Source organism: Lithobates pipiens, unplaced genomic scaffold (genome assembly GCF_037356315.1).
Source record: "Lithobates pipiens isolate NorthernLeopardFrog02 unplaced genomic scaffold, aLitPip1_a1.2 Scaffold_157, whole genome shotgun sequence".
Classification (NCBI taxonomy): domain Eukaryota; kingdom Metazoa; phylum Chordata; class Amphibia; order Anura; family Ranidae; genus Lithobates; species Lithobates pipiens.
The window spans coordinates 2965399-3253756 of NW_027507746.1; the positions used below are offsets into that span (position 1 = coordinate 2965399).

General features: G+C 46.0%; 1 protein-coding gene across 3 annotated transcripts; it reads right to left on the reverse strand.

Annotated features, from left to right (window-relative positions):
* Nucleotides 1-61466: 61466 nt before the first annotated feature.
* Nucleotides 61467-182583, reverse strand: LOC143981459 (NACHT, LRR and PYD domains-containing protein 3-like). 3 transcript variants are annotated; one of them, XM_077479335.1, is made up of 10 exons: nucleotides 174084-174148; nucleotides 146807-146874; nucleotides 145481-145771; nucleotides 136861-136899; nucleotides 134309-136028; nucleotides 131975-132118; nucleotides 70631-70801; nucleotides 67738-67914; nucleotides 66624-66700; nucleotides 61467-61881 (listed from the first exon to the last, which is right to left on the reverse strand). In XM_077479335.1, exons 2-9 carry the CDS (start codon nucleotides 146841-146843, stop codon nucleotides 66664-66666), a joined length of 2616 nt encoding a protein of 871 aa, XP_077335461.1. In that variant the 5' UTR covers nucleotides 146844-146874; nucleotides 174084-174148; the 3' UTR covers nucleotides 61467-61881; nucleotides 66624-66663. The 3 variants fall into 3 exon arrangements, with proteins under 3 accessions (XP_077335461.1, XP_077335463.1, XP_077335462.1); XM_077479337.1 differs by lacking the exons at nucleotides 145481-145771; nucleotides 174084-174148 and adding an exon at nucleotides 182475-182583; XM_077479336.1 differs by lacking the exon at nucleotides 145481-145771.
* Nucleotides 182584-288358: the final 105775 nt, after the last annotated feature.

Genomic DNA, 288358 nt, shown 5'->3' on the forward strand with positions numbered 1-288358 from the left:
CCTCCCAGGGGTCTTCTTCAGAAGGTTACTATCTATTTATGAAAGAATAGAGAAAAGACAAGCATAAATATATATCACAATACATGATGCACTGTGTTGTACTAAAAATAATCTGTTGTAGACAGAGTATATATCAAAACATTGTAAGATTACACAGTTAACAATCAAGCGATACATATTGTAACAATAAATACCTATATTGATCACAAAAGAAATCCTCTTTCAAAGGACCGGACAGGGTTCCGTACATTCTCCCATAGTCTTCATAGATGTGCCGACCTTATACAGATGGAAAAAGTGGCTGGCTCTGCCCGGACGAAGGGGGAAAGAGCAAGGAAAATGGATCCAAAGGGGTAAAAAAGCTTACAAGGGATCACATCACTGTTACCACCTCCAAAACATAATAATGGAGGAAGGTATGGGTATGGGTAAGCGGGATTAGGAGAGAGGGCAACCTACAGGAAAAGAAAGAATATAAGACATGGGTATATATATATATATATATATATATATACACATATACATGTATATATGAAGAGGGGCCCTATTTAGAAAGCTATCACCTCTGTATAGAGAGATAGGACATGCCCGCATGCAGTGTCAATAGTATACACATGTCTAGGATACGCATATGTCAAGTGAATCCTGCCATTTCAGAGTGGAATATTTCACTCGGTTAGGGTGTAAGCAAATGCCCAAGGAAAACCCCAAAGAGAAGACCAACGCCAAACCAAGACACCATGTACAGCGAAAGTGGGAAAGGGGGGGAAGAGTGGAAAATTGAAAAGGGAAAAGAAGCAGAGACGGAAAGGGAGGTGAAGTGGCTGCGAACACGTGCCAAACAAAACTACAAGAATGAACCAACAGTGAACGTAACTGAAGATGTACGGAACCCTGTCCGGTCCTTTGAAAGAGGATTTCTTTTGTGATCAATATAGGTATTTATTGTTACAATATGTATCGCTTGATTGTTAACTGTGTAATCTTACAATGTTTTGATATATACTCTGTCTACAACAGATTATTTTTAGTACAACACAGTGCATCATGTATTGTGATATATATTTATGCTTGTCTTTTCTCTATTCTTTCATAAATAGATAGTAACCTTCTGAAGAAGACCCCTGGGAGGGTTGAAACGCGTAAAGGGTTTTTACTATCTACACGCATATATCTCTTACTGTACTGATACTAGTTTTCAAGCATCACAATTCTATGTATATGTGTATTTCTGTTCATACATGTAATACTATACATTTTTACCTAATTTGTGGAGCTCAGTCCTTGACTACTGCGTGACCCATTTTATCCTCTTTTTATTATTAATAAATATTTACAATATTAGTTTACTTTTCTACATGTCAATGTTATTTATATTACACAGGTTAAACTTTGCTGGCAAAAAGCCCCGATCCGGGGACACCATTTTCTTTTCTTTTTTTGTTTATAACATACCAGGGGTGATCAGCGCCCTCTGACCCCAATTTTGGGGGTGTTACCGTTCTCTCTGTCTAGTTCTTTAAACCCGGGTGGTTAAACACCCTTCCCCATTCGGTAACGCAAGAGGTTTTGGGACTTGAGCTCTACTTGGCATATTTGTATTTTGTATAATTCCTTATCGTTGTTTTTCGCTTGTTGATAATATGAATAGCTTCCAGGGTGATGATTGGAACCATCTAATGTCCAGCTATGAGACTGAATTTGAAAACGGTGATCGAGTGGAAACTGAGATCTCCACTCTTTTTGTTAAATTCACCAAAGTGCTAGAGAAGAAGTCGGCATTGTTTTGGCATATAAAATCCTTCGAGAGATACATTGATAATAATATTAACCCCTTAGGACTTCGGGTCCAAATCTTTCCAAATATGGAACATATCGGTAATGAATGTAGGATTGAATGGGAAGAGAATCTAAAAACATGCTCCCAACAAATGATGACCATCTTAATAAGGGAATATAATAGACAAATGGTAACCCTTGATGGGGAGATCAATAATTTGGAAATTGCTCTAAAACCCTTTTCGCATAGTGCACGGTTCTTGGATCTGCGCACCAAATTGAATGAAGGCCTACAGACCTTCAATCGTGATATTTTACGTAAAAAGGAAACCAAATTCTGGAGGGATAAGTCGATCTTCTCTGAAGGTCGGGCCTATAAATGGAATATGAACTTATCCACCCCAAGAGGGAGTTCAATTAAACATACCCACAATAAGGCAATGGGTGCATCACAATCTAACAATGCACCCAGTGGCCATCTGAAATCCACTGCACCAAATAAGGGACGAAGGAAAGCCAAAAGAAACTATAATAAGGATTCACCTGACAAAGAGAAAAAGAAACGTAACACCGGGGGGGAGACCCAGTTAGAATCTAACACCAAACAGGTCCCGATACCGATTTCCACTGGAACCAGACTTGCCAATGAATCCCCTGTTGGGCACGATAATAGACCAGTCACCTGTGATGTGACTAACATATTATGCCCGAAGGGAGATTTGAATGCTATTGAACCTACATCTGAGACAAAATCTAATACTTTAAATGCCATACGGGGGTCTCCCCTTCCCCCGAACAACAGGGGACTGGGCAATCTGGACATGTTTGTCACCAGAATCCCACAAAATTTATGAGTGTAATTAATTTGTCCTCGTATAGCATGACCCCAATAGAGACAAGTGTATTGTCGCGAGGACTTACTTTCTGTCCAGAGGAGGAATATGACATTTTTGAAGTGACAACTGATATCCAACTCTTCGCACGCAGGCTCCTTCTTCAGAGCTTGCATGCGAAGGTGGATGTAGATGTTGAGGACCATGAGATGCCTAAATTAGGCATGAGAGAACTTAGAGCTCTACGAGATCTGACATTGCTCTATGAGGAAAATAACACTCTGGATCTAATTGATCGAGTTGACTTGGAGTCTCTCCTAGGGAGTAATACTGATCAGGTGAAATGTCATTCATCCCTGAAAAAACCATCAGGCTCCTTTCCCCCGTTAAACCTAAATCCATGCATTGAAATCTTTGTCAAACAGGTGCTAAATGATATTTCTAAACTTCGTCGTAAGCACACCTATCCCGCCAATTTAAGCAGTGATGAATACAGAGCTATTCAATCATTGGGGAACAATGTAAATATCACCATCAAACCTTCGGATAAGGGGGGAAACGTGGTGTTGATGGATAACTCCGATTATCTCAACATGTGCCAGGCCATACTGGACAATACGGATTGGTATAAGGTAATCCCAACCAGGGCAATACTTACTTACCATCAACAATTTTATCAATTGATTGATGGTGCATTACAGACGGGTAGTATCACCAGAGACCAATACTCTTTCATCAACACCAAGTTTCCCATAGAAGCAACCTTTTACTGCCTTCCTAAAATCCACAAGAATCCATCTCGTCCACCCGGGAGACCCATAATTTCCGGTAGGGGGGGGTTAACCGAGAACCTTAGCAAGTTAATCGATTCTTTCCTGCAACCCCTTGTGATGGAGATGCCGTCATTCGTAAAGGATACCATACATCTTTTGCAGATCATTGAGAATATGATATTACCGACCAATGCTTGGTTAGTAGCAATTGATGTAGAAGCCCTCTATAGCTCAATACCCCACATCAAAGGGATTGAAGCTATCTACAACATCTTACAACATAGGGAATTATATGACCAGACCCTGAGTGATTTCATCATACAGGGTTTGGAGTATATCCTGCATCATAATTATTTTGTATTTAACAACTCCCACTACCTCCAGGTGCAGGGCGTGGCCATGGGCACTTGTTGTGCACCGGCCTACGCCAACCTGTACCTGGGGGAGTGGGAGAAATCCCTCCTGTCTGGCGAGAGGTTCGCCGATTTTACGCGCCATATTTGTCTATGGCGGCGATACATCGACGATATTCTCGTCATATGGAAGGGCACGGAGGATCAGCTACTCGAATTCATGACCCTAATCAACGAAAATGAATATAATTTAAAATTCACAATTTCTTATAGTCCTCATTCGATCACCTTTCTGGACATAAAAATTGGGCGTTCTCCTACTAATTCAATTTTCACTACCCTGTATCGTAAGGATACCGCCGGGAACACTATACTCCACGCAGACAGCTTCCATCCAATAAATCTTAAGAAGTCCATACCTTATGGCCAGTACCTGCGGTTGCGCAGGAACTGTTCGGATGATGCCCTTTTTAGGGCCGAAGCTGCCCAACTACAGACAAGACTTTTAGCCCGCGGCTATAGTCGGGTATGTCTGCGCAAAGCGTATAATCGAGCACTGGCCCAATCCCGTAACAATCTTTTACACCCTGGGGCAGCGAAGAACGACCCTGTTAGGCACTTTGCCAGGATCGTTCTTCGTCATTCCAGGCAACATGCCTTGATTCGTCATATTATCCAAAAACATTGGTCTATTCTGAAAGATGACCATAAAATTGGCAAACTAGTGTCGAAACAGCCTCTAATTACCCACAAACGCGCTACTTCGTTTCGCGACAAACTAGTGCAAAGTGAATATAGAGATGAAGCAAGACGAGCAGCGCATTGCTCAGTTTTGGGATCCTTTCCCTGTGGGCACTGCTCTACCTGCAAGTACATTAAACGGGATAAAATCTTTCAACTCCCAAATGGTCGAACATTTCGTCCATCCCACTTCGCCAATTGTCAAACACGTGGGGTTGTGTACCTCATGGAGTGCGAATGTGGGTCGCACTATGTAGGCAAAACCAAGTTGGAACTACATAAAAGGATGGCCAAGCACATTTACCACATGGAGATTGGTAACTTTTATGTACCCCTTGGACGACATGTAGTAACTACACATGACTATAAGATGCCCGCTATTTCCTTTGTAGCTTTAGATCGTATACACATCCCTGTTCGAGGGGGAGATTGGAATAAGACCCTTCTCCAACTCGAACAGGGATGGATCTTTAAGCTCAATGCTACCGTTTCCCCAGGCCTGAATGAAGCCATATCGTTTGCTCCATTTTTAAAGGGTTTCACCTCTGGCAAAACACAGTGACACACTGCGGATTAGCCATGTGTTTTCCATGTCGTCCCTGCAATATACTGTTGTGTCTTTGGTTTTGACTTCCTTGCAGACCTATTCACCTCTTGTTTTTCGTATGTGGGTCCTGTGGGGCACATATGTTTGGCCGGTTGCACTGCATGTATGCATGGCATGCTATACATGCCGCATGCTCATGCACCCCATCTCTCTTTGGAATGGGTGCATTCCACCTGCTCCCGCTCACCTTTTTGGTGTTGATGGGCTGTATGTGCATGTGTATGATGCATTGGTGCAGTATACAACTCCGTGCCCCATGATCACTAGTCTGTCATATTTTTATACACTAACCAGTAGATCTCTCCTTCTGTGTGCCCAGTTTACCTGTAGATTACATGCTTATTATGAAATGTTTTTCATTTATGTTTATTTATTGTTATTCTTTACTTGTGACATGTTGCTATCAAAAAATATACTGTTTTTGGATTTACTATCCCTTATGCTGTACTACGGAGGGTCCGGTTATGTTTTCCCATTTTTCTCCACTAGATGGTGCCATGTGAGGTCATCTCCCATCCTTATCTATGTCGATTGGATGGACCAATGGGGTAGGGCTTCACGACCAGAAGAGGGGAGTGGCAGTGGCGCGCGCTTGCCTCTCCCCATTAAGTCCCGGGGTACGAACGGGTGAGCGCTGCCCGTCCACCCGGGACAATAATTTCTGGTCGGCGGCATTCCGAACGGTATCGGACTGGTGGCCTCACTGCGCACGCGCGTTCCGCGCGTACGACGCGACGCACCCACGTCACGCCGGTGCGACGCTACCGTGTACTCTCCCGCCTTATCAGGAGAGTCATTTCCGGAACGCCGAGGGGACCACATCCGGTCGTTTTCTAGGCGACCAAAAGTGGTTATGGGTTAACAGGTGGAGACTTCTGATTGATCCATCAACCCAACCTGGGCTACTTATATTCCACCCCCTCACACTGCACATCACTTCCTCATCCACAGGAGCACACGCACACTGCTTTCACGCAACTGGGTAAGTCCTTGGGTTCTTTTATTCTATGCTGTTCCACTCATTTTATTGCACTATATATAGTTCTGTCGGCAGGAGTATAAGACTATCTCTTGTCTATTTGCAGACTTAAGACCACTCTGGCCCCATGGAAACATATTAATGTGAAGGGCTGTACTATAAAGGTCACCACTTCCAAGTCACTTTACCACTCATTATTTGAGTGTTTTCTTTTTGGCTCTATTGTCCAATGTGGACCCATTGGAAATTGGCTATAGGTATATATACATTATTTTACTTTTTGCACTACTGTGGTCACGTTGTGATATTCTGAAGCTGCTACACCACTTCACTTTCTTTCCCCATTCACTTTTTTCTTCAGTTACGTTCACTGTTGGTTCATTCTTGTAGTTTTGTTTGGCACGTGTTCGCAGCCACTTCACCTCCCTTTCCGTCTCTGCTTCTTTTCCCTTTTCAATTTTCCACTCTTCCCCCCCTTTCCCACTTTCGCTGTACATGGTGTCTTGGTTTGGCGTTGGTCTTCTCTTTGGGGTTTTCCTTGGGCATTTGCTTACACCCTAACCGAGTGAAATATTCCACTCTGAAATGGCAGGATTCACTTGACATATGCGTATCCTAGACATGTGTATACTATTGACACTGCATGCGGGCATGTCCTATCTCTCTATACAGAGGTGATAGCTTTCTAAATAGGGCCCCTCTTCATATATACATGTATATGTGTATATATATATATATATATATATATATATACCCATGTCTTATATTCTTTCTTTTCCTGTAGGTTGCCCTCTCTCCTAATCCCGCTTACCCATACCCATACCTTCCTCCATTATTATGTTTTGGAGGTGGTAACAGTGATGTGATCCCTTGTAAGCTTTTTTACCCCTTTGGATCCATTTTCCTTGCTCTTTCCCCCTTTGTCCGGGCAGAGCCAGCCACTTTTTCCATCTGTATAAGGTCGGCACATCTATGAAGACTATGGGAGAATGTACGGAACCCTGTCCGGTCCTTTGAAAGAGGATTTCTTTTGTGATCAATATAGGTATTTATTGTTACAATATGTATCGCTTGATTGTTAACTGTGTAATCTTACAATGTTTTGATATATACTCTGTCTACAACAGATTATTTTTAGTACAACACAGTGCATCATGTATTGTGATATATATTTATGCTTGTCTTTTCTCTATTCTTTCATAAATAGATAGTAACCTTCTGAAGAAGACCCCTGGGAGGGTTGAAACGCGTAAAGGGTTTTTACTATCTACACGCATATATCTCTTACTGTACTGATACTATGTTTCAAGCATCACAATTCTATGTATATGTGTATTTCTGTTCATACATGTAATACTATACATTTTTACCTAATTTGTGGAGCTCAGTCCTTGACTACTGCGTGACCCATTTTATCCTCTTTTTATTATTAATAAATATTTACAATATTAGTTTACTTTTCTACATGTCAATGTTATTTATATTACACAGGTTAAACTTTGCTGGCAAAAAGCCCCGATCCGGGGACACCATTTTCTTTTCTTTTTTTGTTTATAACATACCAGGGGTGATCAGCGCCCTCTGACCCCAATTTTGGGGGTGTTACCGTTCTCTCTGTCTAGTTCTTTAAACCCGGGTGGTTAAACACCCTTCCCCATTCGGTAACGCAAGAGGTTTTGGGACTTGAGCTCTACTTGGCATATTTGTATTTTGTATAATTCCTTATCGTTGTTTTTCGCTTGTTGATAATATGAATAGCTTCCAGGGTGATGATTGGAACCATCTAATGTCCAGCTATGAGACTGAATTTGAAAACGGTGATCGAGTGGAAACTGAGATCTCCACTCTTTTTGTTAAATTCACCAAAGTGCTAGAGAAGAAGTCGGCATTGTTTTGGCATATAAAATCCTTCGAGAGATACATTGATAATAATATTAACCCCTTAGGACTTCGGGTCCAAATCTTTCCAAATATGGAACATATCGGTAATGAATGTAGGATTGAATGGGAAGAGAATCTAAAAACATGCTCCCAACAAATGATGACCATCTTAATAAGGGAATATAATAGACAAATGGTAACCCTTGATGGGGAGATCAATAATTTGGAAATTGCTCTAAAACCCTTTTCGCATAGTGCACGGTTCTTGGATCTGCGCACCAAATTGAATGAAGGCCTACAGACCTTCAATCGTGATATTTTACGTAAAAAGGAAACCAAATTCTGGAGGGATAAGTCGATCTTCTCTGAAGGTCGGGCCTATAAATGGAATATGAACTTATCCACCCCAAGAGGGAGTTCAATTAAACATACCCACAATAAGGCAATGGGTGCATCACAATCTAACAATGCACCCAGTGGCCATCTGAAATCCACTGCACCAAATAAGGGACGAAGGAAAGCCAAAAGAAACTATAATAAGGATTCACCTGACAAAGAGAAAAAGAAACGTAACACCGGGGGGGAGACCCAGTTAGAATCTAACACCAAACAGGTCCCGATACCGATTTCCACTGGAACCAGACTTGCCAATGAATCCCCTGTTGGGCACGATAATAGACCAGTCACCTGTGATGTGACTAACATATTATGCCCGAAGGGAGATTTGAATGCTATTGAACCTACATCTGAGACAAAATCTAATACTTTAAATGCCATACGGGGGTCTCCCCTTCCCCCGAACAACAGGGGACTGGGCAATCTGGACATGTTTGTCACCAGAATCCCACAAAATTTATGAGTGTAATTAATTTGTCCTCGTATAGCATGACCCCAATAGAGACAAGTGTATTGTCGCGAGGACTTACTTTCTGTCCAGAGGAGGAATATGACATTTTTGAAGTGACAACTGATATCCAACTCTTCGCACGCAGGCTCCTTCTTCAGAGCTTGCATGCGAAGGTGGATGTAGATGTTGAGGACCATGAGATGCCTAAATTAGGCATGAGAGAACTTAGAGCTCTACGAGATCTGACATTGCTCTATGAGGAAAATAACACTCTGGATCTAATTGATCGAGTTGACTTGGAGTCTCTCCTAGGGAGTAATACTGATCAGGTGAAATGTCATTCATCCCTGAAAAAACCATCAGGCTCCTTTCCCCCGTTAAACCTAAATCCATGCATTGAAATCTTTGTCAAACAGGTGCTAAATGATATTTCTAAACTTCGTCGTAAGCACACCTATCCCGCCAATTTAAGCAGTGATGAATACAGAGCTATTCAATCATTGGGGAACAATGTAAATATCACCATCAAACCTTCGGATAAGGGGGGAAACGTGGTGTTGATGGATAACTCCGATTATCTCAACATGTGCCAGGCCATACTGGACAATACGGATTGGTATAAGGTAATCCCAACCAGGGCAATACTTACTTACCATCAACAATTTTATCAATTGATTGATGGTGCATTACAGACGGGTAGTATCACCAGAGACCAATACTCTTTCATCAACACCAAGTTTCCCATAGAAGCAACCTTTTACTGCCTTCCTAAAATCCACAAGAATCCATCTCGTCCACCCGGGAGACCCATAATTTCCGGTAGGGGGGGGTTAACCGAGAACCTTAGCAAGTTAATCGATTCTTTCCTGCAACCCCTTGTGATGGAGATGCCGTCATTCGTAAAGGATACCATACATCTTTTGCAGATCATTGAGAATATGATATTACCGACCAATGCTTGGTTAGTAGCAATTGATGTAGAAGCCCTCTATAGCTCAATACCCCACATCAAAGGGATTGAAGCTATCTACAACATCTTACAACATAGGGAATTATATGACCAGACCCTGAGTGATTTCATCATACAGGGTTTGGAGTATATCCTGCATCATAATTATTTTGTATTTAACAACTCCCACTACCTCCAGGTGCAGGGCGTGGCCATGGGCACTTGTTGTGCACCGGCCTACGCCAACCTGTACCTGGGGGAGTGGGAGAAATCCCTCCTGTCTGGCGAGAGGTTCGCCGATTTTACGCGCCATATTTGTCTATGGCGGCGATACATCGACGATATTCTCGTCATATGGAAGGGCACGGAGGATCAGCTACTCGAATTCATGACCCTAATCAACGAAAATGAATATAATTTAAAATTCACAATTTCTTATAGTCCTCATTCGATCACCTTTCTGGACATAAAAATTGGGCGTTCTCCTACTAATTCAATTTTCACTACCCTGTATCGTAAGGATACCGCCGGGAACACTATACTCCACGCAGACAGCTTCCATCCAATAAATCTTAAGAAGTCCATACCTTATGGCCAGTACCTGCGGTTGCGCAGGAACTGTTCGGATGATGCCCTTTTTAGGGCCGAAGCTGCCCAACTACAGACAAGACTTTTAGCCCGCGGCTATAGTCGGGTATGTCTGCGCAAAGCGTATAATCGAGCACTGGCCCAATCCCGTAACAATCTTTTACACCCTGGGGCAGCGAAGAACGACCCTGTTAGGCACTTTGCCAGGATCGTTCTTCGTCATTCCAGGCAACATGCCTTGATTCGTCATATTATCCAAAAACATTGGTCTATTCTGAAAGATGACCATAAAATTGGCAAACTAGTGTCGAAACAGCCTCTAATTACCCACAAACGCGCTACTTCGTTTCGCGACAAACTAGTGCAAAGTGAATATAGAGATGAAGCAAGACGAGCAGCGCATTGCTCAGTTTTGGGATCCTTTCCCTGTGGGCACTGCTCTACCTGCAAGTACATTAAACGGGATAAAATCTTTCAACTCCCAAATGGTCGAACATTTCGTCCATCCCACTTCGCCAATTGTCAAACACGTGGGGTTGTGTACCTCATGGAGTGCGAATGTGGGTCGTACTATGTAGGCAAAACCAAGTTGGAACTACATAAAAGGATGGCCAAGCACATTTACCACATGGAGATTGGTAACTTTTATGTACCCCTTGGACGACATGTAGTAACTACACATGACTATAAGATGCCCGCTATTTCCTTTGTAGCTTTAGATCGTATACACATCCCTGTTCGAGGGGGAGATTGGAATAAGACCCTTCTCCAACTCGAACAGGGATGGATCTTTAAGCTCAATGCTACCGTTTCCCCAGGCCTGAATGAAGCCATATCGTTTGCTCCATTTTTAAAGGGTTTCACCTCTGGCAAAACACAGTGACACACTGCGGATTAGCCATGTGTTTTCCATGTCGTCCCTGCAATATACTGTTGTGTCTTTGGTTTTGACTTCCTTGCAGACCTATTCACCTCTTGTTTTTCGTATGTGGGTCCTGTGGGGCACATATGTTTGGCCGGTTGCACTGCATGTATGCATGGCATGCTATACATGCCGCATGCTCATGCACCCCATCTCTCTTTGGAATGGGTGCATTCCACCTGCTCCCGCTCACCTTTTTGGTGTTGATGGGCTGTATGTGCATGTGTATGATGCATTGGTGCAGTATACAACTCCGTGCCCCATGATCACTAGTCTGTCATATTTTTATACACTAACCAGTAGATCTCTCCTTCTGTGTGCCCAGTTTACCTGTAGATTACATGCTTATTATGAAATGTTTTTCATTTATGTTTATTTATTGTTATTCTTTACTTGTGACATGTTGCTATCAAAAAATATACTGTTTTTGGATTTACTATCCCTTATGCTGTACTACGGAGGGTCCGGTTATGTTTTCCCATTTTTCTCCACTAGATGGTGCCATGTGAGGTCATCTCCCATCCTTATCTATGTCGATTGGATGGACCAATGGGGTAGGGCTTCACGACCAGAAGAGGGGAGTGGCAGTGGCGCGCGCTTGCCTCTCCCCATTAAGTCCCGGGGTACGAACGGGTGAGCGCTGCCCGTCCACCCGGGACAATAATTTCTGGTCGGCGGCATTCCGAACGGTATCGGACTGGTGGCCTCACTGCGCACGCGCGTTCCGCGCGTACGACGCGACGCACCCACGTCACGCCGGTGCGACGCTACCGTGTACTCTCCCGCCTTATCAGGAGAGTCATTTCCGGAACGCCGAGGGGACCACATCCGGTCGTTTTCTAGGCGACCAAAAGTGGTTATGGGTTAACAGGTGGAGACTTCTGATTGATCCATCAACCCAACCTGGGCTACTTATATTCCACCCCCTCACACTGCACATCACTTCCTCATCCACAGGAGCACACGCACACTGCTTTCACGCAACTGGGTAAGTCCTTGGGTTCTTTTATTCTATGCTGTTCCACTCATTTTATTGCACTATATATAGTTCTGTCGGCAGGAGTATAAGACTATCTCTTGTCTATTTGCAGACTTAAGACCACTCTGGCCCCATGGAAACATATTAATGTGAAGGGCTGTACTATAAAGGTCACCACTTCCAAGTCACTTTACCACTCATTATTTGAGTGTTTTCTTTTTGGCTCTATTGTCCAATGTGGACCCATTGGAAATTGGCTATAGGTATATATACATTATTTTACTTTTTGCACTACTGTGGTCACGTTGTGATATTCTGAAGCTGCTACACCACTTCACTTTCTTTCCCCATTCACTTTTTTCTTCAGTTACGTTCACTGTTGGTTCATTCTTGTAGTTTTGTTTGGCACGTGTTCGCAGCCACTTCACCTCCCTTTCCGTCTCTGCTTCTTTTCCCTTTTCAATTTTCCACTCTTCCCCCCCTTTCCCACTTTCGCTGTACATGGTGTCTTGGTTTGGCGTTGGTCTTCTCTTTGGGGTTTTCCTTGGGCATTTGCTTACACCCTAACCGAGTGAAATATTCCACTCTGAAATGGCAGGATTCACTTGACATATGCGTATCCTAGACATGTGTATACTATTGACACTGCATGCGGGCATGTCCTATCTCTCTATACAGAGGTGATAGCTTTCTAAATAGGGCCCCTCTTCATATATACATGTATATGTGTATATATATATATATATATATATATATATACCCATGTCTTATATTCTTTCTTTTCCTGTAGGTTGCCCTCTCTCCTAATCCCGCTTACCCATACCCATACCTTCCTCCATTATTATGTTTTGGAGGTGGTAACAGTGATGTGATCCCTTGTAAGCTTTTTTACCCCTTTGGATCCATTTTCCTTGCTCTTTCCCCCTTTGTCCGGGCAGAGCCAGCCACTTTTTCCATCTGTATAAGGTCGGCACATCTATGAAGACTATGGGAGAATGTACGGAACCCTGTCCGGTCCTTTGAAAGAGGATTTCTTTTGTGATCAATATAGGTATTTATTGTTACAATATGTATCGCTTGATTGTTAACTGTGTAATCTTACAATGTTTTGATATATACTCTGTCTACAACAGATTATTTTTAGTACAACACAGTGCATCATGTATTGTGATATATATTTATGCTTGTCTTTTCTCTATTCTTTCATAAATAGATAGTAACCTTCTGAAGAAGACCCCTGGGAGGGTTGAAACGCGTAAAGGGTTTTTACTATCTACACGCATATATCTCTTACTGTACTGATACTATGTTTCAAGCATCACAATTCTATGTATATGTGTATTTCTGTTCATACATGTAATACTATACATTTTTACCTAATTTGTGGAGCTCAGTCCTTGACTACTGCGTGACCCATTTTATCCTCTTTTTATTATTAATAAATATTTACAATATTAGTTTACTTTTCTACATGTCAATGTTATTTATATTACACAGGTTAAACTTTGCTGGCAAAAAGCCCCGATCCGGGGACACCATTTTCTTTTCTTTTTTTGTTTATAACATACCAGGGGTGATCAGCGCCCTCTGACCCCAATTTTGGGGGTGTTACCGTTCTCTCTGTCTAGTTCTTTAAACCCGGGTGGTTAAACACCCTTCCCCATTCGGTAACGCAAGAGGTTTTGGGACTTGAGCTCTACTTGGCATATTTGTATTTTGTATAATTCCTTATCGTTGTTTTTCGCTTGTTGATAATATGAATAGCTTCCAGGGTGATGATTGGAACCATCTAATGTCCAGCTATGAGACTGAATTTGAAAACGGTGATCGAGTGGAAACTGAGATCTCCACTCTTTTTGTTAAATTCACCAAAGTGCTAGAGAAGAAGTCGGCATTGTTTTGGCATATAAAATCCTTCGAGAGATACATTGATAATAATATTAACCCCTTAGGACTTCGGGTCCAAATCTTTCCAAATATGGAACATATCGGTAATGAATGTAGGATTGAATGGGAAGAGAATCTAAAAACATGCTCCCAACAAATGATGACCATCTTAATAAGGGAATATAATAGACAAATGGTAACCCTTGATGGGGAGATCAATAATTTGGAAATTGCTCTAAAACCCTTTTCGCATAGTGCACGGTTCTTGGATCTGCGCACCAAATTGAATGAAGGCCTACAGACCTTCAATCGTGATATTTTACGTAAAAAGGAAACCAAATTCTGGAGGGATAAGTCGATCTTCTCTGAAGGTCGGGCCTATAAATGGAATATGAACTTATCCACCCCAAGAGGGAGTTCAATTAAACATACCCACAATAAGGCAATGGGTGCATCACAATCTAACAATGCACCCAGTGGCCATCTGAAATCCACTGCACCAAATAAGGGACGAAGGAAAGCCAAAAGAAACTATAATAAGGATTCACCTGACAAAGAGAAAAAGAAACGTAACACCGGGGGGGAGACCCAGTTAGAATCTAACACCAAACAGGTCCCGATACCGATTTCCACTGGAACCAGACTTGCCAATGAATCCCCTGTTGGGCACGATAATAGACCAGTCACCTGTGATGTGACTAACATATTATGCCCGAAGGGAGATTTGAATGCTATTGAACCTACATCTGAGACAAAATCTAATACTTTAAATGCCATACGGGGGTCTCCCCTTCCCCCGAACAACAGGGGACTGGGCAATCTGGACATGTTTGTCACCAGAATCCCACAAAATTTATGAGTGTAATTAATTTGTCCTCGTATAGCATGACCCCAATAGAGACAAGTGTATTGTCGCGAGGACTTACTTTCTGTCCAGAGGAGGAATATGACATTTTTGAAGTGACAACTGATATCCAACTCTTCGCACGCAGGCTCCTTCTTCAGAGCTTGCATGCGAAGGTGGATGTAGATGTTGAGGACCATGAGATGCCTAAATTAGGCATGAGAGAACTTAGAGCTCTACGAGATCTGACATTGCTCTATGAGGAAAATAACACTCTGGATCTAATTGATCGAGTTGACTTGGAGTCTCTCCTAGGGAGTAATACTGATCAGGTGAAATGTCATTCATCCCTGAAAAAACCATCAGGCTCCTTTCCCCCGTTAAACCTAAATCCATGCATTGAAATCTTTGTCAAACAGGTGCTAAATGATATTTCTAAACTTCGTCGTAAGCACACCTATCCCGCCAATTTAAGCAGTGATGAATACAGAGCTATTCAATCATTGGGGAACAATGTAAATATCACCATCAAACCTTCGGATAAGGGGGGAAACGTGGTGTTGATGGATAACTCCGATTATCTCAACATGTGCCAGGCCATACTGGACAATACGGATTGGTATAAGGTAATCCCAACCAGGGCAATACTTACTTACCATCAACAATTTTATCAATTGATTGATGGTGCATTACAGACGGGTAGTATCACCAGAGACCAATACTCTTTCATCAACACCAAGTTTCCCATAGAAGCAACCTTTTACTGCCTTCCTAAAATCCACAAGAATCCATCTCGTCCACCCGGGAGACCCATAATTTCCGGTAGGGGGGGGTTAACCGAGAACCTTAGCAAGTTAATCGATTCTTTCCTGCAACCCCTTGTGATGGAGATGCCGTCATTCGTAAAGGATACCATACATCTTTTGCAGATCATTGAGAATATGATATTACCGACCAATGCTTGGTTAGTAGCAATTGATGTAGAAGCCCTCTATAGCTCAATACCCCACATCAAAGGGATTGAAGCTATCTACAACATCTTACAACATAGGGAATTATATGACCAGACCCTGAGTGATTTCATCATACAGGGTTTGGAGTATATCCTGCATCATAATTATTTTGTATTTAACAACTCCCACTACCTCCAGGTGCAGGGCGTGGCCATGGGCACTTGTTGTGCACCGGCCTACGCCAACCTGTACCTGGGGGAGTGGGAGAAATCCCTCCTGTCTGGCGAGAGGTTCGCCGATTTTACGCGCCATATTTGTCTATGGCGGCGATACATCGACGATATTCTCGTCATATGGAAGGGCACGGAGGATCAGCTACTCGAATTCATGACCCTAATCAACGAAAATGAATATAATTTAAAATTCACAATTTCTTATAGTCCTCATTCGATCACCTTTCTGGACATAAAAATTGGGCGTTCTCCTACTAATTCAATTTTCACTACCCTGTATCGTAAGGATACCGCCGGGAACACTATACTCCACGCAGACAGCTTCCATCCAATAAATCTTAAGAAGTCCATACCTTATGGCCAGTACCTGCGGTTGCGCAGGAACTGTTCGGATGATGCCCTTTTTAGGGCCGAAGCTGCCCAACTACAGACAAGACTTTTAGCCCGCGGCTATAGTCGGGTATGTCTGCGCAAAGCGTATAATCGAGCACTGGCCCAATCCCGTAACAATCTTTTACACCCTGGGGCAGCGAAGAACGACCCTGTTAGGCACTTTGCCAGGATCGTTCTTCGTCATTCCAGGCAACATGCCTTGATTCGTCATATTATCCAAAAACATTGGTCTATTCTGAAAGATGACCATAAAATTGGCAAACTAGTGTCGAAACAGCCTCTAATTACCCACAAACGCGCTACTTCGTTTCGCGACAAACTAGTGCAAAGTGAATATAGAGATGAAGCAAGACGAGCAGCGCATTGCTCAGTTTTGGGATCCTTTCCCTGTGGGCACTGCTCTACCTGCAAGTACATTAAACGGGATAAAATCTTTCAACTCCCAAATGGTCGAACATTTCGTCCATCCCACTTCGCCAATTGTCAAACACGTGGGGTTGTGTACCTCATGGAGTGCGAATGTGGGTCGTACTATGTAGGCAAAACCAAGTTGGAACTACATAAAAGGATGGCCAAGCACATTTACCACATGGAGATTGGTAACTTTTATGTACCCCTTGGACGACATGTAGTAACTACACATGACTATAAGATGCCCGCTATTTCCTTTGTAGCTTTAGATCGTATACACATCCCTGTTCGAGGGGGAGATTGGAATAAGACCCTTCTCCAACTCGAACAGGGATGGATCTTTAAGCTCAATGCTACCGTTTCCCCAGGCCTGAATGAAGCCATATCGTTTGCTCCATTTTTAAAGGGTTTCACCTCTGGCAAAACACAGTGACACACTGCGGATTAGCCATGTGTTTTCCATGTCGTCCCTGCAATATACTGTTGTGTCTTTGGTTTTGACTTCCTTGCAGACCTATTCACCTCTTGTTTTTCGTATGTGGGTCCTGTGGGGCACATATGTTTGGCCGGTTGCACTGCATGTATGCATGGCATGCTATACATGCCGCATGCTCATGCACCCCATCTCTCTTTGGAATGGGTGCATTCCACCTGCTCCCGCTCACCTTTTTGGTGTTGATGGGCTGTATGTGCATGTGTATGATGCATTGGTGCAGTATACAACTCCGTGCCCCATGATCACTAGTCTGTCATATTTTTATACACTAACCAGTAGATCTCTCCTTCTGTGTGCCCAGTTTACCTGTAGATTACATGCTTATTATGAAATGTTTTTCATTTATGTTTATTTATTGTTATTCTTTACTTGTGACATGTTGCTATCAAAAAATATACTGTTTTTGGATTTACTATCCCTTATGCTGTACTACGGAGGGTCCGGTTATGTTTTCCCATTTTTCTCCACTAGATGGTGCCATGTGAGGTCATCTCCCATCCTTATCTATGTCGATTGGATGGACCAATGGGGTAGGGCTTCACGACCAGAAGAGGGGAGTGGCAGTGGCGCGCGCTTGCCTCTCCCCATTAAGTCCCGGGGTACGAACGGGTGAGCGCTGCCCGTCCACCCGGGACAATAATTTCTGGTCGGCGGCATTCCGAACGGTATCGGACTGGTGGCCTCACTGCGCACGCGCGTTCCGCGCGTACGACGCGACGCACCCACGTCACGCCGGTGCGACGCTACCGTGTACTCTCCCGCCTTATCAGGAGAGTCATTTCCGGAACGCCGAGGGGACCACATCCGGTCGTTTTCTAGGCGACCAAAAGTGGTTATGGGTTAACAGGTGGAGACTTCTGATTGATCCATCAACCCAACCTGGGCTACTTATATTCCACCCCCTCACACTGCACATCACTTCCTCATCCACAGGAGCACACGCACACTGCTTTCACGCAACTGGGTAAGTCCTTGGGTTCTTTTATTCTATGCTGTTCCACTCATTTTATTGCACTATATATAGTTCTGTCGGCAGGAGTATAAGACTATCTCTTGTCTATTTGCAGACTTAAGACCACTCTGGCCCCATGGAAACATATTAATGTGAAGGGCTGTACTATAAAGGTCACCACTTCCAAGTCACTTTACCACTCATTATTTGAGTGTTTTCTTTTTGGCTCTATTGTCCAATGTGGACCCATTGGAAATTGGCTATAGGTATATATACATTATTTTACTTTTTGCACTACTGTGGTCACGTTGTGATATTCTGAAGCTGCTACACCACTTCACTTTCTTTCCCCATTCACTTTTTTCTTCAGTTACGTTCACTGTTGGTTCATTCTTGTAGTTTTGTTTGGCACGTGTTCGCAGCCACTTCACCTCCCTTTCCGTCTCTGCTTCTTTTCCCTTTTCAATTTTCCACTCTTCCCCCCCTTTCCCACTTTCGCTGTACATGGTGTCTTGGTTTGGCGTTGGTCTTCTCTTTGGGGTTTTCCTTGGGCATTTGCTTACACCCTAACCGAGTGAAATATTCCACTCTGAAATGGCAGGATTCACTTGACATATGCGTATCCTAGACATGTGTATACTATTGACACTGCATGCGGGCATGTCCTATCTCTCTATACAGAGGTGATAGCTTTCTAAATAGGGCCCCTCTTCATATATACATGTATATGTGTATATATATATATATATATATATATATATATACCCATGTCTTATATTCTTTCTTTTCCTGTAGGTTGCCCTCTCTCCTAATCCCGCTTACCCATACCCATACCTTCCTCCATTATTATGTTTTGGAGGTGGTAACAGTGATGTGATCCCTTGTAAGCTTTTTTACCCCTTTGGATCCATTTTCCTTGCTCTTTCCCCCTTTGTCCGGGCAGAGCCAGCCACTTTTTCCATCTGTATAAGGTCGGCACATCTATGAAGACTATGGGAGAATGTACGGAACCCTGTCCGGTCCTTTGAAAGAGGATTTCTTTTGTGATCAATATAGGTATTTATTGTTACAATATGTATCGCTTGATTGTTAACTGTGTAATCTTACAATGTTTTGATATATACTCTGTCTACAACAGATTATTTTTAGTACAACACAGTGCATCATGTATTGTGATATATATTTATGCTTGTCTTTTCTCTATTCTTTCATAAATAGATAGTAACCTTCTGAAGAAGACCCCTGGGAGGGTTGAAACGCGTAAAGGGTTTTTACTATCTACACGCATATATCTCTTACTGTACTGATACTATGTTTCAAGCATCACAATTCTATGTATATGTGTATTTCTGTTCATACATGTAATACTATACATTTTTACCTAATTTGTGGAGCTCAGTCCTTGACTACTGCGTGACCCATTTTATCCTCTTTTTATTATTAATAAATATTTACAATATTAGTTTACTTTTCTACATGTCAATGTTATTTATATTACACAGGTTAAACTTTGCTGGCAAAAAGCCCCGATCCGGGGACACCATTTTCTTTTCTTTTTTTGTTTATAACATACCAGGGGTGATCAGCGCCCTCTGACCCCAATTTTGGGGGTGTTACCGTTCTCTCTGTCTAGTTCTTTAAACCCGGGTGGTTAAACACCCTTCCCCATTCGGTAACGCAAGAGGTTTTGGGACTTGAGCTCTACTTGGCATATTTGTATTTTGTATAATTCCTTATCGTTGTTTTTCGCTTGTTGATAATATGAATAGCTTCCAGGGTGATGATTGGAACCATCTAATGTCCAGCTATGAGACTGAATTTGAAAACGGTGATCGAGTGGAAACTGAGATCTCCACTCTTTTTGTTAAATTCACCAAAGTGCTAGAGAAGAAGTCGGCATTGTTTTGGCATATAAAATCCTTCGAGAGATACATTGATAATAATATTAACCCCTTAGGACTTCGGGTCCAAATCTTTCCAAATATGGAACATATCGGTAATGAATGTAGGATTGAATGGGAAGAGAATCTAAAAACATGCTCCCAACAAATGATGACCATCTTAATAAGGGAATATAATAGACAAATGGTAACCCTTGATGGGGAGATCAATAATTTGGAAATTGCTCTAAAACCCTTTTCGCATAGTGCACGGTTCTTGGATCTGCGCACCAAATTGAATGAAGGCCTACAGACCTTCAATCGTGATATTTTACGTAAAAAGGAAACCAAATTCTGGAGGGATAAGTCGATCTTCTCTGAAGGTCGGGCCTATAAATGGAATATGAACTTATCCACCCCAAGAGGGAGTTCAATTAAACATACCCACAATAAGGCAATGGGTGCATCACAATCTAACAATGCACCCAGTGGCCATCTGAAATCCACTGCACCAAATAAGGGACGAAGGAAAGCCAAAAGAAACTATAATAAGGATTCACCTGACAAAGAGAAAAAGAAACGTAACACCGGGGGGGAGACCCAGTTAGAATCTAACACCAAACAGGTCCCGATACCGATTTCCACTGGAACCAGACTTGCCAATGAATCCCCTGTTGGGCACGATAATAGACCAGTCACCTGTGATGTGACTAACATATTATGCCCGAAGGGAGATTTGAATGCTATTGAACCTACATCTGAGACAAAATCTAATACTTTAAATGCCATACGGGGGTCTCCCCTTCCCCCGAACAACAGGGGACTGGGCAATCTGGACATGTTTGTCACCAGAATCCCACAAAATTTATGAGTGTAATTAATTTGTCCTCGTATAGCATGACCCCAATAGAGACAAGTGTATTGTCGCGAGGACTTACTTTCTGTCCAGAGGAGGAATATGACATTTTTGAAGTGACAACTGATATCCAACTCTTCGCACGCAGGCTCCTTCTTCAGAGCTTGCATGCGAAGGTGGATGTAGATGTTGAGGACCATGAGATGCCTAAATTAGGCATGAGAGAACTTAGAGCTCTACGAGATCTGACATTGCTCTATGAGGAAAATAACACTCTGGATCTAATTGATCGAGTTGACTTGGAGTCTCTCCTAGGGAGTAATACTGATCAGGTGAAATGTCATTCATCCCTGAAAAAACCATCAGGCTCCTTTCCCCCGTTAAACCTAAATCCATGCATTGAAATCTTTGTCAAACAGGTGCTAAATGATATTTCTAAACTTCGTCGTAAGCACACCTATCCCGCCAATTTAAGCAGTGATGAATACAGAGCTATTCAATCATTGGGGAACAATGTAAATATCACCATCAAACCTTCGGATAAGGGGGGAAACGTGGTGTTGATGGATAACTCCGATTATCTCAACATGTGCCAGGCCATACTGGACAATACGGATTGGTATAAGGTAATCCCAACCAGGGCAATACTTACTTACCATCAACAATTTTATCAATTGATTGATGGTGCATTACAGACGGGTAGTATCACCAGAGACCAATACTCTTTCATCAACACCAAGTTTCCCATAGAAGCAACCTTTTACTGCCTTCCTAAAATCCACAAGAATCCATCTCGTCCACCCGGGAGACCCATAATTTCCGGTAGGGGGGGGTTAACCGAGAACCTTAGCAAGTTAATCGATTCTTTCCTGCAACCCCTTGTGATGGAGATGCCGTCATTCGTAAAGGATACCATACATCTTTTGCAGATCATTGAGAATATGATATTACCGACCAATGCTTGGTTAGTAGCAATTGATGTAGAAGCCCTCTATAGCTCAATACCCCACATCAAAGGGATTGAAGCTATCTACAACATCTTACAACATAGGGAATTATATGACCAGACCCTGAGTGATTTCATCATACAGGGTTTGGAGTATATCCTGCATCATAATTATTTTGTATTTAACAACTCCCACTACCTCCAGGTGCAGGGCGTGGCCATGGGCACTTGTTGTGCACCGGCCTACGCCAACCTGTACCTGGGGGAGTGGGAGAAATCCCTCCTGTCTGGCGAGAGGTTCGCCGATTTTACGCGCCATATTTGTCTATGGCGGCGATACATCGACGATATTCTCGTCATATGGAAGGGCACGGAGGATCAGCTACTCGAATTCATGACCCTAATCAACGAAAATGAATATAATTTAAAATTCACAATTTCTTATAGTCCTCATTCGATCACCTTTCTGGACATAAAAATTGGGCGTTCTCCTACTAATTCAATTTTCACTACCCTGTATCGTAAGGATACCGCCGGGAACACTATACTCCACGCAGACAGCTTCCATCCAATAAATCTTAAGAAGTCCATACCTTATGGCCAGTACCTGCGGTTGCGCAGGAACTGTTCGGATGATGCCCTTTTTAGGGCCGAAGCTGCCCAACTACAGACAAGACTTTTAGCCCGCGGCTATAGTCGGGTATGTCTGCGCAAAGCGTATAATCGAGCACTGGCCCAATCCCGTAACAATCTTTTACACCCTGGGGCAGCGAAGAACGACCCTGTTAGGCACTTTGCCAGGATCGTTCTTCGTCATTCCAGGCAACATGCCTTGATTCGTCATATTATCCAAAAACATTGGTCTATTCTGAAAGATGACCATAAAATTGGCAAACTAGTGTCGAAACAGCCTCTAATTACCCACAAACGCGCTACTTCGTTTCGCGACAAACTAGTGCAAAGTGAATATAGAGATGAAGCAAGACGAGCAGCGCATTGCTCAGTTTTGGGATCCTTTCCCTGTGGGCACTGCTCTACCTGCAAGTACATTAAACGGGATAAAATCTTTCAACTCCCAAATGGTCGAACATTTCGTCCATCCCACTTCGCCAATTGTCAAACACGTGGGGTTGTGTACCTCATGGAGTGCGAATGTGGGTCGTACTATGTAGGCAAAACCAAGTTGGAACTACATAAAAGGATGGCCAAGCACATTTACCACATGGAGATTGGTAACTTTTATGTACCCCTTGGACGACATGTAGTAACTACACATGACTATAAGATGCCCGCTATTTCCTTTGTAGCTTTAGATCGTATACACATCCCTGTTCGAGGGGGAGATTGGAATAAGACCCTTCTCCAACTCGAACAGGGATGGATCTTTAAGCTCAATGCTACCGTTTCCCCAGGCCTGAATGAAGCCATATCGTTTGCTCCATTTTTAAAGGGTTTCACCTCTGGCAAAACACAGTGACACACTGCGGATTAGCCATGTGTTTTCCATGTCGTCCCTGCAATATACTGTTGTGTCTTTGGTTTTGACTTCCTTGCAGACCTATTCACCTCTTGTTTTTCGTATGTGGGTCCTGTGGGGCACATATGTTTGGCCGGTTGCACTGCATGTATGCATGGCATGCTATACATGCCGCATGCTCATGCACCCCATCTCTCTTTGGAATGGGTGCATTCCACCTGCTCCCGCTCACCTTTTTGGTGTTGATGGGCTGTATGTGCATGTGTATGATGCATTGGTGCAGTATACAACTCCGTGCCCCATGATCACTAGTCTGTCATATTTTTATACACTAACCAGTAGATCTCTCCTTCTGTGTGCCCAGTTTACCTGTAGATTACATGCTTATTATGAAATGTTTTTCATTTATGTTTATTTATTGTTATTCTTTACTTGTGACATGTTGCTATCAAAAAATATACTGTTTTTGGATTTACTATCCCTTATGCTGTACTACGGAGGGTCCGGTTATGTTTTCCCATTTTTCTCCACTAGATGGTGCCATGTGAGGTCATCTCCCATCCTTATCTATGTCGATTGGATGGACCAATGGGGTAGGGCTTCACGACCAGAAGAGGGGAGTGGCAGTGGCGCGCGCTTGCCTCTCCCCATTAAGTCCCGGGGTACGAACGGGTGAGCGCTGCCCGTCCACCCGGGACAATAATTTCTGGTCGGCGGCATTCCGAACGGTATCGGACTGGTGGCCTCACTGCGCACGCGCGTTCCGCGCGTACGACGCGACGCACCCACGTCACGCCGGTGCGACGCTACCGTGTACTCTCCCGCCTTATCAGGAGAGTCATTTCCGGAACGCCGAGGGGGACCACATCCGGTCGTTTTCTAGGCGACCAAAAGTGGTTATGGGTTAACAGGTGGAGACTTCTGATTGATCCATCAACCCAACCTGGGCTACTTATATTCCACCCCCTCACACTGCACATCACTTCCTCATCCACAGGAGCACACGCACACTGCTTTCACGCAACTGGGTAAGTCCTTGGGTTCTTTTATTCTATGCTGTTCCACTCATTTTATTGCACTATATATAGTTCTGTCGGCAGGAGTATAAGACTATCTCTTGTCTATTTGCAGACTTAAGACCACTCTGGCCCCATGGAAACATATTAATGTGAAGGGCTGTACTATAAAGGTCACCACTTCCAAGTCACTTTACCACTCATTATTTGAGTGTTTTCTTTTTGGCTCTATTGTCCAATGTGGACCCATTGGAAATTGGCTATAGGTATATATACATTATTTTACTTTTTGCACTACTGTGGTCACGTTGTGATATTCTGAAGCTGCTACACCACTTCACTTTCTTTCCCCATTCACTTTTTTCTTCAGTTACGTTCACTGTTGGTTCATTCTTGTAGTTTTGTTTGGCACGTGTTCGCAGCCACTTCACCTCCCTTTCCGTCTCTGCTTCTTTTCCCTTTTCAATTTTCCACTCTTCCCCCCCTTTCCCACTTTCGCTGTACATGGTGTCTTGGTTTGGCGTTGGTCTTCTCTTTGGGGTTTTCCTTGGGCATTTGCTTACACCCTAACCGAGTGAAATATTCCACTCTGAAATGGCAGGATTCACTTGACATATGCGTATCCTAGACATGTGTATACTATTGACACTGCATGCGGGCATGTCCTATCTCTCTATACAGAGGTGATAGCTTTCTAAATAGGGCCCCTCTTCATATATACATGTATATGTGTATATATATATATATATATATATATATACCCATGTCTTATATTCTTTCTTTTCCTGTAGGTTGCCCTCTCTCCTAATCCCGCTTACCCATACCCATACCTTCCTCCATTATTATGTTTTGGAGGTGGTAACAGTGATGTGATCCCTTGTAAGCTTTTTTACCCCTTTGGATCCATTTTCCTTGCTCTTTCCCCCTTTGTCCGGGCAGAGCCAGCCACTTTTTCCATCTGTATAAGGTCGGCACATCTATGAAGACTATGGGAGAATGTACGGAACCCTGTCCGGTCCTTTGAAAGAGGATTTCTTTTGTGATCAATATAGGTATTTATTGTTACAATATGTATCGCTTGATTGTTAACTGTGTAATCTTACAATGTTTTGATATATACTCTGTCTACAACAGATTATTTTTAGTACAACACAGTGCATCATGTATTGTGATATATATTTATGCTTGTCTTTTCTCTATTCTTTCATAAATAGATAGTAACCTTCTGAAGAAGACCCCTGGGAGGGTTGAAACGCGTAAAGGGTTTTTACTATCTACACGCATATATCTCTTACTGTACTGATACTATGTTTCAAGCATCACAATTCTATGTATATGTGTATTTCTGTTCATACATGTAATACTATACATTTTTACCTAATTTGTGGAGCTCAGTCCTTGACTACTGCGTGACCCATTTTATCCTCTTTTTATTATTAATAAATATTTACAATATTAGTTTACTTTTCTACATGTCAATGTTATTTATATTACACAGGTTAAACTTTGCTGGCAAAAAGCCCCGATCCGGGGACACCATTTTCTTTTCTTGATCTGTGTTGGATATCCTCGTTGTTCTCCTGGAAGAGAACGATTTAAGTGGATGTAAAATATTAGACCCTCTAAATAAAATGGGGACTGTTCTGTCTACAAATAAATGGTTTTCTAGACACCTCTCTATACAAAATCTACCATTTTACTGCCCAAAGTCTTCTGCCGCACTACACTTCCTATCCGCCCTCCATATTACTGCACTTGTTCTTCTGAAAAATCATTATAAAGTAAAAGTAGAGGTGAGATAAAAGCACATGTGGGGATCAGCCGATCATTTCTGCACATTCCATCCCTGAGGTCCCTGTAACCAGGGACATGTTCTGTGCTACTTCCTGTGTAGAAGGGAGTCCCTCTTTATCATGTCACATATGAGAGGTGTGTTTTTGCTCCATTTTCTCAGTCATTGGTAAGGAGGACATTTCCAATGCTGGATTGTAAAGAGCGATTGTTTAGGCGGCGGTGGTGGGGGTGGGGCCGGGTTGGTATCCTGGCTTTTGGGTGATGTCGCCCACTTTGTGGGTGGACGGGGGTTGGTAAACTGTTATTTGGTGGATATAAGATATTGCTGCTCGAGTCTTAGTGACGGAGCATGTCGGTCTGTTAATGGTGAACAGGTCAAAGGTCATTTCATCATTAAAATTGTTTTATACCCAATAAAGGGGCCGCGGCCGAAACTTTCCACAATCCTTGTTGTGTGTTTATTTTATATTTTAGGTGTGTTCTTATGGTATGATGGGTGTTATTGGGGTGTACAATCCCATGTCATTCATATGTGGTGAGGTATAAAGGGGTGAGGTGACCCCCCTATAGATGGCGCCCTTTATTATTCTACATTTTATGGCACTTTTGTCATTGTGTGAGTTTTGTATTGTGTGTGATATTTGTGAGTTTTGTATTGTGTGTGATATTTGTGTGTTTTGTATTGTGTGTGATATTTGTGAGTTTTGTATTGTGTGTGATATTTGTGTGTTTTGTATGGTGTGTGATATTTGTGTGTTTTGTATGGTGTGTGATATCTGAATGAATGATTTGTATAGAGCTGGAAATGTGAAGTGAATCTCCTCCAGGCTCTTGATCATCCCGTGTTGTTCTTCTTCTTAGAAGAGTCGGGTGTTGAGTTTTTCCTGAAGGCCGATAGTTTTCCTCCATGCGGATGTTGGTGTGTAGAGCGTTCCATAGCCGTGGTCCTTGGACTGCGAATCTTCCTTCTGCCTCTGATTGGTAACGGGACTTGGGGATGAGGAGGAGGTTTTGGTTAGTTGATTGGAGGTTGTGATTGGGTGTGTAGTGTTTTATTTCCATCATATAGGGTCCCTATGTACATGTGTGTATACATCTGTGTGTGTCTCTATTATCGCCATGTACATGTGTGTATACATCCGTGTGCGTGTCTATTATCGCCATGTACATATGTGTATACATCCGTGTGCGTGTCTATTATCGCCATGTACATGTGTGTATACATCCGTGTACGTGTCTATTATGGCCATGTACATGTGTGTGTATACATCCGTGTGCGTGTCTATTATCGCCATGTAAATGTGTGTGTATACATCTGTGTGCGTGTCTATTATCGCCATGTACATGTTTGTATACATCCGTGTGTGTGTCTATTATCGGCATGTACATGTGTGTGTATACATCCGTGTGCGTGTCTATTATCACCTTATTTCATGGGTGAAGCGTCTCGCTTTGTTCTGCTTTCATCTTGAACATCACATATGGATATCCAGCCACATACACGGAATTTCTAGAATCGTCTAACACATTTGATATGACATGTTTTGTTTTGCACATGTATTGATGTTTATACCTCACTTATGGGTTTTATTGGGTATTTGTCAGACACATGAATATGGTATGTTATGTATGTGATATAGAAATCTATTATATGTACGGAGTGCCAAGGAGACGACCTGCTGCAGCCCATTAATCTAACCCGGAATTTATAAGGTCATCCAATATATCTTTATTATTTATCTCCTTTATCTTTTATGGGATGAAATGATCTAATATATCGGTTGATCGCCTCCTTGATCGCTCCTCCCCCACATGTGTGAAAGGTTTCTGCAGGACCACAGCTGATCTCTATCTGGATTGGATACAATCGGTCAGGTGACCACCATATATTATTTTGTGTATAAAAGACAGATTGTGATCGGTAGTCCTACAGCTGTGATTAAGAGCCTTTAACGGTGCGAAACGCGTCAGTTATCATCTGGATTGTGTCTCTGATTGATGTATGGAGTAAGCTTTATCCAATAAAGACATTATTTTGGAGTGCCGCCGTCCTTTTCCATTTTCTGCCATGCTGCTCTCCATGCTGGACTCCATACTGACACTTTTTACCAAACATGACTTGTCAGTAAGTTTTATTCTTCCAGGTCCAGGTGCAGAGTCCTCGCCGTCATCCTCATCCGCTGAGAACTGAAAGGTTCTTCCACTCAAGGGAGACTCCATTTCATGAATAATGTTCAGCAGGCCAATCAACATTCGCCTGGAAGAAAATCACCTGGCTTTTAGGAAAAAACTCAAGACCTTCCTCTTTTAGCAGATGATCAAAGCTCGCCACAACGCCTAGAGGCGATTCAGTTCGCATTGTGCGCTATATAAGTATTTCATTCATTCATTCATTCATTCATTCATTCAGACCTCCGCCATCTGGATGTGCCTCCTGTGTTGTTCCTCCAGCTTGCTGGGGAGGGGGGGAGGGGTGAGGCCGCCTTTTCCTCCGGTGAGACAGATCCTGAGGGGGGATGGGATAACAGGGGCATCATCCAGGACCCCCTCCTCGCTCCCCACCCCCGTACTGCCCCCACCGATGCCTTTCCACACTGGTGTCATCCCTCATTCTCCAGAACCTTTCCTCATTCTGGAACTTCTACCGGAAAGCTCCACTTTTCTCCTTCAATGTTTTCACCGGATTCTGCCGGCACTTCATGACGTCCTCCAAAACTTGTCCCTCTGGTGTAAGGCTCTGTCTCTTCTTGCTCCATGCTTTATCATGTACGGCTCTCTTCTCCCTCTACTCTAATTTCAGGCTCACCAGCTTCTCCTCTCCTTCTTAATCCTCTATAAATAATCAGTGACCCGCTGTCTGAAAGCCGGGGAGACGCCACTTTTCTGGGGCCAGAGCCGAGGTCTTCAGGGGAAGATGTGGTTTGGGATTGGAAGTTGTATCCCCCAGGGGGGACCATCGCCCGGGTCATCCCCAGAATCTCCCATCACTGGGGCCAGGGAACTCACCTGCCCCCTGGTGTCTGGAGAGTAAGGATGAGCCGAACACCCCCCTGTTCGGTTCGCACCAGAACCTGTGAACAGACCTAAACTTCGTGTGAACTTTAGAACCCTATTAAAGTCTATGGGACTCGAACGTTCACAATCTAAAGTGCTAATTGAGACAGAGGATGGATGCACTGCGCTGGAGGGAGAAATCACCCGTCACTGTATCAGATCAGCCATCGCTGGACCCCGGAGAGATGATCATCCTTCGCTGGATAGCAAGAGTAGATTGCCACCGCTGGAATCCCTTTTTTTTATAAAGGACTTTTTCAGCAGTGTATGTGTCTTTTTTTTAACATTCTTTTACACTTTCTTTGTGAAATGGTAGGGGTACTTTTGTACCACTTTACCATTTCAAACAGGGTGGAGGCCGGGATCTGGGGGTCCCCTTGTTAAAGGGGGCTTCCAGATTCTGATAAGCCCTGCGCCCGCAGACTACCATAACCACAGGCCAGGGTTGTGGGGATGAGGTCCTTCTCCACATCAACATGGGAACATGGTGCTTTGAGGGGTCACAGACCCACAAAGCATCCTCCCAATGTTGAGGTCATGTTGCCTGGTACGGTTCAGGAGGGGGGCGCTCTCTCGCCCCCCCCTCTTTTCCTGTGGCCTGCCAGGTTGTGTGCTTGGGTAAAGGGTCTGGTATGGATATTTAGGGGGAACCCCACATCATTTGTACAACTGGGGGAATCCACAGTGGTGAAGGATCTGTATATATTGTTCATTTTACTTTATTTATTTTAGTTTGACATTTTTTTCCCCAAAAATAAATTTTTTGATCACTTTTATTCCTATTACAAGGAATGTAAACATCCCTTGTAATAGGAATATGGCATGACAGGTCCTCTTTACAGTGAGATATGGGGTCAATAAGACCCCGCATCTCACCTCTAAGCTGGGAAGCCTGGAAAAAAAAGATTATGGATTTGATCGTATTGGCGAGTCGGTAGAAGCACCGGAGGGCGGCGGGAGGAGGGGGGTGTCTATGGCTGGGTATTGCAGGGTATCACCGACTATGGCTGGGTATGCCGAGTGTTGCCGAGTGTTGCAGGGTATTGCAGAGTAATGCAGAGTAATGGCAGGGTATTGAGGGGTTAATTTTTGGTGAGCAGCGATGTGGGCACTGCAGATGCAGCCCACATCCCTGCTGACACCGATCTCTTCCCCCTCCGCTGTTCTGATCGGTACAGAGAGGGGGGAGGGAGGAACCGGCATCATAACATGACGCTGGTTTGTTTACAAGTGATCACTCCATCATTTGACGGAGCGATCACGTGGTAAAGGGCCGCTATGAGTGGCCGTTTACCGTGATCCGTGATGTGCCGGGTACTGTGGACCCGGCGGTCACGGATGCTCTCGAGAGCGGAATTCTGGGAGGACGTCATATGACGGCCTCCCAGAGTTAAGAAACCGCCCTGTAGCCGTCATTCGGCTATAGGGCGGTTATTAAGTGGTTAAAGGAATATTACACTTTTATTGTTTCACTTTAATCATTTATTAAAATCACTGCTCCTGAAAAAATGGCTGTTTTTAAAACTTTTTTTTTTTTTTGCATTGATCCATGTCCCCTGGGGCAGGACCCGGGTCCCCAAACACTTTTTAGGACAGTAACTTGCATATTAGCCTTTAAAATTAGCACTTTGGATTTGGGGGAAGGGAAATTAGAGTGTAAGCTCCTCTATACAGAGACTGATGTGACTGTGGGGGGAGGGGGCATCAGAGTGTAAGCTCCTCTGGTACAGACACTGATGTGGCTGTGGGGGAGGGTACATTAGAGTGTAAGCTCCACTGGTACAGAGACTGAAGTGACTGGCTCAGTGACCTCTGTACAGCACTGCGGTATATGTCAGAGCTATATAAATGTGTAATAATAATAGTGTGTGACTGTGGGGGAGGGGGACATTAGAGTGTAAGCTCCTCTGTTAGAGACTGATGTGACTGTGGGGGAGGGGACATTAGAGTGTAAGCTCCTCTGGTACAGAGACTGATGTGACTGGATCCATGTTCTCTGTAACAGCACAGAGCCTTTTACTTTATATGACCAGCCCCTCCCCCTCCCCAGTATGTGTGAGCATTTCTCCACCTCCATGGGACTACAAACTCCAGCATAATAGTCTGTGCTCTTATTTCTCTGCGGCTCCCTAGCGCCCCCCACACAGTGTGACTGAGAAGGATGACTGCAGACAGGGGCGGCTGTTAGATATCATGGGGCCCCCTACAGCCTACCTTATGGGGCCTGTGACCCCATCCCGGGCCCATCCCTAACCCGACCCTAACCTCATAAAAGAGTTCAGCTGTCTTCAAGTGATATTTATCATCCTTGTGATACCTTGGGCAGTGACATATCCTATGGAGAAAGCTGGGAGCAGCCAGGGAAATGTAGAACTGATAGTGGAAGTGATGAGATCTTCATGGCCTCAGTTGTCACAGAGGAGAGGGAGAAACTGACGTTCCTCCTTCTCTGTGTGCTACCAATCTGACCAGATGGAATGGGAGAGACTGGGAGAACGGGGGAGGGGAGCTGAACGCAGCAGGGATCATTTTTGCTGTGCAAAACGCTTCATGGCCACAGCATATAGTATCCACCTTCGGCTGATTTACAAAATAAGGGGAAGTGGTTGGGGATGGGAAAAAGACATGTGCGACATTTTTACCACCCTCCCAAACACAAGTGTGAGGGCACATTCACACAGGGCACCGGCACCCATGTCTCATGCAGAGACTTTTACCGGCACAGTGCTGTGTACATCCTCATGCCGATCTTCCATTTCTATTAGGACATGCACCCTCAAGACATATTGGGGTGCAGTCTCTGTGTCCATGCAGCCATGTGTCCCAAAATAAATGAACGGGACACTGACATGGGGACGCGCACAACACTGCGCTGGTAAAAGTCTGTGCATGGCAGATGGATGTCTGTGCCCTGTGTGAATGAGCCCTAAATGAGTGCCAAGGATGCATTTCACCGCCCCATCATCATCACCATGAGAATTACACACACAGTACAGGTCATGTGACTTAAAGTGAGACCCGTAGGAAAGGATGGACGGAGGGGCTGCATGAATAGGGGGAGGACCAAGGGGTCAGCTATCGGTCAGCTAGGTCAGTGTTGGGACAAGGAAGGGAGCTCTTACCTGATTGGTGGTCAAAGGAAGAGGGGGCTGGGTCCAGTGGAGGGAGTCAGGTGGACGGGGAGTTTGACGCAGCATTCCAGGGATTAGGAGGACAAGACAGCTTCAAGACAGCCAGCTTCCATCTGCAGGTAGAAAAGAAAGGGGGATGAGTGATCTAGAGGCCTTGTTAGATCAGGGCAGGGCCAAACGGGGCCCTCAGTGGCTGCAGCAGCAGCTGTCTGGAGTTCTTGGGGGGTCGGGGGCTTCCACTGCATCTCCCCAGGCCAAAAATGGGCTAGGAAGAGGAGCCCCCGGATTGTTGGAGCCCATTCCCAGTTAGGAGCCCTCCAGGGCTTACTGCCGGGCGCCTGCTCTCTGCCTTGGCGGGGTCTCTGGGAGGAATCCGAGCCCCCAGAGCCCTTCCTATCCCCCTCATGCTAGCCGGAGCTTGTGGCCGCCTCCCCCTTCCTCCCCCGCTGAGGAAACGCAGCGGGGGCGCCACCGCCCCTTGGCTGCTTCGGAGGGTCATGCTGTGCATGAGGGGAGAAGACACACTGGGAGGGTGCCCCAATCCTCCCCCGCCAGTCACCGCCTCAGATCTGCATCTGTATCTGTCCCTCCGGTGGAGACAGCGTGGCAAGCATCGCCGTATATGATGCCGATTTTTTTTTTTTCCTATCCCCCTCCATCTCATAAAATCTAACAGACACTTTTCCCACTGGGACGTTTTTCAGGCGCTTTTGGGATAAAAATAGCACCTGTAAAGTGCCTGCAAAACGCCTCCCCTGCAGTCTGTGTGAAAGACAGAGCGCTTTCACACTGAGGCGATGCGCTGGCAGGATGTTAAAGTCCTGCAAGCAGCACATTTGGAGTGGTGTATACCGCTCCTCCACCACTCCTGCCCATGGCTATTAATGGGTACCATTGCCGAAGTGCATGCAATGTGATTTGGCAGCGGTGCTTCTCGGGCGCATTTAACCTCTTCCTCTGCTGCTAGCTGGGTTATATGTGCCCCACTAGCAGCCAAATAGCACCACTAAAATTATGGTAATGCGCCGCTAAAACTAGCAGCGTTGTACCATCAACGTCTGCCCGCTCCAGTGTGAAAGCAGTCTTCATAAGTGATACAGAAAATTTCTTACATTTAAACATTTATTAAACAAAACAAACCTCCAATCAGTTTACTTGTATGTATGATTTAGATAAAACCAAAAACAAAAAAAACACTATATATTAACCACTTCCCACCCGGCCAATGTATATATACGGCCGGGTGGGAGCCGCCTGCTCCTGATAGGACGTTCAGGAACGTCCTTCAGGAGCAGCGGGATCGCGCGCGCGCGCGCCCGCGCAGCGGCGCGATCCCGATGTGCTCGTGTCACCCGGACACGGCACATCTAAGATCGGCAGGAGGGCTCTGTGATTGGCCCTCCTGATCACATGACGGCCGTGTCCAATCACGGCCGTCATGTGATGTAAACAAACAGCCGGTTGCTAGGCAATCGGCTCTCCTCTCCTCACACGGAAGTCACCGCTGAGGAGAGGAGAGAAGAACGCTGCAGCCGGCTGATGATCAGTGAGTATGGGCTGCTTTTCACAGCTTTTTACTCACTGATCATCAGTGTAGTGTAAACACACAACACACCACACAGTGAAAACACAGTCCCCACATATGTCCCCAAAACACACATGTCCCCAAAACATACATGTCCCCAAATAATAAAAACACATGTCCCTAATAATAAAAACATGTCCCCCACATATGTCCCACTAAAATCACATGTCCCAATGATTATCTGCACACATATGTACGTGATCACCTGCACACATATGTACATGATCATTTGCGTACATATGTCCGTGATCACACAAACCAATTATTATACACTTAACGGAATTTTTTTTACCAAAAACATGTAGCAGAATACATTTTGGCTTAAATTTATGACAAAATTTGATTTTATTGGATTTCTTTTCAAATAGAAAAAAGAAAATATTGTTTTTTTCCCAAATTTCCGCTTTTTTTGCGCTTATATCGCAAAAAAAAAAAACGGAGTCGTGAATAAATACCACCAAAATAAAGCTCTATTTGTGCGAACAAAATGATAACAATTTCATTTGGGTACAGTGTAGCATGACCGCGCAATTGTCACTGAAAGCGCTAGAGCGCTGAAAGCTGAAAATTGGGCTGGGAAGGAAGGGGGTGAAAGTGCCCTGTATTGAAGTGGTTAAATAAAAACAGGTAGTCAAAACTTTTTGACGAAAAAAATGGGCTAACTTTACTGTTTTTATTTTTTTTTTAAATCATTAGTGTATTTTTTTTCCCAAAAAAATTTGCATTTGAAAGACCTCTGCGCAAATGCCGTGTGACATAAAATATTGCAACAACCGCTATTTTATTCCCTAGGATCTCTGCTAAAAAAATATATAATTTTTGGGGGGTCTAAGTGATTTTCTGGCAGAAAATACAGGATTTTTACTTGTAAGCAACAAATGTCAGAAAATATTTAGTCTTTAAATGGTTAAACTGAGAACTTCTACACACTGAGATGAGTTCATTCATTCAAGTGTAAACATTGTATCTCTTTGCTCTTTTCTTGGCAGAGCCCAGAGAGGAGGAAAGCCTCTTCTATGAAGACAGAAGTTGTTTGTAAGTCCTGCTGTAGTTCTAAATCGGCCTTTTTATCAGCAAAATCTGCCGATGCCAATTAATTAAAAAACGTCAAATATTGGCCGATATATCGGTCAACCTCTAATCTGGATGCCATCGGTGAAGCGTACAGGGTTTATGGTGGAATTGCTTGGCTGCGCTATGACAAGCAGTTCCATCAGCGCAAGGCCTTGCGGCCTGGCTTGCGCTGGGATCATAAAGACATTGGGTTTTGGATGAAGCTCATGGTGCAGGAGAGGGTTCCGGGATAGCCCTTTTTCAGAGGGGCCGGCGGTTCAGGTACCGCTGGACAGTCAGCCTTTTCTAAGAGAGGCATTTGTTGGCAGTTTAATGAGAGGTCATGCCATTTTGGCGCGGCCTGTCGTTTCCGTCACGAGTGCTCTGGTTGCGGGGGCTCACACAGCTATGCCAAATGTTTCAAAAAAGGAAAAAAACAGCCAGGCGAGTCTGCTTCGAAAAGGGAGGACTCCATTAAGCCTTCCCGCGATGGTGCCATATCTAGATAGGTATCAGCAGAGGGGGCGGCAAGTTTTTTAGTGGAGGGTTTTGCACATGGTTTTCGGATTCCAAGTTCGGGGCCAGTTGCCACGCCCCCTCGGCTAAAAAAATCCAAAATCAACTAGGCAATTTCCCCAGGTTGTCTTTGATAAGTTGGCGAAAGAGGTGGAGCTTGGGAGGATGGCTGGACCATTTGATCATCCTCCCGTTCCGTCTTTACATGTGTCCCCATTAGGGGTGGTGCCCAAAAGAGAACCCAACAAAATGTGGTTGATACATCATTTGTCGTATCCAAAGGGGGCTTCGTTGAATGATGCTATTGATCCGGAGTTGTCTTCGGTGTTTTACACCTCCTTTGATGCCGCAGTTGGTTGGGTGCAGCGTTATGGACAGGGTTCGCCTTTTGGCAAAGATGGATATTGAATCCACCTTATGCTTGCTGCCGGTACACCCGGAGAGCCAGCACTTGCTGGGTTGTTGTTGAGAAGGGCAGTTTTTTTCTTGACCATTGTCTCCCGATGGGCTGCTGTATTTTGAGGTATTTAGCACCTTTGTGGAATGGGTGCTCCGGGAGAAGACGCAGCTGATGATTTCCTTTGCATTGGCCCTCCCGATTCCTTGGTCTGTTCAGTATTGTTACACACACTGGAAGCTATTGCGACGCGGTTCGGGATTCCGTTGGTGCCTGGGAAAACAGAGGGTCCAGCTACGGCCATACAGTTTTTGGGCATTGTCATTGATACACAGCGCATGGAATGTCGCTTACCAATGGACAAGCTGGATGATCTGTGGGTGGTCGAAGAAAGTCAGGCTTAGGCAATTGCAGTCCTTGTTGGGGAAACTCAATTTTGCCTGCCGCATCATGCCTATGGGTCACATTTTCAGCCGTCGCCTTAGTGGTGCCACTTCGGGAACTCTCTTGCCTCACCACATAATCAGGCTTTCGCATGAGTTGAAGGATGAATTGAGGATGCGAGGTGTGTTTTTGGCCTCTTATAATGGTAGGTCTTTATGGATGGCCCCAGTGGTGGCGACTTCTGACATAGACCTTTACACTGACGCGGCGGGCAGTTCAGGGTTCGGGCATTTTGTCAGGGGGCGTGGTGTGCGGCGGCTTGGCCAAAATTTCAGAATCGGCGTGTTTGTTTTCATTGTGATAACATGGGGGTGGTAGAGGTGGTGTCTAGTTTGTCCGCTTCTTTGCGGCCAGTGGTGCGCTTTGCTGCGTCATCTGGTCTTGCATTGTTTAATCTTGAATTTCTTTGTACAAACTGTTCATGCTCTGGGTGTTCTGAATTCCTTTGCTGATTCCTTGTCTCGTTTCCAGTGGGAGAGGTTCCGGAAGTTGGCCCCGGAGGCGGAGCAACAGGGGGTTTCTTGTCCTGAGCGGCTGTGGAGTCTGGCATTGGAGTAGCGGAAGGGTTGTTGCGTCGAACGGTGAACGAGAACACCTGGGCTGCATACTCATCTGTTTGGGGTGAGTGGTCCAATTTGGTAAGGTCGGTTGGGGGTGTGTTTCTACACTGGACCAACTGTCTTTGCTGTTGTATTTCATTGGGACAGGATTCACCCAGGGAATGTCAGTTTCCTTTTTGCTGCACAAGGACAGTTTGTCCTTGCCGCATTTTCAGTTTTTGATGGTTTTCCGCTGTTGTCTGGCTACGACGGGTAGAGACGTTTCCCAGTTTAATACTCATTCTTTCTGGGTGGGGGCGGCTACCAAGGCGGCCAGACGGGGTTTGGAGGCACGGGTGGTGAGATGCATAGGAGTGAGAGTTGGATCGTTTTAAGATTTATGTTCGCCCTCATCTACTGTGATATGTTTTAATGGGTGTTGTCGGTTCCATGTTCTTTTATCTTCTTTTTCAGATTTTGGGGGATTCATATTTTTTTCTGGGGGTAGAAGCTGTGCTCAAATGGTTGGGAGTGCGGGGCATCATGTGGGGCCAGGTCCTTCCAGAATTTCATTATTATTCCCAAGTTGACAAGCCCCGGGATGTTTTAGTACTGCAGGCAGGAGGTAATGACCTGGGTGTCCGGGCCGCTAGGGACCTGGCAAGGGCAAATTTGACATTTTGTACTTACTGTGTGTGTTCCCCATCTGCATCATTGTGTGGTCGGACATTGTGGCTAGAAAGGTGTGGCGTTTTGCTCGCTCAGTTGGCCGCTTGAACAAAACGAGGATTAAGTTGAATAGAGAAGTTGGGAGGTTTGTGGCTTGGCTCGGGGGCGTAGTGGTTCGGCACAGAGAGCTGGAGGATCAGTCTGTTCGCTATTGGCAAGATGATAGTGTTAACTTGAATGCAGTGGGCATTGACTTCTGGTCCCTGGGCCTTCATTAAGGGGTGGTGAGGGCCTTGCAGGTGTGGAGGGATTCGCTTGAATGAGAGTTCAATCAAGCTCATGTGGCGGTTCAAGGGGTCAGTGAGGAATTACGTGGTTACAGGATTAGTGGGGCCCATCTAAGGTGTATGGCGCTTACACTTGGTTAGTGGTGGTTCTCCCAGGAGCTGGGTCCCCTGGGGGAAGGTAATATGGAAGTATGGGTGACATCAGAGAGTCCTCGAGCCGGTCGGGGCATAGACATAGACCATTACAGTTAAAATTGTGCCTTAAAGACACCCAAAGACTTCTTGTTGTTATGGGTATTGTTTTACATGTTTTTAGTGATGTTATTTTATTCTTTGGTTAATAAAATTTGGCTGCTGTGGCCATTTAAAATCCATGTTACGCAGTTTGTGTCTTTAATTTAATGGTAAGTCCCAAGGTTGACAAATCATATAGTCAAGCACCTGTACTGTGTGACTATCATGATAATCATTGAAATATATAGCAGCCAAATGTGATTAACATGATCAATGAAGATGATCAGATTTAGCTGTGTATAATTCAGTCATAGGCAACAAGCCCTGGCATGGGGGGAGGGGGTGGAGTCTGGACTGTACCTTTGAAGAGAAAAATAATTCTCTGAAGTCTTGATGGTTCCCACTTCAGTTCCCTCGCTCAGTGGAAACATTGCGCTGTGCTCTTACTTTCTGTGTTCAATTCTGTGATACAATTTAATTATAATTCTTTTAATTATTGATGATGATTAAGAATTAAAAATCTGTGAAATGTACTGTTATTTTGATCCTTCTCTCCAGGCATGGGAGACGGGACAGGTTCTACGCAGGGAAGTGGATTCCATTGTTGAGTGGATGAAGATGATAACTCTTTCCCTGAATGATGCTCGGAGGTCGGACTTGTGATGGATGTAAATGAAAATGGGGGGTGTTAGGAAACGGGTGATGCTATACCCCACAGCAGCGGGGAAAAATGTGGTCACCTGACTTACAGACTAAATAGAAGGGGTACCGATTGGAAAAAAAAACGATGGACACCAAACTAAAAATAAGAAGTTTCACATTGGTGGGGAAATGTGTGATCGAGGGAGACAATCTATCACTGGAAGCTCCAACAAAGCCGCCATAACCGTGTCATTGCTTGGCAATGATCGACCAACATAGCTGTGAGGAAGGTGATAGGGAGAAAGGTAAAGAAGGGGTGGGGCTTTCTTACACATGGCGATAGGGAGATGGGTAAAGGAGGGGTTGAGCTATCTTACACATGGGCAAAAGGAGACGGCTAAAGGAGGGGCAGGGATAGGGAAATGGCTAAAAGAGGTGTGGGGTTATCTTACACATGGGGGATAAGGAGATGGGTAAAGGAGAGGTGGGGATATCTTGCACATGGGGATAATATATTTTATACTGTCTGGTCGGATGCCTTCACAGCTCCTCATTGGATGGAATCCTCCAAGGTATAGGATCTCCTGGCATAGAGCAGACTTCAGTCCTGGGAGATCTCCTGCCACCAATCAGATTCAAATGCTCCTTTTCCCCCTCCACCAGGCTGCAGAGAGAGTCCTGAGTCTGCTGGAGAGGAATGGCCAGTGTCCCATCATCGTGGACTGTGTGGAGGAGGAGTCTCTTCCAATGAGAGATCACCATTTCCTCTCCTGATATAGAGAATATTGTCCTTCCTCCCTGGAACATCTCCTCCCTGGAATTCCTCCTCCCTGGAACTCCCCCTCCCTCTGCCTTCCTGGAACTCCCCCTCCCTCTGCCTTCCTGGAACTCCTCCTCCCTCCGCCTTCCTGGAACTCCCCCTCCCTCCGCCTTCATGGAACTCCCCCTTCCCCCGCTTTCCAGGAACTCCCCCTCCCTCCGCCTTCCTGGAACTCCCCCTCCCAGCCTCCCAGGAACTCCCCCTCCCTCTGCCTCCCAGGAACTCCCCCACCTTCTACCTCCCCGGAACGCCTCCTCTGTGCTCCTCGGTCATGCCCCCTATCAGCAGGCTGATTGTAGCTTCCATCCGGTCTCAGGAGAGCCGCCTGATGATAGACAGTGAGGTGGAAGAGCATGGAAGGACAATAGAGTGTCAGTGAATGGTGTGGGAGTGAAGTCATCAGAGGTTGGAGAACCTCCCGTATTGTCATCTCCCATTAGTTCTGGAGGTGGCACTGAAATTCGCACAGACAAAACTCAGCAACGCCAGACATGATACATGGCGGGCGGGAGAGAACTGACTTCCCCGGTGCCCAAATGGTGCAACTACATGAAATCTGAGAGTTTGGTGGTAGACATAGAGGTCATGTGACAGCTGTGGACATCACACAGGAGATCATACGTGTATATTGGGATGCTGCAGATGAGGTTATAGGGAGGAGTCATGTCCCTGAACACGTCAGCTGGGTGTGGTACCGCCATATTGGGGGCCCAATTCATATCCAGCCAATCGGTACACAAGGAGCCTCACCCAGTGTCATCACATCTCTCAGTGATTTGTGGATGGACAAAGACGGAGGCTAGCCTTCCAGCCTGGGCCCTCCAATGAAATCAGAGTTCAGATTTACATTACTGCTGTTGGATTTGACGTTCACATTATTAATGTGCTTTGCTGTCCCATATCTCCATGGCTAAATTTCCTATGCAGATGCATATTTTCTCTATGTATGCATCTGTTTGCAGCAGGTGGAATCATTGGCCCTAGGTGGGCCCCTGGCTGGTGTGCTGTATCTCTCCAGGTGCCTCAGCTGTTCTGATGACCCTTCCATTACCATTGGATTCTCTCTGTCAAGGAAAACAAAATCTGTATTTATTTCTTCTTCTTTGAGGGGGCCCAATAATTTATAGACTGTTGGGTTATACTGCCGCCCCAATAGAACACTGGCAAACAAAAACTGTGGCCCAGTATAGCCCCTCCTACTCCCACTCCCAGTGTGCCTTAGTTTTGTGGGAGTATACAGGAGGCGGGTTGCCATCCTCCCTGCACAAGGAGACCCCACCTCACCCGTTATCATCCTCGCCTGAGAAAACCTTGCCGGATACCATCCTCCCCACCCAAGAGCACACCTCACCTGTTACGGTCCTCCTTGCCTGAGACCACACCTCACCCAATACCATCCCCCCACCCAAGAAGACCCCCACCTCACCTAACACCATCCCCTGCACCTGAGGAGACCCCATCTCACCCAATACTAACCCTTCCACCTGAGGCGACCCCAACTCACCCGATACTGTCCTCCCTGCACGAGGAGACCCCACCTCACCCGTTACCATCCTCCTACCCCGGGGAGACCTCGTCTGCAGGGGCGGGCTGGGCTGGGGGGCAGGGATGCATTTTCCCCCTGGGCTGCTCTGATTCGCTATAAAAAGGCTGATGTGCTGCCAGCTGAGCTGGGAAGTGCACATGATGTGCAGTTCCGCAGTTGGCCACATGTTACTGCTCGGTCCGGAGGGAGGCTGACAGGGCTGGATAACAATTGATACAGAGATAGTGATGCGCTGTACTAGAGATTATAAGAATACAAAATGGTTATGTAAACTAGTAGAGAGAACCTCTAAAGGTGATTGTAAAAAATAAAAAATAGCGTGAATGAGGTAAGTAAATGTTGGCTAGTGATATATCAACGAAATATATAGTAATCGTATGGTACCAAACATCGATAATTTAACATACAAATTAGTACAAAATATTTGTAACCATTAATGATATTGAAGTGACAAGTGCACCAATAAGTGTAAAACAAAAGATACTAAATGAGTAATATTAAGATTACGTAAAAAGACTTAAAAATACAATAGCAAAGTGCAATAGTGTAAAAAAAAAAAAAAAAAAAAAAAAAAAATATATATATATATATATATAATAGTTTTAAGTTTAAACAGTGATCGTAATTGAAAAAGATATTAGATCGAATGTCTATACACGTGTATAAAATAAAATAAAGTGCTGGCTATACAAAGTCGCAGAAAATGCAAATAAGTTGTGTAGCGACTATAACATAAGTCGCATAAAGCGTGAGTGAACTTCAAATCAAAAATCGCTTAAAATAAACTATAGGTGAAAACAGGTGCTGGGTGATCCTCAATTCACTAGGTAGTGGTAAAGGTGATCCCACGGGGTTCTGCGTAATCCCAGGTGGTAGATATATAGGTGTCCCCTTACCTTACTGCTGTAAGGTTACAGCATGTATTAAATGTGTCTTTAGATATTCCTGGAGGTCCTTTCCCTTTATGGATCCTAGTATGGCAATTCCTGTTAGGCGTCCCTCTCCTACTTGCTATAAGGTGCGTGGCCTCTTTAAAGGATACTTGGGGTGTTTGCCGCAGGTAGTCTCATGCCAAGTATATAGGGTTAAAACATAAAGGAAGGATGCCCCATAGTGTAGTAATTTAAGAAAGTGCAGTATTTATTGAAAAAAAGTATGTTTCAGGTACTCACAAACATAAGGTAATAGAAGGCAGTTTAAAAAACGAGCAGCGAGCTCGACCAACGTCACTTCCGGTAGCGGTAATTCCCGACGCGTGTTCGTCACGTGACTTCATCAGGGGATAGCTAAAACGCATGTGTAGTGACTATATATAGGCAGATAAATAGAACGAACGATGTACGCAGCTAATTTGTATAATTAAACAGCCGCCGGAAGTATCACGGCGGCCATATTGCTTTCGACGTGGTCGCCGGAAATAGACCGGCGGCCATTTTGTTGGTTTCGAGAATGTAAACATCCGGTTTGTTGTATGCCGGAAGTTACATAGCGGCCATCTTGGAACCAATGTGTCGCTATAGCGGCCGGCAGACATAATGTTGGTGGGCATGATCATATGCTGGACGAGCAGGTTTAAAAGCATATGTGAGTGGATCGAATGAGCGTGACACATAGTGTTACAACGCTCATGCATACTTTAGAACTAACAGTAAAACAGAGAATTGAGACTAAAGTCCCCATAAAGGACCATTGGAAAAGGTATATTATTCACAAATAAAAGGGAAATGAATATAATTTTTATATAAAATAGCTTTGTAACTATATTAATGAAGGTAAGTAGTATAATTATTAAAATAAATATTAAAATAAAATAAAACTTTGGATGTAGATTAAAATATATATATATATATATATATATATATATATATATAAACAACAGAATGCATGTATATATACACACACAGCACACGCATATATACACATATATATATACACATACATATATATACAAACTAAGAGGGATGCGACCGGAAATGACGGGATTAAAAATGATGCATAGTAAAAATACAAGAAATATTTATATATTTACATAAAAATATATAATAAAAGAAGAGAATGAAAAATATGTAAGATAATGTAGAGGTTAATAAAATCTAGGATGTAAATATAGGAGGCCTATCTGTATGTTTCAAGGGGCTAATTTATTTTATTAATTTAAATTAGTTAAAACCATATTATAGGGCAAGAATAAATGGAAAAAAGGGGTATAGAAATAAATTTACATAAATAATTTAAAATTGCAGAGAGGAGCTAAATAGCATCATATCAATATTCTTATTGTGGAAGAGAAAGGAGTGGCTCAAAACTCGATAGATGTAAAAAATAGAATACAATAATGGTAAAATGTTGTTAAAAATCACTGATAAAACAGTTGAGGTCAAATTCGATGTTCAGGCCTTTTGGCGTAAGCGTGTCCAAAGTGAATATCCATTTTGACTCCAATTGGCTCAAAGTCCTTACTTTGTGCCCTCCCCTCCAGTGTTTTATGTAGGGCTCCATCCCCCAAAATTTAAGTTGCGACGGATCTTTCTTATGATGGGGGGCAAAATGCCTGGATACATTATGTTTATCGAAGCCATTTATTATATTTTTTACATGCTCTTTTATTCGGACTCTGAGTGGCCTCTTAGTACGGCCGATGTACTGTAGCCCACAGCTACATTCCAGGGCATATACTGCCCCAATCGTATTGCAACAAATAAATTCATCAATCTCGTAAGTGTTTCCAGTGCTTGTTGACCTAAATTCTTTTCTCTTCTCATTTGGATGTTTTGTTTTGGTGCAAGCATAACACCTTTTACAAGGATAAAAACCTTTGCCTGTGAAGAATGTTAGTCCTCGGCCTGGGGGATCTGGGATATTTTTTACGATTTTGTCCCTGATGGTGGGTGCTTTCCGGTATACGAATTTGGGACACACAGGGAGAACTTCGTTGAGGCGTGTATCTGCTTGTAGTATATTCCAATTCCTTTTAATTATTCGTTCAATTTGTTTATGTTGTATATTGTAATCGAGGATAATCGGAACAGAATCTTGTAGTGGCTCAGTGCGGGGTTTGTCTTTAAGTAAATCTTTACGGCTTATTGCGGTTACCTCTGCTATTTTTTTAGTGATAAATTCTTCAGTATAGCCCTTTTCGATAAATTTAGCTTTCATGCTATTCGCTTGTTCTTGAAACTGTATATCTTGAGTGCAGTTACGTCTTAGGCGCATTAATTGACCTTTAGGGATGTTGTACAACCAATTTTTATGGTGACAGCTTCCCAGTGGAAGATAGCTGTTACGATCAACACTTTTAAAATGAGTTTTGCAGGAGAAAGATCCGAATTCTTGTGTTATATCAAGATCAAGGAATGTTATGGTTTTATCACTGGTTTCCCATGTCAGCTTGATGTTACAATTGTTTTTATTCAAATTTTCCAAAAAACTTATCAGGTTGGTTTGTTCACCTTTCCATATTATTATAATATCATCAATATATCTTTTGTAGGTGACCAATTCACTTGGTGGATTACCGAAGACTGCATCTTCCTCCCACTGTGCCATAAAGAGGCCTGCTACACTGGGGGCAAATTTCGCGCCCATGGCCACTCCTGTTTTTTGGTAGTAATAGTGCCGATTAAACCAAAAATAGCTATTTTTTAAAACGAAGTCCATGCATTTCACTAGATATTTTCTTTGAATACAGGGTAGATTTGTGTACTTTTTTAGTCCCCATTTGGTTGCTTCACAGGCTAGGTGGTGTGGTATTACCGTATATAGTGAAGTGACATCTGCTGTGGCTAACCACCAAGGTCCATCATTCAGTGGGATGTTTTCTAGTATTTGCAGTATATGTTTCGTATCTCGTAGATATGCCGTGGTTTTTTGTACTGCTGGTTGGAGATAGTTGTCAATATACTGCCCCATTCGTGCTGTTAATGAATCGATTCCATTTACGATGGGTCTTGGGGGTGGATTATCCTTGTCTTTATGGATCTTTGGAAGTATGTATATGATTGGGGTACGACATGATTCTGGAGTAAGGTATTTGGCCTCTTTTTTGTTCAGGATGTTCTTTTTTAGGCCTAGATGGACGATTTGATCGAGTGCTTTTCTACACTTAAACATCGGGTTGCCCAACAGACAAGTATATGTTTCTTCATCTTGTAGGAGGTTGTTAATACTTCTGTTGTATTGTTCTTTAGAAAGGATAACTATACCCCCTCCTTTGTCTGCTGGGCGTATAACTAGATCTTTTCGTTTGCTGAGTTTCCGTATTCCACTCCTAATGTGCTTAGGCTCTTCCTGTTTCTTAACTTTTAGTTCACTAAGTTCGTCAAGTACGATTCGTTTGAACACCTCGATATGTTTATTATCCTTTGTTGCAGGATTGAACACCGATTTGTTCCTTAAATTGCTATGTAAGATGTCTTCGGTAGGGCTAGTAATATTAGATCTGCAAGGGTTACTTAACAAGTATTTCTTAATGTTCAGTTTTCTGACAAACTTCTGGATGCCTATGTATGTTTGAAATTTGTCTAGATTTTTTACAGGTGCATATTTTAATCCTTTATCTAGGACTCCTATTTCCTCGTGGGTGAGATGTTGTCCACTGAGGTTAAAAATACCTTGGCCTTTTACTCTCTTTTTCTTTTGTTTTCTCTTGCTCCCTCTGCATCCTCTCGTCTTTCTGGTGTTCTTCTGTAATATCTTTGATTTTCGTTTTTCCTCGGTGGGTCGTGCTCCATACCCCTCTCTAAAAAAGATCGCTCGTAGTCCATATCTGATTGTCTATGTCTATCCGTTCTCTCGTCTTCTTGTCTTTGTTCCAGGGGTGCATAATAATTATGCGTAGGGATAGGGCTCCTATAGTAGGCCTGATAGGGCTCTTGGATAGGGGGGGTCTGGTATTCGGTATCTCTTCTTTCATATTGTCTATAGGGACTTCTGCCCCTAGGTGCATGGGACTCATAGGGGCGTCCTCTATTATCATTATTTGGACCTCTGTATTCACTTTGTTGGTGTTGATATGTACGATTGTCTTGATATGGTCTTGGTCCGTTGTTATGGCCATTATTTCTCCTATTATTTTTCCAGAATGGTTTTTTCCACCCATTTTGGGGTGTTCTATTTTGATAATAGGGTCTCCTATCATAACGATAGGGGGTTGTTCTACGGTCATTCCCATATGGTGTATGTTGGTTATAATGTTCTCGTCTTCCTTCACCTCTGGTAGCCTCTTGTCTATTTTCATGGTATGCATCTTGTGGTCTGTTTTGGGCGTTTTGTCTAATGTCTGTGTTAGTATACTCCGGTTGTACTCTCACTGTTTTTTCCGGGGTGGAGTATGTTGAAATTGGGTCTGCGTGCCCCAATTGACTCTGCCATTTGAATGTTCGGTCAGTTTTGAAGTCATTCATATCTCGAATGTACTAATGAGAAAATTAGGCCACAATATGGAAAAAAAGGTAAGCTTGTGGTGGGACATTACCACTTTTGAGCAATACCTGAAAGATGGAATAGTCCCAAGACGCCTTAGATGGGATGTAATACCCAATGACGGCCTTACCGACCAGGAATCAATTGATGACTGGTTCAAGTTTTTTAACGGAAAAGGCCTAGAACTCCTAATGTTCTTGTTAGAGAGAAAAAGGAAAAGACAAAGGGTGGTGGACGAAATCATAATAGGTGTAAAAAAAAAAAAAGAACTTGAAATATACAAAGATACAGCAGAATTTACTGCCCTAACTGTGCAATTGAATAAAGATCTCACAAAAAAGGACAAGGAGGTACAACAGAGGAAAAGTAAGAAGTACATTCGAGATATGAATGACTTCAAAACTGACCGAACATTCAAATGGCAGAGTCAATTGGGGCACGCAGACCCAATTTCAACATACTCCACCCCGGAAAAAACAGTGAGAGTACAACCGGAGTATACTAACACAGACATTAGACAAAACGCCCAAAACAGACCACAAGATGCATACCATGAAAATAGACAAGAGGCTACCAGAGGTGAAGGAAGACGAGAACATTATAACCAACATACACCATATGGGAATGACCGTAGAACAACCCCCTATCGTTATGATAGGAGACCCTATTATCAAAATAGAACACCCCAAAATGGGTGGAAAAAAACATTCTGGAAAAATAATAGGAGAAATAATGGCCATAACAACGGACCAAGACCATATCAAGACAATCGTACATATCAACACCAACAAAGTGAATACAGAGGTCCAAATAATGATAATAGAGGACGCCCCTATGAGTCCCATGCACCTAGGGGCAGAAGTCCCTATAGACAATATGAAAGAAGAGATGCCGAATACCAGACCCCCCCTATCCAAGAGCCCTATCAGGCCTACTATAGGAGCCCTATCCCTACGCATAATTATTATGCACCCCTGGAACAAAGACAAGAAGACGAGAGAACGGATAGACATAGACAATCAGATATGGACTACGAGCGATCTTTTTTAGAGAGGGGTATGGAGCACGACCCACCGAGGAAAAACGAAAATCAAAGATATTACAGAAGAACACCAGAAAGACGAGAGGATGCAGAGGGGGCAAGAGAAAACAAAAGAAAAAGAGAGTAAAAGGCCAAGGTATTTTTAACCTCAGTGGACAACATCTCACCCACGAGGAAATAGGAGTCCTAGATAAAGGATTAAAATATGCACCTGTAAAAAATCTAGACAAATTTCAAACATACATAGGCATCCAGAAGTTTGTCAGAAAACTGAACATTAAGAAATACTTGTTAAGTAACCCTTGCAGATCTAATATTACTAGCCCTACCGAAGACATCTTACATAGCAATTTAAGGAACAAATCGGTGTTCAATCCTGCAACAAAGGATAATAAACATATCGAGGTGTTCAAACGAATCGTACTTGACGAACTTAGTGAACTAAAAGTTAAGAAACAGGAAGAGCCTAAGCACATTAGGAGTGGAATACGGAAACTCAGCAAACGAAAAGATCTAGTTATACGCCCAGCAGACAAAGGAGGGGGTATAGTTATCCTTTCTAAAGAACAATACAACAGAAGTATTAACAACCTCCTACAAGATGAAGAAACATATACTTGTCTGTTGGGCAACCCGATGTTTAAGTGTAGAAAAGCACTCGATCAAATCGTCCATCTAGGCCTAAAAAAGAACATCCTGAACAAAAAAGAGGCCAAATACCTTACTCCAGAATCATGTCGTACCCCAATCATATACATACTTCCAAAGATCCATAAAGACAAGGATAATCCACCCCCAAGACCCATCGTAAATGGAATCGATTCATTAACAGCACGAATGGGGCAGTATATTGACAACTATCTCCAACCAGCAGTACAAAAAACCACGGCATATCTACGAGATACGAAACATATACTGCAAATACTAGAAAACATCCCACTGAATGATGGACCTTGGTGGTTAGCCACAGCAGATGTCACTTCACTATATACGGTAATACCACACCACCTAGCCTGTGAAGCAACCAAATGGGGACTAAAAAAGTACACAAATCTACCCTGTATTCAAAGAAAATATCTAGTGAAATGCATGGACTTCGTTTTAAAAAATAGCTATTTTTGGTTTAATCGGCACTATTACTACCAAAAAACAGGAGTGGCCATGGGCGCGAAATTTGCCCCCAGTGTAGCAGGCCTCTTTATGGCACAGTGGGAGGAAGATGCAGTCTTCGGTAATCCACCAAGTGAATTGGTCACCTACAAAAGATATATTGATGATATTATAATAATATGGAAAGGTGAACAAACCAACCTGATAAGTTTTTTGGAAAATTTGAATAAAAACAATTGTAACATCAAGCTGACATGGGAAACCAGTGATAAAACCATAACATTCCTTGATCTTGATATAACACAAGAATTCGGATCTTTCTCCTGCAAAACTCATTTTAAAAGTGTTGATCGTAACAGCTATCTTCCACTGGGAAGCTGTCACCATAAAAATTGGTTGTACAACATCCCTAAAGGTCAATTAATGCGCCTAAGACGTAACTGCACTCAAGATATACAGTTTCAAGAACAAGCAAATGGCATGAAAGCTAAATTTATCGAAAAGGGCTATACTGAAGAATTTATCACTAAAAAAATAGCAGAGGTAACCGCAATAAGCCGTAAAGATTTACTTAAAGACAAACCCCGCACTGAGCCACTACAAGATTCTGTTCCGATTATCCTCGATTACAATATACAACATAAACAAATTGAACGAATAATTAAAAGGAATTGGAATATACTACAAGCAGATACACGCCTCAACGAAGTTCTCCCTGTGTGTCCCAAATTCGTATACCGGAAAGCGCCCACCATCAGGGACAAAATCGTAAAAAATATCCCAGATCCCCCAGGCCGAGGACTAACATTCTTCACAGGCAAAGGTTTTTATCCTTGTAAAAGGTGTTATGCTTGCACCAAAACAAAACATCCAAATGAGAAGAGAAAAGAATTTAGGTCAACAAGCACTGGAAACACTTACGAGATTGATGAATTTATTTGTTGCAATACGATTGGGGCAGTATATGCCCTGGAATGTAGCTGTGGGCTACAGTACATCGGCCGTACTAAGAGGCCACTCAGAGTCCGAATAAAAGAGCATGTAAAAAATATAATAAATGGCTTCGATAAACATAATGTATCCAGGCATTTTGCCCCCCATCATAAGAAAGATCCGTCGCAACTTAAATTTTGGGGGATGGAGCCCTACATAAAACACTGGAGGGGAGGGCACAAAGTAAGGACTTTGAGCCAATTGGAGTCAAAATGGATATTCACTTTGGACACGCTTACGCCAAAAGGCCTGAACATCGAATTTGACCTCAACTGTTTTATCAGTGATTTTTAACAACATTTTACCATTATTGTATTCTATTTTTTACATCTATCGAGTTTTGAGCCACTCCTTTCTCTTCCACAATAAGAATATTGATATGATGCTATTTAGCTCCTCTCTGCAATTTTAAATTATTTATGTAAATTTATTTCTATACCCCTTTTTTCCGTTTATTCTTGCCCTATAATATGGTTTTAACTAATTTAAATTAATAAAATAAATTAGCCCCTTGAAACATACAGATAGGAATCCTATATTTACATCCTAGATTTTATTAACCTCTACATTATCTTACATATTTTTCATTCTCTTCTTTTATTATATATTTTTATGTAAATATATAAATATTTCTTGTATTTTTACTATGCATCATTTTTAATCCCGTCATTTCCGGTCGCATCCCTCTTAGTTTGTATATATATGTATGTGTATATATATATGTGTATATATGCGTGTGCTGTGTGTGTATATATACATGCATTCTGTTGTTTATATATATATATATATATATATATATATATATATATATATATATATATATATATTTTAATCTACATCCAAAGTTTTATTTTATTTTAATATTTATTTTAATAATTATACTACTTACCTTCATTAATATAGTTACAAAGCTATTTTATATAAAAATTATATTCATTTCCCTTTTATTTGTGAATAATATACCTTTTCCAATGGTCCTTTATGGGGACTTTAGTCTCAATTCTCTGTTTTACTGTTAGTTCTAAAGTATGCATGAGCGTTGTAACACTATGTGTCACGCTCATTCGATCCACTCACATATGCTTTTAAACCTGCTCGTCCAGCATATGATCATGCCCACCAACATTATGTCTGCCGGCCGCTATAGCGACACATTGGTTCCAAGATGGCCGCTATGTAACTTCCGGCATACAACAAACCGGATGTTTACATTCTCGAAACCAACAAAATGGCCGCCGGTCTATTTCCGGCAACCACGTCGAAAGCAATATGGCCGCCGTGATACTTCCGGCGGCTGTTTAATTATACAAATTAGCTGCGTACATCGTTCGTTCTATTTATCTGCCTATATATAGTCACTACACATGCGTTTTAGCTATCCCCTGATGAAGTCACGTGACCCGTGACGCACACGCGTCGGGAATTACCGCTACCGGAAGTGACGTTGGTCGAGCTCGCTGCTCGTTTTTTAAACTGCCTTCTATTACCTTATGTTTGTGAGTACCTGAAACATACTTTTTTTCAATAAATACTGCACTTTCTTAAATTACTACACTATGGGGCATCCTTCCTTTATGTTTTAACCCTATATACTTGGCATGAGACTACCTGCGGCAAACACCCCAAGTATCCTTTAAAGAGGCCACGCACCTTATAGCAAGTAGGAGAGGGACGCCTAACAGGAATTGCCATACTAGGATCCATAAAGGGAAAGGACCTCCAGGAATATCTAAAGACACATTTAATACATGCTGTAACCTTACAGCAGTAAGGTAAGGGGACACCTATATATCTACCACCTGGGATTACACAGAACCCCGTGGGATCACCTTTACCACTACCTAGTGAATTGAGGATCACCCAGCACCTGTTTTCACCTATAGTTTATTTTAAGCGATTTTTGATTTGAAGTTCACTCACGCTTTATGCGACTTATGTTATAGTCGCTACACAACTTATTTGCATTTTCTGCGACTTTGTATAGCCAGCACTTTATTTTATTTTATACACGTGTATAGACATTCGATCTAATATCTTTTTCAATTACGATCACTGTTTAAACTTAAAACTATTATATATATATATATATATATATATATTTTTTTTTTTTTTACACTATTGCACTTTGCTATTGTATTTTTAAGTCTTTTTACGTAATCTTAATATTACTCATTTAGTATCTTTTGTTTTACACTTATTGGTGCACTTGTCACTTCAATATCATTAATGGTTACAAATATTTTGTACTAATTTGTATGTTAAATTATCGATGTTTGGTACCATACGATTACTATATATTTTGTTGATATATCACTAGCCAACATTTACTTACCTCATTCACGCTATTTTTTATTTTTTACAATCACCTTTAGAGGTTCTCTCTACTAGTTTACATAACCATTTTGTATTCTTATAATCTCTAGTACAGCGCATCACTATCTCTGTATCAATATCTCTCCCTGGGTTCAGACATTTCCCTGCAGTGAGTGCAGCAGTACCCCATTCCACTTATAAACACTAATTTTCTCCCAGCTTTTGGCGCAGGAATATTCTTTTGCTTTAGGGCTGGATAACAGCCCAGAAGCGCAGGAACGTTTATGCTGTGAGCGGACATCTGTCCTGTCACAGTGCTGTCCCTGGCTTCTGAGCTGACAGTCTGTGTCCATTGCGAGCACAGCCGAATGGAATAGGGTGGATCCGCTCTGCCTCCTCCAGCCCCCTCTCTCTCTGTGCCCGCCCACACTCTGAGCAGCCTATGTGCTGCGTCTGAATAGGATGTGTGGGCGGGAACATTTAAACAGAGCAGACAGTGCTTTCTATGGGACGCTGTGGAAGCTGTGATAACTGAGCCTCATGCTGGGTCCTTCATTCCAAGTAAGTGAGCTATGGTCAGCCCCTCCCCCTCTCTACAGATAAGGAAGTTTCTTTCAGCAGCATGTGCAGTAGCTGGTCCTATGATGTGGCTCACACTGGTGTTGCTGATCTCACTGTCTTCCTGCATGTTCCCCCCAGTCACATGCAGCCACACTGTGCCCATCAAATGCAGCTACCATGTGCCCATCAAATGCAGCTACACTGTGCCCACCAAATGCAACCGCACTGTGCCCACCAAATGCAACTGCACTGTGCCCACCAAATGTAACCTCACTGTGCCCACCAAATGTAACCTCACTGTGCCCACCAAATGTAACCTCACTGTGCCCACCAAATGTAACCTCACTGTGCCCACCAAATGTAACCTCACTGTGCCCACAAAATGCAGCCAGACTGTGCCCACCAAATGTAACCTCACTGTGCCCACAAAATGCAGCCAGACTGTGCCCACCAAATGTAACCTCACTGTGCCCACCAAATGCAACTTCACTGTGCCCACCAAATGTAACCTCACTGTGCCCACAAAATGCAGCCAGACTGTGCCCACCAAATGTAACCTCACTGTGCCCACCAAATGTAACCTCACTGTGCCCACCAAATGCAGCCACACTGTGCCCACCAAATGTAACCTCACTGTGCCCACCAAATGCAGCCACACTGTGACCAACATATGTAACCTCACTGTGCCCACAAAATGCAGCCACACTGTGCCCACCAAATGTAACCTCACTGTGCCCACCAAATGTAACCTCACTGTGCCCACCAAATGCAGCCACACTGTGCCCACCAAATGCAACCTCACTGTGCCCACCAAATGTAACCTCACTGTGCCCACCAAATGCAGCCACACTGTGACCAACATATGTAACCTCACTGTGCCCACAAAATGCAGCCACACTGTGTCCACCAAATGCAACCTCACTGTGCCCACCAAATGCAACCTCACTGTGCCCACCAAATGCGGGCACACTATGCCCACCAAATGCAGCCACAAAGTGCCCACCAAATTCAGCCTCACTGTGCCCACCAAATGCAACCTCACTGTGCCCACCAAATGTAACCTTTACTGTGCCCACCAAATTCAGCCACACTGTGCCCACCAAATGCAGCCACACTGTGCCCACCAAATGCAGCCACACTGTGCCCACCAAATGTAACCTCACTGTGCCCACCAAATGTAACCTCACTGTGCCCACCAAATGTAACCTCACTGTGCCCACCAAATGCAGCCACACTGTGACCAACATATGTAACCTCACTGTGCCCACCAAATGCAGCCACACTGTGCCCACCAAATGCAGCCACACTGTGCCCACCAAATGTAACCTCACTGTGCCCACCAAATGTAACCTCACTGTGCCCACCAAATGCAGCCACACTGTGACCAACATATGTAACCTCACTGTGCCCACAAAATGCAGCCACACTGTGCCCACCAAATGTAACCTCACTGTGCCCACCAAATGCAGCCACACTGTGCCCACCAAATGCAACCTCACTGTGCCCACCAAATGTAACCTCACTGTGCCCACCAAATGCAGCCACACTGTGACCAACATATGTAACCTCACTGTGCCCACAAAATGCAGCCACACTGTGTCCACCAAATGCAACCTCACTGTGCCCACCAAATGCAACCTCACTGTGCCCACCAAATGCGGCCACACTATGCCCACCAAATGCAGCCACAAAGTGCCCACCAAATTCAGCCTCACTGTGCCCACCAAATGCAACCTCACTGTGCCCACCAAATGTAACCTTTACTGTGCCCACCAAATTCAGCCACACTGTGCCCACCAAATGCAGCCACACTGTGCCCACCAAATGCAGCCACACTGTGCCCACCAAATGCAACCTCACTGTGCCCACCAAATGTAAATCTCACTGTGCCCAAATTCAGCCTCATTGTGCCCATCAATTGCAGCCTCACTATGCACATCAATTGCAGCCTCACTGTGCCCATCAATTGCAACCACACTGTGCCCACAAATGTAACCTCACTGTGCCCACCAAATGCAACCTCCCTTTGCCCACCAAATGCAACCTCACTATGCCCATCAAATGGAGCCACATTGTGCCCATCAAATGGAGCCACCCTGTGCCCAAATGCAGCCTAATTTTGCCCATCAATTGCAGCCACATTGTGCCCATCAATTTCAGCCACATTGTGCCCATTAATTGAAGCCTCACTGTGCCCATCAAATGCAGCCTCACTGTGCCCATCAAATGTAACCTCACTGTGCCCACCAATGTAACATCACTTTGCCCACCAAATGCAACCTCATTTTTCCCACCAAATGAAACCTCACTGTGCCCATCAAATGCAGCAAAACTGTGCCCATCAAATGCAGCCTCGTTGTGCCCATCAATTGCAGCCACATTGTGCCCATCAAAGGCAGCCTCACTGTGCCCATCAAATGCAATCACACTGTGCTCATCAAATGCAGTCTCACTGTGCCCATCAAATGCAGCCGCATCGACCCCCCCAGCAGCATTTAACCAGCACAACCCCTGCCCGCTCCCTTTCTGACTGCCACTTACCGCATCTTGGTGGCGGGTCAGGCAGCAGATGACGGGGGTGAGCTGTGGGACGGGCAGAGGGTCAGGCAGTGGCTCCTGTGTCCTCCATGCTTCCTCCTGCTAGATGTCCAATAGGAGCGCCTGACCTTCCAGCCAATCAGGTGATGGGTATTAGACCTGCGCTATCCTGATTGGTGGAGAGCCGATTCAGTGTTAAAAAAAAGCAAATATTTATTTGCTTTTCTAATACACCTGGGTGGGCTCCAAGTGCAATGCTTTGCGCTCTGAGTCCCCCCTATTTTGAAGCCTATTAGAGCCTATGGCTCTAATCAGGTACAGGGAAATGTGGAGCAGGCTCTCTCTCTCGCAGGGAAATGTGGAGCAGTGTCTCTGTGTGGCATAGCTTTACTCACAAAGTGACTCTGCTGGCCAAGATGCGTTTGTTCCACTGCTGGCCGCTATCATTTGCAGGGGTTGCTAGGATTGCCTGGCATCTAGCAACCAGTGATGTCACAGTCCCCAGGAGGAAAGGATCTTCCACCTCCACCACGCCTATTAGTGTTTTATCCACCCACCTCCTCCCTCCATCTTCTCCTGTGTGGCGGCATGCGCCTCGGAGCCTGCCTGAGGGAAGGGAACAGTCACTGACTGACAGAAGCACCTCTGCCTGAGGTGAGGGAGCAGTGAATGAATTAGAACATATGTGTAATGTGGAGCATATGTGTCATGGGAGAATGAGCTGGTAGCAGAGGAGGAGATCACATCCTTAAATCTCAGCCAGGGGTCATGCTGGGACTTGTAGTCCTTTACTTTTGGGGATGTGATATCCCAAAAGTAAAAGGCTACAGGTCCCAGCATGAACCCCTCAGAGCTCAGGACCTAAGGGGACACATCCTTAGATCTCAGGGTTTCATGCTGGGACTTGTAGTCCTTCACTAGTTGGGGGGGTCAAATCCTTAAATCTCAGGCGGTAATGCTTGGACTTGTAGTCCCTCACAGGTTGGTCTGAGGAGGTCAGGTCCTCAGCTCTGAGGGATTCATACAAGGACTTGTTTGCACTTTAGTTCTTGGAGGCCATGGTGGTACAAGTCCTCCACTGGCCCTGGGGGGCCACATTGTCCTCCCTGACCCTCCCCCCACCTTTGTGATCATGGAAAACCTTAGTCTGTTTTCCCTATCCATCACTTTGCCACCACCGGTTATATGGGCCACTTGACTGGACTTGCCCCCTGGCCTAGGGCTGCCAGCCCTCCCCTGCTCGTCTGATACCCTCCCCTCCACCCAAGAAGACCCCACTTCACCCAATACTATCCCCTCCACCTGAGGAGACTCCACCTCACCTAATACCATCCCCTCCACCTTGCGTATGATATCTTGCAATCTCTTATTCCAACTGTCCACAGCACAGACATCTCTTCCCTATTTCTACCTATAGCATTGGCTGCAGCTCTGACAGACTCATATTTGCATAGAAGGAGAAGGTGCTGCACCAGAGACCTCAGGAGATTCCTGCTTCTCCTGCCTGTACCTATCTTCTTACTACCCATAGCAAGGTGTGATTGGACTGGGCTGTAATTTCTTCACCTACCAGTAGGTGTCCTCAATGCTCCACCTGCATTCTGTACATCCAACTTGGGACTTATATATAGGAAACATGCATACATTTATGGCACAAATGTTATGTCATATATACAATATAGGGTAGGAACATATTATGTGGTAAATATAGAGAGGCAGGGAGAAGAGAGTGCAAGGAAAGGACAGAATTCAGAGAGGGCAAAGAGGGGTGAGAGAGAGGGGATAGGGAGAGGAGAGATGGGGAAGGGAAATGGGGAAGACAGATGAAAAGAGAAGTGAAAGGGGAAGAGAGAGAGGGAAGGGAGATGTGAGAGAGGTGGAAAAGGTAAGAGGGTGAAGGCAGAGGAGAGGGGGGGAGGGAGAGGTAAGAGGGGAGAGGAGAGAGGTGAGAAGGGAGAGGGGGAAGGGAGTGGTGAGTGGGGGAAGGGAGTAGATATGTGTAGAGTAAAATATTTCAGTTCGTAATTTTGTTTTCGTCCGAAAACTTAATTTATTTAGTTACTCCCGAAATTCGTTTTTATTTATTTTGTTTTTCGTTCAAAAATTGCATTCGTCCGAAAATCCACATGAATTACGATCAAATCTGTCTTTGAAGGCTTATGGTGTCTGTCGAATGTATAAAGAAGATTCGATGGAGCTTGTATATAGCATACTTTAGAACCCCATTAAAGTCTATGGGACTCCAACGTTCAAAATCTAAAGTGCTAATTTTAAAGACTAATTTGCAAGTTACTGTCCTAAAAAGTGTTTGGGGACCCGGGTCCTGCCCCAGGGGACATGGATCAATGCAAAAAAAGTTTTAAAAACGGCCGTTTTTTCGGGAGCAGTGATTTTAATAATGATTAAAGTGAAACAATAAAAGTGTAATATTCCTTTAAATTTCGTAGGGGGGTTGTCTATAGTATGCCTGTGAAGGGGCTCATGTTTCTGGTGCTTAGAACTGTCCCTGCACAAAGTGTCATTTATGCAGGAAAAAAAGTCCTTTAAAATCACTCGCAGCTATTATGAATTGTCGGCTCCATAATACAGAGAACACTCATTGAAAGTCATTGATAAAAAAATAAATAAATAAATAAATAAAAAAGCGTGGGGGTCCCCCAAATTCAATTACCAGGCCCTTCAGGTTTGGTATGGATATTAAGGGGAACCCTGCCTCAAATTTAAGAAAAAAATTGACGTGGGTTCCCCCTAAATATCCATAACCAGACCCTTCAGGTCTGGTATGGATATTAAGGGGAACCCCGTGTCAAATGTAAAAAAAAAATTGACGTGGGGTCCCCCTAAAAATCCATACCAGACCCTTTATCCGAGCACGCAACCTGGCAGGCCGCAGGAAAAGAGGGGGGGACGAGAGAGCGGCCCCCCTCCCTCCTGAACCGTACCAGGCCACATGCCCTCAACATTGGGAGGATGCTTTGGGGGTCTGTGACCCCTCAAAGAACCTTGTCCCCATGTTGATGAGGACAAGGGCCTCATCCTCACAACCCTGGCCGGTGGTTGTGAGGGTCTGCGGGCGGGGGGCTTATCAGAATCTGGAAGCCCCCTTTAACAAGGGGACTCCCAGATCCCGGCCCCCCTGCTTGAAATGGTAAGGGGGTACAAAAGTACCCCTACCATTTTACAAAGTGTAAAAAATAGTTAAATAAGACAAACACACTTTTGAAAAATTCCTTTATTAAAAATAAATAAATAAAAAAAAGATTCCAGCGGCGGTAATCCACTCTTGTTATCCAGCGTCGGACGGTCATCTCTCCAGCGATGGCTCATCTCATCCAGCGCAGCGTATCCATCCTTCTTCTGTCTCCGCGGTGGAGACACTGCAAGGATTCTGGCGGCCTGACATTTCTTATATATGGAGGGCGGGGCCACCCGTCATCTGACCCGGCCCCCTCTGATGCAAGGGGAAACCCGGGGTTCCCCGTGACGTATGGGTGACCCCGCCCCCTCTGATGAAATGGAAACCTGCCTGTGTTACATCAGAGGGGTGCGGGGTCACCCATACGTCACAGGGAACCCCAGGTTTCCCCTTGCATCAGAGGGGGCAGGGTCAGGTGACGGGTGGCCCCACCCTCCGTATATAAGAAACGTCAGGCCGCCAGAATCCTTGCAGTGTCTCCACCGCAGAGACAGAAGAAGGATGGATACGCTGCGCTGGATGAGATGAGCCATCGCTGGAGAGATGACCGTCCGACGCTGGATAACAAGAGTGGATTACCGCCGCTGGAATCTTTTTTTTTATTTTTTATTTTTAATAAAGGAATTTTTCAAAAGTGTGTTTGTCTTATTTAACTATTTTTTACACTTTCTTTGTGAAATGGTAGGGGTACTTTTGTACCCCCTTACCATTTCAAACAGGGGTGGCCGGGATCTGGGGGTCCCCTTGTTAAAGGGGGCTTCCAGATTCTGATAAGCCCCCCGCCCGCAGACCCTCACAACCACCGGCCAGGGTTGTGAGGATGAGGCCCTTGTCCTCATCAACATGGGGACAAGGTGCTTTGAGGGGTCACAGACCCCCAAAGCATCCTCCCAATGTTGAGAGCATGTGGCCTGGTACGGTTCAGAAGGGAGGGGGGCCGCTCTCTCATCCCCCCTCTTTTCCTGCGGCCTGCCAGGTTGCGTGCTCGGATAAAGGGTCTGGTATGGATTTTTAGGGGGACCCCACGTCAATTTTTTTTTTACATTTGACGTGGGGTTCCCCTTAATATCCATACCAGACCTGAAGGGTCTGGTTATGGATATTTAGGGGGAACCCCACGTCAATTTTTTTCTTATATTTGAGGCAGGGTTCCCCTTAATATCCATACCAGAACTGAAGGACCTGGTAATTGAATTTGGGGGACCCCCACGCTTTTTTTAAATGTATTTATTTATTTTTTATCAATGACTTTCAATGAGTGTTCTCTGTATTACGGAGCCGACAATTCATAATAGCTGCGAGTGATTTTAAAGGACTTTTTTTCCTGCATAAATGACACTTTGTGCAGGGACAGTTCTAAGCACCAGAAACATGCGCCCCTTCACAGGCATACTATAGACAACCCCCCCTACGAAATTTAAAGGAATATTACACTTTTATTGTTTCACTTTAATCATTATTAAAATCACTGCTCCTGAAAAAACTGCAGTTTTTAAAACTTTTTTTTGCATTGATACATGTCCCCTGGGACAGGACCCAGGTCCCCAAACACTTTTTAGGACAGTAACTTGCAGAATCTTTTCTCTCTGTCAAATCTTTTTTCTCTGTCGAATATTTTCTCTATATAATCTTGGACTAATAGAGGTAAGGTTAGGCACATTCGACCACAGGTTCTATAGACAGATTGTTATTGTCAGAGTCACGTTGAATCTCCTATTCTAAATTGAACTGTTGTAACAATGAAAACGAAAATAAAGCATTTATTTATGTTGGATCTTTCGTTTTTCGGATTCTGTGCTTTCGTTATCGTTTGTCAAAACGAAAACGAAAATAGCTGAAATTTGGACAAAAATGCATTCGGACGAAAACGAATGCACATGTCTAGAAGGGAGAGAATAATGTTAACAAAATATAAAAAAAACTTTATTGATGAGTAAAAAAACCTCAATGGGTAAATCTATAGAGAATAACACCTTCCAATAACCAGGTAATAATATTGGTGGCCCAATAATCAATCGGGATAATCATATCTCTTTGGGTAATGATCCATGACATGAAATCCTCCGGGAATAATACATGATCCTCATATACAATATATCAGACTTGAAATGTAATCAGAACAATCGGTGGATAAATCCGTTTAGATGATATAATAAAAATTGCAGCAAGTTGTCAGTGAAAGGCGAAGCGGCTGAACGGACTCGGCACAATGAAATCTTAGGAGCCGTGTTGGCAGAGAGTCATGCAGAGCAGAGATGGGGGAGTTGGCAGAAGTAAAGATGAACTTCTAGAAATGGGATGACTTGGCTAAGCTTGTCATTCAGGGGGATAAAGTTCTGGTTGTGGAAGAAAAACTCTGATATAAGGCAGCAGAGAGCCGGCTATGAGATCTCCGTCTCTCCTTGGGATTGCTGATGGATCGGGTTCTGTTCTTATACAAGATAATGTCAGCAACATGGAGAAAGACATGCAGAGAGAGACACTGGGAGTCGGGAATGCTGTTATATAGAGCTGCTTTAATTTATTACATACAAGGAGAGGAATGAGAGTTCAGGGAGAAGAGAGAGAGAGAGCAGGCAAAGGAGAAAATGCAATGAAAGAAGAGTGCAGGAAGGGGAGGGTCCAAGGAGAGGAGAGAATGTAGGGAGAAGAGAGAGAGTGCAAGAAAAGAAGAGAGAGTGCAGGGAGAGGAGAAAGGGCAGAGAGAGTGCAGGAATAAAGAGAGAACATGTAATGAAAGAGAGTGCAGGGAGAGGAGGGAATGTAGGGTGAAGAGAGAGAGATAGGATGAAGAGTAGGGAGGAGGATGGAGAGGAGTATGCAGGATGGAGAGGAGGATGGAGAGTAGTATGGAGGATGGAGAGGGTGGCAAGCAGTATGGAGGATGGAGTGGAGTATTGATGAAGGAGAGGAGTATGGAGAGTAGTATTGAGGATGCAGAGTAGTATGGAGGATGGAGAGGATTATGGAGGATGGAGAAGAGTATAGAGAATGGAGAGGAGTATAGAAGATGAAGGGGAGTATAGTGGATGGAGAGGATTATGGAGGATGGAGAGGAGTAGGACAGCAGTAAGAGGAAGATGTGGTCTCTTTCTCTGTATTAGTGATTGCTCCAGTCAGCTTTTATTAATGAGAAACTTTAGAAAATGTATTTTTCCCACCATGAATGAGTCCTAATAACGAGTCGGATCCTCATCACCATCATAGTAAGTATTGATAATATTGGAAAGTGTGGAATCCTACAGAGGGGAGAAGAGGGAATTCACAATGGGAGGCGACCATTATATCCATGAAGAGTAGAAGACTTTCCTTTAGAGGGTTGCAGAGAAATCTGGGGTGTCGGTGAGGAGATCCTCTATACATGGAAGAGGTCCAGCAGACCCAACACCGGGACACAATCACCAGACAAATCTCTGGCCGTCTACAAGAGATAATTGTACACGGAGATATTACATTGTATACATTCCATGAAATGTGTCACCAATACATATATATGTGAATGTGATGTGACTATCATTCCATGTTACACAGGGACTCGTCATATCAGTAATTTGGCTACTTCCCATCCACAGAAGAATTGGGATCATGTGACCTGAGGAAGATCTGCAGATCCCAATATCAGCAGCAGAGCCGACTGAGGAGACGATTGTATTCAGAATATTGAAGGTCGGCCCCATTCCCATCCCTGGAACAGCCAGGACGGGTTTTATTATTTTCTGTTAGGAAGTGATCCAGATTTATAGTGATGAGAAGCCGGAATCCAGGAACTGGACTGATCAGCACTAGAGATGGGCCAACAGTTCTATCCGAGCAAAAGTTCCCCCCGAACATCACCTGCTCACCCACTCGGCAAACACCCAAATTTTCAGTTAGCTCAGCGGGATATTTGCTCGCTGAGCGCCCCACAATGCACTGTGAGCTTCTCAGTGCATTCTAGAGGACCTAATTGGATGAAGCCAGTGGTCAGGTGCAAGGTTTCACCAATTAGCACTTTCAGGGCCCTGATTGGACAAAGTTATGATGACTTTCTCCAACCAGGGCTCAGTGCTCATAGTCCCACCCCCACTATAAATGGTTCCTTCTCATAGGAAGCCTTTGCAGTGTTGGAGTGGAGATATATAGAGCCGGGCTCAGTTTACTACTAGTGAGTTAGTGTGTTCATTTATTGTTACTCTGAGTGTAGAGTGTGAGTATGTTGTGTGAGTATAGTGTAGTGTGTGAGTATAGTGTAGTGTGTTGTGCAGTAAAGTGTTTAACACCACATAACATTTAGTGCTGTATATCCTTCTTCTTGGTTGCTGCATGTTTTTTTTTTTCTTTCCTGTCCCCTTTTTTTAAATTGTGAGCTGCAGTTTTTCTGACTGTGACGTTGGTGTCCCCCTTTTTTTTATAGTTTTTACATTTCTGTCAGCGGAAGTCCTCAATATAAAGTGCACCAAACACCACTTTTCATTGAATAAAGTGCATCCAATCACACATTTCCCAGTTTATAATAAGTTTGGGTAATAATCCCCCATCATGTCTGGGAGGACAACAAGGAGCGGCAGACATTCCCCATGGCACTGTGAGGGGTCCAGCAGCGTATGTGACCACAGGCAAAGGTGGACGTGGTCAGTCCTCAGGCAGGACATCATTTCCTCTGTTTAGTGATGGTGCCCGTGCTATCCAGTCACAGCATGCAGAGGAGGTGGTAGACTGGCTTACTAAACCCTCCTCATCTTTGGTCATCCTCCTCATTATCCTCATCCTCCGTCACCCTAGCAGAGACTAGTGCGCAGTCCCCTGCAGCTGCCAGAGCAGCTTATTCTGCCTACTTGTCCACATCTATTCCTGCCCTAGCCCCAGCATCGGGCATGGAGGAGTCAGCGGAGTTATTTGAACACAGCGTCAGCCACTTGCTCCTTGAAGATGCACAGCCATTACTGGATTCAGATGTTGGTTCTGAGGTTGAGGAAGGCAGGAACATGAGCCTACAGAGAGGGAGGAACACTGGTACACAAATTGGCAGTCACGTTCCCCCAGCTGCAGCGTATTGCCAAGTTGTCTCCGGTGGTAATGAGGATGGAGGAGATGATGATGATGATGAGGTCACTGATGTGACTTGGGTGCCAGATAGAGAAGAGGAGGAAAGTGTGGGTGAGGCACAACCCCAACGAGGCAGCCATCATGGAAGAGTAGAGAGCAGCCACCCTATTCCATCACATTGTGGAGCTGTCATCTCCCGGCCCACTTCCCACAGCTCAGATGTCTGGACAATTTTTTGCACATGTGCAGCCGATCGCACTGTTGCAATTTGCAAACTTTGTCTCCAGCACATCGAGTGTCGCAAAAACTCCAACCATTTGGGTACCACATGCTTGAAAAGGCATTTAACCTTCCACCACTCAGCCCATTGCAAGAGCACCTAAAAGCCACACAAAAGGGGCACAAATATGTCCCTCCTCCTCACCTCACTCTGTCCCCACTATGCCCCATGTCCTCTCAGCAGCCTCCACTGACAGGGATGATATTATAGTGCAGGGTGTCCCTGGTCCTTGCAGCACATCTGCCAGCAGCACACCGCCAGATGCAGAGTAGTAAGGCTTGCTCAAAGTGGTGCAAAAATGTGTTATTTCCATCCAAAGTCTGCCAAAGAGACACCAGAATGTATCCAACAATCCTCTAATCTTGTTCCCAGTGCACTGCATTTTGACCTCATCATACAGACTGGACCCCAAGCCGTTATTTATAAAAGAAAGCTTGCAGGAAAACACTATTTAAATGACAATTTTTATTTATTTATAAATGTCAGTTTTTCTGCAGCAGGTTCTATACATGGTAGAGTAAAGACACCCCCAGCACTATATTTAACCACTTGCTTACTGGGCACTTAAACCCCCTCCTGCCCAGACCAATTTTCAGCTTTCAGCGCTGATGCACTTTGAATGACAATTGCGCGGGCATACAACACTGTACCCAAATGACATTTTTATCATTTTTTCCCCACAAATAGAGCTTTCTTTTGGTGGTATTTAATTACAGCTCGGAGTTTTATTTTTTGCTAAACAAACAAAAAAAGATGCAAAATAAAAAATCATGTTTAATAGTTTGTTATAAAATTTTGCAAACAGGTCATTTTCTCCTTCATTGAAGTGTTCTGATGAAGCGGCACTGGTGGGCACTGATAGGCTGCACTGGTGGGCACTGATAGGCATAGTTAAAGCGGCACTAATAGGCACAGATAAGGTGGCACCGATAGGCACAGATAAGGCAGTACTGATGGGCACAGATAAGGCGGCACTGATGGGCAAAGATGGGCACAGATAAGATGGCACGGATGGGTGGCACTGATAGGTACCACTGATAGATGGGACTGATAAGCACTGATAGGTGGCTCTGATAGGTGGCACTGCTGGGCACTGATGGGTGGCACTGATAGGTACCACTGGTAGATGACACTGATGGGCACAGATATGTGGCACTGGGGTGTAGCACCATTGAGGCAGATTGTGGGCACTGATGGGTGGCACTGTGGGCACTGATGTGTGGCACTATGGGCACTGATGGGGGGCACTTTTTTATTACTGAGGTGGCCTGGCAGGGGGCAGGTGGGCACTGGTAAGCTGGTCATGATCAGGACATTATGATCGGGACAACAGTCCCGATCACGGCCAGCTTACCAGTGCCCACCTGCCCCCTGCCAGTGCCACCTCAGTAAAAAATAGCCGATTACCAGCTCCGTTGTGTCACATGATCAGCTGTCATTGGCTGACAGCTTATCACGTGGTAAGGGGTCAAGATCAACCCCTTGCTTCGATCCATGCTCAGGCGAGTCTCATAGACTTGCTGATCACAGAGCACGCCGCCCGTGTATGGGACAACGTCAATAGACGTAGTCCCGGCAAAGTAGGTCCGCGCTGTAGCCGTCGTTCGGCTATAGCGGGGATCCCTAGTGTTTAAAGGAATTTTTAATGTTTATTGTTTCACTTTAAGCATCATTAAAATCACCGCTCCTTTAAAAAATATTGTTTTAAAAAAATGTTTTCATTGATGTCCCCCAGGGGAGTACCCGGGCCCCCATACCCTCTTTATGGCCAATTAGTTGCATATAAGCCTTTAAAATTGGGACAATGGGGTTTGCCATTCAGGTCTATTTTTTTGTGATGTTCAAAAGTTCTGATATGGAATGAACAAGAGGGTGTGCAGCCCACCACTAGTGACTACACGTAATGCTCTGCAGTGGGGTGGGTGACATGTAATGCTCTGCAGTGGGTTGGGTGACATGTAATGCTCTGCAGTGGGATGGGTGACATGTAATATGCTCTGCAGTGGGATGGGTGACACGTAATGATCTGCAGTGGGATGGGTGACATGCAATGCTGCTAGAATAGATGGGTAACACACAATGCCCTGGGGGGTGACACTGAATCTTCCTGGTGTAAAACAGAATCTTCCTGGGGGTGGACACAGAATCGTCCTGGGGTGACAAATAATCTTCCTGGGGGGGTGACACAGAATCTTCCTGGGGGTGACACAGAATCTTCCTGGGGGTGACAGAGAATCTTCCCGGGGGGTGACAGAGTCTTCCTGGGGGGTGACACAGAATCGTCCTGGGGGGACACAGAATAAACCAGAATAAACCATTTTTTTCAATGAAAATTGAGTCAGTAAAATGTATTGTCAGTAAACTTTGACACAACAGGACAGTGTTTTGTATGAATAAAGTTTGTTGTAATGTTTGTTCCTTGTGCCGTTGTCACAGAACATCATCCAGGAGCCAATCCACATGCAGCTCTGAAAGTGCGGGGGCTGCTGTCACTCATAGAGAGGAGGCAGGGCTCCAATCAGATGACAATGGAGGCGGAGCTGTAGCGGTGATCTGATGTGCGGTGTAGCCAGTGTGTCACCGCAGGCTTATAGTACAATAGATGGGAGCACGCATGCGCGGGTGCCCCTATCAGATCAGTGGTGTGAAGGGGGCACCGGTCACACAACAACACAGGAAGTGGGCAATACTGAGCAGAAATGACGCCATTTAGAAGAGGAAAAGAAGAGAAAGATTACTATTACTGGAATTCTATATTTAAGGATCAGAAAGAGAAAATAAAAGCTGAGAGTTGATGTGACTTTACTCTGATATCATCCATTCCGGACATTCTCTTCATATCCGGATCCGTGTATTACCTGAGAGGGGGAGGGGCTCCCACACACCATCTTCTTATCTTCATCTCTTTATATATACAATCCAGCCTCCTTCATCCCTTCATAGAAGAATAAAATGAGAGTGTTAGAGGAGGAAATGTTGCTGTGATGATGGAAGGGGGTAGGGGCTCAGACTGTGCTCTGTAAGGAATGATGGAAAAGTGAGGGGCCCTCACCATGGCAGGGGCCACACACTCATCTACATCCAACCATTGGGATAGCAGACTGTATGCCGGGTGTGCTGGGCTGTCATGTGTACAGGCTGAGAACACACATCTGATTGGCTCAGTTATACTGACACATTGGATGGACCTCGGGGGATGGGGGGAATTTTTCTGTAAAGGTAAAGCCTTGTGGAAGATTGTAGGACCTGACTAAGATTATTATTGGTGGATCTGATCCTCCCCATCCCCCATCTGTAATGATAAAACTTGGGATGAGGAATAAATTCTCCATCATCTGGGAAATCTGTGACTGGCACAGGAAATCTCAATCATCTCTCTCATTATCTGTATAACTACAGAGACCTCCAATGGGCTCTACAGAAATTGTATAGAATGTTTGTCACCCGTCCTTCCATCTTCATTACAGAGCAGCAAGGGTGTCAGAAGACCTCCCAACAACGTCCCACCTCCATCATCTCATCTCCATCATCTCATCCCCATCATCTCACCTCCATCATCTCACCCCCATCATCTCATCTCCATCATCTCACCCCCATCACCTCATCTCCATTGTCTCACCCCCATCATCTCATCTCCATCATCTCCATCATCTCATCTCACCGCCATCATTACATCCCCATCATCTCACCCACATCATCTCACCCACATCATCTAATCCCCATCATCTCATCTTGATCATCTCATCACATCTCCATTGTCTCATCTCCATCATCTCACCCCCATCATCTCACCCCCATCATCTCACCCCCATCATCTCACCCCCCATCATCTCACCCCCCATCATCTCACCCCCATCATCTCACCCCCATCATCTCATCTCCATCATCTCACCCCCATCCAATGTGGTCTACATTTTACTATTCTCATTCTAAGACTTGTATGTGTGTTACCTCCAATAGAACAGATCGTACCATCTATCCACAGAGAAGCCGGCATTCCGGAGGACCTCACAACGTTGTCTCACTTCTGACTCCGACATCTTCTCATCATCCTCCAATGTTATCTCCAGATAGGTCAGAGTTCGGTTTGTTGAGATAACGGAGCAAAGATCATCACAGCACCAGAATGTCCCATTACAGCCCAGAACACTGGAGGGAGAAGCAGGAAAGAGGTGAAATGTTCTTCCAGGGAGGGGCAGAAGTAGACACATCCAATAACTAATCAGTGGGCGGGGTCTTAGAAAATTAAATGTTCTTCCAGGGTGGGGAAGAAGTAGACACTTCCAATGAATAATCAGTGGGCGGGGTCTTAGAAAATGAAATACAAAGCCACCTCATATGTGCCCACAATGCCCATTAATCAGTGCCCACCAGTGGTGCTGATCAGTGTAGTCTCACCAGGCAATTTGAAGGGGCAGATTTGATGATGGCAGTTTTTATGGGGAAAATAAGATGGGGCAATTTTGATGGTGGCTTTATAATTGGACAATATAATGTGGCAGTTTTTATGGGGAAATTTGATGGAGCTATTTTGATGTTGGCAGTATAATGGGGCAATTTCATAGGGCAGTTTTGATGAGTCAATTTTGATGGGGCAATTTCATGGTGTTATTTTGATTGTGCCAGGATAATGGGACATTTTGATGGGGCAGTTTTGATGGGGGCAATATGATGGGGCATTTGTTATGGGGCAATTTTTACCTGACAATTTTAATGGTGGCTGTATAATAGGGCAATTTTGATGGCGGCAATAGGGTGGGGCAATTTTGAAGGGAGCAATTTCATGGAGAAATTTGATGGGACAATTTTGATGGGGGCAATTTTGATGGGGCAAATTTGATTGCGGTAGTATGATGGGGCAATTTTATGGGTGTCATTTTAAGGGGGCAATAGGATGAGGCAGTTTTGATTGTGGCAATTTTGATGGTGGCAGTATAATGGGGCAATTTTGATGGGGCAATAGTATGGGGTTGCTATGGAAACCTGACCTACAACCTATTACACGGCTCATGCTGCTCTGAGCATGTGTGAGATCTGGAGGTCCATGCTGGGTAACCATGGAATACAGGAAGAGATACAGTCTGGCTTCAGATGCCCACACATGAGATGGCGGCGGCCTGCTGGGACTTACAGAAGTAAGAAATCAATGCTGCAAAAATAGAAAGTGGCCCTTGGATTACAGCGTAACCTTTACTAGAATACATGAATCATGAGGATTATAGGGGGAGATTTATCTACAAAGTCACATTTCTCCGGAGCACCACTTTATATACACAAGTGCCATAAAAGCCCCCCTTAGGGGTATTTATTTTGCTTCTAACAAGTTTTTGGATGTGGCACTACTGAGAGGAAATCCTCACCGACTCCATTTCTACAATTACAGGGATAAAGTTGTTAGTTTTCTGTATAAAGTGTATTAATAGCAATTCATTATTGTGCAGCACATTGTTCCAGCACTGAGGTTGTGGTAGTAGCAGACATATATTCTATGTAGTATTTGCTTTGTATTATCATTTTGTTGTGTAATTATTATTTGGAAGTATCAGGATCAGGTGGTTAGGTGGTTTGTTACATAGTTACACAGCCGTATAGTAACACTGGGGTTGTGGTAACACTTACCTCTGTCTGCAGGTAGGTTGTCTGTCTGTGTAATATAGAGCAGAGCTACACTAGTTTGTTATTTAGTGTATAAAATATGTAGAAAGATAAAGAATGAGAGAAAATACAACAAAGACAAAAGGACAGACTCAGTCTGGCTGTGAGAATAAAACAGAAATAAACTTTTTCTGAGGATTATCCTGTGACAGGAAAATGTCAGGAACATCCGCTATTCACCGGTTAGACCGGCACCATGGGAATCACCCCGTCCATATCTCAGGATCCTCAATTTATGGATGTGGGTGGAGTTTAGCCATCAGCCAATCAACCCTGGGGGGTGTCCCCTGCCCAGCCCACAAGCCGGTCCTGTGTTCTGAAGGAACCAGAGCTAAATGGACCATGAATGGTTCTGATGGATGAGGATTGGATTTCCAACACCGGCATGTCAGTCTGATCCCAACAAGACCAATCAGTGCTTGTCTGGTGTGATCAGACCCCATAGAACCATTCTGGGGGTTCTCCTGGATTCTATCCTCACTACACATACAATGTTATATGTACATGTACCCCAACATGTCTACAATCAGGGGCAATTATTTCCATCTCTCTGCAACTAATATTTTATTTTGTATGAGAGATAAAATAGATTCCTCTGATCTCTGATATAAATCAATGTCTGGCAGACAGTTCGGGGTCTTCTCCTTGTATCGGCCTCGTCCCCTGCTGGGCTTGTAGATGAAATGACTAGGACTTCTCTTTGAGGCTCAGTGAGGTGACAATTTTATATCTACAAGGATGGGGGGATTTTATTGGCATCTAGGGGTCTCTTCTGGTCTAGAGACTCGCTCTGTCCTTCCAGATTCTAATTGAGGACCATCTGTCTATGATTGGTCACTGAATGAAGAGAATACGGAGTCCTGTGCGTCTTCTGGTCTGTTTCAGGTCCGAATTCAGCCCAAAATTCAGCCAGAAATCAGACCTGAAATGGTGAATGGAGACGCACCGGACCCCTTGCTGTGACCCGCTGTGACCTCCAGTGTGACCCCAGCCAAAGACTGATCTCTGATAGTCAGTGGAGGGGGGAGGGGATGAAAGCCAATAACAGCGAGTGACCTGAAGGACTATGATAGGACCTCCCAATGTAACCGGCCAATCAGAAGTCTGTCTTTGTATAACTTTCATCTAGGTGACATGTCTGGATCCCTCACATAGAAGATTTATACCAGAATCCTGCAGAATATTATATCATTTATAGGATAATTCTCACCTCAGACTCTGCAGAGTACAGCCAGGATCTCTGAGCCCCTCACATAGAAGTTTTATTACAGAGTCTTCCAGATTATTTTCTGTTAATTCCAGTCTGATGAGGGATCGATTATTGATAAGAATGGATCGGAGATCATCCCAGCCAGAGGAAGTCACACCACATCCGTCCAACCTGCAGAGACAAATCCAGACACATGATATTATATTATAAGATGAATATGAGGAATTATTACCATTTAGTGAAAAGTAACATAACATCACTAGAGCGGAATATCAGGATATACAGAATGTTATACAGAGGAAAGATCTTCTTATTAGGGAAGCTGATAAAGGTGAAGCTGTTGTAGTACTTATGTCTACACAGTATAAAGAGGGGGCGCTGTGACAGCTCAGTCACCCCCTTATGTACCTGGTTATTAAGCAGGACCTCACACAGTGTCTCATAGAGGGGCTTCTGAAATTGATAGATAAAGGAAAGGATCTGGGGGGTTTATGAAATAAAACAGCAGAATTTCTGATGGTGGATCCCCCAGTGACCCCAATATTCCATCACCTTCCTAAAGTCCACCAATCAGGAGTTCCCATTGAAGATCACCGGATTGTGGCAGGAATAGGATCCCTTATAGAGAATGTAGGGGGAGGGGTGGATATACATTTCCAGCCTTTAGTGCTGAGACTTCTGGGATCTATTAGAGATACAAGTACTATATTGGTGGATATTCCACATTTACAATGGGATTCTACATTCACATGGGGGACACTTCACATTAAATCGCTTTATTCTTCAGTCCCCCATTCTTTAGTGTCTCCACCAATCAGATATCATCTCCATAGATATAGATCATACACTAGGATGTTACAGGAATTATTACAGAGGATGGAAAGGATGAAGGTTTTTTTACCTTAACCACTTCAGCCCCAGAAGGTTTTACCCCCTTAATGACCAGAGCACTTTTTACAATTTGGTACTGCGCTGCTTTATCTGGTAATTGCACGATCATGCAATGCTGTACATAAACAACATTTGTGTCCTTTTTCCCTACAAATAGAGATTTTTTGGTGGTATTTTATCAGCTCTGGGAATTAAATTTTTTGCAATATAAATGAAAAAAGACAAAACATATTGGAAAAAAATGTATTTCTACCTTTTCTTATAAGAAAAATCCAATAAACTAAATTTTAGTCAATGTTGGAAAGTAAAGTAGATCGCCTCCAGTCATATATCTGCCAAAATATGCCGATAGTATCACACTGACACTGAATGAGATAACAACTGATGCAGTGTCAGTGTAATACTATTGGCATATATTGGCAGATATATGACTGGAGGCGATCTACTTTACTTTCCAACATACGGGATACCAGCTGAAAGGCAGCCAGGTGATTTACAGTTGGATACTGCAGTGGATGCCGACACCGTGATTCTCGGGTGACTGTGGTACTGATATACATATTAAAGTGGTTGTAAACCCTTACAGACCACTTTGACCTACAGGTAAGCCTAGATAGGTAGGTCCAAGAAATATCTCCTAAACATATACGGTTTAGGAGATATTTAGAAAAAAAGCCACCGCTGTCTAAGGCGTATGCGCCATAGACAGCAGCGCGCAGGCGCACTGGGCAGGCCGCAGATCATGGCGATATGCGGCTTGTGTCGGCTCCCGTGTGCATACGCGGGAGTGACGTCATTGCGGCTCCGGTGAATCACAGCGCTGGAGCAGCAAGACCCGGAAGTTGCTCCGGGATACATGGCAGCGGTGAACATGAAGACAGAGGATACATACTAGCTCATTATGCCTTTGCCTTGTAGGTTGCATTTTTTTTAAATAGCCGTTACTTCCTCTTTAACACTCGCTGACCAGCATCTGACTTGAGTTTCCTTTTGAAATAGCAGCTGATAATCTTATCTGTTTAATCACATCAGAGACTAGTAATGTCATTATGTCTTGCTACTTCGTCTGCCTAAATAAACAAAGGAGATAACTTGTTGCCAGTTGTTGAAACATTATAAGTCAGCCGGTGTTCTGCCGTATAGTGTCCGGCCATGAAATAGTGTCCGACCCGTACTGCGCAGTACGGAGCAGATGAAGCTTTGGAAAATCTCCGAAGCTGAACAGCGCCTGCGCCGTGAGTGGAGGTGGTAGCCCCACCATCCAAGCAGACATAGAGTTGTGAATATTAGAGGGCCCCTTGTGGGCGAGCTTCGCTCGCTACGCTTCGGGCTCGGCCTCGCTGCGCCCTGCTCTTTTTTATTCCTACTCTATGTCCACTTGGATAGTGGGGATAGAACCTGGACTCACGGCGCAGGCTCCGTTCATCCTCGGCAATTTTCGGAATCTGTGTTGCTGTGTACTGCGCATGCGCAGTACGCAGCGGACACTATCGGATGGAGGACGTTATATGACAAGACACTGGCAGCTTTGGAATGTGCATTGGAAGTGTGGTGAAGTGATTAAATAGAAGACTGTTACAATTAAATGCCACGGATTGGAAGGGATTTCCTACTGTGCATTGGCTTTTTCTATTGTTAAACTATTGTACATTGTTTAACCTTTCCAGCACCAAGGGATGGAGACATGTGACTATCATAGCAATATTATTAGCACTAACTACAGATAGGATTTGTCTGAATTGAACACGTCATTTTTCAGCTATCTACCTCATCCCCTCTCTCCCTTCCCCCACTCAATATTGATCTAGTCCATGGATTAACTGTTTAGTAATTGGAAGAAATAGGGAATTTTGACCCTGTAATATTCAGTAGGTAATCTAATACGTGGGTTGCAATGGACTAAAGCAATTTGTCCAGACCTGAGTAGAGTTTTGTGTTGTTTTATGTATTTCCTGTTTGTCTTATTGTCTGTGGGTACACAATTAATTATATTAGATTGAGAACCATTATTTTTATGAACTGCACAGGTTTTTTCTATTTTTGATACTTTAATAAAACTGGTTAAGTTATTTAAACTGGAATCAATTAATTTAGATTTATTTATTGTTGCCATTAGTAACTGCATGTTAGCCTGCTCTTAGCAGACTAATGTTCTCTTTTTTCTATATCTCCTATTCCATGCCCACAGTGTCTGACATCTTCTGTACCATGCCCACAGCCTTGACATGCCCTGTACAATACCCACAGCCTCTGACATCTCCTGTACCATGACCACAGCCTCTGCCATCTTGACATATTCTGTACCATGCCCACAGCCTATGACATCTCCTTTACCATACACACAGCCTTTGACATCTCCTCCTGTACCATGCCCGCAGCCTCTGACATCTCCTGTACCATGCCCAGAGCCTCCGACATCTCCTTTACCATACACACAGCCTCTGACATCTCTTGTACCATGCCCGCAGCCTCTGACATCTCTTGTACCATGCCTGCAGCCTCTGACATCTCTTGTACCATGCCCGCAGCCTCTGACATCTCTTGTACCATGCCTGCAGCCACTGACATCTCTTGTACCATGCCCGCAGCCTCTGACATCTCCTGTACCATGACCACAGCCTCTCACAACTCCTGTACCATGCCCACAGCCTCTACCTTCTTGACATCTTCTATTACATGCCCACAGCCTCAGACATATCCTGTACCATACCCACAGCCTCTGCCATCTTGACATCTCATGTACCATGCTCACAGCCTCTGACATCTCCTGAACCATGTCCACAGCCTCTGACATCTCCTGAACCATGCCCACAGCTTCTGACATCTCCTGTAACATGTCCGCAGCCTGTGCCATCTTGACATCTCCGGTACCATGACCACAGCCTCTGCCATCTTCACATCTTCTGTACCATGCCCACTGTTGTGAATTCATGAAGAAATACATTTAATATTCACTGGCAGAGATGAGAGAGTTCAGTAGGCCCAAAAAAAAGTGGATGAACTATAATGTTGATATTATTGAACTGTGACCCCCTTGGAGAACTTCAAAGCAAAATACAGGATCTCACATGTTTTTCCAAAGGTTCAGGGGATTAATTATTCTCGTAAGTTCTACAAGCCTGTATTGAGACAATATGTTGCCTGAACAAAAGGGATGTTTTGTCACAAACACCAGAAAAACTCTTATCTATCTCCTTGAATGGACAAGGAAGGCTGTGCAAATATATATGGCAAGGTTTGGGCCATACTTAGGACGTACCTGTGACTAACAGTCATTAAACCTAAATGACCAGAACAAATATTTCATTGTCTCAGAAAGTGAGAGATCAACAAAATCGATTGTGTGAATTGTAGAAACTTGAAGGACACAGCCGTCTAAACATTCATTTGAAGCTCAAAGTTCATTTCAAAACATGGTGTGAGAAGGATATACAAGTCAGACATATTTCAAAAGTACTTCAAGTAATTCAAACTATATGTGATATTTTTAGGTCACCAAAGAGATGTTATAATTTTAGTATCTAATGATCTAAAGAACTTTGTCATAAAGAAATTATGTATGAAAGTGTGATTATAAAAAGAAGTGTTTTAGCAACGAATTAGCATTATGAAAAACATATAATCGTGATTATAACTGTATAAGAATTTAACCTATGTTTTTTTTTTTTTTTTTTTGCTTTCAATAATTTTTATTGAGATTTTCACAAATACAAAAAAGATAAATTACAAGACCGGGGTAGCATAGCCCAATACATTCCAAGACATAAGGCAAAATACGATTGATTAGTGGCGTTAACATAGCATAAATCACATTTGGGCTTAAGTATTAGATATATTATTGACGAAAAGGGGGGGGCGAGGGCGTCGTCCCCGCATCCAAACACTCCGTCTAGGAGTGATGTTATGGGGTGGGGGCGAGGCCCCCCTCCCCCCGCCCAGCGCCAACCTACCCCCTCCCTCTCTATCCCCCTTCTTGCCCTGCTTCAATTAATATGCTATTTTATTAAAGATTTTCCGTACATAACTAACCATATTATACTGTATAGAGAAGGAAAAGAAGATACAAATGACGTGCCGATCAAGTTAGTGCGCTGAAACTGCTATGCAGCGCCTACTCATCGATGCCCCCCCTTGATGCACTTCCCCCCCCCCCTACCCCCCCCGGACCTCCCTCCCACCCACCCCACCTCGAGCACGCAATGCCAGCAACAACCGTCCCAGTCACAGCCAGACAGCCACCTCCATATGGGCCAGAGAGAGAAAGAGAAAAAAAAAAAAAAAAAAAGAAAGGAGGGGGCTCCGCATAAGGAGGAAGGGAGGAAAGTCCTCCCTACCACCCGCCCAGCGGGTACTAGGCCATTCATATATTAACCTCACTCCAGGGGGAACCCCATATCAGTCAGCCAAGGGTACCATAATATCTCGAATTTTCTTAAATTATTTAGCTTTATAAGCATTGCTCTCTCGCACCATATTAGAGAGTTAATTGCATTGACCCATTGTCCAGTATCCGGGGGGTCCCTAGCTTGCCAATTAATTGCTATCAGTCGCCTAGCTTGATATAAGCACTTCAGGACAGATGGCTTGATTGACAGAGGAATATTAACCCCATCAAATATCCCCAGTAAACAGGCCCTGGCCTCGGGTTTCAGGGTAGTCTTAAAGGCTCTATTTATTTTAATGACTATTTCTAACCAATAGCTGTACAGATTTGGGCATTTCCACGCCATATGGAAGAGATCCCCCGGTGCCCCACATCTAGGACATTCATCCCTAGGTTTCCTCCCCATTTTCCATAACTTCTGGGGGGTGTAATATGCCCGATATATGAGGAACAGATGGGACACTCGCTGCAATGGAGATATAGAGGCCAAATGCCCCTGTTCAAGCGTTTTAGCCCACTGTTCCCGAGATATCGGGCCGACATCCCCCATCCAACCCTGTCTACTCTTGGCTGGGCCTTCACCTTTCAGGAAACTGCCTCTAAGCTTTATATATAGGCGCGAAATCTGGCCTTTTGCATGCCTATGATCTATAAGGGCCTGGAGCAGGGGAATTTCAGTTCGCTCAATAGTGAGTGACCCATATTGGGCTTGGATTGCATGTCTCAACTGTAAGTATTTGTAAAACAACCTATTAGGGACATTGAATTCCTGTCTGATAGTTTCAAAAGATTTCATTACGTTCCCCTCATAAAGATGCACTATTCTATTAATCCCCTGGCTATCCCAATCCGGAGCTTTATCTACCTTATTTAATTCGGGCAGGTGACGATTAACCCATAGAGGGGTATAGGTAGTTGTTCCCGCATATCCTAGCTTGCGCTTTGCTTGTTGCCATACCTTCCTCATTAGAGTGTTAGTGGGGCAGCTATAGAAAAGGGCATTAGCCTCCAGGGCTTCGGGAATCAGTTTATGAGGTGCTCCCAACATCATCAACTTATGATTTATAGACCCCCCCTCTTGAAGTCCTGCCCCTGCTAAGTGCTGGAGTTGGGCAGCCAGGAAGTATGCACCCAAGTGGGGTATGGCCAACCCTCCCTCCGCGACGGGGAGCTGCAGCGTATGCAAGCCTATCCGAGCATGCCCCTTTTTCCAGATTAATTGCCGAATAAGCGAGTCCATAATTTGGAACCATTTCTGGTTAATCCAAATTGGAGAGTTGTGTAGAATGTAAAGTATTTGGGGTTGCCAAATCATTTTTACTAGGCTGCAGCGTCCCGCCACAGAGAGAGGGAGGCCACACCAACTATTAAGTTTCGTCTTCATTTTCGACAATAGTGGTGCCAAATTCTCGTTGGCATATTGACTTGCGTCCCCAGATATCCAGATGCCCAGATACTTCAGCTTAGTCACCAACTCCAGGCCTATTATCGTTGAGGGGGCCCCGTGTTCCCCATGCCTGAGCAGTGGTAAAAGAGCTGATTTGCCCCAGTTGATCTCTAAGCCCGATTGTTGACCGAACTCGCCCATCAGATGGATCACTCTATTCAGGGTAGAGTCCACATCGCCAATAAAAAATAGGAGGTCATCCGCGAATAAGGCAATTTTTTTCCTCGTCGCTACCCCGCCGAAATCCCTGTATGTCCGGGCAAGATCTTACCAGAGCCGCAAGGGGCTCCATGGCCAATACAAAAAGGAGGGGGGACAGCGGGCACCCCTGTCTTGTACCTCTCTCCAGTTGGAATGATTCAGAGGTTTCAGTACCCATCTTGATTTTGGCCCTAGGTTTGTTGTACATTAATTTTATCCACTGGGTAAATAAGGGGCCAAATCCAAACCTCTCTAGGACCCTCCACAGATAGCCCCATTCCAAGCTATCGAAGGCCTTAGTGGCATCAAGTGCTAGGATAGCCCCCACCCCCTCATTATCTCTGGGTAGTTGGACATTAAGGAAGACTCTTCTAATATTAGTGCTGGTCGCCCTGCCCGGGATAAAGCCCGACTGATCTGGGTGTATGAGTTTATGGATGTATGTATTTAACCGAATTGCTAGTGCTTTGGCTAGTATTTTAATATCCGTACATAGCAGGGATATCGGCCGATATGATGGAACTTCCTGGCAGTCCTTGCCCTCCTTCAAGATTAAGATAATATTAGCCTCACGCATCGAGTCGGGGAGTTCCCCCGTCTCCAATGCGTGATTCAATGTCACGAGGAGTTCCGGCAATAGGACCTCCCCATAGCGTTTGTAGATTTCTACTGGAAGGCCATCTGGCCCTGGAGATTTATCATTAGGCATTGCGGCTACTGCATTCTTTAATTCTTCCAGCGTAAGTGGTAACTCAAGGGATAGTTTATCAACCGTTGATAAGGTTGGTATTGCTGTCCGAAGTAAGAAATCAGTCGCCGAATTACCTTGTCCCTGGATGACAGATTTATATAAATTTTTATAGTAGTCATGGAGTACCCTCATAATCGCGGAGGGGCTGGAGACAAGAACGCCTGTAGGAGACTTGATTACCTGGGCTACTGTTGGCGCGCCATTAGTTTGAACCAGGAGAGAAAGGGTTCTGCCTACTCTCTCTCCTTCGCCAAAGTAATGCTGGCGCTGAAAAATCCGCCTGTTCTCTGCTTTTTTTAGGAGGGCTATTTTATAGACTTGTTGGCTGGCCAGCCATTCCCGCTGGCTTACAGTCGATGGAGCTGCTATGTATGCTTGTTCTGCCTGGGCGACCTTATTTCTCATTGCTAGGTCCTGCTCTCGAGCTTTCCTCTTAATAATTGCGACTTGTTGTATTAATGTGCCCCTAATATAGGCTTTTAGGGAGTCCCAAACCGTACCCGGAGGGGCAGAGCCCCTATTTATTTGGAGAAATTCCCCTAACTTATCCTGGAGGGGGCTTGGGCCACCCATTAATACCAGCCAACCCGGGTTAATCCTCCACTCTCTTGGACCTGGTCTAACACCTAGAGACAGTATCATGGACAAGGGGGAGTGGTCAGAAACCCCCCTTACTCCGTATTCTATCTCCTGGACCACCTCCGCGGCTGCTTTATTTCCCAGCACCATATCAATTCTTGATAGTGTGCAGTAAGTGCTGGAGAAACAGGAATACTGTCTTGCTTGAGGATGACGTGTTCGCCATAGATCGTTTAAGCCTATTTCGGAGATGAAACCCTGCAAGCGCCCAATTTTGGTCACCAGTGGAGCAGGAAATCTATCCATATGCGGATCCAGCGTTTCGTTGAAATCACCTACTACTATACATGGGACAAGTGGTTTATCTAAACAGAACGTCGTCAATTTAACCATTACCTCCAATTTAAAGGGAGGAGGTATATAAATATTGGCTAAGATGCATTGGCGCCCGGACAGCAGGCCATACAAAAAAACAAATCTTCCCTCTTTGTCAATAGAGGACTCTTTGCACAGAAAATCCGTGCCTCTTTTAACAAGAACGCTCACCCCTCTCGAATAAGATGTATAAAAAGAGTGGTAGTATGCCGAGAACCTCCGGTTCCTTAACAATGGGGCTGTACTGGGGGTTAGATGTGTCTCTTGAAGAAAAAGCAGGCCGGGACCTCCCCTTCCTGTTTCCAGAAAAACTGCTGCCCTCTTTTTTGGGTCTCCCAGCCCCCTCACATTCCATGATAAGATGTGTACACTACCCATAGATGCTGCTTCTACTCAAACCGGACGGGACAAGGGAGAGGGAGAGGAGGGGGCCCGCCCTCCCACGACGGGCCCGCCGCCCCTCCCCCCCCCCAATTCCGTTGTACCAGCTATACGCGCTCGAGGTGCTCCCCTTAACCCTACTACCCACCCGTTCTCCCCCGGACAGCAGGCCATACAAAAAAACAAATCTTCCCTCTTTGTCAATAGAGGACTCTTTGCACAGAAAATCCGTGCCTCTTTTAACAAGAACGCTCACCCCTCTCGAATAAGATGTATAAAAAGTGTGGTAGTATGCCGAGAACCTCCGGTTCCTTAACAATGGGGCTGTACTGGGGGTTAGATGTGTCTCTTGAAGAAAAAGCAGGCCGGGACCTCCCCTTCCTGTTTCCAGAAAAACTGCTGCCCTCTTTTTTGGGTCTCCCAGCCCCCTCACATTCCATGATAAGATGTGTACACTACCCATAGATGCTGCTTCTACTCAAACCGGACGGGACAAGGGAGAGGGAGAGGAGGGGGCCCGCCCTCCCACGACGGGCCCGCCGCCCCTCCCCCCCCCCAATTCCGTTGTACCAGCTATACGCGCTCGAGGTGCTCCCCTTAACCCTACTACCCACCCGTTCTCCCCCCCCTCCCATCCCCCCACCCCCCCCCACGCCATCTAAGCAGCCCCTCCCCCCCCTCCTCCTCCCACCCCCCCACCCACCCATCAGGGTATCCCCTGGGGGACACTATTGTGGCTCGACTTTCCATACTCCCCAAGACCCTGGACACCCGTCCCCGCTCCCCCCGCTCTCCCAAATAACCCGGGGACCGCTAGGCTCCCCGGAGTGCCTCACCACGACCTCCCTCAGTACCCCGCCACCAATGCAGCATAGGCTCGAGCTAACCAAAAAAAAAAAAAAAGAAAAAAAAAAAAGGGGGGGGGGAAAGGGAGAATGGCAGGACATATTCAATGACAGCATCCCCAATGCTTAACTATTAAGCGTTACTAATAGTATTTATACTATGTTGTGACATACCTGCCCTCTCCCTCACTCACCCCCCTATGCTAATCAGTGACCTTATAGTAACATACCACATACCACCATGATAAAGATTCCCCCTTGCTACTCAACAGAATTATTTCAAGTGCAAATATTATATAGAGTTAAACAGTGCTCTCTTGCTTCCCAAAAAAAAGAAAAAAAAAAAAGGGGGGGGGGTGTTCAATGACGACCCCTCCAAAACTTATGTGAAATATATAGTGATATTTGCATTGTATTATGCGATCTATACCAACATTTATGCTAACACCCTTACTCACCCCTCCTTGCTAAAAAGTGCTAATTAGTGCAAAAGGACATTATAATCACGTGCCTCCAACTCAAACTAAATCTAGCTGACATAATGAGTATTCCACATCTCTAAATTGTTTCACGTGCAGGTTTTATACAAACAACAAAAAAAAAAAAAAAAAAAAAGAAAAAAAAAAGAAAAAGAAAGAAAAGGGACAAAGGGGGGGGAGGGAAAGAGAAAAAAAAAAAAAAAAGGGCTCCCAGGGAACCGGCCCTGTTAGCCAGTCCTAGTGGTTGCAGAATGGCTAAAAATCTCTTTTATGTTCCTCCAGCCACCTTTCCACTTCCCCTGGGGTGCCAAAGAAAAAAGTCGAGCCCAAAGCAGTTATTCGTAGCCGGGCAGGATACAACAGTGCATAGTTTAACTTATATTGACGGAGGGTTCGCTTAATGGGGATAAACTCGGCTCTCTGTTTCTGTAGATCTGGTGAGAAGTCTGGGTAGAATGAAACCCTAGATCCTTTATAGAAAACATTGTTCAGTTCCCTGGTCCTTCGTAGCAAAATGGTGCGATCATTATAATTCACAAGTCTCAATATCAGAGGCCTGGTACGGCCCTCTGATAGATGCGGGCCTGCGGGGACTCTATGGGCCCTTTCAATAGCGAAGAGAGTGGTAAAAGGGGTGTTGCCCATAAGTTTCCTGAACCAGTTTTCCAGAAAGTCTATGGGGTTAGATCCCTCGCTTCCCTCTGGGAGGCCAATCAGGCGGATGTTATTCCTACGGTTGCTATTTTCCAACGCATCTAATTTTGCTGACTGTGTGGCTATTTGTTTCTGTAGCGCATTTATTTTTTGCTGTAGTGGAAAAAAATCGTCCTCGATCGTGCTTAGTCTTCCTTCCAGGATCGTAGTTCTTGCCATTGTGTTGCTCAATAGTTGGCCCATAGAATGCAGTTCAGTTTTAATACTGCCTAGCTGGTTATCGAGGCCACCTATAGAGGCTTTGCATTCATTGACTGCCTGCAATATATCACGCAGTGTGGGTTCATCACCCTCTAACGGAGGGGATTCCACCGGAGCTGCTATATTGTGTGCTATCTTGCTTGCTGCTGTGGCTGAATCATGCATCTTGCTGCCACTAGGTGAACAACCTGGGTTAGATGCTAGTTGAGTGATACTTCTCCTTTCCGTAGTACCCGCCTGTGTCTTTGTTTGCCCTGCTGGCTGAGGGGGCCCTTTTCTGGTAGGGGAAGTTGCATGGGCAAAGCGTTCCAATTTTGCTACCGCAGTAGCCGATGCCTGGTTTGCTTTCTCTTTAGCAGCCCGGGTTTTTTGGTTCCCCTCACCAATCATCCCATCCTCATTGGCCCGCTTACTAAGCATGGTAGAAAAGCGGCCAAGAGTAGTGGTGTTGGAGAATTGCGGTAAAAATCGCCCCCCGAGAGACTTAATTTAGCAATTTGATATAAGTCCATACGGTGGAGCAAAAAAAAAAATAAAAATGGTGCAGTGGCCCCAGGCCAAGGGGACAGCAAGCTAACCGTGCAGACTGAGCATGAACACAAGAGACTATTCCCCCGACAGTTTGTCTGCTTCTAAGCGCTATATTGATTTGCATATATGGTTAACAGAGTTCATCACGCTATAGAAACAGCAATGCAAACATAAGAAAAAAAAAAAAAAACAGGGGGAAAAAGCCGTTTCAGTAAGTCCCGGAAGCACCAAAAGCTTGGCAGCCTCTAACTTCCAACAAGCAGGCTTAGTGGGTTGATAAAACTAGACCAATGTGTTTAAATGTTCGTATGGGCATTCCCAGGTACTGCACCCTCCTCCTTGCTTGCCTCTCACCCCACCGCTCGCTCCCGCTTTACCGTTAGCCTAGGTAGATGCCATAGGCTTCTTCTTCGTGGGTTGCTACGGGCCACCGCCTGGATCTTCTTAATACAAGCTTCTGTCTCTGCTCTCAGAGCGTCCCGGGCCTCCTTCGGGCTCCCGCAGGCTCCTTTGGCTCGGCTCGCTCCTGATGACACGTCTCTGATGACGCTGAAGTCACGCCGATACGAGCTCCCGCGAGCGATACGAGCTCCCGCGAGACCCACCGCCAAGTTCCTGCTTGGTAGTATGCGATGAACTCCGGAGTAAGGTGGCTGGGGTCGCTATGTTGTGTAGAGAGCCCAGGTGGGGACCCAGGCTAAGCGCCACTTTCACCAGCGGGGAGATTCCCTTGCATAGAGGGAGAGCGAGGGGAGGCTAAGAGCGGGCGTCCAGCGTTCGCACTCTCTCACTCACTCACTCCCACATCCGACCACGCCCCCCCTGAGAGCCTATGTTTAGATAAACAAATATTGATTGGATACTCGAATTATACATGTATCCATATAGATAATAATTGTATGTGATATTGTTTGATATATATCTAACCCGTGTCCTTTCTAAATGGACTAAAGATTTAATAGATATACATTGATATACATATATAACCATTTTATACAATGGGGATTATTCAAATTTATGTTAAGCGTATTTTATATTATACTATCATTCCTGAACACTCGAGATATATTCGTTAGAACATATATAAAAACAAACGCATATTATAGAAATAAAAATATTAACTTAAAGAGATAAAACACCAAACACATGTGAGACACCTTGTGGTTGAAGGTGCTATTACCTTAAAATCACAAGACTACTGGGAAAGGTGATCATTAAGTCTGTCTGCCAATAGGAAAGGGACACATACCCTCTGGGCAGAACTTAGTATAATTTTGAGCTTTTTGTTTAAGAGGATATTTAAGAAACTAAAAAGATGGGCAAAGGGAGAGAGCTCGGGGGAGAGCTGAGGGATACCCTGGGGGGGACACCTGAAGACTCCCAGACAAACTGACACTCATGCAGCATGCATGAATACACATTTTTACATTCATGAAGATCCCTGCTCCTTGGAACTCGGAGGTCACACAAAGTAATTACTCTGTAAAAGGATCCATGTTGAAGCCATGGCAGCCATCTTAAAATTCCTGGTAACCAACAATCCACACTAATAGCCATATTGGAAATGGGTAAATATATTTTCATCTCTTCAATATTGATTTTTTTGAATATTCTATTATTGAAAATCTTTCTCCCGAATCAATGACCGCCTTTTAGATTTTTCTTTAAATTCTATTTTTCATTATAAATTTCTCTTTTTGCATAGAGGCCAATTTTATTGACAAATGTCTAATTTATTTCACATTGTTAACCACTTACTTACCTGCAGTATAGTAATGGTTGGATGTGTGAAATACAGACATTCTGTTTAATTGTCAATTATGAAAAGGTTATTGATTCTACCGAGAAGTGATAATGGTGATAATTAAGTCCAAGGTACTACTACGCCCAGTTTGAGGGTATTTCCACAAATTGTCAAATGATCAATTAATGCAATCTGTATTTTAATTTCATGTAGATATTTGTCTTTTGTCAACCAATAAATGTAACTATTTTTATGATCACTTGTCTCCGTGAATACGTTACACATGTATAGACTGTGTCATATAGATTGATCCTGTATCTTAAAAATATCTTCGTTAAAAATTACTTAATAAATATTGTGCGGGAAAATGTCCTTAAAAAGCACAACACCACAGCCTTGACATCTCCTGTACCATGCCCACAGCCTCTGACATCTCCTGTACCATGCCCACAGCCTCTGACATCTCCTTTACCATGCCCACAGCCTCTGACATCTCCTGTACCATGCGCACAGCCTCTGACATTTCCTGTACTATGCCTGGAGCCTCTGCCATCTTGACATCTTCTGCACCATGCCCACAGCATCTGATATCTCCTGTACCATGCCCGTAGCCTCTGCCATCTTTGGTACCGTGTCCACAGCCTTGACATCTCCTGTACCATGCCCACAGCCTCTGACATCTCCTGTACCATGCCCACAGCCTCTGACATCTCCTGTAACATGCCCACAGCCTTTAACAGCTCCTGTACCATGCCCACAGCCTCTGCCATCTTGACATCTTCTGTACCACAACCACAGCCTCTGACATCTCCTTTACCATGCCCACAGCCTCTGTCATCTCCTGTACCATGCCCACAGCCTCTGGCATCTCCTGTACCATGCCCACAGCCTCTGGCATCTCCAGTACCATGCCCAAAGCCTATGACATCTCCTGTAGCATGATCACAAACACTGCCATCTTGACATCTTCTGTACCATGCCCAAGCCTCTGACATTTCCTTTACCATGCCCACAGCCTCTGACATTTCATGTACTATGCCCGGAGCCTCTGCCATCTTAATATCTTCTGCGCCAGGCCCACAGCATCTGACATCTCCTGTACCATGCCCGCAGCCTCTACCATCTACAGTACCATGCCCACAGCCTTGACATCTCCTGTACCATGCCACTGCCTGACATCTCCTGTATCATGGCCACAGTCTCTGACATATTGACATCTCCTGTACCATGTCCACAGCCTCTGCCTTCTTGACATCTTCTGTACCATGCCCACAGCCTCTTACATTTCCTGTACCATGTCCGCAGCCTCTGCAATTCTGACATCTTCTGTACCATGCCCACAGCCTTGTCATCTCCTGTACCATGCCCACAGCCTCTGCCATACTGACATCTTCTGTACCATGCTCGCAGCCTCTGACATCTCCTGTACCATGCCCACAGCCTCTGATATCTCCTGTACCATTCCCGCAGCATCTGCCATCTTGACATCTTCTGTACCATGCCAACAGCCTCTGACATTTGTTGTACCTTGCTCATAGCCTCTGCCATCTTGACATCTTCTGTAACATGCCCACAGCCTTGGCATCTCCTGTACAATGCCCACAGCCTCTGCCATCTTGACATCTTCTGTAACATGCCCACAGCCTTGGCATCTCCTTTACCATGCCCACAGCCTCTGACATCTCCTGTACCATGCCCACAGCCTCTGACATCTCCTGTACCATGCCCACAGCCTCTGACATTTCCTGTACTATGCCCACAGCCTCTGCCATCTTGACATCTTCTGCACCATGCCCACAGCATCTGATATCTCCTGTACCATGTCCGCAGCCTCTGCCATCTTTGGTACCGTGTCCACAGCCTTGACATCTCCTGTACCATGCCCACAGCCTCTGACATCTCCTGTACCATGCCCACAGCCTCTGACATCTCCTGTACCATGCCCACAGCCTCTGACATCTCCTGTAACATGCCCACAGCCTCTGCCATCTTGACATCTTCTGTACCATAACCACAGCCTCTGACATCTCCTTTACCATGCCCACAGCCTCTGACATCTCCTGTACCATGCCCACAGCCTGTCATCTCCTGTACCATGCCCACAGCCTCTGGCATCTCCTGTGCCATGCCCACAGCCTCTGGCATCTCCTGTGCCATGCCCACAACCTCTGGCATCTCCTGTGCCATGCCCACAGCCTCTGACATCTCCAGTACCATGCCCAGAGCCTATGACATCTCCTGTAGCATGATCACAAACACTGCCATCTTGACATCTTCTGTACATCTTCTGTACCATGCCCAAGGCCTCTGACATTTCCTTTACCATGCCCACAGCCTCTGACATTTCATGTACTATGCCCGGAGCCTCTGCCATCTTAATATCTTCTGCGCCATGCCCACAGCATCTGACATCTCCTGTACCATGCCTGCAGCCTCTACCATCTTCAGTACCATGCCCATAGCCTTTACATCTCCTGTACCATGCCACTGCCTGACATCTCCTGTATCATGGCCACAGCCTCTGACATATTGGCATCTCCTGTACCATGTCCACAGCCTCTGCCATCTTGATATCTTCTGTACCATGCCCACAGCCTCTTACATTTCCTGTACCATGTCCGCAGCCTCTGCAATTCTGACATCTTCCGTACCATGCCCACAGCCTTGTTATCTCCTTTACCATACACACAGCCTCTGCCATCTCGTGTACCATGTCTGCAGCCTCTGCCATCTCCTGTACCATGCCCATAGCCTCTGAAATCTCCTGCACCATGCCCACACCCTCTGCCATACTGACATCTTCTGTACCATGCTCTCAGCCTCTGACATCTCCTGTACCATTCCCGCAGCCTCTGCCATCTTGACATCTTCTGTAACATGCCCACAGCCTTGGCATCTCCTGTACAATGCCCACAGCCTCTGACATCTCCTGTACCATGACCACAGCCTCTGCCATCTTGACATCTTCTGTAACATGCCCACAGCCTTGGCATCTCCTTTACCATGCCCACAGCCTCTGACATCTCCTGTACCATGCCCACAGCCTCTGACATCTCCTGTACCATTCCCGCAGCCTCTTCCATCTTGACATCTTCTGTACCATGCCCACAGCCTTGACATCTCCTGTACAATGCCCACAGCCTCTGCTATCTTGACATATTTTGTACCATGCCCAAAGCCTCTGACATCTCATTTACCATACACACAGCCTCTGCCATCTCGTGTACCATGTCTGCAGCCTCTGCCATCTCCTGTACCATGCCCATAGCCTCTGAAATCTCCAGTACCATGCCCACAGCCTCTGCCATCTTGATATATTCTGTACCATGCCCACAGCCTTGATATCTCCTGTACCATGACCACAGCCTCTATATTCTTGACATCTTCTATTACATGCCCACAGCCTCAGACATATCCTATATATATTATATATTTTTTTTCCTCAGTTTAGGTCAATACGTATTCTACATATTTTTGGTAAAAATAATAGCAATAAGTGTATATTGATTGGTTTTCGCAAAAGTTATAGCATCTACCAAATAGGGGATAGATGGGAGGCATGGCTAGCCAGCGAAGCGGATGGCTGCTTTCTAAAACAGCTAATCTCCACTGAGGGCCAACGGAGGTTGATACAGCTATGTACAGCCTTGTTTGAGCACACAGACTGCACTACAAGGTCCAGCGAACCTCTGAAATGGCATCCCACAAAATAAAGGGGTAAAACAACCAGGAAAGATGCCCGATTTCTTTGCCATTCAGCGCCGTTACACGGACCAAGATGGCGGCGACAGGCACTGGGGAGACACATGCAGCTCCTATACACAACGCAGCACGCCCACAGGCTCCCAACTCGGTCGCAATCACAACAAGCAGGGATCAGATAACTTTCCCTCACCCCCATCGGCATCATCCAATCCAGCTACAAGTAAACCGGATCTGGCATTTCATTCAGCTTCTAATGGCTTGGAGGTAAGCTTAGACTCCTCTATAGATGTCACGAGAGAACTGCAGGAATCTATATCTGACTTCCCCACAGCAAACAAACCAGTAATGGACACCACACTAAAAGACATGTTAGTGTCCTTAAGATCCACTCTGCATGCTGACATAATGGCACTAACCAGCCAATTTAAATCAGAAATATCAGCAGTCAACAAGCGAGTCTCTCACGTGGAAACAAAAATGGGTGAATTTGCCTCCACTTTCAATAACTTGGTGGATGCCCACAATGATAGGGACGACAAGATATTGCAGATGCAACTGAAATTGGCAAATTTAGAGGATAGGTCCAGGAGGCATAACATTAAAATAAGGGGAATACCTGAAACAATAAAACCTCCTGACCTAAAAGAATACTTTACTACGTTGATGAAATCAGTGCTTCCTGATTCACCTATAGGAGATCTAATTGTGGACCACATCCACCGGCTTCCCAGGCCTAAACACATTGCATCACACCTGCCCAGGGACACCATAGTCAGGATTCATTTTTTTCATACTAAGGACAGATTCATGGCCGCTGTTAGGCACCACGACAATATACCCCCTGACTTGCAAGACCTCTTCTTCACAGACCTGTCGGCATACACTATGCAACAGCATAGACAACTGCCAAGCATCACAAAACCTCTGAACAACAACAAGATAGTGTACAGATGTATATACCCAGCGAAGCTGCTAATAACTAAGGATGGACACAACCATATAATTGCTAGCGTCAAGGAAGGCATGCACCTCATGATAGACTGGCATATCATTCCCACTGGCACAGCGGAAGGGGACGGGATGAAACTCCCATATCTAACAGAGGATTCAGACGCTGAAACTGGCTGACAATTGGGCTCGTAAGTCACTACCTTCATTAACTCTGTTGGCCCAGGGGATGTCGATGTTAATTTATCCCCTTACCTAAACCCCTAAGTTGAGTGGTTGTTTTACCGCACAGATTCTAACCAGAATTGTAACCTGTTACTCTGGTGTGTTACAACCGATTAATCCACCTACGTTTTACCTCACTTAATTTTTATTTTATTTTTCCTTTCTTTTCCTTTTCTTTCTTACTAACCATCATCTAAGAAGTAATCCAGGAGACTTCCAAGAACTACCTTCCGGACTCAGCAAACACCTACCAAACCTCGCTTTCTGGGGAACCCAGCCACACGCCTGTGACAGGTAACGTGTAATACGCTAATATAAACATAACTGCACTAAATCAGCCCCACTAATCACCATAGGATGCCTTTCAATATCTCTTCACTCAATGTTAAAGGACTGAATAGCCCTCAAAAAAGACAAATGACATGGAGAGAAGCTATTAAGCTTCACAGTGATATATTTTGCATACAATAGACCCATTTCTGTTCTCTCAAATTCCCAGTTTTTCAGCACCGTAAATACCCACATGTTACATGGCCAACGGCCCCAAAAAAAAGGGGGAGTAGCTATTGCTATCAAAGACTCAGTCCAATTTAAAGAACTGGATGTTCATATGGATAGCTCAGGCAGATATATTATACTGGTATGTGAGACTGACATTTCTGTATATACTTTGGTTAACATATCTACCTATCACAAAGTAAAGTTTTTGAATAAAATATGGAAGAAAGTATCTTCAATGAGACAAGTATCTACTATCCTATGCAGAGATTTCAATACTGTTCCCAACAGAGAGAGATGGACGCTTCTGATGGATCTAAATCCCAACATAGAAGAGTTTCTTTGGACCGTTTCATCTCTTTGTCGGGTCTTTATGATGTATGGAGATGCCAGCACGCATCAGAGAAAGACTTTTCTTTTTTTTTTCCAAATGCTCATAATTCATATTCTCGCATAGATCTGTTCTTGGTAGACAAATTTATGTTGCAAAAAATTGACCGATCAGAAATACATTGTATTACGTGGTCTGATCATGCACCAATTTCCATTGGCATGGGGGGTCAATGAGTCGAAACCAGATCAAACAGATGGCATAATAATATTTACATATTATCGCAACCTGCAAATTTAGAAGCTATACGCTCAGCACTTACGGAGTTTTTTGCCATTAACGCTCCCTCGGTTGGCGCTCCCTTCACACTGTGGAATGCACATAAAGTGTATATTAGAGGTTTGCTCATTCAGATGAGTGCTAAATTTAAAAAACAACCATCACAAAAACTGGACAAGCTACTGACTAAGAACACTTAGAAACTATTAATAAGCAAAACCCCTCCCTAAAACTTAGAGATGCACTATTCATCACTAGGCAAGAGTTGAGAACGCACCTGATAGTCCAACATAACCACCAGCTTCGCTCTTTAAAAGCTCGTACTTACAGATGTGGAAATAAACCTGAGAAAACATTAGCAAACCAACAAAAGGAAAAAATACCCACACAGAAAATATCTTATATTTGGAGCCCTAAAACTAAAAGAAAAGTCACAAACCCAAAAGAAATTGCGGATGCCTTTAGTGATTATTACGAAGCATTGTATAATCTTAAAAATGACCAAGACACTCCCCAACCCAATGATGATATAATTGCGGACTTCCTGACATCAGTGAATCTACCTACTGTATCCCAAGCAGACTTAGACAAATTGAACCAACCAATAACGACCCAAGAAATAGAACAAATGATAAAGATCCTTCCACATAATAAGTCACCAGGCCCAGACGGTTACTCTTCAGAATATTATCAGTTATTTAGTAACATCTTATCACCATACCTACAAATGGTATTTGACACTGCCACGGCTGTAGCTGGTTTTCCCTCAGAAATGCTCACGGCCACAATTATTACACTGCCCAAACCAGGTACGGAACCTAACATGCCACAAAACTTCAGGCCCATCTCATTGTTAAATGCAGATGTGAAGTTATACGCCAAGCTATTAGCACACAGATTGACAAATATACAGCCCCAATTAATAAATTATGATCAGGTGGGTTTTGTGTCGGGCTGACAAACGACAGACGCTACTAGGAGAATGCTTAATCTTCTACATATAGCAGAAAAAGAAAGAAGGCCTTCTCTGCTCCTCACGTTGGATGCAGAGAAGGCCTTCAATAGAGTACACTGGGGGTACCTTAGAGGGGTATTGTGGAAGTTTTGCTTCTCCGGCCCGATACAAGATGCAATACTGGCTCTATATTCCTCTCCGTCAGCATATGTGTATACGGAGGGAATGTTCTCCAAATAATTTCAAATCACGAACGGAACGAGGCAGGGTTGCCCCATGTCCCCATTAATTTTTGCACTAATAATGGAACCCTTGGCAGAGAAAATCAGATCTGACCACTTCGTACAAGGCATAGCATCACAATCGTACCAGCATAAAATGACATTATTTGCTGACGATGTAATATTATCACTCTCTAACCCAATCAAATCTCTACCTGCAGCCCACAGTATTCTCCAACAATTTGACAGAATATCCTATTACAAAGTAAACACAATGAGATCAAACATACTAGGCATAAGAATAAACAAAAGAGTAGAAAATAATTTACAAGAGATTCTCCCATATCCATGGACCACACCGTCCATTACCTATTTGGGTATCCAACTCACATGTCCACTCTCTAAATTATACCAAGAAAACTATGTACCACTCATTGACAAATGCCAGAAAGAACTCTCAAGAATTCAAAAGTTTTACCTATCCTGGTCTGGATGGTTAGCAGCATATAAAATGCTAATACTGCCAAAAATTCTTTATGTCTTTAGAGCACTGCCAATTCAAAGACCCGCTAATTTCTTTACAACTATACAAAAACAACTGTTGAGTTTTGCGTGGGGGAAAGCAGGGCGAGGTGCTCTCCTTTCATACAAAATAAACATAAAAATGCAGGAGGTATGGGCCTGCCAATACTGAAGGATTGTTTCACAGCACTTGTTATTGACCAGATTAAAAATTGGTTTGTTAACTTACAAGATTTCAATCACTTTCACCCCTTTCATTTCTCATGGCCTCTGTCACACCTACAGCTAACCAAACCACAGACCACCCCACAATTCAAGCAGCGTGTAGGACATGGCCTGAGATCAGCTTAGAAGGTTCAGCACATTATCCAATAGTCAAAGTCCCCATTCCTCTAGAATCCATCAAATGGTTAATCCCTAACATAGCATTGAATAAATGGCTTGAGAACAAAATAAGTAATATAGCAGATCTCACCACAGGGGATAAAATAAGGCCTTTCACATACCGTATTTGCCGGCGTATAAGACGACCCCCTAATTTGCCAGTGAAAACTTAGGTTTTGGGCTATACTCACCATATAAGACTACCCCCCTTCGGAGGCAACACCATTTAAAAAAAAACATCAGAAACGTAAAAAAAAAAAAACACATCAGACTTAACACCAGAAAAAACTTGTGAACTACATGTCCCAGAGATCCCACAATTGGCAGGCAGCAACAATGAATCCTCTCCTCCAAAGCACCATAAATCATACCTGTATTTTTGGTGAGATCTGGAGCTGGATGCGCAGTACAGGATGCTTTAAAGGGATTGTAAAGCAATTTTTTTCATTTTTTTTAATAACAAACATGTTATACTTACCTCCACTGTGCAGCTCGTTTTGCACAGAGTGGCCCTGAACCTGCTCTTCTGGGGTCCCTCGGTGGCTGTCTCTGCTTCCTCCCGCAGGTGCTTCTCACGTTCATGCGAGCTCCCTCGCATTGGTGAGAAGCACCTGCGGGCGGGCTCCCGTGATACAGCCGGCGGCTATAGCCGCTCGCTGTATCACAAGGCCCCGCCCCCCGGCGCGCTGCATCATTGGATGTGATTGACAGCAGCGCGAGCCAATGGCTGCGCTGCTTTTCATCCATCCACTCCAGCCAATCAGCGGCAGGCTGAGCGGCGAAGAGGACGGCGGGGGCGAGCGCGGGATTTTCGAGGGGTCAGGTAAGTAAAACGGCGGGACTGGAGGCGCCAGCAGTGTCAGATGTTTTTTCACCTTAATGCATAGAATGCATTAAGGTGAAAAAACATTTATCTTTACAACCCCTTTAATATGTAGAGCACCAGGTACACATATGATGCTGTGTTAGTACAGTAGGGCCAGGAACACTGCAGAATATAGTGTGCATACAATGTGCACCGCTAAGCCAATCATGGTAGGCAATGTATTATACTAATCTGTTTATTATACAAAGCCTGTTTGGATTGGCAGAGGCTGTGACATCAGCCCACGCCGCTCTGACTCATTGTACTGTATCCTGCTCGGATTGGCAGAGGTTGTTACTCCAATCCGAGCAGGCTTAGCAAGGCTGTACTCATCAACAGAGTGCATCGGCCGCCGGGATTGGCTGAGTGGTGCATACTGTATGTATACAGTATTACTGAGCACTCGGCGGGTTGAAATCCATTGCGGCCACTTCATACCCGGCGTATAAGACGACCCCCACTTTTTTGCTGTGTAATTTAGGTGTAAAAGATTGTCTTATACGCCGGAAAATATGGTACATTCAGCAAAAAATTCAGAATCCCAAACACAGAAATCTTTATCTACACACAGATAGCTTCTTTGGTTCAAAGCATAAAAGTGACACATATCCCCATCATCAGGGCAGGACTTACCATTGGGCTTGACTGGGCCCCGCCCAATAGGGGGCCTCGCCAAGATACATAGCCGAGTGTACTCGGCTCCACTCACAATCACGCCCAGTCCCACCCTATGGTGGACATAACAAAGGGAATGGGCATAACTGTGAGCCGAGCCAAGTACACTAGGCTCCGCTAGGGACTCTCAGAGACCCGAGAGCCACCAAGAGCTGCCAAGAGCTGCCAAGAGGACAGGAGAGTCACCAAGATACACAGGACTCTGTATCTTGGTGGCACCATTTTTAAACTTCAAGACTGCAATGACAAGGCTGCAAATTACACTGGACAAGGCTGCATTGATGGCCATTTAAATGTAAGTTTTTTTTACGTTAAACTTCCCTCTTTTTTTTTTTGATTTTCAAAGAGCTTTATAGAAAATGCTGAATAAAATACAGATTAAGACATGAAAAATTACGGACAAAACATAGGTAAGATATAATTGTCCATAAACAACAATAACAAAGAGCATATAGCTCGAACAAGCGCACAAAGTTGAGGGATTATTCCAGTTCCTCAAGATGGAAGGGAACTGGAAGGGGGGAAGGGAGGGATAGGGGAATGAAGTAAGAAGTGAGAGGGATGGATACCAGTTGGGGATCGAGATTAGTATGTAGTTAGTGAGCTATGTTGCCTTTCTCCGTGTCATTCTTATCGCAGTGGGTTCAGATCACTCTAAGCCCTTGTACACACGGTCGGAGAATCTGTCGGAATGAGTCTCATCGGACCGTGTCGTCAGATAATCCGACTGTGTGTGGTATGCATCGGACTGATTCCGTCCGAATCTCCGTCCGACCCAATTTTCCAACATGTTGGAAAGATTTCCCGACCAACTGGGCCGGACGGACCTAATCCAATCATGTGTAGAGCATTTTCATCTGACCAAGTGCCACGCATGCTCACATTCAAATTCTGACACGGAAGCGCTCATTCAGGTAAAACGACTGCTCGTTAGCGATATAGCACATTCGTCACGCTGCAATGTTAAAAAATCATTCATCAAGCGCATTCTCTTGTTCTTTACAATGCTGCAAGAACCAACTTCTTTTGATGCTCATAGTCACACACACTTCTCCCGAACGGATTTCATTACTCTTTTTTAACCATTTCAGCAATACAATTTTAGTTTAAGTCACATCTACACAATGTTTTTTTTTATTTTTATTTTTTTGGATGTTTTTTGGGGGGATTCCCTAAAAATCTCCTTTAAAGACACTGCTCATTTCTCCTTTTTTTTGGGTGTAAACTTACAACAACAACATTATTGTATTTTTTTAGATTTTCTTTTACTTTTTTAATCTACAGGAGGTTGTTTAGTGTTGGTACCCCTTGTTATTTAGTTCACTTTGTATTTTGGAAATGTACCTGCCTGCTCACAAATAAACTCTACTTTTTGAAGGAAAACACATTACACAAGTATTTCAGCAAACAAAAATAACATTTATTTTGTTTGCTCGAAAATAAAAATAGGAACTCAGCACTGGAGAAACTTCTTAACTTTGGTGCAGCCTTTGGCCCCCAGGGCAGACATGACTAAATGACATATAAAAAAATTGGTGTCCTGAGGAGTAGATATCTCAGGGAGAGAAGTCCGCTCCTGAAGTCCTAGAGAGCAGGAAATTCAGATGACATTTCTGTCCCCAGGATGGTGATCTTGAAGAGGCTGCATCTTCTGGCACACCAGACTCAACTCAGGCCATCACTCTCTGGTCTTCCTTTGTGACTTCCCACCAGGCATCCTTCCAGGCTGTGGCTGGGCTTCTGTAGCTGGGGCAGCAGGAGAAGGAGGGCGTTGGTGGACCTCCTGGCTGCCACTTGCCACAGCCTCCCCCGACTGAGGTCTTCCTGTGTATGAAAAGGGGACATCGTTTTAGTTTGTTGATCATCAATCACAACATTTTGTGCTCCTGGCTTTTGCTATTTGACTGTTACCAAATAGAACAGACTATCATTCTGACACCAGCATTTTTCTTTCCTGTACCAATCATTTTTGGTCACTACTGTCTATTGACATGTAAACCACTTTGAGAAATCTCAACTTACGGATCAATAAGAACATCTAGTTAACATCATTAAATGTAACACAAGAAATATGTTCAACAATGCAATACCTGTCTCAAGCTGGGCCCCACCACATGGTGCTGCCTGGAAGGCCAAGGTTGTACATCAGAAGCCTCAGCTGGGGGTGAAGGATGCCTTGGAGGAAGCCTGGAGAGTGGTGGCTTGGGTACCCCCTGGTCTACCAGAAAATGCAGCCTGTCAAAGTGCACCATCCTGGGGTAATAAACAGCATCTGGATCTCCTGCTCTCAAGGACTCCAGGTGCTTCTTTCTCTCCCTGAAATATGTAAGCTTCATGGCCACAATTTTGCGATTCAAATATGTCATGTCTGCCATGGGGACCCTGATCTGCACCAAAGCATGCAGTTTCTCCAGTGTTGCATTCCTCTTTGATCTGTGATAATAAAATTTGTTGTGGAACTGCCACAGGCAGGGCATCTCCATGTAGAGCTCGAGGAATAGCCCCATAAAGTTGGGATTGTTGAATGGGTCCATTTTGTCTGCAAGACACAACACAAGACAAACCCTCAAATACTAATAATGTAATTAAAATCCCTCCTAATCTTATCCCAACAGCAGCCTAGATACAAGCAGTCTAGTCTAGTGAAGCACAAATTTAAAAATGTTACCTTTGTTTCGACGTTCGCCGCGTTCGTGACTCACACTCTCCTCCCAGATCGCACGGACGATACACATGTGTGGCGTTTTATATACAGTGCGCATGCGTGAAACTCCGCCCGCCCCTGACGTTCTTTCCAGACTATTCCCCGCCCCTTTGCTTCCCACGCAGTGGGGAGAGCACATGGCGGAGAGAACGCAGGTGCGCAATAATAGTTCCACTAACGAGGAGGAGGGTGAGGAAAGCCCAGAGCCTGAAACGTCCCTATGCAGGAAGACAAGATTTTAAGGCCTCAAATATGTCTTTTGGAGAGATGTTGGAGATGGTCGACATATTGAACAGGACCGACTATGATGGGAAGTATGGACCTTACCCAAACCCAAATATCAGAAAGGCCAAGATCATGAAGAAAGTTGTGAAGAGTCTTCTGAAGAATTTTGGGGTACGCCGATCCAAGGATCAACTGAGAAAACGCTGGTCAGACCTGAAACTGAGGGAGCACGAGCAGTACCTAAGGATCAAGCGTGTTCTTAAAGTAAGTAGTTGTCGTGTGTTCATATGATTATTCTTGCTTGCATACATGCTCCATGTGCTTTGATTTCATGTTGTGCATTTTAAAATGGCCACTTTCAAGGTCATGGTTTTGTTCGTTTGTATGAAACATCGTTCTGCAGGGAAGTATTCCAGCTTAACAAAGTGTATCCAATAATGTTCTCACCTTGTAACTCGGCCCAAAAACACAATTGTACAACACTTCCAAGCAATGTTTCTTATTCATATTTCTGCCCTCTGTGTGCTAATTAATCTTTGTTTACATTCTCATAGGGGAGAGAAGACTCGGCAAGTATGAGGATACCAGGAACCATGAGGACACCAGGGACCACACCCCTCCCAAAGAAGGGCAACTTCCAAAAGAAGAAACAGAGGAGCAGGAGCAGGAGGAGGAGGAAGGAGAGATCGTGGAGGTTGGCCAAATTGTTACCACAACAGGTGAGTGTCGGAGAACACAGCTTCCGGTAAGATCATCAATGTATATCACCATATTTGTATTACATGGTGTGTTTGTTTTTCTTCTAGGTGATGTGGGGGAAGATTCCCGTTTTACCAGTGAAAGTGCCCAGATCTTGATCGGGGAGATAATGGGGTGCAATAGGGATTTGGAAATTGTACAACAAAACATCAATGATGTTAAAAATAAAATGAAGAACATCATTGATGTTTTGGGGAGAGTGTGAAAACAAAAAAAAACTAGATAGGGTTTTATTTTTTATTTAAAAAAAAAATGTTGTATTTTGCATAATTCCAAATTTGGAAGATGCACAGAGTGTGTAAACATGCGCTATCTCCCATCATGGGGGATCAATGTACATGTTTTGTGGAAAGTGTCTGAGATGAAGGGGTTGCAGCCCCAAAGCATGTACATTGATCCCCCATGATGGGAGATAGCACATGTTGACACACTGTGTGTATCTTCCAAATTTGGATTTTTCAGGGGTCACACCCCATGTGATGAAGGCAATATCAGCCCAGTTTGTACATACTCAGGTCTGATATTGTCTTCACTTTTCAAAGTTGAACTTTGTAAGTTCCTGTGTTCTGTATTTTACGCCTGTTTACAAAAAAATATATACATGCCTGTTTACAAAAAAATGTTATAAAATGCCTATAAATAAATGATATGCCTGTTTACAAAAAAAAGTTATACATGCCTGTTTACAAAAAAAACAAGTAAAAAATAAATATGAATAAACTGGGTTTTGGATACCAAAAACATCTTGGTTTGTTGTAAAAACCTTTACTAAACGCAAATGTGCTTGTATTAAAAAGTTGAATTCTCAACAATGTGTGGCTTCCTTTTTCATTGGGATTAAAATGTATTTGTAGTGAAATTTGAGTTTGTGCTGAGAAGGAGTGCGATTTACTAAAGGCAACTCCACTTTGCACTCCAAGTGCAGTTTCTGGTGTACTTTTGCAGTGCACTTGTAGTGCAAAGTGGATGTGCCTTTAGTAAAAAGCACCCAGAGTGAGGTGTAAATTTGGACAATCACGCCATTTTCCTGCCAGGGTGCTGAAAATGAGCATGATTTAGATCAGTAATGCACTACACATTAGTTAACAAAAAGAAGGTGTATGTGTAGCAGACCCACAACATAATAAGATTGTCTGAAGAAGAGACTGTCCCCTCATCTCGCTCTGAACTTGGGTTTGCACTGTTGCTGAAAAAGGCACAACTTGATGAAAAATGGCAAAGTGGGAGGCCACAGTCTGCCATTTCTGTGGCGTTGAAGGACACTGTGTAGTGACACAAAAAAAAAACTAGTAATTTTACAAATCAACATTGCATGCAGATTAGACACCCACATTTTTGGACAAAATTAGTAATTTTTTTTTTTAAATGAGTATTTAAAGCCTAAAGTATAAGGCCCCCTTATGAGAGTCCTGACCCCCCATCCCCCCATCTGATGGTGTCAGGTCACCTAGAGCCCAGGTGACAGGTGCACACCGTAGGGTTGGGGGTGCACCGCTAGGCTGTGGACCCTACGGCTGACGGCTGCAGACGGGGGACAGATCCCACTGGGGTAAGAGCGTAAGATTCCCCGGGGCGCGGAATCTAAGAGCCAACTGGTGTTCACCAGAGCTTCGAGTGGTGAAGATGGTCTTGGCTGCAACTGGCTCCAGGTCGCAACCCCCAGGGTCCCGCAGCTCACGCCCACAGTAGGAAACAGGAGGATAGGGATGGTGAGGGACAAAGCCAAAGTCGGGGCCACAAGCAGAAAAGAATAGTCGGGTACACGCCAATAGGTCAGGGTCACAGGCAAGCAGGGATGGTCAGAACACGCCAAGGTCGGTAACGGAAATCAGTAGCAGAGCACACGACAGGAAACAGGAAGCTAATACACAAGGGTTGATCAGCAGGATAGGCTAGCAGTGCAAAGGTTAATATAGTGTAGTCTGATAGGGGCTAGGGTGGAGCCACTCCAGAGGAAGGAAATAAAAGCAGTCAGGTGAAGCTCGGCTGGTCTCTAGAAATGAACACATGCAGACAGGTAAGGAGAACAACTCTAATGCATAACCATGACAGTACCCCCCTTCTTAAGAGGCCTCCCCCTCCCCCGCCTGGGACCAGGTTTAGAGGGGAACTTCAAATGAAACTTCCTCAACAGACAAGGTGCAAAGACCTCGGAAGCCGAAATCCACGACCTCTCAGGACCAAAACCTTTCCAGTGCACGAGGTACTGGAGAATGCCTCTACAGAGTCGGGAATCCAAAATTTGGCTAACCTCGTATTCCTGATCATCCTCAGAGACCGGTGCTATGGTAGGGGAAGGACGAGAGAACTTATTGAGGACTAACGGCTTTAGAAGGGCAACATGGAAGGAGTTAGAGATTTTGAGGCTTTTGGGAATCTGGAGCTTGAAACAAACCGGATTCAGTTTAGAAATTATGGTGTATGGACCAATGAATCTTGGGGCAAATTTGAGGGAAGGAACCCGGAGTTTGATGTTCCTGGTGGAGAGACAGACTGTCTCCTGGCTGAAAAGAGGGTGGCTTACGCCTGCGACGGTCAGCAAAACTCTTGAATTTGTTGGCAGCTTTCTGGAGGGAATCATGAACGTCAGCCCACATGGAATTGAATGATTCCTGAACAGTAGCCAAAGCTGGAATGTCAGAAGAACAAATCATAGGAAGAGGAAGCTGAGGATGTCTTCCATAAACAGTGAGAAAGGGTGTTTTCTGAGAACTGACGTTAACATGATTATTGTGGGAGAACTCAGCCCACGGTAATAATGATGCCCAATCATCATGATGGGCAGAGACCAAGGTACGGAGAAAGACCTCTAACTCCTGATTAACTCTCTCAGTCTGGCCATTGGATTGGGGATGATAAGAAGAGGTAAAATCCAAGGTAATGTCGAGGGATTTGCAAAAGGCTCCCCAAAAACGAGAAGTAAATTGCACACCCCTGTCCGAGACAACATGCGAAGGAACACCATGAAGGCGGAAAATCTCTCGTACAAAAATGGGAACCAAGGCAGGGGCAGAAGGGAGACCAGGAAGAGGAACAAAATGAGCCATCTTGGAGAACCGATCGATTACTACCCAAATGGCCGTATTATTCTCCGATAGTGGAAGATCAGTGATAAAATCCATGGCGATATGAGACCAGGGCTCCTTAGGAATGGGCAAGGGCATGAGAAGACCAGCAGGGGCTTGAGTGGAAGATTTGGACTGAGCACAGACGTGACAAGCCTTAACATAGTCTTTAACATCCGAGCGGAGATTAGGCCACCAGTAGTGGCGACTGATAAGCAGGAAGGATCGGAGGAACCCAGCATGACCTGCCATCTTGGAATCATGTCCCCAACGAAGGATCTTGGTTCTTAGCTCCGTGGGAACAAAGGTCTTACCAGGAGGAATCTTTGATTCCAGGGTGGTAGAATGGGCAACAATGCAAGAGGTAGGAATGATCGGCTCAGGATCAGGGTTGGACTCCTCGTCCAAGGTGTCAAATGACCTAGAGAGCGCATCAGCTCGACCGTTGCAGGAACCAGGTTTGTACGTAATCGTGAATTTAAAACGAGAAAAGAAGAGACTCCACCTGGCCTGTCTGGGGTTCAGACGTTTAGCATTCTGTAGGTACTGTAGATTCTTATGATCAGTAAAGATCGTTATGGAGTGAGGGGAACCTTCCAAGAGATGACGCCACTCCTCCAACGCCAATTCAATTGCGAGAAGTTCCCGATCACCAATGGCATAATTTCTCTCTGCCTGAGAATTTTTTTTGGAGAAGAACGCACATGGTTGATGTTTCTTCTCAAAGTCCTGAAGAAGCACAGCTCCCACCCCCATCGAAGAAGCGTCTACTTCAATAAAAAATGGGTCTTCAGGATTTGGTCTCCTCAAGAGGGGTCCAGAGACAAAGGCCTGTTTCAGATCGTGAAACGCAGAGACAGCCTCGGAAGACCAGTCTTTGGCATTAGCACCCTTCTCGGTCAAAGCGATAATAGGCGCAGCAATGGAAGAGTAATTCCTTATGAACTGCCTATAATAATTTGTGAAGCCAAGGAAGCGCTGTGTGGCCTTGAGGCTAGCAGGAAGGGGCCAGTTGGTAATGGCAGAGACCTTTCCGGGATCCATGCGAAGACCCTCACTAGAAACATAACATCCCAGAAACAGGACATCGGAACATTCAAAGGAACATTTCTCCATCTTGGCATAGAGATTGTTCTCTCTAAGGCGCTGAAGTACGGTGCGTACATGGTTTCTGTGAGCAGGCAGATTTTGGGAAAAGATGAGAATGTCATCCAGATAGATGACAACAAACTGGTACAGTAGATCCCTGAATATTTCGTTGACAAAGTTCTGGAACACAGCTGGAGCATTACACAAACCAAAAGGCATAACCAAGTACTCGTAATGCCCGTCCCTAGTGTTAAATGCGGTCTTCCATTCGTCACCTTCTCGTATTCGAATGAGATTGTATGCACCTCTGAGATCCAATTTAGTGAAAATGGAAGCCTCCTTCAACCTGTCAAATAGCTCAGATATTAGAGGTAAGGGGTAACGGTTTTTAATAGTCACAGCGTTTAAACCTCTATAGTCAATGCAGGGTCTGAGGGTGCCATCCTTTTTGGCAACGAAAAAGAACCCTGCTCCTGCAGGCGATGAGGATTTCCGGATGAAACCTCTCTCCAAATTCTCAGCGACATACTCAGACATGGCTTGGGTCTCTGGAATGGATAAAGGGTAGGTACGACCCCTGGGCAGGGTTGCTCCAGGGACAAGGTCAATAGCACAGTCAAAAGATCTGTGAGGAGGAAGTACCTCAGCAGACTTCTTACAGAACACATCCCGGAAATCGCTATAAGCCGCAGGAAGATCGGATGAGACAGATGTGGTAGCAATGGGAAGTTTCCTCTTGGGGGTCACCTTGGAAAGACAAGACGAGAAACACGAAGGACCCCAGGCCAGGATCTGCCCAGATACCCAGTCCACATGTGGCGAGTGGAGCTGCAACCAAGGAAGACCCAATACAATGGGGGTAGAGGCCTTGGGTAGGATGAGGAAGGAGATCCACTCCTGGTGGAGTATCCCTACCGACATCCTAATAGGTAGCGTCTGGAAACGGATAGGACCCCCTGGGAGCACAGTGCCATCAATTGCCGAGACTACTAGCGGAGTAGCGAGGGGAGAAAGGGTAAGCTTCATAGAAGAGGCAGTTCTCCAGTCCATAAAATTGCCGGCAGCCCCGGAGTCCAGATATGCTAGGACTGATTGGGGAGAAGTGCCTACATGGAGGAACACCGGAAGAAGGAGACGAGAAGGTGATGTTTCTGGGTCCAATACTCCACCTTCCAAATGTATTAGACCCGAGCGTTTCCCGGACGGAGCGAGCAGGAGTCACGAAAATCACCCTTTCCCCCACAATAAAGACACAAGCCCAGAGTTCTGCATCTAGCACGTTCTTCGGGGGTCAGTCTGATCCGGCCCAGCTGCATGGGCTCCTCAGCAGATGGAGGATGCTCCACAGGGCGACGGGGAAAAAGCTCAGGCTGACTAGAACCTGGGGGGTGATGGCGTCTTTTTTCTAAGGACCTCTCCTGGAAGCGAATGTCAATTTGATTACATAAGGAAATGACTTTGTCTAGACCGGCGGGGATAGCTCTTCCTGCTAATTCGTCCTTCACTCGGTCTGAGAGGCCATGTAAAAAGGTTGCGACCAGGGCCTCATTGTTCCAGCTCAATTCCGCTGTAAGGATACGGAACTGAAGTGCATATTGGCCCACTGAACCAGATTCTTCGCAAAGGCGTAAAAGGGCACTAGCCGCGGAAGAAACCCGAGCTGGCTCCTCAAAGATGTTACGAAAGAGCTTCAAGAAGTCGGACAGGCTGGAAACCACTGGATCATTTTTCTCCCACAGGGGGGCAGCCCAGGCTAAAGCTTCACCGGAGAGGAGGGAAATGATATAGGCTACCTTTGCCCGATCGGATAGAAAGTTTTGAGGCTGGAGCTCAAAATGAATGGTGCATTGGCTGAGGAAGCCCCTGCAGGCCTTGGAGTCCCCAGAGAAACGGGACGGAGCAGGCAGTACTAATGAATGCGTGGATGCGACTGGTGCGATAGATGCAGTCGCAGACTGTACTTGAGGCTGCTGGTTCGGGGTTCCCAAGGAAGCCTGTAGCTGCTCGAAGCGAGAAGCCAGATCCTGGAGGAATCGCATCACCTGAGTCTGATTAGATTCCTGGGTCTCGAGTCTCCGCACTATGCCCTGCAAAGGATCGACTGCAGGGAGCGGCACGTCAGCCGGGTCCATGGCTGATCAAACTGTCAGGTCACCTAGAGCCCAGGTGACAGGTGCACACCGTAGGGTTGGGGGTGCACTGCTAGGCTGTGGACCCTACGGCTGACGGCTGCAGACGGGGGACAGATCCCACTGGGGTAAGAGCGTAAGATTCCCCGGGGCGCGGAATCTAAGAGCCAGCTGGTGTTCACCAGAGCTTCGAGTGGTGAAGATGGTCTTGGCTGCAACTGGCTCCAGGTCGCGACCCCCAGGGTCCCCCAGCTCACACCCACAGTAGGAAACAGGAGGATAGGGATGGTGAGGGACAAAGCCAAAGTCGGGGCCACAAGCAGAACAGAATAGTCGGGTACACGCCAATAGGTCAGGGTCACAGGCAAGCAGGGATGGTCAGAACACGCCAAGGTCGGTAACGGAAATCAGTAGCAGAGCACACGAAAGGAAACAGGAAGCTAATACACAAGGGTTGATCAGCAGGATAGGCTAGCAGTGCAAAGGTTAATATAGTGTAGTCTGATAGGGGCTAGGGTGGAGCCACTCCAGAGGAAGAAAATAAAAGCAGTCAGGTGAAGCTTGGCTGGTCTCTAGAAATGAACACATGCAGACAGGTAAGGAGAACAACTCTAATGCATAACCATGACAGATGGGCCCTTGATAAAAAATGAGGGGGATGTTTAGGAGAGGTAACCCTCTCCACTTGATTGAGAGCTGAATGCCTAAATAATGTGTGATACTTTGGGAAGCCCCTCCTTAGTTACACTATTGGCAGCCCACCGGACAGGTAAGAAGTGTCATAATAACAAAATGGAAGGACATTTTGACATTCTGCTAGTACATAGCAAGAAAATTAATGTGTTAAAAAAATCAAAATAGTATTTGAAAGTATTGAGGCCCTTACACTACATGCTTTGGTGAATTGTTCCATAAATTTTATCATGAAAAAGGTATTTAGAGTGTGTATTGGGTTGGGTCAAGTCATCAGATAGAAGATTGCTATCAGCTGAGGTAACAGTTGGGGAGAGGGGGGTTACTAATGAGTTTAGCACAACTCCAAAACAAAAAAAGGTCACTTTGCATGAATTGAAGCACACACATCACATTTGTAGACATTTTAGGGGGTGTTAGGGGATGTTAGGGGAAAGCAATATTATGGAGCTGCCAAAAGACATTGTCAAGTGACTAGACTATAGTTTTAGGGGCCAAGAAGAGCATGGTGGGGAATAGGGATGAGCTTCGAGTTCGAGTCGAACTCATGTTCTACTCGAACATTGCCTGTTTGCCTGTTCAGCGAACAGTGAACAATTTGGGCTGTTCGCAGCAAATTCGAAAAGCCGGAACACCCTATACAAGTCTATGGGAGAAATCTAAAGTGCTCGTTTTAAAGGGTAATATGCAGGTTACTGTCCTAAAAAGTGTTTGGGGACCTGGGTCCTGCCCCAGGGGACATGGATCAATGCAAAAAAAAGTTTTAAAAACGGACGTTTTTTCAGGAGCAGTGATTTTAATAATGATTAAAGTGAAACAATAAAAGTGTAATATTCCTTTAAATTTCGTAGCTGGGGGGTGTCTATAGTATGCCTGTGAAGGGGCGCATGTTTCTGGTGCTTAGAACTGTCGCTGCACAAAGTGTCATTTGTGCAGGAAAAAAAGTCTTTTAAAATCACTTGCGGCTAAATTGTCGGGTCTCCGTAATACAGAGAACACTCAATGAGTGTTCTCTGTATTAGCCGACAATTCATTCATTCATTGATTAAAAAAAAAAAAAAAAGCGTGGGGGTTCCCCTAAATTCAAATACCAGGCCCTTCAGGTCTGACATGGATATTAAGGGGAACCCCGTGTCAAATTTAAAAAAAAAATTGACGTGGGGTCCCCCCAAATATCCATACCAGACCCTTCAGGTCTGATATGGATATTAAGGAGAACCCCGCATCAAATTTTAAAAAAAAATTGACGTGGGGGTCCCCCTAAATATCCATACCAGACCCTTTATCCGAGCACGCAACCTGGCAGGCCGCAGGAAAAGAGGGGGGGACGAGAGAGCGGCCCCCCTCCCTCCTGAACTGTACCAGGCCACATACCCTCAACATTGGGAGGATGCTTTGGGGGTCTGTGACCCCTCAGAGCACCTTGTCCCCATGTTGATAAGGACAAGGGCCTCATCCTCACAACCCTGGCCGTTGGTTGTGAGGGTCTGCGGGCGGGGGGCTTATCAGAATCTGGAAGCCCCCTTTAACAAGGGGACCCCCAGATCCCGGCCCCCCCCTGTTTGAAATGGTAAGGGGGTACAAAAGTACCCCTACCATTTCACAAAGAAAGTGTCAAAATGGTTAAATAAGACAAACACACTTTTGAAAAATTCCTTTATTAAAAATAAAAAAAATAAAAAAAAATTCCAGCGGTGCTAATCCACTCTTGCTATCCAGCGACGGGTCTCCGGGGTCCAGCGATGGATGATCATATCCAGCGACGGGGGAATCTCTCAGTCCAGCGCTGTCCATACATCCGTCTTCTGTCTCCTCTCCGGAGACACTGCAGAGAGCCCAGCGCTGACATTTCTTATATTGGGAGGGCGGGGCCACCCGTCACCTGACCCCGCCCCTCTGACGCAGGAGAGGGAAGCCAGGGGTTCCCCAGTGACGTGTGGGTGACCCCGGCCCCTCTGATGTAACGGAAACCTGCGGATGTATGGACAGCGCTGGACTGAGAGATCCCCGTCGCTGAATATGATCATCCATCGCTGGACCCCGGAGACCCGTCGCTGGATAGCAAGAGTGGATTAGCACCGCTGGAATTTTTTTTTTATTTTTTTTATTTTTAATAAAGGAATTTTTCAAAAGTGTGTTTGTCTTATTTAACCATTTTGACACTTTCTTTGTGAAATGGTAGGGGTACTTTTGTACCCCCTTACCATTTCAAACAGGGGGGGGGCCGGGATCTGGGGGTCCCCTTGTTAAAGGGGGCTTCCAGATTCTGATAAGCCCCCCGCCCGCAGACCCTCACAACCAACGGCCAGGGTTGTGAGGATGAGGCCCTTCTCCTTATCAACATGGGGACAAGGTGCTTTGAGGGGTCACAGACCCCCAAAGCATCCTCCCAATGTTGAGGGTATGTGGCCTGGTACAGTTCAGGAGGGAGGGGGGCCACTCTCTCGTCCCCCACTCTTTTCCTGCAGCCTGCCAGGTTGCGTGCTCAGATAAAGGGTCTGGTATGGATATTTAGGGGGACCCCCACGTCAATTTTTTTTTAAAAATTTGATGCGGGGTTCCCCTTAATATCCATATCAGACCTGAAGGGTCTGGTATGGATATTTGGGGGGACCCCCGCGTCAATTTTTTTTTTTAATTTGACACGGGGTTCCCCTTAATATCCATGTCAGACCTGAAGGGCCTGGTATTTGAATTTAGGGGAACCCCCACGCTTTTTTTTTTTTTTTTAATCAATCAATGAATGAATGAATTGTCGGCTAATACAGAGAACACTCATTGAGTGTTCTCTGTATTACGGAGACCCGACAATTTAGCCGCAAGTGATTTTAAAAGACTTTTTTTCCTGTACAAATGACACTTTGTGCAGCGACAGTTCTAAGCACCAGAAACATGCGCCCCTTCACAGGCATACTATAGATACCCCCCAGCTACGAAATTTAAAGGAATATTACACTTTTATTGTTTCACTTTAATCATTATTAAAATCACTGCTCCTGAAAAAACGGCCGTTTTTAAAACTTTTTTTTGCATTGATCCATGTCCCCTGGGGCAGGACCCGGGTCCCCAAACACTTTTTAGGACAGTAACTTGCATATTACCCTTTAAAATGAGCACTTTAGATTGTGAACGTTCGAGTCCCATAGACTTTAATAGGGTTCTAAAGTTCACACGAAGTTTAGGTCTGTTTGCAGGTTCTGGTGCGAACCGAACAGGGGGGTGTTCGGCTCATCCCTAGTGGGGAAGTTAGTGAGGCAAATCTGCATGAGGACAAAGGGGCAGAGTATATGAATTAGAGCATATTGCAATGATGGTAATTAGGGAATGAGGAAAGAAATGCAAGACATTAGCAATCATGAAATACATAGAATGTGATGTTTAAGGTTAAAAAATAGCATAATATAGTCCTTCAGCAGGAGCTGAATGATGGCAGAACAGGTCTCTGGAATAATGATCCCCAGAGCCTGGGGGGAGATGCCTGTAGAGAACTTGAGGTCCTGAAGGTTCGTCTACGTACTCATCGTACAGTTTGTGCTGTGCAGGGGTTCTTACTTTGGCTTGTGTCAAAGTCAAAGTAAGAACCCCTGCACAGCACAAACTGTATGATGAGTACGTAGACGAAACATGTTTGGAAAACAGTCGGCTGGTCAGAACGGACACCAGAAAGCAACGCTAAACAGCAAGGCCTGAAAGGACGACCTGAATAGTAGAAGCAAGCAGACAATAAAAAATGCCTTTCAAAGCGTACTATACCAAGATACAGTCCACAATGAGAAGCAAATACTTAATGACTGCACACACTGATTATCAGATACGCAAAGACAAGCACAAACTGAAGAGCAGTAGCGATCTGAATCACTAATCTGAAAAGCGCGAATCGTCTTTCACCAAGCTTCTACTTAATGTGATTGTAGCCGTATTAGTGCAATTGTGACAGAGAAAATTGAGTACCGTTCCGTGATACTTTTTTTATTTGCACTAACATACAATTTTTCAGGACAAGCTTTTGGGGTATGTCCCCTTCTTCAAGGTTCAAGCAGTACTGATTTACAAATTTGTGTGTGTTTTTTTTTTTGTTGTTTTTTTTTCTCTTCTTTCCCTCAGAGGTGTTTTTTTTTTTTTTTTTTTTTTCTACATTCTGCTTAAAAATTTGTAAATCAGTACTGCTTGGACCTTGAAGAAGGGGACATACCCTGAAAGCTTGTCCTGAAAAATTGTATGTTAGTGCAAATAAAAAAAGTATCACGGACAGTACTCAATTTTCTCCACCAAACTTCTACTAAAACACGAGATCAGCAGAAGGAGCCCAAAGGGTGCCAGACGTGGTGCTGAACTTCATTTTTCTAGTCCCGCCATACACTGCTTACGTCACCGCGTTCTTGGCAACCGCAAAATCAGACAACTTGGCCCGACCGTGTGTATGCAACAGTTTTGGACACAATCCGTCGGACTAAATCCGATGGGCAAAATTCGATGGATTTGGTTGGCAAAATCTCTGACCGTGTGTACGTGGGCTAAGGGAGAGTAGATCAGGAAGATTACCTCTACACGGAGGTTATCACCGGGGGTAAAAGTTATGTTCTAATCAGGTACAGGGTTTATCCCTGGGGTCGGGAGCCAGGGCTTCCAATGGTAGTGGAATTTCCTCAAAGACATTTGTGATTTTGCAAAGAGATGCTGCATCAGCAAATGTTCATTTAAAATTTCAATGACATGGCTGACATTGGGAGCAATGGGTTGCTTCCATCGGCGGGCTAAAGCTAGTCGGGCTGCTATAAAGATTTGTGTGACAATAGGGTGAAAATGTGGAGGCCAGACCGAGATGTCTAGGCCAAATAAGGCCATCTGCGGGGTAATGACACGAGACAAGTCGGTTACCTCATGTATGAAATTGGTGATGTCTGTCCAGAAAACATTTATGAAGGGACACCCCCACCAAATATGAAGTGTATGTCCGTCTGTATTGCAGTTTCTCCAACATTTGCTGGAATGAGCGGGGAAGATGCGGGCTAGTTTTACAGGCGTGTAGTACCAATTGTACAGAATTTTAACTACAGTCTCCCAGTGGGATACATTTCTTGAGTACCTTGCTGTTAGGCGAATTGCCCGGTACCAGTCTGATGGGGGAATATGAGTGTTCAGTTTGGCCTCCCAATGAGTAATTGCCGGAGGGCTTTCAAGTTGAGACTGTTAGGCCAGGAGAGCATAGAAGCAGGAGATGCAGCGGGTCTTGTTGGTGGGCAAGCAAAGGAGTTGGACGATGCCTTTAGTGGTGTTGCAGGTGGATGTTGGGATTGTGGAGAGAATGTGACGTACTCTCAAATATACGTAGAAATCCTTGTGAGAGAGGAGGAATCTATTTGTGAGTTGCTGGAAGGAGAGGAGATGGTTGTCCTGAAATAAATGTCCAATATTCCTGATGCCTTGTGCCATCCATCTCTGCATAGGTAGATCCAGAGAGAGGAGAGAGATGGCTGCAAGAGGCATTTGACGAATAGCTTGGGGGTGTATTCCCCCTGTGCTTTGTGATACAGATTTCCAGATATTTAACGTTGCGTTCAAAGTGGGTAAAGAGGATTGTGTGGGGTGAAAGCCCATCCATATGGCTGCTAGGAGATGCGAGGGTGCGTGTACGATGTCTGTTGCTTCGATTAGAGTCCAAGGCTGTAGCGAAGACATATCCCAAAGTTTTCTGGTTTGATCGAGTAAGGTCGCTTTGTGATATAGTCTGAGGTTGGGCACTTTCAGACCAGCAAATTTCGTCAGCATGTATAGCAAGGAGGCCTTAACTCTTGGTTTGCGACCTGCCCAGATAAAATTGTTAAGGAGTCGCTGGAGGCCAGCGATGTCAGATTGGAGTATTGGTATCGGTAGAGTTCTGAACATATACAGGATGTGTGGTAATAAGAACATTTTAGCAAGGGCTATCCGGCCTGCCCAGGAAGCCTGTACCTGTAGGAGCAAATTGATTAGAGCCTGTAGCTTCTGGATGAGAACAGCAATGTTAGTGCGTCGTATTAGGGAGGCGGGGGAGGTCAGCTGGATGCCCAAGTAGGTCAGAGAGGAGCTGGGGGCCCAGGAAAATGAGGATACAAAGGAAATGTTGATTTTGAGCTGTGAGGATAAGGATATTCCTAGCATAGCAGACTTAGAATGGTTTAATTTGTATAGAGAGATGAGGCTAAATTGCTGTAGGAGATCACAGAGAGGGGGCAGTGAGCGTAGCGGGTTGGTGAGCCAGATAATAATATCATCGGCGTACAGTCCTATTTTGTGTGTATTTTTATCTATCTTCAGTTCGGCTATTTCTGGGCGCGTTCTGATCGCCTGCACTAGCGGTTCAATCACCAACGCAAAAATGAGTGGGGAGAGGGGGCAACCCTGACGGGTTCCGTTGGTGATGGAAAAAGGGGAGGACAATAGTCCCGAAGTGAGAACTTTTGCGCTTAGGGTCGAGCAGAGACCCAGAATGGCTTGTCTAAAAGGGCCACTTATGCCAAATTTTTGCAGGACAAGGTCTAGGTAAAGCCAGTTAACCCAGTTGAATGCCTTCTCTGCGTCAAGGGAGATCAGCAGAGAAGCCACTCGATGGTGCTCCACCCAATGTATCATGTCTATGAACCTGCGGGTGCCATCTGAGGCTTGGCGGAGAGAGATGAAGCCCACCTGGTCAGGATGTATTAGGTTGGGAATAAACGCAGCTAGGCGGGTGGCTAATAATTTGGCATAGTTTCGTGTCTGTATTAAGGAGCGAGATGGGACGGTAGCTAGCAGGGTCATGAGAAGGTTTACCAGGCTTGTGGATGGTGACTATTGTTGCTTCGAGGCATTCTGATGGGATCTGACCAGTGTTTAAGAAGCTATTAAAGGTGTTGCAAAGGGGGGGCGTGGCCAAGATGGCAACCAGCTAGGACGTGTTTGCAGAGAGCTCCGCACCTGGCAGGCTATTTATCCGGCATTTAGGGACATACATCTATCCTCGTGGGCCGGTGAAGCGGTGGTGAGGCTCGGGGATGCGCAGAGGTAGCTCCGGTTCCCATAGGAAGAAGCACACAGCACCGGGAACCCCGCCGGGAACCCCGCTACAGACCCGCGCGGCACGCGGGCAGGCCTACACCAACATGGCGTCTCAAACGGACCACGCTGACACGCCACCGCTGGGTGCTGATCAATTCCAAGCTCTTATGCAAGCGATCACAGGCTGCCAGACTTCCCTAACCACTAAGATAGAGCAGATACAGCTCGACATGGGGCTTATCCGGCGAGATATGGATAAACACCGGGAGCGGCTTACCGAGGCGGAGCGGAGGGTTGGAGACGTGGAAGATGTTACCCGCGACCATGATGCCTTCCTCCGTACCCTGCAGGTGCGGGTGAAGGCGCTGGAATCCAGGGCTGAGGACCACGAGAACAGGAATAGGAGGAACAACCTGAGGTTGGTGGGCCTGCAGGAGGGGTCGGAGGGCCCTGACACCGAAGCCTTTACCGAACGTTTGCTACGTACACTTCTCCCGCTCGCTGAGTTCTCTCCTCACTTTGTCGTGGAACAAGCGCATAGAATGCCGTCGGTTCGTGGCCCGCCGGGAGCCCCGCAGCGCACGTTTATTTTCCGTCTTTTGAACTTTAGAGACAGAGACCTGGTTCTTCGGGAGGCGAGGAAGGTGGGGGACCTGCGCTTTGAAAATGCTAAATTAATGCTCTTTCCTGATTATTCTATGGAGACGCAGAGGCAACGCAGGACATTCGACCAAGTCAAGGCCCAGCTGCGCACCAAAGGTCTAAAGTACAACATGATGTTCCCCGCGAAACTCAGTGATTGATGGAGAATCCGTTCATTTCTTTACCTCCCCGAGTGAGGCCTCCAGATGGATCGATTCCCTTCCCCGGCAGGGATAATCCTTGATGGTGATTACCTGACTGGGGTCCACACGCATCGCCAGCTTCGCCCAGTGGTACGTGGATCGGTTCCCCCCCCCCCCCAGCTCTGTCCCTCCATCTCTGAACTTGGAGCTCCGGTTGGAGTGCCTCCCTCCTTTCCATTAGTGGTTTTGGGCAGGGGGCGAGGAGCCGACCTGATATTCTGATGCTCCTTGGAGGGGGTTCATGGGTTCATTTTTCCATATTACTGCCTTACGGGCCTTACCCCTCCTCTAGCTTATGCCCGAGGGGGTTTGCATGATTACTTCTGGACGTGGACATACTGTACCGAGGATGCTGGACCCCGCTACTCCGAAGTTGTCGTCCAAACTTTTTTTTTTTTTTTTTTTTTTCTTCTTTTTGGTTTTTGTCTCCTTTTTGTTGGACGAGTTGTAACTAAGAATGGGCCCTTGGAACATTCCAAGAGAATCTTGCACTTCAATCTGAGGCGTCACCTATACTATTGTTTGTTCCCCTTTAACTTGTTTTTTTTTGCCTCCAGGAAGCGGCTGCGATGCAGTCTGTCTACTCTGCGCAGGAGACTCTGTCCTAGGTGTGCTGGTTGATATGCACCGCCCCCACGGGAGATTTCTCCTTTAAATGGGTTTAATTAAGTTTGGTTTGGGTTCTCAAACACCCTGGGGCTGTTTTTCTGGGGTGTGGGGTGGGAAGGGAGGGGAGTTCTGTTTTTCTTTCTGTTTTTTTGTTGTTTTTTTGTTACATGCTTCCATGTTTTCTGCTGTGGACAGCACTACTATAACGAATGTACAGGGTATATCATTGCATTGCTTAAGATGAGATATTTGTGCCTTGGCCCCGGTCGGGCGGTCATATCCGTTGGTCCCCCCTGTCCTTCCAGGTTATGGCTCCGTTGAAGATCCTCTCCTGGAACGTCAGGGGGCTTAACCAGAAGATTAAACGCTCTCTTGTTTTTGACTACATGAAAAAATATGCTCCGCATATCTGTATTCTTCAGGAGACGCACCTAGTGGGGGGAAGGATTATGGGTTTGAAGAGGCCCTGGGTGGGATACCACTATCATGCCACATATTCTGGCTATGCCCGGGGGTTAGCATCCTGATCCATAAGTCCCTTAATTTTGAGCCTCTTGATATTGTTACAGATAAGGACGGGAGATACGTGCTGGTGCACGCCACAATAGACATGATAGAGATGGTGCTGGTGGGTCTTTATATGCCTCCTCCTGCAGATCTGTCTTTACTACATAAATTGACTGCCCTGATAGCCCAATTTCATACTGACAATGTGGTTATAGCAGGGGACTTTAATATTCCTCCTAATCCTTCCCTGGATAGGTTGACGCCTGACCGGGCCACAGACTCTCCAGTTTCTCGCTGGGCACAGGTGTTTGGGCTGGAGGATGTCTGGAGGTGGAAACACCCATCAGATCGCCGGTTTACGTGCCACTCCTCCTCCCACAACACACTCTCCCGTATTGACCTTGTTTACGCTGGTGCCCCCATGCTTCCCAGGGTCCTTGGAATAGAGTTACTTCCTCGGGGCATCTCTGACCACTCCCCACTGTTGTGTACATTGCAGACCTCTACCCCTCAGAGGGATAAACTATGGCGATTGTCGAGGTACTGGATTGAACAACCCACTATTGCCTTTGAGATGGGCGGTGAAATCCGGGGATTTTGGGCCTCAAACGTGGGCACGGCTTCTGGGGGGATGGTCTGGGATGCCTTCAAGGCCTATATGAGGGGGTGTTACCTCTCTTCCATTGGTCGGGAGCGTAGGAATGATAGGATCACGGTAGAGGCGGCAGAAGCCAGGGCCCAAGAACTGGAGACCCGATTCACCCTCACGGGTAATCCGCTCACGGCTCAGGATATGAAAGTAGCGTACCGAGAGGTGGTGCTGCTTAGGGTGGCTAAGACAAACAAACGTCAACTGGCTCAGACGCAGAGGATTTTTGAACAGGGCGAAAAGATGGGGAGGTTGTTGGCCTGGATCTCTAGGGAGCAGGCCCCAATCTCCACTATCCCTCGAATACGGAATAGTGCTGGAACACTGGTGACGGATCCCCTTACCATTAACGCTTGCTTTACAGAGTTTTACTCCACCCTTTACTCATCTAGGGTGCAGTACTCAGCGCAGGAGTTAAGTACTTTTTTAGAGGGGGTGACACTCCCTGCCCTTACTTCTGAGGCCAGGGATGGCCTGGACTCCCCGATCACTCTGGCGGAGGTCCGACTCGCACTGGGGTCCATGCAGCCGGGGAAGACCCCTGGGGAGGATGGGATACCCCCGGAATTTTATAAGCACTACCTGGAGGAGGTGACAGTTAGAATGCATGATATGCTTACCGCGTCCCTCCGGGAGGGAGATCTTCCTCCATCTATGGCACAAGCCATTATAGTGGTGATCCCTAAACCTGGGAAGGACCCCCAGCTGTGCTCGTCATACCGACCCATCTCCCTGCTTAACTCGGACGCGAAAGTGCTGACCAAAATCCTTGCCAGGCGACTGCATGAGGTTATACTTACCTTGATCCATGAGGATCAGTCTGGCTTTATGCCAGGGAAGGGGACAGATATTAATATTCGCAGACTTTTTACTGTCTTGGCCTCGGGGGATGCAGAAGGCGGGGAGGAGGTTGTGGCCTCCCTGGACGCGGAGAAGGCCTTTGACTCCGTGGAGTGGGACTATTTGTGGGCAGTCCTCCGTAGATTTGGATTCGGTCCAGCCTTTATCTCGTGGGTCAGGGCGGTGTACAGAGCTCCCACGGCTAGAGTGCGCACGGGTGCGGTCCTCTCCCCGCTCTTTCCCCTACACAGGGGAACCAGGCAGGGGTGCCCCCTGTCCCCGGGGCTTTTTGCACTGGCAATTGAACCTATGGCGGCTCTCCTCCGCTCCTCTCCTGAGGTTCGGGGTATTGTCCGGGGTCCTTTGCAGGAAAAAGTTTTGTTATACGCTGATGATACCTTGTTGTATCTCAAGGACGACGGAGCCTCCCTACAGGCGGCATTGTCGCATATCGACCGGTTTGGACAGTTCTCGAGTATACGCATAAACTCGGCGAAATCAATTTTATTCCCACTACATGATGGTGCGGGTGGTTCCCGGGTGGATTGGCAACTGCAGAGGGTTTCTCAATTTAAATATCTGGGAGTGGAAATACACAGAGACTTGAAACGATTTATTACCCTTAACCTGAGCCCGGTGGTCACCCAGTTGACCCAGAGGTGTATTGTGTGGAGGTCCTTGCCGCTTTCGCCAGTGGGACGGGTCAATTTAATTAAAATGTCGGTTCTTCCTCGGTTTACCTATCTCTTCCGTCAGACCCCAGTCCACATCCCGCTTAGATTCTATAAGAAACTAGATGGCATTGTCTCGTCCTTCGTTTGGAATGGTAGGCCCCCTAGAATAGCTAAAACAACCCTCCAACGGCCCCTTGTGCATGGCGGTCTGGCACTGCCCTGTTTTCTGAAATATTACTGGGCGGCAGTCCTAGTGACTGTCAGGTGGTGGCTCTCCGAGGGCCCAGTCAACCCTGCATCCTCGTTGGAGGTGGCGTTGTTGGGCTCTTATGCGGAACTCAGGAACCTGATCTATAGGGGACCCCGATCTAACCCTGGGATAACTCTTCCGATGCGCACGACTCTTAAAGTATGGGAACTGGTGAACAAAAGGTTGGTGGGCGCAGGGGTGTGGGCCCCGGGGACTCCCCTCTGGGGGAACCCCCGCTTGCCCCATTTTCAATCCATCCCTGATCCGATTGTTTGGGCCAGGCATGGAGTTACAACACTAGGGGACATAGTGTCTTAGGGGCAGCTACTCTCCTTCGATGCTATTAAACAGGCCAGGGACCTCCCGAACCATATGTTTTTCAGATTTCTGCAGTTGCGACACGCCTTCTGATCTCAATTCCCATCTAGAGTGACTCTGGGGGTGTCGGCGGTGGAGGAGGCGCTTGGCCCTGCGGGGGGAGGGACGCGCACACTGTCCACGATGTATGCCGCGCTGACCGTATTGGACGAGACTAGGATCTCCCATTTGTTTGAGCTCTGGCACGGTGACATTCCGGAGCTTACTGAGGAGGACTGGGAGGAGGGTTTACAGCAATACCTGACCCTGGCGATTTCTGCAAGGGATAGGTTTAGACAATTGAAGTTCCTCCACCGGGTATATTTTTCACCGGCACGCCTGGCAAGGATTTACCCTGACCAATTGACTACCTGCCCTAGATGCAACGAAGATGATGCTGACTTTTTTCACATGGTGTGGTCCTGCCCTGGGGTAGAGGGATTTTGGAGGGGGGTCCTGGCCGACATTAATGCTGTGGGGGAGCTTACGATTCCACTTAGCCCGCTACCTCTCCTGCTGGGTATCTGTGATTTTTTGGATATCTCCTGGGGGAAGAAACTGTTTATTTTTTACACTACACTCTATGCGAGGAAAGCAATACTACTGCAATGGAATCAACCTCTCCCTCCTACTAAACAACTGTGGCAGTCCCTGGTGAACGCGGCTTTGCCGCTCTACAAACTCACGTATCTGGGCAGGAACTGCCCTGGGAAATTTGGAAAGATTTGGGCGGCATGGGTTGAGGCGAAGCATTTGACCATTGCTTAGGCTAGGGGGAGTGGAGGGTGGGGGGGTGGGTTCCCTTTTTTGTAATTTCTGTGGTTTTTTGTGTGGTGGGGGGAGGTCTCGGGGAGGTTTGCATTCTATGCTGCAATGATTAGTGACTCTACACACTGTTAAGAACTGTCTGTGCTTTCTATGTGATACAATTTGATTATCTGTCTACTCAAAATATGTAAGTACCCTGCTGATGCATGTCTGTTTTCTGTTTTTCTTTTGTTTGAAACATAAATAAAAATCTTTGTTTAAAAAAAAGGTGTTGCAAAGGTGGGGTGAAATTTGATCTCTGTAAGTTTTGTAATATTCATTTATATAACCATTTGGGCCAGGGGCTTTATGTAGGGGAAGCTCACTTATGGCTTTGAGGATTTCTAGTTGGGAGAATGGCTTGGCTAGTTCTACAAGTTGGGAGGGGGTTATCGAGGGGAGTTGTAAGGGGGTAAGTTGTATCAATTGTGGGGTAGGCTGTAGTTCCGAGGTTGATAGGGAGAGGTTATACACTGCTCTGTTGCCTTGAGAATACCATGTTAGGTGAAGACGTCTAAGATAGAAGTCATGGTTTCTTTGAAGGAGCAAGCTTAGTTCATTCCTTAAGGTGCTAAGGTCTTTTGCATTAGTCGGGGTGGGATTTTGCTTGTTCAGTTTTTCAATAGTTTGAATACGCTGTAGGAGGGCATTTGTTGCAAGTGTTTTCTTTTTCTTTTCCTGGGCCCCCAGCTGGAGGAAAATTCCCAGAATGACCGACTTGTGTGCATTCCAGAGTGTGGTCGGGTTGGATACAGAGCCGTTATTGGAGGTGAAGTAAGACGTTATTTCGGACCGAATCCGCTCCCTGGCCTCCTTTATATTGAGTAGTGCTGCGTTTAAATGCCAGATTGTGTGTCTAAAGGTGGGGGGTGAGAGGGAGATAGAGATGGAGACTGGTGCATGGTCTGACCATGTGATGAGGCCAATGGTTGCTTTATTAATTTTTTGTAGCACAATCTTAGAGACCAGGAACAGATCAATCCGAGAGTAAGATCTTTGGGTATGGGAATAGGAGGAGTAGTCCCTCTCAGTACCGTGCAGACACCACCATTGGTCATGAAGGTCGTCCATGGAGACTATTGAGGACAGGGCCGAGGACAATTTACATTTTGGGTTGGAGGAGTCCATTTGGGGGTCTAAAATCTCGTTAAAGTCTCCACAGAATACAGTTTCATTTTTTGGGTAATGTTGGATCTTGTGGAGTATTGTTTTAAGGAAAGATTTTTGGAGAGTATTAGGCGCATATACATTAACTATGACCAGCGGCTGGTCGTTGAATGTAGCCGACAGGATGAGGTATCTGCCCTCGGGGTCATATTCTGTGTGCCTAAGGACAAAGGCCACCGAGGAGCGAACTGCTATCATTACTCCCCTCGCTTTTTTATCAGCGTGGGCATGGAAGCAGTGGGGGAATAGTCTATGGGTGCAAAGTGGGGGATTGGGATCATAAAAATGGGTCTCTTGGACGCATAGTATGTCTGCCTTCTGATTAAGTGCTTCGTGCCGTAGGAGAGATCTTTTAAAAGGACTATTGAGGCCCTTAGTGTTTAAGGAGACAATTGCGAGCGACATTTCAGTAGGGCTGGAAGGTCAAATAGTGGGTGTCTGCACGGTACCGGGGGGGACTACAGCCCCTGATTGGAGGGAGAGAGAAAAAAGAAGGGGGGATGGGACGGAGAGGGGGAGGGAGATAAGGGTTTCACAGGCTATCACTATACACAATGGTAGTTATGCAATAAGCTGGATCAGATCAGGCGAAATGGGCCCGATCCGAGCAAGCAGAATTAAAGCCGTGTAGATATTAGAGTAGGATAATGACTATCTTATAAAGCAAAGGCAAACATAACGAATAAAAATGTAAACATATAAACCAATAAATGTGCTTAGCACATCAACAATTGTGGAGCGTGGAAGGGACAATATATCTGCTTCCACTCCTCCATACCAGTAACATAAATGCAAAACATAATGCAAGTAAGTAAAGAACCAGCCAAGAAGTTTATATGCTTTTAAAGATAAACAGAATGCTGCACGGTGTAGGCAGGTGGCCTGCAGCTAAGTTAGAGCGTGTGGCTCCCACAGATTAGAAATCTTGGAGGATGGCCTTGCAGGTGGGGTGCGGGGAGGCGCCTGGGCTATCAGGCCCCAGTTGAGAAGCTGTTTAAGGCCTTCCTTGGGTGATAACATAGCAACTTGTTGGTTGCGATGAGACACAATGAGCTTAACAGAGTATCCCCATTTGTAGGCAATTTTTTGTTTGTTCAGAACGGAGGTGACCGGTGCAAAGGCCCTGCGCGCCTGGAAAGTGGCCGCTGAGATGTCATTGAAAAGTGTCACCCCATGGAAGGGGTCTGGGAGTGAGCGCAGGGCCCTTGCCGCCCGCATAATCTCTTCTTTGACATGAAAAAAGTGTACCCTGGCCAGGATGTCTCTGGGGAAAGAGTCCGGAAGATGCTGTGGTTTGTGAATCCTATGTGCTCTGTCTATGAGCATGTCTTGTGTCGTCAGCGTGGGCACTCGTTTGTGGAACAATTGGTGTAGATATGGCACGATTTCCGTGGCTGCAAGCGATTCGGAGACCCCTCTCACCTTAATATTGTTCTGCCTCAAGCGGTCCTCGAGGTCTGCGATTTTGAGACGGAGCTGGGTGACCATAGCAGCTTGTTCATCTTGTAAGTCAACCATGCTGTTGTGAGCTTTGGTGGCTTCAGATAAATGTTGCTCTATATGATCTGTATGCTGCTCTAAAGTGGTGACCTTCTCCTGCATCTGATTAAGAGAGATTTTTAAGTCTCTATGCAGTTCTGATTGTAGGGAGATTAGCATGGCTTTCAATGAGTGCTCAGATGCTGGGTTGTCTGTGGTGGGGTATGCAGCAAGAGATTGTGTAGCTAGTTGGTCTGGGCTTGTGGGACTACAGGTCCCAGTGCCATGCTGCTTCTTAGAGGGAGGCTGCTTGTCAGGGGAATGCGAGGGGAACTCTGCAAGCCTCTTACCTCTGTCCCCAGAGGAGATGGAGTGCTCTGTCGTCTGATCCATTCCCTCTTCCAGTGTGTGGAACAGAGAGGAGGCCACCGCAGGGCTGACAGGAGGGAGCCTCGGGTTTCCCGGGTCCCGATCGGCGCCATTTTGAGAGTCCTGCTGTGAGGGCTTCATGTAAAAGTCCAGGAGTCTGCGGGGTCCCTTGAGCCTGCCTTTCTTCTTGGACATAGTCTGGAGGCTGTCCGGTGTATGGCTGACCGTTCAGCAGTCCGTTCGTGCGGCGGGAGATGGCTGGCTGTGCTAGTTTTTAGTGTGGAGGAGTGGAGCTGTGCATTCAAGCGGCCATCTCGCTCAGCGGCCAGGCCATGCCCCCTCTAAGCTTCCCTCTTAAACTTGGGGTGCGTGTTATTCGCCCATAAATATGGTAATGTATAGAAGGTAGGGCCCAAAAGTGACTCAAGCCCAGGGGCCCCCACCACCCTAAGTCCTGCCCTGCCCATCATAGAAAAAATATGGAAATTCCTTCAGTCCTGCAACACCAAAGCTAAAGGTATAACATTAATATATAATTCTCTTCATTCTAAAGATGTCTTTCAGTAATATAATCCAATAATAAAGTGGGAAACAGAGTTGGGAAAGGCTTTCTCTGACGCTCAATGGGAAAAAGCAATTAAATGCAACTATAAGTACTCTAGATGCTCAAACTATGAAGAATTAAATCAGAAACTTATGCGGAGATGGTACTTTACTCCATACATTGTAGCCAAATTCTCAAGGGACAATTCCAATCTGTGCTGGGGGGGCAGGTAGGTGCTCTTTTACATGTGGTCTGGGACTGCCCTCTGTAAATTTTGGTCAGATGTATTTAACCTGTTTTCAAAAGTGACAAAAGTGTAAATCTAATGTGGAACAAGCCATTCTGAGTTTAACCACTTGCCGACCGCCGCACGAGGATGTACGTCCTCAGAATGGCACGGGCAGGCATATGGGCGTACATGTACGTCCCTGCCTTCCCCCGGGTCGGGGGCCCGATCGGGCCCCCGCCCGGTGCCTGCGGCGGTCGGTATTCGTTCGGGAGCGATCCCGGACGAGGGGACGGCCATTCATTAATGGCCACCCCCTCGCGATCGCTCCCGACGAATGAAAATGTCCGGTGACATCATTTCCTCTCCTGTAATGTAAACACAGGAGAGGAAGTGATGTAATCTCTCCTCCGTGTCGGTATTTTTCGTTCCGGCACCGAGGAGAGAGGTTCGGTGAGTTGCACCAACACACCACACATACAGTAGAACATGCCAGGCACACTCACACCCCCCCTTTACCCCCCGATCACCCCCCAATTACCCCTGCCCCCCCAGTCACAGTGACACCAATTGCTTTTTTTTTTTTTTTTTTTTTTTGCATTGGTGTCATTTGTGACTGTAATAACTGTTAGGGCAGTTAGGGTTAGCCCCCTTTAGTTCTAATGTGCCCCCCTAACCCCCCCAATAAAGGTTTAACCCCGTGATCACCCCCCTTCGCCAGTGTCACTAAGGCTGGGTTCACATTGCAGCGGTTTATGAGAACGAATGTGATTCGCACCGCACTGCAGTGCAAATCACATCCGATCTCTTTGCGATTCGAGTTCAGCCATACAGGTAGTTTGGCTGAATTCATGTCGCACCCGCCGCACCCGCCGCAAATTCGCACGGGACCCTTTTTTTGGCCCGCAGCAGAATCGGATTGCATGGGTGTTCACACCATGCGATCCGAGTTTGCAGATCGCACTGCGATATGCAAACTGATCTGGGGGTGTCATTACATTTCACTGACACTCCCAGCAGTTCGCATAGGGCAGTGCGAGCTGCCGCCGGGAGGCATGCGATGCGGGAACCCGCCGCGGATTCGTGGCGTTCCCGCATCGCTCCAGTGTGAACCCAGCCTAATAAGCGATAGTTTTTCTGATCGCTATATTAGTGTCACAGGTGACGCTAGTTAGGCAGGTAGGTATTTAGGTTCGCCGCAGCTTTTTATAGCGCCAGGGACCCCCATATACTACCGCATAAAGCCCCCTGATTGCCCCCTAGTTAACCCTTTCACCAGTGATCACCATATAACTGTTACAGGTGACGCTGGTTGGTTAGTTATAGTTTTAGGGCACCCGCCATTTATTACCTAATAAAGGTTTAACCCCCTGATCACCCGGCGGGTGTCATTTGTGACTAATAACTGTTAGGGCAGTTAGGGTTAGCCCCCTTTAGTTCTAAGGTACCCCCCTAACCCCCCCAATAAAGGTTTAACCCCGTGATCACCCCCCGTCGCCAGTGTCACTAAGGCTGGGTTCACATTGCAGTGGTTTATGAGAACGGATGTGATTCGCACCGCACTGCAGTGCAAATCACATCCGATCTCTGTGCGATTCGAGTTCAGCCATACAGATAGTATGGCTGACTTCGTGTCGCACCCGCCGCAAACTCGCACGGGACCCTTTTTTTGGTCCGCAGCAGAATCGGATCGCATGGGTGTTCACACCATGCGATCCGAGTTTGCAGATCGCACTGCGATATGCAAACTGATCTGGGGTGTCATTAACATTTCACTGACACTCCCAGCAGTTCGCATAGGGCAGTGTGAACTGCCGCCGGGAGGCATGCGATGCGGGAACCCGCCGCGCATTCGTGGCGTTCCCGCATCACTCCAGTGTGAACCCAGCCTAATAAGCGATCGTTTTTCTGATCGCTGTATTAGTGTCACAGGTGACGCTAGTTAGGCAGGTAGGTATTTAGGTTCGCCGCAGCTTTTTATAGCGCCAGGGACCCCCATATACTACCGCATAAAGCCCCCTGATTGCCCCCTAGTTAACCCTTTCACCAGTGATCACCATATAACTGTTACAGGTGACGCTGGTTGGTTAGTTATTTTTTTATAGTTTCAGGGCACCCGCCATTTATTACCTAGTCTCACTAGTGTACCCCTAAATTTAGGGGTGTCTACTTTCCAAAATGGGGTCATTTGGGGGGGGTTTGTGCCATCTTGGCATTTTATGGCCTTCAAAACTGTAACGCCCTTAGAAAGCCTGAAGGCGGTGCTTGGTTTTCGGGGCCCCGTACGCGGCTAGGCTCCCAAAAAGTCCCACATATGTGGTATCCCCGTACTCAGGAGAAGCAGCAGAATTTATTTTGGGGTGTCATTTCACATATGCCCATAGCATGCGTGAGCAATATATCATTTAGTGACAACTTTGTGAAAAAAAAAAAAAAAAAAAAAGTTTGTAATTTTCCCGCAACTTGTGGCAAAATATAAAATATTCCATGGACTCAACATGCCTCTCAGCAAATAGCTTGGGGTGTCTACTTTCTAAAATGGGGTCATTTGTGGGGGTTTTGTGCCATCTTGGCATTTTATGGCCTTCAAAACTGTAATAGGTAGTGAGAAGTGAACTCAAAAATTTACGCCCTTAGAAAGCCTGAAGGCGGTGCTTGGTTTTCGGGGCCCCGTACGCGGCTAGGCTCCCAAAAAGTCCCACATATGTGGTATCCCCGTACTCAGGAGAAGCAGCAGAATTTATTTTGGGGTGTCATTTCACATATGCCCATAGCATGCGTGAGCAATATATCATTTAGTGACAACTTTGTGAAAAAAAAAAAAAAAAGTTTGTAATTTTCCCGCAACTTGTGGCAAAATATAAAATATTCCATGGACTCAACATGCCTCTCAGCAAATAGCTTGGGGTGTCTACTTTCTAAAATGGGGTCATTTGTGGGGGTTTTGTGCCATCTTGGCATTTTATGGCCTTCAAAACTGTAATAGGTAGTGAGAAGTGAACTCAAAAATTTACGCCCTTAGAAAGCCTGAAGGCGGTGCTTGGTTTTCGGGGCCCCGTACGCGGCTAGGCTCCCAAAAAGTCCCACATATGTGGTATCCCCGTACTCAGGAGAAGCAGCAGAATTTATTTTGGGGTGTCATTTCACATATGCCCATGGCATGCATGAGCAATATATCATTTAGTGACAACTTTATGAAAAAAAAAAAAAAAAAAGTTTGTAATTTTCCCGCAACTTGTGGCAAAATATAAAATATTCCATGAACTCAACATGCCTCTCAGCAAATAGCTTGGGGTGTCTACTTTCTAAAATGGGGTCATTTGTGGGGGTTTTGTGCCATCTTGGCATTTTATGGCCTTCAAAACTGTAATAGGTAGTGAGAAGTGAACTCAAAAATTTATGCCCTTAGAAAGCCTGAAGGCGGTGCTTGGTTTTCGGGGCCCCGTACGCGGCTAGGCTCCCAAAAAGTCCCACATATGTGGTATCCCCGTACTCAGGAGAAGCAGCAGAATTTATTTTGGGGTGTCATTTCACATACGCCCATAGCATGTGTGAGCAATATATCATTTAGTGACAACTTTGTGTAAAAAAAAAAAAAAAAAAAGTTTGTAATTTTCCCGCAACTTGTGGCAAAAAAATAAAATATTCAATGGGCTCAACATGCCTCTTATCAATTTCCTTAGGGGGTCTACTTTCCAAAATGGGGTCATTTGGGGGGGTTTTGTACTGCCCTGCCATTTTAGCACCTCAAGAAATGAGATAGGCAGTCGTAAACTAAAAGCTGCGTAAATTCCAGAAAACGTACCTTAGTTTGTAGATGTGACAACGTTTGCGCAAACCAATAAATATACAATTATTGACTTTTTTTTTACCAAAGACATGTGGCTGAATACATTTTGGCCTAAATGTATGACTAAAATTGAGTTTATTGGATTTTTCTAATAACAAAAAGTAGAAAATATCATTTTTTTTCAAAATTTGCGGTCTTTTTACGTTTATATCGCAAAAAATAAAAATCACAGAGGCAATCAAATACCATCAAAAGAAAGCTCTATTTGTGGGAAGAAAAGGACGCAAATTTTGTTTGGGTACAACATTGCATGACCGCGCAATTACCAGTTAAAGCAGCGCAGTGCCAAATTGTAAAAAGACCTCTGGTCATTTACCAGCAAAATGGTCCGGTCTGAAGGTGGTTAAACACAGTGGATCATCCCTGCTCCATTAGATCCATATTTACACATATCCTATTATCCTATTATCCTATCCTAAGCAAATGGAAGTCCAGTGAAATTCCTAAACTGATTGAGGTTTCAATTAAAGTGAAGATGATTGCTGAATATGAAAATATAATAGCTTGCAGAGAGGGGACATACCAAGCATATCAGTCCAATTGGTCTTCTTGGAAGAATTTCTCCAAAGCCCAGGAGAGACCTGTTCAGAAATAGTCTTCACTGAGCGGACGCTACTTTTCATCTTCATTTTTATTTTTTGTTGTTATCTTGTCTATTCTTTTCCTTATTCATACTTCACCTTGTTGTGTCGGTACTTTCAAGATCCAGTGATCCTGGCTCCATTTTCAGTACATACTTAGTAGATGAGACTATATAAGTAAAATAGAGGGAGGAGTGTGCCCCCTGAAGACACAGTGTGCCCCCAAAAGGGGTGTCTGGGGGTGCCCTTATCCCTGTGACCATGGGATAGAGCCTGGTAATTCCTAAAGCAGCAGAATATATGTTGGAGCAAAAAAATCATGAAAGTAGATTACCCGCGACAATTAAGACCACCTCATACTGTTCATTGTTATAATTGTTGTACTACTTATTCTGTTAAGATTGTAAATGGAATTCTTCTGTAATCAGTAATTCTTCAATAAAAACCATGGAAATAAAATAGGGGATAGATTTATGACATTTTTATTATTATTTTATTAGTAATGGCAGCGATCTGCAATTTTTATCATGACTGTAACATTATGGCGGACACTTCGGACACTTTTGACACTATTTTGGCACATTGTCATTTATACAACAATCAGTGCTATAAAAATGCACTGATTACTGTATAAATGACACTGGCAGTGAAGGGGTTAAACACTAAGGGGTGATCAAGGGGTTAAGTGTGTCCTAGGGAGTGATTCTAACTATGGGGGGATGGGCTACCTAGGACAAGACAGCGATCACTGCTCCCAATGACAAGGAGCAGTAAATCTCTGTCATGTCACTAGGCAAAATGGGGAAATGCCTTGTTTACATAGGCATCTACTCATTCTTCCAGTCCGTGACACGATCACTGGACGCGTCAAACATCGACTCCAGGGGTCCCACGGGCACAGAGCACATGGCAGATGCGCAAGCACCCACAATGCCACATCTTAAAGGGGACGTACCTATATACCCATTGTGCCAACGTATATCGTCATGCACTGGTCGACAAGAGGGTAAAATCACGGCTCCTGAAAAAATGGCTGTTTTAAAAATGTTTTTGCATTGATACATGTCCCCTCGGGCAGGATCCGGGTCTCCAAACACTTTTTATGGCAATAACTTATATATAAGCCTTTAAAATGAGCAGTTTTTATTTTTCACATTCATGTCCCAATGGTGTTTGCATGTTCACACAAAGTTTTTGTGTGTTCACAAGTTCTGGTGAGAACCAAACTGGGGGGTTGTTCAGCTCATCCCTAGTCAAGGGTACTAAAATCTGCTGTTTCCAACTGAATTCTGGGCTGGCCAATGAATGGGGGGAGTACAGGCACTGCAGAAGTGATGGGCTGCTAATCAGGATTAGCAAACACATCAGGAAGGGCACTTTGGGCTCTACGGGCCTTTCTTTGAATTTTTGGTGGCTGTGGGGCACTTCTTGTGCTAGCCACCGCATCAGTCAGGTACACCTGACCTTAGCAGGGACCAGTACCCCATCATCAGAGCTATCTGTCAGGGTGATCTCTACCAGTTTGTATACTGAGCCTGAATCTGACAGTGAGGTCTCTTCAATGTTGTACATTTATAGGTACAGCTAGTGTGACTCACAGGTAAAAGAGCACCTGGTTGTCAGCGACTGCTTCAATCGCTACAAAAAAATAACTGTTAGTGCTAGCAGGGATCAGGCGTGACTCTGCTAACGCTGCAGTTTTGTGTGCTGTGTTTTGTACAGTGGTGTGAAAAAGTGTTTGCCCCTTCCTCATTTCCTGTTCCTTTGCATGTTTGTCACACTTAAGTGTTTCGGAACATCAAACCAATTTAAACAATAGTCAAGGACAACACAAGTAAACACAAAATGCAATTTGTAAATGAAGGTGTTTATTATTAAAGGTGAAAAAAAATCCAAACCATCATGGCCCTGTGTGAAAAAGTGATTGCCCCCTAAACCTAATAACTGGTTGGGCCACCCTTAGCAGCAACAACTGCAACCAAGCGTTTGCGATAACGTGCAATGAGGCTTTTACAGCCTCCTGGAGGAATTTTGGCCCACTCATCTTTGCAGAATTGTCCTAATTCAGTTACATTAGAGGGTTTTCGAGCATGAACGGCCTTTTTAAGGTCATACCACAACATCTCAATAGGATTCAGGTCAGGACTTTGGCTAGGCCACTCCAAAGTCTTCATTTTGTTTTTCTTCAGCCATTCGGTGGTGGACTTGCTGGTGTGTTTAGGATCATTGTCCTGCTGCAGAACCCAAGTTGGTTTCAGCTTGAGTACACGAACAGATGGTCGGACATTCTCCTTCAGGATCTCTTGGTAGACAGCAGAATTCATAGTTCCTTTTATCACGGCAAGTCTTCCAGGTCCTGAAGCAGCAAAACAGCCCCAGACCATCACACTACCACCACCATATTTTACTGTTGGTATAATGTTCTTTTTATGAAATGCAGTGTTCCTTCTACGCCAGATATACTTGGACACACACCTTCCAAAGAGTTCCACTTTTGTCTCATCGGTCCACAGAATGTTGTCCCAAAAGTCTTGGGGGTCATCAAGATGTGTTGTGGAGAAATTGAGACGAGCTTTGATGTTCTTTTTGCTCAGCAGTGGTTTTCTCCTTGGAACTCTGCCATGCAGGCCATTTTTGCCCAGTCTTTTCCTGATGGTGGAGGCATGAACGCTGACCTTAACTGAGGCAAGTGAGGCCTGCAGTTCCTTGGACGTTGTTGTGGGGTCTTTTGTGACCTCTTGGATGAGTCGTCGCTGCGCTCTTGGGGTAATTTTGGGCGGCCGGCCACTCCTGGGAAGGTTCACCACTGTTCCATGTCTTCGCCATTTGTGGATAATGGCTCTCACTGTGGTTCACTGGATTCCCAAAGCTTTGGAAATGGCTTTATAACCCTTTCCAGACTGATAGATCTCAATTACTTTCTTTCTCAATTATTCCTGAATTTCTTTGGGTCTCGGCATGATGTGTAGCTTTTAAGGATCTTCTGGTGGACCTTACTGTGTCAAGCAGCTCCTATTTAAGTGATGCCTTGATTGTAAACAGGTGTGGCAATAATCAGGCCTGGGTGTGGCTAGAGAAATTGAACTCAGGTGTGGACAACCACAGTTATAGTATGTTTTAACAAGGGGGGCAATCACTTTTTCACACAGGGCCATGATGGTTTGGATTTTTTTTCACCTTTAATAATAAACACCTTCATTTACAAATTGCATTTTGTGTTTACTTGTGTTGTCCTTGACTATTGTTTAAATTGGTTTGATGTTCCGAAACACTTAAGTGTGACAAACATGCAAAGGAACAGGAAATGAGGAAGGGGGCAAACACTTTTTCACACCACTGTAAGTGACAGTGATCTATTGATACTGCACTTGGGTGGGCTGGGCTGGGCGGAGGGCTAAATGCAGGTGCTGAAAGGTATCTGGGCTGATTCTAATAACACCACATTTTTGGGAACACTATACTATTGGGAATGCTAATATAGATCTGATCAGATCAAAGATATTGATCCGTTCAGATACTACACTAGTAATGGAACTATATAGTGTGATTGCGTCTTAGTGTACCTGGCACTAATCTGATGATGTCTGGGATTGACGCTGACCCTAACTGACACTAAAACCTAACAGATGTCACTCGTGACACTAATACAGTGGTCAGAAAAGAGATCTGTACACTATACTAGTGACACTGTGACAGGGAGTGAAAGGGTTAACTCGGGGGAGGTGATCAGGGGGTTAAACCTTTATTAGGGCGTTAATGGGGAGTACCCTAAACCCACCTGGGCCTACCACTAACTGCCCTAACACTGATTAGGGACACCAATAGTGACCAGTGAAATATCTGAAAAATGCACTTGGTGACACTGTGACAGGGAGTGAAAGGGTTAACTGGGGGGTGGGGGTGATCAGGGGTGATCAAGGTGTTAAATGTGTGCCTACGTGTCCTGGTGTCAGTGTAGTGTTGGTGTACTCACAGTAGATGTCTTCTCCTCATTCGCTGGAAACTAAAAGGGCTCCACGAGGGGAGATGACATCACTTCCTCTGCCTGTGTTTACATTACACATGTAGAGGACAGTCTGCCATTCACCAGAACCGATCAGCAGGTCCAGACCAGAAATCATTGACCTGGGCCTGTAGACTGATCGGTTCTGAAATCAATCAAATCGTTGTGGGGACGGTGGGGGGTGCGCACCCCCCCACACCCACCCACACGTGACAGACATACAATGATGACGATTCACACAGGAGAGCCAACCTGCCGCAGTACAACTGTGGTGGCTGGTCAGGAACCGGTTAATGTATTTCCCCCAATACTTACCTGAGCCTGATCTCCATCCAGCAATGTACACAAGAGCAGAGGATCTCTTGGCTCTCTCCTTTCTCATTGGCTCAGACACAGCAGGGGGAGCCATTAGCAGAGGAGGACTTGAGGCTTTTTATGGCAGACAAGGACTCATAAAGGGGATGGGAGTTGGGGATGTTCATCATTTCTTCTAATGATGGGGGAGGGGTAACTTTCCAGGATTTATAACTCCTATCCTGCAGAAGGGAGACAATGACAGATGATATTTCTGGAGTATGAGTTGTATTGCTTATGGGACGGCCTTTTGTACAGAAGTGAGAACTGTCTGAGGTCTTTGTCTTCAGAGGAATGGATCATGTTTTCTGTCTTTATTATGGTCAGGACAAAACATTCCATTCATAGATTTGTAAATATAAAATATTGTACATAAATAATTAGCATTTTCATTTTCAGCCAGCAGGTGGAGCTGAAATCTCTTTTCCACATGTTTTCCTGAATGTCCTTCTTGGATTACTGTACAATCCATGTTATTTACAGAGCTCAGTAGCTCAAGCTGTAATTTCCCTTCATAACTGAATGACTCAGAGGAGGGGGGGGGGAGGGGGAGCAGATTGCTGAAACGCACTGGAGGGACCTTACTGGACATTGTGTGAAAATTGAGGATGAAATGATCCGTGGTGTCTGTAGCTACAGAGGTCAGTGAGGTCTCGGTCACACGTGTGTCAGTACCATGTGATTATGTGACATTTATTCAGCATTTCTAAAGAGCGATAACCACCTTTCATGCCTGCCATGAATATTACAATGGCGGCACACAGTGCTGGTCACACAGGAGCGGTAGCGTTGTGTCGTGTTATAAATGAAGCCGCATGTCGCTGTCATGAGACATCCATGCTTGTCAGTCGCCTCCATTCATTTCATGGTGATGTCCAATAATCGCTGGGCATTGGAGGACAGACAGCGGAGGCTCCGGTATCCCAGAATGCACTGGGAAATAATAGAGAAGTAGGACAGAGCAGCTCCGGTCACTTCTGGTTGTACAGAACAGCCGTGTGGTAACTCCAATAGCTTCTGTGTGCCGGCAAAATCACCAACCAGCCGGCAATACTGACAGTGCCAGGCAGGAAATGTGTCACTGCACAGCCAAAAACCTCTTCCAATTATATATACTAATCAGCTGAACACAGAAGGATTCATCCACAAAATCCAACACCAAATACATAGAATGACAACTGTGCAGCACTACAAGTGAGACTCCCTAAACCTAAAGATAGGATTTGTATTTCAAATGTTTAAACAATCCACACGTGTTTCAGCAAAATTATACAGGAATATTACAATGTTAGAAAAAACAAAAAACAATATAAGTAAGATATCGTCAAAGTGCTCAATATTGCAGCATGATGAGTGAGACCACCTAAACTTTAGCATACTATGAACATCAAAAAACCTACTGTGTGGTCGGCCACTTATGATTGGTGATTTGCAGTGACACCTCCCTTACAGGATAGATATAAAGATAGCTGTGCAGCACTAGAAGTGAGACTCCCTAAACCTAAAAGTGTTAATATTTACATATTTTGAACAAACACAAATATACATGATGAAGCCCCGCCTAGGGCGTAACGTGTAAGGTGGAGACGTCATCACGCCTATCAGATACACTAGGAGAGCCGCTGCTATACTGTTATGAAGGAGAGGAGGGTCGCCGGGCGCTCTGTGCATTCTTACATGGATATATTGTGATTCTATGTGAGGATATATTACATGTTATTATTAATAAACTATTAATGACCCGAGTATCCCAGCTATTGTGACACATACAAATAAAACAGATGTGGTAACAAGTCACCAAGCGGGTATTATCCTCAGACCGGGAAATCTGTCCTCCAGGGGGCAGGAGAGCGATAGTGAGTATGATGACATGGCGGCTGGTTTTCATTCTATAGAATTATTGTAATATATCCGAAATCCACATATCAGAGGAGATCATTTCCTCTACATCACTTCCCCTTTAGGCTCCTCCCACTAGAAGAACAACCCCTCCCCCGCACATTTCTCCAGCATTCTTATAGTGTTTTCAGAGCTTGATAAACACAATGAAGACACATGATAAATGTCATAGAAGTGTTACTGAGCATTGCTTCCTTCTACATAATCATCAGACGTGTGAGCGAGTCCTAAGGGGGTCTATTCCATCCTATTTCCTGCTTGTTAGGAATATGGATGGTCATTCCATATGTACAGAGCCTGGTCACTGTTCTACTATAAGGGGAACCCCAAATCCCATGGATGAGATTACAAAGAGAAAGATTCCCTCAGAGAGAGGAGAAGACATGAGAAGAGGACAGGTGATGGAAGATTCTACATGGGTGAGGATGGAGGACACCCAGAGATAGAAGGAGACACTGAGAGACGGGAACAATCACAAGACGTCACATTTCCCCATCACGGCACATCACACATTTCTCTTACATTAATCCCTGAATTTTACTCTCCGGGTTCATCAGAAAGGAAAGAGAATCCGACTTCCATTTATATCCTGAAGAGGAGGAATCTTCTTCTTCTGCTTTGTCCTCTCCCGGACAATCTGTACTGGAAATATTACACCACCGAAATCTAAAATCCAATAATGAGATAATAATTATCACCAAGAATGTATGACCTCTGACCCCAAGAATAACAATGTAACCCCCAACATTTCCCTTCCACATGGCTGCCTTCCCTCCGGCTCTACAGCCTCATACTGGACCTGATGAGGACTTCTCATTGGTGGCTATGAGTGGTCTTTGAAGTCACACTCCAGACAAAACTTAAAGGAGGCCCCTGATATGTATACTGGGTCTCCGGCCTTCCTACACAGGGGTCTCCATTCAGCTTCTGGAAAATCCTGGAACACCACTTTGGTTCCAGATATAAAATGCAGTCCAGACATTCCCATCTCCGCCCACTTCTGCAGACAATTGGCCCCTCCAATGTTGGGATGATGATGTCACACCCCTGACATTATTTCCCTCCCCCACATCTCTGAACATGAAGCTTTCCCTCCAAATGTTCTGTGTGATAAATGGTATAATTGGGGGCAGGGAAAGGGTTAATGCGATGTAAATGATGTGATTGTTACCAGAAGTTGTGTAGAAGGTGATATGTGGGAACCACCATTTAGCTCTGGTTCACACAGCACAACATGAAAGTCGCAGCCACTTCCAGCTTGACTTTGCTCTACAACTTCCCGGCGACCAGGTGCGACTTCAAAGTGACTTTACTGAGAAGCATTCCTATGTGACTTTGATGATCCGTGTTTATAGCGTGTTTTATCACATGACAAAACATGCATCTGATAACCGTGATTGGGGCGTCATTAACAATCAGGCTGCATTTACATCTGCATGATTCTGAATGCACATCAACCGCCAGAAATTGTGTGCTTTGCCGCACGTTTCAGAAATGCGCTGCGACCGTGCGTAGCGCTTGTACTGCAAAGATGGCAAGGTGAGCGTGATGCATGCTTCCAAAACGTGTGGCAAAGCATGCGTTTTCCTGCAGGTTGCTGGGCATTCAGAAATGTTCAGACGCCAATGAATGGTATCACAAGTGCAGCGTGTGTTGTCACACATTATCAAAATGCACAGCAAAGCATGCGTTTTCTTACGGGTTGGCGTGCGTTCAGAAACATGAAGATGCAGATGAATGGTAACACAAGTGTGATGTGCATTGTCACACAAAACACGCAGAAAAGCATGCGTTTTCTTATGGGTTGCCGTCAGTTGTAAATACGTTTCCATTCATTCACATCTGTACATTTCCAACTGCACAGCAACCTGCAAGAAAATCCATGCTTTGCTGTGCGTTTCATAAATGTGCGACAATGTGCGTCACACTTGTGTTATTATTCATTTGCTTCTGTACATATTTGAATGCACGGCAGACGCAAGAATACATGCGCTTTGCTGTATGTTTCAAAAACGCACAACAAGGAGCATTGCTTTTGTGTTACCATTCATTTACATCTGCGCATGCGTGGTGTGAGTTGCTGTGCATTTTTCAGACATATGAAAAGCGCACATTTCCTGTGTGGGTCGTCTCGTATTCGGAAACACGCAGATATGAATGTCGGCTGATTGTTAATGACACCCCAATCACAGTTATCAGACGCATGTTTTGCTGCCAAGATGCATGACGCTCCATGACTGAGAAGATTCTTGAGCTACTTTGGGGTGTTTGTTGCATGTCGGGCAGAACATTCCAGTGAATGGGCTCCCTATACACAATGTGTGATTACACATGAAAAATACACAAATAATGGAAGTGGGAATGTGCGTTTCCTCTACGCTCAGGTGTGACTGGGATGTGATTGGAGGAAGATTTTAGGCAGCAAGGATGGCCAGGGAGGAGAGGTGGGGGGTAAATAAGCCTCAGAAGTCACAGCAAAGTCTTAAAGATTCAGACAAATGTGCGACTTTCTGGTGATTTTACATTGAAGTCTATGGGAGTCGTGCAGCACAAGAATCACACAAAAGTAGTGCAGGAAGTATTTTCTTTTGTTGCAGTGACTCAAATCGCAGCAATTAAGACAACGCCCAATAAAATCTTTGTGTTTTCACCTGACCTGCGACTTTACATGTCATCAGAATGTCGCTGGAAAATTGCTGTAGTGTGAAGCAGGGCTTAGGGCTGAGGAAAGTGTGAGTTCCCAGGACTTCTAACAAGTGTGGTAGATGGAGAACATGTCTGATAATCACCGTTATACTGTATGCAGGTTCCTGCCCATTCTCTGAATTCAGTTAGGATATCCTCACACTCACTTACCCGACATACTGACTCCTGTGTAGGAATGGAGATAGAAGTTTCTGGCACTCTGGATCCACAGTGAGATATACAAAATGTAAAGACTGAAAACTTTCTCTCTTCAAAGACTTCAAGCAATAGCTCAGCTGCTTGGAATAATTCCTGTCTATCCACAAGTGATCAGTATGTGAGCCGCACAGCTTCAAATCTGTACAACCCGACATGACTCTCCTAATGAAGTCCTCATCCTGAGTCTCATACAGACAGGAGATGGTCTGAGTATATAAAGTCTGATTGATGCCCTTCATGGCCCATCTTCTCATTGCAGGTTTGGCTCGGAGTGAGATGGAGATTCCTGTGACCTCTGAGAATGTCTTCACCTGATTTTCATTTAAGAGACCAAACAGGAATTGTACAGATAATGATAAATGTGAGGAATGTGATCTGAGGTCACGGAGTGATTTCCCTTTACAGATCTTCGGGTGGAAAATACGTTTCCTAAATCCAAACCAACCATCATCCATCCCATAATAGAGAGCAGCAAGGAACTCCTGTACACTCAGGTGGATGAAGCTGTAGCAGGTCTGGTGACGGACGTCCCAATGAAAGATGTTCTCATTCAGAAATACAGACTCCACCTCATCCAGAGAAAGTCCATGTCTTTCTAGATCTTTCTTCTCAAATAAGATTTGTCGGTTCAGAACCCCCTGATTGGCTAGAGCACACAGCTTCTTCAGACAGGTTTGTTTCCGGTGTACAGACTGCTCCTTCTTGCTGTGATGGGTTAGTAAAACCTCCAGGTAGAGAAGATAAATTGAAGTCGTTGTCTTACACTGAATTACATCCAAATCTTTTCTTATTTCTTGTTTCATTACAGTGCAGACAATCCAGCATGTGATGGGGACGGCACACATGGTGTACACAACGTCATTGTCTTTTATTATACTGAGAACCTTGTCTGCATCTTCTTTATTTCCATAGAATTTATGGACATATTCCTCTCGATCGTCCCTTGTAAATCCCTGGATTTCCACATTGCGAGAATCCTTGATGAATGTGTTAAGTTTCTCCATGGCCAGTGACCTTGTGGTGATGATCAGAGAAGATTCTGGGAGAACATGTCCCCTGAGCAAGCTTTGGAGAATTATTTCTTTGTGGGTTTCCATAGAAATGTCAGGACAACCCTCAGATTTCTCCTCCAGAGTCCACCTCAGTTCATCAAACCCATCAACTATGGTGAGAAGTTTTCTCTGACTTCCAGGATCCTTCAGAATAGACACCAGGTCATCTGAACTCAGTCTGCAGGTTCTGGATAAAAGTCCCACAAGACTTATGTTTTCAGGGATGGTGTTGAATTCTCTACAGCTCAGACAAAACACAAAATCAAACTTGTCTCGGTAGAGATCCCCAGAGGCCCAGTCCAGCATGATCTTCCTGGAGGTCATTGTTTTTCCAATCCCAGCAGGTCCTTGTAACACCACAATCTTAGGGATGAACCCACATTTATCAGGGTCAAAGAGGGCCTGGATTGTGGTTGGGGATCTTTTCTCCATGATCTGTAGATGTCTTCTGCCTGAACTCCTTATTTCTTCTTCTTTTCCCTCTTTATTCTGGGGTCCGTTTATCATCAATAACTTGGTGAATCTTTCCTGTAGATGAACATTCTCCCCCATACGGGAATTATATTCTGGAATCCTCTGGAACCTCTGTTTCTCAGACTCTCTGTGTTCCTTACTGAAGTCTTTATGAGAGAAAAGAGAATATTTTATTCCTCATACACACATGAAATAGTATTTATAAGACAGAGTTGGGAATATTGTATTCTAACCATAAACCTGAAGAATGGAACTCTAAAAGAAGATATCCCATGAAATACGGGAGGGCTGTGGCAGCATCCAAACTATGGACACACCATCCAGACCAGAGGCATGAATAGAACCTACAGGGCTCTGGTGCAAGAAACTATAAAGAGCACCTCCTGACTGCTGGGACCCTTTCCATCAGTCTCAGGCCCTTTCTTCTGGTCTCGGGAGCCCTTCCCCCAAGGCTGAGGCTCTTCTCTCTGAGGCAGAGGCCCTTTTTTCAGCCCATGGCCCTTTCCGCTTGTTCCTGTAGTGGGGGCCTTTATAAGCCCTGTTTCAGACTGCTGCAACTTATCATGTGACTTTCAATACAAAGCCGCATGACAAGTCAAAACACATTCATTTCAATGGGTGCTGTCCTCATGAATGTGACTAAAGTCAAAGCAACAAAGAAAAGGGAATACTTTTCTATGGTGTTGGTGTGATTTGAGCAGCATAGACTACAATGTCAAATCACAAAATTGTAAACAAGTCACAAGGAAATTGCAAGCAAGTTGCACAACTTTGGGATCACAGCAGTGTGAACTGAGTCCATGTTCTGCAGTGGCCCCCTTCCTGCCATCTTGGGCCCCCTACAGTGGCAGAATGCCAGGGCCCTTTCTTAAGTGCAATCTTTGTGACCCTGGCAGTCCCACCACTAATCTGGACTACAATAATAACAAAATGTTCATCCAGAAGAGATTTCATATGAAAAGTGGATGTCCTACTAACCTGATAATGTTTTGCTATGTGTCGTCTTCTTCAGTTTGGCTGGAAATAAGATTAGGGAAGTGATTAGTCCTGACAAACCTCTGAAATGTATAAAATAATAACTAAGAGAGTTATTAGTGTAGCAGATCCTCCCAGACACCATCATCCCACCAACCCTCTGTAGATTGGAGTCTCTCCTCCTCCAGGGGATGGGAGAGTCTTTGTCTGGTAACATCTCAGCACATTGCAGACACATGTGACCATGGTGGGGACCAGAAAAGCCCCCAATTCTCTATGTAGGGAGCCTTGACTCCTCTTTCTGATGGAGGTTCAGGTCAGTGGTATATTTATATTTTGTGCTGCCCTAGGGCTGACTAAACTCATGCACCCCCAAATTTAAATATGACCCACCCCTTCCTGTCGATGCCACACCCCTTCATGTTTAAGACCTGTCCTGTCATCTGTAAAGCACACCCCTTCCTCTTTAGGCTCCACCTCTTCCTCTCTGTACATTAGGCCTAGGTTCACATTAGGGAGGGTTTGAAACCGGTAATGCAGTCCGACTCTCAGGGACGATCTGACAGACATCTGTGTGGGCTCGTGCACAAATGTTTATTTAAATCACCCCCAAAGTCTCCAAAAGCAGTACAGGAACTAATTTTGGGAATCGTTGTGGCTCCGAAAAGTTGGCATTGCACCGATTCGAACTGTGTCATTGTCAGCAATAGCCGCCAATTTGACATGCCAAAACGGCCCAATGTGATTGTGGGCTTAAAGTGGGTACCAAGTGCAGCTTCACTAGTGCCCATCAATGCAGCCTCACCAGTGCGTGTACTCTGACTTCCCAGCCTCTAGTGTGCATGTACTCCGATTTCCCAGCCTCTAGTCTGCATGTACTCCGATTTCCCAGCCTCTAGTCTGCGTGTACTCCGATTTCCCAGCCTCTAGTCTGCGTGTACTCCGATTTCCCAGCCTCTAGTCTGTGTGTACTCCGATTTCCCAGCCTCTAGTCTGCGTGTACTCCGATTTCCCAGCCTCTAGTCTGTGTGTACTCCGATTTCCCAGCCTCTAGTCTGCGTGTACTCCGATTTCCCAGCCTCTAGTGTGCGTGTACTCTGATCTTCCAGCCTCTAGTGTGCGTGCACTCTGATTTTACAGCCTCTAGTGTGCGTGTACTCTGATTGACCAGCCTCTAGTGTGCGTGTACTCTGATTTCCCAGCCTCTAGTGTGCGTGCACTCTGATTTTACAGCCTCTAGTGTGCGTGTACTCTGATTGGCCAGCCTCTAGTGTGCGTGTACTCTGATTGGCCAGCCTCTAGTGTGCGTGTACTCTGATTGGCCAGCCTCTAGTGTGCGTGTATTCTAATTTCCCAGCATCTAGTGTGCGTGTACTCTGATCTTTCAGCCTCTAGTGTGCGTGCACTCTGATTGGCCAGCCTCTAGTGTGCATATACTCTGATTTCCCAGCATCTAGTGTGCGTGTACTCTGATCTTCCAGCCTCTAGTGTGCGTGCACTCTGATTTTACAGCCTCTAGTGTGCGTGTACTCTGATCTTCCAGCCTCTAATGTGCGTGTACTCTGATTTCCCAGCCTCTAGTGTGCGTGTACTCTGATTTCCCAGCATCTAGTGTGCGTGTACTCTGATTGGCCAGCCTCTAGTGTGCGTGCCATTTTTTTACCAGAAGCACCGGCCTGCAGATGTTGAGCTGTAAATAGTCCGGCTGCATTCACACCTCAGCATTTTCAGCTCATAAAACGCCATCAAAGATGCCTGAAAAATGCCCAACAAGCAAAATCCCATTCATTTAAATGGCCCCTGTTCACATTTGAGCGTTTTGTCGCCTTTAGTATAACACCTGAGGTCGCATTCACACCCGAGTGTATTGTTTTCTGGCAGAAAGTTGCGCTATTTTTGCCAAGATTTTGTGTCAAAAGGTCACCAATGTAAAAGAATTTAAAACGCTGGTAATCTGCCGAAAAATAAACACATGTACTTTTCTGAGTGATGGGCATTTTGCTTTAGGTGACAGAAAGCTCAGATGTGAACAGGGGCCATTGAAATGAATGGAATTTGTCTTGTTGGGCGCTTTTAGAACTGAGGCTGAGAGAAAATAAACGCCCAAAAATGCCTAGATGTGAACAGAGCCAGAGCTCAAAAAAGTACACAAACTTCTTTACAGGCAGATTACAGGTTTTTTCTGCTTTTTACATTGTGACCTTTTGACCTGTACAAAATCGCAGCAAAAATTGTGGTAAAAATGTGCGACTTCCTGCATGAAAAAAATACGCTCAGGTATGAGTGCAGCCTTAACCATTTCTAGCCCTTTCACATTGGAAGCGCCCGAGCGTCGGCAGTAAAGCGGCGCTAAAAAGATTTACAACACTGTTTTTAGCGCTGCTATACCATAGTTTAAGTTGCACTATTTGGCCACTAGCGGGGCGGTTTTCACACCTGCTAGAGGCCAAAAAAGCATTAAATCCACCTACAAAACATCACTGCAGCTGCGCTTTGCCGCTCCTACACCACTACAAAGAAGCTGCTGGCAGGACTTTGTGACGCCAGCGCAGCGCCCCCCGGTGTGGAAGCACTCTGACTTTTACACGGGGTTTGCAGCTGAGGCTTTTTTCAGGCGTTATTTTGCTTTATTGGGTACACGTCTTCATTAAGCCGGGTTCACACTGATGTGATGTGAGAATCCATGCGATTCCAGCTCCAGTTACCGCCTTGTATCTCTCTCGTGGGCAGTTCACACCGCCCTCTGCGAACCGCTGTGGGTGTCAATACAATGTTAATGACACCCCCAGTTTAGTTCTCAGATCACAGTGCGAACTATTAACTCGCACAGGAATCGGATCGCATAGGAGAGAACACTCGTGTGATCTGATTCTAGTGCAGGCAAAACAAGTCCCTGAACTATTTTCTGTGCTAATCCAATGCGAGTTCAGCCATACAATTGTACACCTGAACTCGCATCTCACAGACATGGCATGTGATCGGCACCGCGGGTGCGGGTGTGAATCGCATGCCATGTCTGATCGCACTGGTGTGAACCTGGGCTGAAGCAGAGAAGAAAAGAAAAGCAGACTTCTCCCGCAGCAAGGACACAGAGGGTTCATTACTAGAGAGTCTCTATTCCAGATACCAGGAGAGACAAAGTGGGGAAGTTGGAGCCCAGATAAGGTATGAGGATTACAAGGAGACCCAGTGAGGATTTCCTCTCACCCCCCCAGACAGGTCAGATTTGCAGAATGTACACAGTAGCCGAGTCCTCTGCTGAAGCCACAATCTGAGGGCTCCATGCGCACCCGTAGGGCTCCATGCGCACCCGAGGGCCCCATGTGCAACCGAGGTAGGGTTGCCACCTGTACGGGAATGACCCGGACAGTCCAGGTTTTGACAGCTGTGCCCAGGTTTCTCTCCTCTTGAAACCCGGACACAGCAGCATAGGCTCCAGACAATGTGGGAGGTGCATGTCCATACCTCGAGCCCACCAGCAGCATAGCCCCCCCTCCGCTCCTGTAGCTGAGACTGCACTCCGTCCTGTGTCCCTACAGCAGTGCGACCCCCCTGTTGCTGGATGCACACTCTTCAGCAGCACCTGCCCCCCTGACGGCTCCTGTCCTGTGTGGCTTCAGTGGTGAGCGTTCTCCTTTGCCCACCTCTCCCCCCACCAGTGTGCTAATGTCGATCGGCAAATGCAGCCTGACCTAAATGTGCTCTCTCCCGCCAGCAGCATGCTCCCCTGGTGCCCCCTCCTTCCCCTGTGGAGCAAGGCTAATGATTTTTGGCAGTTTCACTGCCAATGGTGAATGATGACAGTGGTGAGTCAGTCCTGGGCCAGTCCCTCTCGCCCCTGTCAATGCAGCGCTAGGCTAATGAATCCTGAATGCTGCAGATCACTGTAGCTCTCTTCTCCCAGCATCAAGCCAGCCCCCCTCCTCTTTGTCAGCTCCCCTCCTCTCTGTCAGCCCCCCTCCTCTGTCAGCCCCCCTCTTCTGTCAGCTCCCTCCTCTCTGTCCACCCCCTCCTCTGTCAGCCATCCCCTCCTCTGTCAGAACTCCTCTCTGTCAGCCCCTCTCTTCTGTCCACCCCCTCCTCTCTGTTAGCCCCCTCCTCTATCAGCCCCCTCCTCTCTGTCCACCCCCCTCCTCTGTCAGCCATCCCCTCCTTTGCCAGCCCTCCTCTCTGTCAGCCCCCCTCTTCTGTCCACCCCCTCCTCTGTCGGCCACCCCCTGCTCTCTGTTGCCCACCCTTGTCTGTTAGCCCCCTCCTCTGTGTCAGCCCCCCTCCTCTCTGCCAGCCCCCCTCTTCGGTCAGCCCCCCTCTTCGGTCAGCCCCCCTCTTCGGTCAGCCCCCCTCTTCTGTCAGCCCCCCTCTTCTGTCAGCCCCCCTCTTCTGTCAGCCCCCCTCTTCTGTCAGCCCCCCTCTTCTGTCAGCCCCCCTCCTCTGTCAGCCCCCCTCCTCTGTCTGCTCCCTCCTCTGTCCAGCTCCCTCCTCTCTGTCCACCCCCCTCCTCCATCAGCCACCCCCTCCTCCGTCAGCTACCCCCCTCTGTCAGCTACCCCCTGCTCCACTGTCAGCTACCCCTGCTCCACTGTCGGCTACCCCCTGCTCCACTGTCGGCTACCCCCTGCTCCACTGTCGGCTACCCCCTGCTCCACTGTCGGCTACCCCCTGCTCCACTGTCGGCTACCCCCTGCTCCACTGTCGGCTACCCCCTGCTCCACTGTCGGCTACCCCCTGCTCCACTGTCGGCTACCCCCTGCTCCACTGTCGGCTACCCCCTGCTCCACTGTCAGCTACCCCCGCTCCCCTGTCAGCTACCCCCTGCTCCCCTGTCAGCTCCCCTGTCAGCTACCCCCGCTCCACTGTCAGCTACCCCCTGCTCCACTGTCAGCAACCCCCTGCTCCTCTGTCAGCTAACCCCTGCTACTCTGTCAGCTAACCCCTGCTACTCTGTCAGCTAACCCCTGCTACTCTGTCAGCTAACCCCTGCTACTCTGTCAGCTAACCCCTGCTACTCTGTCAGCTAACCCCTGCTACTCTGTCAGCTACCCCTTGCTACTCTGTCAGCTACCCACAAACAGCATGCACCTCCCTTCTTCCCCCGCTCCAATGTCCTGCACCTGGGTCACACTGCACTGTCTGTGTGCTCTCTTTCTCCCACCCAGCTGCCAGCATTGATGCCACTAGAGACAGTGAATGGAGGGCTACTGAACTGGTGTCCTAGCAATCAGGGAGGCTTTTGCAGGAGAAAGCATGATATTACAGACTCCGCCTCCTAAGCCCCCGTACACACGGTCGGAGAATCCGTCGGAATGTGTCCTATCGGACCGTGTTGTCAGATAATCCGACTGTGTGTGGTATGCATCGGACTGTTTCCGTCGGAATATCCGTCGGACCAAATTTTCCAACTTGTTGGAAATATTTTCCGACAAACTGGTCCGATCAGACATACTCCGATCATGTGTAGAGAATTCCGATCGGACAAAGTGCCACGCATGCTCAGATCAAATTCCTACATCAAAGCTATTGGCTACTAGCCTGAACGTAGTCCCATCGTAACGAAATTACGTCCTCACGTTCTGAAAGATCGGATTTTTCGACAACTTTTTCCGACCGTGTGTATGCAACAGTCTCGAACAAAATCTGACGGATTTGGTTGGCAGAATGTCCGACCGTGTGTAGGGGGCTAACAGGTTCACACACACACACATCTTTGCAACGGAAGGTAAGGGTTTTTTGTCTCGCTGTAATGGAGGTCTCTATTGGGGGGCACAGGCACTGTCTGATATATAATCTGTTACTTTCCACTGCCCTACTGACACCGTCCACTGTCCTACTGACACCGTCCACTGCCCTACTGACAATGTCCACTGCCCGACTGACAATGTCCACTGCCCGACTGACAATGTCCACTGCCCTACTGACACCGTCCACTGCCCTACTGACAACGTCCACTGCCCTACTGACAACGTCCACTGCCCTACTGACAACGTCCACTGCCCTACTGACACCGTCCACTGCCCTACTGACACCGTCCACTGCCCTACTGACACCGTCCACTGCTCTACTGACACCGTCCACTGCCCTACTGACACCGTCCACTGCCCTACTGACACCGTCCACTGCCCTACTGACAACGTCCACTGCCCTACTGGCTGACAGTGTCCACTTTTGAGGTAGGCTAGTTTCATATTTTAACTGACATTTATTTTATTAATCAAATCATTTTTTGGGTACACAAATGCTTTTGTTTAACCAAGTCCCCTCCGTTAATGCAATTTGGCCACAGCCACTGTTCACCATAGCACACCTCATTACTACTCTCTTTGAGTAACCAAAAAGGTGTCCCAGGTATTTTAAAATCCTATAGAGTGTAGTACAAAAAAATTGCCATGTGCCGTGAAAGTGTTCGGGTTTGGCTTGAAGAAAAGGTGGCAACCCTAACCGAGGGCTCCATGTTCACCCGAGGGCTCCATGTTCACTCGAGGGCACCATGTTCACCCGAGGGCTCCATGTTCACCCGAGGGCCCCATGTTCACCCGAGGGCCCCATGTTCACCCGAGGGCCCCATGTTCACCCGAGGGCCCCATGTGCACCCGAGGGCCCCATGTTCACCCGAGGGCCCCATGTTCACCCGAGGGCCCCATGTTCACCCGAGGGCCCCATGTTCACCCGAGGGCCCCATGTGCACCCGAGGGCTCCAAGTGCATCCGAGGGCTCCATGTGCACCTGGGGGTCACAACACAGGCAGAAAAACTGACCATCTCTCCCACTGCTCTCCCGTCTGTGTAGAGAGGAGGAGGGAGAGGAGAAGGGAACTGTCACCACACGCTGTATGAGAGAGAGGCGCTCTCAGAACGCTGCAGCCAGCAACTCTGGTGTTCTGTCAAATTCTCATTGAATGAGCTGACTCTGGAGCAGGGGGGGGTTTGTGCGGGGGGCATGGCTGCCGCTCCCCCAAAGTGCCGCCTTAGGCCTGGAACTTGTCAGTCTAGGCCAGTGATGGCGAACCTTGGCACCCCAGATGTTTTGGAACTACATTTCCCATGATGCTCAACTACACTGCAGAGTGCATGAGCATCATGGGAAATGTAGTTCCAAAACATCTGGGGTGCCAAGGTTCGCCATCACTGGTCTAGGCGAAGACACAGCACTGGTTCAGAAGGATGCATGGGGCACAAGGCTCAGAACCCCGAGCAACAATCATGAGGGTCTCCTAGGAATACAGCTATAAATATAGAGGTTCTGTATAATAGACAAGTGGCTGTGATTGTATTGCTCTGCTCGGCATGCTGAGTGATGTCATTGTGTTATGGTGACTGACTGCCGGCATCCTGGAGAAGTGTTACTCTGCTTCCCTTTTACATTGTTCCTGAACTCTGTAGCCTTTTCCTTCATCCACAATTTTATACCCAATTGTATTTTATTCTGTAAACTCCCTCAGTAAAGATTGTTTAACCCCTTAGTGACTGGGGGGAAAACTAATGTTAATGCCTGAGCACAATTTTGCAACTTTGACCCTTGTTAGTAAATTTGTATCCCAACTACATTGTGTATCCAGGAGGATTATACCGGATTCATTTCAGGATAAATTGGGCTGATTTTGGTAACACTGGTACAAAATAGTAAAACAAATGTTAGTTGTTGTTTGTACCTGTAGTACGGCCTAAAAACATAGCGCACATTTTGCTTTTTTATCCTACCTTAAAAACTGACACTGACACCACTTTAGAAAATGTTTTTTTTTTTTTTTTTTTTTTTTAAACCTACCCAAATTACACTAACCCTGACCTCTAACACAACCTCTGACCTTTGACCCTAAAACAAAATCTGGCACTGACCCGGAACAAACCTTCATCTAGCTATTTTTTTTCTTTATTAGAAATAACACAATGTATTATATAATATATCTTGTACACATACAATGTATTATATAATATATCTTGTATATATACAATGTATTATATAATGGATCCTGTATGTATACAATGTATTATATAATATATCCTGTATGTATACAATGTATTATATAATGGATCCTGTATGTATACAATGTATTATATAATGGATCCTGTATGTATACAATGTATTATATGATGGATCCTGTATGTATACAATGTATTATATAATGGATCCTGTATGTATACAATGTATTATATGATGGATCCTGTATGTATACAATGTATTATATAATGGATCCTGTATGTATACAATGTATTATATAATAGATCCAGTATGTATACAATGTATCTTTCTCTCCATTTAGAAAATAAAGAAAACACAGCGGTGAGCTGCACAGACACTCATTACTATGACTGGCAATCAGAGGATATCACATCGATCATGTGACAGGGAACCGGGAGTCCCGATCATTAGTATACGATCCCCGGGGCTCTTGGTGGGATCCTAGTCTCTGTGCATTGCTCTTCCAGCACAAAGAAAGGTATGCAGATGTGTGGCCCCCCAGGATAAAGAACCAGTTCTGAGGTCCCATATGAGCATACTGTTAGTGGGATGTGGTTGGAAGCTCCTGATTGGTCACTGGCTTTCTCTGGGTGACATTCCTAGTTCTTACCCACACAGATATTGATCAGGAATTGGTAGGAAATGGTCATTACAGATGGGAACTCACCATTTTGTGCTCTCCTCTCCTTGAGGTCATTTGCGGGTCCCATCAGACTGATCAGTGTAAAGACGTCACTGGTAACATTCAGAGCCTCTTCTTCTCCATATGTTTTTATCAGGATGTCCTTGGTGTCGATACAGTCTGCATTTTCTAGTTTTCCTCGGGGGATGGGACGTTTATCTCCATAGGAGAAATCAGACAATTTGTTTCTAAATCTCTTGAAGTCACTTGTATTCAGATCCTCCAGAGAATATATGAGAAGATCCCCGGGGGTTTGTGGGACCTTTCCCTGCGACCCTGCAGAGAGGACAATCAGCAACCATAAACATTAATCCTGATTGGAGGATTTCTGACACATGACAGCAGAATAGTCTGTACTGGCAGCCAGCAATGCTATAAAGAGCATATAAAAGGGAAAGGAAATGATCCCCCAATATGTCCATATGTATATTATCCTATGGAGGGATTGGATTCCCTGTGGTAATCTCATATGATTGCCTCCATAGTGGTAAGTTACCTCTCAGATGGATGAATATTGGGTACAAACACCTAGGGGGGCTATTTTTTTTAAACATTACCTTTGTGAATTATCACTATAATTTGTCTAATATGTTTATTTCCTGTGATCATCAGCTCCATCTAGTGGTCATAAGGCCAAATCTTACTGGTTGAGGTATTTTGGTATGTGAGGTATTTCATATTATGAAATGAACGCATTATGAGCTGATGATCATAGGAAGTAAATTTACTAGACAAATTATGGGTATTTTTAATGATGACTACAAATGACATAAACTCATAGTAATTATTTTTATATACAGACCTCCTAATGTAGATGTAGGGATGATCATTTTAAACATCATGTTTATTGATTGTTTCATAGTAAACTAAAAGAAAATAATAAAACCTTTAAAAACCTCCCCCCTGAATAATGATGTGTCTGATGAGTGTGAACTAAGAACTCTGATTACCCCCAAATCTCCCAGCAGTATGTGTCATGTGACACGGGGCTGTTTTCTCCTTAGAAAAAAAAGAATTCCCCCGACCACTACAAATATAGCCATAAAATGTGGGGTCCTCCAGTCATTATGGATCACTGGACCATCTCAGAAGATCATTTCCATCAATGATAGATAAAATCTGAAGAGACGGGAATGTGATGGTGGAATTGATGAAAAGCTCCTGAACTCTTCTAATGGGTGGACTGACCAGATGTCTACAGGAAATGTCCAGACTATGGAGACATGAGATGTCCTATCATCTAATTCCAATCTCTGGAGATGTGAGATGGAGGAAAACATTGGAAAGGATGGTCAGGATCAGCAGTCATACCTTGTGGGGAGGAGGATGAGGAGGAAGAGGTCGCCATGACATCAGAAGATGACCCGAGATGACATCACCTGGAAGGAGCACAAACAATAAACTCAATTGTAGTGCAATGAATGGAACCAATAAGGAGGATTTTATCCCTTCTGTGGATAACAATTGGCTGACTGATTTTCCAATTAGAAAGTATTATGCCTCGTACACACGTTCCGATTATCGTATGACATATCGTTTGCATTTTGTTTTATAAAACGAATATCGAATACAACAGTGCAAAATATGTGTAAGATTTTTGTTGTACATTTCTGGAAAAATCTTCCGCTGTGCCTAGCTACGTATTTTAAATGATGTCAAATACGTGTGACCCTGTGTCCTTCTGGTTTATTTTCACGTTTCCGATCATTTGTGGTGTTTGCCGACTTTTAGCAGACGCATACTGTACTGATTACATGATTGTCATACGATGGGCTGTCGTCCCAGCAAAGTTTTTGTGTTTGTCACTCCAGATTTGATTGGACAAAGTGTTGTGATCGGCGGTCGAAAGCTGTGTAGTAACAATCAGATTATCAATCGATCTGTCCGAAAGTGATTTTTATCATCTGATAATTGGAATGTGTGTATGGGGCATTAGAATTGGATGGATTTCTGTCATTTACAACCCATAACTATGAGGATCAATCAGTACCTACTACCCCGGCATACATCTAGTTGGTATTTCAGAGTCACAAAGGAATCCTACCCCGTTTAGGGCCACAATTTATACAGACTCGTATTTCTAGGTGTTACCTCCACAAATCTGTGCCAATCATAGCCAAGACTGGTACTAATCAGCACCAAAGTATCAGCCAGTAAGATGTCTATATAGAGAGGTCCGGTGATAAAAAGAAGACCCCACAATGGAAGCCCCGTGTGGTCAGCAGAGACCTCCATTCTCAATTTTCAGCAAGTCCACATTGAAAAAGGTATATGTTGAGAAAATATATTGAAAAAAATATATAATAATGTCCCATAAGTAACTCTTATGATGATGATCCAGGGAATAATATCAGCGACTTTCCACACATGTTCCCCTCCCCCCTGAGTGACTGCGCTCAACTAAAGGAATGTGAGCGCACAATCAAGTTTGGTCTACAAAAGCAGCTGAACCACCTCTGGGCTCTAAGTATAACGGCTTTGCAGGACCCCGCCAGTGGTATAATCCAGATATGTTTTAGAGTAAACAAGAGGCACGATAGTGCATTATCATTTGAGTATAAATTTATTGTAGGTATAAAACATCATCAGGGTACCCGACCACTCAGCATTCAGATGCCGTGTCCTCTTTGCTGTAACCTGTTTGTCTATGGGGTATGTCGAGTGCTAACTGCCTACCGACTGCATCTCTTCGCCCTTGCTGGCTTATGGACCAACGCTTCTGCCGCAGTTTTTGCACCAAAGAAAAACGTTTCTATAACACCCCCCCCCCCCTTTTTTTAATTTTTTTTTTCATTATGTCTGCTCTGTATTACCTCGCTGACGGAAGCCTGGATGATGCCTACTAGCTTAGACATGCTATGTTTAGAATTATTGAAATGTCATGTTTGCCTTTACATGGGTTCTAGTGTGGTGGCCCCCAAGCTCTGCTCCCCCGTTCCCCTGTGCAGGCTCGAGATCCCAGCTAGTGGGTTCTTGCATCGTAGCGGGGTGCGCCCTCTGGGCCTCCTCGGCTCATGGGATGCCTTACCCCACCCTCACTATGGGGTTGCGTAGGCTTTGTCTGTGCTATGTGATTATCCCGAACCCACCTCCCCCTTTTTTTTTTTTTTGGGGCACAGTCTGGCAGGATGGTTCATGTGATTCTGCAGTTTACACAAGTTCCCTGTTTCTTTGTTTTTGTTTTTGCTAGACATAGGCCTTGGACTCTAGAGCCCTTACTTGCTCCTATAATATTGTACCAATGGTTGTGGAGTTGCCTTTCACATAGGTTCCCCACCTACACCTATTCTGTTTCAATCTACTTACGATTACCCTCCCAGGATCGTGATCCTCCTGAGGTTTCCGTCCTTTCCTCCGCTCCCACACAGCGGTCTCATTGAGATCCTGCTGACTTTCCAGATCTCTCTCTCCCTTTAGGTGGCCTAGCTGGCTAGCACCACCTCTGGTTGTTTCCTCTTTACCCCCTGAATCTCTCCTGTCCCTGCTCTTTTTCTGGCTTTATCCCCTCGATCCTTCCTTGTCTGTTTCTTCCCTTAATTTTCCTCCTTCTCCCCTCCCCCTTCTTCTCCCCTCCCCCTTTTTCTCCCCCCCCTTTTTTTTTTTCCGACCCGGCTTGGATCCGCCCCTGCCCTATTTGGTGGCATCTCACCTCAAACCTGCTTTAATTGTAAGCGTTGGTATAACGAGACGATTTCTGGACATTCGTTCTTGAACTGTTCACGTTAGAGTAGTTGTGTGCACCAACCATGCCCCCCCTGACTCTGAAGTGTATTTCTCTCAACGTGAAGGGGCTTAACCTTCCTGAGAAAAGGTCACAAGTCCTTTCTGCACTTTCTAAACATAGAGCGCACTTTATGTTCCTACAGTCAACCCACTTCCGCTCCGACGCCATCCCCAAATTGACCAATCACTTGTACCGAACGGTGTTCCACTCCACCAATCCCTCCTCCAAGACTAAGGGTGTCTCCATTCTTGTCTCCAAACATGCTAACTTTCAGGTTTCGGATTCCCTCATTGACCCTGAAGGCAGGTTTATCTTTCTTAAGGGGTCGTACTCCTCCAGACCATGTACTCTTGCTAATGTTTATTGCCCCAATGACCACCAGGTCGCCTTTTTTAGGAAAGTTTGTGACCTATTAGCCTCTTTCCGGTCCGGCGTGGTTCTTCTGGGAGGAGACTTCAATGTGCCTCTGAATCCCCTGCTGGATTGCTCCACGGGCTCCTCTGCTTTACCCTACAAAGCACTTCACCAGATCAACCTACAACTACAAGCATTGTCCCTCCATGATGCGTGGCGCACTCTGTCTCCCTCTGACAGGGACTACACGTTTTACTCGGCCCCCCATCAAAAGTACTCTAGGATCGATTATTTTTTTCTCTCTCAATCTGACCTCCCTTGTCTTCAACATGCCACCATCGAACCAATGTTTTTATCGGACTACCACCCGATTACAGTTACTCTAGCCTTTCCTGAGTCTCTTTCCAGACATAAGACTTGGAGATTGAACCCCTCTCTCCTAAAAGATCCCTTGGTCCTAGATAGCGTCCGCATATGGTTGCAGCAATATTTTGCGGAAAACTCGAGCCCGGAGATCTCACCTATCTCCCTATGGGAAGTGCACAAATGCGTGGTCCGCAGCGAACTAATAGCCCTGGCCACGAAAGCCAAAAAACAACAGCAGGAGTATGTGAACTCCCTTCTCAGGTTTATCAAATCTTTGGAAGCTTCACATAAACTGTCCCAAGCGCAGGCCACTCTTCAGGCACTGACCCACAATCGTAATTTACTCCTTCAAGAACTAGGTAGCAGAGCTAGGAGGCGGTACGTTCTTGGCCAGAGGATCTTCTACGAACAAGGCAACAAGTGCGGCCGTCTTCTGGCCCGTGCGATTCAAAACTATCCTCTGTAATCCACCATCTCCGTACGCCTCAGGGGGGTCTCCTGGTCAAGAATGAGGATATCGCCAAGGAATTTGAGCAATTCTATTTCAAACTTTATAATTTAGATTCCCCCAAGCTAACACAACAGACAGTGGAAACACGACTTGCCCGCATTAAGGAATTCCTTTCTACTTATAGCCCGAAGCCTCTATCCCCCCAGCAGTCATTAGATCTGGAAAAGCCTATCTCTCTTCTGGAACTAACCACTGCTTTGAAGCAAATGAAACCCGGTAAATCCCCGGGCCCGGACGGGTTCTCTCTCCAATATTATACAGCCTTTCTAGACCCACTGGCCCCCAAACTCTTAGACACTCTTAATGCACTTTCCAATCCCCTCTACAAGCCAGAGAAAAGGCTAGTGGCCCACATCACGGTGATTCCTAAGGAGGGTAAGGACCCCTCTCTAGTTGCAAATTACCGTCCGATCTCTCTTTTAAACGTTGACATCAAGGCGTACGCGAAGATTTTGGCCAATAGACTCCTCCCCTTGATTTCCGATCTAGTCTCCTTAGACCAAGTAGGTTTTGTCCCGGGCCGGGAGGCCAGGGATAACACCATTCGCACACTCAACCTACATCATTGGCTCACTTCCATCAACATGGGGGTTTTTTTCCTCTCACTAGACGCTGAGAAGGCGTTCGACAGGGTGGCCTGGGACTATATGCGAGAAGCCCTTGCCGCCCTCGGTCTGGGACATCAAATGCTTTCAAACATAATGGCTTTATACTCCGGTCCCACCGCGGCAGTGAAAGTCAATGGCCACCTGTCGAATGCCTTCCCCATTAGCAATGGGACACGCCAAGGTTGCCCGCTACATACTTTCTCTGGAACCCTTCCTTAACAGATTAAGAGACAACCCGAACATCCAGGGCATTAGGGTCAAAGACAGGGAATTTAAGGTTGCAGCATTTGCTGACAACATTTTATTGTCCTTACAATCTCCCCGCATCTCGCTACCTAACCTTCTCAAGGATTTAGCTCATTTTGGTGCCCTGTCTAATCTCAAGATTAACCACGCCAAGTCACAGGCTCTCAATGTCTCCCTCCCGACTTCAGAGGTGACTCATTGCCAAGAATCATTTCCCTTTAGATGGGAACAGGACTCTTTCACCTATCTTGGCGTCCGTATTCCAGTCCGCCTGTCCGATTTGTACTCCAAAAAATTCCATCCAACCCTATTACAGTCTCAACAACTTGTTAAGGACTGGATGAGCTTGAACGTATCATGGCTTGGTCGAGCGGCACTACTTAAGATGATAATACTACCCCGCTTCCTCTACCTTATGCAGGCGATCCCTATCTCCCTACCTGCGAGTTTTTTCGCAACCTGTCGTAAAACGCGGTCCACTTTCCTTTGGAGAGGCGCACCGCCCCGCATTAAGTTCGCTAGACTCACTCTTCCTAAATCTAGAGGGGGATAGGATTACCAGATCTTCAAAAGTACCATACCGCCTGCCTGCTCGCGAGGATTGCGGACTGGAATATTCACGCCTTGAAAAAATTGTGGGTGCCCCTGGAGAGGCCCACTTCACTTGCTCCCGTGGCAGCCCCGTAAGAACTGGTCCAGTGCCCTAGTAGCTCACCCTCTCATTTATCCTACGTTATCTGCCTCTGGGAAGTTGGGATCGCAGGGCTCTCCGGCCCTCTTTCCAGGCCCCCTGACTTCCTTGCGGGGAAATCCTGATTTCCCCCCGGGGGACTCCGAGGGTTTCTTGCACAGGGAATGGCCACACAAGGATGTCCTACCACTCCAGTTCTACTCTAACAACAAACCCCTGACATATGAGGACATAAAATCCACCTCCAAGACGTTAGCTTTTTCCTTTTGGACCTATAGACAAATCCGACACTTCCTTTCAACCCACTCTGACCAGACAGTGTGGACGTGACCCCTCACGCCCTTTGAGTCCTTACGTTATCGCAAAACACCACAGAGACACCTGATCTCCTTTCTCTACACCATTCTCATGGAGACGTCAAGGCAGACTTCCAATCCAGCCCAGGATTCCTGGAACAGAGTCCTACACCCACCCTTATCGACGGAGGAGTGGAACACTGTTCATGAGCACTCACACAAAGGTTCGCTAAATGTTGCGATTCAGGAAAATGGTTATAAAGTGATCACAAAATGGTATAGAACCCCATCACTTCTTCATAAATTTTCCCCTAATATTACAGACAAGTGCTGGTTTTGAAACTTAGAGGTGGGAACGATGCTCCATGTGTGGTGGGACTGCGGGGTCATTCAGCCCTTTTGGAGAGAGGTCCACAGTCTCATCTCACATATCACGACCTACACCCTGGACTTTACCCCACACCAATTTCTACTGCATCACACGTCCCTACCCAGAAAAGTATACTTTAAATCTCTGGCTATGCATATGGTGAATGCAGCTAGGCTATGCGTACCCAGACATTGGCGCTCTACTAATGCCCCGATGGTTAGGGAATGGTTCGCACAGATTTCCTCCATGAGAGAAATGGAAGAATTAATTTCTACTGCACATGAAAACATGCACAAATTTTGCGCTACCTGGGCTTGTTGGTCCCATTTTGGCACCACAGACCAGTATCGTCAGTATGTCCCTCAGGATTGCCCAGGGACTGCAGCCCGGCTCTCTCTCCCCATTGGGGGGAGGGCAGGGGCGGATCCACCAGTACTTTCCCTCCCCCCCTTTTTTTTTCTCTCTCTCTCTTGTTCCCATGTCTTCCTTCCCATCCCTTTCTCCAATCCTTCCTCTGTCCTCTTTCTTTCTTTTTCTTTGCCCCCTCCTACCTATATGCCCGCTTTACGGAGAAAAGGGTATCCGAGCGTGCCATAACTAGGGTGCTCTGCTACTCCTTGGAGATACGAGATTGTCTTGCTATACCTTCCCCTCGCCTGCCTTAGCTTCAGGGCACAGGCGGGGGAGAAACTTCACATTGCTTACGATCCTTCACCCAGTTATGTTGACATATTTGTATTCCTGCTGTGGGCATCTGCTCAATACCACTGACACCGATTTTTGTTCTGTATTGCCACAGGTACCCTCCATACTCGGATACTCTGTAATTCTGTTATGTACTGATCTGAGTTGATTACCTTGTATTGCCTTCTTTGCTGTATTTTCTTGAATCTAAATAAAATACTTTATGGAAAAAAAAAACATCATCAGGGTCCTCACATTTACTATAACTATAGAAAACATTCAGTATAAAAATCCTCTCCAGGGGCGTGGCCAGCAGCGGACCGCAATGGAGGCTTGAAGCCTGAGCTCTGCATCGCCAGCAGGATCTGCCTTCACTACAGGTGACATTCCAACCTTCGTTCCAGCTACACGGAGGGGGAAAGGATTCAGGACCATCCCGGGCATGTCTAGAAGGTGGTATAAGCCACCCGCACCCCGCCGTCTCCCAGATTACTATACTTAAGTGGCCATGAACGAGGCCCAAGATGGCACCGGCTCCAGACACATCACCTCAGTGACATCCTGCTCCAAGACAGTAGAAGCACAATGATCGGCTCCCCTGCAGGGGTAATACCCAGCCATGTCACCTGGGGACAACAACAGGGAAGAGATGGATACCCTGCCATCACCAGACACCTCATCCTCACAGCACAACGCGGATTGAGGTAAGAGGCTGGCATCTTCCCCAGCCATCTCCCTCAGCAAAGAACCCCAGCACAAGAAACACTAGTGGGCTGACAGAGACACTGACACAGCACATACCCCAGCTCTTGTAGCCATCCCTGCATCAGACAACCCTATAACAGAGTCCATGCTCGAATCTAGGCTCCTTACATTACAAAAAGATCTGCACAGAGAATTACAACTCTCTGTATCTCAGATGCATGACAGGGTAGACTGCCTAGAAGGAAGAACAAATGTGCTTGAGGAAAGCATGCATGACCACGTCAGAGAACACAATGAATTGCTCAACGCCCATGCATCTGAAATGCACCACATAAAACTGAAATTGGCAGATTTAGAAGACCGTTCCAGGAGGAACAATATAAAATTCAGAGGCGTCCCTGGGTCTATAAAACCAAATGAAATCACTCCTTACCTGCAACAGCTATTCTCACGACTACTACCCCGCTTAAATGCACAAGACAACACAATTGACTGGGCGCACAGAATCGCTAAACCTGCACACCTCTCCCCTGACATTCCAAGGGATATTTTAGCGAGAGTGCATTACTTCCATATTAAGAAACAAATATTACAGGTGGCCAAATCCACTAAACCACTACCAGCACTTTATAAAAATGCCCTTCTATTCAGTGACCTCTCCGAAGCCAATATGCAGATAAGAGCATTCCCCCATCACCTCAATATTACAAGAAAAAAAAGTCAAGTACAAGTAGGGCTTTCCAACCAAGCTCCTGGTGACATACCAACAACAAATTATTCCAATCCTTACTCCCAAAGATTGGTACAAAAAATTGACCAACTATGGATTTCTTCCTCTCCCACCTACCACGACCGGAAACTTGGGTTCCCATCTGAACCCCCTGCCATTCTGGAACCAGCCACATGATCAAGGCAAAACCCTCAACAACACTAAGACCTTCGGTCCCATGCACTCATAGGATAATACGTGGGAGCTGACATTAGGGATGGTTTTCGGTTCGCCTGGTGGTCGTTTCACGGCGAATTTTGCTTGTTCGTGATTCGCCAAACCAGCGGACTTCTGGCACTGTTCACGTGGCAGACATATGCGTTTACATTGTGAAAGAACTTTGACCCATGATGACACATCCATCATGGGGTACAGGTGTCAGGAACCATGAAACAGACAGACAGAAGTACAATCAAATCACACTTGTGCATTAATAAAAATAAAAAGGTAAATCGGAAAAAGCATAGTCAAGCAAGCCAGAGTCCAGTAGCCAGATCGGGTAGTCAGCCAGTCCAGACGTCAGGGATCCAAGGAGAGCAACTACAAGCAGGATGGAAGCCAGGAGGGATGTTAGCAAGCCAGTCTTGAAACAACAGCAGGAGATGGTTCTTAGTGATGTGACTAAACGTGAAGGCAAAGGAGAAATGAGCTGGAAGACTTTAAATAGGCAGGCCAGACGAGCATCATCAGTAACAGCTGGTAACTGAGGAGAGAGAAGAGAGCTAGCAATTAGCTGACAGCTGAGCGGCCAGCCCAGAGGAGGAAGGGCTAAGCCAGCAATGACAACAGGACAGCCAATTGAGGCATTTCAGCACATGGACAACTGGACAATGGACATAACCCCTACCTTATAAATAGACCTGATTTGGTGGCCATTTTAGACAGTCAGTTTAATCACTAGCTATTACTATTAGGTCCACAAAGGCCCTTTTAAGGACTGGTATAGGTGTACAGTATATAGGGTTGTAATACACTTAGAATATACTTTCTTTCAAGTATATTATTTTGCACTGCTGACTGCTGTGCTGCTGAGTGGCTCCTGACTGATTCTGCAGCTGTCTTTTATCAGTGTAGGGAGGGACAGTTTGGTGTTTGGAGCAGGCACAGTCTGCAATTCACTAGCTACTAGCTAGCTACTATTAGGTCCACAAAGGTCCTTTTAAGGACTGGTATAGGTGTACTATTTGGTGTGCAGTATATAGGGATGTAATACACGTATAAAATACTTGCACACATATAGAAAGCATAGTATAGTGCATTTCCACTGTGCAGCATTGTGACTGCTGAGCGGTTCTGCAGTGATACTACAAAGAGCGACACACGCAATAAAAAAAGTATTATAACTGGTGTGATAGACCAGTGGCCCCAAAAACGACAGATTGAAGCGGGGTGTTATATACCTTCTTCCACATACATACTGCACTTCTCTAGAGACTTTTGTCACAGGGTCATTTAAAAAACAACAGGCAGAGGAAAAGGCAGGCCCTTCCGCAGGGGTGGTAGGGGTAGGGCAGGAGCAACAGGCTTGAGCCAAAGTGGCAAATTGCATTAGGTGCGTGCGATTACGTCAAAGGACGCACCAGACTTGGTTGAGTGGCTCACTCAGCCTTACTCTTCTGCACCCTCCTTATCCTCTTGATCTGCACCCTCTTCTTCACTCTCTGCTATGTGCACCCCCAAAGACACTACCACCAACACCACCACCACCAGCACATACCTTCCGCTTGAGTCACAGGAATTATTTTCCGATCCATATCAAAACATTTCCGGTGCGCAGCCACTCTTGGCATTGGATCAGGAAGAGGAGGTAGCAACAACCGCCACTCAGCAGTCTGACGACAGTACCCAGATCAGCCCAAGGAGGAGGTTGGTCCCTGGTGTTGCTGCCTACTCCGAGATCTCTAATTTTAGTGATGGGGAAGGTGACGTCGATGATGACGTGTCTAGTGATGTCACGTGGGTGCCCACAAGAGAGGAAGAGGAGGAGATATGGACCAGCAGATAGGGAGGAGAAGCAGGCAGAACTTAGATTGCACAGGAGGGACAAAGCAGACTGCTAATGTATCAGGAGTGAGGCATCAACCATGTACGGTCACATCTGGCGCTCCCAGGACACCGGCACATGGCTCCGCAGTGTGAGCTTTTTTAACGTGTCTGCTGCTGACAATAGTGTTGCTATCTGCAATCTTTGCAGTCAACGCATAAGTCGCGGTAAGCCCAACACTCACCTAGGGACGACCGCCTTAAGAAGGCACATGACCTGCCATCACCGAGCCCAGTGGGAGCAACGGAACCCACAAAGCCACACTCCAGGCTCTCACCATCCAGCCTCGTCTTCTAATTCTCCTTCTCCTCTCTCCTAAGAATTGTCCTCCACTCCACCTTCCATCATGCCGTCCACACGTTTTTCTGGAAAAAGGCAGGCTTCTGTGGGCCAAATGTTCGATCGTAAAAAAATGATGACGCCGAATAACCCTCTTGCCCAACGGTTGACGGCTGGCTTATCAGAACTGATAGCCCGCCAACTACTGCCATATAAACTGGTGGATTCGGAGGCCTTTCAAAAATTTGTGGCCATTGGAACACCACAATGGAAGGTCCCAGGAAGGAAGTATTTCTCAGAGAAGGGCATCCCAGAGCTATATGGCCATGTTCAGCGGCAAGTGAATGTATCTCTGGCACACAGTGTCTGTGCCAAGATACATTTGACCACAGATAAGTGGTCTAGCAAACACGGGCAGGGAAGGTATATAAATTTTACTGCCCACTGGGTGAACCTTCTGACAGCCATCAAGCATGTAACCTATGGCACCCGTGTAGATTTGGTTTTACCACCACGGATTGCATGCAGGCCTGCCCTTTCTTCTCCTCCTCCTCTTACTCCATCCTCCGCCCTCTCCTCCTCGGATGACTCCTCCTTTTCCGCTGCTAGCATCTCTTCCGCTGCGCCGCCCAAGATCCCCAGAACCTATTCGACATGCCAAGTGAGACGTTGCCATGCTGTGCTGCATCTGTTGTGCCTGGAAGCCAAGAGCCACACTCGCCCTGCACTCCTTACAGCTTTGCGTTCACAGGCAGATCAGTGGCTAACACCGCACAATTTGACAGTTGGTAAAGTGGTGTGTGACAATGGTGCCAATCTGCTTAGCACATTGAAACAGGGCAAAATTACACATGTGCCATGCATGGCACACGTCTTAAACTTGGTCGTGCAGCGATTTGTTGTCAAATACCCTGGGGTCTAGGACATCTTGCGGCAGGCAAGGAAAATCTTGGCCCATTTCAGAAGATCTTACACAGCCATGGCTCGCCTTGCTGACATTCAGTGGCGACACAATCTGCCGGTCAGACATCTTATTTGCGATTGCCCGACGCAATGTAACTCAACCTTCTATATGCTTGATAGGCTGCTCCAGCAGAAACGTGCAGTTAATGTCTACCTGTATGAACTCTGCGGCAGAACAGGTTCTGGGGAGCTGGGGTTTTTTCACTGCGCCAGTGGCTGCTCATGCGCGACGCATGCAGACTTCTGCGGCCATTTGAGGAGATCACCAAACTGGTCAATCGCAGCCATGGAGCCATCAGTGACATGGTACCTTATGCCTTCTTTATGGAGCATGCATTGCGTCGTGTCATTGATCAAGCTGTGGAGGAGCAGGAGCGGGAAGATGAGGAAGTCGCAATGCTGGATGAATTCCCAGGGGGGCTACTCTATCTGAGACAAGTGAACATCAGGAGTCTGAAGAGGAGTCACAGGAGGATGGTGCCGTTGCAGATGAGGAGGAGCAAGAAGAGCATGTTTTAAACCTTTCTGGGATCCCTGTTGTTGTGCATGGATGGGGAAAGGAGAATGAAGAGGACGACATTATCCTGGATGATGAGCAGGAGCCAGGCCACCACACCGATTCCAGTTTAGTGCAAATGGGGGCCTTCATGCTCCAGTGTTTTAATAGGGACCCCGTATAAAAAGCATAAGGGTCAAGGACCAGTACTGGGTGGCAACGTACTTAGACCCCTGGTACAAACACAAAATGGCGGAAATGTTACCGCCGTCACAGAGGGCTGTCAGAAGGGAGCACTTCCAGGCCTTGCTTCGAGAAATGCTGCATTCTGCTTTTGCGTGCGCTGGCAGAGGAGCAATTCCCACTCCCAGAGAAGGAGTTGCGGGTACCAATCCAACAGCGCCTGCAAGAAGAGGCCGGTTTGATGATGTGTTGGTGACTTCAGATATAAAGTCATTCTTTCAGCCGACCCATCGACAGGTGTCATCCGGATCCAGCATAAGGGAACGCCTAGACCGTCAGGTGTCCGACTACATCGGGTTAACGGCCGATGTGGACGCTCTGAGGAGGGATGAACCGCTCAATTTGACAGTTGGTAAAGGGGTGTGTGACAACGGTGCCAATCTGCTTAGCGCATTGAAATAGGGCAAAATTACACATGTACCATGCATGGCACGCGTCTTAAACATGGTCGTGCAGTGATTCGTTGTCAAATACCATGGGGTCCAGGACATCTTGCGGCAGGCAAGGAAAATCTCAGCCCATTTCAGAAGATCTTACATGGCCATGGCTTGCCTTGCTGACATTCAGCGGCAACACAATCTGCCGGTCAGACATCTTATTTGTGATTGCCCAAAGTGATGGAACTCAATGTTCTATATGCTTGATAGGCTGCTCCAGCAGAAACGTGCAGTTAACCACTACCTGTACGAACTCTGCGGCAGAACAGGTTCTGGGGTGCTTGGTTTTTTTTCACCGCACCAGTGGCTGCTCATGCACGACGCATGCAGACTTCTGTGGCCATTTGATGAGATCACCAAACTGGTCAGTCGCAGCCATGGCACCATCAGTGACATGGTACCTTATGCCTTCTTTATGGAGCGTGCATTGCGTTGTGTCATTGATCAAGCCGTGAAGGAGCAGGAAGTTGAGGAAGTCACAATGCTGGATGAATTCCCGGGGGGGCTACTCTGAGACAAGTCAACAACAGGAGTCTGAAGAGGAGTCAGAGGAGGATGGTGCCAGGGTGGATAAGGAGGAGCAATAAGCATGCTGTAAACCTTTCTGGGATCCCTGTTGTTGTGCGTGAATGGGGAGAGGAGAACGAGGAGGATGACATTATCCTGGATGATGAGCAGGAGCCAGGCCACCACACCGCTTCCAGTTTAGTGCAAATGGGGGCCTTCATGCTCCAGTGTTTTAATAGGGACCCCCGTATAAAAAGCATAAAGGTCAAGGGGTGGCAACGTACTTCGACCCCGGTACAAACACAAAATGGCGGAAATGTTACCACCGTCACAGAGGGCTGTCAGAATGGAGCACTTCCAGGCCTTGCTTCGAGAAATGCTGCATTCTGCTTTTGCGTGCGGTGGCAGAGGAGGAATTCCCACTCCCAGAGAAAGAGTTGCGGGTATCCATCCAACAGCGCCTGCAAGAAGAGGGAGGTTTGAAGATGTGTTGGTGACTTCTGATATGAGGTCATTCTTTCAGCCGACCCATCGACAGGTATCATCCAGATACAGCCTAGAATGCCTAGACTGACAAGTGTCCGACTACGTTGGGTTAACGGCCGATGTGGACGCTCTGAGAAGTGATGAACCGCTGGATTATTGGGTGGGCAGGCTTGACCTCTGGCCAGAGCTTGTCCAATTTGCAATGGAACTGTTGGCTTGCCCCTCGTCCAGTGTCCTGTCCGAAAGGACGTTCAGCGCAGCAGGGGGGATTGTGACTGATAAGCACACTCGCCTAGCTCAAGACAGTGTTGACTACCTCACATTTATAAAAATGAATGAGGCATGGATCTCGGAGGAATTCAACACATGTGACCAGTAGACCATGTATATGCATAACTCTATCAACGATTTATTTAATCGAGCACACAGACCTTTTTTCTACCTTTGGCTCACTTCCTTGTACAAAAAAAGCACACCGTACTATATGTCCATAGCCTCCTGTTTGAAGAGGTTAAGTGGTGTTATATTTTTGGGTCCCGCAGCAAGTTGCTGGTATCAGTGCTGCTGTCAGTGCTCTCTATATCTCGGTGCTGGTGTGGTGTCAGTGCTCTCTATCTCATTGCTGGTGTGGTGTCAGTGCTCTCTATCTCGGTGCTGGTGTGGTCTCAGTGCTCTCTATCACAGTGCTGGTGTCAGTGCTCTCTATCACGGTGCTGGTGTCAGTGCTCTCTATCACGGTGCTGGTGTCAGTGCTCTCTATCACGGTGCTGGTGTCAGTGCTCTCTATCACGGTGCTGGTGTCAGTGCTCTCTATCTCGGTGCTGGTGTCAGTGCTCTCTATCTCGGTGCTGGTGTCAGTGCTCTCTATGTATCAGTATGTATCAGTGCGCACTGATGAGAGATGGCCCTGACACATGGCACTGATGACCTGTGACACTGATGTGGCACTGATAACAGATGGCACTTATACATGGCATTGATGACAGATGGCACTTATATGTGGCACTGGGGACAGATGGTACTGGGGACAGGTGGCACTGACAGGTACTGTGGGTACTTTATTTTCTGATTTATTTATTTTTTCATACACTCACTGCTGCAGCCGTTCACTCTCCCTCCTCACACAATGTCTCTATGTAAGGAGGGAGAGCCGACAATGAGAGATGATCTCATATGTTTACACTTGAGATCATCTCTCATTGGAAGCTCCAATCATGCTGTAAACGGCCCCTGTGATTGGTCATTTACAGCAATCTGTGACTGGCTGTGTCCAAGGGATACGGCCAGCACAGAATTTCCCTGATGCGCGCCCGTGGGCACACGCATCGCAAAAAATAAAAAGAGGACGTCCAGGGACACCCTCCCGACAATTGGAGTCCGCAGTGGAGCTGTCTTTCGGCTATAGTACGGATGCCTAGTGGTTAAGCAGGGTTTCTAAATATGCACTCCAATTGATATTGTATTGTTATGCAATAATAATGGGATATTTGAGCCATTTTTAGGCCGGGTTTCTTCTCATTTTGGCAGTGTTACTTGTTGCGACTTGTTTTAAAACAGACCTAGAACCTAACACCCAAAGTGAATAGGTGATATTTGCTTCCATATCTCGGTTGTAGCCTATACACGTTACCACTGAGTGGGCTTGGGGACGAGATTTATCGCCTCTTGACCCACTAATTATATACTTTGGAACAGTTATTACTTTCTAAAGTGTTTGGATAACTCTTCCTCCTCCTCTCTCTAAATTATAACACCTTTCTATTCTCTCTTCTCCTCTACCTTTCATCCCCCTCCCCATATATTATGTGATTGCACTGTGATAAACTGATTGTTGACTAGCCTTGAGCTTTAATTACAGGTTTGGATCAGATCACTACACTCATGGGTTCTCCAGACGGCTTACTCCTCCTTGGGCCGCGGTCCTACAATCATATCACATAATATAAAAGGGCTGAACATCCCAAAAAAAGGGTCTACACTGCTAAGAGAACTCAAGAAAGGTTGGCCACATTTTGCTTTCCTGCAATAGACACACTTTAAGACAACCAGATTCCAAAACTGACAAGCATGTACTTCACTGAAGCAATGCATGCCACAAAAAACTTTGCCAAATTGAAAGTTTTGATCTTGGCGATCAAGGAAGCTCCCTTCACCCTGACAGACCGATTAATAGATCCAGAGGGAAGATACATCTTACTTAAGGGCAAATATGAAGGCTCACCCATTACCCTCGCAAATGTCTACTTCCCAAACTCAGCCCATGTGACCTTTTGCCAACACATAATATGAGCACTCAGAGGATTCACATCAGGCTGCCTTATACTGGGGGGGCTTTAACATCCCGCTAAACCCCTTGATGGACTCTTCATCAGGGAAGACGTGTATCACATACAAGATACGCAAAAAAAATTAAAACCCTCTTAGTGCAATTAATTGATACCTGGCAATTTCTCCATCCAGAAGACAAAGACTATACCTTTCATTCCATACCTCATAACTGCTACTCCAGCATAGATTACCTGTTCATATCCCAGAGGGACCTATTCAAGGTTATAGAGGCCAAGATAGGGTTACAGTCCATCCATAGACCTCCAAAAGGCCTTTGACACAGTCACCTGGTCTTACCTGTTCACTACACTGGGGATTCAGCTCTAGATTTTTCAACTTACTAGATGCCCTCTACTCCCTACCCAAAGCACAGGTTCAACTCCATGGACACCTCTCTGACCCTTTCCCTATTACAAAAGGAACAAGGCAGGGATGTCCCCTATCCCCCCCTCTTCCCAATAGAAACTTTAGCTATAGCTATCAGAAGACACCCTGACATTCACGGAGTCCAATGTGGCCCATCGACACACAAATGTGCACTTTTCGCTGAGGAATTTTTTTTCACACCACAATAAAATTTGCAAGAGGACCAAAAGGCCAAAATTGTAAATATAAGGGAACCCATAATTTAGGGCCGGACACGCTGTGTCCATTACTGGGCTTAAGGACCGGGTGTATGATACCAGGAGCTACATACAAAGACATAGACGCCCTAGAGGAAGATTGTGGAACAGAATCTGGGAAAGTTTGAAGGCTATCTACATAATTGTGATGCTGTTTATATACAGATTTGAGGTGAGAGTTCTGTGAGCACATTCCCTATTGGAAGCATATTTTCTATTGGATTTAACCACTTAAGCCCCGCACCATTTGGCTTGCCAAAGACCAGAGCACTTTTTGTGATTCAGCACTGTGCCATTTTAACTGACAAGCGCAGTCGTGCAACGTGACTCCCAAACAAAATTTGCGCCCTTTTTTCCCACAAATAAAGCTTTCTTTTGGTGGTATTTGATCACCTCTGTGGTTTTTATTTTTTGTGCTATAAACAAAAAATAGCAACAATTTTGAAAAAAACACACATTCTTTTTTACTTTTTGCTATAATAAATATCCCCAAAAAATATATAAATGTAGCACTGACTCCTGAAGGATTGGCCAATTTAATTGGGCTTACCGTTATCTTCTTTATCTCGTGTATGTCTAGGGGTTTTCTGAGGTAGATGGCCCAAGAACTGCAGAGACTGCTTAAAGGATTTTTATTTGCAAAAGGATAAATGAACACAGTCTCTCAAAGTAGGGTCAGAGGGTTCAGGTATGAAAGTCCAGGTACTCTTGAACTAAATCAAACAGGCATCGGATAGTCCTTCTCTCACTAGGCCTAGCAGCCTGAGTGCTTATATCAAAGTCTCTGCCATAGACTTGCTGTAGAACACTTGAATGAAGTCTCTACCATAGACTTGCTGTAGAACACTTGAATGAAGTCTCTGCCATAGACTTGCTGTACAACACTTGAATGAAGTCTCTGCCATAGACTTGCTGTACAACACTTGAATAAAACTGAAAGATGCAGACAACTCAGAGAACCCTCGTACGGTATCTTGCAGCTGGTCTGACTATACCACACAAGATTAGATTCACTTGGGGTCTTTCAACTTAGCCTCCAGGCTCCTGCCGATAAGCCAACCTTTGTGTGGCCTTCTCCCGGATAGTCCTCCCCTGGATGCTTTCACAGTTTCTGGGCCACTTTACAAACAGAGATGGCACCGGACCACCTTAGAAACCTTCTTTCAGTTACTTTGCCTCAGGCTAGCCAGCCCCAAGACTTGGACTTGGGCAGATCCACACCCCAGGCCATGAGAGCCCTCAGGGCCGGTCAGGAAGACCAGGACCAAACAGCCAGAACGCACTTCTGGACCGGAACCCCAAAGCACGTGACATCAGCACCTTAAGTACCCTCTCCCAGAATGCACAGCAAGAGTGACACTCCCACTGGACTGGTTTCCGAAAGAGAACTGGCACTTAATGCACCCAACTGGATTACGTTCTAGCACCTGCCAGGGATGACAATGCCACCTATGGCCAAGCAAAACACAAAGCAATCCAGCTGGACTGATACTGAGGCCAACATTTAGAGTAATTAAACCCAAAACCAAACTGTGGTTCCAGGAATATTAAAATGGCAAAAACACATAGCGCATGTTCTTCAGGAGACGGCGCTACGTACATTTTTTTCCCCCCTCAGTTTAGGCCGATACGTATTCTTCTACATATTTCTGTTAAAAAAAAATAAAATAAAAAATCACAATAAGCATGTTTTTATTGGTTTGTGCAAAACTTATAGCATCTACAAAATAGGGGATATTTTTTATGGCATTTTTATTATTTGTTTTACTAGTAATGGTGGTGATCTGTGCTTTTTATCATGAGTGCAACATTATGGCAGACACATCGGACAATATTGGCATGATTTCGGGACCATTCACGTTTATACAGCGATAAGTGCAATTACAAATTCACTGATTCCTGTGTAAATGTGGCTGGCAGTGAAGGGGTTAACCACTGGGTGGTGCTGTAGGGGTTAAGTGTGTCCTGGGGAGTGATTCTAACTGTGTGGGGGAGGGGCTGTGTGTGACACTACACTGATCACCGCTCCTGATCACAGGTAGCAGAGATCAGCGTCAGTGTCTTTAGGCAGAACGGGGAGATGCTTGTTTACATCAGCATTTCCCCATTCTTCCTCACTGTGTGATGATCGTGGGCATCCCCCATGGACATCGAGTCTGTGGGACCTGCGACCATGTTCACGGAGCTCCCAGCGGGCGTGAGCGTCGGGAGCTCCATTACTCTGACTGTACGTGCCATTCTGCCGCAGTATATCTGCGTGAGGCAGTCGGGAAGCAGTTAATGAGAATATATTTTGGAGACATCGCCAATTTGTATTATATGTATAACATATGGACTGGAACCATTTATCTATTTGAATTATTATTTTTCCAGTTTTCTACCAGTTTGTGGGACTTTATCATTTATTGTCAGCTGTAGTTGCAGGCTGAGTGCTAACACATTACTGTGCAAGATCACTATTTATTTACGTCCCGCTGGTACCTGGTTCCAACCCGTCTAGCTAAATTCTATCCGCAGTAATCACCCCTCTGCTTCAGAGGATGCGGTCCCTTGGGCTCTCTCCTCCATAATATGTGGCAATGCCCCAGAATTAGAGGCTATTGGAACAAAATGTTTAACCTAATCCATAAAATCACTGGGACAGCGGTCAACCAAGACCTTTTTTCCTCAGTTTAGGCCGATACAAATTCTTCTACATATTTTTTGTAAAAAAAAAAAAAATCACAATAAGTGTTTATTGATTGGTTTGCACAAAAGTTATAATGTTTACAAAATAGGGGATAGTTTTATGGCTTTTTCATTATTTTTTTTATTAGTAATGGAGGCAATCTGCGATTTTTTTATCATGACTGCGACATTATGGTGGACACATCGGACACATTTAGTGCAATTTTGGGACCCATGATCACGGTCAGAAAGCTCCTGGTGGGCGCGCGCACGCAAGACGCCTCTTAAAGGGCAACGTACAGGTACGTGATTCTGCCGCAGTATATCTGTGTGATGCGGTCAGGAAGCAGTTAATAATAGTTACTTACACTGTTCTATTTTCTGCACTATACCCCTGCAAGGGTGAACATTTGTCACAATGTTATTCTTCTATACAATAAAATTATTTTGAAAGGAATACAGTCCATATCAGACCACGTACCAATATCCTCGACAGTAATTCCAATACCCCGAAGTCTGACATGAACTCTTGGAGACTAATGCTTAACTCCTGACTAGGGATGAGCTCAGGCGTGTTCACATGGAACACATGCAGAACCTGCCAGGAAGTGGGCACAGCGCTGTGCTAATCACAGGCAGTGAGACATTGCCCGATCTCTGCAGCCACACATTGGGGCAATGTCTCACTGCCTGTGATTAGTGCAGCGCTGCGCCCACTTCCTGGCGGGATCTGCACGTGTTCCATGCGAACACGCCTGAGCTCATCCCTACTACTGACAGATCCTGATCTTATGCTTAAAATTACCGCAAAGCTTAGGGACTTCTTTAGACGAAAAGAAACTCCAGAGGCAGACCCCTTAATGGTTTGGGGCGCACAAATTCTCAATAAGGGGTGACTTGATGAAAATGGGTGCACACCGTAAAAGACAACAGGAGGCTGAATATAAAAGATTGACAGGCATAATCTCTCAACTGGAGACAAAACATAAACAGTCCCCGACAGAGACCTCAGCTACAGAACTACTAGAGGCAAGGAAAACAATACAGCTAAGCCTAGAAACTAAAATGAAACACCTTCTATTTAAAAAAAAAAGATCTACTATGAGGCAGGAGATAAATCGGGCAGGCTGCCGGGGTTCTGGCATATTCAGTCTGGCCATCATATAGCGTCCACCCCGCACTGCGCATGCGTAGTAGGGGGCAGAAGAAGCTTCGTAAAATTTCCGAAGCTCAATGGCGCCTGCGCTGTGAGTGGAGGTGGTAGCCCCACCATCCAAGCGGACATAGGGCTGTGAAAATTAGACGGCCCCTCGCGGGTGAGCTTCACTCTCCACGCTTCGGGCTCAGCCTCACTGCGCTCGGCTCTCTTTTATTCCTACTCTATGTCCACTTGGATGGTGGGGCTAGAACCTGGACTCAGTGCGCAGGCGCCGTTCATCTTCGGCTATTTCCGAATCTGTGTTGCTGTGTACTGCGCATGCACAGTACACAGCGGACACTATCTGATGAGGGACCTTATATGATGGGACACCGGCCAGAGCCCTGCGAGAGCCTACTACCTCCAAACACATAATGGGCATTAACCCCTTCCCGCCGAGCGTATGCAGATATACGTACTCGGCTTCCGGGGGTTATACCGGGATGATGCCCGCACCTGCAGGCATCATCCCGGTACCGTTTTTTGCAGCAGGCGATTGGCTATCCAGGCATAACAACCAATGCGGCTAAAAGCAGCTCGGCTGTTATGCCGGAGGAGCGGGAGGGGACGTCCCCCCTCCTGCCGCCTCTTGCCGCTGTTACCGGTGCTCCCGCTCGATCGGGAGCACCGATCAGTGAACCGACACCTCCGGCTGCTGCGGAGGAACTGGAACGAAGCTGTAATTGGCTTCGTTCCAGTCTCCTCATCGTAAACACGGAAGCGACATCATGGCGTCACTTCCCGTTTACTCGGCTGCCAATGGCGCCGGTTTAAAAAAAATATCCGGTATTAAGAATCGCCGTTTTTGGCGATCTGAATACATTGAAGTGTAAAGGAGGGGTGAGGGGTCTTTTAGACCCCCGATCCCTCCATAAAGAGGACCTGTCACCAGCTATTACTGTCACAAGGGATGTTTATATTCCTTGTGACAGCAATAAAAGTGATCAATTTTTTTTTCTTTTTAAACAATTTAGTCATTTTAAAATAAATAAAATAAATAAAAAAATAAAAAAAATTTTTTAAAGTGCCCGCCGTCCCCGCGAGCTCGCGAAGCAAAGAAAACGCATACGGAAGTCGCGCCCGCGTATGTAAACGGTGTTCAAATCACACATGTGAGGCATCGTCGCGATCGTCAGAGCGAGAGCAATAATTCTAGCACTAGACCTCCTCTGTAACGCTAACCTGGTAACCGTAAAAAATTTTTTTAAAGCGTCGCCTATTGAGATTTTTAGGTACCGTACTTTGTCGTCAATCTACAAGTGCGCGCAATTATAAAGTGTGACATGTTTGGTATCTATTTACTCGGCATAAAAATATCTTTCACATTACACAAAAAAATTGGGCTAATTTTACTGTTTTGTTTTTTTTTATTCATGAAAGTGTCCCTTTTCCCAAAAAGTTGCATTTAAAACACCACTGCGCAAATACCGTGTGACATAAAATATTGCAACAATCGCCGTTTTATTCTCTAGAGTCTCTGCTAAAAATATATATATATATATATATATATATATATATATATATATATATATATAAAATGTTTGGGGGTTCCAAGTAATTTTCTAGCAAAAAATATGGATTTTAACTTGTAAACACCAAATGTCAGAAATAGGCTTAGTCATGAAAGGGTAAAAAGTACAGATGGGACACTAGACATTACAACAGAAGCCATAGCAAAGCATTTCCACACATACTACTCCCAACTGTAAAGTTTACCTACACAACACAGACCTCCTGAGGTATCAGGGGATAGAGCTCAGGCAATACAGGACTACTTAAGGGAGAGCGGTCTCCCTAAACCATCAACGGCTGACAGAAGACGAGATCTCTTCCATGGAGATTCAACAGGCTATTAAAGCCTTAAAACCAGGGAAAAGCCCAGGTCCAGACAGCTACAGTTCTATCCATTATAAGACTTTTTTGAACATACTGACAGAACCACTTAAAAAAGCCTTCAACTCTCTGGCTAACACTCGATCGGTGCCCTCAGACCTTCTCACCGCACACATTATGGTTCTTCACAAACCCAACAAGGACACCACAGAGTGCTCCAGCTACAGGCCTATTTCTTTACTGAACATGGACCTGAAGTTTCTAGCTAAAATCCTGGATAATATGCTAAGGCCGCACCTAGACGCCATCATAGGTACTGAACAAGTAGGCTTTATGCCAGGCAGGGAAGAGAAAGACAACATTATATAAGCACTCCTTCTCACACAAACATCACAATCCCGACACATGGAAAGTCTTCTCTTATCCACAGAGGTGGAAAAGGCTTTCAACAGAGTCGCCTGGGACTTCATGTTCACAACCTGCAATCACATAGGACTTAACCCTCACATGATGGCATGGATTACAGCACTATACCAAAGACCTTTGGCCAGAATAAAAATGAATGGAACCTTATCATACAAAGTGGAGATACTGAATGGCATGAGGCAGGGCTGCCCCTTGTCCCCACTGCTATTCATTCTCTCCCTAGAACCATTCATTTGTACAGTAAATAAAGACAACCCGGTGAAGGGCATTTCTCTACATGACAGGGTATACAAGATGGCAGCATGCGCAGACGACCTCCTATTCTTTGTGACAAAACCACACATCACACTTCCCAATCTTATGAAATCCTTTGCCCATTATGGATTTGTCTCCAATCTCAAAATAAACCTATCAAAATCGGAGGCCATGAACATCAACCTGTCCGAGACTAATCTAGCCAAAACCCAAGAAAATTGTCCCTTCAGATGTTAGGGATCGGCACTAAAATACCTGGGAATATGGCTGACCCCTAAATTGTCAATGACTTATGACGCAAACTTCCCACCTTTACTTTAAACGATAGAAAAGCATTTAAAACTTTGGAACGCAGGTTACTTCTCATGGTTTGGGAGGGCCGCCATTCTGAAAATGGTCATTTTGCCCAGGCTGCTATACTCTTTACGGGCGTTACCAATTAAATTACCTCAGAGGTTTTCTTAAAAAATTACACACCATACTACTGATCTTCTTATGGTCAAATAAAAAACCTAGGATCAAGTACGCAATTCTGACCAGACCAAAGGAATTAGGAGGGATGGGGCTTCCTGACTGCAGGAAATACTACATAGCGTCCCATTTAACAAGAATAGTGGACTGGCACTGCCACGGGGACCTAAAGACTGGGTAGCCTTAAAGGATGGATTAAGCTCCTACCCCCTACTTTTTTCTCCATGGAACCCGGGACTCCAAAAAGACCAAAACATTAAAACAACATCCACTAATGGAAACCACACTAAATATCTACTTAGAAGCGGCAAAACACCAAACAGGGACCTCCCTACTGAGCCTCTTAACACCACTAAAAGACAATCCAGACATTCCACCGGGGATTGGAAACCATTTGCTATTCCGCCCTCCTAACAACATATCCCTGCAAGCAGGAGAATGTTTTTAAGACGGGAGACTCAAGGAATTTGTGACATTAAAAAAAGACAATGGACTATCCAATTTACCGCTCTGGACATACTTCTAACTATTCACCTATGTTGGCGGTACGACCAGACAGGGAATCTTTTCCAGACAGATGACAGATCTAGAGAAGGTATGTGCGGAGGGCGCACAATAACAAAAGGTGACTCCAGTCTCCTATGCGTGGCTGCAATACGCAAACCTCAATACTGAAGACAGATTTAGAAAGGATTGGTCCACTGCACTTAAGATGACCATTATGGACAATCAATGGAAAAAGACCTGCATTCTAGCACACAAGTGCTCTATCAGCACTAAGACACAAGAAACGTCTTATAAACTACTCACTGACTGGTATGTCACGCCAGAAAAACTACATTCCCGGAATGCTCAGACCTCAAGCATATGCTGGAGATGTGGGGAGGATACAGGTACACTTGTACACATCTGGTGGCACTGCCCTCCCCTGGCCCCCTTTTGGTGCCAGGTCAAGGACCTTATTAATCTGAAAACCTAAACCAAAATAGCATTAAATGCTGCCTGTTGCATTCTACACATCTCTACCTACCCACTCAAATGCTACAAAAATTTGCTAACCAAGTGTGGCAGAACTCACTGTCACTGTGTGTTTTGGAGGGGGCTGGGGGCTCGCCTCCTACCCACAGATTATGGCCCAGCAGAGAACGTGAGATCTGGAGGGCTATTTGCCATCTCCCACCACCTGGAGAAGATGCCACCTCCAGACATTTGTGTCCGGGGTCGCCGGTTCATCAGAACCGGGTGAGCTGGGCTACCTAAACTTATTGGCCCGGCTGGGCTAAATATATACTTTTATTCCACAAACAATGTACTTTTAGCTGATAAAGACATATACAAGATGGCGGTATTCCCAAAGCGTGGGGCTACGAGACCTGGGGACAAAATGGCATTGAGATAATGTAATGTAATGCTACATCCCTTCTCCCCCATCCCCCTCTCAGCAGGGGATGGGTAAGGAGGGGCTGCCTGCTCATCATAATCCCTTCATGTGTTTAAACTGTAGTTTCTGTTTCAATGTACAAGTGTTGAGTTCCCATTGGTTCTTGCTTGTCCCCTACCCCCTCTATGACAAGGCTAAGAGGAGTGTCCCTAACTGTGTTTAAAGAAAAGCCCGGCGCCGCAGGGGTTAACAAAACCCTGTAGGCAGAGGGCTGGCATGACTGTGTGAACAGTGCATGTCAGCCCTGCATGATAGGGGGCGGGGGATTGGCCGAAGGGAGTAGGGGGTGGGGTACTCAGTGCAGAGAAGCTGATCCCACCCCCTCCACGAGGCAGCATTCAAGAAAAAAGTTCCCCACCCCCCCTCCCTAAGCTTGGGTTGTATATGTCGGGGTGTGATTTTTCTGTGTTGTGTGTTTGTGTTTTTCTCTTTCAGGGCTTGAACATGGACTGTCGTGGCAGTGGCTGGTGTTTGGTCTTTGTGGGTGAGGAAGAGAGTTCTGAATGAAGAGTCAGGATCTGTCGGTAATACGGGTCCTGTGGGTGGTACTCCAGTTACCGGAGGTTATCTGGTAATTGGTTATGGGGGCATTGCGGTAGGTGGGCGTCTCTGAGTCAGCCTGTTGGCTTGAGGCCCAATAACCCACGTCAGAGAGACCGCAGTGTCATAATCTTTGGATATAACCTGAGGGTTATTGGTGTACTTGCAAAGACCAACACTAGGGGGAGCTGATGTTTTCATCATAACTGATGTTGTTATTGTTCTGTTACTGTTTTTATCATGGTTTATGTTATTTAAAGTTATATATTTTTGGATATTTTATACAGTTTGTTTAATAAATTAATGGCTGCTACAGCCTATTTTACTCCAATAAGTGGTATGGTCTTATTTATTATATAATGGGGAGGTAAGTGGAGTATAGGTTGTTAGCAAAATGCATATATGTTATACACTAGTCAAGGTGTATGTTTTGTATTTAATAAACAGTTTATGCTCTGCATGTTTAACCCTCAACACCTGTGTGTCTTGTCTGGTGATTGAGGGGTTAAGGGCTGGTTATGGGGAATCTGCAGGCTGCGGGTGGGTTTGGAGGACAGGAGACACAGGTCTGGTGGCGATGCCCAGCAGGGGTACCAGAGATCCCTCACACCAAGCATGTGCTGAATGCTGCTAAGGTGCTGATCCCGACCCGCTGGAGAACCACAAGAGCGCCCTCTATAGCGGACTGGCTGGCTCAGGTGTCAGAAATCTGTGAAATGGAAGACACTCAAGCCCAGGCTTCCCACAGGGTGGACAGATTTCATGAAACCCGGTCGCTCAGGTTTGAGTTCCGTTATTCTGAAACATACAATGATCTGCAGTCAGGCTGAAAATGTATATCTCCTCACACATAAATGGCAAATAGCCACACCAACAGACATCTGATCAAACCAAGCTAAATGTGTAATCCTACGTTCAGAGAAAATAGTTGAGTGTAATAAAGCAGAATAAGAGTGTAACCCACACATTTCCAAACACAACAATCAACTAACAAAACCTACCCAAAAACTTTCCTAATCCTTATGCCCTGTACCCACGTCCGGTTATCCCTTTGTAATAAACTCTGAAGTTTTTCCAATGGAATTCCACTCAAGCTGTCTTGTATACACACGGTCACACCAAATTCCGACTGACAAAAACGAGGTGACGTACAACACATATATAACGGCACTATAAAAAGGAAGGTCAATAGTCACTGCGTCGGAACAGCATACAGACGAGCAGTTTTTCCGCTAGAATTTTTTTCTGTCTGAAAAATGTAGAACATCACTCGCTGGTATACATCACTCATTGGTATGGGGTATGCTTTACAGGGTAATATCTGGCTTTTCAGTTTAAAGCTTTTTTTCTGGGAGTTGTAATGCCCTGCTTTAAAGCGGTAGTAAACCCGCATTTTTTTTTTTTTTTTTTTTAAACCTGCAAAGCAAAAGGCATAATGAGCTAGTATGCACCGCATACTAGCTCATTATGAAATACTTACCTTAGAACGAGGCCCCGACATCTCGCCCGATCCACGCCGAGGAAGCCGACATGCTCCCTCGGCGTCTCTTCCGGGTATCGCGGCTCCGGCGCTGTGAGTGGCCGGAGCCGCGATATCGTCACTCCCGCGCATGCGCGCGGGAGATTTAAATCCAGCCGGACGAGCGCTGCCGGATTTTCGCGGAGAGAACCCCCTTGTGCGCATGCGCCGCTGCAGTCAGCGGCGCATACCGAGGGGAATATCTCCTAAACCGTACAGGTTTAGGAGATATTTTTTTTACCTACAGGTAAGCCTTATTATAGGCTTTCCTGTAGGTAAAAGTTAAAAAAGTGGGTTTACTTCCACTTTAACCACTTGGGACAATCTGGCAGCCGTTAGGTATTCCAGAGAGGTTAGTTTAGATTGTGAGATTTTAATTCTGTTATGGTTTATCCCCCTCTTTTTTATTTCAAATTATATTACATAAATATATATCATTTTTTTTTCTAGTTGTCTGTATGGTAATCATGATGGCCGGTACTCTTATATCGTTTTGTATAACCCTTACCTGCTAATATACTTTTGTTAGGGTGAGCGGAGGTGCAGGGTTTTCACTGTTATAATATAAGGGGTTATGCCACTAACATGTGTGCGGTATTCCTCCAGTGTCATCCCTCTATGTAATAAGGTTTTACATGGGGAGATACAGTGGTGTGAAAAAGTGTTTGCCCCCTTCCTCATTTCCTGTTCCTTTGCATGTTTGTCACACTTAAGTGTTTCGGAACATCAAACCAATTTAAACAATAGTCAAGGACAACACAAGTAAACACAAAATGCAATTTGTAAATGAAGGTGTTTATTATTAAAGGTGAAAAAAAATCCAAACCATCATGACCCTGTGTGAAAAAGTGATTGCCCCTAAACCTAATAACTGGTTGGGCCACCCTTAGCAGCAACAACTGCAACCAAGCGTTTGCGATAACGTGCAATGAGGCTTTTACAGCGTCCTGGAGGAATTTTGGCCCACTCATCTTTGCAGAATTGTCCTAATTCAGTTACATTAGAGGGTTTCCGAGCATGAACGGCCTTTTTAAGGTCATACCACAACATCTCAATAGGATTCAGGTCAGGACTTTGGCTAGGCCACTCCAAAGTCTTCATTTTGTTTTTCTTCAGCCATTCGGTGGTGGACTTGCTGGTGTGTTTAGGATCATTGTCCTGCTGCAGAACCCAAGTTCGTTTCAGCTTGAGTACACAAACAGATGGTCGGACATTCTCCTTCAGGATCTCTTGGTAGACAGCAGAATTCATAGTTCCTTTTATCACGGCAAGTCTTACAGGTCCTGAAGCAGCAAAATAGCCCCAGACCATCACACTACCACCACCATATTTTACAGTTGGTATAATGTTCTTTTTATGAGATTCAGTGTTCCTTCTACGCCAGATATACTTGGACACACACCTTCCAAAGAGTTCCACTTTTGTCTCATCGGTCCACAGAATGTTGTCCCAAAAGTCTTGGGGATCATCAAGATGTGTTGTGGAGAAATTGAGACGAGCTTTGATGTTCTTTTTGCTCAGCAGTGGTTTTCTCCTTGGAACTCTGCCATGCAGGCCATTTTTGCCCAGTCTTTTCCTGATGGTGGAGGCATGAACGCTGACCTTAACTGAGGCAAGTGAGGCCTGCAGTTCCTTGGACGTTGTTGTGGGGTCTTTTGTGACCTCTTGGATGAGTCGTCGCTGCGCTCTTGGGGTAATTTTGGGCGGCCGGCCACTCCTGGGAAGGTTCACCACTGTTCCATGTCTTCGCCATTTGTGGATAATGGCTCTCACTGTGGTTCACTGGATTCCCAAAGTTTTGGAAATGGCTTTATAACCCTTTCCAGACTGATAGATCTCAATTACTTTCTTTCTCAATTATTCCTGAATTTCTTTGGGTCTCGGCATGATGTGTAGCTTTTAAGGATCTTCTGGTGGACCTTACTGTGTCAAGCAGCTCCTATTTAAGTGATGCCTTGATTGTGAACAGGTGTGGCAATAATCAGGCCTGGGTGTGGCTAGAGAAATTGAACTCAGGTGTGGACAACCACAGTTATAGTATGTTTTAACAAGGGGGGCAATCACTTTTTCACACAGGGCCATGATGGTTTGGATTTTTTTTCACCTTTAATAATAAACACCTTCATTTACAAATTGCATTTTGTGTTTACTTGTGTTGTCCTTGACTATTGTTTAAATTGGTTTGATGTTCCGAAACACTTAAGTGTGACAAACATGCAAAGGAACAGGAAATGAGGAAGGGGGCAAACACTTTTTCACACCACTGTATGTCCTCCAGTTAGGGCAAGTTAAGCTTGCATATCAAGTAACTTAGGAGGGAGAGGAACTTGCACAGCCGCTTGCCTATAAGACATGTTAATGGCGAAACACGTAAGGTGGAGCCACGTACTCACGTCACTTCCGGTACGATAGCAGGGAGCCTGGAACGCAGTTGGAGCGCACGCTGCGCACCGGTCCCTGAATACATTGTATCTATTATAGATTTTAGCTGTTTTTAAGGCTTTTTTACCCACTTGATGGGGAAGTTGTTTTTTACTTTGATGTTTTGTAAATAAATAACTTTAAATACTACACTATGGGAGCTCAATGTTTTCCTTGTGAGGATTTATCCCTGGGACACCACTGAAGTATTCTCTGGAATATTACCATTGGATATCGCTGAGTAGGAGATCATTTGGATATCTCGGTCTGGTGAAGTGTTTGGAGAAGCCATTAAGGAACGATAATCCTGGTTATACATGCGAATCACCCCTGTAGGGGTAATAGGAGATGGTGAGTGGGAACTCTTAAGGGGGGGCACAAGAGTCACCTGATTTGTCAAGCACTTGGTGACTTTGGAACTCACAGCAAGATAGCAAATGATTTCTATGGGATGATTTATGGTAAAATGTATATCAGTTTATTGATGGACTATTATTTATAGGTCTGTTTACACCGGAATACCAGCATTGTGTTTACATCATTCACTGCTCACTTTTTCATTTATTTACACAACTTGTTTTTTTGATATTTTTGGTGTCCTCCTTTTTTTCGCAGGTGGAGTTTAGCTCTTCATGCCGGTTATTAAGTAATAATTATCTGTATTGATATGTGAAGAGAGGTTTCTGGATTGCGTTCCATTTGCACATTAATATATGTCAGAGTTTGGTGGTATATATACTTATAAGATGATCACATACGAGCGCACTAGATTGTTGGGTAGTGCACTATGGTCTCACCACTGAGGGACTGAGACCCCCTCTCTTCTCTAGGGTAGCGCCGTGTACCCCATTCCATCTTTCCCAATTTATCATAGCCCCTTATGGGGGTCTATTAGGGGGGCTGCAACCCTTGTTATATCCTGAGAGCGGAGCTTCTCCTAGAACTTTTATAGATCTTCTGCTGCTTTTCCTCTGTATCTGAGATGAATGTTAACCCAAAACTCTCCGAGCCACGTTCCCCTCGATATACAATTAATATCCGCACATGATTACTGTGCATGACTGGGAACCTACCTGTACTAATGTTGAAGCAAAATATCATTTAACCACTTCAGCCCCGGACCATTTTGCTGACCAAATACCAGAGCACTTTTTGCGATTTGGCGCTGCGTTGCTTTAACTGACAATTGCGCGGTCGTGCGACGTGGCTCCCAAACAAAACTGACGGCTTTTTCCCCCATAAATAGAGATTTCTTTTGGTGGTATTTGATCACCCCTGCGGTTTTTATGTTTTGCGCTATAAACAAAAATAGAGCTACAATTTTTAAAAAAACGCATTATTTTTTTACTTTTTGTAATAATAATTATTCCCAAAAAATATATAAAAAGACTATTTTTCCCTCAGTTTAGGCCGATACGTATTGTTCTACATATTTTTGTTGAAAAAAAAAAAATCACAATAAGCGTTTATTGATTGGTTTGCGCAAAAGTTATAGTGTCTACAAAATAGGGGATAGTTTTATGGCATTTTTATTAATATTTTTTTTACTAGTAATGGCGGCCATCAGCGATTTTTATTGTGACTGCAACATTATGGCGGACACATCGGACACTTTTGACACATTTTGGGACCATTGTCATTTATACAGCGATCGGTGCTATAAAATTGCATTGATTACTGTAAAAATGACAGTGAAGGGGTTAACCACTAGGGGGCTAGGGAGGGGTTAAAAGTGTCCTGGGGAGTGATTCTAACTGTTAGGGGGGATGGGTTATGAACGACACTGCACTGATCATAGCTCCCGATCACAGGAAGCAGCGATCAGTGACACGGTCACTAGGCAGAACAGGGAGAAGCTTGTTTACATCGGCATCTCCCCATTCTTCAGCTCCGTGAGATGATCGCAGGTATCCCCACGGCGCATACGTGACCACTAGGGTTGCCACCTGACCAGCTTTGACCGGGACAGTCCGGGTTTGGATACATGTGCCCCGGTTTTCAAGCCGCCTGAAACCCGGGCACATATAGAATCAGTTATAACTTGATTGGCGCATCCCGATTCCCGCGCCCGCCATCAGTGTTACACATTTATTACTGCCTATGCGCTCTGCCTCCGAGCCGAGCTCAGCGTTGGGCAGCAGGCGTACCTATTCAGCCTGTCATTGGCTGAATAGGTCACGTGTGGGCAGCCGAAATGAGGATCTCTGATTGGCCCGGTAGACCTGGTCACATGTGGAGGCGGGGCTGGACTGTGGGTGATTGCGGCCGCACAAAGTCCCGCCTCCTTACCTAGCGTGTGCTGTGCTGTGTCTCCTCAAGACCTCACTGAGTGAGGTAACTTTTTCATCTGCCCTCTCACTCCGTCCTGTAAGCCACTCCCCATCTGTCAGCTCCTCCTCCCTCTGTCAGTTACCCCCTCTGTCAGCTCCCCTCCCCTGTCAGTTAACCCCCTCTGTCAGTTACCCCCTCTGTCAGTTACCCCCTCTTTGTTACCTCCTCAGTCAACTACCCCCTCTGTCAGCTGCTCCCCTCCTCTGTCAGATACCCCCCTCTGTCAGCTACCACTCTCTGTCAGTTACCCCCCTCTATCAGCTCCCCTCCCCTGTCAGCTACCCCTCTCTGTCAGTTACCCCCTCTGTCAGTTACCCCCTCTGTCAGCCCCCCTCTCCAGTCAACTACCCCCCTCATTCAGCTATTCTCCCCCCCTGTCAGCTACTCCCCCCATCTGTCAGCTCCCCTCCCACGGTCAACTACCCCCCTTATTCAGCTATTCTCCCCCCTCATTCAGCTATTCTCCCCCTCTGTCAGCTACTCTCCCCCTCTGTCAGCTACTCTCCCCCTCTGTCAGCTTCCAACCTCTGTCAGTTTCCCCCTCTGTCAGTTACCCCCTCTGTCAGCTCCCCCCGTGTCACTTACCCCCCTGTCAGCTCCCCTCCCCTGTCAGCTCCCCTCCCCTGTAAGTTATCCCCTCTTATCACCCCTCTGTCAGCTACCCTCCCCAGTCAACTATCCCCCCTCTGTCAGCTACTCCCACCCTCTGTTAGCTCCCCTCCCCTGCTGTCAGCTACCCCCCTCTGTCAGTAACCCCCCTCTGTCAGCTCCCCTCCCCAGTCAACTACCCCTCTCATTCAGCTATTCCCCCGTCAACTACACCCCCCTCTGTCAGCTCCCCTCCCCAGTCAACTACCCCCCTTATTCAGCTATTCTTCCCCCTCATTCAGCTACTCTCCCCTCTCTGTCAGTTACCCCCCTCTGTCAGTTACCCCCCTCTTTCAGTTACCCTCTTCTGTCGGATCCTCTCCCCTGTCAGCTACCCCCGTCAGTTACTCCCCTCTGTCAGCTCCCCTCCCCAGTCAGCTCCCCCGTCAGCTACTCTCCCTCCCTCTGTCAGCCACTCTCCCCCTCTTTCAGCTACCCCCCTCTGTCAGCTAATCTCCCCCCTCTGTCAGCTAATCTCCCCCCTCTGTCAGCTACTCTCCCCCCTCTGTCAGCTTACATCCCATGTAAGTTACTCCTCCCTCTGTCAGCACCCCTCCCCAGTCAGCTACCCCCTCTGTCAGCTACTCTCCCCCTCATTCAGCTACTCCCTCTCTGTCAGTTACCCCTCTCTGTCAGCTTTCATCCCCTGTCTGTTACGCCCCTGTCAGTTACCCCCCTCTGTTCAGTTACCCCCTCTGTTTAGTTACCCCCCTCTGTCAGCTCCCCTCGTCAGTCAGCTACCCCCCCTGTCAGTTACCCCCCTGTCAGCTACTCTCCCCCTCTGTCAACTTCCATCCCCTGTCAGTTACCCCCCCTCTGTCAGCTCCCCTCCCCAGTCAGCTACTCTGCCTCCCTCTGTCAGCTACCCCCCTCTGTCAGCTACTCTCCCCCCTCTGTCAGATACTCTCCCCCTCTGTCAGCTACTCTCCCCCCTCTGTCAGATACTCTCCCCCCTCTGTCAACTTCCATCCCCTGTCAGTTACCCCCCCTCTGTCAGCTCCCCTCTCCAGTCAGCTCCCCCCATCAGCTACTCTGCCTCCCTCGGTCAGCTACCCCCCTCTGTCAGCTACTCCCCCCTTTGTCAGCTATTCCCCCTCTGTCAGCTAACCCCCCTGTCTGCAACCCCCTCATCAGCTACCCCCGTCAGCAATCCCCTCGTCAGCTACCCCCCTGTAAGCTACCCCCCCCATCAGCTACCCCCCCTGTCAGCTACTTCCCCCTCTGTCAGCTACTCCCCCCGTCAGCTACTCCCCCCATCAGCTACTCCCCTCCTCTGTCAGCTACTCTCCCTCCCTCTGTCAGCTACTCTCCCCATCAGCTACTATCCCCCCTCTGTCAGGTACTCCCCCCTCTGTCAGCTTCCATCCCCTGTCAGCTACCCCCCTCTGTCAGCTCCCCTCCCCAGTCAGCTACCCCCCTCTGTGAGCTACTCTCCTCCTCTGTCAGCTACTCCCCCCTCTGTCAGCTACTCTCTCCCCTCTGTCAGTTACCCCCCTCTGTCAGCTACTCCCCCCCTGTCAGCTATTCTCCCTCCCTCTGTCAGCTACTCTCCCCCGTCAGCTACTACCCCCCCTCTGTCAGGTACTCTCCCCCCTCTGGCAGGTACTCACCCCCTCTGTCACTCTGTCAACTTCAATCCCCTGTCAGTTACCTCCCATCTATCAGCTCCCCTTCCCTGTCAGTTACCCACCCTCTGTCAGCTACCCTCCTGTCAGTTACCCACCCTATGTCAGCTACCCTCCTGTCAGTTACCTACCCTCTGTCAGCTACCCTCCTGTCAGTTATCCACCCTCTGTCAGCTCCCCTCCCCAGTCAGCTACCCCCCTCTGTGAGCTACTCCCCCTCTGTGAGCTACTCTCCCCCTGTCAGCTACCGCCCCTCTGTCAGCTACTCTCTCCCCCCTCTGTCAGCTACTCTCTCCCCCCTCTGTCAGCTACTCTCTCCCCCCTCTGTCAGCTACTCTCTCCCCCTCTGTCAGCTACTCTCTCCCCCTCTGTCAGCTACTCTCTCCCTACACTGTCAGCTACTCTCCCTCCCTCTGTCAGCTATCCCTCTGTCAGCTACTCTCCCCCCTCTGTCAGCTACTTTCCCCCCTCTGTCATCTTCCATCCCCTGTCAGTTACCCCCTCTGTCAGCTCCCCTCCCCTGTCAGCTACCCCCCTGTCAGTTACCCACCCTCTGTCAGCTCCCCTCCCCAGTCAGCTACCCCCTCTGTCAGCTACTCTCCCTCCCTCTGTCAGCTACTCCCCCCTCTGCCAGCTACTCTCCCCCCTCTGTCAACTTCCATCCCCCATCAGTTACCCCCCTTTGTCAGCTCCCCTCCCCTGTCAGCTACCCCCCTCTGTCAGCTCCCCTCCCCAGTCAGCTACCCCTATCTGTGAGCTACTCTCCCCCCTCTGTGAGCTACTCTCCCCCCCCTCTGTCAGCTACTCTCCCCCCTCTCTGTCAGCTACTCTCTCCCCCCTCTTTCAGCTACTCCCCCCTCTGTCAGCTGCTACTCTCCCCCTCCTGTCAGCTACTCTCCCCCTCCTGTCAGCTACTCTCCCCCTCCTGTCAGCTGCCCCCCCCTCTGTTACCCTCCCCTCTGTCAGCTACTCCCCCCCCCCTCTGTTACCCTCCCCTCTGTCAGCTACTCCCCCTCTGTGAGTGAGTACACAAGTTTGGATGTGTTTTGATTCCTGTGTCCTGCCGACGCACTGGGCACAGCGATGCCTCTACTTTGCCTACTCTCCAAGCCCCCCCCCCCCCACACAATGGAACGAAAGAAGGAAAATAGCACTACAGTAGAGCAGCTTTGCTCCGCTCCCACACTTCCTGGCTCAAAACAGCTCTCGGTAAGGCAGTCCAATGTGGATATTTAGGGGCAGAGGACACTTATCGGGGGGTTCCCTGATCTAATAGAGGTCTCTAATTGGGGTGCTAATAGGGGTCTAAGGGAGGGGCTGATATAAGGGGACCTAATGGGGGGTCCTCTATGGGGGACCCCTAAATTTTGGAGGGGGCTAGGCTGACCTGTATTTTATGAAGGGGGTGACAATGACCCCTGTGTTATAGGAGGTAACACTGTCCAATAAAGTGTGATGCATTATTGCTCTCCTTAGTGCACTCAAAGGTGTCCCAAGTCTTTACAATGTACATTTACAATGTATATTACAAAGAAATTTGCCATTCACCACTGTTTGGGTTTGGCTTGATGAAAAGGTGGCAACCCTAGTGACCACACAGCGTCAAATTCAAAGGGAGGTACCTGTACACCTATTTGCCCAGCCGTGCCATTCTACTGATGTGAATGTACATGCGGCGGTCGGCAAGTGGTTAAATGTTTAAAAAAGAAAAGAAGGAAATAATGTGCTTCAGTCATCCTGACACCATAACAACCATGGTGCCGGGATGATTGGAGCGCCAACACCAGGTGTTTGGAGTATCTTTATCTGCTGATTGATAAACTTTCTTGAATACATATTTCTATTGTGGTGTAGGAGATACAAGAAATTCTTACCTCTGTGACACGCTCAGATGGATCTCGCAATGTTTCACTTCCTTATACAGTCTCTTGTATATATCATCCCATCCCCCATAGCAGGAAATCACGTGTTTTCCGAGCTCTCCGAAAGGGATGTGTACAGAGCAGAATAACCTCGCCCGCTCATTCCTATCACAACTTGTTTACAAAACTCAGATCCAACCAAATCTTCTTTTTTTGTTTTTTTTTTAACGCAGTACAAATCCATATGCAAAAAAAAAAGTTTGTGTATTTCAATAAACCTCATTTATACCATTGTGTTGTCTTTATGTGCGTTTATAAAAAGTACAGCTTGCTGCATTTTGTGTGATTCCATCAAAACAATCAAATCCAAAAACAATTGAATAGCCTTAATTTCTCAACCCATCAATTTTGATAGGATTCGATCAAACTGAGTCAATCGGTCAAGGTGGAATATTAGTCAGCAGCACTGAGAAACAATATATTACCAAAAGTATTGGGACACCTGTCTTTACACATATGAACATTAATGACCCCCTAGTCTAAGCCCCTGTACACACGGTCGGAGATTTCAACAACCAAATCCGTCGGATTTTGTCTGTCAGATTTTGTCCATCGGATCTTGTCAGAAACTGTTGCATACACACGGTCGGACTAAGTTGTCGAAAATCTGATCATTCAGAACGTGATGACGTTATTTCGTTACGATGGGACTACGTTCAGACTAGTAGCCAATAGCTTCGATGTAGGAATTTGATCTGAGCATGCGTGGCACTTGGTCTGATCAAAATTCTCTACACATGATCGGAGTATGTCTGATCGAACCAGTTGGTCGGGAAATATTTCCAACATGTTGGAAAATTGGGTCCGACGGATATTCCGACTGAATCAGTCCGATGCAGACCACACACAGTCCGATAGGACACATTCCGACGGATTCTCCGGCCGTGTGTACAAGGGCTTAGTCTGGATGGATCAATATTGAGTTGGCCCTTTGCAGCTATAACAGGTTCACCTCCTCTGGGAAGGCCGTCCACAAGGTTTAGGAGGGTGTCTAGGGAAATTTCAATTTAAATTGTGCTGGTTAATAACAGATGATCCCAACTGATACCTTAACCTCTTGCTTACTGGGCATTTAACCCCCCCCCCTCCTGCCCAGGCCAATTTTCAGCTTTCAGCACTGTCACACTTTGAATACAGTGCAGCACGACTGCACAATTGTCAAATGAAATTGTTATCATTTTCTTCACACAAATGGAGCTTTCTTTTGGTGTTATTTAACCACTTGACCACTGGGCACTTAAACACCCTTAACCACTTAACGACCGCCGCATGCCAATGTACATCATCACAATGGCATGTACAGGCACAAGCACGTACATGTATGTGCTTGCCTTCCAGCGGGTGAGAGGTCCGATCGGACCCCCTCCCGCTGGATGTGGTGGTCCGGTTCGCTTCAGGAGCGATCCGGGATGAGGGGATGGCCATTGGTTTCTGGCCATCCCCTCTCGATCGCTCCTGGTGAAAGAGAAGCTTCCCCCACCTGTGTATTGTATACAAAGGCAGGGAGGAAGTGATGTCATTCTCCTCGGGGCGGTCTTATTGACCAGACTACGAGGAGAGGACACAGTAAGTCTGCACCAAACACTACACTGACACTAAATAACACACATGCATACAAACCCCCCCGATCGCCCCCCCCGATGTCCCCCGCCCCCCCTCCCCTCCCAGTCACAGTGTCACTGATTGCAGTGATCATTTATTTATTGATCACTGCATTCAGTGTCAGTTGTAAAAGTAAAAATTGTCAGGGCAGTTAGTGTTAGGTCCAGGGTAGCCCCCTACCACCCCCCAATAAAGATTTAACCCGCTGATTGCCCTTAAAGTTAACCCTTTCACCCCCTTTTGCCAGTGTCACTAAGCGATCATTTTTCTGATCGCTGCATTAGTGTCGCTAGTGTCGCTAGGTAGCTAGTTATTTTTTTAGGTCCACCGCCAGGTTTTTATAGCGCTAGGTACCCCAATATACTACCCAATAATGGTTTTAACCCCCTGATTGCCCCTAGTTAACCCTTTCACCCCCTTTTGCCAGTGTCACTAAGCGATCGTTTTTCTGATCGCTGCATTAGTGTCACTAGTGTCGTTAGGTAGCTAGTTATTTTTTTAGGTTCACCACCAGGTTTATATAGCGCTAGGTACCCCCATATACTACCCAATAATAGTTTTAACCCCCTGATTGCCCCTAGTTAACCCTTTCACCAGCGATCAGCGTATAAGTGTCACTGGTGACGCTGGTTAGCCAATTAGTTATTTAGGTTCCCCGTCAGTTTTTTATATAGTGCCAGGGACCCCCATATACTGCCTAATAAAAATTTGAACCCCTGATTGCCCCTAGTTAACCCTTTCACCAGTGGTCATCGTATACGTGTTACGGGTGACTATGGTTAGTTAGTTTGCTTTTTATAGCATCAGGGCACCCACCATTTATTACCCAATAAAGGTTTAACCCTCTGATCACCCAGCGGGTGATATCAATTAGGTTTTAGGTTCAGGGTCTGCGTCGCCCCAGGCAGCGCTAGGTTAGTGCCAGTACCGCTAACACCCACGTGCAAAGCATACACCTCCCGTAATGGTATAGAATCTGAACAGATCAATATCTGATCTGATCAGATCTATACTAGCGTCCCCAGCAGTTTAAGGTTCCAAAAAAAAACGCATTGTTAGCGGGATCAGCCCAGATACCTGCTAGCACCTGCATTTTGCCCTTCCGCCCAGCCCACCCAAGTGCAGTATCGATCGATCACTGTCACTTACAAAACACTAAACACATAACTGCAGCGATCGCAGAGTCAGGCCTGATCTCTGCGATCGCTAACAGCTTTTTTTGGTAGCGTTTTATATTTAAATCTGGAAGGCAGTGCTTGGTTTTCAGGGTCCCGTACGTGGCTAGGCTCCCAAAAAGTCCCCCACATGTGGTATCCCCGTACTCGGGAGAAGCAGAAGAATTTATTTTGGGGTGTAATTTGACTTATGCCCATAGCATGTGTGAGCAATATATCATTTAGTGACAACTTTGTGCAAAAAAAAATTGTAATATTCCTGCAACTTGTGGCAAAATATAAAATATTTCATGGACTCAACATGCCTCTCAGTAAATAGCTTGGGGTGTCTACTTTCCAAAATGGGGTCATTTGGGGGGTTTTGTGTTATTTTGGCATTTTATGGCCTTCAAAACTGTGATAGGTAGTGAGGAGTGAAATCAAACATTTGCACCCTTAGAAATCCTAAAGGCAGTGATTGGTTTTCGGGGTGCCGTACGTGGCTAGACTCCCAAAAAGTCCCACATATGTGATATCCCCATACTCAGGAGAAGCAGCAGGATATATTTTGGGGAGCAATGTCACCTATAACTATGGCATGTGTGAGCAATATATCATTTAGTGACAACTTTTTGTAAACTTTTTTTTTTTGTGTCATTATTCAATCACTTGGGACAAAAAAAAATATTTAATGGGCTCAACATGCCCCTCAGCAATTTCCTTGGGGTGTCTACTTTCCAAAATGGGGTCATTTGGGGGGGTGTACTGCCCTGTAATTTTAGCACCTCAAGAATTGAGATAGGCAGTCATAAATTAAAAGCTGTGTAAATTCCAGAAAATGTCCTCTAGTTTGTAGACGCTATAACTTTTGCGCAAACCAAAAAATATACAATTATTGACATTTTTTTTACTAAAGACATGTGGCTGAATACATTTTGCCCTAAATGTATGACTAAAATTTAGTTTATTCGATTTTTCTTATAACAAAAATTAGAAAATATCTTTTTTTCTCAAAATTTTTGGTCTTTTTCCATTTATATCGCAAAAAATAAAAATCGCAGAGGCAATCAAATACCACCAAAAGAAAGCTCTATCTGTGGGAAGAAAAGGACGCAAATTTCGTTTGGGTACAACATTGCATGACCGCGCAGTTACCACTTAAAGCAGTGCAGTGCGAAATTGTAAAAAGACCTCTGGTCCTTAGGCTGTTAATTGGTCCGGGCTGAAGTGGTTAATAACCAGACCAATTTTCAGCTTTCGGTGCTCTCACATTTTGAATGACAATTACTCAGTCATGCAACACTGGAATTATATGAATTTTTTGTCCTTTTTTTCACACAAATGGAGCTTTCTTTTGGTGGTATTTAATCACCGCTGGGTTTTTTATTTTTTGTGCTATAAAAGAAAAAATACAGAAAACTCTGTAAAAAATGAATTTTTCTTTGTTTCCGTTATAAAATTTAGCAGATTAGTAATTTTTTCTTCATAAATTTTGGCTAAAATTTATACTACTACATATCTTTGGTAAAAATAAATACAAATTGGTGGATATTATTTGGTCTTTGTGAAAGTTACAGAGTCCACAAGCTATGGTGCCAATATCTGAAAATTGATCACACCTGAAGTACTGACGGCCTATTTCAATTCTTGAGACCCTAACATGCTAGAAAAGTACAAATACCCCCCAAATGACCCCTTTTTGGAAATAAGACATTCTAAGGTATTTAGTAAGAGGCATGATGAGTTTTTTGAAGTTGTCATATTTTCCCACAATTCTTTGCAAAATGAAGATTTTTTTTACTTTTTTTTTCGCAAAATTGTCATATTATCAGTTTATTTCTCACACACAGCATATGCATACCACAAATTACACCCCAAAACACATTCTGCTATTACTCCCGAGTACATCGATACCACATGTGTGAGACCTTTACACAGCGTGGCCACATACAGAGGCCCAACATGCAGGGAGCGCCATCAGGCGTTCTGGAGCACCCAGGACAATTCTGACATTTCTCTCCTACATGTGAAAATCATCATTTATTTGCTAGAAAATTACATAGAATCCCAAAACATTATATATATATGTTTTTTTAGCAAACACCCTGGAGAATACAATGGTGGTCATTACAACTTTTTATCTCGCACGGTATTTGCACAGCAATTTTTCGAATGCTTTTTTTTGGAAAAAAAAAAAACAGTTTTGTGCTTAAAAAAAAAAACACACAGTAAAGTTAGCCCAATTTTTGCATAATGTAAAAGATGAAGTTACGCTGAGTAAATAGATACCTAATATGTCACTCTTCAAAATTGCACACGCTCGTGGAATGGCGCCAAACGTCGCTACTTAAAAATCCCCATAGGCGACGATTTAATTTTTTTTACTGGTTATATGTTTTGAGTTACAGAGGAGGTTTAGGGCTAGAATTATTGCTCTCGCTCTAACGTTCGCAGCAATACCTCACATGTGTGGTTTGAACAACGTTTTCATATGTGGGCGGGACTTACGTATGCGTTCGCTTCTGCATGCGAGCACATGGGGACAGGGGTACTTTAAAAAAAAAAAAAAAAATATTGTTCATTTTACTTTATTTATTTTAGTTTGACATTTTTTTCCCCAAAAATAAATTTTTTGATCACTTTTATTCCTATTACAAGGAATGTAAACATCCCTTGTAATAGGAATATGGCATGACAGGTCCTCTTTACAGTAAGATATGAGGTCAATAAGACCCCATATCTCACCTCTAAGCTGGGAAGTCTGAAAAAAAAAAATTCTGGCTTTAATCATATTGGCGAGTCGGTAGAAGCACTGGAGGGCGGCGGGAGGGGGGGATGTCTATGGCTGGGTATTGCAGGGTATCACCGACTATGGCTGGGTATCTCCGAGTATGGCTGGGTATCTCAGAGTATGGCGTTGCAGAGTATTGCGTTGCAGAGCATTGCAGGGTAATAGTGGGTGTTGCAGAGCATTGCAGAGTGTTGCAGGGTATTGGCGGGTGTTGCAGAGCATTGCAGAGTGTTGCAGGGTATTAGCGGGTGTTGCAGAGCATTGCAGAGTGTTGCAGGGTATTTGCGGATGTTGCAGGGTATTTTCAGGGTGTTGCAGAGTGTTGCAGGGTATTGGCGGGTGTTGCAGAGCATTGCAGGGTATTGGCGGGTGTTGCAGAGTGTTTCAGGGTATTGGCAGGTGTTGCAGAGCATTGCAGAGTGTTGCAGGGTATTGGCGGGTGTTGCAGTGCATTACAGAGTGTTGCAGGGTATTGGCGGGTGTTACAGAGTGTTGCACGGTATTGGCGGGTGTTGCAGAGCATTGCAGGGTATTGGTGGGTGTTGTAGAGCATTTCAGAGTGTTGCAGGGTATTGGCGGGTGTTGCAGAGCATTGCAGAGTGTTGCAGGGTATTTGTGGATGTTGCAGGGTATTTTTGGGTGTTGCAGAGTGTTGCAGGGTATTGGCGGGTGTTGCAGAGCATTGCAGGGTATTGGCGGGTGTTGCAGAGCATTGCAGAGTGTTGCAGGGTATTGGCAGGTGTTGCAGAGCATTGCAGAGTGTTGCAGGGTATTGGCGGGTGTTGCAGAGCATTGCAGAGTGTTGCAGGGTATTGGCGGGTGTTGCAGAGCATTGCAGGGTATTGGTGGGTGTTGCAGAGCATTTCAGAGTGTTGCAGGGTATTGGCGGGTGTTGCAGAGCATTGCAGAGTGTTGCAGGGTATTTTTGGATGTTGCAGGGTATTTTTGGGTGTTGCAGAGTGTTGCAGGGTATTGGCGGGTGTTGCAGAGCATTGCAGGGTATTGGCGGGTGTTGCAGAGCATTGCAGAGTGTTGCAGGGTATTGGCAGGTGTTGCAGAGCATTGCAGAGTGTTGCAGGGTATTGGCGGGTGTTGCAGAGCATTGCAGAGTGTTGCAGGGTATTGGCGGGTGTTGCAGAGCATTGCAGGGTATTGGGTGTTGCAGAGCATTTCAGAGTGTTGCAGGGTATTGGCGGGTGTTGCAGAGCATTGCAGAGCGTTGCAGGGTATTGGCGGGTGTTGCAGAGCAATGCAGAGTGTTGCAGGGTATTGGCAGGTGTTGCAGAGTGTTGCAGGGTATTGGCGGGTGTTGCAAAGCATTGCAGGGTATTGGCGGGTGTTGCAGAGCATTGCAGAGTGTTGCAGGGTATTGGCGGGTGTTGCAGAGCATTGCAGAGTGTTGCAGGGTATTGCAGAGTGTTGCAGGGTATTGCAGAGTATTGGGGGATATTGCAGAGTATTGGCTGGTATTGCAGAGTATTGGAGGGTATTGCAGAGTATTGGGGGGTATTGCAGAGTATTGGCAGGTATTGCAGAGTATTGGAGGGTATTGCAGAGTATTGGCAGGAAGTTGAGGGATTAAATTTGGTGAGCAGCGATGTGGGCACTGCAGATGTATTGCAGGGTATTGGTGGGTGTTGCAGAGCATTGCAGAGTGTTGCAGGGTATTGGCGGGTGTTGCAGAGCATTGTAGAGCGTTGCAGGATATTGGCGGGTGTTGCAGAGCATTGCAGAGTGTTGCAGGGTATTGGCGGGTGTCGCAGAGTGTTGCAGGGTATTGGCGGGTGTTGCAGAGCATTGCAGAGTGTTGCAGGGTATTGGCGGGTGTTGCAGAGCATTGCAGAGTGTTGCAGGGTATTGCAGAGTGTTGCAGGGTGCAGAGTATTGGGGGGTATTGCAGAGTATTGGGGGGTATTGCAGAGTATTGGAGGGTATTGCAGAGTATTGGAGGGTATTGCAGAGTATTGGGGGGTATTGCAGAGTATTGGGGGGTATTGCAGAGTATTGGCAGGTATTGCAGAGTATTGGAGGGTATTGCAGAGTATTGGGGGGTATTGCAGAGTATTGCAGAGTATTGGGGGGTATTGCAGAGTATTGGGGGGTATTGCAGAGTATTGGCTGGTATTGCAGAGTATTGGAGGGTATTGCAGAGTATTACAGAGTATTGGAGGGTATTGCAGAGTATTGGAGGGTATTGCAGAGTATTGGGGGGTATTGCAGAGTATTGGCAGGTATTGCAGAGTATTGGAGGGTATTGCAGAGTATTGCAGAGTATTGGAGGGTATTGCAGAGTATTGGAGGGTATTGCAGAGTATTGGGGGGTATTGCAGAGTATTGGCAGGTATTGCAGAGTATTGGAGGGTATTGCAGAGTATTACAGAGTATTGGAGGGTATTGCAGAGTATTGGAGGGTATTGCAGAGTATTGGGGGGTATTGCAGAGTATTGGGGGGTATTGCAGAGTATTGGCAGGTATTGCAGAGTATTGGAGGGTATTGCAGAGTATTGGGGGGTATTGCAGAGTATTGCAGAGTATTGGGGGGTATTGCAGAGTATTGGGGGGTATTGCAGAGTATTGGCTGGTATTGCAGAGTATTGGAGGGTATTGCAGAGTATTACAGAGTATTGGAGGGTATTGCAGAGTATTGGAGGGTATTGCAGAGTATTGGGGGGTATTGCAGAGTATTGGCAGGTATTGCAGAGTATTGGAGGGTATTGCAGAGTATTGCAGAGTATTGGAGGGTATTGCAGAGTATTGCAGAGTATTGGAGGGTATTGCAGAGTATTGGAGGGTATTGCAGAGTATTGGGGGGTATTGCAGAGTATTGGCAGGTATTGCAGAGTATTGGAGGGTATTGCAGAGTATTACAGAGTATTGGAGGGTATTGCAGAGTATTGGAGGGTATTGCAGAGTATTGGGGGGTATTGCAGAGTATTGGGGGGTATTGCAGAGTATTGGAGGGTATTGCAGAGTATTGGGGGGTATTGCAGAGTATTGGCAGGTATTGCAGAGTATTGGAGGGTATTGCAGAGTATTGCAGAGTATTGGAGGGTATTGCAGAGTATTGGAGGGTATTGCAGAGTATTGGGGGGTATTGCAGAGTATTGGCAGGTATTGCAGAGTATTGGAGGGTATTGCAGAGTATTACAGAGTATTGGAGGGTATTGCAGAGTATTGGAGGGTATTGCAGAGTATTGGGGGGTATTGCAGAGTATTGGGGGGTATTGCAGAGTATTGGCAGGAAATTGAGGGATTAAAATCTGCACTGCAGATGTAGCCCACAGCGCTGCTGACACCGATCTCTTCCCCCTCCGCTGTACCGATCGGTACAGAGAGGGGGAGGGAGGAACGCCGGCTTGTTTATATGTGATCACTCCGTCATTTGACGGAGCGATCACGTGGTAATCGGTGAGCGGCCATTTACCGTGATCCGTGATGCGCCGGGTCCAGTGGACCCGGCGGTCACGGATGCTCTCGTGTGCGCGCCCCAGGGGGCGCGCAAGAGCAGAATTCTGGGAGGCCGTTAATTAACGGCCTCTCAGAGTTAAACAACCGCCCTGAAGCCATTAACCGGCAATGGGCGGTTGTTAAGTGGTTAATCACAGCTGTTTTATTTTTATTTTTTTGATAAACAAACAAAAGATGACAAAAAAATGTTTAATAGTTTGTTATAACATTTTGCAAACAGGTATTTTTTCTCCTTCATTGATATTCACTGATGAGGCTGCACTGATGGGCACTGATGAGATGGCACTCATAGGCACAGGTGGTGCTGGTGGGCACTGATAGGTGATATTTATAAGCAGCACTGGTGATGATACACTGTGGGTACTGATAGGTGGCACTGTGGGCACTGATGGGTGGCACTGGTAGGTGAGGCTAGTGGGCACAGAAGTCTCTCCACAATCAGGACCAATGTCCCTCTCGCAGCCGCTGGTGATCAGCTCTTTATTTTTTTCTCCCTGCACGGCATCAGCATGAGGAGAAAAAATAGCCAATTACCGGCTCTGTTTAGGTCACATAATCAGCTGTCATTGGCTGACAGCTGATCACATGGCAAAGGGTCGGCGAGTGACCCCTTACTCAGATCTGTGATCAGGTGAGACTCTCTGATCACAGAGCGCACCGCACGCACCCTGCAGGGGGTATGCAGGCCGCTCAAGCAGGGGAGGACGTCCATGGACACCCTCCCGGCAAATTAAGTCCATACTGTAGCCATCATTTGGTTATAGCGCGGACGGCAAGTGGTTAAATATGTGACATAAATAAGTCTATAACATGTAACAAAATACTAATTACAAGTGATGCAATTGATGCAGATGTCACTCATTAATCCTTAACGGGTGAAGAACCAAATCAATAGTCCATAGAAGTGTGAATAGTACATCAATGTGTTCATCCATGGTGACAAAACACCCCATAAGAAGTGAGGAAATAGATAGGATAGTGTCTCCACCTCTGCAGGCACTGCCACTTACCAGCTGTGAATGATCCCCCTATTACGGGAGATCAGATGTGCCTGTGGCTTAATACCCGGCCTCGGGTCTCTGTGCCATGCACCAAATTTCTTGGCATCTTCATCAATGGATATCCTCATTTACATATGAGCTCAATGGGACCAAGTAAAACCTTGAATATCAATCCTCCATAGGAGTCCATATAAAACTGACCCCATCCCAAAGCTTATTATTTCAATATTCTGACAACATTCAGGCACTGCCAGCCCTCCTGGCTGCAACATTCCCATTTTTCACTGCCGTGCCACCATAGTCCTCCTGATTGGCTCTGCACCCATCCCAGACTGCTCCATCCCAGTCCTCCCAGACGTGCCTCCCAGAGTCTTTGCCATTGTGAGATATTATATGAACTCCTATGGAGGATTGATATTCAAGGTTTTTACTTGGACCCATTGAGCGCATATGTACATGAGGATATCCATTGGTGAAGATGCTAAGAAATTTGGTACACGGCACAAAGACCCGAGGCTGGGTATTAAGCCATGGGCAGGGGCAGACTGACAACTAATGGGGCCCCCGGGAAATAGAAGCTCATGGGCCCCCTTGGGCGCCACACCTGCACAGGGAGACACGGGGGGAGCACACAGGGGGGAAACTGGAGTGAGAACGCGCACACACACACACAGGGGGACACACACGCACACACACACACTCAGGGAGACACACTCACACACACACACAGGGGGACACACTCACACACACACACACACAGGGGGACACACTCGCACACACACACACAGGGGGACACACTCGCACACACACAGGGGGACACACTCACACACACACAGGGGGACACACTCACACACAGGGACACACTCGCACACAGGGGGAGAGACACACACACAGGGGGAGAGACACACACACAGGGGGAGAGACACACACAGGGGGAGACACTTCCTCACACAGGGAGACACACACGGGGGGACACACACACCACACACGGGGGGGACACACACAGGGAGATACACTCACACACACACATGGGGATACACTCTCACACACACACACAGGGGACACACACACAGGGGGACACACTCGCACACACACACTCAGGGAGACACACTCACACACACACACTCAGGGGGACACACTCACACACACACACATATAGGGGGACACATTTGCACACACACACAGGGGGACACACTCGCACACACACAGAGGGACACACACACAGGGACACACACACACACACAGGGGGACACCCTCGCACACAGGGGGACACACTCGCACACAGGAGGAGAGACACACAGGGGGAGAGACACACACACAGGGGGAGAGACACACACACAGGGGGAGACACTCCCTCACACAGGGAGACACACACGGGGACACACACACACCACACACGGGGGACACACACACACACAGGGAGATACACTCACACACACACACAGGGGGATACACTCTCACACACACAGGGGGATACACTCTCACACACACACAGGGGGATACACTCTCACACACAGGGGGACACACACACAGGGGGACACACTCAGGGAGACACACTCGCACACACACACAGGGGGACACACTCACACACACACACACTCAGGGGGACACACTCACACACACACAGGGGGACACACTCGCACACACACACAGAGGGACACACTCACACACAGGGACACACACACAGGGGGACACACACACAGGAGGAGAGACACACACACAGGGGGAGAGACACACACACGGGGGAGAGACACACACAGGGGGACACACAGGGGAAGAAACACACACACACACACAGGGGGAGACACACACACACAGGGGGAGACACTCCCTCACACAGGGAGACACACACACACGGGGACACTCACACATACACAGGGGGATACACACACACAGACACGGGGATACACTCTCACACACACAAGGGGATACACTCTCACACACACAGGGGGACATGCACACTTACACGAGGGGACACACACACTCACACGGGGGGGACACACACACTCACATGGGGGGGACACTCACACCACACAGGGGGACACATACACTCGCACACACACACACAGGGGGACAGACTCGCACACACAGGGACACACACACAGGGGGACACCCTCGCACACAGGGGGACACCCTCGCACACACGGGGACACACTCACACAGGGGGAGAGACACACACAGGGGGAGACACACACAGGGGGAGACACACACACACACAGGGGGACACACAGGGGAATAAACACACACAGGGGGAGACACACACACGGGGAGACACACACAGGGGGAGACACACAGGGGAAGAAACACACACACAGGGGGAGACACTCTCTCAAACAGGGAGACACACACACGGGGACACACACACACCACACATGGGGGACACACACACACAGGGGGATACACTCACACACACAGGGATACACTCTCGCTCACACACACACACACTCACATGAGGGGACACACACACACTCACACGGGGGGACACACACTCACACGGGAGGACACTCACACGGAGGGACACTCACACACAGGGACACACACACACAGGGGGGACACACAGGGGGGACACACTCACATCACACGGTGGGGGCACTCACACCACACAGGGGGACACACTCACACCACACAGGGACACACACTCACACACACACACAGGGACACACACTCACACACACAATGGGGGACACACTCGCACGCACAGAGGGGGACACACTCGCACGCACACACAGGGACACACTCACACACAGGGACACACACACATGGGGACACCCTCGCACACAGGGGGAGAGAGACACACACAGGGGGAGAGACACACACACAGGGGGAGACACACACACGGGGACACACAGGGGAATATACACACACACAGGGGGAGACACACACACACACAGGGGGAGACACACACAGGGGGACACACAGGGGAAGAAACACACACACAGGGGGAGACACACACAGGGGGAGACACACACACACAGGGGGAGACACACACACACAGGGGGAGACACTCTCACACACACAAACACACACACACACACACAGGATACACTCTCACACACACAAACACACACACACACAGGGGGATACACACACACAGGGGGATACACTCACACACACACACAAGGGATACACTCTCACACACACAGGGGGACATGCACACTCACACGGGGACACACACACACACACTCACACATGGGGACACACACACACGGGGGGACACACAGGGGGGGACACACTCACACCACACAGGGGGACACACTCTCACACACACACAGGGGGACACACTCTCACACACACACAGGGGGACACACTCTCACACACACACAGGGGGACACACTCACACACACACAGGGGGACACACTCACACACACAGGGGGACACACTCGCACGCACACACAGGGACACACTCACACACAGGGACACACACACAGGGACACACACACACATGGGGACACCCTCGCACACAGGGGGAGAGACACACACACAGGGGGAGAGACACACACACAGGGGGAGAGACACACACACAGGGGGAGACACACACACACAGGGGGAGACACACACACAGGGGGAGACACAGGGGAAGAAACACACACACAGGGGGAGACACACACAGGGGGAGACACACACACACACGGGGAGACACTCTCACACACACAAACACACACACACAGGGGGATACACACACACAGGGGGATACACTCACACACACACACAAGGGATACACTCTCACACACACACACAGGGGGACATGCACACTCACATGGGGACACACACACACACTCACACATGGGGGGACACACAGGGGGGGACACACTCACATCACACGGGGGGGCACACTCACACCACACAGGGGGACACACTCACACACACACAGGGGGACACACTCACACACACAGGGGGACACACTCACACACACAGGGGGACACACTCGCACGCACACACAGGGACACACTCACACACAGGGGGAGAGACACACACACAGGGGGAGAGACACACACACAGGTGGAGACACTCACACACACAGGGGGACACACCACACACACACACACACACACAGGGGGATACACTCAAACACACACACACACACACACAGGAGGAGACGCACACACAGGGACACTCTCTCACACATACACACAGGGAGATACACTCTCACACACACACAGGGGGATACACTCTCACACACACACACACACACACACACACAAAGGGGGATACACTCACACACATGGGGGACACACCACACACACACACACAGGGGGATACACTCTCTCTCACACACACACAGGGGGATACACTCTCACACACACACAGAGGTGGATACACTCTCACACACACACAGAGGTGGATACACTCTCACACACATACTCTCACACACGCACACACACGGGGATACACTCTCACACACACACACACAGGGGGACACTTACACACACTCACACAGGGGGACACACACACAGGGGACACACACTCACACCCCACAGGGGAACACTCTCTCACACACACACACACACACACACACACACACACACACACACACACACACACGGGGAGACACACACAGGGACACTCACACACACACGGGGAGACACACACGGGGAGACACACACGGGGACACTCACACAGGGGCAGGCCCAGGCTTCACTTACCGGATGCCGATAATACTTTTAACGTCGCAGCTCCCCACCACTCTTCTGCTGTGCCTGTATCACATGCCGCGATCATGCCAATTAAAATACTGCTAACGGTGCGCTGCTCCCCACCGGCCCCCCCTTCCCTCCCGTCCGTCCCAGGTGCTTGTACTGTATGCGTTGTGACATCACCTGGGATGGACGGGAGGGAAGGAGGGGCCGGCGGGGAGCAGCGCGCCGTTAGCAGTTTTGTAATCGGCAAGATCGCGGCATGTGATACGGGCACAGCCACTTCAAGTGGTCTCTCATGTGGCCGAGACCGGGTCCCTAATGACCTTGGGCCATTGGGCCGCGCCCGAGTGACTGACTGGCCAGTCCGCCCCTGGCCACAGGCACATCTGATCTCCCGTAATAGGGGATCATTCACAGCTGGTTAAAAAAAAACTTCTGTGTTTAGCAGCCCCTCCAGCATCCCCTAATTACTTACTGTGACAGAAGGGCCCGTGGAACCCAGAATCCCTTGGAGAGGTTGGGAAACCCTTGTTTCAGCTCCCTATGTACCTTCTATGTCTAAGGCCGCGTACACACGGGCGGACTGTTCGCCCAACTTAGTTCGTCAAACAATCCGACAAACAGTCCGCTCAAAATTTGCATGAACGGACTTGACCACACACGATGAACGAACAGTCCGCTGAAAACGAGCGTGATGACGTGTACAGCACGTACGACGGGACTAGAAAAACAACGTCCTATACACTGCAATGCAACCTTCGGCCATGTAAACCCTTTCTGAGTATGCGCGATACTTAGTCCGTCCAACTTGCCTACACACGAGCGGACTGTCCGCTGAAACCAAGTTTGGATGGACAAAACCAAGTTTCAGCGGACTGTCTTACGGAAATTCCAAAAAACTTTGTTCGTCAGACTGTCCGCTGAAACAGTCCGCTGAAGCCCACACACGAGCGGACTGTCCGCTGAAACACTGTTCAGCGGACAAAGTTGGGCGAACAGTCCGCCCGTGTGTACGTGGCCTAAGTCACCATGTGTTCATTAGGGGCACAGGGTGAATGAGAAAAATGATGGACAGCTGTTTAATGGATAACGAGAAAGTGGTTAATTAAATATAACTTTGAAATTAATATTTATCCACAATATCTTCCAGGATATATATAAAAAGCTGATGTAAGAGAAGTCCTGCTAACAGACGCGCACCTGCGCACACGCACGGGCACACCGGTGTGTGTTGATACATGAACATTGCTGAGTGGTCTTTCAGCTAGTGCCTGCTTACCTGATCTATTCCAGCTTTCTGTGTCTTCACCTGGCTACACCTTCTCCTTCTCCTTGACCTCCGCCTGCCTACTTGATCCCGGCTTGTGTTTGACTCCGCTTCTGCCTGATGTTCCTGTACCTTGCTGCCCGTCTGTGTACCAAACCAGGCCTGTGTCCTGTCTCTGCCTCTCGTCTTGTTATCTGCTCTGTTCGGCTGTTGATGACCTCCTGGCTTTCATCCCGGCTAAACCTCCATCTGCTGACCCAGCGATACAGAGCTCCGATACTTAGAGCCTGCCCAGGGCCCTTCAGCCACCTGGTTCCTGCCAAGGCCCAGGCAGCGCTATCAGCTACATCGGCCCTCATGCCACTCTGTGTCCTTCACTCCCTGTCATCACTACCAGGGGTGATGGACAGGAGGTGCAAGAGAAGCCCTCTCTCCAGCTCAATCTCGACCAGGTACGTGACAGCTGATCACAGGCCTCTAGAACAGAGTAGGTGCCGGACAGTCTACTTCTACTATAGTTTGTTGCCTACTAGGCTGAGGAGGGGGAGATCAATGTTTGTATTGTTAATTGTAATTAGCTTCTGCTATTGTGAGAAGGTTTACTGTTTTTTTTTTATTGTATTTTTATTAAAGTGCAAGAAATAAACATAACGGTACAAATCGCACGGTATTTTAGGTACATCAATTGAAACGTCATACAATTGTAAAATGGTATAACACAGATCATAAACAGAAATAATAATATGAAAATAAGAAAATAAAAAGGGAAATTAAAAACAATACTGTGAAATGAAAACAAAATTAAAAGTAAAAAGAGGTAAATAAGCATCAGGCATTTATATAACTGTAAGCCTTTGTACACACGGTCGGAGATTCCGACAACCAAATCCATCGGATTTTGTCCGAAACCGTTGTATACACACGGTCGGACGAAGTTGTCGGGAAATCCGATCGTGCAGAACGTGATGACGTTATTTCATTACGACAGGACTACGTTCAGGCTAGTAGCCAATAGCTTTGGTGTAGGAATTTGATCTGAGCATGCATGGTCCGATCGGAATTCTCTACACATGATTGGAGTATGTCCGATCGGAGCATTTTATTAGAAAATTTTACCAACAAGTTAGAAAATTTGGTCCGTCGGATACTCCGACGGAAACAGTCCAAAGGAGACCACACACAGTCGGAATATCCGACAAAATGGTCCGATTGTACACATTCAGTCAGAATCTCCAACCGTGTGTACAAGGGCTAAAGAGTGATCATCTAGCAAAAAACGCTTCTTTAAAACGAAAGACTGTCTCCATAGCCAAGGGAGTGAAAAAAAGGAGAGGGGGGAGGTGGAGGAGGAAGGTTGTCATTGAGAGGCCTCAGTTAAACTTTGAGGGGTCTGGGTAAGGAGCCTTTATTCCAATAGTAAGAGATGGCTATAAAACGTCTAGGGTACTATCAATGAGAGGAGCTATATATTGAGTGATCCCAGAGATCCCATATCTTATCAAATCTATCAATGGCATCTTCCATCAAGGCTGTCATATGCTCCATTCTGCGGATGTCACTAACACCTTGTATCAGTTGGGTCTGGGATGGGAGGAAGTGGATAGCCAACATGCAGGAATAGCTCTTTTGGCTGCTAATAAAATGAATGAGGCCAATTTGTTTGAGGCTTTTCCCAAACCGTGGACTGGGAGACCTAGAAGAAGATGTATTGGGTCCAATGAGATGGAGGTAGTTAAGACCTGTTGGAGCAAAGATACCACCTTAGACCAAAAAGGAGCTATCAATTCACACTGCCAGAAGATATGATAATGAGTACCCCTAATGCCGCGTTCACACGTAGCAGACTATCCGGCGGACTTAGTCTGGTGGACTTTCTGACGGACTGTCCCCCGGACTTTCCGAATGAGCTACCTGCCCACACACGGTACTTTTGCGGCGGACTAATACGGCGTACTAAGTCCGCCGGACTATCCGCTGTACTTTTGAAATGAAAGGACTCGCCCACACACACGGAGGAAAGTCTGCTGATTTTGAGCGTGTCTCCAGGTAGCCGGGACCAGTGAAGGAGGCATCACTGGGCCCCGTCACCTGGTATAGACTTAAAGGGGAATCCCTACACCGAAAAAACGGGGACTGTGACATCATAATGGGCAGGGACATCATCCGGTGATGTCCCTATATAAGTCACCACACCCCTGCCATTGTGACCGGAGACAGCAACGAGGCAACATCTCCAGAAGAGAAGAAGAGAAGACGGCGGCAGAATACCGCTTGCAAAAGTGCTAGAAGAAGGGGCAGTGGCCCGGCAAGAAGAACCGAAAAGGGGGACAAGACCCCCGAAGTCGGAAGAAGAGGGCAGCGGCGAAGAAGAAAGCCGGGCTCCTCCACTAGTGAAAGAGCTAGCAAAAGAGCAGAAGATAGCGGAGGACTCTGGCGAGAAGACCCCGAAGACGGAAGAAGACCCCCAGAGCCGTGCAATAAACTATTTTAACCCTTGTGTGTTGTGTTTTTTTTTTTACTTTTTTTCACAGGTGAATGGGTAGGGGTACATTGTACCCCATACTCATTCACATAGGGTGGAGGGCCGGGATCCGGGGGCCCCCTTATTAAAGGGGGCTCACGGATTCCGATAAGCCCCCCGCCCGCAGACCCCGACAACCAATGGCCAGGGTTGTCGGGAAGAGGCCCTTGTCATCATCAACAGGCCTCCCACCCCAAAGCACCCCCCAAGTTGAGAGCACGCAGCCTGGTTCCGGCTCAGGAGGAGGGGGCACTCACTCTTTCCTGGCTGGCCGTGTAGCGAGCTCGGATAAGGGTCTGATATGGATCTGGGGGAACCCCACGTGGATTTTTCGGCATAGGGATTCCCCTTTAATTCCATACCAGGTGACGGGGTCAGCAACACCTCCTTCGCATCACGTTTGGTACGGTCCCAGAGAGTAGATAATCTCAAAATGTGTAGGTTTAGTTAGGGTGAGTGATGGCAAAAAGGATGCTAGGTAGTGGGATATTTGGAGATATGAGAAGGACAGTTGATTTGGGATTTGACTTTTAGATTGGAGGTCTGAGAATGAGTAGAATTTACGAGTAACAGGGTGTACAAAGTGACGAAGTTGGAACAGACCTGCCTTGGCCCAGGGAAACATCTGAGAATGGGATAAACTGTCCGGGAGCAGGGGATTAAAAAGAAAAAAAGAAAGAGGGGGATAGGCGGAGGCTAAAGAGAACTTGACACAACAGGATCGCCACACTTTAAGCGAAAACAACATGGGGCCTAGACAGAGGTCATGGAGCCTGGGGTCTGAGGATAGGGTAGGAGACCAGATCAAGGAGCAGGGATGGGTCGGAAACAGGGAACCCATCTCTATCTCCACCCATCTATTCGGGGGCACATACTAGACCAAGCTACCACCGCACAGAGATGAGAAGCCAAGTAGTACTTATAAATGTCCGGGGGTCCCATACCTCCCTGACCTCTGGGTGAAAAAATGACTGAACTGGCTACCCTGTGAGCCCAATCCTTCCAAATGAAGTTCAGGAACCATCGTTTTAGGAGTTTCAGTTGAGCCATAGGGATAAACACAGGAAGGGTTTCAAAGAGATATAATAATTTTGGCATAACCCTCATTTTCAGCACATTGATCCTGCCTATCCATGATATAGGGAGGGGATTCCATTGATTTAGCATCTGTTTAATAGTTTTAAACATAGGGGCATAATTAGTTGAATGAAAGGTAGAATAGGCCTATGTAATTTGAATCCCTAAATATTTAAGAGAAGAAGAGCACCAACGGTAGGGGTATGAGTTTTTAAGCGAGAGGAGATCAGCAAGGGATAGATGTAGGGGTAAGGCTTCCGTTTTTGATGTATTAATTTTGTATCCCGATAGGGAGCTGAATTGGGAGAGGAGGGTGTGTATGGATGGGAGTGAGGTGTGGAGGTTAGTAAAAGTCAAAAGCACATCATCGGCAAAGAGAGACAATTTATATTCCCTTTGTGTCATGGGAACCCCACATATGTCTGGGTGTAATGTAATGGCTTCGGCTAAAGGCTCAAGGCAGAGGATAAAGAGGAGGGGCGATAGGGAGCATCCTTGCCTTGTACCATTGGACATAGGGAATGAACGAAATGTAAAAGAGGCCAATTGGACTTGGGAAGAGGGGTTGGAATAGAGGGTGCGTAGAGCCGAGATAAAGGGGCCTCTAATTCCAAATTTATTAAGGGTCACAAACATGTAAGTCCAGCTTAATCTATCGAAAGGCTTTTGGGTGTCAAGGCTAAGAATCAGGGCAGGGCGTTTAACTCTGTTAAGTACGTTGATGAGGTCAATAGTTTATCTGGTGTTATCTCCAGCATGCCTAGAGGGGACAAAACCCACTTGGTTTCTGTCTATCAGTTTCGTCAGGAATTGGGAAAGGCGATTTGCAGAAATTTTAGCAAAGAGCTTATAGTCTGAATTCAAAAGTGCGATTGGTCTGTAGCTGTCAGGGAGTGAAGGGTCTTTGTCCGGTTTAAGTATTACTGTGATATAAGAGTGTAGAAATTGTTGGTGGTACGTTGACCCTAAAGGAGAGAATTATAAAGAGAAGTCAGGTGCAGTGCGAGGGTCGGGAGGAAGGTCTTGTAGTAGGAGTATGGGAGGCCATCCAGGCCTGGGGATTTATGTGACGGGAGGGACTTGACAGTAGAAGCAAGCTCTTCTGCAGTAATGGGATTATTCAATGTCTGTACATCTGTCTCCGTGAGTTTGGGGAGTTGGAGATCGGTCATAAATGTTTCAAAAGTCATCTGGTTGAATGGGGGATGATGTTCTGGTGTGCGGCAGTTATAAAGTTTATCGTAAAATTCGCCAAAGACTTGAGTCATCGTCTGTGGGCAGTGAGTGGGGGTCCAGTCAGCGCGTTTTAAGTGGTCTGGGAAAGAGCAGAAAGCCTAGTGACCAGCATTCTGTGTGGTTTATTAGAAAATTCGTAGAATTTTTGTTTATCCCAGAGTAGAGATTTAGCAATTTTAGACATGTCCAAGGACTTTATGCGATTTCACAAGAAGGTTACCGTGCGCAGACGATCCATCGTGGGAGCTATAATCAAAGATCGTTCAGCAATTGCTAGGTCAGATATGAGAGAGGATGTTAAAAGGGCCGAGTCCCAGGTTTGCTGTGTTTATATTTATGATAATGTTGATTGTGTCTTCTGAGCTAAAAGATGGCAAATCTGTCCTGAAAGGTCATGCCTTGGAGTCACCTAGGCTGTCTAAACGATTAATTAATTAGCTCATGTTAATTAGGTTTCTGGTTACAGTTTGTATTGTCATTCTGGTGTATATATTTGTGTGAGATCTTAACCACTTGAGGACCGCCGTATTGCCAATGTACGTCAACACAATGGCACAGGCAGGCACAATCACATAGATGTACGTGAATGCCTTCTAGCGGGTGGGGGGTCCGATCGGACCCCCTCCCGCTAGATACGGCGGTCCCTTTCGGTGCCGGAGCGATCCGCGATGAGGGGATGGCCATTGGTTTCCGCCCATCCCCTCTCGATCGCTCCAGACCAGTGACGAACTTCCTCCCCTGTGAAAATGTAAACACAGGAGGAGGAAGTGATGTCACACTCCTCGTGGCGGTCTTTTTGAACCGGACAGCGAGGAGTGAAGACGTCCAAGTAAGTGCACCAACAGTCCACTGACACATAGGTACACACAGGCACACATTTCACCCCAGTCACCCCCCGATCACCCCCCAATCGGCCCCCCGCCCCCCCAGTCACAGTGTCACTAATGCAGTGTTCATTTATTTATTGATCACTACATTTAGTGTCAGTTGCGACTGTAAAAAGTGTCAGGGCAGCTAGTGTTAGCCCCCTTTAGGTCCAGGGTAGCCACCTACCCCCCCTAATAAAGGTTTAACCCCTTGATTGCCCTCCCAGTTAACCCTTTCACCCTCTTTTACCAGTGTCACTAAGCGATCGTTTTTCTGATCGCTGCAATAGTGTCACTGGTCCCGCTAGGAAGCTAGTTTTTTTTTTAGGTTCAACGCCAGGTTTTTATACCGTTAGGTACCCCCATATATAACCTAATAAAGGTTTTAACCCTTTGATTGCCCCTAGAGTTAACCCTTTCACCAGCGATCGCTGCATAAGTGTCACTGGTGACGCTGGTTAGCCAGTTAGTTATTTAGTTATTTAGGATCAAAATAAAGGTTTTAACCCCTGATTGCCCTTAGTTAACCCCCTGATCACCCGGCGGGTGGTATAAATTTGGTTTTAGGGTCAGAAAGGGTCTGCGTCGCCCCAGGCAGTGCTAGGTTAGTGCCAGCACCACTAACACCCACGCGCAAAGCATACACCTCCCTTAGTGGTATAGTATCCGAACAGATCAATATCTGATCTGATCAGATCTATACTAGCGTGCCCAGCAATTTAGGGTTCTAAAAAAACGCATTGTTAGCAGGATCAATCCAGATACCTGCTAGCACCTGCGTTTTGCCCCTCTGCCCAGCCCAGCCCACCCAAGTGCAGTATCGATCGATCACTGTCACTTACAAAACACAACACACATAACTGCAGCGTTCGCAGAGTCAGGCCTGATCCCTGCGATCGCTAACAGTTTTTTTTGTAGCATTTTTATACAGTCGCTGACAGGCTAGGTGCTTTTTTACCTGTGAGTCTCACTACTGTACCCCTAAATTTAGAGCCCAAAATGGCAAAGCGAAGGTACACTAGTGAAGAGGCCTACACGTTTCTGAGCATGACAGATAGTGAAGAGGAAGACACTGATCTGTCAGATTCAGGCTCAGAATACGAACCTGTAGAGGACAGCGCCTCCATGTCAGATAGCTCTGACGACGAAGAAGAGGTCCCTGCTAACGTCAGGCGTACCCGACCCCAATTTTCTGATGTTGTTGAGGTGCAGGAACCGCAAGTCCCTCGTATGGAGTATAGAGCCAGTACTAGCGCCGCTCATCCTTTTGGTGAACTGGCAAGCACCAGTGGCCTAGTACACCCTGGACGTACATCCAGCACTGCAGTATCACGTGGTGACGTGGCGAGTCCCATAAGTGCAGTTCAAGCTGGCGAGGTGGCAAGCACAAGTAGTGTCCCGCTGCCACCAAGAAGAAGACAAAGACAGGCCCGTCGTACCCATAGTGCCCTTCCTGCAGAATTCGCCAATCCTAATTGGGTGCCCACCACTTCTGCAGAACCCGTACTTCCCCCATTCACTGCCCAACCCGGTATTCAGGTGGATACAGATGATTTTACGCCACTCGATTTTTATTCTCTGTATCTCACGGAAGATCTCTATAGATCTATTGTGGACCAAACCAATTTATATGCTGGTCAACGCATCGCCGCTAATCCCCAGTTGCCGTCTCTTGCCAGAGATTGGAAACCAGTTACGGTTTCCGAATTTAAGACGTTTTTGGGCCTTTCCCTCAACATGGGCACACATAAATTCATGCGGATGCGGGCTTATTGGTCCACGCATCCGGCTGACCACATGCCCGTGTTCTCTAACTCCATGTCCAGGAAACGATACGAGCAGATCTTGCGGTTCTTGCACTTCAGTGACAATGAACTTTGTCGTCCACGTGGAGACCCTGAATACGATCGGCTCTACAAAATTTGGCCCCTCATAAACCACTTCAACCAACGTTTTGCAGACTTGTTTATTCCCCAAAAAGTTGTCTGCGTTGATGAGTCCCTGGTTAAGTTTACTGGTCGCTTGTCATTCAAACAGTACATTCCCAACAAGTGTACCAGATACGGGGTCAAGCTCTATAAGTGCTGTGACAGGGCCACAGGCTATGCATGGAGCTTTATGGTTTATGAGGGTAAAGATAGTTACGTAGAGCCGGAGAACTGCCCTGATTACATAGGAAGCGCTGGCAAGATAGTGTGGAAATTGGTGTCACCCTTATTCGGAAAGGGGTACCACTTGTACGTGGACAACTATTACACCAGCGTGCCACTGTTTAGTCATTTATTTGATAATCAGATTGGAGCATGTGGCACCGTGCGACCTAATCGCCGGGGCTTTCCCCAGCGGCTTGTAGATTCCCGTCTTAGGCTGGGGGAGAGAGCCTGCTATCGGTGTAATAATTTGCTCGCTATGAAGTGGAGGGATAATAAGAATGTTTTCGTTCTTACCTCCCTTCATGCAGACACGATGGTCCAAATTTCTACGGCGACTGGTATTGTGGAGAAACCCCTCTGTGTCCACGAATATAACAAAAATATGGGAGGGGTGGACCTCAATGACCAGATGTTGGCGCCGTATCTAACTTCCCGTAAGACCAGACGCTGGTACAAAAAAGTGTCTGCTTACTTATTTCAATTGGCTTTGCTGAATGCTTTTGTGCTATACAAAACTTCAGGCGGAACATTAACCTTTCTTTTCTTCCAAAGAGAGGTTGTCACAGAGCTTCTGTATCCAGAGGGTTCTGTACCTCACCATTCCCAACCAAATGCAGTAAGCCGGCTGCATGAGAGGCATTATTCTTATGTCCTCCCGAGTACCCCTACCCAACGAGCCCCCCAAAAAAGATGTCGTGTCTGTAGCAAGCGCGGATATAGGCGTGACACCCGTTCTTATTGTCCACGCTGTCCTGGCAATCCTGGTCTTTGTCAGGGTGAGTGTTTTGAACGCTACCACACACTAGTGAAGTATTAGCGTAGGGTACAGCATTTCACAGGCTAGGCACACTTACACAGGGTCTCCCAAGATGCCATCACATTTTGAGAGACCCGAACCATTACAGTTACAGTTTACAGTTCAAAAAAAAGTGTATAAAAAAAAAAAAAAAAAAAAGTAAAATAAAAAAACCAAAAAAAATATAAAATATAAAAACCAAAAATAGTTGTCGTTTTATTGTTCTCTCTCGCTCTCTTCTCTCTAATTTTTTATACTTTACAGTTTACTGTGTTATTGTTAACCATTTTTCATGTTTTCAGGTACGCCATTCAGCTGCAGCGTGGATTTATTTATCTTGACAGCAACAGCGTTTGCTCCCACGATACATAAAGCCGCGACTCCAGTGCTGTAGGAGGTGATTTCACCACCACAGTTAAAAAAGAGCATATATGCCGAAGCATGGGGGCATAAGGGGTGGAGGAGCGATTTTGCTCCTAATGCCGTGTACATACGGTCAAAATTCCGACGGAGGGCTTGCCCGTGGAAAAGTTTGAACATATGTACGCGGCATAACTTTTTTTGCGGGAGGATGCCCCCATGCTTCGGCATATATATATATATTTTAGGCACAGGTTGTGTTAAAAAATGTTTTATTTTTTACTGTTTTTTTTGGCATTTGCTTTGCAGGTATGGTATGGTAAGGTTTTACTGTTATACTGGGATGTTACTTTGTTTTAACGTTAACCATAATTTGCTTAGCAGGTACGCCATTCAGCTGCAGCGTGGATTTATTTATCTTGACAGCAACAGCGTTTGCTCCCACGATACATAAAGCCGTGACTCCAGTGCTGTAGGAGGTGATTTCACCACCACAGTTAAAAAAGAGCATATATGCCGAAGCATGGAGGCATAAGGGGTGGAGGAGCGATTTTGCTCCTAATGCCGCGTACATACGGTCAAAATTCCGACGGAGGGCTTGCCCGTGGAAAAGTTTGAACATATGTACGTGGCATAACTTTTTTTGCGGGAGGATGCCCCCATGCTTCGGCATATATATATTTTAGGCACAGGTTGTGTTAAAAAATGTTTTATTTTTTACTGTTTTTTTTGGCATTTGCTTTGCAGGTATGGTATGGTAAGGTTTTACTGTTATACTGGGATGTTACTTTGTTTTAACGTTAACCATAATTTGCTTAGCAGGTACGCCATTCAGCTGCAGCGTGGATTTATTTATCTTGACAGCAACAGCGTTTGCTCCCACGATACATAAAGCCGTGACTCCAGTGCTGTAGGAGGTGATTTCACCACCACAGTTAAAAAAGAGCATATATGCCGAAGCATGGGGGCATAAGGGGTGGAGGAGCGATTTTGCTCCTAATGCCGCGTACATACGGTCAAAATTCCAATGGAGGGCTTGCCCATGGAAAAGTTTGGACGTATGTACGCGGCATAACTTTTTTGCGGGAGGATGCCCCCATGCTTCGGCATATATAAATGGTGCATGTATGTCCATCATTAGAAGTGGGTGGATGAAGGGAGGTATCTAATGGTGGGCATACCCACCGATCAATCTCTTTTTTTTCGTTCAGACAACATGACTCTCAGTAAATAGCTTGGGGTGTCTACTTTCCAAAATGGGGTAATTTGGGGGGGTTTTGTGCTATTTTGGCATTTTATGGCCTTTGCACCCTTAGAAATCCTGAAGGTGGTGATTGGTTTTCGGGGTGCCGTACGATACTAGACTCACAAAAAGTCCCACACATGTGGTATCCCCATACTCGGGAGAAGTAGCTGAATATATTTTGGGGTGCAATTCCACATTTAACCATAGCATGTGTGAGCAATATATCATTTAGTGACAACTTTGTGCAAAAAAAAAAAGTTTGTAATATTCCTGCAACTTATGGCAAAATATAAAATATTCCATGGACTCAACATGCCTCTCAGTAAATAGCTTGGGGTGTCTACTTTCCAAAATAGGGTCATTTTGGGGGGTTTTGTGCTATTTTGGCTTTTTATGGCCTTCGAAACTGTGATAGGTAGTGAGGGGTGAAATCAAAAATTTGCACCCTTAGAAATCCTGAAGGTGGTGATTGGTTTTCGGGATGCCGTGCGCGACTAGACTCCCAAAAAGTCCCACACATGTGGTATCCCCGTACTCGGGAGAAGTAGCGGAATATATTTTGGGGTGCAATTCCACATTTAACCATGGCATGTGTGAGCAATATATCATTTAGTGACAACTTTTTGTACATTTTTTTTTTTTTTTTAGTCATTATTCAATCCCTTAGGACAAAAAAAATAAATATTCAATGGGCTCAACATACCCATCAGCAGTTTCCTTGGGGTGTCTACTTTCCAAAATGGGGTCATTTGGGGGGGGTTTTTGTGCCATCTTGGCATTTTATGGCCGTCAAAACTGTGATAGGTAGTGATAGGTAGGTGAGGAGTAAAATAAAAAAATTATGCCCTTAGAAATCCTGAAGGCGGTGCTTGGATTTCGGGGTCCCGTACACGGCTAGGCTCCCAAAAAGTCCCACACATGTGTTATCCCCGTACTCAGGAGAAGCAGCAGAATGTATTTTGGGGTGTCATTTCACATACGCCCATAGCATGTGTGAGCAATATATCATTTAGTGACAACTTTTTTTTTTTTTTTTGTCATTATTCAATCCCTTGGGATAAAAAAAAAATAAATATTCAATGGGCTCAACATACCCATCAGCAATTTCCTTGGGGTGTCTACTTTCCAAAATGGGGTCATTTGGGGGGGTTTGTACTGCCCTGCCATTTTAGCACCTCAAGAAATGAGATAGGCAGTCATAAATTAAAAGCTGTGTAAATTCCAGAAAATGTACTCTAGTTTGTAGACGCTATAACTTTTGCGCAAACCAAAAAATATACGCTTATTGACATTTTTTTACTAAAGACATGTGGCTGAATAAATTTTGCCCTCAATGTATGACTAAAATTTAGTTTATTCGATTTTTCTTATAACAAAAAGAAGAAAATATCATTTTTTTTCAAAATTTTCGCTCTTTTTCCATTTATATCGCAAAAAATAAAAATCGCAGAGGCAATCAAATACCATCAAAAGAAAGCTCTATTTGTGGGAAGAAAAGGATGCAAATTTCGTTTGGGTGCAATATTGCATGACCGCGCAATTACCAGTTAAAGCAGCGCAGTGCGAAATTGGAAAAAGACCTCTGGTCCTTAAGGTGTTTATTGGTCCGGGGCTGAAGTGGTTAAATGAAACAGTCCATGTTAAAGCTGTGTTACTGAGCTAGTCTCATCTGGATCTTGGTTACAATATTTGGCTGTAAAATCTGATATCTGAAGGTCCAGATTGGAGGAAGCAGTGTACTGATGGAAGCACTCAAGCAGAGTGTGACAGGGGTTCTTACCCGAGCCCCATCTCTTTCCAGTGATGTCCATGAATGTCTTAGCCATCCAGGATACTCCTTATGATTGGCTGAGACACAGCAGTAGTGCCATTGGCTCCCATAGCTGTCAAGCAAAGTCAGACAATCAGGGAAGAGAGGAGATGGGGCCAGGTTGGGGCTCCGTGTCTGAATGGATACACAGAGCTCTGACTTGGCTTGGGTGCCCCCATAGGAAAATGCTGGCTGAGCGGGGACTCAATAGGAGGGAGGAGTCAGGAGCAGCAAAACAGGAACCCCAGAAGAGGAGGATCAGGGCTGCTATGTGCAAAACCCATTTCACAGAGAAGGTAAGTATAACTTGTTTATTATTTAAATAAAATAAAATAAAATAACAGAGTTTTTTTACAATCACTTAAGCTGTTATAGTTGCAAAGGGCGGGCCAACTCAATATTGAACCCTACGGACTAAGACTGGGGTGTCATTAAAGGTTGTGTGTGTAAAGGCAGGCTATTGGACTTTAATGGTACCATAACAATTAACCACTTAACGACCGCCGCATGCCATTGTACGTCATTACAATGGCATGTACAGGCACAAGCACGTACATGTACATGCTTGCCTTCCAGTGGGTGGGGGGATCCGATCGGACCCCCTCCCGCTGGATGCGGCGGTCCGGTTCGCTTCAGGAGCGATCCGGGGTGAGAGAATGGCCGTTAGTTTCTGGCCATCCCCTCTCGATCGCTCCTGGCGAATGAGAAGCTTCCTCCCACTGTGTATTGTATACACAGGCAGGGAGGAAGTGATGTCATTCTCCTCGGGGCGGTCTTATTGACCGGACTACGAGGAGAGGACACAGTAAGTCTGCACCAAACACTACACTGACACTAAATAACACACAGGCACACAAACCCCCCCGATCACCCCCCGATGTCCCCCCGCCCCCCCAGTCACAGTGTCACTGGTTGCAGTGATCATTTATTTACTGATCACTGCAATCAGTGTCAGTTGTAAAAGTAAAAACTGTCAGGGCAGTTAATGTTAGGTCCAGGGTAGCCCCCTACCACCCCCCAATAAAAATTTAACCCCCTGATTGCCCTTAGAGTTAACCCTTTCACTCCCTTTTGCCAGTGTCACTAAGCGATCATTTTTCTGATCGCTGCATTAGTGTCGCTAGGTAGCTAGTTATTTTTATAGGTTCACCGCCAGGTTTTTATAGCGCTAGGTACCCCCGATATACTACCCAATAATGGATTTAACCCCCTGATTGCCCCTAATTAACCCTTTCACCCCCTTTTGCCAGTGTCACGAAGCGATCATTTTTCTGATCGCTGCATTAGTGTTGCTAGGTAGCTAGTTATCTTTTTAGGTTCACTGCCAGGTTTTTATAGCGCTAGGTACCCTGATATACTACCCAATAACGGTTTTAACCCCCTGATTGCCCCTAGTTAACACTTTCACCCCCTTTTGCCAGTGTCACTAAGCGATAATTTTTCTGATCGCTGCATTAGTGTCGCTAGGTAGCTAGTTATTTTTATAGGTTCACCGCCAGGTTTTTATAGCGCTAGGTACCCCCGATATTCTACCCAATAATGGATTTAACCCCCTGATTGCCCCTAATTAACCCTTTCACCCCCTTTTGCCAGTGTCACGAAGCGATCATTTTTCTGATCGCTGCATTAGTGTTGCTAGGTAGCTAGTTATCTTTTTAGGTTCACTGCCAGGTTTTTATAGCGCTAGGTACCCTGATATACTACCCAATAACAGTTTTAACCCCCTGATTGCCCCTAGTTAACACTTTCACCCCCTTTTGCCAGTGTCACTAAGCGATAATTTTTCTGATCGCTGCATTAGTGTCGCTAGTGTCGCTAGGTAGCTAGTTATTTTTTTAGGTTCACTGCCAGGTTTCTCTAGCGCTAGGTACCCCGATATACTACCCAATAATGGTTTTAACCCCCTGATTGCCCCTAGTTAACCCTTTCACCAGCGATCACAGTATAAGTGTCACTGGTGACGCTGGTTAGCCAGTTAGTTATTTAGGTTCCCCGTCAGGTTTTTATATAGCGCCAGGGACCCCCATATACTACCTAATAAAAATTTGAACCCCCTGATTGCCCCTAGTTAACCCTTTCACCAGTGATCACCGTATAAGTGTTATGGGTGACTCTGGTTAGTTAGCTTTTTATAGCATCAGGGCACCCACAGTCTGCGTCGCCCCAGGCAGCGCTAGGTTAGTGCCAGTACCGCTAACACCCATGTGCAAAGCATACACCTCCCATAGTGGTATAGAATCTGAACAGATCAATATCTGATCTGATCAGATCTATACTAGCATCCCCAGCAGTTTAGGGTTCCAAAAAAACGCATTGTTAGCGGGATCAGCCCAGATACCTGCCAACACCTGCGTTTTGCCCCTCCGCCCAGCCCACCCAAGTGCAGTATCGATCAATCACTGTCACTTACTAAACACATAACTACAGCGATCGCAGAGTCAGGCCTGATCCCTGCGATCGCTAACAGTTTTTTTGGTAGCGTTTTATATTTAAATCCGGAAGGCAGTGCTTGGTTTTCGGGGTCCCGTACGTGGCTAGACTCCCAAAAAGTCCCCCACATGTGGTATGCCCGTACTCGGGAGAAGCAGCAGAATTTATTTTGGGGTGTAATTTCGCTTATGCCCATAGCATGTGTGAGCAATATGTCATTTAGTGACAACTTTGTGCGAAAAAAAAAAAAAAAAAAAACAAATTGTAATATTCCTGCAACTTGTGGAAAAATATAAAATATTTCATGGACTCAACATGCCTCTCAGTAAATAGCTTGGGGTGTCTACTTTCCAAAATGGGGTCATTTGGGGGGTTTTGTACTATTTTGGTAATTTATGGCCTTCGAAACTGTGATAGGTAGTGAGGAGTGAAATCAAAAATTTGCACCCTTAGAAATCCTGAAGGCAGTGATTGGTTTTCGGGGTGCCGTACGCAGCTAGACTCCCAAAAAGTCCCACATACAGTGGTGTGAAAAAGTGTTTGCCCCCTTCCTCATTTCCTGTTTCTTTGCATATTTGTCACACTTAAGTGTTTCGGAACATCAAACCAATTTAAACAATAGTCAAGGACAACACAAGTAAACACAGAATGCAATTTGTAAATGAAGGTGCTTATTATTAAAGGTGAAAAAAAATCCAAACCATCATGGCCCTGTGTGAAAAAGTGATTGCCCCCCTTGTTAAAACATACTATAACTGTGGTTGTCCACACCTGAGTTCAATTTCTCTAGCCACACCCAGGCCTGATTATTGCCACACCTGTTCACAATCAAGGCATCACTTAAATAGGAGCTGCTTGACACAGTAAGGTCCACCAGAAGATCCTTAAAAGCTACACATCATGCCGAGACCCAAAGAAATTCAGGAAAAATTGAGAAAGAAAGTAATTGAGATCTATCAGTCTGGAAAGGGTTATAAAGCCATTTCCAAAGCTTTGGGAATCCAGCAAACCACAGTGAGAGCCATTATCCACAAATGTCGAAGACATGGAACAGTGGTGAACCTTCCCAGGAGTGGCCGGCCGCCCAAAATTACCCCAAGAGCGCAGCGACGACTCATCCAAGAGGTCACAAAAGACCCCACAACAACGTCCAAGGAACTGCAGGCCTCACTTGCCTCAGTTAAGGTCAGCGTTCATGCCTCCACCATCAGGAAAAGACTGGGCAAAAATGGCCTGCATGGCAGAGTTCCAAGGAGAAAACCACTGCTGAGCAAAAAGAACATCAAAGCTCCTCTCAATTTCTCCACAACACATCTTGATGATCCCCAAGACTTTTGGGACAACATTCTGTGGACCGATGAGACAAAAGTGGAACTCTTTGGAAGGTGTCCAAGTATATCTGGCGTAGAAGGAACACTGCATTTCATAAAAAGAACATTATACCAACAGTAAAATATGGTGGTGGTAGTGTGATGGTCTGGGGCTGTTTTGCTGCTTCAGGAACTGGAAGACTTGCCATGATAAAAGAAACTATGAATTCTGCTGTCTACCAAGAGATCCTGAAGGAAAATGTCCGACCATCTGTTCGTGTACTCAAGCTGGGTTCTGCAGCAGGACAATGATCCTAAACACACCAGCAAGTCCACCACCGAATGGCTGAAGAAAAACAAAATGAAGACTTTGGAGTGGCCTAGCCAAAGTCCTGACCTGAATCCTATTGAGATGTTGTGGTATGACCTTAAAAAGGCCGTTCATGCTCGAAAACCCTCTAATGAAACTGAATTAGGACAATTCTGCAAAGATGAGTGGGCCAAAATTCCTCCAGGACGCTGTAAAAGCCTCATTGCACGTTACCGCAAACGCTTGGTTGCAGTTGTTGCTGCTAAGGGTGGCCCAACCAGTTATTAGGTTTAGGGGGCAATCACTTTTTCACACAGGGCCATGATGGTTTGGATTTTTTTTCACCTTTAATAATAAACACCTTCATTTACAAATTGCATTTTGTGTTTACTTGTGTTGTCCTTGACTATTGTTTAAATTGGTTTGATGTTCCGAAACACTTAAGTGTGACAAACATGCAAAGGAACAGGAAATGAGGAAGGGGGCAAACACTTTTTCACACCACTGTATGTGGTATCCCCATACTCGGGAGAAGCAGCAGAATATATTTTGGGGTGCAATTCCACATATAACTGTGGCAGGTGTGAGCAATATATCATTTAGTGACAACTTTTTGTAAACTTTTTTTTTGTGTCATTATTCAATCACTTGGGACAAAAAAAAATATTCAATGAGCTCAACATGCCCCTTAGCAATTTCCTTGGGGTGTCTACTTTCCAAAATTGGGTCATTTGGGGGTTTTGTACTGCCCTGCCATTTTAGCACCTCAAGAAATGAAAAAGGCAGTCATAAATTAAAAGCTGTGAAAAATTCCAGAAAATGTCCTCTAGTTTGTAGACGCTATAACTTTTGTGCAAACCAATAAATATACGCTTATTGACATTTTTTTTACTAAAGACATGTGGCTGAATAAATTTTGCCCTAAATGTATGACTAAAATTGAGTTTATTCGATTTTTCTTATAACAAAAAGTAGAAAATATATTTTTTCCTCAAAATTTTCAGTCTTTTTCCATTTATATCGCAAAAAATAAAAATCGCAGAGGCAATCAAATACCATCAAAAGAAAGCTCTATTTGTGGGAAGAAAAGGACGCAAATTTCGTTTGGGTACAACATTGCATGACCGCGCAATTACCAATTAAAGCAGTGCAGTGCGAAATTGTAAAAAGACCTCTGGTCCTTAGGCTGTTAATTGGTCTGGGACTGAAGTGGTTAATTACAGCTGGGAGTTTTATTTTTTGCTAAACAAATAAAAAAAGATGCAAAAAAAAAATATCATGTTTAATAGTTTGTTATAAAATTTTGCAAACAGGTCATTTTTCTCCTTCATTGAAGTGCGCTGATGAGGCGGCACTGATAGGCTGCACTGGTGGGCACTGATAGGCATAGTTAAGGTGGCACTAATAGGCACAGATAAGGTGGCACCGATAGGCACAGATAAGGCAGTACTGATGGGCACCGATAAGGCGGCACTGATGGGCACGGATGGGTGGCACTAAAGGGTACTGATAGGTACCACTGATAGATGGGACTGATGGGCACTGATAGGTGGCACTGATAGGTGGCACTGCTGGACACTGATAGGTACTGATGGGCACGGATATGTGGCACTGGGGTGCAGCACCGTTGTTGAGGCAGATTGTGGGCACTGATGCTTTGCACTGTGGGCACTGCTGGGTGGCACTATGGGCACTGATGGGTGGCACTGATGGGGGGCACTTATTTATTCATGAGGTGGCACTGGCAGGGGGCAGATGAACACTGGTAAGCTGGCCGTGATTGGGACTGATGTCCCGATCACGGCCGCCGGTGATCGGAAAAATAGCCGATTACCGGCTCCGTTGTATCACATGATCAGCTGTCATTGTCTGGCAGCTGATCACGTGGTAAGGGATCGGGATCAACCCCTTGCTCGGATCCATGATCAGGCGAGAATCATAGACTCATCGATCACAGAGCGTGCCACACGCGCCCCCCAGGGGGCGCACAGGCTGCTCGTCCACGGGACGATGTCAATAGACGTAGTCCCGGCAAAGGAGGTCCGCGCTGTAGCCATCATTTGGCTATAGAGCAGGTCTCTAGTGGTTAGGGATGAGTTTCGTGTTTGAGTTGAACATACGTTAGACTCGAACATCGGCTGTTCGTCCGTTTGGCGAAGTCCGAACATTTTGGTCCGTTCGCGCCAATTTCGTGTGGCACTCATGGCCCACAATGCACTGCGATGGCGCAATGCATTGCTGGCTCATGATTGGCCAAGCATGCACTGTGACCCCGCGTGCTTGGCCAATCGCAGTGCCAGCAGCGAGGAGAGCCATGATTGGCCACAGGCAGTAGTGTTAGGAGCTTGTGCATGCTGTCTGCGTGCTCTGTACCCAGTACATACCGCTATATCCACCTACATAGCTCTTCTCTACTTGAGACCACTTGCCATCTGCAGGAGTTATTGGAAGTTGTGTGTGCCTCCAGCACAGCACAGTATACATCTGTATATACCCCTTTATCTCTGGTGTTCTATAATAAAGGCATCTGCAGGAGTTAGTGGGTGTTGTGTGCCTCTAGCACAATATACACTACCCAACTGCTTTTTTACCCAACTCCCTTCAGGCCATTACCATGTCTGGAAGGCCAGCAAGGAGAGGCAGACAGGCACGAGCCGATAAAAGAGGGCAAGCAGGCTCTGTGTCTAGAGACAACAGTGCTGGTCGTGGATGCGGTGCATTGTCATCAGCACATGGTCATGGGACACGCTTGTCCTTCTTTTCGGCAGCTAGACATGTTGAGACGCAACATGCCAACGACTTGGTAGAGTGGATGACCAAGCCCTCTTCATCCTCCTCATCCTCTCTCACCCAGTCTCAGGGTACTAGCAAAGCAGCTGCCAACGCATCGTCTTTCCTCCTCTCAATGTCATCATCAGTGACTCCTTCCCTAGACCCACCACGTCATCCTGAGGAGTCTCCTGAACTCTTTGAGCACAGTGTTGGGTACTTGCTCCAGGAGAATGCCCAGTGTTTTGTGGGCTCTGATGATGACACTCAGCTAGAGGAAGGCAGTAGCGTGAGCGCAGAGAGAGGGGATGCTCAAGAAGGACAGCAATCTGGCAGTCACTTTCCACAAGCTGCAGCATACTACCAGGTTTGCTACAGCGATGAAGAGGGAGGGGATGATGAGGGCACTGACTCCACGTGGGTGCCTGGAAGGAGAGAGGAGGAGGGGGAGGAGGAGGAGGCACATGTCCAACGTGGCAGGATGCCCTCCGGGGGCCAGCTTAGGGGCAGCACACCGACTGAATCACACCGCAGAGCTCCGCCTATGCAGGGCGCTGCCTCTGCGCGTTATTCTAAAAGTTCTTTGGTGTGGGCCTTTTTTGAGACGAGTGCACCAGATCGCACCGCTGCTATTTGCAACATATGTCTCAAGCGTATCTCACGTGGACAAAACATCAGCCGCTTGGGCACCACATGCTTGACCAGACATATGTTGACCTGCCATGCAGCTCATTGGCAAGCGTACCTAAAAGACCCACACCAAAGAACAAAGCGGACCTCTCCTTGCTCCTCATCAGCTGGCATCTCCAACCCCACTAGACCTTCAGTCCTCTCTGAAACCTGCTCTGAGAGGAATGAAGGTGTAGAATTAGGTGTGTCACAGCCAAGTGCTTCCGGGAACTCTGCTAGCGGTACACCCATGTCCGATTATAGCAGGCAAATGTCCCTGCCCCAGCTGCTGGACCGGCGAAAGAAGTTCACTCCCAGCCATCCACATGCCCAGTGGTTGAATGCTAGCTTGGTTAAATTGCTAGCACTTCAACTGCTGCCTTTTCAGTTGGTAGACTCTGCCCCCTTCCATGAGTTTGTACAATGTGCGGTTGCTCAGTGGCAGGTCCCCAAACGCCACTTTTTCTCACGGAAGGTGATTACGGCTCTCTACCGGCATGTGGAAGGCAATGTCCTTGCCTCGCTGGACAGGGCGGTCAGCGGTAAGGTGCATATTACCGCTGACTCATGGTCCAGCAGGCATGGACAGGGACGTTACCTGTCTTTCACGGCCCATTGGGTCACTCTTCTGGCAGCTGGGAAGGATGCAAGACAAGGTGCAGTAGTGTTGGAGGTTGTTCCGCCACCACGCCTCCAAAATGCTACTATTGGTTGTGACACACCTCTCTCCTCCACCCCCTCCTCTTCTTCTTCCTCCATGGCCTCTTCCAGTGCTCTGTCCTCAGAACCAGCGGTGCTTCGTAGGCGTTCCAGGGGCTACGCAAGTACGCAGGCAAAACGATGCCATGCCCTGCTTGCGCTGGTTTGTTTGGGGGACAGGAGCCACACTGGGGCGGATGTTTTGTCAGCTCTGCAGGGGCAGGCCGAGAGGTGGTTGACGCCACGACAGCTTAAGCCAGGAATGGTGGTTTGTGACAATGGCACCAACCTCCTCTCTGCCCTCCGACAGGGACAACTGACCCATGTGCCCTGTGTAGCTCACGTCCTTAACCTGGTGGTGCAGTGGTTCTTGGGCAGGTACCCTGGCTTACAGGATGTCCTGAAGCAGGCCAGGAAAGTTTGTGTGCATTTCCACCGATCATTTAATGCCTGTGCTCGGCTGGCTGAGCTCCAAAAGGAGTTGAACCTGCCCAAGAACCGCCCTATATGTGACATGCCCACCAGATGGAACTCAACATTGGCCATGCTTCAGCGGCTGCACACACAGCAGAGGGCCATCAATGAGTACCTGTGCGACTACGGCACCAGGACAGGGTAGGGGAGCTCGGTTTTTTCTCACCACGCCAGTGGGGCATGATCAGGGATGCATGCACTATCCTGACACAGTTTGAGGAGGCCACAAGGATGGAGAGCAGTGACAGTGCATGCATCAGTGACACTGTACCTCTTGTCCACCTCTTGGAGCATACGCTGCGTGGAATAATGGACAGGGCACTTGAGGAAGAACAGAGGCAGGAAGAGGAGGACTTCCTTGCCTCTCAAAGCCCCCTTTATCCAGACAGTGTTCCTGCTGTGCCACCCATCACACAGGAAGAGGATGAGGAGGAGGAAGAGGAGGAGGAGGATGATTGTGTCAGCATGGAGGTGGAGGCTGGCACTCAGCATCAGCAGCAGTCTTGTAGGGATGATTTACAGTCCCAAGAAACACGTGGACTTGTACGTGGCTGGGAGGAGGTAGCTGCGGATCATGTTGTCCTTAGTGACCCAGAGGACTCCGGACCGAATGCCTCAGCTAACCTACGCTGCATGGCCTCCCTGATCCTGCAAAGCCTGCGGAAGGATCCTCGTATTCTTCGGATCAAGGAGAGGGACCATTACTGGCTGGCCACTCTCCTTGATCCACGGTACAAGGGTAAGGTTGCCGACCTTATCTTGCCATCGCAGAGGGAGCAGAGGATGAGACATCTCCGGGAGGCCTTGCAGAAAGGTCTGTGCAATGCGTTCCCAGAGACTGGGAGGTTACAAACTCCTGGTCCTGGACTACGTGTTGCTGAGGCATCGGTCAGAAGGAGCGGTGGAGAAGGTGGCCGTCTGACTGATGCTTTCAGACAATTTTTTAGTCTGCAGCCCCAAGGTATGATCGGTTCCAGCACACATCGCCAGCGTCTGATTTACATGGTGCAGGAATACCTAGGGGCAAGGTCAGACTTGGACACCTTTCCCACCGAAAATCCTCTGGCTTACTGGGTCTTGAGGATGAATCACTGGCCAGAGCTTGCACAGTATGCAATTGAGCTACTGGCCTGTCCTGCATCCAGCGTTCTTTCGGAACCCACCTTCAGTGCTGCTGGTGGCTTTGTTACCGATCACAGGGTGCGCCTGTCCACCGAATCACTTGATCGACTGACCTTCATCAAGATTAATCAGTCTTGGATCACCCACAGCTACCAAGCACCTGAAGCTGATGTAACAGAATAATTTGTTTTGAAATATTGCATCCCTTCAAGACTGCCTATGCTGATGCTGAGTGACTGTCCTGTTATGTTGATTGTCTATCCTCTTCCTCCTCCGCTGATATGTTGGAAGAACATTTCTGGTTCTGGGTGATGCCATCAGCCCAATTTTTCTGCCCCTGTTTAACAGGGGCGTTTAAGTACAATTTTTAATGCAATGCTTTGCAGCAGGGCTAATTCCTGCAATCAAACTAGAGTATATGGCAGAGGTTGCAGTGTCGTGGCACCAGCACCAGTGCCTAAGGCCCAATTTTTCTGCCCCTGTTTAACAGGGGCGTTTAAGTACAATTTTTGATGCAATGCTTTGCAGCAGGGCTAATTCCTGCAATCAAACTAGAGTATATGGCAGAGGTTGCAGTGTGGTGGCACCAGCACCAGTGCCTAAGGCCCAATTTTTCTGCCCCTGTTGAACAGGGACATGTAATTACAATTCTTGATATAATATTTCACAGGAGGGCCCCTTCCTGTGCCCACCCAGTAACTGTGAGGACTTATAGTGTTGTGGCACCAGCACCACAACCACCAAAGGTCAATTTTTCTACCACTGTTCAACAATGGCATTTAATTACAATTCTTGATATAATTGTTCACAGCAGGGCGCTCCAGCGCCCACCAAGAGTCACTTTGAGGGCTTACAATGTTGTGGCAAAACCAATACCTTGTTCCGCCATTTCTGCAGAGCATATAGGGCAGGCCCCTACTTTCAAACATCCAACTTACAAACATCTCCTACTTGCAAACGGAAGGAGACAACAGCAAGTGAGATGAAAAAAGATGGACGACAAAACAAATTATACAGGGGTGATAACCCTTCCCTATGTTTTCCAAAAAGCTTAAAAATAGATTTTTTGACTGGAGCTACACTTTAAAAACGTACCAGTTGAAAATTACAAACAGATTCAACTTAACACAACAAACCTACACAGTCCCTGTCTTGTTTGCACCGCCTGTATACTGCTGTTCTGAGTATATAGGGTCTGGGGGCCACACGCATTTACTTTTTTAAATATGGGTTATGGGGTTCCCCTTAATATGCGTACAAGACCCAAATAGGCTGGTAATGGGCAGGGAGGGCTACCCATGCCATTTTTCTCAATGATTTTCAACCATATTGCAGGAACCAGATATAACATTAAAACCGCAAGCAGTTTTAAATGGTGTTATTTCCGTTTAATGTCATTTTGTGCAGGGACTGTTCTAAACACGGGAAACATGTGGCAATTTACAGGCATACTATAGACACCCCCCAGGCACCATATTTAAAGGAATATGTCACTTTTTTTTCACTTTAATCGTCATTAAAATCAGTTCTCCCGCCAAAATGGCCATTTTTAAAAACATTTTAGGCATTGACCCATGTCCCCTGGGACAGGAGCCAGGTCCCCAAACCCTTTTTAGGACAGTATCTTGCATATTAGCCGTTAAAATTAGCACTTTTAATTTCGAACGTTCGAGTCCCATAGACTTCAATGGGGTTCTAACGTTCGTACGAATTTGGGGTCCGTTCGAAAGTTCTGGTGCGAACCAAACCGGGGGGTGTTCGGCTCATCCCTAGTGGGCACTGACAGGCAGCAATCATGTTATGTGGCACTAATATATATATATATATATATATATATACATATATACAGATACACACACACAGGGCTGCTGTTAGAAATCACGGGGCCCCGTACAGCTTACCTAACAGGGCCCCCCAAAAAACTATCAAATCAATATTTTCGCTAAAAATACACAAAAATTATCATTAGCAGACACAAACACAGCATAACTTACAAACTTATGTGGGGGAACAGAAGGGTACAGTCGGGGGGGAGCAGGAAGGCACGGTACAGCAGTTAGGACAGTACAGTACAGGGAGTCACAAAAGAAGGTGGACAGGAAGGTACGGTACGGGAGGGGGGGGCAGGAGGGCACAGTAAGTCAGTAAGTGGTTAGGAGGGTACAGTACAGGGGGAGGGTAAGTGGACCCAGTACAGGGAGCAGGAGGGTACAGTATAGGGGCAGTAATGTATTATACGGCCTCCTGAAGAAGAGCTGTGCAGGGAAGCTGACATTGCAGATTCTGGCAGGCTGCCACAGTGCTAAATCTACAAATGGAAGAGCAACTCCCCCTCTACCTTCCCCTCCAGAGTTTCTGGCTTTCTTCTGGTGCTTTGCAGGAGTTATGGAAGAACTCCAAGGTGGAGCATCTCCTTACTGCTGCTACTTGTGTGGGTGAGATATGTACTGTGCCAATCACATGGGATGAATAGGAGGGGAGGGTCAGCAGGGATTGGCACAGTACACATTCCACCCACACAAGCAGCAGCAGTAATAAGATGCTCCACTTCAGGGTTCTTCCTTAACCCTGAATAAAATGGGGGGGTGGAGATGGGAATAGTGGGGTGAGGAAGGAGGAGGGGGGTGGAGGTGGGTAGGAGATGGGGCATGGGCAGAGAAGAACTGGAGTGAGACTGGGGGAATTCTGGTCTGTATAGGGATAAAAAAAAGGAGGAGGATTTGTAATAGAATGAGGGAAGGAGGGGAGGTACATGGATGGGGGTGGAGGGGAGGTACATGGATGGGGGTGGAGGGGGAGGTACATGGAGGGGGGTGGAGGGAAGGTACATGGATGGGGGTGGAGGGGGAGGTACATGGATGGGGTGGAGGGGAGGTACATGGATGGGGGTGGAGGGAAGGTACATGGATGGGGGTGGAGGGGGAGGTACATGGATGGGGGTGGAGGGGAGGTACAATTGTGCACAATTGTGCCCCAACTGCCCTACATACAATCCCAGTGGATGTTGAATATATTCTTAACAAGATTTTTGGATATTTTCATATATTTACTGTTCGTGTTGAAAGACTAAGAGTTTTTGTGAGTTTGTGGGGCAAGAATATGAAAACATCCTTGGGCACAGCAATGTCATATATGTCATATTCCAGCTGAATCTAAGTAACACCACCTCAGGGGTCCCCAGGCAAACAGCTCACAAAGAGCACCGTTCCCCCAAGTGCGGGGGCCCATAATCGCAAGGTAAGAGGCTCGCATTCTGTCCTCTCCAACAGCCTCTGTCCTGGCTAAGTCTGTCACACGTGGTTTATGCGTTGAGATGTCCATGTGGCCTGATTTATATTGGGCGCATGAAACAAAAATTACGTGTAAGGATATCCGAACATATTCATAATTAGTGATGGACGAACTTCCGACGGGACGTTTCGCGAACGCTTACCGCGAACGGGGCTGAACGTTCGCGAAACCGAACGTTCGCCGCGGGCTCCATTGACTTCAATGGGAGGCGAACGTTTCAAACCTTTAGGGCGAATTTGCGGCCATTAGGTAATTATTAGCAGGGAAATCATAGTCCCACCACATGGCCAATGTCATAATACATGTGTGAGGTGAATTTGGGATCCATAACTACAAGCATTCTTTTTTTATATGGGAAATTGTTCTGACAATTCAGGACTGTGGAGCGCATGAAGGCAATGGAGGAGAGGGAAGGTCAGGGACCAGGGTAGGCAGAGAAGAGGGTGCAGGAGATGATCACCAGCAGCGTCACATACAGCAATGACACATGCACCGTGATAGAGGCATCTGACAACAGCACTGTGATAGAGGGCACTGACATCAGCAGCGTGACATAAAGCATTGACACCAGTACCGTGACATACAGCATGGACAGCAACACCGTGATAGAGAGCACTGACAGCAGCACCGTGACATACAGCACTGACATCAGAAGCGTGACATACAGCACTGACATCAGCACCGTGATATACAGCACTGACAGCAGCACCGTGACATACAGCACTGACATCAGAAGCGTGACATACAGCACTGACATCAGCACCGTGATATACATCACTGACAGCAGCACCGTGACATACAGCACTGACATCAGAAGCGTGACATTAAGCACTCACACCAGCACCGAGATATGCAGCACTGACAGCAGCACTGTAAGCAGCCCCAGGAGGAAGTCAGCACAGCACAGGGATGGTGGGAGCCCCTCATAATAAGAACCCCCAGGAGGAAGTCAGCACAGCACAGGGATGGTGGGAGCCCCTCATAATAAGAACCCCCAGGAGGAAGTCAGCACAGCACAGGGATGGTGGGAGCCCCTCATAAGCAGCCCCAGTAGAAATATGACACCGCTCAACCTCTTCAAAGAGGAGGGTAGGGGCATATAGTACGGTGTGCTTTTTTGGGACAAGGAAGTGAGCCAAATGAAGAAGAAAGAAGGTCTCTGTGCTTGATTAAAAAAAATAGTTTATAGACATATACATGGTCTACTGGTCACGTGTTGAATTCCTCCGAGATCCATGCCTCATTCATTTTTAGAAATGTGAGGTAGTTAACACTGTCGTGAGCTAGGCGAGTACGCTTATCGGTCACGATCCCCCCTGCTGCGCTGAACGTCCTTTCGGACAGGACACTGGATGAAGGGCAAGCCAACAGTTCCATTGCAAATTGGGCAAGCTCTGGCCAAAGGTCAAGCCTGCCCACCCAGTAGTCCAGGGGTTCATCACTCCTCAGAGCGTCCACATCGGCCGTTAACCCGATGTAGTCGGACACCTGACGGTCTAGGCGTTCCCTGATGCTGGATCCGGATGACACCTGTCGATGGGTCAGCTGAAAGAATGACCTCATATCCGAAGTCACCAACACATCTTCAAACCGGCCTCTTCTTGCAGGCGCTGTTGGATTGGTACCCGCAAATTCCTTCTCTGGGAGTGGGAATTGCTCCTCTGCCAGCGCACGCAAAAGCAGAATGCAGCATTTCTCGAAGCAAGGCCTGGAAGTGCTGCATTCTGACAGCCCTCTGCGACTAAGTACGTTGCCACCCAGTACTGGTCCTTGACCCTTATGCTTTTTATACGGGGGTCCCTATTAAAACACTGGAGCATGAAGGCCCCCATTTGCACTAAAGTGGAAGCGGTGTGGTGGCCTGGCTCCTGCTCATCATCCAGGATAATGTCGTCCTCTTCATTCTCCTCTCCCCATCCACGCACAACAGGGATCCCAGAAAGGTTTAAAGCACGCTCTTCTTGCTCCTCCTCATCCGCCCCGGCACCATCCTCCTCTGACTCCTCTTCAGACTCCTGTTGTTGACTTGTCTCAGATAGAGTAGCCCCCCTGGGAATTCATCCAGCATTGCCACTTCCTCATTTTCCCGCTCCTGCTCCTTCACAGCCTGATCAATGACACGGCGCAATGCACGCTCCAGAAAGAAGGCATAAGGTACCATGTCACTGATGGCGCCATGGCTGCGACTGACCAGTTTGGTGATCTCCTCAAATGGCCGCAGAAGTCTGCATGCGTCGCGCATGAGCAGCCACTGGCGCGGTGAAAAAAAACCCAGCTCCCCAGAACCGTTTCTTTCGCAGAGTTCATACAGGTAGACGTTAACTGCACGTTTCTGCTGGAGCAGCCTATCAAGCATATAGAAGGTTGAGTTCCATCTCGTCGGGCAATCGCAAATAAGACGTCTGACCGGCAGATGGTGTCGCCGCTGAATGTCAGCAAGGCGAGCCATGGCCGTGTAAGATCTTCTGAAATGGGCCGAGATTTTCCTTGCCTGCCGCAAGATGTCCTGGACCCCAGGGTATTTGACAAGGAATCGCGGCACGACCAAGTTTAAGACGTGTGCCATGCATGGCACGTGCGTGATTTTGCCCTGTTTCAATGCGCTAAGCAGATTGGCACCGTTGTCACACACCACTTTACTAACTGTCAAATTGAGCGGTGTTAGCCACTGACCTGCCTGTGAACGCAAAGCTGAAAGGAGTGCCGGGCCAGTGTGGCTCTTGGCTTCCAGGCACAACAGACGCAGCACGGCATGGCAACATCTCACCTGGCATGTGGAATAGGTTCTGGGGAGCTTGGGCGGTGCAGCGGAAGAGACGCTAGCAGGAGAGGGGAGGAGGATGGAGTAGGAGGAGGAGGAGAAGAAGAGTCAGGCCTGCATGCAATCCGTGGCAGTAAAACCAAATCTACACGGGTGCCACGGGTTACATGCTTGACGGCCGTCAGAAGGTTCACCCAGTGGGCAGTAAAACTGATATACCTTCCCTGCCCATGTTTGCTAGACCACGTGTCTGTGGTCAGATGTATCTTGGCACCGACACTGTGTGCCAGAGATACATTCACTTGCCGCTGAACATGGCCATATAGCTCTGGGATGCCCTTCTCCGAGAAATACTTCCTTCCTGGGACCTTCCATTGTGGTGTTCCAATGGCCACAAATTTGCGAAAGGCCTCCGAGTCCACCAGTTTATATGGCAGTAGTTGGCGGGCTATCAGTTCTGACAAGCCAGCCGTCAACCGTTGGGCAAGAGGGTTATCCGGCGTCATCATTCTTTTACGCTCAAACATTAGGCCCACGGAAGCCTGCCTTTTTGCAGAAAAACGTGAGCTTGGCGTGATGGAAGGTGGAGTGGAGGACAATTGTGAGGAGAGAGGAGAAGGAGAAGACGAGGCTGGACGGTGAGAGCCTGCAGTGTGGCTTTGAGTGTTCCGTTGCTCCCACTGGGCTTGGTGATGGCTGCTCATGTGCCTTCTTAAGGCGGTCGTCCCTAGGTGAGTGTTGGGCTTACCGCGACTAATGCGTTGACTGCAAAGATTGCAGATGGCAACGCTATTGTCAGCACCGGACACGTTAAAAAAAGCCCACACTGCGGAGCCATGTGCCGGTGTCCTGGGAGCGCCAGATGTGACCGTACATGGTCGATGACTCGCTCCTGATACATTTGCAGTCTGCTTTGTCCCTCCTGTGCAATGTAAGTTATTCCTGCTTCTCCTCCCTATCTGCTGGTCCATATCTCCCTCTGAACTCCCCTCCTCTTCCTCTCTTGTGGGCACCCACGTGGCATCACTAGACACGTCATCATCAACGTCACCTTCCCCACCGCTATAAGTAGAGATCTCGGAGTAGGCAGCAACACCGGGGACCAACCTCCTCCTTGGGCTGATCTGGGTACTGTCGTCAGACTGCTGAGTAGCGGTTGTTGCTGCCTCCTCTTCCTGATCCAATACCAATAGTGGCTGCGCATCAGAAATGTCCTCTTGATATGGATCGGAAAATAATTCCAGTGACTCAAGCGGAAGGTATGTGGTGGTGGTGGTGGGGGTGGTGTTGTTGGTGGTATTGTCTTTGGGGGTGCACATAGCAGAGAGTGAAGAAGAGGGTGCAGATCGAGAGGATGAGGAGGGTGCAGAAGAGTAAGGCTGAGCGAGCCATTCAACCAAGTCTGGTGCGTCCTTTAAAGTAATTGAACGCACCTTCTGCAACTTCCCACTTTGGCTCAAGCCTGTTGCTCCTGCCCTACCCCTACCACCCCTGCGGAAGGGCCTGCCTCTTCCTCTGCCTGTCATTTTTTAAATGACCCTGTGACAAAACTCTTAGTCCCTATACCGATGAAGGACTGCTGCAGTATAGGGCAGCGGTCAGCAGTAGTGCACCTCAACCCTATCTATTGTGAACCGATACCAGTCCTTACAGAACAGCAGACTGTGCCTCACTCAACCCTATGTACTGTAGCACCCTTCACCAAGTTACCAGTCCTTATAAGGACCTTTGTGGACCAAGTAGGTTGTGTGTGACTGATTAGCAGACTGTACGTCAGTCCCTATACCGCTGAAGGACTGCTGCAGTATAGGGCAGCAGTCAGCAGTGGTGCACCTCAAACCTATGTATTGTGGACCGATAGCGGTCCTTACAGAACAGCAGACTGTACCACACTGGCGCACTGAACCCTATGTACTGTAGCACCCTAGACCAAGTTACCAGTCCTTATAAGAACTTTTGTGGACCAAGCAGGTTGTGTGTTAGTGATTAGCAGACTGTACGTCAGTCCCTATACCAATGAAGGACTGCTGCAGTATAGGGCAGCAGTCAGCAGTGGTGCACCTCAAACCTATGTATTGTGGACCGATAGCGGTCCTTACAGAACAGCAGACTGTACTGCACTCAGGCCTATGTACCGTAGCACCCTATACCAAGTTACCAGTCCTTATAAGAACTTTTGTGGACCAAGCAGGTTGTGTGTTAGTGATTGGCAGACTGTACGTCAGTCCCTATACCAATGAAGGACTGCTGCAGTATAGGGCAGCAGTCAGCAGTGGTGCACCTCAAACCTATGTATTGTGGACCGATAGCGGTCCTTACAGAACAGCAGACTGTACTGCACTGGCGCACTGAACCCTATGTACTGTAGCACCCTAGACCAAGTTACCAGTCCTTATAAGAACTTTTGTGGAACAAGTGAGTTGTGAATGTTTAGCAGACTGCAGCAGAAGGGCAGCAGTCAAGTATAATATTCTTTCTATATTTGGAAGAAAGAATATTATACGTGTACAAGCCTATTACCGTACCACTGATACCAGTCCTGAAAGGAACCTTTGTGGAACTAATAGTAGCAGCAAGTCTTTAATCTGACCCTCACTACCTGACAACACTGCTTCCTTTCTGTCCCTATACAAAGTGGCAAAAAAGAATATACTGGAACGATTAGTGGTTACTGGAACAGCTCTTTTGTGGACCTGATAGTAACAGCTAATGATGATGATGATGATGATGATGATGATGATGATGATGATGATGATGATGATGATGAAAGACTAATCTGGCTGTCCCTAAAATAGCAGCAGACACACCGTCCTTTCCCTTTCTGTAAACGGACAAAGGACACTCAGGCTGCTGCAACAATCAGTAGCACAGCAAACCTATATACACCTAACACCTATACCAGTCCTGAAAAGAACTTTTGTGTACCAAATAGCTAGCGATTTATCTCTCCCTACTCCACACAGCAACCTTTCCCTATAGTGACAGAAGAAAGAATGTAAAATGGCCACCGGATCGGGTGTATTTATAAGTTAGGGGGAATGTCCAAGTGTCCATGTGCTGTCATGTCTCAATTGGCTGGCCTGTACCCCATGACAGACGTGTCATCATAGGTCAAAGTTCTTTTACACATTAAACACGTAAGTCCGCCGGGGCGAACGACGGGAAAAGGCGAGCGAACGTGCGGACCGCGAACGACCGAAATTCGCCGCGAAACGACCGCCGGGCGAACCGTTCGGCCATCACTATTCATAATATTAAGATCGGATTTAAGGACCACAACGTCTCTCTGCACTTTAAATTAAAACATAACATGGATGCCACAGGCCTGGAATTTTGGGGCATTGAACAAGTGCAGCCGCATTGGAGGGGCATTAATAGAGTTTGTGAATTATCAAAACGAGAAACAAAATGGATTTATTTAATAGATGTGCTTGTGCCTTGAGGCTTAAATATAGAATTGGATATCAATTGTTTTATCAGTGATACTTAGGAATAAATCAGGTCAAATACATTAAACTCATATTAAAAACACATTAATAATAGAATAAAATGATATTTTAAGATATAGTGCGGTTTGCAACTAAAATAGTCATATATTTTTAAAAATAGATATATAACTTGTAGAAATAATTAATTTTGATTATATAGATATATTTTTTTAGTGATGGGGATATGTAAAATTAGTGAATAATTATATATATATATATATATATATATATATATATATATATATATACAGTGGTGTGAAAAAGTGTTTGCCCCCTTCCTCATTTCCTGTTCCTTTGCATGTTTGTCACACTTAAGTGTTTCGGAACATCAAACCAATTTAAACAATAGTCAAGGACAACACAAGTAAACACAAAATGCAATTTGTAAATGAAGGTGTTTATTATTAAAGGTGAAAAAAAATCCAAACCATCATGGCCCTGTGTGAAAAAGTGATTGCCCCCCTTGTTAAAACATACTATAACTGTGGTTGTCCACACCTGAGTTCAATTTCTCTAGCCACACCCAGGCCTGATTATTGCCACACCTGTTCACAATCAAGGCATCACTTAAATAGGAGCTGCTTGACACAGTAAGGTCCAACAGAAGATCCTTAAAAGCTACACATCATGCCGAGACCCAAAGAAATTCAGGAACAATTGAGAAAGAAAGTAATTGAGATCTATCAGTCTGGAAAGGGTTATAAAGCCATTTCCAAAGCTTTGGGAATACAGCGAACCACAGTGAGAGCCATTATCCACAAATGGCGAAGACATGGAACAGTGGTGAACCTTCCCAGGAGTGGCCGGCCGCCCAAAATTACCCCAAGAGTGCAGCGACGACTCATCCAAGAGGTCACAAAAGACCCCACAACAACATCCAAGGAACTGCAGGCCTCACTTGCCTCAGTTAAGGTCAGCGTTCATGCCTCCACCATCAGGAAAAGACTGGGCAAAAATGGCCTGCATGGCAGAGTTCCAAGGAGAAAACCACTGCTGAGCAAAAAGAACATCAAAGCTCGTCTCAATTTCTCCACAACACATCTTGATGATCCCCAAGACTTTTGGGACAACATTCTGTGGACCGATGAGACAAAAGTGGAACTCTTTGGAAGGTGTGTGTCCAAGTATATCTGGCGTAGAAGGAACACTGCATTTCATAAAAAGAACATTATACCAACAGTAAAATAAGGTGGTGGTAGTGTGATGGTCTGGGGCTGTTTTGCTGCTTCAGGACCTGGAAGACTTGCCGTGATAAAAGGAACTATGAATTCTGCTGTCTACCAAGAGATCCTGAAGGAGAATGTCCGACCATCTGTTCGTGTACTCAAGCTGAAACGAACTTGGGTTCTGCAGCAGGACAATGATCCTAAACACACCAGCAAGTCCACCACCGAATGGCTGAAGAAAAACAAAATAAAGACTTTGGAGTGGCCTAGCCAAAGTCCTGACCTGAATCCTATTGAGATGTTGTGGTATGACCTTAAAAAGGCCGTTCATGCTCGAAAACCCTCTAATGTAACTGAATTAGGACAATTCTGCAAAGATGAGTGGGCCAAAATTCCTCCAGGACGCTGTAAAAGCCTCATTGCACGTTATCGCAAACGCTTGGTTGCAGTTGTTGCTGCTAAGGGTGGCCCAACCAGTTATTAGGTTTAGGGGGCAATCACTTTTTCACACAGGGTCATGATGGTTTGGATTTTTTTTCACCTTTAATAATAAACACCTTCATTTACAAATTGCATTTTGTGTTTACTTGTGTTGTCCTTGACTATTGTTTAAATTGGTTTGATGTTCCGAAACACTTAAGTGTGACAAACATGCAAAGGAACAGGAAATGAGGAAGGGGGCAAACACTTTTTCACACCACTGTATATATATATATATATATATATATATATATATATATATATACATACAATATACATACATATATATATATATATATATATATATATATATATATATATATATATATATATATATATATATATTTCTCTATAACGTTTGAGTTTAATAGGGATTGTTATCAACAAAAATTTTGTAATTGAGAATATTGCGAGTAAAATTAATGATAACATAAACATATATATGTATGTATGAAAAATCGCAATCAAGGCATCAATAGTTTGAAGGGTATAGAGCTGCAGTGAATATGCATGTTTAAGCACAGGTTAAAATGTTGCCCATAAGTTAGTATGCCTTTCCTATACCGAACGACATGGGTAGTGGAGATTGGACATACATGGCACAATGGATGTCTGTCAGACCAATGATACTGGTCTTAAATTGCCATCTATACGATCCGAACGTAATACATTGGATGTCTCCGTATAGTGGTAATGGCACTTTGCAGTTTTGAAAAATTTTAATGATTTCTCAAATTTTTATCCCCGTGGAACTTTTCACTCGATATTTTTTTTTTTACATGAAATTTTTTTTCTGAATGAATATTTTCCTCATTTTTTCTTAATTAAATAATTTTTTTTAATAAGGGCACATTTCACTATGTTTGCCATCTCCTGGAAAAAGAGAAAGGATATTTTTAATCTTATGTCCGTAATTGCAATGGTTTTAACAATAGTTTTAGTATAAACTTATCTATAGAAATGAGAAATTGAAGTGTTATATGTTTCCATTGTATATGTACATTGTGTAAGAGGTTGATTATTGGCCAAGAATCACTGTGGATATGGTCCAATGGGGGGCTAGGTTTTCCATTGGTCCGCCTGTGGATCCATCAAATGGGAGAGTGATCTACATTGGGCGCTAGACCATAAGATTAACATAAAAGGCCATCTTCCAGTAGATAAGCCACGCCCTTGTGACGAAGTTGCATATGACAAAATGCGTGTCAATGTGGATATTGCATTCTTTTCACATGAACCTGGAGCCCTATCAAAACAGTATACTGACATCTAGTGGATGGTGATAAAAGAGCTGGTGAAAGGTGGAATATTATTCCTCTAAAGGTGCAAATTGCTTGGCGTTTTGGTGAGTGCATCCCCATAGGGGAGATTTCATCGCACAGGGTGACCCTTGGTGGAAGCTTTTCATCACAGCGATATAACGCATCTATTTTATCAGTTCATATCTTTTATTATCTACTGACAATTTATATTGGACAGTATATGGGAAGCGCTGCTGCAATATGATAAAGGGACTTTGAAGTTTTTTTTTAAATTTTGCCATTTTCATATATATATATATATATATATATATATATATATATATATATATATATATATATACACACACACACACACACACGCGTGATCCTGCACTTTCGGGTCACCGCTCGCATAATCACAGTGTGAACCAATCAGTGGATACCGTGGACTGGATGTCCTCCGACACCCATAGATTACGCCATTACTAGCAGTTGCATGTAGGCTTCAGTCTTATATACCTGATTCATTTAGATCAGTTTGTCCCTGGTAGAGAGGTCGGGGACAACACCACCCAAACAATCACTCTCATTGATTATGTTAGTAAAAAACGTTTCCTTTCTGTGTCTTCTCACAATTGATGTGGAGAAGGCTTTTGATTGCGTCTCGTGGGATTTTATCTCAGCCTCCCTTACACAGATTGGTAGACCATCGGACTTGTTAAATAAAATATTGTCTCTCTATGAAACCCTCATCGGCTGGAGTTAGGATTAATGGTATCCTCTCCGATTCCCTTCATATACATAATGGCACTCGCCCAGGGTGCCCGCTCTCACCCTTACTTATAGGGCTTCCAATAGGGCGATGTGAGATTAAGCTGAGTTTATATGCAGATTATCTATTATTACAGATATCAAACCCCTCAGTGACATTTCCAGCACTCAGACATGAATTTACACACTTTGGACATCATAGTCATTGTAAGGTAAAGGTACATAAGACCGAGGTCTTCAATGTCTCTATATCACATTCTACCATTGTCAGTTTACGGAAATCCTTTCCTTTTATATGGAAACCAAAAGTCATCAAGTATTTAGGAATACAAATTCCATCCAAGCGAGACGATCTTCATGACCTCAACTATAAATCTCTTTATCATTTGTAAACTTAAGGAATGGTGACTCTGAGACATTCCTGGTTCAGGCGGACGGCATTATTAAAAAATAGATATTTTACCACAAATTCTTTATGTTTTCCAAACAGTCCCCACAGACCCTCCACAGACCCTCCACAGACCCTCCACAGACCGCCCACAGACCCTCCACACACCCTCCACAGACCGCCCACAGACCCTTCACAGACCCTCCACACACCCTCCACAGACCCCCCACAGACCCTCCACAGACCCCCCACAGACCCTCCACAGACCCCCCCACAGGACTTTTATAGTTCATTAAGATCTTTATTTGTGTGATATACATGGGCTGACTCCCCAGTCGGGATCAGATACAATATCCTCACTAGGCTTAAATCTTTGGGAGGGGCAAGCTTACCCCATTTGGGTTACTATCACAAGGCAATACACCTTACCAGTACTTTGGATTGGTTTCATAATTCCTCTGGGAAAATATGGGATCAAATAGAGGAAGAGTTGTCCTCTTCTCCTCTTACATCTCTATTGTGGACTTTGCCTTCTTTACGATCAGGAAGGGGCTTTATATCTCTGGGTGTCTCATTCGCTCGTAGAGTTTGGGACCAAATTCAGTGCAGAATTCTATTTCATATACTTTTGAGTTCTACACCAGATTGGGATTGTTATATGATTGGTGGGAGGAGGTATTCCCCTCCCATCCTGACCCCTATATGACTTGTGATTTTAGTATTTGTAGTGGTTCTTTCACTGTTTCTTTGCAATTATTGCTATACTCTAATAAAAAAAATATATATTGTTACATATATTATAAAAAGCAGGAAAAGAAGAATGATTGGTGTCTCGCCTTGTTAGATCTGTCCATACACCCTCAGATTGTTTGTTCTCTTCCGACAATAAAGAGATCTGAAAATAGTTCTAGTGAGCAAAGATGTTTTTCTGCCTCGGAGGTGGAGAGGCGGGGGAGGGGGATTCTAGTAACATAACACCCCTCCACCCATATAGACTATTCAGACGTTCTTATTCTCTAACACAACACTGAGCGTGTCCACATTCCTCATCTTGTATAATGAGCTGAACATGTCTCATCAAGAGGCTTGTCATACATTATACACTTTTCTTATTTAATTTCCTTAAGATTTACCTTCAACTATGTAGTGCAAGGGCCAGTCTGATTACATGCAGATTTAAAGTCTTTAGGTGTGACTGTGTGGCAATGCAAATGGTCTACATAGCTCCCGGCATGACGGATCAGGTAGAGGGCCCTTTGGCAGAATTTTGCTTAGGGCCCCAGGGAGCTCAGGATTTGCACTGAGTGTAATGAAGCAGAATGAGAGTGTAACCCGCACATTTTCAACACAACAATCAACAAAACCTACCCCAAAACTTCCCTCATCCTTACTCTTACTGGAATTCCCTTTCATCTCTATCTGTTCCTTACTTTCAGGTAACTAACCTACACTAGTATAGAACTCCCTAAAGGTAACACGTAGGTGACCGTGATATTGTGTCAATCTCGCGGCTTCGATCGGTGAGATTGACAGCCAAGGAGCCCCGTCGCGGGAGCCAGCGCCGAGCTGGCCTGCATCGGCAAAGGAAAAATGTTTATTTTCCTTTCCCGATAAGCGACAAGCATCGCTGGCCAGGTTAACACTGGTGTAGGGATCCAAATTGAATTCCCACCAATACCAGACACTGTGTTTGGTATGAATACTAAGGGAGAACTCCACGCCAAATTAAAAAAAATGGCATGGGTTCCCCCTTGGGAGGCATACCAGGCCCTTCAGTAGGGGAATCCCCTATGCCAAAAAAATGGCGTGGGGTCCCCCCAAAATCCATGCCAGACCCCTATCCGAGCACGCAGCCCGGCCGGTCAGGAAAGGGGGTGGGGACGAGCGAGTGCCCCCTCTCCTGAGCCGTACCAGGCTGCGTGCCCTCAACATGGGGGGTACCTTGGGGAAGGGGGGGCTGCGCCCCCCCCCACCCCAAAGCACCTTGTTCCCATGTTGATGAGGACAAGGGCCTCTTCCCGACAACCCTGGCCATTGGTTGTCGGGGTCTGCGGGCGGGGGGCTTATCAGAATCCGGGACCCCCCTTTAATAAGAGCTGGAATAAGAAGCGGTGGCCCGGCAAGAAGAACCAAACAGGGGGACAAGACCCCCGAAGTCGGAAGAAGAGGGCGGCGACAAAGAAGAAAGCTGGGCTCCTCCGCTAGTAAAAGAGCTAGCAGAAGATAGCAGAAGAGTCCGGCAAGAAGACCCCCGAAGACGGAAGACCCCCAGAGCTATGCAATAAACTATTTAAACCCTTGTCTGCTGTGTTTTTTTTTTTTTAATTTTCACAAGTGAATGGGTAGGGGTACGTTGTACCCCATACTCATTCACATAGGATGGGGGGCACTATCCAGGGGCCCCCTTATTAAAGGGAGCTCCCAAATTCCAATAAGCCCCCAACAACTAACGGCCAGGGTTGTCGGGAAGAGGCCCTTTTCCTCATCAACATGGGGACAAGGTGCTTTGGGGTGGGGGGGCTGCGTGGCCCCCCTTCCCCAAGGCACCCCCCCATGTTGAGGGCACGCGGCCTGGTATGGCTCAGAAGGGGGGGGGCGCTCGCTCAGCCCCACCCCCTTTCCTGACCGGCTGGGCTGCGTGCTCAGATAGGGGTCTGGTATGGATTTTGGGGGACCCCACGCCGTTTTTTTTGGCGTAGGGGATTTCCCTTAAAATCCCTACCAGACCTAAGGGCCTGGTATGCCCCCCGAGAAGGCATGCAGGCTTCATGAGTGAGGCGACATTATCGCCGCTCTCTCATTACCATAGGAAAATGATTGCAGCCAGAGCGAGAACCAGTGCAACGGGATAGCGCTGGTTAGAGAAGCCTGTCGCCGGGAACCAGCGCGACAGTATCGTGCTGGAAACACAATATTGGCGGCACCTACTGTAGGTCCTCATTCAAAAACTTATGTGTAAATCAGCCACAGGCTTTCACAAACCATAGAAATGTTAAGTGATGTACGTTTATTGAGTCATAGATCTTCTGCTGCTTTTCCTTTCTATCTGAGTTGAATGTTAACGAAGCCAAGACTCTCAGACCTACGTTCACGCCAATATACAATTAATATCCATACATGATTACTGTGCATGACTGTAAATCTACCTGTACTAATGTTGAAGTCAAATAAACTTTAAATGTTTAAAAAAAAAGGAAAGAATGTGCTTCAATCATCCTGACACCATAACAACCATGGTGCCGGGATAATTGAAGCGCCAACAACAGGTGTTTGGAGTACCTTTATCTGCTGATTGTTAAACTTTCTGGAATACACACATTTCTATTGTGATGTAGGATCTGGGCCTGCTGTCCCTCCATCCCTCTTTCTTTTCTTCTCTCTCTTTCCCTACCTGATTCTTTCTCTTTCTTTCTTTCTTTCTTTCTTTCTTTCTTTCTTTCTTTCTTTCTTTCTCCCTCCATTCCTCATATATCTCAGACTCGAATACACAGAAAGGTTCAACAGAGAGGGGACGTGTCCGGACGGCAACAAGGAAAGTCGTTTTGGTGCTGTGCTCCGCCGATCATCACCAAATCCACAGCCATCCTTCGCTGTGGTTCAGTCTTTCTGCCCATAAACACCTCATCCTCATCACTGGGCCCCCTTGTACTGCCCCATACAGGTATTGCTGTTTTTTGTTGCCCGCAGGCCACACAATCTGGCCCGTTGCAGGCTCCATCGGCAGTCTGCCGTCTGCCATCTTGAGGTCTACAAGACCTACGAGACCAGCGCGCTCGCCTGCCGCGTCTGCCGGGAGCCGATCCATTGGCGGAGAACGAACACACGGAGAAGGCATCTCCAGCCACCGGGACTTTGGAAACGGGTGTTCTCCCCACTAGGTGGGCGCTGTGTTTCTGGGCCGTGGGGATGCTGGGAGCTGAGTGAGCCCTGGAAAAATCCCCTAATACTGAGCCAGAGATTATCTAGCTACAGCTCTTTCTAGGAAAGGCCCTGGCTCCGGCCTACTCCAGAGGTCGGCGGCCATCTTACTACACCCAACACTCCATATCTACCATCACCACAGCCTGCCAAAATGAGGGGGGAGTAAAACAACTATCAAATATCAATATGTGCTCCACCACCATTACCCATCATGACTTTTAAATGAATTTAAGGGCCTATCTGCTCCCCATGACCCCTTCAACGCTACACTAGCTTCTCTAAGCTCCGGGGGTAAGCATCTATCTTTCTTTCTTCATTACAATACTAAAATCGCCCCATGGGCAAAATTGGACAGCAACAGGAATACTACAAACCCCTCCCTGAACAGCAAAAATGGCCTATTATGGACCGCTTTGTTACCAGATCCCAGCCCCCACCCTCCCACCCCCCTGTGGACCCTTTCTCCAATATGGATCTACCTCTGGGATTGGAGAACTCTAGCTGCCTCCCAGCTACCACCTCCCAAACCTCTGACATGGGCCCACCTCCACCGCAGGGGATCCTTACCCCAGACATTTTAGATGCAAAACTGGATGCTAAACTACATCTCCTGCTCCAACAAATCACAACCAATGTCTCGGCCGAGGTAAACAAAATAGCGGTGGAACTTAGAAAGGAAATCAACCAGCTTGGTGAACACACAGACACACTCGAAAACAAATTTGACAAAATGGTCAGCTATGTTCAGACCGTCGAGGAGGAAAATCATAACTTGCGTCTCTCAGTGTCTCAACTGCAGCTTCACCAGGAGGACCTGGAAAATAGAGAGAGACGCCAGAACCTGCGCTTCAGAGGTATCCCAGAGAGCGTCGGAGACCCTGATTTATGCGCCTATCTTCTAGGTCTCTTTAACACCCTAGCCCCTTCGATAGTGGACATAGACTGGCCACTTGATAGGGCACATCGATCTCTGGCCCCCAAACAACCTGCAGGAGCCAGACCCAGAGATGTCATTGTTCGGGTTCCACTTCTTTGAAAGCAAAGAGGCACTGATCCAGTCCATGCGCAATAAACCTCAAATTGTTTGTAATGGGGCGAAGTTGAAGATTTTTAGTGACCTCTCTCCCATCACATTACCTCTTACTTGCAACATCACAGGGTCCCATACTACTGGGGATTTCCCTTCCATCTGCTATTATCTAAGAATGGTGCCCAGTTCACCCTACGTGATCTTCGAGAGAGCAAATCTTTTCTAAAGAGCCTTGGTCTGCCTCCCCTTCCTGAAGATGACATGCATCCTGCTGATGTCCACACTTGCCTTCTCCCCAATACTCCAAACCGCATCTAGACACCCGTGAGGAGCAAGCCCAGGGGGCACCTCTCTATACCTCAAATGCCCACGGTTCTCCAAGCAACCCCCCTGAGCTCCCCCAGCAGCCTCCACGTGGTTCAGTTTTGGATCCTGACCGCATCCCCATCTTTCTTTTTCCTTTGAGAATTAAAAGAAAGAGATCTTGTTGCTATGACTATACTAAATTTGTCCTATGTCTTGATTATTCAAGGCGGGACTTGACTTCCCCATCCCATGGAGTTTCTCAACTACAAAAGACTATATGTTGTTAATGCATTTGAATATTTCCGAATTCATAAGCAGAGTAGATGGCCCTTTCCATCCTTGCATACGACCTCCTCTGGTGACCGTCCGGTCACGACCCTCCTGACCTAGGCTCATACCCTGGGTCTCCTGAGGTACATGTACCCCCAGGCTCTCAAGATGTTCCGTTCTTTTTTGTTTTTGTTTTGTTTGTTTTTTTTCTGCTGCTTTTGTTATTGTTTCTTTTTAATGTTTTATGTTGTACTGCATCCATTCCTATAGATCAGTTTCATTATTTAGACATGCATTGCTTAAGCTGGTACGGCCTTAGGCCATCCCATCTCGGGGTATAACCAGACTTTCTCCATTACCTAGGAGTCATTGACACTAACGGCACCTATTACCAGTTAGAGTTCTGGTTCATTGTTACTTATTGCTCGCTGTATTGTAATCCTATGACTCTTACGCATGCTTCCCCGCCTAGATCACCCATATGGCTTTAAAGCTCTTGTCATACAATGTAAAGGGCTTAGGTTCCCTACGTAAGCGCTGGCTGGCCCTGAAGTAATTCAGATTTTCCGGAGCAGACGTGATTATGTTACAAGAAACACATTTTAAAGTGGATGGCTCCCTTAACTTTGCCTCTAAACACTTCCCCACCTCCTTCTTAGCCTCTGACCCCACAGGTAGGGCGGGAGTTGCGATTCTGATCACAAAGTCATGCCCCATTAAAGTTAAAAACTCCCATGTAGACCTCCATGGTAGATACCGCATCCTAGATTGACAATATTTTAACACCTCTCTGACCCTCGTCAATCTTTATTCCCCCAATACCGGTCAGATTGACTTCCTTAATGGCTTGTTTGATTCCTCCTACTATCCGTCACAGTCCTTTATGATAGTTGGCGGGGACTTTAATCTGGTTATGTCTCCCACCAGAGATAGACAAACATTGTTCTCTTCATCACCTTCCAAGAAGCTTGTATCTCAAGCTACCTCCTTCCATCGGGTTATAAGATCCCATCGACTATTCGACTCATGGAGGATCAAACACCCCACAGCTCAGCAATTTACTTTCTACTCCCCAGCATATAAAATGTATTCACGGCTGGATCACTTCTTTATCTCTGCCCTTCTCATTCCACACGTGGTCGATTCTGAGGTGATGCCTATCACTTGGTCAGACCATGCCCCCATTACTCTAGATCTTCTTCTCACTGAGGCTTATCCCAGATCCTGCCATTGGTGACTTAACAATCATCTCTTACAATCTGAATGCTCCCGCTCTGTCCTAGCAGGGGGCCTTACGGAATTTTTTCAACTTAACAGAGGGTCGGTTTCTGACTTTTCCATTCTGTGGGAGGCGCACAAGGCCGTTTTTAGAGGTGCTTGTATTGCTAAGAGCTCTAGACTGAAGAGAGACAGAACCAAACTGGTTCGTTCTCTACCTTCTGCTCTCCTCTCAGTGGAGCAGAAGCTTTTGGGTGCCCCCGCCGTGGAGAGATTGCGGAGAGTCACCCTGCTCAAGGAACAGATAAAAACAGCACAACTTGACCAGGCAGCTAAATCGTTGCTCTGGACAAAGCAAAAGTTTTACAAATTCTCCAATAAACCCCACAAAATGTTAGTTAACAAGCTTCGTCCGTGCACGTTCAACTCCTTCCCTGAGTTCCTTATACGACCTGATGGAAATAAGACCCATTGCCCTCGTGAAATCTCAAACATTTTTGGCAAATTTTACCATAAACTATATAACTGTTTAACCCAGAAAACCACTTTCATTTCACACTAAAGAAATTGGAGTCTTTCTTCTCCAACCTGAAACTCACCAAGCTCTCGTCAACTGACCTAGAGGCCCTAAATAAAAGCGTAATGGCGGAAGAGCTCTCCGCTATAATACAGGAGCTCCCTTCGCATAAATTACCTGGCCCTGATGGCCTTCCCTATTTTTACTATAAAACTTTTTGGGATATTTTGGGTCCACACATGCTCACCTTATTTGACTCTCTACTTGGGGCATCCCCCCACCCACAATTCTCACACTATTACATCTCAGTAATTCCCAAGCTGGGTAAGGATCCCTCCATCACAGACAATTACAGACCTATAGCTCTTTTAAATTTGGATTACAAGATATTTACGAAAATTCTTGCTTCTAGATTATTCGGCCTTGTCCCCAAACTTATTCACAGAGATCAGGTGGGGTTTGTCCCTGGCAGGCATGCCGGAGATAACACCCGACGTACAATCAACCTGATAAACCTTCTGGGTAGGACCAACAGATTAGCTCTGATACTTAGTTTAGATGCACAGAAGGCCTTCAATAGGCTCAACTGGCCCTATATGTTCGCTACGCTAAAAGTGTATGGCCTTACTGGCCCCTTTTTACAAGCATTAGAGGCTCTGTACTCAAATGTTACTGCCCAGGTACAGATGTTGTCCTTCGTGTCACCTCGTTTCCCCATGATGAATGGAACTCGGCAGGGGTGCCCCTTATCACCACTTTTATTAATGTTATGCCTTGAACCTCTAGCCAAGGCCATACGATCTCATCCAGACATATGTGGGGTGGTGATGCAACAGGCGGAGTACAAATTATCACTCTTTGCAGATGATATCTTGCTAACTATCACCAACCCATTAGTCTCCCTCCCCTCGTTACAGAAATTACTCTCCTTATTTGGTGGTATCTCCGGTTACAAAGTAAATACCTCAAAGACCGAAGCTCTACCCAAACATATCCCCACAACACAACTCTCCAGGCTGAGGGAAACATACCCATATAGATGGTGCAATGACTCACTCAAATACCTGGGCGTACTCTTGACTCCTTCATATTCCCACCTATTCCACGCAAACTTCCTTCCCCTATTCCAAGACATACATAACTCCCTACTATCCTGGTCCAAATACCCCCTGTCCCTCCTGGGAAGGATCAACGTCCTTAAAATGTCAATCTTGCCCAGATTGCTCTATCACTTTGAGACGCTGCCGGTTGCCATCCCTTCTCCACAGCTAAAACTTCTCCAAAGATGTTTTTTAAAATTTATATGGGCCAACAGATCCCACCGCCTAGCCAGTTCAGTGGTATTTCCGCCTAGAGCCCGGGGAGGCCTGGGGGCTCAGATTATTGTGAAATATTATCATACTACTCATTTAAGAATCATCACCACATGGTCCTCTCTAAATGCCACAAGACAGTGGGCTGCTATTGAGAAGGGGGTGCTTTACCCGGCTCACCCATGCTCCTTGATCTGGGGTACTCCGTCCCCTCTACTCCCCAACCTAAGGCGCCAATGTATGGCCTCAATGTCCTTTACCCTGGACATATGCAAAAGTGCCAAAAAAAGTACTCCCTTTCTTCACCCTGCCCCCCCCCCCTTACGAATGTGCTGTTTAACCCAACTATTCCTGATGGATTGTCTCTGGGTAGGATTTCCACATGGCTTGATCCCCCCTCTTCCAACTTGGAAATTTGGTCTATCACATTTCGCGAAAGTTCTACGCTTTTGAGACCTTACGTGAAAAGTATGACATCCCCAACCATTTGTTCTACTTTATCTACAAGTTAGACACTTCTTTAGCTCCAAATCTCTCACTCTAACCCTTGACAAGCCCACAGCCTTCGAACGCATGTGCCCAGGGACCTCACCAATTACATCTAATCTCCTCCATCCACCAAATCCTCCATGAGTCAACCTCATTAAATGAACTTACACATTTGTATATGAGTAAATGGACTCAATTGTTGGGTAAACCTATCACTCTACAGACGTGGGATAAGATTTGGACCTCCACCTTTAAATCATTTAAATGTGTCACACAAAGGGAAACGGCTATAAAAATCCTTATGTTCTGGTATAGAACCCCTGATGTCATCCACAAGTTTGACCCCTCAGTCTCGCTGCGTTGCTGGCGATGCGGGACTGACATAGGGTCACTATTCCACATCTTTTGGGAATGTCCCCTGAAACGTCCCTTTTAGAGAGAGGTGGGATCGCTGGTGCTGGGGGTGATGGGGGTCTCCCTCCTGGTTGAACCCTTACACTGTTTGCTGGGTCTCCCTGTTCCAGGCTTACCTAAAAATACAAATCGGTTGATCTCCTTTATCCTATTAGCTGCTAAGAGGCTTATTCCGTTATGCTGGTTATCTGGCGCGTCCCCCCGGCCCAGGTTCCTTCACCTGTTGACCAAGAAACGGAGAATGGAGTACCTGACGGCCTCGGTACATGATTTAGTTCCTCAGATTAATAAAATCTGGGAGCCCTGGGATCGGTCGGAGTATGGGGGCCCCCTGCCCAAAAACCATTAATAACCACAACTGCCTGTCGAAGCACCCCCCCCCCCCCCGGTACCTATTTCTCTTTCATCCACACACTCTTTGTACTAGGCCGGGTAACCCCTCCCCCCGGAGACTTACCATGACAATCATATGGATGTTATACTTGTACCGTCATCCTTTGGCCTACGGCCCGCTGTTTCAAGGTTATCTTGTCTTTTATAAACTGTATGTTATTTACTTTATCTGTAAGACCCCTTTCACACTGGGGCGTTTTTCAGGCGCTTTAGCATTAAAAAAAATCACCTGTAAAGCGCTTGAAAGAAGCCTCATCTGCAGTCCCAATGTGAAAGCCCAAGTGCTTTAAGAGCCCTTTCACAATGTCAGCGCCCGAAAAAGGCTCGTAAAGCGCCGCTTAAACTAGCAGCGCTTTACCAGCGTTTTTCGAGCGCTATTGGGACGCTTTTAACCCCTGCTAGTGGCCAAATAAAGGGTTAAAAGCGCCCACAAAACCCTGCTGTCAATAGCGTTTTTTCAGGCGTTTTACAGGTGCTTCTCATTGATTTCAATGGGAAGGGGCGCTTTAGGAGCGTTGTATTCACCGCTCCAAAAGCGCTGCAAAGAAGCGGCTTGCAGGACTTTATATGACGCCCCCTGCCAGCGCAGCGCCTCAGTGTGAAAGCACTCGGGCTTTTACATTGGGATTGCAGTTGCAGCTTCCTTCAGGCGCTTTTTTTAATGCTAAAGCGCCTGAAAAACGCCATAAAAACGCTCCAGTGTGATAGGGATCTTGGTAGGGTTGCCACCTGTCCAGGATTCACCCGGACAGTTTGGGTTTGGAATCATATGTCTGGGTTTCAGACTGCCTGAAACCTGGCATATTATTTAGACTGGACTATGGCTTCCTAGCAGGGTTGCTGGCTGCAGTTGTTTAGCTGAGAGTGTCTGTTACACTCTTTCACACTGCCCAAAGCCAACACTAACAATCCCCCCCCAAACACACAGAAGGGAGAGGAGAGAGGGCTCGATCTGCACCTCTTCCCCCCACCCCTAGCCCTCCATGTCTGCCAACACTCCAATCCACAGCGCTGTGCCTCAGAAAATGAAAGTTGGGGCTGGAAATTTGAAGTCCAGCAGCCTCAGATATATCTGGATAAGAGGTGCTGACTGTCAAGGGGTGAGTGAGCTCACCATCCATCCCTGTCTGTGACTGAAGTCTCCCCCCTTCTCTCTCTTGCCCCTCAGTGGGTACACTAAGGTAAATCAGGGCTCTCAGAGCACCCCTCACATCAGAGTTCCCCTTTGCACCAGAGGCCACAGTGTTCCCCCTTACATCGGAGTCCTCTCAGTACATCAGAGTACTCAGTGTTTCCCCTTAAATCAGGGTTCCCAGAACATCCCTTATGTTAGAGTCCCCAGAGTTCTCCCTTACATCAGAATCTGCAGAGCCCACCCCCCCTTACAGTGAAAGGGAACTCTGCGAGTTCAGATGTAAAGGGGAACTCTTAACATCATATGATTAGAAATGTTATTTAATGGCAAAATATAGGTATAGTTTATAATATAAAAAAAATTGCTGTGCGCCGCTAAAGTGTTCGGGTTTGACTTGCAGAAAAAGTGGCAACCCTAGTTTTCGGTGTGAAAGCACTCGGGGCTTTTACATTGGGATTGCAGTTGCAGCTTCTTTCAAGCGCTTTACAGGCGCTTTTTTTTTAACGCTAAAGCACCTGAAAAACGCCAGAAAATGCCCCCAGTGTGAAAGGGGTCTTATAGTTATGCAGTTCACCTCTGTGCTGCATTCCTGGACCACAACCTCCAGCTTTCATAGTCAAAGTTTATGTTATCTCCGATAATCATTTATACTTACTGATTATTTCAATGTTTAATTATATTGTATTTGCTCTGAAATTTAATAAAAAATACAATAAAAAAAGAAAGATTCAATGAATTCTTACCTCTGTGACACGCTCAGATGACTCTCACAATGTTTCTCTACATTATAACAGTCTATTGTATATATTCTCCCATCCCCCATAGCAGGAAATCACGTCTTTCCTGAGTTCTCCGAGAGGGATCTGTACAAGTCCTTCAGGATTTGTTTACAACATTCAGATGCATCCAAATATTTTTTTATTATTTATTTATTTATTTTTGTAATGCAGTATAAATCCATATGCAAAAAAAGTTTGTGTATTTCAATAAACCTCATTTATAGCATTGTGTTCCATTTATGTGTGTTTAAAACTAGTACAGCTTTCTGCATTTTGTGTGATTTCATCAAAACAATCAAATCCACAAACAATTGAATAGCCGTAACGTCTCATCTGAGCAATTTTGATCAAACGGAGTTGATCGGTCAGGGGCGGAATAGTATCATTTTCAATTAGTCAGCAGCACTTAGGGGTGCCACCTGTCCAGGATTCACCCGGACATTTCGGGTTTGGAATCATGTGTCCGGGTTTGGGACTGTCTGAAACCTGGACACATTATTTAGACTGGACTATGGCTAGGGTTACTGACTGCAGTTGTCTCAGCTGAGAGTGTCTGTTACACTCTTTCATACTGCCCAAAGCCAGCAATAACAATCCCCCCAAACACATGCAGAGGGCAGAGGAGAGAGGGCTCGATCTGCACCTCTTCCCCCCACCTCTCTTTGTCTGCCCCACACTCCAATCCCCAGTGCTGGGCCTCAGAAAAGGAAAGTGGGGGCCAGAAATTTGAAGTCCAGCAGCCTCAGAATCATCTGGATGAGATGTGTTGACTGCCAAGGGGTGAGTGAGCTCACCATCCATCCATCTGTCTGTGACTGAAGTCTTCCCCTTCTGTCTTTTGCCTCTGAGTGAGTACACTAAGGCAAATCAGGGTTCTCAGAGCACCCCTTACATCAGAGTTCCCCTTTACACCAGAGGCCACAGTGTTCCCCCTTACATCGGAGTCTTCTTCATACATCAGAGTTCCCAGTTTTCCCCCTTAGATCAGTATTCCCAGAGCATCCCTTATGTCAGAGTCCCCAGAGTTCTCCCTTACATCCGAGTCTGCAGAGTCCCCCCTTACAGTGAAAGGGAACTCTGAGTTCAGATGTAAAAGGGGAACTCTGTGGACTCTTGTTATTAACTTCATATGATTAGAAATGTTATTTAGTAGCAAAATATATGTATAGTTTATACTATTAAAAAAAACAAAATTGTTGTGCGCTACAAAAGTGTTCGGGTTTGGCTTGAAGAAAAGGTGGCAACCCTATCAGCACTGAGAAACACTGTCTTACCAAAAGTATTGAGACACCTGCCTTTAGACACACATGGACTCTAATGACATCCCAGTATTATGCCCTGTACACACGGTCGGATTTTCCGATGGGAGATATTTTGTCGGAAATTCTGACCATGTGTAGGCTCCATCGGAATTTTCAACACACAAAATTTGTGATCTGGATCTCAAATTTTCCGACAAAAAAATAAAAAAAATTAATTGTCAGAAGTTGCGATGGTGTGTACACAATTCCGAAGCACAAAGTCCCACACATGTTCGGAATCGAGCAGAAGAGCCGCACTGGCCATTGAACTCGGCTCGTCGTACGTCACCACGTTCTTGACGTTCAGAATTTCAGATAACATTGTGTGACCGTGTGTATGTAAGACAAGATTGAGCCAACATCCGTCTGAAGAAATCCCATGGATGTTATTGTTGGAATGTTCAATCGTGTGTATCTGGCATTAGTCCGAAGGGTTCAATATTGAGTTGGCTCCGCCCTTTGCAGCTATAACAGCTTCAACTCTTCTGGGAAGGCCGTCCACAAGGTTTAGGAGGGTGTCTATGGGAATGTTTAACCATTCTTCCAGAAGCGCAGGTGAGGTCAGGCACTGATGTTGGATGAGAAGGCCTGGCTCGCAGTCTCCACTCTAATTCATCCCAAAGTTGTTCTATTGGGTTGAGGTCAGGACTCTGTACAGGCCAGTCAGGTTCACCTTGCTTTTTGCACTGGTCCAAATCATTTGGTGGAGGGGGATTATGATGTGCAGTGGGGGCTGGTGTTTTTTTTGCGGGGGCAAACAACCTCCCCTTCTGGTTTAGCCAGTGGCTACACCACCCCCACAGCTCCCAATCAGTTGAGTCACCCTCCCCCCAGGAGTCTTGCGGCTGGTCATCTAGCCCCACACTTACCGTCTTCTCCCTCCTCCTCCTCCTAGGCATCCAAAAGAATTGCCTGTCCTTTCAGCCAATTGGGTGACGGGTCTCAAGACCCAACTTCCTGATTGGCTGGGAGGAGGATCAGTGTTAGAATAGTGAATATTAATTTGCTATTGTCAAACAACTGGGTGGGCTTGGAGAGCAGTGCTCTGCACCCCGAGCCCACCCTTTTTTTGAAGCCTATTAGAGCCTTTCCAACCCCATTGCAAATTGCAGATTAGGGGGCTGTACACATGGATAGGGGGCAGCGCCCATGCACACCTAATGGACTGGCTGCCACAGATGGGGTGGGGTTGTTTTTCAGGGTACGGCCCCTCAGGGGTTGGGCTTGGCCTCTTAGTTCCAGTGAAGGGAACTTCTTTACAAAGAATGCAACAAGAAATGTAAGGGTGCAATAAGGGCATCTAAGAGAGAACACAAAAGACATATAGCGGAGAAGAGCAAACAAAAACTCCCAATAAATTCTTTAAGTATATAAACAGTAAAATAGGGAGGACAGGCCATATTGGTCCCATAAAGAATGTGGAAGGACATCTGTTTACAAAGGATGGGGAAATGGTGAAGGTATTGAATGCATTCTTCTTCATGAGGGAATCGGGGGGCTTCAATAACCAACACTGCAGTGTTTATCCTCATGACACATCACAGGAAGCTCCTCCATGGTTATCAGAGGACAGAATTAGAAATAGACTTGGGAAACTTAACATTAATAAATCACCAGGACCAGATGGCTTGCACCCGAGGGGCCTTAAGGAACTCAGTCAAATAATAATAATGGCAATGTCTCATGTAAAGGGGGACTATGCTGGCAATGCCCGATGTAAAGGGGGACTCCGCTGGCAACGTCTCATGTAAGGGGGGACTCCGCTGGCAACGTCTAATGTAAGGGGGGACTCCGCTGGCAACGCCTGATGTAAGGGGGGACTCCGCTGGCAACGCCTGATGTAAGGGGGGACTCCGCTGGCAACACCTGATGTAAGGGGGGACTCTGCTGGCAACACCTGATGTAAGGGGGGACTCTGCTGGCAACGCCTGATGTAAGGGGGGACTCTGCTGGCAACGCCTGATGTAAGGGGGGACTCTGCTGGCAACGCCTGATGTAAAGGGGGACTCTGTTGGCAATGCCTGATATAAGGGGGACTCTGCTGGGGACACCTGATGACATCTGCTTGTAGGCGACGTGGCAGGTGACACGCTCAGGGCTTCCACTGATTCCGCCTTATGGTGAGTTGAATAATTTCATTTTATATTACAATGTAATAATATAAATAATGCGCTTCAATCATTCTGACACCATAACAACCAGGGTGGGGCGGTATTATATGTGGGGTGTATATTATCAGTGGGGGGCAGTATTATATGTGGGGTGTATATTATCAGTGGGGGGCAGTATTATATGTGGGGTGTATATTATCAGTGGGGGGTAGTATTATATGTGGGGTGTATATTATCAGTGGGGGGCAGTATTATATGTGGGGTGTATATTATCAGTGGGGGCAGTATTATATGTGGGGTGTATATTATCAGTGGGGGGCAGTATTATATGTGGGGTGTATATTATCAGTGGGGGGCAGTATTATATGTGGGGTGTATATTATCAGTGGGGGCAGTATTATATGTGGGGTGTATATTATCAGTGGGGGCAGTATTATATGTGGGGTGTATATTATCAGTGGGGGGCAGTATTATATGTGGGGTGTATATTATCAGTGGGGGGCAGTTTCCCGATGGACGGGATATAGCATAGATATAGAAGAGATAGCACAGGAGTGAGCTGTGTAGACTGTAGAGGAGGAGATGGAGCGGCTCCAGCCTGCCTGTGCTGTGCGGGTGTAGCTGTAATCGCCACTCCTCCTCAGCTTAAAAATCGATCACATGACATGATTCTTCCTCCAGCATTCCGCCCCTCTCCTCCTACCTCTGTTCCCTCCTCCAATTGTGCTCCTGGCAGCATAGGGGAGAGGACAGAATACAGAGCCCCTCCCCTTCCCTCAGGTCCTGCAAGCACGGCACTATGGGAATTGTAGTCAAGAAGCAGTACAGAGCCAATGGCCACAAGCAGGTTGGTTTCTATGCTAGCAGCTAACATCATAAAATTTTTCTCCCTCACTGGTGGGCACTGACAGGCAGCACCCATGGGCACTCATGTTATGTGGCACTAATATATATATATATATATATATATATATATATATATATATGTGCAATTCATTAATAAAAAATAAAATTTAAAATTAATTAATAAAATATATGTGATAGTCAATTGTGCAAAAAACATACAATTATTGCACAATTAGAGCTGTGTAAATCAAAACTGTCCAAAAAATTGTGTTCGTGAATCCAAACATACAGGAGCTCAGTTCACAAATGACATTTGCTGTAAGGCTGCTATCACACTGGGGCGAGGCGGGGGCGGTGTTGGCGGTACTTTACTGTAGTTTTTACAGAGGTATTCAGCCGCTAGCGGGGAGCTTTTAACGCCTTTTAAACCTCATATGTATTTTGTTTTTCTCATGTATATTTGTTTATCCACTTGCCTACCGGGCACGGACAGCCCCCTTCCTCCCCAAGCCAATTTTCACCTTTCAGCGCTGTCGCACTTTGAATGACAATTACGCGGTCGTGCTACACTGTTCCCAAGTTGTTTTTTTATCATTTTCTTCACACAAATAAAGCTTTCTTTTGGTGCTATTTAATCACTGCTGGGTTTTTTATTTTTTACAAAAAAGACCAAAAATTTTGGAAAAAAAAAGTTTTTTTTAACTTTTATTATGTCAGTAAATTTTGTAACAAAGTAATTTTTCACCTTCACTGATGGGCACTGATAGGCTGAACTGGTGGGCATTGATGAGGCGGCATTTATCCTTATGGGTACTGATGAGGAGGCATTAATATCCCATACTTATGGACACTGATAGGTGGCACTGATATGTGGAACTGATGAGCACTGATAGGCAGCACTGATTGGCACTGTTAGGCGGCAGTGGTGGGCACTGATAGGTGGCACTGGTGGGCATGGATAGCATGGAGAAGCGGTACAGATGGGCGACACTGATGGACATTAGTGGACAGCAGTGATAGGAGGCACTAATTGCCAGCACTTGTGGGCAGTGTGGACTCTGATCACTGGCATTGGTGGGCACTCTATTTTTTACAAAATATTTATATATTGTAATCAGGGCACTGATGATCAGTGCCATGATTACTTCCCTAGCTGTCCCCTGTGAGGAGATGCTGCTGATCGGCTCTCCTCTCCTCACACTCTGTCACTGTGAGGCAAGGAGCGTCGATTACCGATATCTCTGTGTTTGCATGTGACCGGCTGAGATTGGACACAGCCGATCACATGGTTAAGAGCCACTGACCTGGCTCTTTAAACAGCCCCACGTCGTATGACGGCAGCCCAAAACAAGAGCTGCACTGCCCCTGCCGTCATTTGACAGTGGGCGGGCAGCAAGCAGTTAATAAAATATTTTACTCTGCATGTGTCACTGTGGGCATCCATTTTGTGACATTTTGTCTTGTAAACTGCCCCCCACAGTGTCCCCACTGTGGGGCTTTGGGCACAGAATACAGTCTATGAGTCAGAAATACAACTCAGACTTACATGTGTCTGGGAGGTGATGAAAGCTACACTATCAAAATGAATGAGCTAATAAATCATCGAGACCAGATGGCTTGCACCCGAGGGTACTTAGGGAACTCGGTCAAGTAGTTGCCAGACCATTGTTCCTAATTTTTACTGACAGTCTACTGACTGGAATGGTACCAGCTGATTGGAGAAAAGCCAATGTAGCACCAATATTTAAAAAGGGCCCAAAATACATCGCTGGGAATTACAGACCAGTTAGCCTAACATCAATAGTATGTAAGGTCTTGGAGGGGATGATAAGTGACTATATACAAGATTTTAGTAATGAGAATGGTATCATTAGCAGTAATCAGCATGGATTCATGAAGAATCGTTCTTGCCAAACCAATCTATTAACTTTCTATGAGGGGGTGAGTTGCCAGCTAGATAAAGGAAGGCCCATAGACGTGGTGTATCTAGATAAAGGAAGTCCGTAGACGTGGTGTATCTAGATAAAGGAAGGCCCGTAGACGTGGTGTATCTAGATAAAGGAAGGCCCGTAGACGTGGTGTATCTAGATAAAGGAAGGCCCGTAGACGTGGTGTATCTAGATAAAGGAAGGCCCGTAGACGTGGTGTATCTAGATAAAGGAAGGCCCGTAGACGTGGTGTATCTAGATAAAGGAAGGCCCGTAGACGTGGTGTATCTAGATAAAGGAAGGCCCGTAGACGTGGTGTATCTAGATAAAGGAAGGCCCGTAGACGTGGTGTATCTAGATAAAGGAAGGCCCGTAGACGTGGTGTATCTAGATAAAGAAAGGCCCGTAGACGTGGTGTATCTAGATAAAGAAAGGCCCGTAGACGTGGTGTATCTAGATAAAGGAAGGCCCGTAGATGTGGTGTATCTAGATAAAGGAAGGCCCGTAGACGTGGTGTATCTAGATAATGAAGGCCCGTAGACGTGGTGTATCTAGATAAAGGAAGGCCCGTAGACGTGGTGTATCTAGATAAAGGAAGGCCCGTAGACGTGGTGTATCTAGATAAAGGAAGGCCCGTAGACGTGGTGTATCTAGATAAAGGAAGGCCCGTAGACGTGGTGTATCTAGATAAAGGAAGGCCCGTGGACGTGGTGTATCTAGATAAAGGAAGGCCCGTAGACGTGGTGTATCTAGATAAAGGAAGGCCCATGGACGTGATGTATCTAGATAAAGGAAGGCCCGTAGACGTGGTGTATCTAGATAAAGGAAGGCCCATAGACGTGGTGTATCTAGATAAAGGAAGGCCCGTAGACGTGGTGTATCTAGATAAAGGAAGGCCCGTAGACGTGGTGTATCTAGATAAAGGAAGGCCCGTAGACGTGGTGTATCTAGATAATGAAGGCCCATAGACGTGGTGTATCTAGATAATGAAGGCCCATAGACGTGGTGTATCTAGATAAAGGAAGGCCCGTAGACGTGGTGTATCTAGATAAAGGAAGGCCCGTAGACGTGGTGTATCTAGATAAAGGAAGTCCGTAGACGTGGTGTATCTAGATAAAGGAAGGCCCGTAGACGTGGTGTATCTAGATAAAGGAAGGTCTGTAGACGTGGTGTGTCTAGATAAAGGAAGGCCCGTAGACGTGGTGTATCTGGATTTTGCAAAAGCATTTCACACAGTTCCCCATAAAGGTTTACTGTACAAAATAACGTCAGTTGGCATGGACCATAGGGTAAGTACATGGATTGAAAACTGGCTACAAGAGCGAGTTCAGAGGGTGGTGATAAATGGGGAGTACTCAGAATGGCCAGGGGTGGGTAGTGGGGTCCCCCAGGTTCTGTGCTGGGACCAATCCTATTTAATTTGTTCATAAACGACCTGGAGGAGGGGGATGGGGAAATAGTTTAATCTCTGGATTTGCAGACAATACTAAGCTAAGCAGGACAATAACTTCTCCGCAGGATGTGGAAACCTTGCAAAAAGACCGGAACAAATTAATGGGGGGAGGGGCAACTACATGGCAAATGAGGTTCAATGTAGAAAAATGTAAAATAATGCATTTGGGTGGGAAAAAATATGAATGTGATCTATATACTGGGGGGAGAACCTCTGGAGGGGTCTAGGATGGAGAAGGACCTGGGGGTCCTAGTAGATGATGGGCTCAGCAATGCCAAGCTGCTGCTAACAAAGCAAACAGAATATTGGCATTAAAAAGGGGATCAACTTCAGAGATAAAACGATAATTCCCCCTCTACAAGACTCTGGTCTGGCCGCACCTGGAGTATACTGTCCAGTTCTGGGCACCAGTCCTCAGGAAGGATGTACTGGAAATGGAGCGACTACAAAGAAGGGCAACAAAGCTAATAAAGGGTCTGGAGGATATTAGTTATGAGGAAAGGTTGTGACCTCTGAACTTATTCTCTCTGGAGAAGAGATGCCTGAGAGGGGATATGATTTCATTATATAAATACCAGACTGGTGACCCCACAATATATAAATACGGGACTGGTGACCCCACAATATATAAATACGGGACTGGTGACCCCACAATATATAAATACCAGACTGGTGACCCCACAATATATAAATACCGGACTGGTGACCCCACAATATATAAATATGGGACTGGTGACCCCACAATATATAAATACCGGACTGGTGACCCCACAATATATAAATACCGGACTGGTGACCCTCCCAATATACAAATACAGGACTAGTGACCCTACAATATATAAATACCAGACTGGTGACCCCACAATAGGGATAAAACTTTTCTGCAAAAGAAAGTTTAACAAGACTCGTGGCCACTCATTAAAATTAGAAGAAAAGAGGGTTAACCTCAAACTACATTGAGGGTTCTTTACTGTAAGAGCGGTAAGGATGTGGAATTCCCTTCCAAAGGCGGTGGTCTCAGCGGGGGGGCATCGATAGTTTCAAGAAACTATTAGATAAGCACCTGAATGACCACAACATACATGATATACAATGTAATACTGACATATAATCACACACATTTTGGACTTGATGGACTTGTGTCTTTTTTCAACCTCACCTACTATGTAACTATATAATGCATGAGCAAAAAAAAAAAAAATTGTTGTATGTGTTTTAATAAGGTTTTTTTAGTAATCCAGTTACAGCTTATCTGTTAGTTGTAGTGTTCCTTTAAGTAAGACATGCTCGTCTCTCTACAGAATTTGTACAGTTTGGCAGTGTAGTGATTGCAGTAGTGTCATGGCAATGCACAGCAAAAGAAAGTGCTATTTCAATGATGCACTCCAAAAAGAGTATCCTTTCCTCAAAAGTGCTGGAAAGGGATCTTCTGTTTTATGCACAATATGTAATTCTGTGTTTACTATTTGAAGTGGAGGAAGGAAATCAATTAAAGAGCACAAAGCCACAAGCAAACACAAAGCTGCTCTAACTGCCGGTGCAGGTTCCACCTCTGTGACATCATTTTCCAGAAAGGTTGAACCCTCACGGAGTGAATATGACTTTGCTTTACAAGAGGGAGTTTTTCATATCACACCATTGCCCATAATCATAGTTTCCGATCAATGGACTGCACTTCAGGATTAAATAGAAAGTTCTTCAATCCTAAATGTTGTTGTGCACGGACAAAGTGTGATGTCATTGTGACAAATGTATTTGCTCCTTGGTCAACAGATGAGCTCAAACATGACCTTGAGCATGTTCATTTTGTAGCACTTTCGGTAGATGCTTCAATCCATGGACGTGTCAAGTTGCTGCCTATTACGGTTCACTACTTCAAGGTACAAGAGGAACGCTCCTCCGTGGAGACAAAACTTCTTGATTTTGTTGAACTGAAAAGGTGAAACAGCTGAACTTATTTCAGAGGAGGTGATAAAAATGATACAAAAATTCCACCTGGAAAATAAAGTTGTGGCCTTCTCTGCCGACAATCCAAATACAAACTTTGGTGGACGAGGAAGACAAGGGAGAGAAGACGTGCACACTAAAGTCAGAAGAGCCCTCCAGCGAGAAGTTAGAGGTCTTGGATGTCCAGCTCATATTGTGCACAATTGTGCCCCAACTGCCCTACATACAATCCCAGTGGATGGTGAATATATTCTTAACAAGATTTTTGGATATTTTCATACATTTACTTTTCGTGTTGAAAGACTGAAGAGTTTTTGTGAGTTTGTGGGGTAAGAATATGAAAACATCCTTGGGCACAGCAATGTCAGGTGGCTCTCAATGTTCCCTGCTTTAGAAAGAATTCTTATGCTCTATCAGCCACTCAAGTCATTTATTTTGTCTGAAGAAAAGTGTCCAGTTGTCCTTAGGAAAGTATTTGAAGACCCTACAACTGAACTGTGGCTCACTTATGTCCACAGTAATATGTCACTTTTCCATGACACAATAAAATCCCTGGAGGGACAAGATCGCTGTGCCGTGGAATCAGCCGAGATCCTCAACACCCTTAAAACTTTGCTGTCTGCTAGACATGAGGAAGACTTTGTGCCAGGGATGGTAAAAAAACAAATCAAGGAGCTAGAAAGAGCTGAGGTTATAACACAAGCTTTCTACTTTCAAGTTGCTCGCTCTTTTTTTGATGCCTCGGTCCAATATTTCCATGCATGGGGAAAGCATATAGATGACCTTGAAGACCTTCAATGCTTGCTTCTGAAAAGAGTTCCTGCGAGGTCTGATATTCAGAAGACCGTTCAACTTCTGAACACAAAATACCCGAATGTAACCCTAGATGGAGATGCTTTGTTTGACGAAGTGACTTTTCTTAATGCATTCCTAAGGCTTCATGCACACGAGACGCCGGTACAAACTCTGCTGGACACACCTTTTTAGAAGATTTAACCGGCGTTTAGAAACGCCCGTTTTGCCGCGCTTTTATCGCAATTTAGTGGCGTTTTACCGCATTTGCATCTAGAAGAGTTTAGTTAAGCTATCATCATAGACCCTCCCCAAGCTCAAAAAACAGTATTATTAACTATTTCAGCCATTTTGTGAGTAGCAGCAGCTGTGAGAGCGACAGAGCAGTGTACTTGTATTTAGTGTATCACTTGCCACAAGTTGTGGATTGTCCATTTGCCACGTGACTTGCCACGTCACTTGCCACAACTTGTGGATTGTCCACTTGCCACATCACTTGCCACGTCACCTGCCACACGTTGTGGATTGTCCACTTGCCACATCACTTGCCATGTCACCTGCCACAAGTTGTGGATTGTCCACTTGCCACATCACCTGCCACAAGTTGTGGATTGTCCACTTGCCACGTCACCTGCCACCTGCCATGTCACTTGCCACAAGTTGTGGATTGTCCACTTGCCACGTCACCTGCAACAAGTTGTGGATTGTCCACCTGCCATGTCACTTGCCACGTCACCTGCCACAAGTTGTGGATTGTCCACTTGCCACATCACCTGCCTAGTCACCTGTCACAAGCTGTGGATTGTCCACTTGCCACGCCATTTGCCATGTCACCTGCCATGTCACTTGCCACAAGTTGTGGATTGTCCACTTGCCATGTCACTTGCCTCAAGTTGTGGATTGTTCACTTGCCACATCACCTGCCATGTCACCTGCCACAAGTTGTGGATTGTCCACTTGCCACATCACCTGCCACAAGTTGTGGATTGTCCACTTGCCACGTCACCTGCCACAAGTTGTGGATTGTCCACTTGCCACATCACCTGCCAGGTCACTTGCCACGTCACCTACCAAGTCACCTGCCACAAGTTGTGGATTGTCCACTTGCCATGTCACTTGCCACTTCACCTGCCACAAGTTGTGGATTGTCCACTTGCAATTGCTTAAAATATATTTTTCTATGGTTTTTCATCATTTTTGGGATTTTTAATGTCAAAAAAATAGGTCACCTTTAAAAACGCTTATAAACGAAAACGCGGCAAAATGTGGTAGCGGTGTTTTGCCGCATTTTGCATCTGAAACATGGAAAACTTTTGTGTCTTAACCCATTTTTTTGCTTCTGGAAAAACGCGGTTTAAACGCAATGCATAAAAACAGCAATAAAGGAGACGGTGTAGATGGACACATAGGAGGAGAACATTGAATGAGTTCCGGGACCGTTGAAAAAAGTGTCCAACATCCTCTGAACACGCGTTTCACATTGTCTCGTGTGCATGGGGCCTAAAAGAGAAAATACCTGGATGGAATAGATCAGCACCAGCAGTGTCTGTAGCCAGCAAGTGGGGTGCAGTTATGAACCATTTCACGAGAGTGGAGGTACTCCACGTTATCCTTCAAAAATGATCTGAAGTAGTCCTCTGTCTGCCAGGCAGCAATGCACCAGTGGAAAGAGTTTTCTCTCTCATGAATGATGTCTGGACTGCTGAGAAATCACGATTTCTCGTGGAAACTATTAAAGTGATTCTCAATGTGAAAACCAACTTCAAATTGTCCTGTTTAGAATTTGTGGAGAAAATCTCCAAAAACAAAAATATTCTCAGGCAGATTCATTCCTCTGAGAAATATGCAAGTTAAAGGGTCACTCTGGAAAATGTTGTAAAACTCCTCCAGTATTTTATATTGCTTTTGTTCCTTTAACATTTGTAGTCTTATAACAGTTATTAACCACTTAATAACCGCCCTATAGCCGAATGATGGCTACAGCGCGGTTTCTTATCTCTGGGAGGCTGTCATATGATGCCCTCCCAGAATTCCGCTCTCGCGCGCCCCCTGGGGCGTGCACTCGAGAGCTCATAGTGGCCGTTTACCACGTGATCGCTCCGTCAAATGACGGAGCGATCACTTGTAAACAAACCGGCGCCGGTTCCTCCCCCCTGTACCGATCGGAACAGCGGAGGGGGAAGAGATCATGTCAGCAGCGCTGTGGGCTGCATCTGCAGTGCCCACATCGCTGCTCCCCGAAAATTAACCCCTCAATTCCCTGCCAATACTCTGCAATACTCTGCAACACCCTGCAATACCCTGCAACATCCTGCAACGCCCTGCAATACCCTGCAACGCTCTGCAATACCCTGCAATGCTCTGCAACACCCGCCAATACCCTGCAACACTCTGCAATGCTCTGCAACACTCTGCAATGCTCTGCAACACCCACCAATACCCTGCAATGTTCTGCAACACCCGCCAATACAGTGCAACACTCTGCAATGCTCTGCAACACCCTCCAATATCCTGCAATGCTCTGCAACGCAATACTCTGCAATGCCATACTCTGAGATACCCAGCCATACCCAGCCATAGTCGGTAATACCCTGCAATACCCAGCCATAGACACCCCCCCTCCCGCCGCCCTCCGGTGCTTCTACCGACTCACCAATACGATCAAATCCAGAATCTTTTTTTTTTTTTATTCAGGCTTCCCAGCTTAGAGGTGAGATGCGGGGTCTTATTGACCCCATATCTCACTGTAATTAGGACCTGTCATGCCATATTCCTATTACAAGGGATGTTTACATTCCTTGTAATAGGAATAAAAGTGATCAAAAAATTTATTTTTAGGGAAAAAAATGTCAAACTAAAATAAATAAAGTAAAATGAACAATACATTTTTTTTTTAAGCGCCCCTGTCCCCATGTGCTCGCATGCAGAAGTGAACGCATATGTAAGTCCCGCCCACATATGAAAACGGTGTTCAAACCACACATGTGAGGTATCGCTGCGAACGTTAGAGCGAGAGCAATAATTCTAGCCCTAGACCTCCTCTGTAACTCAAAACATATAACCAGTAAAAAAAAAATTTAATCGACGCCTATGGGGATTTTTAAGTAGCGACGTTTGGCGCCATTTCACGAGCATGTGCAATTTTGAAGAGTGACATGTTAGGTATCGATTTACTCGGTGTAACTTCATCTTTCACATTATGCAAAAATTGGGCTAACTTTACTGTGTTTTTTTTTAAGCACAAAACTGTTTTTTTTCCCAAAAAAAGCATTCGAAAAATTGCTGCGCAAATACCGTGCGAGATAAAAAGTTGCAACGACCACCATTGTATTCTCCAGGGTGTTTGCTAAAAAAACATATATAATGTTTTGGGGTTCTATGTAATTTTTGAGCAAATAAATTATGATTTTTACATGTAGGAGAGAAATGTCAGAATTGTCCTGGGTGCTCCAGAACGCCTAACGGCACTCCCTGAATGTTGGGCCTCTGTATGTGGCCACACTGTGTAAAAGTCTCACACATGTGGTATCGCCGTACTCGGGGGTAATAGCAGAATGTGTTTTGGGATGTAATTTGTGGTATGCATATGCTGTGTGTGAGAAATAAACTGCTAATATGACAATTTTGTGAAAAAAAAAAAAGGAAAAAAAATCTTGATATTGCAATTGATAATTGTGGGAAAAAATTACAACTTCAAAAAACTCATCATGCCTCTTACTAAATACCTTGGAATGTCTTCTTTCCAAAAAGGGGTCATTTGGGGGTATTTGTACTTTTCTGGCATGTTAGGGTCTCAAGAATTGAAATAGACCGTCAGTACTTCAGGTGTGATCAATTTTCAGATATTGGTACCATAGCTTGTGGACTCTATAACTTTCAAAAAGACCAAATAATATCCACCAATTTGTACTTATTTTTACCAAAGATATGTAGTAGTATAAATTTTGGCCAAAATTTATGAAGAAAAAATTACTAATCTGCTAAATTTTATAACAGAAACAAAGAAAAATCTATTTTTTTACAGAATTTTCTGTATTTTTTCTTTTATAGCACAAAAAATAAAAAACCCAGCAGTGATTAAATACCACCAAAAGAAAGATCATATAGGTCCAGTGTTGCATGACTGAGTAATTGTCATTCAAAATGTGAGAGCACCGAAAACTGAAAATTGGTCTGGTTATTAAGGGTGTTTAAGTGCCCAGTGGTCAAGTGGTTAATAGAGCTTGCAGTCAGTGGTAGGAGATTGTGCGTGCTGTCTGCGTGCTCTGAACCCAGTATACACCGCTATATCCACCTATATAGCTAGCCATCTTGCTCGTTTTAAATAGAGCTTGCAGTCAGTGGTAGGAGATTATATATTATATTATACACCGCTATATCCACCTACATATCTCTTCTCTATTTGAGCCATCTGCCATCTGCAGGAGTTAGTGGAAGTTGTGTGTGCCTCCAGCACAATATACACTACCCAAATGCTGGTTTTCCCAACTCCCTTCAGGCCATTAGCATGTCTGGAAGGCCAGCAAGGAGAGGCAGACAGGCGTGAGCCGATAAAAGAGGGCAAGCAGGCTCTGTGTCTAGACACAACAGTGCTGCTCGTGGACACGGTGCATCGTCATTATTAGCACGTGGCCATGGGACACGCTTGTCCTTCTTTTCGGCAGCTGGACATGTTGAGCCGCAACATGCCAGCGACTTGGTAGAGTGGATGACCAAGCCCTCTTCATCCTCCTCATCCTCTCTCACCCAGGCACAGGGTACTAGCAAAGCAGCTGCCAACGCATCGTCTTCCCTCCTCTCAATGTCATCATCAGTGACTCCTTCCCTAGACCCACCACGTCCTCCTGAGGAGTCTCCTGAACTCTTTGAGCACAGTGTTGGGTACATGCTCCAGGAGGATGCCCAGTGTTTTGTAGGCTCTGATGATGATACTCAGCTAGAGGAAGGCAGTAGCTTGAATGCAGAGAGAGGGGATACTCAAGAAGGACAGCAATATGGCAGTCATGTTCCACAAGATGCAGCATACTGCCAGGTTTGCTCCAGCGATGAAGAGGGAGGGGATGATGAGGGCACTGACTCCACGTGGGTGCCTGGTAGGAGAGAGGAGGAGGAGGAGGCACATGTCCAACGAGGCAGGATGCCCTCCGGGGGCCAGCTTAGGGGCAGTACACCGACTGAATCCCACTGCAGAGCTCCGCCTGTGCAGGGCGCTGCCTCTGCCCGTTATTCTAAAAGTTCTTTGGTGTGGGCCTTTTTTGAGACGAGTGCATCAGATCACACTGCTGCTATTTGCAACATATGTCTCAAGCTTATCTCGCGTGGCCAAAACATCAGCCACTTGGGCACCACATGCTTGACCAGACATATGTTGACCTGCCATGCAGCTCGCTGGCAAGCGTACCTCAAAGACCCACACCAAAGAACAAAGCGGACCCCTCCTTGCTCCTCATCAGCTGGGATCTCCAACCCCACTAGACCTTCAGTCCTCTCTGAAACCTGCTCTGAGAGGAATGAAGGTGTAGAATTAGGTGTGTCACAGCCAAGTGCTTCTGGGCACTCTGCTAGCAGTACACCCACGTCCGATTATAGCAGGCAAATGTCCCTGTCCCAGCTGCTGGACCGGCGAAAGAAGTTCACTACCAGCCATCCACATGCCCAGCGGTTGAATGCTAGCTTGGCTAAATTGCTAGCACTTCAACTGCTGCCTTTTCAGTTGGTAGACTCGGCCCCCTTCCGTGAGTTTGTACAATGTGCGGTTCCTCAGTGGCAGGTCCCCAAACGCCACTTTTTCTCACGGAAGGCGATTCCGGCTCTCTACTGGCATGTGGAAGGCAATGTCCTTGCCTCGCTGGACAGGGCGGTCAGCGGTAAGGTGCATATTACCGCTGACTCATGGTCTAGCAGGCATGGACAGGGACGTTACCTATCTTTCACGGCCCATTGGGTTACTCTTCTGGCAGCTGGGCAGGATGCAGGACAAGGTGCAGTAGTGTTGGAGGTTGTTCCGCCACCACGCCTCCAAAATGCTACTATTGGTTGTGACACACCTCTCTCCTCCACCCCTCCTCTTCTTCTTCCTCCATGGCCTCTTCCAGTGCTCTGTCCTCAGAACCAGCGGTGCTGCGTAGGCGTTCCAGGGGCTACGCAAGTACGCAGGCAAAACAATGCCATGTTGTGCTTGCGCTGGTTTGTTTGGGGGACAGGAGCCACAATAGGGCGGATGTTTTGTCAGCTCTGCAGGGGCAGGCCGAGAGGTGGTTGATGTCATGCCAGCTTAAGCCAGGAATGGTGGTTTGCGACAATGGCACCAACCTCCTCTCCACCCTCCGACAGGGACAACTGGCTCATGTGCCCTGTGTGGCTCATGTCCTTAACCTGGTGGTGCAGCGGTACTTGGGCAGGTACCCGGGCTTATAGGATGTCCTGAAGAAGGCCAGGAAAGTCTGTGTGCATTTCCGCCGATCATTTAATGGCTGTGCTCGGCTGGCTGAGCTCCAAAAGGAGTTGAACCTGCCCAAGAACCGTCTTATATGTGACATGCCCACCAGGTGGAACTCAACTTTGGCCATGCTGCAGCATCTGCACACACATGCATGGAATAATGGACAGGGCACTTGAGGCAGAACAGAGGCAGGAAGAGGAGGACTTCCTTGCCTCTCAAGGCCCCCTTTAACCAGACAGTGTTCCTGCTGTGCCACCCATCACATATGAAGAGGATGAGGAGGAGGAGGAGGAGGAGGAGGATGATTGTGTCAGCATGGAGGTGGAGGCTGGCACTCAGCATCAGCAGCAGCAGCAGTCTTGTAGGGATGATTTACATTCCCAAGAAACCCGTGAACTTGTACGTGGCTGGGAGGAGGTAGCTGCAGATCATGTTGTCCTTAGTGACCCAGAGGACTCCGGACCGAATGACTCAGCTAACCTACGCTGCATGGCCTCCCTGATCCTGCAAAGCCTGCGGAAGGATCCTCGTATTCTTCGGATCAAAGAGAGGGACCATTACTGGCTGGTCACTCTCCTTGATCCACGGTACAAGGGTAAGGTTGCCGACCTTATCTTGCCATCGCAGAGGGAGCAGAGGATGAGACATCTCCGGAAGGCCTTGCAGAAAGGTCTGTGCAATGCGTTCCCAGAGACTGGGAGGTTACAAACTCCTGGTCCTGGACAACGTGTTGCTGAGGCATCGGTCAGAATGTGCGGTGGAGAAGGTGGCCGTCTGACCGATGCTTTCAGACAATTTTTTGGTCCGCAGCCCCAAGGTATGATCGGTTCCAGCAACCATCGCCAGCGTCTGATTTACATGGTGCAGGAATACCTAGGGGCAAGGTCAGACTTGGACACCTTTCCCACCGAAAATCCTCTGGCTTACTGGGTATCGAGGATGGATCACTGGCCAGAGCTTGCACAGTATGCAATTGAGCTACTGGTCTGTCCTGCATCCAGCGTTCTTTCGGAACGCGCCTTCAGTGCTGCTGGTGGCTTTGTTACCGATCACAGGGTGTGCCTGTCCACCGAATCACTTGATCGACTGACCTTCATCAAGATGAATCAGTCTTGGATCCCCCACAGCTCCCAAGCACCTGAAGCTGATGTAACCGAATATTTTTTTTTAAATATCACATCCCTTCAAGACTGCCTATGCTGATGCTGAGTGACTGTCCTGTTATGTTGATTGTCTATCCTCTTCCTCCTCCGCTGATATGTTGGAAGAACATTTTTGGTTCTGGGTGATGCCATCAGCCCAATTTTTCTGCCCCTGATTAACAGGGGCGTTTAATTCTAATTTTTGATGCAATGCTTTGCAGCAGGCCTAATTCCTGCAGTAAAACTAGAGTATATGGGAGAGGTTGCAGTGTCGTGGCACCAGCACGAGTGCCTAAGGCCCAATTTTTCTGCCCCTGTTTAACAGGGGCGTTTAATTACAATGTTTGATGCAATGCTTTGCAGCAGGGCTAATTCCTGCACTAAAACTAGAGTATATGGGAGAGGTTTCAGTGTCGTGGCACCAGCACCAGTGCCAGCAGCCCAATTTTTCAGCCCCTGTTTAAATGGAACATGTAATTACAATTCTTGATATAATATTTCACAGGAGGGACCGTTCCTGTGCCCACCCAGAGTAACTGTGAGGACTTATAGTGTTGTGGCACCAGCACCACAACCACCAAAGGCCCAATTTTTTTTACCACTGTTCAACAATGGCATGTAATTACAATTCTTGATATAATCGTTCACAGCAGGGCGCTCCAGCGCCCACCAAGAATCACTGTGAGGGCTTACAATGTTGTGGCAAAACCAACACCTTGTTCCGCCATTTCTGCAGAGCATATAGGGCAGGCCCCTACTTTCAAACATCCAACTTACAAACATCTCCTACTTGCAAACCGAAGGAGACAACAGCAAGTGAGATGAAAAAAGATGGACGGCAAAACAAATTATACAGGGGTGATAACCCTTACCTATGTTTTCCAAAAAGCTTAAAAATAGTTTTTTTGACTGGAGCTACACTTTAAAAATGTACCAGTTGAAAATTACAAACAGATTCAACTTAACGCAACAAATCTACACAGTCCCTGTCTTGTTTGCACCGCCTGTATACTGCTGTTCTGAGTATATAGGGCCTGGGGGCCACACGTATTTCCTTTTTTTTTTTTTTTTTTTTCTTTTTTTTTCAAATAAATTTTATTCAAATAAAAGAAATAAGGAACATACAATGGTATACATTAAGGCACGTAACAGAGATAAGGAGGATACATGAACACATCCAGGGCATGCCCTGTGAAAGAAGGAGACCGATTCACAGCAGAAAGTTCAACAAACAGTAACAACTTGAAATAGTGGGGACCAGCTGGATGGATCAAGAACCGTTCTGAACTTGACATAGGGAGGGTATTAATATCGGCTCCCTAACGGCGAAGGTGCCTAGGGAAACCTATACAGGTCCAGGTAAAAGGAGGAGAGGAAAGGGTGGGGGGGGAGGGAGGGCAGGGAGGGACAAAGGAAGGAGCGAAAAGGGAGGGGGGGGAGGGGCGTACATACTAGAAACAAGGACATAATCATACAAAAGGGAGCAAAGCAGAGATCACAATGTAGGTACCTGAGGGGCAGTAAAGGGCCACATCAGTCAGGGTAGACAAGCATATACTGAGGACACATTAGGAGTGTCGCAAGTCATTGTATATAAAAGACAGTCGATCCAAAGCTCGTTGATCAAGTGAGGACATGGATGCGTTGATAAACAAGCTCCATTTGGCGAAAAAGGCATTTTTCTGGGAGTCATGAGAAAAATCGGCTAGTAGCCTCTCCTTGTGCATGAGAGAAAGCAGGTCCTGTAAAAGTCGAGAGGTCGAGGGGCCAGGAGACGAGATCCAAGAGCGAAGTATAAGGCGACGGGCCATAAGTAGACATAGCAAGATCCAATCGACCAAAGCAGACTTGATAGGAGGCCTCAAGGTATGACCAGTATCCGGGGAAGAGGACCATGGTAGCAGCAAAGGGTCCCAGTAACCGAAGATTAGGAGCAGAGGTTCCTTGGGTAGTTTCAGTAGAGTGACATCGAAAATATAAGCAATGACTTTGTCCCAAAAGGCAGCAATTGTTTGACAGGACCAGAAGCGGTGGAAGAGAGATGGCTTAGGGCCTTTGCAGTGAGGACAGGATGCTCCGTCCAGTTTTGTTTTGGGAGACAGAAACGGGATGTAGGCCCTGTGGGCGATTTTGAGTTGTGTTTCCCTCCAAATTTCGTTGGGTGTGAGTTTCAAGACTTTGTTGAGACCCAGCAAGATCTTGTTGACAATGTCGGGGTCTGGGAGGTCCGAGGACCAGTTTGCAATAGAAGTGCTGGAGGCTGGCGGCGTTGAGCGTTCCAGAAGAGGTTTATAGATATCCGATATTTTAAAGCACTTATCTCGTAGCAACTGATCCATGAAACTGGGTTGGAAGCGGAGACGTTCTTCTTTGCAGCAGTGAGTGAGAAAGCTGACACATTGTTGATAGTGCAGGAAATGCGATGAAGGAATGGAGAATGAGTTCATCACTGATTGAAAAGGGAGAGGTTTGCCAGTGGACGGGTCGCACATTGAGGAGAAAAGTGAAAGACCTTGAGCAGACCAGGACGAAAATGCCTTGTAGTGGAGGCCTGGGGAAAAACACGGGTTTCCTTGAATAGGCAGGTGAGGGGAGATGAAAGGTGGGAGGTTGGCCAGTTTCCTGGATTCTCTCCAGGCTATCGCAGTGTCCCTGAGAACAAGGTTGTGTTGATAGGGGAGGGGAACAGATTTCCAGCGGCAATGTAACAGGGCAGGCAAGGAGAAAGGGTGGGCCATAGCAGATTCCAAATCAAAGTTGGAGTAACGAGATGAGCAGGAGATCCAGTCCAGACCAGTTCTAAGTAAACATGCTAAGTTATACAATCTAACATTAGGTAGACTGATACCCCCCTTGCCCCTGGGAAGGTACAGTTTTTTATATGCAATACATGGTCGCTTGCCACGCCACAAAAATTTCGAAATAGCAGAGTCCAATGAAGTGACATCTTTATGTTTAAGTAAAAGCGGTAACGTTTGCATAGGGTATAAGAGTTTGGCGAAGCTGACCATTTTTACAAGGTGGCACCTTCCCAGGAGCGAGAGGGGAAGATCCATCCAGTTGGTCAATTCTTGGGAGATCTTCGATAACAGAGGGGGGTAGTTTAGATGATACAACGAAGAGGGCAGTTTCCCAATCTTAATACCCAAATATGTAATAAAGGAGGGGGCAACCGAGAATAAGGAGTCAGTGGACCAGGAGGGAGTGGAATGGGAACCAATGGGAAGAATTTCACTTTTAGAATAGTTAATGCGAAGCCCTGAGCAGAGCCTAAAATTGTCAAACACATGTTTGATAGTGGGGATGTCAGCTGCTGGGTTAGAGGTGAAGATGAGCACATCATCTGCAAACAGAGATGTGCGGAGCTCCTTACCCCCTATGTCTATGCCGTGTAGTGGGGCGTTAAAAGTTAGGTGTCTGGATAAAGGTTCAAGAGCGATGTTAAAAAGTAGCGGGGATAATGGGCAGCCCTGTCTGGTGCCCTTGTGAAGCGTGAAGCTAGGTGAAAGGAGGCCCGCCGCCACCAGGCTAGCAGTGGGGGAGGCATACATGGAGTTTATGAGGTGGGAGAAGGGGCCCGTGAAGCCTAGTTTGGAGAGGGTTAGCGAGAGCCAATCGAAGCTAACATTATCGAAGGCTTTTTCGGCGTCTAACGTAATAATAGCATAGGACCCTTTAGGGTTTTGTTTGGCCGCTTCCAGGGCCAATAGAACCTTACGGATATTTAGAGTGGCTGTTCGCCCTTTGGTAAAACCCGATTGGGCCGAGTGGATCAGGTGAGGCATTATGTCGGCTAGACGTGTGGCAACAATCTTTGAAAGGATTTTGACATCCAGATTTAGGAGAGATATAGGCCTGTAGGAGCCGGGCTGCAATGGGTCCTTTCCTTTTTTGGAAAGCAGTTTGATAATAGCTTGATTCCCCGAAGGGAGGTATGGGCCTCCCGCCCAGATAGCTGAATAAACAGATAAAAGAGTGGGGGCCGCAATGTCAATGTGGTTTTTATAAAAATCGCTGGTGAAGCCGTCTGGACCGGGGGCTTTGTGGGAGTTGAGATGTCGTATGGTGGACTCTATCTCAGAGAGAGTGATGGGGGCATTAAGCGTGTCCAACTGGTCAGGAGAGATTGAAGGGAGGAGCAGGGTGTCTAGGAAGTGTCGAGCCTTCTGTTGTACTATGGGGTCCGGGGCATAAAGATTAGTGTAAAATTTCAACATTGCCTCGTTAATGGCTTGTGGAGTAAAAAGTGTGCGACCCGTATGATCAGATAAGGCGGTGATGTGGGTAGGGCGATGGCTACCTTTACAGAGCCGTGACAGAAGTCTTCCGGCCTTATTACCGAATTTGTGGAAGGTGGCATCTAGGTGGGCCCGTTTTGTATGTTCAAGGGTATCTGCCCAGGCATCAAAATTGGACTTGGCAGAGACCCATTCGTCGTGATGAGCAGGGGAACTGGCAGAGGATAGCTGCTGTTGGGCAGCGTGAAGTCTGGCACTGGCCGACTTGTAGTGTTGGAGAGCGTGGCGTTTAAAAGATGTGGCATAACTGATGATGCGTCCCCTGAGGAACGCCTTACCAGCGTCCCAGAAGAGGTTTGGGTCAGCGGAGTGGGGGGCATTTGTGGACGAGTACTCTGCCCAGGCCTTATCTAGATACGTACGAAAGTCAGAGTTGTTGTTTAGGAAGGCAGGGAAACGCCACAGGTTAGGATGAGGAGGTAGATCTAATCTATCGAGGGTGACTACTACCGGAGCATGATCCGAGATCACAATGTCTTGGATCTCGGTGTCGGATATGAGGCCTAAGAGATCGTCAGACCCAAAAAAGTGATCTAGTCTTGCAAGAGATCTGTGAGGGTTGGAGTAAAATGTAAATTCTCGGTCAGAAGGGTGTGAGAGGCGCCATAGGTCCGTTAAGTGTAACGAATCCATGGTGGACGCGAATAAGGTAGGATTATGGACGGTCGTGTTCGAGGATGGTGACTTGGGAGAGGATCTGTCTAACGAGGGGTGCATGACATCATTGAAGTCACCACCTACCAAGTGGGGTAGGTGAGTGAAATCAAGTAACCATGTAGAGAGTTCCTTATAAAATTGTCCAGTAGGACTATTAGGAGCATAGACGTTGGTGACGAACAGCTCTTTAGTACCCAGCCGAAGCTTAGCAGTGAGAAAACGGCCGTTGACATCTGAGGTAGAAGATAGGACAGTACATGGGAGGTTTTTGTTGATCAAGAGCAGGACACCAGCCTTCCGTCCCACAGACTCCGCTCCATGTACAGAGCCCACCCACAACTTTTGCATGCGAGGGAAATCAGATTCAAGTAAGTGGGATTCCTGCAGGAGGGCGATATCCGTCTTAAGACGTTTAAGATGTTGTAGGACTTTCATCCTCTTATGCGGGGAGCGGAGGCCCTGGACATTCCAAGAGACTACTCTAAGAGGGGCTTTTGTTGGGGGTATGGAAGGCTGGTGTGCTGGGTATAGGGCGTTGCAGAGATCAGATGGCCTATGCAATGGAATGATTGGATCAGGGGAGGAGGTCCTTGTATGAGGGATCTAAACATGTAGGGGGGGGAGCCCCGGTGAACAATGAGGAGGGGAGGGGGGGAGAGGGGACCGGGAGACCCAAAGGGGTAAAACAACGTAAATAAGGGAATAACCAAACAAGTAAGCAAAAAAACACACTTCACTTTTTTCCGCATGAGTTCACTGTGTAGATAGGTACGCTCCCCTGACAGAGCCCCAGGGGGGAAAATAGAGGTGCCAGCGGATCGTCACGAAGAATCTCAGTGAAACAGATAGTTCGGGGACGAATTTCGCTGCGGGGCGGCTGATAGGCAGTGGGAGATAGAAGATACACAGTGAAATCATGACAACTCTGAAAAACCGTGGTGACTATAGTAGTGCAAGACTAGACATAGCTATTCGAGGGAATACAACTTGCATGAATATAGTAACACAGTAAACAAAAAAGAAGAAAAGACACAAGGAAAACAATAAAAAAAATCGTTACCAAATATAACCTGAGTGGCCCTAATTGAGCATACAGAAGAACCGTGGCGGTGGGTCGGAGGAACATGATGTCTGCGGAGCCCAGTGTCCGAGTCCTCCATGGCCTGTGGGAGACCAAAACCGGGAGCTGGAGAGACAAAGGCCTCGTGACTCAGGCTACGGAGGAACAGATAATGTTAGAAAAAAGCAAATCATCAGTGGGAGAACAAGAGAGGTTTCAACGTGGATTGTTGCGGAGCCGGTGATCCGGTGCAGATGCCCTAAAGCGCTTCGGTGAGTCTTTTCTGGGGCTCCTCTGGTCTAGCGCACGCAGTGTCGAGGCCTGTTTGGATGGTGTAATTGGCAAGACGTCCGAGCGGATAGAGCGCAGAAATGTTTCTGCCTCGGTAGGGTCCTGGAAGGAAAGTTGTTCCCCCTTGGGGGACTTGAGGCGTAGAACTGCGGGGAATGCCAGGGAGAATTTGATCTGCATTTTAAACAGTTCCGAGCAGATTGGTTGAAAGGCTTTACGTTTCTTAGATACTTCAATAGAGTAGTCCGCAAAAATTAGGATTTTAACACCATCAATCAGTAAGGTGGGAGATTGCCGGAACGCTTGTAGAATACTGGCCTTATCTGCATAGTTAAGATACTTGGCAATAACCGGGCGAGGGTTTTTGCGATCAGCGTTGAAAGCGCCCATGCGGTGCGCCCTTTCCACTACGAAAGGACCTGGAAGACCCATGGCCTCTGGTACAAGTTTGGAGCAGAAATCGGTTAATTCAGCCGTAGGGAGAGCCTCGGGGACACCGACAAATCGCAGATTAGAGCGTCTGGATCTATTCTCTAAATCGTCTAATTTCTGGATAATGTATTGTACAGTTTTGTCCTGGGACCGTTCTGTGGCCTGAAACTGGAATAAATCATCCTCCACTTCTGAGACTCGGTGCTCAAGGTCATTTAGTCTGGTGTTATGTTCAGTAAGCTGGGCCTTAATTTGCTGCATCCCTGCCTGCACGGCTTTTTCGACCGAGGCCGTGATCATGGGGGTCAGTAAGGCCGCCACAGCCTTGGCAATGCGCTCGGTGTGGCCGTCTCCACCAGGGGATGTCAGATTGGCCTCCCCACGTGGGAGGTGTGGGGGCCCAGTGGCTTGATCCCGAGGTTGGGGAGGTCCGGCGTGGGCTGGGGAGGCGTGGGAGGTGTTCCCGCTTACCTCCATAACTGCATCTGCGAGATCCGGGGTTGAGGCCTGCAGCGCTGAAGCGGAGTAGGCCGAAGCCGGGGGCTCGATTTGCGGCCGGTCCGGAGGCGCCGCCGCGGCCGCGTACGACCGGGTCCCTGGCTTTTCCAAAAAGCGATCCATGCCAGGGGGATCGAATGGGGGGACACACCGGTCCGGTATCGGGTTGTGGATCCGCCAGAGGAGGCTTTATATGCCGATTTGTGAAGCTCTGTGCGGGAGCTAAGCTGAGACGCAGCTAGCCCATGCGGCGCCGGAACCGGAAGTTTCCCTTTTTTTAATATGGGTATGGGGTTCCCCTTAATATCCGTACAAGACCCAAAGGGGCTGGTAATGGGCAGGGGGGGCTACCCATGCCATTTTTCTCAATGATTTTCAACCATATTGCAGGAACCAGATATAACATTAAAACCGCAAGCAGTTTGAAATGACATTATTTCCGTTAAATATCATTTTGTGCAGGGACTGTTCTAAACACGGGAAACACGTGGCACTTCACAGGCATACTATATACTGTGATGGCCAGGGCTCATGATCAGAACAAGGCTTGGTTACGACACAGGATGGATGCTAATTTATGCCCAAGATGTGGAAAATCTTTCATATCCAAATATTCAGTCTTGTTTATATTTTGGATATTTGGTGGACATCTCTGATGGGGGTGATGCTATATGTAAGGATAATAAATATATATGGAGGAGTTTTTAATATATACACTTCCGGAACATGTGACCGAAAGTGACAAGTGCTTTCCGGGGTCATTGGTTATTTTGGGGTCATTTTGTACTAATAAGCAATGCTGTTTGGGGGGTCCACACCCCAGAGGATGACTGTTTAGTTGAAACGCGTTGGGTGGACCCCCTTACAGACATCGCTACTCTGTTTTATGTTATTACGATTGAACCAAATGTGAGTGTAATTTTATGAATTTTTAATAAATTGGATGTTAAAACGTTATCACGCTATGCTAGTTTAATACTTCCATGGTCTTTGATACCTGAGCCCCCTATTTTCGTGGGATGAGCACTATAGGACGATCGCTACGGATGATTTCATGACCTGAAGACTTGCGGGAGATTACACACTAGATGTATGATTATCTGGTTTGCTAACCTACAGGCCCATATGACTCGAGAGGCGTAAGCCTTCCTCTGAGTCCACGTCATTTGGTAAGCCTCCTCTCCCCTTCTTTATCACGGTGGTGGTGGTATTATTCTACACAGCAGAAGTTGAATTTCACCTTTTTTACATCACCTCCAGTTTGGAATTGTGATTGATATTACACATTTCAAGGACTATTAGACGTTCACTTGATGGACTGTATATGTTAAATTAATTGTATTTACTTTAACCTTTTGTGTGCATGAGGTTCATGCACTCTTCCACCTGGGAGTAAGATCTCTTGATATATAACAGAATTGACACATATTTTCCTTTTTTTGAAGTGTATGTAATTTTCTTTTCTTGAATTAGTGCCTTACTGTTTCATGTGGTTTGTTGCCACCTAAGCGCCACACTTTTTTGTTTTAATTTTTGCATCTTACTGTGTAGTCTTCTGTAGAGTTGGCAGCTGGGTAGAACACATCTTTTCATAGTGCAGTATTTTTTTAAACCTTTATTCCAGTAAGTGTGAACTTACCTGTGCTGAGAGTTGTGTACATGTAGTGTGTGTACTTACCTGTGATGAGAGTTGTGTGCATGTAGTGTGCGTATGTACTTACCTGTGATCAGTTATGTGCATGTAGTGTGTGTGGACGTACCTGTGATGAGAGTTGTGTGCATGTAATGTATGTGTACTTACCTGTGATGAGAGTTGTGTGCATGTAATGTGTGTGTACTTACCTGTGATGAGAGTTGTGTGCATGTAATGTGTGTGTACTTACCTGTGATGAGAGTTGTGTGCATGTAGTGTGCGTATGTACTTACCTGTGATCAGTTATGTGCATGTAGTGTGTGTGGACGTACCTGTGATGAGAGTTGTGTGCATGTAATGTGTGTGTACTTACCTGTGATGAGAGTTGTGTGCATGTAATGTGTGTGTACTTACCTGTGATGAGAGTTGTGCGCATGTAGTGTGTGTACTTACCTGTGCTGAGAGTTGTGTGCATGTAGTGTGTGTGTGTACTTACCTGTGATCAGTTATGTGCATGTAGTGTGTGTGGACGTACCTGTGATGAGGGTTGTGTACATGTAGTGTGTGTTTACTTACCTGTGCTGGGAGTTGTGTGCATGTAGTATGTGGACTTACCTGTGATGAGAGTTGTGTGTAAGTAGTGTGTGTGGACTTACCTGTGCTGAGAGTTGTGTGCATGTAATGTGTGTGGACTTACCTGTGATGAGAGTTGTGTGCATGTAGTGTGTGTGTGTGTGTGTACTTACCTGTGATGAGAGTTGTGTGCATGTAGTGTGCATATGTACTTACCTGTGATGAGAGTTGTGTACATGTAGTGTGTGTGGACTTACCTGTGATGAGGGTTGTGTACATGTAATGTGTGTGTACTTACCTGTGCTTTGAGTTGTGTGCATGTAGTGTGTACTTACCTGTGCTGGGAGTTGTGTGTGTGAACTTACCTGTGCTGCGAGTTGTGTGCATGTAGTGTGTGTACTTACCTGTGATGACAGTTGTGTGTATGTAGTGTGTGTGGACTTTGATGGAACCAATCCCACACTCCAATTGAGTGCTTCCGTCAGTATATCCCGCTTCCTCCAATCTGACTATCAGACAATATATTCTCATAGCTGCACTGAATAAGTCTAGCCGTAAATAGCTTGTAGAATCTTGAACTCTTTATTGGACAGAATACAGACTTTTATACACATTTTACACAAGGGGGTAGATAACGAGGTAGGGCTGCTCATGGATACTCCCCCCTCCCCTATAGCAACAACTTAAAATACAATTACACAATTAACATGTTAATTACCCCAGCACTTAAGTCAGCCTAGGTGACCAGACAGTCCGTCTCTGGAGGTCAATGTAATCAGCTCTTTCAAGGATTGTGTATTGTTCAGAATTAACAACCTAAGAATAGTCTTTACATATATCCTGGGAGATACTGGGGATAAATATTACTTATATTTTAAGTAATCCAAGATATATTCTCTCACTCACCCTGCATCTGGATGGCATAGGGTGACTTAGACATAAGAGTTATGTGGGGAGCTGAAACATGGGTTTCCCAACCTTTCCAAGGGATTCTGGGTTTCATGTGCCCTCCCGTCACATCTCTCCCCTTTCGGCAGAAGACTAACACAGGAGGAGACCCCAGGGTGGTTGGGCTCAGTTCGTCATGCTTTTGAGCATCTGGGCCTACTGTCCAGAATCCCTGGGGTATACAGGTGGAGACTGAGGTCCCATCTACCTTTACAGGAAATCTATCCTCTGTTTGTTGTGGGCAGAGGCCAGCAGTGCTCTGTTCCATTGCCAGCAGTTCAGGAGCTTCTCTACATCATCTGCTCCAGCTAACTGTTGGGGAGAGAGGCTGACTGCCCCAGATCCTTGGAACTCCAAAGTTGTTACCGGTGCTGGGCAGAGGTTGGTAGCACTCTGCCCGGTTGCCAGCACTTCTGCTGGTTTTCTGTTAGTGGAGACCACAGGCCCATCCACAGACACCAGATCAAGCTGCAGTTGTGAGGTGACAACTACATCCTCTCCTTGGAACCTGATCTGCAGCTCGTGATAGACTGCCACCTCCTCACCCTGGGCCTCCCAAATTGCAGCAGGTGTGGGGCAGAGGTCTTGGACCCTCTGTCCGGTTGCCAGCACTTCTGCTGGGGGTTTGCTAGGTGGTTCCTCCTCTATAGAAACTTCTATTAAATCCCCAGTCTCTGGAATTGCTAAAACTGTGGGACAGAGGTCTTGGACCCTCTGTTCAGTTACCAGATCCTCAGCTGGAGAAGATTGTTGTAACTCCATAGATGCTGCTGGCAGAAAATCACATGTCCCTGTCAGTGTTGTGGGAGAAAGGCCGACTACCTCTTCTCTCAAGAAGGCCGAAGCCACTGTTGGTGCTGGGCAGAAGTTAGCAGAACTCTGCCCTGTTGTCAGAACTTCAGGTTTGGGGATGACAATCTTCAGAGTTTTCACTGCCGATTCTCTGGCATGCTGCTGAGCGTGTTCTAGCAGTTTCCTGTATGCCCTTTCCAGATGCTGTTCCTTCCTTAACAAATGGTCCAGATCAGGTTTAAGCTTTGAGACCCCTGAAAGATCGAGCATAGCCTCTCTATATTCTCGCAGGTCCTCGAGGGTAGGTTCCCCTTCATCACCAAACACAAAACGATCTGTAAGGCTCTCCCACAGCAATCCAGGGCCTCCAAAGTCATATCCCTCCGGAGAGCATTCTGTTGTCTCCCCTAAATATCCCTGCTCCACGTGCCATTGCAGAGCCCGATAATGATTGTCCAGCTCAATCTCCTGCTGGACCAGCCTGTCCAACTCAGTCACCCATTGCTCCTGGGGCCACTCTCCCAGGAATGCCATCCGCAATGCCCGTTGGTCACTGGCCCATTGCTCTTGGGTTGGAAAGCACTTGCTCTGCTTTATACCAGCGAGCTGGAGAGCTCCAATCCAGAGCTCCACCCGAATCCGCTGCCTGAGCTCCAGGTATTCATCCTCAGACACAGTCCTGGTGTATGCTGAAAGGATGATCCGCAGCAGCCCCAGGAACTCTGATGCCAGGTCCATATCTCTACTTAGGTGACTTAAGTCTGCTATCCTGAGCATGGATCCCAGTGGAGGTTTGGATGTCCGAGACTGCAGGAAGCATCCCACTGCTTGCCACCAATGTGACAGAACCGATCCCACACTCCGCTTGAGTGCTTCCATCAGTATACCGCTTCCTAAGTCTGAATATAGATATCAGATATTCCAACCGCTCACAAGCACAAAACAAGACGACACTTGCTTAGCTGCTCAACATGGACTCATTTATTAGAACCAAAATGCCAAGTATTTATAATAGAGTAGAAGACTAAAACCTAACCTAATTAGCATGAGCTAATTGTCTAATCATTGACCCAGACTAGTTGTCTGAGGGATAAGACTTTTCGGCTCCTAGCTCACTAACAATTCAATAAACATTACCAAAAACATCAACACAGGGTTAATTAGCCCAAACAACAATGTGTGGAATACTATTACAAGCCAGAGTAGACTCGTTTAAATTATACAAGCCAACAGACAGGTGGCTGGAGTTCATGACATTAGCATCTGACAGTGTGTGTCCCAACAGCATGAGACAACACACATTATATATACATATATACAGCATTGAATCTGACTAGCACAGATTATTGTGGGGTTTTCATTCACCCTGTGCCCCTTAAAATCCAGGGCCCATAATCAGTCTGCAATAGGCTCGCATTCAGTCCTCTCAAAATGCCTCAGTCCCGGTAGGGTCTGTTACACATACTATACACACCCCCCAGGTATGAAATTTAAAGGAATATTACACTTTTATTGTTTCACTTTAATCATTATTTAAATCACTGCTCCTGAAAAAACTTTAAAACTTTTTTTTTTGCATTGATCCATGTCCCCTGGGGCAGGACCCGAGTCCCCAAACACTTTTTAGGACAATAACTTGCATATTAGCCTTTAAAATTAGCACTTTAGATTTCTCCCATAGACTTGTACAGGGTGTTCCGCGGCTTCTCGAATTTGCCGCGAACAACCCAAATTGTTCACTGTTCGCTGAACAGGCAATTGTCGAGTCGAAACATGAGTTCGACTCAAACTCAAAGCTCATCCCTATCCCCCACCCAATTCCAGAATCTTTTCTCTATATAATCTTGGACTAATAGAGGTAAGGTTAGGCACATTCCACCACAGGTTCAATAGACAGATTGTTATTGCCAGAGTCACGTCAAATCTCCTATTCTATATTGAACTGCTGTAACAACGAAAACGAAAATAAAGCATTTTTTTGGATCCTGCACTCTCGTTACCTTTAATTTTTTGGATCCTGCACTCTCGTTATCTTAAATTTTTTGGATTCTGCACTTCCGTTATCGTTTGTCAAAATGAAAACGAAAATACCTGAAATTCGGACAAAAACTAATGCACATGTCTACATATAATACTGCCCCCAACCCGATAACATAAACCCCACATATAATATTGTCCCCCCCACTGATAACATAAACCCCACATATAATATTGTCCCCCCACTGATAACATAAACCCCACATATAATACTGCCCCCCACTGATAATATACACCCCACATATAATACTGCCCCCCACTGATAACATACACCCCACATATAATACTGCTCCCACACTGATAACATACACCCCACATATAATACTGTCCCCCACTGATAACATACACCCCACATATAATACTGCCCCCCACTGATAACATACACCCCACATATAATACTGCCCCCCACACTGATAATATACACCCCACATATAATACTGCCCCCCACACTGATAATATATACCCCACATATAATACTGCCCCCCACACTGATAATATACACCCCACATATAATACTGACCCCCACATTGAAAATATGCACCCCACATATAATACTTCCCCCACACTGAAAATATGCACCCCACATATAATACTTCCCCCACACTGATAACATACACCCCACATATAATACTGCCCCCACACTGATAATATACACCCCACATATAATACTGCCCCCACACTGATAATATGCACCCCATATATAATACTGCCCCCCCACACTGATAATATACACCCCACATATAATACTACCCCCACACTGATAATATACACCCCACATATAATACTGCCCCCCACACTGATAATATACACCCCACATATAATACTGTCCCCCACACCTATAACATACACCCCACATATAATACTGCCCCCCACTGATAATATACACCCCACATATAATACTGCCCCCCACACCTATAACATACACCCCACCTATAATACTGCCCCCCACACTGATAATATACACCCCAAATATAATACTGCCTGGTGCCCTCCACTGATAATATACACCCCACATGTAATACTGCCCCCCCCCCCCCACCCAGGTTGTTATGGTGTCAGGAATATTGAAGCACATCATTTATATTATTACATTGTAATTTAAAATTTAATTATTCAACTCACCATAATGCAGAATCAGTGGAAGCCCTGAGCGTGTCACCTGCCACATCGCCTACAACCAGATGCCATCAGGTGTCTCCAGCAGAGTCCCTCCTTACATCAGGCATTGTCAGCAGAGTCCCTCCTTACATCAGGCATTGCCAGCAGAGTCCCCCCCTTACATCAGACATTGCCATTATTATTATTTGACTGAGTTCTCTAAAGGCCCGATGGAAAATGTCAGATGGAGCCTATACACGGTCAGAATTTCTGAAAAAAAAAATCTCCCATCAAACATTTTCCATTGGAAAATCTGACCGTGTGTACAGGGCATAAGACTGGGATGTCATTAAAGTTCATGTGTGTGTAAAGGCAGGTGTCCCAATACTTTTGGCAATATAGTGTTTCTCAGTGCTGCTGACTTATTGAAAACGATACTATTCTGCCCTGAACGATCGACTCCATTTGATTGAATCCTATCAAAATTAATCGGATGAGACATTAAGGCTATTAAATTGTTTGTGGATTTGATTGTTTTTATGGAATTACACAAAATGCAGCAAGCTGTACTATTTTTAAACATACATAAAGACAACACAATGGTATAAACAAGATTTATTGAAATATGTAAACATTTTTTTGCATATGCATTTGTACTGTGTTAAAAAAAAAAGGTTGCATCTGCATGTTATAAACATGTCCTGAAGGACTTGTACAGGCCCCTCTTGGAGAGCTCAGGAAACACAGGATATCCTGCTATGGGTGTGGGAGAGAGATACAATTGTGACAGATCCGATCCCACACTCTGAGTGCTTCCGTCAGTATATCCCGCTTCCTCCAATCTGACTATCAGACAATATATTCTCATAGCTGCACTGAATACAAGTCTAGCCGTAAATAGCTTGTAGAATCTTGAACTCTTTATTGGACAGAATACAGACTTTTATACACATTTTACACAAGGGGGTAGATAACGAGGTAGGGCTGCTCATGGATACTCCCCCCTCCCCTATAGCAACAACTTAAAATACAATTACACAATTAACATGTTAATTACCCCAGCACTTAAGTCAGCCTAGGTGACCAGACAGTCCTTCTCTGGAGGTCAATGTAATCAGCTCTTTCAAGGATTGTGTATTGTTCAGAATTAACAACCTAAGAATAGTCTTTACATATATCCTGGGTGATACTGGGGATAAATATTACTTACTTTTTAAGTAATCCAAGATATATTCTCTCACTCACCCTGCATCTGGATGGCACAGACTTAGCCCTTGTACACACGGTCGGAGAATCCGTCAGAATGTGTTCTATCGGACCGTGTTGTCGGATAATCCGACTGTGTGTGGTCTGCATCAGGCTGATTCCGTCGGAATATCCGTCCGACCCAATTTTCCAACTTGTTGGAAATATTTCCCGACCAACTGGGCCGATCGGACATACTCCGATCATGTGTAGAGAATTTTGTTCGGACCGAGTGCCATGCATGCTCAGATCAAATTCCTACATCAAAGCTATTGGCTACTAGCCTGAATGTAGTCCCATCGTAACAAAATTACGTCATCACGTTCTGAAAGATCGGATTTTTCGACACCTTTGTCCGACCATGTGTGTATGCAACAGTTTCGGACAAGATCCGTCGGACAAAATCCGATGGATTTGGTTGTCGAAAATCTCCGACCGTGTGTACAGGGGCTTAGACATAAGAGTTGTGTGGGGAGCTGAAACATGGGTTTCCCAAACTTTTTGAAGGGATTCTGGGTTCCATGTGCCCTCCCGTCACAACAATAGACTGTTATAAGGTTTTAAACATTGTCAGATTCCTCTGAACGTGTCACAGTGGTAAGAATTTGTATTTCTGAGTATTTGAGTCTGAGAAGAATGAGGAATGGAGGGAGAAAGAGAGAGAGAAAGAGAGAGAGAGAAAGGGAGAGAGGAAGAAAGAAAAGGAGAAAGAAAGAAAGGGAGAGAGAAAGAAAGAGAAAGAAAGAAAGGGAGAGAGAGAGAAAGAAAGGGACAGAGAAAGAAAGAGAAAAAAAGAAAGGGAGAGAGAGAGAAAGAAAGGGAGAAAAAAAGGGAGAAAGAAAGGGAGAGAGAAAGAAAGAAAGGGAGAGAGAGAGAAAGAAAGGGACAGAGAAAGAAAGAGAAAGAAAGAAAGGGAGAGAGAGAGAGAAAGAAAGGGAGAAAAAAAGGGAGAAAGAAAGGGAGAGAGAAAGAAAGAAAGAAAGAAAGAAAGAAAGGGAGAGAGAAAGAAAGAAAGGGAGAGAGAGAGAAAGAAAGAAAGGGAGAGAGAAGGAAGTAAAAGAAAGAAAAAAAGGGAGAGAGAGAGAGAAGGAAGTGAAAGAAAGAAAGGGAGGGAGGGAAGGAGAGAGAAGGAAGTTAAAGAAAGAAAGGGAGGGAGGGAAGGAGAGAGGAGGAAGTAAAAGAAAGAGGGATGGAGGGACAGCAGGCCCAGATCCTACATCATAATAGAAATGTGTGTATTTCAGAAAGTTTAACAATCAGCAGATAAAGATACTTCAAACACCTGGTGTTAGCGATTCAATTATCCCGGCACCATGGTTGTTATGGTGTCAGGATGATTGAAGCACATTATTTACTTTTTTTTTAAAACATTTAAAGTTTATTTTATTTAATCATTAGTACAGGTAGATTTAGTCATGCACAGTAATCATGTATGGATATTAATTGTATATCGTGGTGAATTTGGGTCTGAGAGTCTTGGCTTTGTTAACATTCAACTCAGATACAAAGGAAAAGCAGCAGAACATCTATGACTCAATAAACGTACATCACTTAAGATTTCTATGGATTGTGAAAGCCTGTGGCTGATTTACACATAAGTTTTTGAATGAGGACCCATGCAGGTGCTCCTTCGTGTTACCTGAGTTCTATACTAGTGTAGGTTAGTTAACTGAAAGTAAGGAACAGTTAGAGATGAAAGGGAATTCCAGTAAGAGTAAGGATTAGGGAAGTTTTGAGGTAGGTTTTGTTGATTGTTGTTTTGAAAATGTGCAGGTTATAGACATGTGCAGTGTAAAATATTTTGTTTCGGAATTTCATTTTCGTCCGAAAAATTAATTTATTTAGTTACTACCGAAATTAGTTTTTATTTATTTTGTTTTTCGTTCAAAAATTGCATTCATCCGAAAATCCACATTAATTACGGTCGAATCTGTCTTTAAAGGCTTATGGTGTCTGTCGAATGTATAAAGAAGATTCGACGGAGCTAGAATATAGCATACTTCGTGTGAACTTTAGAACCCTATTAAAGTCTATGGGACTCCAACGTTCAAAATCTAAAGTGCTCATTTTAAAGGATAATATGCAAGTTACTGTCCTAAAAAGTGTTTGGGGACCCGGGTCCTGCCCCAGGGGACATGGATCAATGCAAAAAAAAGTTTTAAAAATGGCAATTTTTTCGGGAGCAGTGATTTTAATGATGATTAAAGTGAAACAATAAAAGTGTAATATTCCTTTAAATTTCATACCTGGGGGGTGTCTATAGTATGCCTGTGAAGGGGCGCATGTTTCTGGTGCTTAGAACTGTCCCTGCACAAAGTGTCACTTATGCAGGGAAAAAAAGTCCTTTAAAATCACTCGCAGCTATTATGAATTGTCGGCTCCGTAATACAGAGAACACTCATTGAAAGTCATTGATAAATAAAAAAAAGCGTGGGGGTCCCCCAAATTCAATTACCAGGCCCTTCAGGTCTAGTATGGATATTAAGGGGAACCCTGCGTCAAATTAAAAAAAAAATTGACGTAGGGGTCCCCCTAAAAATCCATACCAGACCCTTTATCCGAGCACGCAACCTGGCAGGCCGTCACGGAGAAGCCTGGGTTTCCCCTTGTGTCAGAGGGGGGCGGAGTCTAGTGGGCCCGCCCTCCGCACATAACAAACTTCAGGCCGCCGGAATCCCCGTAGGGTCTCCTCAGTGGAGACAGATGGATTTGCTGAGCTCATTCAGATCAGCCGTTGCTGGATAGCAAGAGTGGATTACCACCACTGGAATCTATTTTTTTTTTTTTTTTAATGAAGGAATTTTTCAAAAGTGTGTTTGTCTTATTAAACTATTTTTTACACTTTCTTTGTGAAATGGTAGAGGTACTTTTGTACCCCCTTACCATTTCAAACAGGGGGGCGGGATCTGGGGGTCCCCTTGTTAAAGGGGGCTTCCAGATTCTGATAAGCCCCCCGCCCGCAGACCCCCACGACCACCGGCCAGGGTTGTGGGGATGAGGCCCTTCTCCGCATCAACATGAGGACAAGGTGCTTTGAGGGGTCATAGACCCCCAAAGCATCCTCCCAATGTTGAGGGCATGTGGCCTGGCACGGTTCAGGAGGGGGGCGCTCTCTCGTCCCCCCCTCGTTTCCTGCGGCCTGCTAGGTTGCGTGCTCGGATAAAGGGTCTGGTATGGATTTTTAGGGGTACCCCCACGTCAATTGTTTTTTTTTTTTTTGAGACGGGGTTCCCCTTAATATCTTTACATATTTAGGGGAACCCCACACTTTTTTATTTTATTTATTTTTTATCAATGACTTTCGATGAGTGTTCTCTGTATTACGGAGCCGACAATTCATTATAGCTGCGAGTGATTTTAAAGGACTTTTTTTCCTGCATAAATGACACTTTGTGCAGGGACAGTTCTAAGCACCAGAAACATGCGCCCCTTCACAGGCATACTATAGACACCCTCCCATACAAAATTTAAAGGAATATTACACTTTTATTGTTTCACTTTAATCATTATTAAAATCACTGCTCCCGATAAAACGGTAGTTTTTAAAACTTTTTTTGCATTGATCCATGTCCCCTGGGGCAGGACCCGGGTCCCCAAACACTTTTTAGGACAGTAACTTGAAGAATGTTTTTTCTCTGTCGAATATTTTCTCTATATAATCTTGGACTAATAGAGGTAAGGTTAGGCACATTCGACCACAGGTTCTATAGACACAGATTGTTATTGTCAGAGTCACATCGAATCTCCTATTCTATATCGAACTGTTGTAACAACGAAAATGAAAATAATGCATTTATTTATGTTAGATCTTTTGTTTTTCGGATTCTGTGCTTTTGTTATCGTTTGTCAAAACGAAAACGAAAATAGCTGAAATTCGGACGAAAATGCATTCGGACGAAAACGAATGCACATGTCTAGCGGGTTACTCTCATTCTGCTTCATTACACTCAGTGCAAATCCTGACCTCCCTGGGGCCCTAAGCAAAATTCTGCCAAAGGGCCCCCTACCTGACCCGTGATGCCGGGAGCTATGTAAACCATTTTCCATTGCCACATAGTCACACCTGACACTGTGACTCTGGTGTAAAGGGTGCTCTGCTCACAAAAGCCTGCCCCCACACTGATAATATACACCCCACATATAATACTGCCCCCCCACCCTGGCTGTTATGGTGTCAGGATTAGGGATGAGCCGAACACCCCCCGGTTCTGTTTGCACCATAACTTTCGAACGGACCGAAAATTAGTGCGAACTTTAGAACCCCATCTATGGGACTCAAGCGTTCAAAATAAAAAAAGCTAATTTTAATGGCTAAGATGCAAGATACTGTCCTAAAAAGGGTTTGGGGACCCGGCTCCTGCCCCAGGGGACATGTATCAATGCCAACAATGTTTTTAAAACAGCCGTTTTTTTGGGATGTTAATGACGTTTAAAGTGAAAAAAGTGAAATATTCCTTTAAATATCGTGCCTGGGGGGTGTCTACTTTATGCCTATGAAGTGGCACGTGTTTCCTGTGTTTATTGCAGTCCCTGCACAAAATGACATTTAACAGAAAAAAAGTAATTTAAAACTGCTTGTGGTTTTAATGTAATATCCAGTTTTGGCAATCTGGATGAAAATCATTGAGAAAAATGGCATGGGTTATCACCCCTGTATAATTTTTTTGCAGTCCATCTTTTTTCATCTCACTTCCTGTTGTCTCCTTCCGTTTGCAAGTAGGAGACATTTGTAAGTTGGATGTTTGAAAGTAGGGGCCTGCCTTATGTGCTCTGTAGAAATGGCGGAACAAGGTTTTGGTGTTGACACAAAACTGTAAGCCCTCAAAGTGACTCTTGGTGGGAGCGCAGGAGCGCTCTGCAGTGAACGATTATATCAAGAATTGTAATTACATGCCATTGTTGAACAGTGGTAGAAAAATTGGGCCTTTGGTGGTTGTGGTGGTGGTGCTGATGTCACAGTTGCTCTCGGTGGGCACAGGAACGGGCCCTGCTGTGAAATATTATATCAAGAATTGTAATTACATGTTAAACAGGGGATGAAAAGTCGGGCCTTAGGCACTGCTTGCTGGTGCCACAACACTGCAACCTCTCCCAGATGCTCTAGTTGGAGAGCAGGAATGAGCCCTGCTGCAAAGCATTGCATCAAAAATTGTATTACATGCCCCTGTTAAACAGGGGCTGAAAAATTGGGCTGGTGGCATCACCCAGAACCAAAAATGTTCTTCCAACATATCAGCGGAGGAGGAAGAGGATAGACAGTCAACATAACAGGACAGTCACTCAGCATCAGCATAGGCAGTCTTGAAGGGATGTGATATTTCAAAAAAATAATAATTTGGTTACATCAGCTTCAGGTGCTTGGTAGCTGGTGGTGATCCAAGACTGATTCATCTTTATGAAGGTCAGTCGATCAACCGAGTTGGACAGGTGCACCCTGTGATCGGTAACAAAGCCAACAGCAGCACTGACAGTGCGTTCCGAAAGAACGCTGGATGCAGGACAGGCCAGTAGCTCAATTGCATACTGTGCAAGCTCTGGCCAGTGATCCATCCTCAAGACCTAGTAAGCCAGAGGATTTTCGGTGGGAAAGGTGTCCAAGTCTGACCTGCCCCAAACATCCAACTTACAAACGTCTCCTACTTGCAAACGGAAGGAAACAACAGGAAGTGAGATGAAAAAAGACGGACGGCAAAACAAATTATACAGGGGTGATAACCCTTCCCTATGTTTTCCAAAAAGCTTAAAAATATATTTTTTGACTGGAGCTACACTTTAAAAATGTACCAGTTCAGAATTACAAACAGATTCTACTTAACACAACAAACCTGCACAGTCCCTGTCTTGTTTGCACCGCCTGTATACTCCTGTTCTGAGTATATAGGGCCTGGGGGTTCCACGCCTCTTCTTTTTTTAATATGGGTACGGGGTTCCCCTTAATATCCATACAAGATCCAAAGGGGCTGGTAATGGGCAGGGGGGGTACCTATGCCATTTTTCTCAATGATTTTCATCCATATTGCCGGAACCAGATATTACATTCAAACCGCAAGCAGTTTTAAATGACTTGTTTTCTGTTAAATGTCATTTTGTGCAGGGACTGTTCTAAACACGGGAAACACGTGGCACTTCACAGGCATACTACAGACACCCCCCAGGCACCATATTTAAAGGAATATTTCACTTTTTTCACTTTAATCGTCATTAAAATCACTGCTCCTGAAAAAACGTCCGTTTTTAAAAACATTTTAGGCATTGACCCATGTCCCCTGGGGCAGGAGCCAGGTCCCCAAAACCTTTTTAGGACAATGTCTTGCATATTAGCCATTAAAATTAGTACTTTTTATTTTGAACGTTTGAGTCCCATAGACTTCAATGGGGTTCTAAAGTTTGCAAGAATTTTCGGTCCGTACGAAAATTCTGGTGCAAACCGAACCGGGGGTGTTCGGCTCATCCCTAATCCTGACACCATAACAACCAGGGTGGGAGGGCAGTATTATATGTGGGGTGTATGTTCTCGGTGTGGGGGGCAGTTTATAGGTGTATATTATCAGTGGGGGCAGGCTTTGGTGAGCAGAGACCCCCCTTTACACCAGAGTCAGTGTCAGGTGTGACTGTGTGGCAATGGCAAGTGGTTTACATAGCTCATGGCATCACGGGTCAGGTAGAGGGCCCTTTGGCAGAATTTTGCTTAGGGCCCCAGGGAGGCCAGGATTTGCACTGAGTGTAATGAAGCAGAATGAGAGTGTAACCCGCACATTTTCAACACAACAATCAACTAAGCCTACCCCAAAACTTCCCTCATCCTTACTCTTACTGGAATTCCTTTTCATCTCTAGGGATGGCCGAACAGTTCGCCCGGCGGTCGTTTCGCGGCAAATTTTGGCTGTTTGTGGTCCGCCAGTTCGGCGGACTATTGGCGCCGTTCGCCCGGTGGACTTCCATGTTTTTACTGTGTAAAGGAACTTTGACCTGATGACACATCCATCATGGGGTACAGGACAGCCAATTGAGACATGACAGCACATGGACACTTGGACATTCCCCCTAACTTATAAATACACCCGATCCGGCGGCTATTTTACATTCTTTCTTCTGTCACTATAGGGAAAGGTTGCTGTGTGGAGCAGGGACAGATAAAACGCTAGCTATTTGGTACACAAAAGTTCTTTTCAGGACTGGTATAGGTGTTAGGTGTATATAGGTTTGCAGTGCTACTGATTGTTGCAGCAGCCTGAGTGTCTTTTGTCAGTTTAGATAAAGGGACAGAGCGCTGTGTGCTGCTATTTTAGGGACAGCCAGATTAGTCATCATCATTATCATCATCATTAGCTGTTACTATCAGGTCCACAAAAGTGCTATTCGAGTAACCAGTAATTGTTCCAGTCTCCTCTGTTTTGCCAGTTTGCATAGGGACAGGAAGGAAGCAGTGTGTCAGGCAGTGAGGGTCAGTTTAAACAGTAGCTGTTACTATTGGTTCCACAAAGGTTCTTTTCAGGACTGGTATCAGTGGTATGGTAATAGGCTTGTACACGTATAATATTCTTTCTTCCAAATATAGAAAGAATATTATACTTGACTGCTGCCCTTCTGCTGCAGTCTGCTAATCATTCACAACTCACTTGTTCCACAAAGCTCTTTATCAGGACTGGTAACTTGGTCTGTGTAGGGTGCTACAGTACATAGGGTTGAGTGAGGTACAGTCTGCCGTTCTGTAAGGACCGGTATCGGTCCACAATACATAGGGTTGAGGTGCACCACTGCTGACCGCTGCCCTATACTGCAGCAGTCCTTCATCGGTATAGGGACTAAGAGTTTTGTCACAGGGTGATTTAAAAAATGACAGGCAGAGGAAGAGGCAGGCCCTTCCGCAGGGGTGGTAGGGGTAGGGCAGGAGCACCAGCCTTGAGCCAAAGTGGGAAGTTGCAGAAGGTGCGTTCAATTACTTTAAAGGACGCACCAGACTTGGTTGAGTGGCTCAGTCAGCCTTACTCTTCTGCACCCTCCTCATCCTCTCGATCTGCACCCTCTTCTTCACTCTCTGCTATGTGCACCCCCAAAGACACTACCACCACCACCACCACCACATACCTTCCGCTTGAGTCACAGGAATTATTTTCCGATCCATATCAAGAGGACATTTCTGATGCGCAGCCACTCTTGGCATTGGATCAGGAAGAGGAGGCAGCAACAACCGCTACTCAGCAGTCTGATGACAGTACCCAGATCAGCCCAAGGAGGAGGTTGGTCCCCGGTGTTGCTGCTGCCTACTCCGAGATCTCTACTTATAGTGGTGGGGAAGGTGACATTGATGATGACGTGTCTAGTGATGTCACGTGGGTGCCCACAAGAGAGGAAGAGGAGGGGAATTCAGAGGGAGATATGGACCAGCAGATAGGGAGGAGAAGCAGGAATAACTTACATTGCACAGGAGGGACAAAGCAGACTGCAAATGTATCAGGAGCGAGTCATCGACCATGTACGGTCACATCTGGTGCTCCCTGGTAGTGATGGCCGAACAGTTCACCCAGCGGTCGTTTCGCGGCAAATTTTGGCTGTTCGCGGTTCGCCACTTCGGCGGACTATTGGCGTCGTTCGCCCGGCGGACTTCCGTGTTTTTACTGTGTAAGGGTCCTTTCACACTGACGTTCCGTATGTCCGTTTTTCATCCTTCCGTTTTCGGAAGAAAAACGGACATACATGTATCTCTATGGAATAGCGGATGTCAGCGGATGAATGTCCGCTGACATCCGCTGACATCCGTCTCCGCCATGTTCCGTTTATTATAACTAGGAAAAAACTATTTTTTCATCCGTATGAAAAACGGAACAGACGTAAAATGGATCTCAGCGTACGATCCGATTTACATCCGATCCGCGGACATCCGTTTTTTACCAAAAATATGGTGTTTTATTAATATTTCAATAAAAAGATAACCTATGACCCAGGTAGTGGTCTAACCAGGAAGTCACATGCAGCCCATGAGCCCAGTGTGTGGAGAGAGAGAAGAGAGAGAAGAGAAGAAGAGAGAGAGAGAAGAGAATAGAAGAGAAGAGAGACATGGCTAAAGATGTGTCCCATGAGCGCCTTATCAACCTGGTGCATGCCAGGCCAGCTATCTGGGACAAGAAATGCAGTGAATACAGTGACCGTATTACCAAATCCATCATCTGGGA

Coding starts and splice junctions, on each gene's coding strand:
- LOC143981459 (XM_077479335.1), bottom strand. CDS start 146,843: ATGGCGACCTCTTCCTCCTCATCCTCCTCCCCACAAG. Junction 136,029..136,860: donor ACATAGCAAAACATTATCAG/GTTAGTAGGACA, acceptor TCTCTCATAAAG/ACTTCAGTAAGGAACACAGA. Junction 67,915..70,630: donor TGTACTCTGCAGAGTCTGAG/GTGAGAATTATC, acceptor TTCTCCCTCCAG/TGTTCTGGGCTGTAATGGGA.